A 263,382-nucleotide genomic window follows, 5' to 3' on the forward strand; every position below is an offset into this window, starting at 1 on the left:
ATATCCCGTTGCCAATTCCTTGGTACGGTTCTGTTAATATTACATATACATTTATTTCAATTTTAGACCATTGTGGCATTATAGGAATTCCTAATGCACCGTTTGCGAAAATATATCAAAGAAAAAAAAATATGCAGAAAAAATGGATATTTATACATTATATGTACAAAAAAAAAATAGCAGCAAAAGTTCTAACAATAATAAAAGTAATCAGAAAAAATATATATTATGTAGTAATAGTTAAATATAAAGAGAAAAATTGGGAATGTTTTGCATCAACAGTCGGCACAAATATATGTACATACATATACATACAAGTGTATGTCCAAGAACCAACCGTGAATACAAAACATTCCCGTGAGGCCCGAATGAAAGAAAGAAGATCAAAATCCACTCATACATCACATCCAATTACGATAATAATGATGAGTGTAGGCTATCAGAAAAATAATCTCTGATAACCTCTACGCTCGCTGAGGTGGAAAATATCACATTCAATAGCAGATAGCTCGTCGAATAGGAGCCATCCGATAAAGACCTGTGCGGGCATTATATAGTGATTCAACTATATCCAATGTATGCAGATCAGAAAAAAAAATGTTGTCTTTAAATTGTATATATGTACATATGTATATAAATTTTATTTTTTTGAAATTTTTTATTATTTAAAATTAAACAAAAGTAGATGCTAAAATTGAACATTTTTAATGCCCTAAAACGCTAAAATGCAAAATGAAAATGCTAAAATTGAAAAAAATCGATGCCCAAAATACTTGTCTCTACAGATCAGATATATTAGATGAAAACAGAACTCAATTTAACTATAAATTTAGATAAGTCTGTGTTCGCATACGCAAGCGTAAATTCAAACTGATGAACATCCGATGAAACAAATCTCAACTACATACGTACATAGCTTCAATCCGCAATATTAGATCACAATGTAATTTGAGGAATTGAATCTGAGAAAACAGATAATTTCCATATACGTATAAGCTTTAAAGTAGATAGTACGTAGCTATATATGATATGTACATACATATGTACTCGTATTTGTACATCAGTGTGAATAAAATGTCAAAGCGGTAGGGAGCGCACACGGTAGGCGGTACTGTACACACACCCGATTAAGCAGAATAATTAAACGTCGTTAAGAGATATATATATATGTACGTCTACGTGGATGAATTCTATCTATACATATATGTATATAGCAAGGGAAACGTGGATTTAATGTTGCGTATATTTTACTAAACAACCACCATTTGTCCCAAAATCGCGACCGCAAATAGACTGGAAACTGTATAGCGTGTCATTTCGCCTGTATTGTTCGACGCTTCGAATGAAATGTAATTTGTATTATATTGATTCATTAATCTATCTAAGAATCAAATTATGGCAGGGCCTACCTAGGCTTCAGGTTCTTGGAAGTGTTAACATTTAATTAATTTATTTTATTTTTTGAGCACCACAATGGTCAAAAGTAAAACATAATAGAATTAAAAAAAATAAAAATTTCTTTTAAATAAGCATATAACAGTAATGTACGGATTGAAGAGTAAATAAATTAGCAAAGGAACTTTATAATGGTGTTATATATTATGCTATTTATTTATATAATTTTAGTTATGATACTTTCTTAATTGCTTAACTCTAAAATTTTATATTTAACTTATACATATGTACTGTCCCTCACAGAGGTTTACCTCGATAAAATAAACGAATTTTTGCTATTAATCCACAAGAATAGTCGAAATATGATTTTCTAAGTGGAATTTTATTTAATTCTCATATAAAGACAATTTAATATATTATCCCTATTAATTCAATTCAGATTCGTGTAAATACGAGTAAATAATTGTACGAGATGTTAACTCGCAATTTTACAGATTTAAAATTCAGCACACTTCCAATTAACCCTTTTAAATGAAAACAAAAAATAATGTAGCTAGAACACTATCCCAATAAACATGTTTCAACAGAAAAGTCTCAATATAAAATAGTATTGTTACGTACGCCGCGGATTAAGCGAAAAGAATCCCAGAGACTATGTGACCGTTCAGGGGTTATCTGTTATCGGATTAACTAAGAGCTTGCACTTACTTCCAGGATTATATCTGGACTCTAAGTGCATTTAGGCTAAACAATGACCGTTATTAGTTCTTTCTCAGAATCGGTACGGGGAGACCCAATGTCGTGGAAATACATATCCGAATACGTGACTACAACAGGTAAACAGATTAGACGTCCTGAGAGATCGACCCTTTATAAGGCGGTACGTAGGCGATATCATGTCATTCGGGACTGAGCACTGCCAGTGCGTGTATCTCCTTAATCATCAATAAATGCTGTGAAACGACTGTTGGCCTTTTGGAAAAATTGGAACAGTGGGAAAAAATCCCAAGTGAAAAAACGTACTTTTGACTTTTGATTTGAACTGGACGACTACTTGAAAGCTGAAAAGTACTATTCCAATATTCATTTTGAACAGGAAATTGACAGATTTTGATACATCGACCGAACAACACCAAGGTATAAAAAAATCGCGCGATTTAAAAAACACCTATCTACGAATCTCGAGCCAATCGACATTTTTTATTACCAGATTCGTGTTCACTGGGCATAGATCTACAAGAAAAGTCAGATCTCGTCTCTGAACCATTTTTCGTGTCGAACAGTGTAATTTAAATATGCTATGGCGAAAAACCGACTATTTTATCCGTCTCATACTTTTTTATTGTCATTTTTTTTATTAAATTGGTTTGTATATAAGCTAAATAAGAATCTATTACCTAAGTATTTTAATAATTTTGTACATAGTTAGGAATAGAGATATGAATAATCATAAAACTAGAAATAGGAATAATTTAATTATAGGTCTAAGATTATAGGTCTAAGTACTGCAGGAGGTATTTTCCACAGAGGTGTTCAAATCTATAATTCCCTTCCTGAAGGCATTAGAGGTGCTAATAGCATTGGTGCATTCTTGAAGGGTATTAATGGATACCTCTGTGGAAGGTGATGTAATTATATATGTAAGTTTAATTAAATGAAATTTTTTGCATTATATAATATGATGTTATGGTTACTAATTGCATGTACATATGTAGTTTTGTTTATTATGTCATATTATAGTTATTAATTTTAGTTATTACCTTGTTATTTCTTACATATTCATTAGAAACTATATAAATAAATAAATTGATTTGTTTGTGAACGACATTCACACACCTGCACTATTAATGTACTTGGATTTTATTTATACCTATTTTATTACGAATAATTCAATAAATTGGGTTATGTGTAAATTTTTAGTGATTTTTTAAATTCCTTTAATTTTTTATATGCTGCAAATCGCTAATATTTTTACTATTAACAATTTTATACGTTGGAAAGAAATGTTAATATTAAAGTCGGTGTGCGAGTCGAATCATAAAATAAAGTCGGAGTCGGATTTGATAAATTTTGTACTCCACAGCCCTGTTTGTAATACTACTTGTAACATCACTTCGCAACATCATTTCGTGACTAAATACACTTTATAACTACTAAATACAATTCGTAACACCTCTTGCGTACCCATTTTTGGATTTTAAAAAGTTTACTCTTGAGAAATGCATCTGCGTCGCGTTTTATTTTAAAAATAATTTAATAACGATGAAAATTTAGCATATAAATTTTGGCGTGAAGTTTCACTCGCACTGCTCTATTGTAAGATACGTACAAAGGTATTCAATATTTACATACATTCTAAAAGACAACAAACCACTATAGAGTTTCCCTTGAATTTTCATAAAATTTCACGAGAAGTTTCAATCACCTCTTTACTTAACCCTCCCTCACCGAAGTGGGGTATGCAGGTGCCCCAATTTTTACGTTTTTCGTAATAACTATGTGGTTTTCAAAGCTATACACACTTTATTTCTTGTATTCCTAGAACGAACTACAACACATTTATTTTAATAGATTTTGTACGATTTAGAAAAGAGGTACATCGTAAAAAAATACATTTATACATTTCTACGTTCCAAAGTATGATTTAAAGGCGGTAGCGATAAGTCATGTTTTTGACTGTTCGCTTGCATATTCTTGTTGTTCCATGAATCAATGCAAGAGTAAGAGACAGCTTTATTTTCGTAAGCTATTGTTTTCGTCGCTTTTGGCGCGTGGCTATTGAGTCATGCAGTCGCTACTTGGCCTTTATTTTAATACAAAAATAGTCAAAAACATGCTATAGGACTAAAACTTTTTTATGTTGATGTATAAAATGATTAATAAGATATATATTAAACCCATTTGTATTGAGAAAAGCTGCATTTTGATTAAAAAATACTGGGGTCTTACTCGACCCCGGTTAGGAACACTCGTTCGATCTCGTCGCTCTGTCCTTCAAAGGTTAAAAACACGGAGATGCATTTTGGTGTATGAAGGCACTAATCATTCCGCAAAACTTCAAAAGTGAGCACTCTCGTATATTTCAATTAACTAAAAAAAAATGAACTTAGAAGAGTAGCTTTATATACTTTCCACCTACAGACATGTAATATAATACATACAACTTGATCTACGTATTCTAGTGTCGTAGTGCTATTTTGTATTTTTCCGTACAATCTCACCCACGCCTCCCCCTCTCCCACCGAGAAGCCATTAAAGTTTCTTGGTGCTTGTGTTTGTCCGCCTGAAGAAATAAGCAATGCCTCTTGCCTAATGCATACGTAATGAGGATCGGTCGGGAAAATCCCGACGGAAAATTCGCCAAAGACATACGTGCATAATCACACGCCGTTGCACCGTACACAATGTTTACACACACCCACACACACACACAAACAATGGGGAGTAGAACAATGGGGTGGATTCGGATGATAATGATTCTATTATGGTCACGTTTACATTTAAGGCCTCTTTGGGTTCCTGTAATTTGTCAGTTGTCACCGGTGAGCGGTTTGCGTGCGCGACCACGACACTAGCGCCCTCCTTGTTTATTGTTTATCCTATTGAATGTCTTCGATTTACCTAACAATTGTAGCGCGTACATTGTGCTTGACATTTATTCGTTGTCTGGAGCTATGAAATATATATGGAATATAAAGGGAAGAATTGACAACCCTTATACATATGTACATGCACATTAGTGTGCTCGAGTTTGGCTCCATTATATGGTCTCCCTATCAACTTCGTTACTCTCTAATGTTGGAACGAGTCCAAAGGAAATTCCTTAGATTTTTATATCTGAACACATTTGGATTTTATCCATATCTGTTCCCTAGTGCATTTGTCTTGGGATCTTTGGGTTTCAACTCTCTGGCAAAGAGAAGAGATTTATTTCGTAAAATTGAAATCCTGGAGAGACTAAAATTCTGGGCCCCGGAAAATCATAGAGTTTTACGAAAACATGATATATTTTTGCCGATTAGGGCTAAATCAAACGTGCTCATGAACTCCCCCCTCTCGAGAGCTGTTCGACTCCTTAACTTACTGGCACATCACTTGGACCTCTTCGATGCCAGTTATGTTGAGTTGGTGGAACACATCCTAAATAGCACGATATAATTTTTCAATCTTATTTCTTTGTTTTTATTTTGTGTACATATTTCTTACTTGATTTTTATTATTTTTTTATGATTTTTTTTATTTGTATTATAATCACACTGATGCATTGGGGCAACCTGTCAAGTCTCTGTGATATTGATTTTTTTTTAAATAAAATAAAATAAAAATATACACACTATATTTTTATTATTATAATTTGACTAAATTCAAGATTATCTCTCGCATGGCAATAATATACATATCGTTAAATTACCCAAACAAAATCTGCTTTAGAGTTTTTAATTAATGTTATGTATTAGATGTATTATTTTTATTTTTACATAGATATATACCGGGAAGGCTTGACAGGAAGACCCCAATGCGCCTTCCTGGACAATTAATTATAAACAATGCAGCATTTTATTATTACATAAATCACTGTATTTCCAGAGGCTGAAGAACACGAAATATTATAATATTACAATTAATTAATTAATCACAGAATTAATCCATTGAGACATCAATGGATTTAGATTTTGTACGTAATTTTTACAAATTATACACACAATAAATACAGAAGATTTGTGACAATAGGAAAGATGGTTTTTGCCAATTTTGAGGATCCGTTTAAAAAATGATCAGATAAAATTGGCAAACTCTGATAATAAACGATCGATTTGGAGTGACAAATACCCCCAAATCTAACCAGCTGTATGGGGGATCGAACTCACTGATCACTTGGTGCTAAACATACACGCTACCATTAAGCCGTGCTGCTGGCTTAGTATATGACTCATATTTCAAATATTTGCTGTATGTAGGGCTACCAAAATGCTTGGATTTGTTTTGCGCAATGCTCAATACTTCCAAGATTCAAGTATAATATTGTTGCTTTATTGTTCACTTGTCCGGAGAATATTAAATTTTGAGTCTGTAATTTGGAGTCCCACTGAAATTAAATTCTCTCTCTTGATAGAAAGAGTTCAAAAAAAGTTTCTTAGATACTTTTATATGACGAAATATAAATATTACCCCTATTTATTTCCCACTGCCTTTTTACAAGGTATGCTAGGCTTTGACTCACTATCTTCGAGAAGAATTATTGCCATTTCCAAATATTTCTTTGGAGTATTAAAGGGAAGAACAGACAACCCTTCGATTTTATTGGAATTTAAATTTTCGGCGCATTCTGAATGTGATAGAGCTTTGCGTCATCATTTACTTTTCCAACCTATTCCTGCGAAAACGTCTGCTTTCAATATCTCGTCTCTTGTAAAGGCTTTCCGGTTCCTTACTGTGATAGATGAACATTTGGACCTGTTCGATTGTCATGTTGATGAGCCGGTCAGTTTCATTAGATATTTGAATGGGTTGAATGATTGGTGTATTTTTATTGTTCTTTTCTTTGTTATTTTTTTTTTGTAAGACTGATGTGACACTTTGTGGACAGATGTGACACTTAGGTAATATTGATCATATTATTGTAATTATTATAATAAAATAATAAATAAATAAATATATATGTACATATTATATTTCCTGCCAGATCTTCACTACTGTATCTTGGAAAATTGTATTATTTACATACATATATGCATATGAACTAACAGCCTAGCTCAGTGGTTATTGTGTAATGCTTTCTAATGAAGGGTCATGGGTTCAATTCTTGGCCCAGTGCTTCTGACTAGACTTTGGATATATGGTTGTGTCTTCAGGTCAATCGTTTCCTATCAGAGTTTGCCAAATTATCTGATTATATTGTTGAAACGGTTCCACCAATTCCCGATACTCGCGAATTTTAGTTTGCAGAATCTCGGATTTGTTGATACACAAACTAGTGTTGTACCCGATGAAATAACATCTAATGGGTGTTGGCATATTAAGTTGTTAAATAAAAAAAAATTAAAAGAAATGTGTCGGTCCTGTTTTTGAAATATATTTAAAACGTATTTGAATTTTTTCAAATACGTTTTAAATATATTTTATTTAATATTTATATTTAATTGTTTAATATGAAAAATAGCTACATATGAACAATATAAAACACCAATAGAAAAATTAACTGATTAAATAAATATTAAATAGATGGCGCTAAATGCTCAGAGACTCATTTCCCTAGAGGAAACATAGATAGCAAACAGTATATATATAGAAGTTTTTTGTTGATCTGTTATTATGTTCATATTATATTCGTACGTTTTGTTGGCAGTGTTTTAACTTTGACGTACATATGTATGTTTGTCAAATTGAAACGACTATTATTAGTAAGGCGAACGTTATCGCAGATATACAGATACACAGACACAGAATAGCGATATTATGTATATACATTTTATTGTTATGCCCGTTGAAATTTCAACGTGTGGTTTCGGAAACAAAGTGATACATCATTTAAAATGAAGTTACAATACGAATAGTAATAATTAATCGGAATTAGAACTGAAACAGAATACGGGAATCGGAATCAGAATCAAAACAGGGATTGGAAATAGGAATCGGGATTCGGAACTGAAACATATATAAATAGTATGTATTTATCATCAACATTTGCAGTATATATAATTTATCCATAGATATCTGTATTTTATTGCATAAATTCCTATATATATATATAATACATATAATTGTATTTGCAAAATTTTTGCAAATATTACTTATCTACAGAAAAATGGGTTTATATTTTTTATTGTTATATTATTTTTACACACAAAAAAGGACACTTATCTTAATAAAATGTTATTTATCACCAAGCAACCGAACAAAAATAAAATAAAAAGCTTGTTTTTATGCTTTTTAGTGTTCACTTAGAAACCACATTAAACTAACTAGAATAAAAGGATGATTAAATTTAATTATAATATTGCATTTTCCCATCTCTGCTAGAGCACAATTATCCCGGTGCAAAGTGTTTTTATTCTTAATTAATATATAATACATATTCTTCGAGTGTTAATACATTTGTATTTTATTTTTATTTCATAGCACTAGGAGAGTGAAGCTAGTAAATTCTTTTAAATTAAAATAATTAAATTCACAGACATACAGCGACACACATTTTTTATAGATCATGAATTTTCATTTTCGAACTTCATTTATTGTTATAGATAAAGCAAAAATATATTCATATGTAAGACCAAATTCGTGAAATTGCTCAGTTCATCTGATTAAGTTACGGGCGGCTGTTTTGTAACGTGCAACAGGAAACGAGAGCAAAAGGTGGCATTTACAAAATATATCTGAAGAAACTCTGGTATATATGTTTATTAAAATGAAATCTCGAAATGTACATTATATGTACCACACTCGTAGTATGTAAAGTGCGTAACATTCAGAGGACTCGAACTAAACATTACGCATGTTTCTCACGTGTTTTGGATGTCTTTTACAAAAACGAATCCACGCGTGTAAAATATTATATATTACGCGCGGTATTTCGGTAGGGTTGTTTAAAATATGCGAGGGTGAGTTGCGAATGTGAATTTGAGCGTGCTTTAGACAGTCGTTTGAGCGGGTTGGTTTCCACGTGTTGTCGATTCGTGAAAAATGGTTTGGGCAAAACAACACGCAAAGGCCTTCAGCTGAAAGCTTTCACAGATCCCCTGCGGATTTGTCGCAGGATGACGAATGGCCGACAATTTGTCGCCGAAAACAACCACTCGCTTCGAGATTAATGCCCGAACAAAAAACGGAAAATATTCCGACATATCGCCAATACGTGCATTTTTAGAAAAATTGTGACTCCATATGACGCTACCCTGTGATATAATAATAATAATAGCTTTTATTCCAGACGATAAGGAGAATAGTGCAATCCCCAACGCCCATATAAATAATATATAGATAATAAAAAAAAGTATTGAAAAATAGTAAACATAAAATAAATAAATAAATACATAAGTAAATATATAAATATTACTGATAATAAATAATAATAATAATAAATAATAATTATAATAATAAATAAATAATAATACTAATAAGTCTAATAATAATAAATAATAATAATTTAATGTCTATTCAAGGCGGTCGGTGTAGCAGTTCCATCCATCGAACATACAATGAAGAATGCAAATGAGAAGATGCAGCAGCAAGAAGACAATTAGGCGATAAAAATATACGAAGACGTAGAGAGGCCGCTCTCATTCTGAGAATGGCTTCAAAGTGAGACACATGCCCTTCTACAAACATTTGCGACGCGCTGCAGCTCCTAGGTAACCCGAAAAGAGCACGGTAACAGTTGTTGTATTGTACTTTTATTTTCTTCATCGTCTCCATAATTCATGGTCCATAATTCACCAGTATAGAGGCTAGTACAAAAGGACATAAATAATTGTCTCTTAACCTCTACACTGGAGTGGAAAAATCGTCTAGCCAGCATATTTTCCCTTACACAAATGGCTCTTCTTTGTCTTTTGATGTCACGGTTAACAGATAGATCCTCCGTCAGCAAGTGTCCCAGATAATTGACTTCCCTAACAGTTTCAAGATTACGCCCATCTAAAATAATGTTGGGGACGAAATGAGGACTTCGACCGTATCGGAAAATCAATACCATGGATTTACTCGTATTATACCGCATATTATGTTCTGCAACATAACTCGAGCAAACTTCCAGGAGGCGATTCAGAGCTGACGGAGAAGGCGCCAAGATCACCATGTCATCCGCATAGCTGATATGGCTACTGCATATTCCTCCAATGTGGCAACCAACTCCAGTCTGTCGAAGGCGATGTGAAAGTTCATCCATGTAAAGGTTGAATAAGCCAGGAGACATTGACCCACCCTGTCTAACCCCGCACTTCAAAGAAGCGGGATCAGAGTATGAATTCCCCCAGCGTACATGGCTGAACTGATTCCGGTGCCAGGATGCTAAAAACCTCACGATTTGACTTGGAGCTCCCCTTTTTAACAGTTTGGACCAAAGTAGATCATGATTCACTCGATCGAAGGCCTTGGATAAGTCTAGAAAGCAGGCGTATACGGAAGTTTTTCGCGATGTATAAAAATCCACTACCTGTTTTAAAGTGTAGATGGCCATGTCCGTCGACGAGTGCTTCTTGAATCCAAACTGTTCATCAGTTGACAAAAGGTAGCCACTTAATCTGCAACTCAATATCTTCTCTAGAATTTTAGATAAAATGGTGGCTAGAGCAATAGGACGATAGCTGTCAATGACTGAAGCATCAAGCTTTGTTGACTTGAGGACAGTTTCAAAAGTTTTAACGATTCGTAAAAAGAGGATATGTTTCAAAAGTTTTAACGATTCGTGACCACTGCAATACAGAGTGTATACGTACTTTATTCTTATACGCTGATCTAATTGAAGCATTATGGAGCTATGGGTTTTAGTTATTTTATCCCTAGCATTCACTATGCTGTGCTATTGTTAACCCCCCCTCACCCAAGTGTAAATATGTGAGTTTGAATAACATTGTGTAAATATTCTTTGTACCCTTTCAGAATCGTTGATATTTTTATTACATACCTCCTTTACGTTTCACATGGCTTTCGTGTCAGTGGTCATTTTTATCTCTTATCCGATCGTTATCATACTTTGCCATATTGCTCATTTTGGTCATCAATATACGTAAATGTATCGTCTGCCATTACGTTGGAGATAAAATATCGTATACAATGCGTAACAAATATCCAGATTCTCGGATACGGTGATGTTTATCACGGTACGTAAGGCTACCATAATCTATCTTAAACCTTTTCGCCTTGATATGCTATTTCAGATTTTAATTGTTTAAACGCCTATAATTCACTCTTTATTTTATAAAATTTGCTCTATAGGTTCTCGTTATCTCTAATATTTAAATATTTATAGTTTTAACTCTCATATGTATATATAAATTTAAAATTTGGCGTCTAGCTTCATGTAATGTAATACACGATATATATTGATTTTTGGCCAAATATGTCAAATCTGACATTTCACGGCTAAAAGTCTCTTCACGGAGTTTTATTTGCGAGATAAGTATTCAATAAGAGGTTATTGCTGTCGGTTCCCTCATCACTGAGGATCGTGACTATGATGTGCGGTCAACCAGCTGCCTCCATTCAGTTCTAAATTCGGCCAGGCGAAGACTTGCTACCGTGGAAGCGCCCGTCGCTGCAGATACTTGGTCAGTCCAGCGTGCGGGGGATCTGCCTCTGGCTCTTCTGCCTTCGACGCTACCAACCACAACCAACCGCTCCAGGCTCTCCTCACCTCTTCGTGCAATGTGGCCGAAGAACTGCAATATACGTTTCAGGCATATTGTTGACAATCTATCCTTGATTTTCAATTCTTCAAGAATAGACACATTCGTGCGTTTGTCGGTCCAAGGCACGCGCAGTAGCCGTCTCCAGGACCACATCTCGAAGGCATCGATTCTCCGTCTATCCGCCGCCTTCATGGTCCACGTCTCGACACCATAAAGGCAGACAGAAAAAACGAGACTCTTCACGAGACGGATTTTGACAGCAGTTGTAATGGCTCTATTCTTCCAAATCTTCGTTAGTTGTGACATTGCCGATTTTGCTAATGTAATCCGGCGCCGTATTTCCAATTCGCTGCCGCCGTTGTTAGATATGAGTGACCCCAGATAGACAAAATTATCAACCACATCTATACCGTTTAAAGCTGAGTTGTTGTTTTGCAGCTGTTGGTGACGGTCAATTATCATAATTTTTGTTTTGGGGCGGTTTATCTGGAGGCCAAGCACATTACTCTCTGTCTCAACACGACGGATCAGTTCGGCCATTTCTTCATGATTATTAGCTATGAGCGTTGTGTCATCCGCATACCGAAGATTGGATAGTTTTTTTTCCACCAATGGACACTCCACCCTTCCAACCATCCAGTGCTCTACGCATTATATACTCTCCATATATATTAAATAGGTCTGGAGATAATATACACCCTTGCCTTACTCCACGTTGTACTCGAAAATTTGTCGAGTTTAGCGAATTGATTCGAACTACTGCATTGTTATCATTATACAAGTTATGTATTATCTTTACAAGATGCATGGGGACTCCCATGTCCAGTAGAACTTTCCACAGATAGTCCCAGTTCACAAAGTCAAAAGCTTTTTTATAAAACAAAGAACGGCTGGAGTTTGAAACTCTCGACATTTTTCAATGAGTTGACGTATATTCAGTATTTGTTCCCTCGTCCCTTTGCCTTTTACAAACCCTGCTTGTTCGTTCGGTATTTGCCATCCAAGGTAACTGCTCAAACGATCTTTAATTATATACAGCAATACTTTACTAGAGTGCGATATTAAGGCTAAGGTCCTGTAATTCTCGCATTTTTTTGTAGATCCTTTCTTGTGTAAGGGAATGAATATTGAATTGACCCAATCTTTCGGCCATACTCCGTTTACCCAGATCTTGTTGCACATATTACATAGCGCCTTTATCGCAGTTTCACCAAGCTCTTTCAGAAGTTCAGCTTGTATACCATCGCTGCCAGGAGACTTTTTACATTTCAGTTTCTTTATGGCATTTACAACTTCAGATGTCAAGATGTCAGGCTCCCTGACATCATCAATTAGGGAAACAATTGAGGTCGACGAACTACCACTGTACAATTCCGAACAGTATTCTTTCCATCGGTTGAGTATCACATCAATATCTGTAAGCGTGTTTCCAAATTGATCATCTATTGTCCAAGTTTTGGGTGAAAATTTTTGAGTGACGATTTTTACTTTGTGAAAAATATCCCTTGCCTGATTCTTTAATGCGTGTTTTTCTATCTCCTCACATATGTCATTTATATATTTAGCTTTATCCCGCCTACAACTCCTTTGAATATCTTTATGTAATATTGCATACCTTTCAAGATATTCTGTCGATGTTATGCCAGTTTGTTTAAGTCTTTTACGTTCTTTTATCTTAACCCAAGTTGAATCAGAGATAAAAGACTTACGATGTTCATTTTGCGGTGTTTGATGTTTTCTGGCATACCGAATTATGAGATCTTTAAAAATTTTCCAAGACTCTTCTACATCTACATTAGGATTTATTTGGAATTCTGCATCTTTTTCTCTGATTACATTGCCAAAATTAATTACATCATCATTGGTGAGTTTAATTGCTTTATTTTGATGTCTTTTAATCATTTTCAATTTCAGTCGAAATTTAGCAACAAGTAAGTTATGGTCCGATCCGCAATCTGCACCTGGATATGTTTTGACGTTATGTATCGATGATTTCCATCTGGAATTTATTAATACATAATCGATTTGGTTGCGGTGACGATCCCCAGGAGATATCCAAGTGTACAATCGCCTAGGATGATGTTGAAACCAAGTATTCATAATGGACATTTTATTTTCAATGCAGAAACTTATAAGTTTCTCTCCTCTCTCATTTTGAATACCCAATCCATATTTACCTACTATGTTATCAATGTTGCTATTATTACCGACTTTGGCATTAAAATCACCAAGAATGATGGTCATTTCTTTGTTTGAGATATTTGACAATGTATCGAGTAGTGAAGCATAGAACGCATTTATTTTAATATCTTCGGCATCTGCAGTAGGAGCATATATTTGAAGGATGTTTAGTTTATACGGATGCGTGTTGAGTTTTAAGTGTATAAGTCTGTCACTTATGGGGTTGTAGCCAATTAGTGCACTGGTTAATTTAGATGCTAAGATCACCGCGACACCGCTATGTGACGAATCTTGGTTACCAGAAAAATATATCGTATTTCCATTTGAAGTTTTATAATGGCCGTTGTTCTTCCAGTGCGTTTCCGAGATTCCGAGTATATCTAGCCCATGACTGTACATCTCTTTCTCAACAACCAGTGTTTTCCCAGGATTCAGGAGTCCTCTAACGTTCCAAGTACCTATTTTGGATTTGTTCCGTAAAGTTTCTCCAGTCGCATATTTTCCACATGATGCCTGGTGAGTCACATGCATGTGGCCAGTAGCCAATTTCACACCGTGAGACCTGGAACCTCGAAGGCGCCGGGTGTCAGCCGGAGAGTCAGACTTCTTCACACTTTTATTTTTGTACATCATAGTTATCTTGGGAGAATACTGCAGTGGATTCCCACTTCCTTCTACAGCGCAGTAAATGTTTTGACATCTTATACTGGCAGAGCTGCTGCCCACTACCAGGGATTTATTATAGAGTTTCCTTCTCTGTCAAAGATGATACGGTACCTTTGAAAACCGGGTTGTGCTTTTGTTAAGCGGCGGCACTTACTCGCCGCTGACCTGAGACCGTCATAGTGTTGTGTGACATTTTATAGAGTGAAACTTACCACGGATTCACTCATCACCACTCTTATCTCAGCGCTCCTTGTCCAGGACCACCATGTCGCCATGGCAGTTGACTGCAAGAGTCGTTCCCCTATTTGCAACTTGGGGACCTGAGCGGTTGCATGGAGCTCTGCTCTGAGCTTATTAATTACTCCGTGCGGACGGACGTGTGTTTCCATTTATGATATATTTACATATATAGACAGTTTATTCACAATCATAATATTTATGAAATTAGTACCAAACAATAACGTTAACGTTGAGTACAAGTATCCAATATCAAATATTAAATTATCAAAACTAAATATTAAATAATTCAACACTCAATATTAAATAATCAATTATGAAATAATTCAACACTCAACATTAAATAATCAATTATGAAATAATTCAACATTAAATATCAAACCATTCACTCAATATTAAATATGAAATAATTCAACGTTAAATATTATCAATACTATCATTAATAAATCAATCGACGTTAATAGTAAATTATTATCAAAAGAAATGTGATCGAAATTATGTGGGTAATTATGTAAATATGAAAATATTATAAATTTAAATTCCATTTAAAAAATATGAAATCAAGCATAGGTAATGATTCTGAATATGTACTAACTTGCGAGGCGCCAGAAGAGCTACATACTCATCCCAGCACCTCCTCTTTAGCTCCAATTTAACACAAAATTCTACATACTTATCGGGAACAACACACAAACACACGTCCGCACCGAGCTCGCTCAACCCGCTCCGCTAATAAGAGGTTATGCTGTATCTAATTGTTAATATGATTTACAATAAGCTTACATACATTTAGTTTTTTACAATAAACTTACATACATACATCACAATTATTTTTAGTTATCAGCTGATTTAATTTATCTGATGATTGAAAAGTTCACTCATTGATAATCTATTCTTAAAGCAAATCATTAAAGCAATCTTAGTATTATTATAGTCTTTGTTCCAAACAAAAAATGATTTAAATATGTATATTTGTAAATATATCTTGAGTGACAATAATCTTCTATAATTGTAGATGATGATGATATATGTACATAGATACATTTATTTTTATGTATGCATAGATATTTCATTAAATTCATGCTTTCAAAACATATAATTACCTTGGATTGTTATTATGTACCTCAAAAAGCTGTATTATTTAACTCTTCCTCACTAGCATTTACCATGCTGTGCTCTTGTTAACACTCCCCCACAGAAGTGGGGTATGCAAGTGCCCCAATTTTTACGTTTTTCGTAATAACTATGTGGTTTTCAAAGCTATGCACCCTTTATTTCTTGTATTCCTAGAATGAACTACAACAAATTTATTTTAATATAGATTTTGTATGATTTAGAAAAGGGGTACATCGTAAAAAAATACATTTATACATTTCTACGTTCTAAAGAATGATTTAAAGGCGGTAGGGATAAGTCATGTTTTTGACTGTTCGCTTTTATATGAAAGTTGATCGCTGAATCAATGCGAGAGAAAGAGACAGCTATATTTTCGTAAGCTATTGTTTTCGTCGCTTTTGGCGCGCGGCTATTGAGTCATGCAGTCGCCTGTTGGCCTTACCTATGTGCGTTTGCATGTCGATACTTGGCGTTATTTTTTAATACAAAAATAGCCAAAAACATTACAAATCGTACGCGTTTGAGATTCACGAAGAGCTGCGTCTGGACAGTATTACTACATGGATGTGAAACGTGGACTCTGAAGACCAGGATGATCAGCCGCATCGAAGATTTTGAGATGTGGGTCTACAGGCGTATGCTGAAGATCCCGTGGACCAAAAAAGTATCAAATGAAGCTGTCCTCGGCATGATAGGGAGACGCAGGGAACTGTCATTAAGCGGAGAAAGATGGAGTAACTCGGACACATAATATGGGGTCCAAAATACGGATTTTTCCGTTTGATAACCAGGGGGAAAACATAAGTTAAAAAATGATTTTCAGGATTTTTTTTTTCATATTAAACAATTAAATATAAATATTAAATTAAATATATTTAAAAGAAATTTGAAAGAAATACGACAGCTTGCGTATTGAACATAGAACCGACACATTTCTTTTAATTTTTTTTTATTTAATAACAATATGACATAATGTTATAACCCATGCGATGATGTTTCATCGGGATTAACACTATTATTACACAATTTCGGTTAGTTTAGGTTTATTATTTGTAGTATACATATTTTGATTATATGAGTTGTCTCTACGTGACATTGCGAGATAAAAAATATCATACATTTCTCAATATTCGTGTTTCGTGTTTAAGCAGCTTTAAATGTTTGAAAGAAATTTAATATTTCATAATAAATAATAATATTTCATTCAAATAACAGTTAAAACTGTCAAATACAAAAATATAATTTGGAAAATAATATTCTTTTATTTAAATTTCTTAAATAATGTGGGACGAAAAATATTCGAATGAACTACATATATAATACTAGACTTTTAAATAATACTAGCTGTATCATCCGACTTCGCTCGGTATTTGTAATATAATCCGTTTAAAAATGACTAATCTAATAGTAAACATTTTATTAAATTTATTTGAATAGTTTTATTTTATATAAATTTATTTGAATACTCATTTGTTTTTTATTATTAAATTGACTGTCACGAACAAACAAACATATATAGTAAGTCTCTTATAAAAATTTATATGTACGCCCCCGGCGTCTGCGCCCCATAGGGCTCCGCCCTTGGAGTCTGCGACCCCTAGGGAGCAGAGCCCTGGGGTTCCGCTCCCTAGGGCTTCGCCCTCGGCGCCTACGCCCCCGAGAACTTCGAATCCTTAGAATCGGAAAAAAGCGAAATATTTGTTCGATGACGTCACGGATTTCTACGAACGAAGGATACATACATACATACATATGTACATACAAACGTATATACAAAACCTCTTTCCAAATTATATATTTGATATATATATTTAAATGAAATAATATCCCTAAAACATGTCTTTTGTAACCAATAATATAAAATTTAATGCAAACAATAAATGAATTTTCAAATAAAAAATAACAAATGAATAATAAATACAACTGTTTTTTCAGTAGAATTTTTTTCCCTTATAGTGTATAAGTGGTTCCCGAAAGAAAATCATCCAGCATCACAGATAGAGATCTGTACTTTATTTTGTCAGTAGATTACAGGTACTGACAAAATAAAGTTGGCACACACACGGCATAGTAAAGTAAGCAAAAATAGTATAATACACAAATAAATGTATTTTCATACTTCATTCAAAGCCTAATTTTTATATCTATATCAATATAACTTTACATACATACATATATACCTTCACGTCTTAAAATACGTTTCAAGCGAATTCACTCCGAAGATGAAAGATAATCGCGAGGCAATTACTCGATACTGAGTAACCGTCTTCATATTTCACGCTCAATCTGGTCCTTACTCAAGGCCTAAATAAAATGCTAGGGCTTCGTTAGGGCTCACATACATACATACACACGTGCGCGCAATCATAAAACCCACCCCCATAGAGAAATTCGCATCCGTCTGCAGATGTTTCCTCTAATTGGTACGGGCTCACGACACACGTATGTTATATAATATATTATATATTATACATACGTAGCACATTCGTAACAAATCAACTCCGGCTGAATTAATTAAGGCCGTGTAATAAACGTGAGGTGTCTCTAATGTATCTTTCGGATGTGAGACCTGTCTATCTGTCGGATTAATTCGGCTGTAATAGTTGAGGTCGGGGCTGATTTGTTACTCGGTAGTCTGATGGACTTTTCCCAAGTGACTGATTTCGATGGGGTTTTACTGTCACCGAGGGTGATCCATTTTCGATTTTCGTCTAGACGTCTTATCTAAGTATAATGCTGCTTTTTTTTATTCGACGAATGAATAGTTTTTATCTGAATATGCTGCTTGATTGTGTTCTGAGTTTAATCGCAAAAACTTAATAGTACTTTTATCTTTCACTAGCCTGTGATACCCAAATATTTTACACCACATTTGTTTTTCACAATCTCTCTATATACACTTGGAAGTGATGTAAGTTTTTAATGGATTTTTAAGATCTGTATAGGTAACTGAACAATCAAAGGCATAGCCCATTAAGAAAATCGTTTTTAAGGGATTTTCTCTATTAAACACTTTTATAATTTCTAATATAAATCTTAATCCAATTTTGTGTGTTCACTCTCATCTTTTAAAAACAATTACCACAGTTACTAGATTTGAGTGAAAATGTCGGAATTTATGTTATCTCTGATGTCTATCTATGTACATATATATATGTAGATATTTACATATTTTGATTTTTAAATGCTTTTTATTATTACTAAATTATGTTCACAATACATCTTATATATATTTTAATAGCTACTGCTCATTTCCTATTTTACAATTTTAATTTAATTTTGTTTGTAATTATAGTAATATATAATTCTAATTTAAATGTACAGCATAATAGGAAAAAGAGCTCAAAAACCTATCTATGTACATACATATAGGCCTGAGCGAAAGTCGCAAATTTTGGATTTTCATCGATGAATCCAATAGAAAACTTTCTTCGTATCAAGGGAACGTTAAATAAATAAAAAAATCAATGATCTTAAACAATGTCCTATACCTCTAAGCAATCGATATATGTCGACAAAAAAGGGGAAAAAACAGGCTTTTTTTGAATATCTCGCGCATTCGATATGGGGAAGGGTTATTTTCAGAAAATCGTTACTTTTTTCATGTTCTCGTGATTATTTTAAGAGTAAAAGTCATTGAGAGCTTTCTTTGATATAAAGATTTAATTTGAACAGAAAAACTACCCAACATTTTTTATGAAATATAAGGAGGGCAAAATGACCTACATACATATGAATCTTGACACAAAATGTCATGTTTTACATCAAAACGTTTTGTCATTTTGGCCTCTTTTCATTTCTTAAAATTCATAATACTTTTTATTCAGATAATAGGTATACTCAAGAAAGTTATCAACTCCTTTTATTTTCAAAATAATCACGGGAACATTAAAAGAATGTGAATTTTCTGAAAATAATGCTTCCGCCATACAAAAACCCACTGCGAGTGCAGCACGCTTTGTTCAAAATATAATTATAAGTGACCTAAATACATATATTGAAATACATAGGTAAATATTGAGACTTAATTTTTTTAAAGTATTCTCGATTGGTTGGAGGCACAGGATATTGTTTAAAATGAATGATTTTTTTTATTTAATGTTACATTGATACGACAAAAGTTTTGATCTATGTATCTATGTAGGTTCATCGATGAAAATCCAAAATTCATATGTACATACATACATCGTTGTTATCTATAATTTTGTTTTATCTATATATTACATAATAAAAATATGCTTCAACGGTTAATGAAGTTAATTTATAAAACTCTCAACATGAAGCCTCCTCCCACTTAGTCCTACTTAGAAATACTGCGCTTTTTTATCAACAACCTTTTTTATTTAACCTTTGATTTTCGGTTTTGCCGTGACCGTGCTGTATTTTTTAATGATAAATATGATATTGATAGTGAAATATCAATTTTTTTCTTTTACAATCTCATCTCATGTTTTATTATCAATCATCGCGTTATTGCTTTACATTGTTAAATTGGTGCCATTTTTCAAAAAATTATGTCTCAAAAATATTATTCACTCATCTTAATTCATTATGATATTTAATTAAAAATAGTCTTATGTCTTTTTTATATATATGTATGAATGTATACCTTATATTAGGTTCAATATGCGCCTAATGCGCCACAATGGCCTACATAATAAAATAAAATAAGAGAGGGAGAAAACAAAAAATAAAATTAAAAATTAAAAGATACAACAAAAAACAAAATTATATGTAGACAGGTACACTTTTTGTTGTCGTGTGGGGGCTGATAACAAACTATTGATCTTAATAAATAAAAGTAAAAAAAATTTGTTCCGTGACCAGAAATTTTATTTTTCAATTCACATGTTTTACAAATTTCAATTCGTTCAATTAAAATAATTCATCGTTGACCATTTTATATATGTAGCTCTAGGCTTGCTCGTCACAAAAATTTACTTCGTCGAAAAGTAAATCCGAATGTGAAGCACACCTCGGTTTATCCTGGAATATTTTCCGAGTATTCAATTGTTTCAACCAATCCAAATTGCAGGTACAATTCCATTGATTACCTGCAATCCATAAGTATTCCAGACTATTTATCGCCTCGTCACTAAATACGCACGAATCCAGTGTAGTAAGAAGGTTGTTATGCAACCACAACATCTGCAAAGATTTCATCTTCTCGAAAGTTCCGCAACCAATTTGCCTAATTTGATTCGAGTTCACATTCACGTACGTGACATTTTCTATCTGAGACAAAGATCCAGCGTCTAAAATCCCCACGTTACTCAATCTCAATACAAAGTTATTGAGTTTAGGCAAGGGAACTGTTCCGGTTAAGTTGACGGGATTTATGGGTAATACAATACTGTCCATATACAACCATACCAAATTAGGTGCTACAACTTTTAACGCGTTTTCGTTAATGTGGTTTATTTCGCATTTAGTCATCCACAATACCGTCAAAGATTGGAGGCCCTCGAAAGTGCCTTCCTCTAATGTGTCAATTTTTAACGTCTCTAAACGCAAACGATCCAATTTTTCGAAAGCGTATCCTTTAAACGCATTGTTTTCAATGTTGACGAGGTTCTCTGAGTTGATGTAAAGCTGTGTGATGCGGAATTTTGTCGTATCAATCCAGTTTTGGGTCAGTTTCCCGTTCGTTACAGATAAATTTAAAAATACGAGGAAATCTATGGTTCGTTGCCCATTAGGTAATTTCTGAAAATTAAAATTAAATTAATAATTGCTTAAACAGAAACGCATACGGTTTTATTTGAAAAAAATCAATGACATTTGTAAACGCTTAAAAATAAATCTTATTCATAAAATGAGATTTGCAATGTAATGAATATTAACGTGTTTGATTTAAAATATGACATTACCTCGACTTCTTTTTCTATCATTGCCGTCGCATCATTTACATCGATGTCTATGCATGTGATGACGTGGCTAACATCTGTAGTGAAATTTGTGTAACAAATGTTTGAAGACTGTGCTATTTTTTGATTTTTTATCACGGTAAAGGACTGAGCTACGGGAAAAATCGACGACAAACATATTAAGAAAATCGTTCCAGATAATATTTGATTCCACTGGACCGTTCTACTTTTTGCCTCGAAGCACCTGTAAAATTTACATTATTATCTTTATTCTTATTTATCTTTATTGTTACATAATATAGTATATCACCCAAACATGGAGATTACTCACGTCGGAACAGCCATGGTTTTCCTTATTAAAACGTTCGCACTGGTCGTCAATTATTTTCGGTATGAATGATATAGCATTAGAAATTTGTTAAAAAAATGGTTAATCTTAAATAATTTAATGTTGATTAATTGAATTGTATTTTGAGATAATGTGTCGATCTACTTGAGATACTAAAATCATGTGGACTTATAATTTTATCTACATTTTCTTAAGTACAACGTTCATACGTATAAATGCACGTAGTGACAAATGCACACACACACAACTACGAATAATAATCGTAAACTAATTACTTAAGGTTTTACTTAGTTTCAATTCGCCAATCAGTCTGACGAACTTCCTACATTCTACCGATCGCTTTGAAATGTTTCCATTTTGCGAAGTTTGGTGACTGATAGAGATTTCAATTGGGTCGATGGTGAAATATAATCGTAATAAACACGTTTAAGAATCGAAAAAATTTGGAGAAGGTGACAGCTCACCCATTGCCAATAGCTGGTATTCTTGTTTTTTTGACTTTCCACCTCCACTCGTTTGGTCAAATTTAAATTGTTCAAACGCCTATAACTTTATCATTTGTACACAATATATTATAAAATTTACATTATAGGTTCTCATTATCTCTTATGTATATTTTTACTTCACTAATAGGTTATATATTGAATGATAAAACTATGTTTTTATAAAATTGAAATTACCGATGCGGTGTTTGTTCTTTGGCCAAGGCATTTCCACCGCTTATTTGACGTATTTCTTTTCGATCTCTTTTATCTTTGTTTTCAACTCTCTGATTTCGACTTTTTGAATTGATTTTCAAATTGCGATATTTTACGAACCGACTCAATTCATAAGCAATTTTAAGGTCATCCCACATGTCGAAGATTAAAACTTCGTTGTTGAAATTGTGAAATAGAAAATTCATCCAAATATTTTGTTAAAAAAATGTTCAAACCAGGCCCAGCTACTAGTTTTAGTATTGTGTCATCGATTTCGTTTGACAGTAATCGGCAAATACATACATACATAGCCTCAAATTTGTAAATCGATATATTTTTACAGTTTCGGATTGCTTTGATTAGTTTCGTATTTACAAGCTGTGTTGACCCAGAAATTAGTTTTAGTATTAAAGTATTTCTAGTATTAAGTTAAACTGTAATAAAAAAAGAGTTTTTTAAAAACATGGTTCATATTATTATGTAGTTATACGTATATATATAAGATGCGGTGCAAACGATCGAAAAGCGCCAGACAGACTGAACCACAGATTAACGACACGTGTACCTTATGCGTGCGCACTGCTCGCACTTTCACTAATTGAAATCTACCCGAAGTCCCGACATACCTACCCTGTATTCGTTATGTGCTTCTGATACTTAAGTTCCGAATTTTTCCTTATTAAATTATTAATAACTCGCCAGAAAGATCCAACTCAATTTTAATAATTACCATTTTACTAATTGGATCTGTGCACATCGAAAGGTTACTCGTCATCTGATCTGCAATTTTTCACGTCGAGAATTGCGTTTAAAGCAGCCATCCAGTTAATCTGTGGTTCAATCTGTCTAGCACTTTTCGATCGTTTGCACCAAACCCATACATATGTATATATAATGGGTGAATCTAAATCGACGGTCTAAATTTTTTTTTAATTCGGTGCAATGATGTTGAAATTATGACACGTTCATATATCAAAAAAGAGAAATTCTATTTACACATTTGATAAAAACAATGAATTTATTTTAAAAGAAATCATATTTACATACATTGATATGTAAATATGATTTATTACCTGAACACATATTACCTAAACACAATCTGCTTTAGATCGTCGACTTTAGAGAGTCTTTATTTCATATTATGAGCAGAAATGTTTACAATTCGATTAGCCACATTTAAGCGGTTTATAAAACAAATACCGAACGAAGCCGGGTAAAACCACTAGTTAAAAAAAATAAAATAATAAGAGCAGTGCTATATTTTTCCTGAAAGTTGAATGTGATGTAATCAAAGGTATCAAAGAAGAACTGTAATACAAAAAATGTAATACATTATCATCAAATTATAGAACCATTGACGCTTTAGGTCATCAACATTAGAGAGTCTTTAATAAATATTATGTATTAGATGTATTATGAGCATTTATAAGAATTGTAAATAGGTCTTTGAGCTGTTTTTCTTATTATGTCGTACATTAACATTAGAATAATATAATACTATGATTACTAACAAAATTAAATTAAAATTGTAAAATAGAAAATGATTAGTAGATCAGTAGTTATTAAAATAGATATAAGACACATTGTGAAATAATTTTGTAATAATAAAAAGCAGTTAAAAATCAAAAACATTTCAATATTTATTGAAGGTTGAGTACCGTTGAACTCGAAGCCTAGATTTTTCATTACGTCGGCTGAACAAGCTGTTCTAATGGGTTTGATCTTGACAGTATTCATACTATGAAATGATTTTTTTCGCGGCCTAGGATTAAAACCTAGTCGGTAGTGGCATATATTCTAAGGAAAAGCTCGCCTTGAATTCAAATTGTGGCACTTGTTCTAAGCACACTCAAGTACAAAGGGTCGTGTCGCCCAGACGAAACGACCCACCCCTTCTCAGTAAACTTATCCAGTTCAACCCCTGCCACATACACACACGGAGCCGTAAATATTTAATGCAGCCGTCTGTAGATCCAAGAAATTACCTTTAATTATTTATACACACATATGAAAGATTATTATTGCGGTCGAGTGGTAAACGATACGGTTCAACGGGAATTCAATACGAGTGATAATTAGAATGAAATTATAATTTGGGAAAGGGAAGAGATGAGAGGGGATGGGGGGTGGGTGGGTATTAAGGTAAAAGTCGATTAATAACAGGTGTCAAGTCGACGCACGTGGCACAAAGCGCAACTCTAGTTTCAAAGGCCAAAAGCTCTTTTGTTATTCCCTATTGTGTCGGGTGGCACAGGACACAACAACACCTTCATCCCCCCCCAGTTTACCCTCCCCCTCACTCGCCTTCCCCTTGAACGGACCCCTATGTCTGCTTTGGGTTGAAAATGGTGAAAATTCACTTACGACACTATTAGTCGTCTCACCGCGTCTCATGGTGTGAGCTTCAATTGAGATAACGGTGTTTAACGAATGCGTATGGGTGTGTGTGTGTGTGTGTGTGTGTGTGTGAGGAAAATGTACTTTTCTCGGGAAAAGTTTTTGGATGGATTTAAATTTTTCGATTATTGCGAACGAGATTGGTTGTATTAGTATTGTATTTATTTATATACATATGTACATGGAGGGCTTTCTGTTCGAGTTCTATTTCTATTCCGTTCTAGCGAGAGTCGATTAAAATTAAGACTTAAAAATAATTCTTAGTTGCCATTAATGCAACTGTAAATTATTCATGAAGCTTTCTTATTAATAAATCTTTTATTAATACGCTCTCTCGCTATTATTATCACGCTTATGGTAGCTATAGCAGTTAATGTGTACCGAACGATTTCGTGCGTGAAATAATTTTTGATGGTTGTGATAATATAACATCGTTTTTATTACAATTCTTGTTGAAAATCATAAGATATGTATGTATGTAGCTGGACGCATACTTGGGAAATTTCTCGTCCATATATAATAAACGTATATAAATTGAAATTGTAATTATACTAGCTGAACCCGGTATGCGTTGCAATGCCACAAAACGCATGCAATTTCCGTTCCCCCTTACTATTCCCGTTCCCGTTCTCGTTTACGTTCCCGTTCCCGTTGTCGTTCTGGTTTCTATTTGTTGGAAAAACGCAGGCAGCGAACACATTTGAAATTATTCAATTGTTTGTTTATTTTACGCTAAATTATTGCGTTGCAATGCCACTCATTCTCGTTTTTCCCATTTCCGTTCCCGTTTTTGGGCATTTTTTTTACAGAAACTATCACGGGAATAGACATAATAACACCTGTAAGTTTCATCGCAATCGGTTGAATGATATAGGAACGCATACGTGACAGACAAACATTGATTTTTACTAACCTCTTCTTAGTTCAGAATCGATTTTGTCGTGTGAAGAAGTTTGCTTTCTTATCCGATCGTTTTCAAATTTGCCATTTTGCTCGGTTTGGTCATCAATATAAGTGGAAATTATCTCCGCCACTACAATGGTGAAAACTAATCGTAATACACACGTTTGAAAATACTGCATCTTTGTTCACGGTGACGTCTATCATCCACACTGTCGCATTTGTTATTGAAATATTGTTTAAATTGCCTTTTTATTTTATAATTATTATTTTTATATTAAAGTACATTAGGTTTTTAGATACGTTTAATACTTTATTTTATATATTGTCTTAATTTTATAAACAAAATATAGAGGAGGCTAGTATACATAAATAGATAATTTCCCGTATATATCATCGTACTATTTATGTATATTTAAACTATGTATACCCACACGGATTAGACGGATTAAAGATATACCTGTTATTTTAATCATTTCAAACTTTACCCACTTTAAGACAAGCAATATATATATAAATATCTTTTTGTATTTGAAGGTTTAGAGAAAAGCGGGTATTTCGTTGTCTATTCAATTTGTAGGAACTCAACATTGAGTGTGTAATTTAAACAGCGAGCACGCAAGTGTTATTCGCACGTTGCGATCCAATTCGTATTAAGAAACGAACGACGCGTTAAAAATTTTATGTTGTCCCTCGTCTCACCGGCCTTTATGGCACTTTATTTTTCGCTCGTTTTTCCGCTTTTCCGACGGTGCGAAAATTTCGCACGCTCGGAATATTCGTCCCGGGATCCCTTTTTTCACAGCAGTGACGTTAAGATTCCGAACAATTTGTTAACGGCGGCCACGAGCTTCGAGTGCAACCCGAAACAAAATATAAAAAAAAAGATAAAAATGAATTTTCCGCTACTCTCCGATGAAAAGCTAACGCAAAAAAAACGGTCGGTATAACACAACGCCCGCGGCTTACAATATATTTCCTTTTTTGATAGGGAAATTCGACGATCTTATCTGAACCGGACAAGTGTCCGAAATGTTTTCACGATTGTAGGTTTCCTCATTTTTTTTTAAATGTGATAAGAGTTTAATTTTATCGACTGATGCGCAAATACGCAAAGTACAAGAGCGTTTAACTCTTAGATCAATCGGAATAATCAATTAACAATAATTTAATAATATACATATTTTATGTCTATTAATAATGCATGTATATGCCAGAAAGGGCCGGGCCGCACCGCTCAACTCGCGAACAACTTGGTTGAGGGCGACCAGATCAATGCATGCAGGTAGATGGGACATGCCACACTCGTCAATTTGTTTGTCGCACACATTTCCATACATTTTTTCGTGTCGCGCAACAAGTCGGCCGACAAAGTTGCACGGTGCGGCCCGGCCCAAAGGTCTAACATGTAGACTCCAATGCGCCATCCTAGACAATTAATTACAAACATTGCAGCATTTTAATCAAATAAATCTATGTATTTCGGGAGGCTCAAGAACACGAATTTGACAATTAATTAATTAATGAATTAATTGTTACATAAATTTAATAAATAGTAATTAATAAATTAATAATTTATAATTTATAAATAATAATTAATGATAATATAATTTATAAATAATAATTAATAAATGAATGAATTAGACTTGTACATACATTTTTGAATATTATACATAAATCAAATTCAGATATTGGTGACATACTGGGTAGGATGATTTTTGCCAATTTGTTGGTGGAACCATTTCAACAATGAAATCAGATAAATTGGAAAACTGTGATAAGAAAATATCGACTTGGAGTTGCAAATATCTATGTAAGTATAACCAGCAGTATTAAATATTAGCACGAGATCAAACCCGGTAACCTCTTGGTGCTAAAAATGAACGAAACCACCGAGCCATACTGCTGGCTAAAATGTAGTTATTCAAAAACAGTGTGAATGTAGTTATTCAACGCGGAGTTGTGTTTCACTTGGGTTTGTTCGGTGCTTAAACAATGGGTTTATATACATAAATATGTATGCATGTACGTATTTTTGTTGCAATGAATTGCAAGGCGGGTGGGTATGTGCTCTTGTGTAATATAATAGGAATTATACATTGTATGTACATATGTACATTAGCTGTGTAGTTTTGTGTGAATATGGTAACAAATTTGTGCGATTGAGATGGTGGTCAATTTAAATTGAACCTAAAAAGTTACACGTTCGTATAACATTTTCTCGGAAAGAAATTCAATTAATTTTTCTATTTATTTATTTTTCATTAAAATGGTCTGGCTTTGAAGTACGTTCGAATCAAAGTAAAATTTGTTTGAAGGGCTTCAGATAAATTTAGAAATTGTTTTCTGAAGTTTTCATGTTTTTATTTAATTACTTACATATATGTTTTTAATTAATTAAAATGTTTACTGAGAAAAAAACTATTAATAGTATAAATAAATGTAATAAATTTTTACGTTGAAAATTTTTTAATATAAATTTTCTGAATGAACACATTCCTAGTTTTATACACAGTTTAATTTCATTATAAATAGCTTCTCGCAACTTTTATCAAATTATTTTGTTATATTGAATATTCGTTATAACGAGACTGGAAACAGTTGAAATTTCATTATTTCGACATTAACGATATCAGAATTTATATGTGTACATATGCTTGATAGATTAATGTTTTATTAAATTTTACGAATAACTTAATCAAAAATAACATTTTTACTTCTAATTTATTATTTCATTATTTAATACATATGTATGTTACGTAGGCTGATGTCAGTATATACTGTTATGTGCCTCTCTTATAAATGTAGTCGACTAACTAGTAGGGATAAAACACACTATTGATTTAATAAGTAGCACCATTGATTTGTGGCACACCTAATTTAATAAGTAACACCATTGATTTATAGCACACCTTAAACACTGACTAACCAAAATTGTATGACATGTGTCTCCAACACTTTATTGTTTTAAAGAAGAGTATATGAACTAATTACTGTTAGAATATACGTTAGTCATCACCATCAAGACTCCTAGAGTGGTAGTCATCATCATGGAGACTCCGAGAGTTAAAGTGAAACAGTTCTACGTGTCTTATATATAAAATTCTCCGTTCCATAATTAAATTCTACCAATAAGATAAATGTAACGTAATAATAATAATAAAGAAATCTTGGTTAGTTAACCAAATAGTTTTAAAAATGAAAAATTATTTAATCTTTCATTGGAATGTGACAATACGTACATATATTACATACACATGTTTTATGCCATCCATTTGAAAATTCGCAGATTTGGAAGAGTTGGGAGCTCTTTGAAGGCTTTTCCAACTATCATCTGCCAGTTAGTTTGCTATAAAAATATGATTTGACCAATTATAAAAGATCTAGCTTTTTTGAATTATTGTTTATCGGATATGTAAATTTATTGTTTTCAATATGGAGCCATCTCATTTGGTACACTTTCTCGTGATACTGTAATTAGATATTTATTTATTTTATTATATTTTATAACAGGAAGGCCTTACAGGTAAACCCCAATGCGCCTTCCTGGCCAATTACAAACAATACAGCATTTTTATTGCACAAGTCGCTGAATTACGAGACACTGAAAACTCGCAAATTAACGAGACATCTATGAACTGTACATACATTTTATTGTACATTAATCATACTCAAATAGTGGTGACATAATAGGTAGGAAGGATTTTTAGCTAATTTTTAATCGGGAACCGTTTCAATAATGAATTCAGAGAAAATTGGCAAACTTTGATAGGAAACGATCGACCTGGAGTCACAAATATCCAGGTCTGACCAGCAGCACTACAGATATACTATATTCAATCAAGGTCAGCTCATGGGATCGAGCCCGGCACTTCTCGGTGCTAGGCAGAAGCTTTAAGACCGAGCTTTGCTGCTGGCTATACTTATTTTGTTTATTTATTTATTTTTTACAATTTCACCATAGTGACATTACAGATTAGCTCCAGGTTGTCACTATGGCTAATTTATTATAACACATTGAAAACTCATAATTAACGAGACATCTAAATACATAATTATTACATACATACATATTTATGTAAATCGAAACAATACCAGACATCTATGGTCAGATATTACAAACATCGGATAAATACGATTAATAACTTTTTTCATGTAACAATACGAATTTTTACATTTGATAAACAACCACAGAGACATCTATTGTGAGAAATCTGGCGAAATCTGAGATATTATAATAACTCAGGGCTTGCAACAGAAATTTGGGAAGGAAAAGCCAATTTTACGGGAACCGTTTCAATGAAAGTTAACAAAATTGGCAAATTCTGATAAGAAACGATCGACCTCTAGTAAACGATCAATTTAGTGGGACTCGAACCCGTGACCATTCTGCTCGAAAGCATTATTTATTTATTTATTTTATTAATTACATACCAGGAAAGCATTACAGGCAACCCCAATGCGCCTTTCTGGCCAATTAATTAAGTCACTGAATTACGAGACACTGAACCTGAACTTCATGTAACAATACGAATTTTTACATTCGATAAACAACCACAGATAAATCTGAGATATAATAATAAGTCAAGGTTTGCAATAGAAAATTGGGAAGGAAAAGCCAATTTTACAGGAACCGTTTCAATGAAAATCAGAAAAATTGGCAAATTCTGTTAAGAAACGATCGACCAAGGTGTGGCCAACAACGAGACTCTGTGGAAATCGAACCCGTTACATCAAGCACGAAATAATTCAATACTCTACTCACCACTAGACCACGCTGCTGGTTGATGTATCATCATATACTCCTAAGCTGTTACAGATACAGAAAATGAATTTCAATATTGAATATTCCCCATTAAACACAACACAGTTTATAATTGAACAATGGCACGAAAACAAAACTTTGACTTTTATCGAACTTAATTAAACATCCAATCCCATCAACTTTACAATATACAAATGTACACAATATAAACACGACGATGTTTTCAATTAATTTGGGCGTTTCACTACGAGCGTTCGTTCTCTGGGAGCGAAAAATTAACCGGCATCGATTTCCGTCTGTGGTCAACAGGCCACTAAAGGGTTAACGTGGAGAGCCCGGAAAGGGTTCACGTAGTATGTGATTCCGGGCGCGACCCCAACCTCGGGTCACAGCACATACAATGTATGAAATACTATTCCTAGGATACATATGTATGTATGTAGTCACCGGTTGGGTCGATCCGCAACTGTTGCATGCGAGATGCACCTCTCGAGATGCATTCGTGTGCATTACTTTAATTAGAGTCCGATCGGACGACGGATACTGTAAATCGAATATATACTCGTATGTGTATGCAAGTATATACATATTGACTGGAGTGCAATTAGGATTGTTGCGGCGAAATGGTCCTTTGTGTTGGGTGTACATATACATATTGTACATAATATCAGCGGGTAGTTAGTCAAAGTGGTTAAATAAACCCTCTGGGTGCGTTAATTTTTAACGCGATTCGCGCGTATGCATAATCGCGGGTTTTGGGGTTATTTGGCTTTCGGTGTTTCGAGGTCTGGACGTTTTGGGTGTGGTTTTTGTGGTTCCCGTGAATAAATCATTTTTCATTGAGAAAATAAGCGGTGTTATTTTTCGGAAACTTGGGTGTTTTTGATATTGTTTTTCTTCGAGGAATTGTTTAAAACCATACGCTGTGATTTTTATTCATATTTTTATTTATTATTTTATTCGTGTACACATTAGTGGAATAAATTGTCAATTCAATTTACTGAATGGTTTTTTTAAAAGTCCAATACTCTTTCAGAAATGAAAATTATAAATATCTACGTATAATATATTTCTAGCTTCTAGAATCTTACTAACCGAATTTCCCGGGTGGGGTAAACAAGGAGAACGTGTGTTGCTGGGTAGTTCTAAAATCAATACTACGTGTGTATAGTATAATATTTTTTTGATTTTTAAATGCTTTTTATTATTACGAAATTATGTTCAAAATACATCTTATATCTATTTTAATAGTTACTGATCTACTGATCATTTTCTATTTTACAATTTTAATTTAATTTTGTTAGTATTCATAGTATTATATTATTCTAATGTTAATGTACAGAATAATAGAAAAACGAGCTCAAAAATCTATTTTAAATTCTTATAAATGCTCATAATAAATAATATTAATTAAAGACTGTATAAATCTGTGTGTTATATCTGAAGGGTATAGACATTTTGATGTAATCACCGAGACTCTTCACAAGTGTGTTAGTATGGTTATTAGTGATTCTGTCATAGAATCTACTGGTTAGTTTGTTAGTAATGTCTGTAACTAACAGAATATTATTTATGGCATGCAGTTTTTTCAACTTAATATATAGGGATATGTATGTACATATGTATATTATAGTAGGGATGCAAAGCAGGACAAACGCTGTAAATCGGATGGTGTTATGGAAATTTTTCTTGTTTATTATTATAAAATAAATTTTAGAATTGTTTTTATATCGTGAATTTATGATAATATTTGTTTTATAATGCATTTAATAAAAAAACATTTTTAAAAATGTGTAGTGTACCATCTATTTTGTCACATCTCTGTATATGTACATATGTATTATATGTATGTATGTATGTATGTATGTAAGTACATATGTATATCAAATTTAGTGATTCTAGGTTGAAATCAATGGATTTGTATTGTATAGATATACTTGCGTACATACATACATATGTTTCTATTTTTGTTAACCTTTGTTTTGTTACTAAATTTAATACAAAAACTATGGAATTTCTATATTTTTATAAAAATTCCCAGATCCCAAAATTTATTATTGTACATATGTAGCTTTATATTAGAAAATAATATAATATACATATGTATACATATATGAGGCGCTACTTTTATACTATTTTACTACTTTTAATTCAATATGTCCATAATCTCGAAAAAGAACAATAAACTTATTACAAGCCACCAGATTTTTGAATATTGTGAAACGCAAAACATTATATTTAATATTTTGCGAGATATTTCTCGAAATGAAGAAAAGTGGACTTGCAAATGCCCCTTACAAATATAACGGCTTATATGTATGTATGTAGTTACGATATGAAAGTATTTTTTTTATTATAAATAGGATGGTCATTCAAGTGAGTGGTCGAAACAAATTCAAGGGTTTGAGGGCGGGCAAGGGATGGTTTTCAATTTGATACCCTTCTTTGACTAGAATAAAAAAAGCGCACATCGTCAAAGCAAACAAAGTGTGGGGAATCCTCGAAAATTTCGACCGCTCGCCGCGACGGAAATTGTTTTCATTGTATCACGCGGAAAAACCTCACATTTTTCTACGCGGGCGCGCACACACACACACACACACACACACACAAACGTGTTCGCAAATATTTTGCGAAGGGGAGTACGTGGAAATTAATCAAGCGTTATGGCTCCTGTTTGGTACATGTGTGTGTGCTCCAACTTTCAAACTTGAAAAGCTTTTAGAGATTTTTCACAACAACAGCAGTAGCGCTAACGCAGCTCGAGCGCTTCCGGAAAACGCGCGGAAAAATGAGGCGATCGATCATTGTAATTTTACACGTGAATCCGCTCCTTAATTCCGGGAAAGTTTTCCCGTTTCGTGACATGCGACTTTTCCGGACGGCCGGCTTGACGCTAATTCCGAAAGTAATGTGTCGAAATATCTCATTACCGCTTTGGGAAATTGTTATTTTAATATTTCGTTACCTAGTACATATGTAGGTACTCTCTTATGAATCTCAAATAAATTGTGTACGATTCATTTGTTTTTTAAATGAAAATGAACGAATTCTTATTCAATAAAATAGGACACTCCATGTATGATAGTTAGTAGATTAGGCGAGAATTTTTGACTACAACTTAAATCTAATATATAATTTCGAAAGATACTTTTATGTATGTATGTAAGTTTTGTTTCGTAGAATCCGTGACGTTAAATTTAATAAAAATAATATATATTCTAATAAATTTAAATAAAATAAAACTATTCATATAAATTTAATAAAATGTTTACTATTTAGATTAGCCATAGCTAACTTAATAATTACCACATAAACATGGCTAATAACTTTAAGTACATATAGTTTATATTACAAATTCTGAGCGAAGCCGGGTAAAACCACTAGTATTAAAATAAAGCATAATAAATGGTAAATGGGTAATTAAAAATTGAGTTTTATTTTTGGAAAAAAGCTCAGCATATTATTTTTAAATCACAATTTTTTTTATCATACCAAGAATAATGATGAAGTCTTAGATCAATGGAACTACAATACATTTATGAATTATATGTTAATAATTGATTTGTCAAAAGAAAAGTCTTAAGTTCTACGTTGGTATAAGTACTTAGTATATATGTAGGTGTTAAAAACCAAAATAATCACATTACTTGGTCTAACTGAAATTGAAAGATATATATGGAGGATACATGGTAAGCATAGAATAACGAAAGCTTAGTATACGATTTAACGACTTTTATCTGTCTTTTTTGTAAATAAGCAGTTCAGATGCCTTTCTGAAGTTCAAGTGCCTTTGTCGTTTTCCCCGTAATATTTCTGAATCTCCATTGCAACAATGGCTTCGGCGTTTTGCAAACCTCACAGCTCAACTTTACGACGAAATATCTCACGTTTATTATGGAAACATGGCAGGTGTTGCATTTTCAGCGATATTGAGTCATTCATTTTGATATGAAGCTGGAATATATCTACTCGTAGCTATGGTGTGACCGCTGGCGTTTATTTAATATCTTCACCCCACAATGAACTCTGCTGCTATGTACCTAGATGTTTTTGTTCTCGTTGTTGGGATATATGTACATACATACATAATATAAGCCGATATATTACCGGTGAGTTATTTCCCGTCGGTTGTTTGTTTGTACGTCGGTTTTATGCGTTATTAATCTGAAGCGTTTAAGCGTATTCATTTGCCCGGTGCATCGTTTTCACTGGAAACTTTTCCACCCTCCCCTGCACTGAATGAAACTTTTAATAACGCCAGCACTTTAATCTTTAATTAAAGTAACCTCTCGTGTCGGCGATTTTATAATAGAATTTATATTATTCACTAGAGAAGGTTCATTGCCGCTGCATTGGAATTTTCGCTGTAAAAGTCTGGCGGTTACGTTTTTAACTGAGATTTATTTAGATGTGTTTAATACTAACACCACGAGATAATGCTTTGGGATTTAATTTGATCTTAATTTAGTAATTTTAGAGCTTTTCAGTGCTTCAGAAGCTATTTTCATCGACTGTGATTGTCACCAAACTTGTCCCACGATCTCGAAAACGTTTGCATGTCAATGGGGATTATTTTGTAAGAATTTTAATTTTACAAGACTATATTATAAAATTCGTCGAGATAAAAATGTAAAATCTTCTTTCGAGATAGTCTCACACTTCGTTGAGAACGAGCGACATGGCGAATCTGGGGAATATTAGCCTCGGATAGTGACACGATCTGCTGTACAGACTGTCCCAAATATGTTAAAATGTTTTGAATTTGATTTCATTTATAAATAGATAAGAAAGCTTCTCTTTAACGCGGTGGTATGGATGAAGGTTGAACGCTTAGCCTTACATCAAAATTTGAGAAGATTTTGATTGAATGGTCAAAAATTTTCAACCGAAAAATTTAATAAGTTCATAATTTATTCAAATTTGGTTCATTATTTGGAAAATCATATTTAAAAGTGACTGCTTTAGTTGGTTACAAATTCCAACCTCCATTTTCCTGAAAATAAGATTATCGTTTAAGTAATGTTTGAATTAATAATTAATAAGGATGCTAGCGTATTCGTAAGTGATTTATGTAGTTATCTTTCGATTCCCAAATACCTAGATATCATAAAAAAAATTAGTAGAAGAAAAATTAAACAAGAATAAACTGTCACTTTCGGTTGACGGGTGTTCACCAAATTTTGTATGTATTAAACTCAAACTTGTATATATGAAATTTTAGTTCAATACACCCAAAGATTTGGAGAAAAACATAAAAAACCTCGATTCTCTAGAGTAAAAGTACTACATACTTACGGTTGAGGTGAAAATATTATTGTATAAAATTGAAAAAAAGAGGACATCCATATATAGAGGATTCAAAAATAGGAATAAAAAAGAGGACACTTATAATGAAAGGTACCGTTTCCGGTACTTAAAAATTTGAAAAAAAATTACATCGTATCTATATTTGCATTTCAGGAACCGTTATATAATACTAATACGTAATACTAAGTTTCAGTTCGCTAGGACGGGAAAAATCCCTAAAACACATACACACAGACACAAATTTTTTCTAGATCATGGATCATGAAAACGTGATCAGTGATCGATTTTGAGTTCTAATCAGTAAAAATTTCGAATAGCATGATCACAAAACTTCATCTATTGTTAATACGCATGTACGTAGATAATGTAATAATATTGAAAGTGACCAAATGTTACATTTAAACTCTAGTACACAAAACACTGATTTTTATTAATCATATTTCTCCCGTTTCATGTTATAAAATATGTAAAAATTTAAATGATAATGGAAGGGATATGTATCTTACTAGTAGCTACATACATACAAACATACATAGATGAACGAACAAAGGAATTTATTGAATGGCAAGTCGTTGTGAATGTAAGAAATATAGTGAACGAAGTGCAAAATAAGCAAATATGGATAGCCTTTCATATACAGCAAGGGACGATGAAGATTGTAACAATAATATGTTGACAGATCCGACTGTCAGCTTTTAAAATAGATCTTCATTTCACGGCTGATGTACATAGTATAGAAAGAATAGGGCCGGCTCAAAGGTGCAGCAGACTAGGCAAAACCTTTATTTGAAATCTTTTTTGAATATTTTATTATGTATACTATTGGAAATAATGGAAAGAGATAGTTTCAATTAAAATGGAAAGAAAAATAGTTTCCAAATTTAATTTTATGGATTTCAAAAAATATGTTCCACAATAACATGTTCCTTTTACTTTTAATTTTATTCATTTTTATAAATATTATATACTTGTTGTTTTACCCGTAGTCATATTTGTAATATAAACAGATTAAACATGGCGAATCTTATAGTAAATTTTTTTTATTAAATTTATATTAATCGAAAAATAAAATTCGGATTTGACCAACCCATGACATTATCTATGTATATATATATTTAAAAGGTCAAAATAAAATAATGAAATATTGTTTTATGAAAATATACTACTTCCGGTTTACGAATTCTGACCAAACCTTATCAGATTTAATTAGTATATAAAGAATACAAATATAAATTTGATTAATCTATGCTTCACCTGTATGGAATAACGCCTCGAATACTAACCTTTCTAAGCTCCAAGTAATACAAAATACATCCCTAAAAATAATTTATAATACACCCACATATTTGTACTAACTTGAAAAAACTGCATGGCATATATAATATTCCGTTTGTTATAGACATTACTAACAAACTAACCAGTAGATTCTATGACAGAATCACTAATAACCATACTAACACACTTGTGAAGAGTCACACGGTGATTACAACAAAATGTCTATACCCTTCAGGTATAACACACAGATTACCTAAACACAATCTGCTTTAGGTCGTCGACTTTAGAGAGTTTTTAATTAATATTGTGTATTAGATGTATTATGAGTATTTATAAGAATTGTAAATAGGTTTTTGAGCTATTTTTCCTATTATGCTGTACATTAACATTAGAACAATATAATACTATGATTACTAACCAAATTAAATTAAAATTGTAAAAGAGAAAACGATCAGTAGATCAGTAGCTATGAAAATAGATATAAGATGTATTGTGAACATAATTTCGTAATTCAAAAGTCAAAATCAAAAACAAATATAAATTTTCAACCTGATACGTTCAGGGGTGTGGACAGAATAGTGGGCACAAAATTTTTGACCATTCTAAGAGGAAAAAATCCCACTTCTGGTTTCTTAAATTATCCGGGGGGGAGGTGCTGAAAACCAATCCGCGATTTATCCATATATTGGGAAGCTGTGGTGCGCGTATGTAACGAAGCTTTTCGGTCAACAGGAGAAACGATTGATAAATATGTACATAGGTACGTCGTATGAACATTGGTCGAATTGAAGATCGGGCAATAAAGAGTTTTTAACGAGTGCATTAAACGTAAGGTGTGGTAAGTGGAGGCAAAACACCCACCCTTTGTTCGGAGATAAGTCAGACATTCCTAGGTGCGCCCACTTTGCGCCGTGTCGAGGCACGTGCGAGCGTCGCATACAACCCGACGAAGATTTCAGCGAGTGGGTGGGGGTGGGCGGGTGGTACCTGGGCGGGTGGGAGGGGTGAGAGGGGCGCCGCGATGAAGAGGTAGCCAGGGGGTGCAAAAGCGGCCAGTTGATTCGGAGCCTCGGAGCGAGCCGCACGCCGCGTCCACATCCTCCCAAAGTGTGGGTCGCGCGCGCAACAGTCGCTCGTGCGCACACACCCACCCCACCCCCTCGAGCCCTCCCCACACCCCAAATCGACCCCGTGGATACCCCCGGCGAGAGGCAACAGCGTTGCGGCGCTAATTCCAATTTCGTCCGCTCAGGTGCGTAACACCACACACTTTTTTCCTCCACACAATTGTTCTACCCCTGTAAATAATTTTCAAACATTAAACAATATTTTTAATTTCAACGAAATAAGAAAGACAGAAAAGAGAGAAAAATTCGGCTGCACTTATTTTTTTTCAGCAATTTTATGTCTTTACTTAAAATTTTATTTTTGATTCGATTTGTCTCGGTGGTAAGTATTTTCACTGAAGTGCGAATCAAGGTATTGATTTTTTTTTTGTTTCGAATTATCAAACTTTGACGCTGAATTTTTGACGGAAGACTTTTGTCAATTTTATTGCTTGTCGTAAATGTTTTTCAGCGTTGAGCAACTTGGTTCGGTGATTATTGGTCACAAAGCACACTGAAATCTCTATAACGGAACATCTGGCAGCCGAAAAGTCCATCACACTAATGATAACTTAAGATCGGACCAACTTTGCGCAACTACATTGTTCATTGTTCGCCGTGCTTTGTTCTTTTTTTTATGCTCTCTAGCTTTGTAGTTTGCTCTGTTTCCTGGAAAATAGACCCAAAACGCCCTGTTTCCTGGAAAAAGCTCGCTCCCGGTCCTACCTCTAATGATAACTATCATACTAACGAAAACTCGAGTGGCAAATATTCCGTAATCACGATTTTCATGGTAAAAATTTTGTCTTTTGGGCGATCGTGATGTGACTAATAATCCAATTATCGAGCAAACTTGTGTGCAAAAGATAGGGCTTATCTTACATATGTTCACAATGCAATAAAATTAATAAAATTTAAATAAGCAAAAAATGTTATGCACTCTAAATTGAACTCGTTCTGGCTGTATTCCTCAATCAATAATTAAAAATAAAACGGGAAGTATTCTTTTTTCAAAAAATAAATAAAAGTAAAATATTAAAAATTTACTTATTTTTATAAATTTTTTCCTACTTAATTTTTTTAATTAATTTTCAATTATTTTTTACCGAAATTATATTACACTAATGTTAATATTATTGAATTTTAATTTTAATTGAATTTTTAATATTAAATGAAATTTTAAATGATTCATATAAAATAATCAATTTAATGAAATAATATACTGTGTTTCAAGGATTAAAAGTAATATTTAATAATTGGTATCATCCAGTTTTGTTCCGAAATTGGATTTTCTCCTCTTAAAAAATAATTTTTTTTTGTTCTCTTGGTTATTTTAATTTGCAATTAGCTATTAAATAAATATATAAAACGGACAACAGAATATTTTTTCGTTCAAGTATTGTATTCTATTGTAGTATATATTTGTCACCGCGGAAAATTTCGTAGGAAAAGGTTTATCGTTTGATTTGAATGCCGATATATCTGTTTCTATATTCTTATCATCACTTTTTAAAATGATTTCATATGTAATATAAAAAAGCGATATAAAATTAAGACATTTAAAATTTAAATGTTTTTAATGAAAACGTTAATGTTTCTTGTTTAATTTTTTTTTGTAATGGGTAGGTAATATTAAGAAAAGTTTCTAAAGGGACGCCTTTTTTATATAACAATGGAGTTTAAATATACAGTATTAATCTTTCCGATATACATACATATGTACATACATACGTATCGATCGTAGAGGTTCGGAGAAAATATTGTTTAATGTTATGAAATTTTGAGATCATATTGAAAAAAAATATAGCCAATTAATCAATTGAGCAATTTATAATTAAAATTTTCAATGGTAAACGTTTACTCTCTTATTTAATACAATTTGGAGTCATTCAAAGGCTTGCTACAAACTATTACTGACTAATTTGTCGTTTGGATTGTTGTATTGCGTGTGGAGAAAATCTACGAACGATAAATTTTATCGTTAAGTTGTATAACTGCATTGTTGTAAGACGAATCGTGTCGTTTCCAAGTCCTATTAGTATTATCCGGAAATATTTGAAGTAAAATACACACTCATATATGTACATATATACATATTATTTTAATCTCTCTTAATAATCATTGTTCTTGAAAAAAACCTGCCACCCGTCTGTTTATGAACCATGAATTATCTGAATTAATTAAGTGTTATACGAGTATGATGTTGATTCAATTGGAACAGCATAATGGGTAATTTTTAATTTTATATTCCATTCTACGGTATTCAGTACTGAGTATGGGTATACATACATATGTATATCTATCGGGCGTTTTTTATGGTTACTAATAAAAACTCCCGCTGGAAGAAAAGGAAGAAATAAAAGTTTTTCGGGTTCGTCAATTCCACCGGTCCGTTCTGTTTAGAGTTTACGGTCTTGAGGAACGTTCGTTTTCCCTTTTTTGGCTCTTTTATTAGATTTTTTCTCTTCTTCTCTACTCACTCCGCACATATGCCCTTATTTCTTTACGGTTTTATTTATTTAACTTTAAACACAATTGCCGAGAGAAGTATTAGGACATTTGTGCGATAAAGTTGGCATATACATATGTACCTATATATAAATATATTTTTTCGGTGGCCCAAATATAAATTGAACCGTGTTTTTCGTCCGGGTTGAATGTTTCGAAATTTTGACACGCTTCAATGACGAAATGGTAAAATTAACGTTCAAGATCGATGGAAGGACGATTGTGGGAGTGTTCTGGAATTAGATTTGGGAATGAAAAAGGTTTCGAAGCCCTGGAGAGTACAAAGCCATTTTATATGTACATTGTGTGTATAATAAGCTACGCCATTGGAAATTGTCTGCCATCTAGCGATGCAAATTTATTTTTAATAAAATAAAATTTAAAATTCACGCTTGAAGATTTCGATGATTCAAATACAATGATGTTGAAAAAGATTCTGAAAGAAAAAAATTACTTTATTCAAATGTACGTGTACAATATTCATACATATGTTCATATATGTATCCATAAACGGGTATATCTTTATATTTTTAGTATTTTTTTTTTGTGATTTATAACGGTATGCAAATTCATTTTAAATAATTCTAAAAGAGCTAATTTTATTATGAATATATACACGCCGGGGAAAAGGTTTAATATGGAAATATGTAGTGCTGAAAGTTTCGCTAATTAGCCAGCAGAATATACATTTGCATTTAGGTACGAACAAATTATCATTAATATGTGACATTCAATGTAAAATTTTACTATTTCCATTCATTTTACAGTTGAATTCGTTTAATACGTTAAATATATTATACTTATTACTTTATTTTATATACAATCATACATAATTACATCGAAGGATGTTAAGATATCGCGTCAATTTATATGTGTATGTAGTTATTTTTTGGATGAAATTTTATGTAATGTATTTTTGTTATTTTATATCCGTATCTGGCATCCATCAATATCGATTACGTAGACCTAATATTGTTTTACGAGATGAATTGGAGGTAGGGGAATTTCGTTTAATGTGATATAAGTTCGTTCGTTTATAAAGCAAATAAATTTATTTTTCACATAAAAACAGGTAGAGAAATAATCAAACGACGGATTGATGTCTTATGTAATTTTTTTCACGAACATTGTTATATAGTTTTATATTATTATTTTAGCATTCGAAAATATTTTTTTATTATTTTTCATTCTTTGAAAACGTTTTGAAAAGTGGGTGGGGGGGGGGGGGGGGCTCACTTCATTATATACATATAATATATTACGTATATTAAAATGTATACTTTACGATTTAATACATGTACAAATATGGTATTTAATATTTAATATGGTCATAATCAAAGCCTAAATGTATATTTATATATATGTTATGTATGTATATATATACATATGTACATATTATATTATGCAATAAGCGTTTGGCTCGGACACCGTAAATTAAATATTTATGGAAAATAAATTTATGTATAAGTAGTTTCCTTTAGACGCGTTATTATACGTACAATGTGGGCTAAGTTTTGCGGAGATATTCCATATTTCAGAGGGATGTTGCTTTCGAGAAAGAACTTCCTTTCGGGAAACTTTCACATGTAAATTTTCGTATTAAGCAGAAAGTCTCGAGACGCACCTTAAGAGCGGACCTTTTTACATAAAAATAAACGTACAAATCCGACTCGCGGAATTTGCATGAAGAGTTATATAAAACTTGTCAATCTGTCGGGAAGTTTTCTCGGCCAAAAATGGAAAATGGCGACTATAACTTCGGCACGGGGGTGAGTTTCCTTTTTTGTGTGCAGATCCTCCTCCACAGACGTGTGTCTATGTATGTATGTATGTATATAATACACGTGTATTGTTGGCACGAAAAAGAGTCGAAAGGGCCACTTTCAGCTGAAAGCTTCGGCAAAGCAACAGTTGGCGATGTAACAGGCTGGTCTCGTGTGCCAATTTATGAATGTATGTAGTTAGTATTTTCATTTCGTTGCACATATGTATGTACGAACTGTGTGTGCTATGAAATATGAATCGTGTTCGCATGATTTTGCGTAATCTGAAGCGACATTCCGTTAATGCATGTCAGAAGAGCTTTGAGATGTATTTTAAATGAAGCTTCCGTGCCAGGGATTGGAACGAATTGAACAAAGTCGAGTTGGTAAAATTTAATAAAAGCTCTCGCCAAAGACGGAAACTCTTTTATATTTGAATTCAATTTGAAATTATGTGGAATTAATATTAATTGAATTGTGAAGGTTTTCGGAATTAATTCTCTCACGATTTACGTTTTGGATTTTGAATTTTTATTGTATCAAACATGTAAATGATCTGCTGGCCGGGTTTTATTTTATGGAAATGGTAATTATTGGGTCGCTTGAATTTTTAATTAGTATTCAAAACTTTGCGTGCAAAACTGTATGAGCTTACAGTTTTGTATAAATTATTTACAAATATACCTGTTTGTTTTTTTATATATTTGAAATTTAATTAACTTGCTGTTTTACCCCGCTCAGTATTTGTAATATAAACAGCGTAAACATGGCGAGTCTATTAGTAAATATTCATTTTTTTTTTATTAAATTTATTTGAATCGAAAAAAATATAATATTCCCGTTCCCATAAGTTCCCAATGAAAGATATGTACATATATACATACTCACATATATGTATAGTCTCTTTCGAAATTACATATTTAATTATAATTATAAATATAATTTTTTTTTTATTTTAATTATAAATATGATTATTTTTATTCGATTAAATAATTTATATTATGAATTTATACAAACACTAATTGTGAAGTGTAAGTAAATACGGTTTTGAGAGTTTTTTTTGTTGCGAATTAGTAATCATAGTGAAAGTTTTACACTATTATTTTCTTTTAGGGGTGTAGAATAAAACTAATTCGGATGTGACCAACCCTCGACCAATATAAAAACTAAATTAAATGTAGGGAAACACAAGACAAAAGTTCTACTTCCGATTGTAGGATTTTGTTAAATAAAATTATTACTTAAAATCACTAAATATCAAGAATTAATAAAAATAAATATCTAGAAGATAAAAATAATTTTAAAAAAGGCCAAAATAAAATAATAAAATATTGTTTTAAAAAAAATTACTACTTCCAGTTTACGAATTCTAAGCTAGCACATAAAAATAAAAATAATAATTTTGCAGCTTGATATGTTCAGTGGTGTGGAAATTTTTTTTTTCAATTATGTATTTCAAAAGTGAAATAATTGAAAAAAAAATTCAATTATTTCACCTAAATGGTTTTTATTAACTAGATCATTTTCTATGCACAACATCGATAAGTTATTGAGCCGATTTTGAGTCATTGAATGTCTCTGCTACATACGTTCTTTCCACCATCGAAACAGTTATCTACAAAATAGTCTTAGTGCAATAAATACATATATTTGGAAAAATTCAATGTATTTTTTTTCGAATATTAAATTTAATAATTTTAACGTTATTTTTGCTTTTCCGAAAATCGTTTTGAGAATTTTTTTTAAATGAAGAAGCTCGTCTATTAATCCGTTCGACGAATCTTCGTTAAAATTTTTTTTATTAATGCTGTTTAATTTGGTTTTCATATAAATTTTGTATTTCCAAAATCGATGAAAACAATTTATTAGTTTTAAAATCGCAAATAAAAAAAGGACAAATTACAGCAATTCTTTTTTTGCTTTTTGGAAAATATTGCTGTGCATCTCTTAAACTAAATCTTTTATTAATGCAACTTCGGTATAAAGAGATATACATATGTTGATTTATTTTGTATAACGACATCAATATCGTTAATATTCGCCAAAATTATATGCAAAAACACTGTCATGAACAGCCCTTTATGTGATCTGAAATATATTTTAACAGATTTTGTTGTATTTACAGCTGATGGAGTTAATTTTACAGCCATCTCTCTGTGAAAAACATTTAATATAATAATTGAGTACTCTGGGATAATGTTTCATAATTGGCCACACGGCTTGTATTCTTTCATTCCATCTAAAGTTTGACATGCTTTGAAGTGACGATGGTACGTATTTTTTTTAACACTTACCAAGGTACGGGGCTGTGTAAGAATAAAGAATAAAAATTCTCCACGTGGTGGAGAAAATCTGATAGGAAACGATCGACCTGGAGTCACAACTCTAGTCTATTCTGCTAGTTATCAGAATTCCGCTTCTTCAATTATACATATTTCATCCTAATGGCCTTTTACTTTTCGATACTGTTATCTAGAGAAGTTTTGAGAATGTGCCTAAGCCAACTTAATTAATATTATATATCGCAATGTAAACAGAAAAAAGGATCAATTTACATAGATTTTTTGATATATTATGGACCTTAATCAGATTCTGGAGAAGAACATACCTGTTTTAATATTTTGCATATTCTACTCAATATATTGGGCTTTTAAATTATATACATATGTAAGATCAATGGGTCAATTTTACGAAATTGCTTTCATTTATTAATTTTCTTTATTTTTATATTATTTATTCAATTAATCGTGTACTCTCGTCTAACAGATTGCCTCCAAAGCGACGACCGTACTTTTTACACATATCAAATTACATATAATATAATACAAAGCCATTATATATTTTGATACTCTGATAGGAAACGATCGACCAGTAGAAACCAGTGGGATTTGAACCGTGACCACTTTGCTAAAAGCATTATATGCCGAGTACTAGTCTATTCTGCTGGTTTTGTATTGTAGTTTTGCATTGTGAACATCATTGGGATTAACGATTGCTTCGTTTATTACGGTCATTTCAAATAGCTTTCACCAGGCCATCTGATTATTACTGTATATTGCTTGATTTATTTAACGATATGTATATTATTGCTATGCGAGAGATAATCTTGAATTTAGTCAAATTATGTTTATTTATTTTTTACATGGAGATATCATTTTTGAAAATAAAATGTACAAATTTGAAAAAAATCGATACCATCGGAATTTCTTTTTTTAATACCGGTAGTACCAAAGGCTTATTTCCTCTAATATCCAGTACTGTTGTTATTGCAATCCTTAAGTGTAGAGTAGTAGTAAATTGTGGAGATAAAAAACATACCTATTTACACTATGTGTGTGTGTGTGTACATAAGTATACTAAGAGAGTACATAGACGTTTGTAAACAATATGGATTCGGCAGACGTGTCAATTTCCCGGCGGAAGTACGCGACGTTCGACTCCATTAGCTAATTTCGTGGTTCGGAAAAACGGAAAAGCGATAGCATCGGCGCGGGCGGGTGAAAAATCATGCCCGAAATGAGGCTGCGGTAGTTGAGCGGAAATAGTCGAGCGAGGTGACGTTACCGGAAGTCGTAACGGTCGGCTGCCGTCTTCCGGTAACAAGATTGTCACCATTTGCATATCAGTCGAGCGTGCTATTGAAAGCTCATCCGATTACGAGAATGCGAACATGAACGCTAACCCGGACCCAAACCTCATCTCCCTAACTCTATCTATGTATCTATCTACATATAATATATCTATTCACCCTTATTATACCTTATTTTTCTCGTTCATTCGACCCTCATAATTGTCTTATTGCCTTACGATGTTCATTTTATATTTCATTCGCCTGCATTTTTTTGGATTTATTTACTTCAAACTAAATTAAGTGCATACATATATGTACATAGCCAGCAGCGTGGTCTAGTGGTGAGTATTGAATTATTTCGTGCTTGATGTCACGGGTTCGATTCCCACTAAGAGTCTCGTTGTTGGCCAGACCTTGGTCGATCGTATCTTATCAGAATTCGCCAATTTTGGTGATTTTCATTGAAACGATTCCTGTAAAATTGGCTTTTCCTTCCCAATTTTCTATTGAAAACTTTGAGTTATTGTTATATCTCAGGTTTCGCCAGATTTCTCACCATAGATGTCTCTGTGGTTGTTTATCGAATGTAAAAATTCGTATTGTTATATGAAAATGTTATTAATCGATGTTAATGTATACGATTTACATGTGTATGTAATTGGCCAGGAAGGCGCATTGAATTGCCTGTCAGGCTTTCCTGGTATATATGTTTATGTAAAATAAAATATTTATTTATTCTAAACAGACCATTGTGGCATAACAAGAATTCCTAAAGCGCCACAATGGTCAAAAAATATAACACAAAAAAAAAACAAAATAACAATTAAACATAAATTAATACATAACGAAAATAAAATACTCATCAATTATACATAAAAAAAAACATTTGAACATAAACATAAATACATCCATACATAAGCATAAAAAATAGCATTTAATAATAACAGATAAAGTAAAAATATCAAATAAAAAATATAGCATAAGGAATGCCTTGCACCTACAGCCAGTTCCAATAAATATGTAAGAAACAACTACAAATACAAAACATCCCTGTACGGCCCAAATGGAAGAGAGTTAATCAAAATTTCACTCATAAATCACAATCAATCATGAAAACAATGATGAGCGCAGACTACCAGATGAATGGGTTAGAGTAATTTCCGACAATTTACGCTCACTAAGGTGGAAAATATCCTTCTTGATATAAATATTGTAGCATATGCTAATATGAGCCACCGTTATAATTGGTTTTCGAGGATTATCTCCAGGCTTAAGTGCTGTCGGCTAACAATGGAGACCTCCGAATGGACTTAGTGGTCGGTGACGGCACCCAGCCACTTCCCGCTAGAGTTCTCAGAACTGACAGCGCGAGACCGTGGGACTGCATATCTGGTACGTGACTATAACAATATGTAAACAAACGTGTCGAGGAGATGCACTGAGCGACCCGTCCTTTATAAGCAGGTGCTTAGGCCATACCAAGGGATTCTGGACGGAGCACTGGCAGTGCGTGGATCTCCTTTATCACCCAATAAATGCTGTGAAGCGACTTTGGTCTTTTATTTGGATCCTCCACCCACCTCTACGCAACAATATGTAATAAAAACAAAATAAAATATGTCTGTTGCGTGTATAGTAAATATGTATCAACTATATATGTATATATGTATCAACTATATACTGTGAAGGGGGCGTTTGATAGGAGGGGTGTAATTAGAAATTGGCTACGAAGGGGTACGCGAAGAGTAGCTGATTTAATGATTAAATATCTGTAAATGTTGCGGTTTGTAGACGCGGTACGTTCTCAAGTACATACACATTGTATACGTTGGTTTGTATTTGTATTTTTATTTTAAATAATAATTGCCACCATGGAATGAGATATTAAGCTCGTTTACGTGCACATCGTAATTTGGTTTTTTGTTCGGTCGCAGACCGAGAAATTTAATGGGTGTGTATAAAGTTAAACGTAGTGTCGGTCTCCGCACTCGTGACACGTCTCATTTATTATCTCGAGACTGTTCAATGTATACGAAATTGTGTTTGTATGTAGTCTGTAAAAGTTACACCGAGAACATCTTATCTAAATAATATTATTATACATATGTGTGTGTCTTCTGGAAAATTTATAGCTGGTTTAAAAACACCTATTAAATATTGTGTGTTTGTGGATTGCAAAGTTTATGTACCTGCATATAGTCAAATTTAGTACATATGCATGTACGTAGAAACAATAAATGCTCGAGATTTAGACTGATTTACATATTTTTTTACATATACATATGTATACCAGGAAGACCCCAATGCGCCTTCCTGGAAAATTCATTACAAACAATGCAGTATTTTATTATTACATAAATCACTGTATTTCCAGAAGCTGAAGAACACGAAATAGCAATTAATTAATTAATTAATTACATAATTAATCCATTGAGACATCTATGGATTTAGATTTTGTATATATTATTTTACAAATTATACACACAATAAATACAGAAGATTTGTGACAACAGGAAAGATGATTTTTTGCCAATTTTGAGGAACCGTTTCAACAATGATCGGGTAAAATTGGCAAACTCTGAGAATAAGAAACGATCAATTTGGAGTCACAAATGCCCCCAAATCTAACCCAACACTTTAGCATTACAGGAAGAACCTAATGCACCACAATGGCCTACATTTGAATAATAAAAACAAAAAATAAAATACAGAAAATAAAAAGCAAAAATGCAAAGGCAGAAAAACACGATAAAATGTGAAAAACAGAAAATTAAAGTAAAATAATACATAAGAAAAAAAAAAAATAACAAAGGTGCCAAAATCAAATAAATAAAATCCTCTAATCCTGTTCTTAGTTTCACAATGAACAAAATAAAAATTAAAATAGTACCTAAAAGTATACATAAGGAGAAAGAAAAAAAAAAGTTAAATAAAATAAAAATAAAAAATAAAATCACAGCGAGGCCCAAATGGAAATTATAAAAAAGTGCATGGTAATTTGGAGCGATATTTAGAATTTTAGCACTGAGAATACCTTCCCCATATAATTATATGCTGTGTAATAAAAAATTGCGGCATTTTCCCGTTTGTATGTATGTATGTAGGATACACCTGGAGTTTTTCCACCGCGCGTCACGCAGCCTTCCCCGTCTAATTTTCCAACTAGATTTCGATAAGAAACACCCGCCATTGTTTCTCAAAATTCGTGCGTCGCCTTATTAACTCGCCCGAGTTTGGATTTTGATAAACGCCACTGGGACCCCCTTACTCTTATTTATGCAAAAGAAAGTGTTTATTATTTAACGAAAAATTTTCTTTTGCGAATTTTTTTTTGTTGTATTTTTATATTATGTTAATGCATTAGCGAAAGGTTGTTGCGTGACGCATGAGTGACGCTCGGTATGGAAATTAGGAAACATGGTTATTTGTATGTTCTGGCGATAAGAAGTGTGTATGTACGCACAAAATTCGCGCTAGAATCGATATATAATACAATACTTATATACATACGTGTGCAGTGCTTGGTGATATTGTATTGTGCGAGTGTGAGTTTTCAGCGCGTTCGTTTGAGTTTTCCTCGGAAAAACTTGAAAGCTCACGTGCGATGTAACGTGAGACGCAAACAATTCAACGGTGCAAATGTATCGTACGTGTTTCGGCGGCCATATTTAAATCGTATCGGGTCGTTATCGCTTCGGTTCTCACTGGAAGCGTGTGTTTCCACTCTGGTTTGTCGGAAAAGTGAGCCAAGGCTCGTTGAAAGACGTATCCGATTGAAGTTTCCTAATGAATTTTATTATTTTTAATTTTTTTTTCACCTTCCCGAGACACGCCGGGTGTTTTTGCAGTAATTTTATAAAATACACGCTTTTAAGTGTAGTTTAAGTCTGATAAAAGCGCTAGCAAACTTTTCCAATTTTCACTTTGAAAGTATTTCCTGTCGTCGTTGTTATTAAGTGTTTTTATTGAGTGAAAGTTCATTCGACTCGTTTTTATTTTTTTGATTTTTAAATGCTTTTTATTATTACGAAATTATGTTCACAATACATATTATATATATTTTAATAGCTACTGATCTACTGATCATTTTCTATTTTACAATTTTAATTTAATTTGGTTAGTAATCATAGTATTATATTATTCTAATGTTAATGTACAGAATAATAGAAAAACGAGCTCAAAAACCTATTTTAAATTCTTATAAATGCTCATAATAAATAATATTAATCAAAGACTGTATAAATCTGTGTGTTATACCTGAAGGGTATAGACATTTTGTTGTAATCACCGAGACTCTTCACAAGTGTGTTAGTATGGTTATTAGTGATTCTGTCATAGAATCTACTGGTTAGTTTGTTAGTAATGTCTGTAACTAACGGAATATTATTCATAGTATTCTATTATTATAATATTAATGTACAGCATAATAAGAAAAAGATCTTAAAAACCTATTTACAATTCTTATTGTAACTCATGTCGATATCTACATATGTATGTACGTATTTTAATTAAAAATTTTTATAATACATATAGTGACTGTTAAATATTTTTATTTTTAAATACATATGAATATATGTCACAGTGAAATTATATTTCAAGTGAAAATATATTTTCAATGACGTTTCAGTGAAATCATAATCAGTTAGGTTTTGACGGTTGGTTTTATTCATTTAATATTAGTTTGTTAGGGTTTGTATTATTTACGGGTTAGGATAGGTTAAATTAAGTAGGGTTGGCCCTATTCATTTCAGGTTGGGTTGTTAGGGTTAAATTTATAATATTATAAACATGTTTATTGAAAAATTTGCCAAACCTAAACATTCAAATACAAGATATTTGGGTACAAAACTGTGAAGTAGGTACTGCCCAAGTATAAAGGACTATAATGTTTCATAGAAACTAGTGTTTTTTTTTTGCAATTTCGACTTAAGCTTATCAGATACCCAATCATTGCTTACTGGAGATGCAAACAAAGAGTCAACCATCAATCAGCTGGGGAATTAGTTGTTGTTGAAATATAAATAATATTTTTTCCATTAGTTACAGTGAAATTATATTTCAAGTGAAAATATATTTTCACTAACATTTCAATGAAATCATAACCAGTTATATTTTCAGGGTTAGTTTTATTTATTTAAGATTAGATTGTTAGGGTTGGTATTATTTAAGGGTTAGAATAGGCTAGGTTATGTAAGGGTTGGTCCTATTCATTTAAGATTGGGTTGTTAGGGCTAAACTTATAGAGTTAAACGTTGTAAATTCATTGTTTGATACATTTTCACTGCTTGAATTGGTGAAAATATATTTTCACTAGTGAAAATATATTTTCACTTGATATATACTTTCACTGTAACATATGTATATAATATGTACATATGTATGTGGTTGTGTATTACGGTGATTTTGATTTAGTTTAGTATTACTATCTATTTTTTTGGTTTTCATAAAGTAAATGAAAAAAAATAATATAACACTTAAGTTATGCAATGAAATGATATGTAAATTTGTAATATGCAAATATGATTGAATCGTTTGAAAAAAGGAATATTTACGTAATCTCTTTAGTAAAACGGTTTCCAACCCAGGGGTGCGAAAAAATAATAATGGGGGAAAAAAGTACTATTTTAACTGCTTTTCTGATATTCTCGCGTATCGATTATCGATTATTTTTGTGTCTTTTAGTAAAATATTTTTCCAATATTTATGTCGAATGTAAAACTAAACGGAAAAAAAGCTTGTAAAATGAGTTAACACTTTGAATGTTGACCAACGCCGTCTATGGGCCTGAAACAGGCCAATAGGCGTTGCATTTTAAGCATGTACAAAGTAAACAAGAATACTACCCACTAAGCCTTTCCAGAATTGAAAAAAATGCATCGAAAATGGTTTGTGTAATCCGTGTCAATATTTATAAAGACTGGTTTATACCGGAATTTCTGAATTTGTTACCATAACAGAATTTCCCGATGGAAATCCCTACTTGCTGATTATTTAAGATTATGGCTTGGCATTCAAATTGTGAGCATTATATTTTAACAACAATGAAGAAGATGGAACTAGTTTTGGAAAAATACATTCATTAATAGACTTCTTATGTTTATTTTATATTGTTGCAAGATATATAAGAGAGTCTAAACACACCTTTACAAAATTTGAAATCCTCGGCGGTAGTTATCTAGGGTTTGTTTGGTTTAGCTACAATTTTTATATATGCTTTCTATTGGATTTCTAAAAAATTCTAATTGGAAATCTTGGCGAAATTTTCAGCGTGTCGGGCTTTCATCAGAAAAGACATTAGCGCTCAAAAGTTTAAAGAGGGTTTAAGAGGGCTTACTGAATTTAAAAAATTCTAATATTTTACCGTAATTTTTTTCAAATGGGTTTTCAAGGGGCACACGAGTCAAAAAAGGTTGGGAGCCGCTGCTCTAGTAAAATGAAATGTACGCATACGTTTGCTAAAATAAAATTTTTTGTCATAAATCAGAGTTATAAGTTCTCTCGAAATTTTCCCGTGCTGAATCACAATTATACTTCATTTGTCTGCATTGCAGATAAATAACATCCCTCTCTCACTTTCACCGCCGTTAATAAATTTATTAAAAATTGTTAAAAAAAAAATCTAATTAAATTTCGACTTTGATACGGCTCTCAAAGATTTGCGAATACCCAAATTTATGCATTGTGCTATTCATTTATCTAAATTAAGTCTCGCTTTTTGCCGTTCGGATAAACAGGCTCAATTAATTTCAACCGGCGGAACACTGGCAAATTAATTAATTAATTAATTTAAAATTAAATATGTTCGAGAAACCCGGCGTTTAATCTCACACTGGAAAATATAATATACAACCAATCAACGAAAATATAATATATTATACCTATTTGTTGTTTTTGGCGATGCACTATTCTTGAAATTAAGTACCGATGAATTGTTTTATCGAAACTAAAGGCGGGCAAAAATTTGAAAAGTAATGGGTTTATCAACAATAACACTGTTCGACAAATGACGACTTTTTTTTTAGTTCAGAGACGAAATATGACTTTTCTTATAGATCTATGCCCTTTAAACACGAATCTGGTAATAAAAAAATGTTGATTGACTCGAGATTCGGAGATATATGTGTTTTTTAAATCATGCGATTTTTCTATATCTTGGTGTTGTTCGGTCGATGTCTCAAAATCTGTCAATTTCCTGTTCAAAATTAATAATTTAAACTATAGTCGGGTATTTTATCTTTCATTTATAGTACTTTTTAGCTTTCAAATCTCTCTAAATAGTCGTCCAGTTCAAATCAAAAGTCAAAAGTACGTATTTTCACTTGGGATTTTTTCCCACAGTTAATACTATTTTATATTGAGTATTTATCTATTGAAACATGTTTATTGGAATAGTTTTCTGGCCACACTATTTTTTTTTTCGTTTAAAAGGTTAATTGGAAGTGTTCTGAATTTTAAATCCGTAAAATTGCGAGCTAAAAGCTCGTACTAGTATTTACTCGTATTTACACGAATCTGAATTGAATTAGAAAAATCGCGTGATTTAAAAAACACATATATGTATCTCCGAATCCGAGCCAATCAACATTTTTTATTACCAGATTCGTGTTTACTGGGTATAGATCTATAAGAAAAGTCCTACGTCGTCTCTGAACCATTTTTCGTGTCGAACAGTGAAATCAACAATAAGATGCTTAATCTAATTCTGATCGTCTGAAAGCTCCAGCTGGTCCAGGAATTACGAATCATGATGGGTCGAGCACAAAGCTTTAATTTAGCTCTTTTTTCGGGCGATGACTTTTATTTATCCGACTGAATAATCGTTCGGCCATTTTTACAATATAAATATTTTAACTTTTATTTATTTTGTTGGAAGATATGTATGTACATTTGTATTCAAGTGTTTTGATATTAAGCTTGTTGGCAAGTGGGGAGTTTGTGAGATGCAAAATCATGTTAGCCGTGCATACGTCGACCTCGATCGTCCACTTGGGACTTTAAACCGAGGGCCATCAAGCCTCAAGTACCATCGGAGAAAGGTCGAATTTTACGACAAGTCAACGGTATACTAGTTGGGGCTTTAACGACTTTCATATTAAAATATATTTTGACGATAAAAGCTAAAATTTTCACTCGGTGCACTTTCAAAATTAATTTGCATTGTTTAGAGAACGACGTAAATTTCATTCGCTTTATAGCGTTGGATTTGTATTCATTTTTAATGTATGTATTTACGAAGATATTTTGCTGTGTTTTATATATCCACATATGTTTGCTAATGCTCTTTTGTAATCGTACGTGCATACATACATACATACATATATTAACCTTTGAAGGACGAAGGACGAAATCGAACGAGTGTCCCGAACCGGAGTCGAGTAAGACCTCAGTATTTTTTAATCAAAATACAGCTTTTCTCAATACAAATGGGTTCAATATATATATTTTATTAATCATTTTATAAATCAACATGAAAAAGCTTTAGTACTAAAGCATGTTTTTGACTATTTTTGTATTAAAAAATAACGACAACTACCGACATGCAAACGCAAATAGGTAAGGCCAACAGGCGACTGCATGACTCAATAGGCACGCGCCAAAAGCGATGAAAACAATAGCTTACGAAAATATAGCTGTCTCTTTCTCTAGCATTGATTCATCGATCAACAAGAATATGCAAGCGAACAGTCAAAAACATGACTTATCGCTACCGCCTTTAAATCATACTTTGGAATGTAGATTTGTATAAATGTATTGTTTACCATGTACATACCCCTTTTCTAAATCATACAAAATCTATTAAAATAAATTTATTGTAGTTCATTCTAGGAATACAAGAAATAAATAATGCATAGCTTTTAAAACCACATTGTTATTATGAAAATCGTAAAAATTGGGGCACTTTCATACCCCACTCCATCATAATTTCATACGTCTCTTTATTTCTTCTTCTTTACTATCGGACATATCTATTGTTAGACCTAAACATAAATAATTATTTACTACATCTACATACATACATATGTATATAGTAAACAATGTATCTTAAAAATGTGGAAATATTGTATATATTTCCCATTTTTTTTGACGTAAATTTTTAAGCCTAAGCTTTAGTGTAATATTTTGTCTCAAATTCCAGTTTTATACTTTGTGATTTTCAGTAAGAAACTTTTATGTTAATAATTTTTTGGCAATGTGGAATCACTCTACTACAAGAATTTTCAAATATTTTGTTCTTGGATTCTTTTGATAGTGGAGTATTTAACTGATGTTCAGGAAGCTTAACCGATTTCAAATATATCTTTAATTAAAACTTATGTATGTATATATGTAGTTCTAAACATATAGCTCGCGTCATGAGACGAGGATAGGCAAAGAAAATAATTATACAAGATTTTTTGAGTTACGTAAGCTCAAATTAAGTAAGTTTTTGAATTGAGGTCAATGAGTTTATCTTTTGCCAAGTCGGAATTTTTCATATTTTATATGGGATTAGTTTGAAATGTAGAACATGGGTTGATTTGAGTATAATCATTGATCACTCACCGTCTGAAATCTTTCTAGAGTTGGGCACCTCTGATCTACATACAGTATAAGAGATTTTAAAGCATATATCATAGCTGGAATCTGAACGAAAGACAGCAATAATATATTGCGCAAGGGTACCCCGGCTTGAACGTGTTAAAAATTTACACTTACGCTCAATCCTTTGTGAGGATCTCGGTAGAAAATCCGGCCGCGTACTAATGCCGAATAATCCGCTATAGATAAATTCGTAATTCAGAGAAACCTTGGCTTTTTATTTCTTTTTTTTTATTATTCCGATTGCACCATCGTTTATTTCGACGTTGAATGCGAAGTAAATCATACGAAATTTATTTGCTAGACGTACGACGATATGCTATATTGCTATAAGTATGTGTGTATACAATATGTACATACATATATACGAAATTACGTGGAGGAAAATATTTCACTTGTTAATATTACTACATATGTATGTAGCTTTTCTTTTACATAAACCGCCAGTCGAAACGTAATAATTGTATATTGCGCCGTTTACAACCGTTTAATTCTGATACCGAAAAATAGCACATTAAATTACGTTTCACATTCGGTCGGAACGAAATAAAAAATAAAATGTATTTGTTTGTTCAGGTTCTGTGTGTAAATTTAAATGTATCAAACGTACATATGTAAATACATATACATATATGTGTGTACACAAATTTGTATTTTGTTTGATCTCTATATAAAAAATCGTATTAAAATGTAAAATGATGCGTGTTATTATAAAGTGTGTATGTGTGTGTGTGTGTTTTAGAGAAATCACGTGTATTTACTTACATACATATACATATGTGTAATTAAGTAATTTACTATTTTTGTTTTGTCGATCTGCCGAATAATTGTAGGCACTAATGTTTTAATAGGTATTTTCGTTGAACTTGTTAGTGCTGCTAAGTACAATGTAAAGTTTGCTTAATTTACAAGTCAAACGTGTGTAAATTTTCCGACTCCAATTACTGTTGTGTAAGAAAAATGTTAGTTTAGTTAACGCTATACTTTATCGTACTATAATAATATGAGTACATATATACATATACGTACCAATTAACACTTATAATTTTGATTGATTTGACTCCAATCAAAATTAATGATGGTATTAACTTTAATACAATGGATTTGATTGTGACAAATTATTCATTGATTGATTGATTTTCACGAAGGTTCTATTGTATGTATAATACATACGTATAGGTAGAATGTGATTGCAATTGATTTTCGTGATAAAGCATAGATATTACTGGCATGAGATACTTCAATATTAATTAAGATTATCATATATTTTAATTATCACTCCTTCGTTATGACATGTGATATGTTTATTTAAAAACACATGGGAAAGCGGAAAAGCTGATATATCCACGGGGTTTGAATAAAATAAGGACAAAAATATTCATAGATATCAATAATAAGTTAACCTTCCAGCGGGCGCGTTGTCGTAAAATTTACGACAAATGCGCTTTATCGCATCTCCTACTTTTATCACTTAGTGATAAGCATCGAGCTATTCGAAGGTCAGTGTTTCCCGAAACTGCAGGCGAATCGGTTGTGCTTAGAAGTTTTTGTGAGTCATCGATATTTGGGAATTTCCGTTGAGCGTTCCGTTGAATCCTTTACATGCAAGAAGCATTCTGCAGTTGATGTGGTTTGTAATAATTGTAAGGATGAAAATATTAATTCGGACTAATAGGTAATATTGATTCTGATTAATAATTCTAACTAATGATCGAATAGGTCGATAAAATATTTTGTTTTGAAATGTTAGCATATTTAGAGTGTTGTTTTGGTTTTTTGTTTAGAAAGTAAAATATATATTTTTCAAAGTATTGTCATTTATCATTTTTCATAACCTTACAATATTTCCTTAACATTTACATAAAGAAATCACCATTTACATAAATAAAACAGCATTTACATGCACAAAAACTTGACGACGTAAAATTTACAACATGTGCCTGCTCAAAGGAAATAACTCCGCGCGCCCGCTGTAAGGTTAAAAGTAAGAATGATAAAATACGAAGTAAGAGAAAATACCAAAGGATAACAAAATAATTAAAATAAAAATATCTAGAACGATTGCATAATAACTAATAGAAAATAAAAATATAGAAAAGATATTGGAAAAGAAGAATTATTGGGAAATAATAGTAACAAAAATACTTTATGCTTAAGAAAGACATCTCGCTTGTTTATAAAAATATTAAGGTCTTCAGAATTTACTACATTGTTGGGAAGACTATGTATTTAAAACTTTAACCAAGTCTGAAAAAAAGGAATCTCTGATCAATTTATTCGATTTTTCTTTTTGGAATCTGACAGAGTGACCCCTAAGATAAGTGTTTTCATTGAGCGTAATGAGTTTGTACATGGGACAATTGCATATAATGATTTTTATTTAATACTAGCATGCGTTGCGCGGCATGCATTGCAATGCCATAATAACGCATGCAATTCCCGTTCCCGTTCTCGTTCCCGTTCCCGTTCCCGTTGCCTTCCCATTCTTGTTCCCGTTCTCGTTCCCGTTCCCGTTCTCGTTCCCATTCCCGTTCCCATTCCCATTCTCGTTCTCGTTTCCGTTCCCATTTCTCGTTCTCGTTTCCGTTCCCATTTGTCGAAAAAATGCAGACAGCGAACACATGTGAAATTATGCAATTGTTTGTTTATTTGACCCTAACGACTCGGGTCTCGACGCGAAAACATTTGAAATTATTGCATTGCAATGCCACCCATTCCCGTTTTTTGGTGATTTTTTTTACAGTAACCTTCTCGGACATGCATAAAATAAATCCTGAAAGTTCCACCGTACAATAACGCGTGCAATTCCCGTTCCCGTTTCCGTTTTTCGATGCGTTTCGATAAGTGAATGTTTCAGTTTCAAATTAATACTTAATAATCAAATTAAATTATAGTTAAGTATAGGAACGCATACGTGTCAGACAGACAAACATTGATTTATATACATATGTAGGATTGTTATGAGTGGTACGTAATGTCAGGTTGGTATGAGTGGTACGTAATGTACATATTTGTACGTTGGCATGCGTTCGCGCAAGTTGGTTACCAACGTAAACATTTCCTTAGCTACACACTGGCGCTTCATACTTTCGCGTCGATAAAATCGTAATTACGAATATTACTATTAAGAGGATTTTTTTTCACAGTAATCTTCCCGGACATGCATACAGCAAATCCTGAAAGTTCCATCGTAATCGGTTCAGTGGCTTAGGAGCCTATTCAAGACAGACAGACAGACAAACATTCAATTTTATATATATGTACATATAGATTATTAATAAACCTATTTTTTCCGATGCATATTAACGTAGTTTTGTTAAATGAAAACATTTGTCTATAAATATATGTAAATACATATGTACATATGTCTGTTCGAAAGTTGTCAAAAGCGCAGTGCGCCTGCACAAAAAAAGCATCTCGATTGAAGTCTGAATAGATAAAATTGTGTGAGCATGCGCAGTCACAATCATAGAGTGCATTTTCAATTAATAATTATGTATTTTAAAAAATAAATCTTTAATAAAAGGAGGTTTTTAAAAAGAAACCTCACATGTTAACCCGTATTTTTTTTTGCGGAATTAGATTTTTTTACCGGTTTCAATGAGCGATCGCGTGCAAGCGATGTGAATGTGCATATCTTCATTATAATATGTATAATGTATATATGTATATATATCTAATAAGTTATGCACACACACGGTGTTTACTAATATCGTTTTATGAACGCGTAAAGCGATAACGTTTAAACGCAGGGTAAAACCGCAATGCTGAGAGTGCCACGTTAAAATTTAATATTTTAATTACGTTCTCGCATTCATTTTACTTATTCACGCAGAAATATTGAACATACGTGGCATTAAGTGCTATTTAAAGTAGACATTAAACCATTAGATTTAAAAATAACAACGGCGATGGCTGTATCTACATACCTACATATGTATGGATGTACAGACTCCGGGGAAATAAGAAATAGTCTTAAATATGAATTAACAAACAAGCTCTAGGTACTTGCGATAGGGTGGATTTCCGATTCTTATTATTTCTGGAAAGGGGAGGTTTTTTTTTTGTAGGGGTAGGGAGTGGTAATAGAGTGGGTGGGAGGGGTTGTGAAACGTCACGTCTTGTTAAAACGCCACGATCGTATATCACTTTCTTCTTTTGCTCTCGGAGGAAAATTGTTTGGGAAAATGTTATTGAAAGTGTCGTCGCTGTCGGTGACGTGGAAAATAATCTTCATACCGTAACGGCGATGTCGCCCGTGAAATAAATGTATCGTTCTGGGTTTTTGTTGAGATGTGTGAAGTCTTGAAAGGGTTAATGTTTCATGTATTCAATACCCAACATATCCATTTATTTAAGCGAAATCTATAAAGGTAGCGCGTGGAAAGATTTGAACGGGATAAGTATATGTACATATGTACATATATAAGGAATAGTATATGTATTTTTGTAGAATAAAGGCTTTGGAACTTTTTTAGGTACTAAATATGTGATTTAATCAGAGCTGTGAGTCGGTTCAAAATGTACCGACTACGATTCCAGATTAAACGATTTTATTAAGATCGACTTTTCTTGCCAACGTAGAAAATTGTTAGTAATAAAAATAATAGCGATTTTCAAAATATAAAAAGTGATGAAAATTTACATGTACATAATCGAATTTCTTGAATTATTGGTAATTAAATAGGTGTTAATAATAAGTAAGTTAATGAATAGTACATGTGTATGAATTTCATACACAAATGAAAATGAAAAAAATGTATGATACGTAACAAACAATTGGTTTTGGCCACAACACATCAAAAATCCTTCCTACCTACTATGTCACCACTATTTGAAATTTGATGGATGTACAATAAAAATTTATGTACAATTCATAGATGTCTCGTTAATTTGAGTTTTTTCAGTCTCGCAATTCAACGACTTATAGTAAAAAAATGCTGCATTTTTTTTTGTAATTGGCCAGGAAGGCGCATTGGGATTTACCTGTAAGGCCTTCCTGGTATATATGTAAAATAAAAATAAAAATAAATAAAAAAATTCGCGCAATTCAACTATTTTATTTATAATTTAAATTTATGATTTTTTTATAGATGCATTATTAAATTTAAATTTATTAGTGGATTTACTCAAATAAAATTGGATACGATAGTTTACACATACCGCAATATTATTAATTAAAGAAAATAATAAAAAAAGAGTCGGAGTTGGATGATTTTTACATACCTCCTTTACGTTTCACATGGCTTTCGTGTCAGTGGTCATTTTTATCTCTTATCCGATCGTTTTCATACTTTGCCATATTGCTCATTTTGGTCATCAATACACGTTAATGTATCGTCAGCCATTACGTTGGTGATAAAATATCGTATACAACGCGTTTTAAACACGCGGAAAGTAAATCTTCTTGACGTTTAATAAGCGTTCGTCCCGTATCTTCCAACCTGTTCGCCTTGATATGGCGATATAAGGTTTTAATTGTTTAAACGCCTATAATTCACTCTATATTTTATGAAATTTGCTCTATTGGTTCTCGTTATCTCTAATATATAAATATTTATAGTTTTAACTCTCATATGTATATATAAATTTCAAATTTGGCGTGTAGCTTCTTGTAGGGTAATACACGATATATATTGATTTTTGGCCAAATATGTCAGATTTGACATTTCACGGCTAAAAGTATATCTCTTCACTGGGTTTTATCTACGAGATAATTTAGGACTTGAAATGCTGTGTCTCCACGACTCTGACTTCGACTCCACAACTCTGGATTTAATGCATGTTTAGTACCCAAAATAGCCATTTGGGTATTAAATATGAGTTTTTAACTATATAACTTCTTCGATTTGAAGTCGTCTACGGATTATGAACAGTTTCTACATAGTCTGGATTACGTTACGAGTTTTCAATCCAAAGTGTACTTACTAAATGTTTAATATGTGTTGAACTGAAATTAAGTTAATGTAAAATTAGGATTTCATGCAAGTCAAACTGGGACACCCCCCCTCCCCCCCCCCCCAAAAAAATCAGATCTTTGACTTTTCTATAGATATATGTATTTTCAATCGATGTGATAATACTTGATTTTTATAATAGCTTAAATAAGCTTTAAATAACCGGGACACGAGACTTAAAACTGGAGACAATCCCGATTAATCGGTACGCCTGACAACCCTATGTAAAATGTATGTTAATTGGTGTTTGAATTAATCTGATGCTGTATTTAATTGTCATATAATATGAAAGAGCAGGTATATAAATCCTTTGGAATGGAATTTCAGTGGTATTTATTTGAGTGTACCTACTGAAAAAAAAAATACAATACCCATTATGTGTTTCTCTGAATCAATCTGATTTAGATTTGTGGAACGATTTTTAGTTACATGTTTTGTATGTATCACTAAGTAAAAGACAAGAAACAGATTAAATAAAAAGAATGCGAATCTGAAATCATAATATATTTTAGCTTGTTTATTCTTTCGCTTTATTAAAAAATTACTTTTTATCCATAGTTGTAAGCTATTTTGTTTCTAACCTACATATATGTTACATACAGGTCTACGTGACGAGACAGAATGTTAAATTACAGAAAACACAAATATCGGAAGGCAAAGATCGAAAATCGAAAGATATTAAGTCGAAAGATCAAAAAAAAAATGGTGCATGTTGTACGGTACATACACACGTACATACTCACTTAATTTGCGCGAGCAGGATACAACAGGAACAAGAGGAACATGCTTTTCCTCCCGTATTCTGCGCGCGCACATTAATACGGGAGGAAAAGCCTGTTCCTCTTGTTCCTGTTGTATTCTGCTCGCGCAAATTAAGTGAGTATGTACCGTTTACCATGCACCATTTTTTTTACATACCTCCTTTACGTTTCACATGGCTTTCGTGTCAGTGGTCATTTTTATCTCTTATCCGATCGTTTTCATACTTTGCCATATTGCTCATTTTGGTCATCAATATACGTAAATGTATCGTCTGCCATTACGTTGGAGATAAAATATCGTATACAATGCGTAACAAATATCCAGAACCTCGGATACGGTGACGTTTATGACGGTACCATAATCTATCTTCAACCTTTTCGCCTTGATATGCTATTTCAGATTTTAATTGTTTACACGCCTATAATTCACTCTATATTTTATAAAATTTGCTCTATAGGTTCTCGTTATCTCTAATATTTAAATATTTATAGTTTTAACTCTCATATGTATATATAAATTTAAAATTTGGCGTCTAGCTTCATGTAATGTAATACACGATATATATTGATTTTTGGCCAAATATGTCATTGATCTTTCGACTTAAGATCTTTCGATTTTTGATCTTTGCCTTCCGATATTTGCGTTTTCTGTCATTTAACATTATGTCTCGTCACGGAGACCGATGTTACATACATACATATGTACATAATCGACCGAATATTTCATCGTTAAATCACACATCATTATTTTTAATTTGGTCGTATCCTGTTTAAATAAATGTAATGTGACTTGTAACCCTTCCTGTATAATGTTCTGTATAATTTCATATCAGAATTCAGTGGGTTTGTGGCAGTACGTACATATTTTGGGTTTTAGCTCGATCGCGTTTCAGACTGTTGCCTAGCGTTATGTGAAAAGATCAAAAGATCACTTTGAGGACGGATGCGTTTTGGATCCCAGCTTGGCCCCACAGGTGGGTTCAAACCCAAAATTAGGATTGTTTACATGCAATATATGTTCGGTAGAATTTGAGTGTTGAGCGTGCGGTGTGAAGCGATTTGTATGTAATATTCGCGTGCGGTTAATACGAATCGGCAGGTGTTGGCGTGTCGGCCATTCAACGACCCATTTCACCTGCGTCGTTGATTACCCGAAAAATAGTTTGCGGTAATTGTGGTCACCCCGTGGTATACGTCCGTGGTGGTCGGAGAGGATGAGGCGATGGTGTCACGCCAACCACGCTTTAAGGGTGCGTGAGCAATGTCTAATGGCGCTTAATACACTTCGCTTCAATCCATTATGAGCGCCCTTTTCACATGAAAGTCGCACGGGCGGCGGATCCGTACACCTCGCCGATTGACTATTTTTCAATTGACCAACATTCATAGTAGGTAATCTCAATACATTTGGACGACAGTAAAGGCCGCATCATCCCTAAAAATAATTTATAATACACCCACATATACTAACTTGAAAAAACTGCATGCCATATATAATATTCTGTTTGTTACAGGCATTACTAAAAAACTAACCAGTAGATTCTATGACAGAATCACTAATAACCATACTAACACACTTGTGAAGAGTCACACGGTGATTACAACAAAATGTCTATACCCTTCAGGTATAACACACAGATTACCTAAGAACAACCAGCCTTATTTTATTAATATTATGTATTAGATGTATTATGAGCATTTATAAGAATTGTAAATAGGTTTTTGAGCTCTTTTTCCTATTATGCTGTACATTAACATTAGAATAATATAATACTATGATTACTAACCGAAGTAAATTAAAATTGTAAAATAGAAAATGATCAGTAGATCAGTAGCTATTAAAATAGATATTAGATGTAGGGCTTCCAAGCCGGTTTAAACCGAAACCGAAAAGCCGGCTTTTTAAGGTTTTCTTTAATTAATGTTTTTTTCCTCAAAATTAACAATTATGAATTTCAAATTGTGTATAAACTCTCTTAGGTAATAGGCGTATATTTCTTTGAACAACAAAAAGGTACATACATTCTTTCTCGAGCAGTTTCTTTGAGATTTAGTAATGGACGAAGACCAATAAAATATTATTGAAAGTGACCTACCCAACTTCAGGTATAAAAAACGTTACCATCGCAAATCCTTGTACATACTTGTCAACAACAAAACAGTAGTAGTAAACTCAAATGATTTATGGCAAAATGCATAGGAATTTCCGAAATATAATTGATTTTTCTTCGAAGGAATTGGAAGGCCACATATCTACTTTTATTGTGGATTTAAAATGAATTTGTTTCCGACATTTGCAAAGGTTTGTTTTTGGATTTTTAAGCTTAAACAGATGCGTAAAAACAGCTTCCAAATGTCTTTATCTTTGATATCTCTTTATCTACATATGAATATCTTTGAATCTCGGCAGTTCTTAATATCTATTCACGATTACACAATTATAGTCTTTTTGCGAGGTTACACATTATTTTTTTAATAATAATATATTCTTGATAGTAGCTTATTTAAATCATTTAATTATTTGTGCGTATTTAGGATATATTATACAAATTGTATTTATTGTAATATTTGTAATAATAATATAAAATAATGATCTTATGAAAGTTCATAATGTTTATAACTCAATTTAATTTATAAGCAATTATTTTTTTGCATAATATAATATATAATTACATTTTTTTTTTTCGATATAAAAATTTTAAACTTTAAACAAAATCTTAATTTTCTAAAACCGGTGAAAACCGGCCAACCGGCTTTTTATTTATAAAAAAACCGAAAACCGGCTTTTTATTTCGGGCGGTTTTTTGGAACCCCTATATTAGATGTATTGTGAACATAATTTCGTAATAATAAAAAGCATTTAAAAAATCAAAAGGCCGCTTCAAAATTTTATTTGATTCTTGAATAATAATATTTCTGGCGAGATTTGCAGACCTTAAAATCGTACATTTAATACATTTAAGATGTTATATTTAATATATTTAACACATTTATTTATTTTTTTATCTATACCAAGAAGGTCTAACAGATAAACCCAATGCGTTTTCATTGAAACATTGTACTTTGATACAAGTATTATACAACGTACATATCAATTTTTTTTATTTTTACTATCTTTAATTTATACCAGGAAAACCTAACAGGTAGCTGCAATGCACTTTCTGGCCAGAAACATTATACATCAGCCAGCAGCATAGCTCGGTCGTTAAGCTTCTGCTTAGCGTCGAGAGGCACCGGGTTCGATCCCATGAGTTGTTCCTCGATTGAAAAGACTTTTTCTTAGTATATCTGTAGTGCTGCTGGTGAGACCTGGATATGTGTGATTCCAGGTCGATTGTTTCCTATCAGAGTTTGCCATTTTTTTCTGATTTTATTGTTGAAACGGTTCCCGATTAAAAATTGGCTAAAAATCCTTCCTACCTACTATGTCACCACTATTCGAGTACGATTAATGTACAATAAAATTTATGTACAATTCATAGATGTCTCGTTAATTTGCGAGTTTTCAGTGTCTATAATTTGGGTTTGCTACAAATGATTGCAAACCAACCAATTCAGCGACTTGTATAAGAAAAATGCTGTATTGTTTATAATTGGCCAGGAATGCGCATTGGGGTTTACCTGTAAGGCCTTCCTGTGTATAAAATGTTATAAAATTTGATACAAATATTATTATACATATCAATTAACACCCACAGAGACATCGTTTCTGAAAACCGTAGAAATCATTATATAGAATGCTATTGAGTAAAAATGTATGGGAATATAAAATTTACTGTGTACAGAGACATTTTAATTTTATCATTGTCACCAAGTTTTTATCGAGACATTTTAATTTTATCGTTGATACAAATATTATTATACGTATTAATTAACGTCCACAGAGACATCTATGGTCAAATTTGTAAATACGCAGCATTTTAAACAATTCAGTAAAACTCAAGATTTGCGAGAAAATGTGTAAGGTTGCAAATTTTTTGGAACCGTTGATTAATAATAGAGAAATAAATTGATAAATAAAAGTCTGCGCCTCCGACGAAGCTTTTTTAAAATTCAAGTAAAAGCAAGACGAAAAACACATATGTATAAGGTGGTGAAAAAAGTTTCTCGATACATGATCAATATATCCCTAGGAATAAGAAGCACATCTGGTCTGTACAACGTCGTTTACGTTGCGCAGCCCCAAGGTGGATCGTTTAAGGTTACGTTGAGTAGTTTTCGCTGTTCATGTAAATTTTCCTACGTCGTCGCAAAACGCTTCTTTTTTATTATACACACACACAAAGTATAAACTCTACAAGAAAATGAGCTTTCGACGCGGAGTTCGTGCCAAAGTATCGATTTCGTGTTGACCTCTGTCAAATGCTCCCCTCTCCCCCCCTCTCTCTCTCTCTCTCACCTTCTTCACTGCCGAAATAACTCTAGTCCAAAATAGACTTCGCAGATTAACCGAAAACGATTGATCCAATAGAATCAATATCAATGAGACGTGTCCGAAATGTAACGCAACCCAATCTTAGCTCCCGACATGTGTATGCATCAGTGGCGTGCGGTGACTTTTCGATCAGAGGATGCTGTCCAAAACACGATCAGTTTATTTTTTTAAATTTTATTTTATTCTTCACAACACAACACCTTCGTATAATATATTTTTCCTATTTCTACTTAATTGAAAATTTTGAACTACTACTACCCCTAGTACCATACTTATGTAAATATAATCCTCTTACAAAATACTTAAAAAAATCTACAGGTAACATTTTCTTATCTAACTTATAAATAAAGACCAACGTATATCATTCAACATCGATCTTATACAAACATATTTACATCGAAAATACGTCTCGTGGCTCTATTTTGTAATTTTTGTAACCTATCTTCAATTGACACATTCACAAGTTCAGAACACATCCACAATACATAAAATGAGATTTGATAATAACATTATATGACGGGCTGAAAACCAAACTGGCACAAGTGACATTTAAAAAAAAAACCTGGTTTAAGTGCTAAAATAATAGCATATATGAAATGCTATCATTTTAGCACTTAAACCAGCTTTTTTTTTTAAATCTAACTTGTACCAGTCTGGTTTTTAGCCCGTCATATATTATGAATTTAGTTCTTTTTTGACAGAATTTTTCTTAATCTATAAGGTACTCCCACTTTTTTATTATAAATTCACCACCTCACTTATAATCTAACTTTTTATCAAGTGTTACACCTAAATATTTAAATTTATTAACTGTTTCTATTATTTTATCATATACATTTATCCTTAGATCAACCTTTCCAATATTTCTACATATAATCTCAATTATAACTGCTTTAGTTTTATCAATGTTTAATTTCAATGTATTATCACATAACCACTTTGTTTACCTTCTCAGTTCAAAATTAAATATAATTATTATTGTATTTATGTACATATGTAAGTGCCAACTATTATATATACATATAATGAGGTGTTGAGATTTTGTTTTCACTCTATGAATTTTGATCCCAATCTATATATGTACATAAAATGTATGTATATAAAATTGAATGTCTTTTTGTTTGTATGTCTGTCTCATATAGGCTCCTAAACCACTGAATCGATTACGATGTTACTTTCAGGATTTGTTGTATGCATATCCGGGAAGCTTAATTACGAATAATAATATTCGTAATAACGATTTTACCGACGCAAAAGTTTGAAGCGCCATTGTGTAAAATAAATTTGTTCGTTGGTAACCACGTTACCAGTTGGTTTATGACGACACGGCGTTGAAGAGACGTTAGTTGAGCTCCAACCATCACTTGACACGGGAATGACGTATAAAACACTTTAAAGTTACGCAAGTTGTAAATTGGTCAGGCCCAGCTTCAGGTTTGTTCGTCTGGAATCCCCCTTGTTTGAAAATTCATCGCACATGTGTTGGGGACTGTATTTTGAAATTTATAAGATCGAGCTTCGCACGGCAGGGTTATGAATAGTGCTTTATACGAGCGAGCTTTTAAGTCTACATACATTGTAAATACATACATACATACATATGTATGTATGTACATACGTTGCAGCGTGCAATTCCTCGCAGAGCTCTCATACATAAGGCAACAGCTTTTCGCTCGAGACGAAATGAAATATTCGTTTGGACGAAGACTCAAATTACCCACGACAAGTCGCGGTTGTATAATCCGAAGCGTATTTTAACCCGTGACAGACGCAAAAAAAAAAAAAAAATAAAAAAAAAAACTGGAGAGAGATAGCATTCGACAGTCGTTCGCAGTGACAAAGGCGTACGTGCTTGCATTTTTCATTTGACCGCGTTACACGAGAGGGATTTGTGCGAACGTGTGGAACTGACTAGACGATGTCTGAAAAGTTCCAGGTATTTTATATAGCCTCAGGAGGAGTTCTATTGTGAATTTTTTCAAAGGTTCAAGGTATTGTCAAAGAGCCTTCATACCATTTGATGAATCGTTGCGGTGAATATTTCTATTATAAATCCGACTGAAAGCACGACATGATTCAAATTTGACATTTTTCATAGTCGGTAAATATGTATAGGTATATTTATATTTTGCTCAAGTACCTACCACTTATAATAGCTGAATGACTAGTTAAATAATAATTAGTCGACCTCATGTTTATTTTGTGGCCGAACTTGACATACCTGTTGCATGAAGCCTTTTTTCAAATATACGTATACAAACATGTGAATGCGAGCATGAGTTTTCTAATGTAATAATAGTTTTTTTTCTTAATATTGATCGGTTGTAATTTTCATCGTTGGTTATCTGATCTAATTTACATGTCACTTTTGGGGTGGTTAATTTATGTGTGTGTGTGTGATATTTGATAGAATTCTTATATTTACTTTATCTATGTATGTACGTAGTAATAATAGATGAAGTTTTGTGATCATGCGAAACTTAGTATCGGTTACTGAAATTCTTATCGAAACGACGTAAATTTTTTTTAAATTTTTAAGTTGACCGGAAATGGTACCTCCCCTTATACTAGGTGTCCTCTTTTTTTTAATTCAATTATCTCCCAAGCCGATAATTAAATCGGACTAAAATTTTTTTACATGCATTAGAAATAGTATTCTTTATAATTTTATATTTTTAAATATTTTTATCTGAACCGGAAGTAATACTTTTACTCTAGAGAATCGAGGTTTTTTATATTTTTCTCCGAAACCTTTTGTTTTATTGAACTGAAATTTCATATCTACAAGTTTAAGCTTAATACCAAGTTATGTATACAATTTGGTAAACATCCCTCAACCGGAAGTGGCAGTTTATTTTTCTTAATATTGATCGGTCGTAATTTTCATCGTTGGTTATCTGATCTAATTTGCATGTCACTTTTGGGGTGGTTAATTTATGTGTGTGTGTGTGTGGGTGATATTTGATAGAATTCTTATGTTTTTGTGTGCTTCGTAATGTGGTTTAATTGAAATTTTCAGTTCTTACTATGGGACGTTTAAAAATTAATATAACACGAGCCCAAGTAAAAATTGAAATTTATAAGCGAATTCTTTTCGGAAGGATTTTTTACGAGGCTCGTTATGATTTCGATAAAGCAGAATTAACTACAAAAGCAAAGTCAGGATTTTAGATCGTTTGTGTTTTATATTTATTTTTATTTTAATATAAAATTAAGCTGAATTTTGGGTAGAAAATTGTTTCAATAAAGAATGAAAATTTTGCAGGAAGTATTTAGGAAGCAGTTTTTTTTTGTATTTTGCGTATTTTACGACACATATTTGTTATTTTTACGAATATGAATGGGAATGTATTGTAATTTTTTAAACATGTGAAACACAGTAAGCTTATGTATATTATTAAGTATTAGCTCAACCCAGCATGCGTTGCAATGCCACAATAATGCATGTAATTCCCGTTCCCGTTTCCGTTGCGTTCCCGTTATCGTTATCGTTCCCGTTCCCATTTGTTGGAAAATTTCAGGCAGCGAACAAATTTTAAATTATTCAATTGTTTGTTTATTTTACCCTAACAACGCAGGTCGCGACGCGAAAACATTTGAAATTATTGCGTTGTAATGCCACTCATTTCCGTTTTTCCCGTTTCCATTCCCGTTTTTGGGCGATTTTTTTTATAGTGAGCTTCCCGGACATGCACACAACAAATCTTAAAAGTTCCAACGTAATCGGTTGAGTGGCTTAGGAGCCTATACGAGACAGACAAACAGACATTAATTTTAGTAGCCTCTTCTTACTTCAGAATTGATTTTGTCGTGTGACCAAGTTTGGGTTCATATCCGATCGTTTTCAAACTTTGCCATTTTGCTCGGTTTGTTCATCAATATAAGTGGAAATGACGTCCGCCATTACGATGTTGAAAAATAATCGTTATAGACACGTTTGAAAATATTTCTTCTTGATGTCTATCGTCCGCATTGTTCGTTAACATTGATCGTCCAAATTGATCGTTTTAGCCTCTACTTACTTTATATCCCTTTTCGCCACCATCTCGCTATGTCCGATTTTAATTATTTTAACGCCTATAACTTTTTTTTCACTCTATATTTTATAATATATATAGATATTAAAAATAAAAGAGTGAAGCTAATAAAAAGCTTGTAATAAAATCTGTAGGCGAGGTGATCGCAGTAGGCGAACAATGCGACCGAACATTTCGGGCGATTAACGTCAGGCAGATCTTCGTGGGAAAATTTTCAAACGTGTCTAATACGATATTTTTTCACCACCGTAATGGCGGATGATACCTTTACTTATATTGATGACCAAAATGAGCAATATGGCAAAGTATGAAAACGATCGGATAAGAGGCAAAATTTTTCCTTAATAGTAATCGTAAGGCGAAGTGAGAAGAGGTGTGTAAAATTTAAAAAGAATTTTCAGGCATGTTTGAAAAATATGATTTTATTTAGATTTGATAAGGAAACGCCGTAATATTTATTAATCAAGATATTAATGCGAAAACCTTTAATTACAATGCATTGTGTATATTCTGTCATCGATCAAGTGGGTAAATTTTTTCGCAACACATAAATCATTTTTATTATTAACAACGGGCGGAAAAATCGTTCGCTCGGGGTATCGTAATCAAATTTAAGCGCATAAATGTGAAAAATAATCTGAAATTTAAAATTAGGCCATCAGAATAATTTGCATGTTGCGTTCGCCGTTAATAAAATGTGCCACGCTGCTTGCTAGAGTATGCAAATGGATCGCGGTGACAACACGGCAATATTTTCCGGTGACACGCGACGGGTTAAGGGTAGTAGTAGTAGTGTTTTTTGAAAAATGTTCGCGGTGAACAGGGGAAAATAGCAAGGGTTTGATATTCCCGGCCCAATTTGTCCGCAGGAACAAAGAGGGTCCGGGTTTATGAGGGTTGAAAACGTCCTCGGCCGGATCGGCTAACGAGGCCCTGAAGATGACATCCTGCTCCTTTATCCCACAAACAAGATCCTTTGCGAGAAAAACCTTTCCGATCGTCGTGGGTTTTCCTCGGACAAGTGCTTACGCCCAGCGCGAAACTGACTATACGACTTGAATGAACAATTTCCACCGGTCTCTCACTTTTTATCGCCTCTTGTGTATTTTATCGATTTTATTCCTTTGTACATATGAATTCTTGTGTGTGTGTGTGTGTGTTATGGAGTGTGTTTTCTTTCTGGAATGTGTCGGAAAAGTGTGCACTTATCGTTCTAGGTAATTATTTATATGTATTTTCTTTTCGTGTCTGCGGTTGGTTATTTCGCCTGAAGACTGTTCAACAAGTTTGCTTTGATGTACAAATTTAAAAAGAAAAGGAAAGAAGTACCTGTTTATTTATCTACATGTATGTATGTATAGGTAGTATCAAAATTGAAAAAAATATTATTAATATTTATATTTATTTGGGGAATGATAGGTTTATTTAGTCTTGAAACTTGTAGTCGTATTTTATTATTACGACACGTATTCCTTGTTCTTCGTGGAATTACATATTTATAATCCACCAATTTTCAGTGAATTCAGTTATATGTACCTATAAATTATTGTAAATAATGTTGTAAAAATTATTTACAAATCAAAAAATATGTCCAATTTGTGAAAATTATGTGCAAATCTAAATCCATAGATGTCTCAATGGATTAATTATTTAATTCTTCAGCTTCTCGAAATACAGTGATTTATGTAATAATAAAATTGTAATTAATTGTATTGGGGTCTTCCTGTCGAGCCTTCCTGGTATATATCTATGTAAAATAAAATAAAATGTTCAAACATGTTCTGTTTTCGCCTATTTTTGTGAAATCTAGCATTCTTTTCAATTCTTCAATATGCCTAGTCATGGGGCTATTTAACCATATGGCATATCATCGACATATTTAGTGTGACCTATGGTCAGTTTATAAGATCTATTCAGAGTCTTGTTTTTCCCTAATTTTATTAGTGTCCTCTTCTTTTATCTTATCTGATATGTTTTTACCATATTTTCATTTCTATTTTATTTTGTTTTATGTCATATTATCAACGGTATATTATTGTTTATATAACATTTATCTATTGATATTGTATTGTTCCTATTACATTTATAATTGATATTGTTTTATTTTGTTAGTATTGTTTACTAGTTGTTTTATCCGGCTTAGCTCAGTTTTGTAATATAAACAGCTTAAACATTGCGAATGTAATAGTAAATTTTCATTTGTTTTCCAAAAAAATATAATATTCAACCAATTGAAATGTCGCCATAGAAACATTGTATTGTTTACGATTTTTCCAACCACAGATACAAAGTCTCTTTCAAAATTATATATTAGAAGATATTATACTAGCTGAACCCGGCATGCATGCAATGCCAGAATAAGGCATGCAATTCCCGTTCCCGTTCGCGTTCCTGTTCCCGTTTCAAGTAATGGTTGGAGCTCAACTAACGTCTCTTCAACGCCGTGTTGTCATAAACCAACTGGTAACGTGGTTACCAACGAACACATTTCCTTGACTACACAATGGCGCTTCAAACTTTCGCTTCGGTAAAATCGTAATTAATAATAAAATCTTATATTATTATTAAGAGGTTTTCCCCATTTTTTTTCATACTAAGCTTCCCGGACATGCATACAACAAATCCTGAAAGTTCCATCGTAATCGTTTGAGTGGTTTAGGAGCCTATACGAGACAGACATTCAATTTTATATACATATGTGGATGATGTATTAAAATGGGTTTTTACCTGTATAAAATAAAATAAAATAAACATTCAAATACTGTTAAGTATTCAAATTGTCATTGGAGGTGATTGTTGTGTTCGATATATTTGGAATGAAATTTTCATCTCAACTCACGTGGACGTTTATTTATCGAAGCGCGTTGCATTTTGACGTAACAATATTTCCCCACCAAAAGGGTCGAATATTGAAAAATGGCGGCCGCAAATATTTATGGCGGTTTGTTCGTACCACGTTATTTATGCGATTCGCGTGGATTGTTGCCGTCGCCCGTTCCGGTTCCGGTCGGGGACTGTTTTTCGGATTGAAATTTACAACCGGAAGTTGGGAAATGCGCACTAAACCGCGCTCACTTTTCCGCTCAGAACAATATTTCGGTTTTCAATTTGGCGGAATTTCAATTAAAATATCGCAGCAACGCTTTCCACGTCGAATAAACTCACTAGCATTTTTTTTATTACTTTTTATTGTTTTTTATTTAAAACATCAACGTCAAAATCGGAATTGTAGATAAAAATAAAAAATATTATGTAATCGACATACATACATAGTTCAAATTGTTTTGTCTGACAAAATAATCAAAAAATTGTTTGTGTCATTCATTTTCCGCTGTGGCAAATTAAATAGTTTTAATTTGGCACGTCTAATTAAATTTCATAATTTTAATACGAATTCCTTTGTGTTGTTTTTTTTTTAATAAGTTTTTAATGTTTCAAATAAACAACGATAGTACACTCAGTAAACGAACATTCGAATGCACTTCAATTTAAGAAAATCTAACACAGTGGTCCTTAATTTTTGGTACTTTTTCACAGCAAAAAAATATCGAGGACTACATGCATATTTATAATATATGTACACATGAAGGGAAATAAGACAGTTTGTACTTAACTTAGATGCAGATAGAGATGAAAGATTACTTTAATAAGTTTAAAGTAAATTAAAAAAACTATACCCAGAATTTATAGTATGTAAAATAGATTTTAATTTTTGAATGTAATATAGTAATATGTATAGTAACAGTGTCTCACTTATAGTAATATTATAACTTATTATATTACTATAAGGAAGAGCAGCGTCCTCCTTATAATTTATAAGGAGGAACTGTAATAACAATATTTGAAAGCTTCATTTCTAGATCTTAATTATAATTGGAGATGAATGTGTCAGAAATAAAAAGTATGATAATTAACAACGTCAACTAACCGTCGTTGTTTACTTACTTTAGTTGTTTATAATTTATCTTGATTATAAAAGCGTCGGTGAACAAAAAAGTCTGGAATAAAGCAAAAATAATAGCACGATCGTTAAGGCAAACTTGCAACAGCAATTAGAATGCGACAAATAAAAATAAAATCGCGTTTAAAACATATTATGTAAATGAATAAGAATGACTGTTGAGATTTAATTGTTTGATACAACGTGAATATTAACTCGGAAAGTCTCGGTTCGCTTTGTACATAATACCTGGATATAATATTATATAAAACCAGAGAGGTTATCAAAAAGCGTGTGTACTCCACACCGAAACGTATAATATTATCAATAAAAAGTTTTTTAGTGATGCTCTGAGGTCATAATTCACAGACAGCAAAGATCTAAAGCGGAGTGCACGTGTATGGAAAAAATCCACTGAAAAAAGTGAGTTATATATTTTACGGTCTAATAGACGCCGTCATTTGGAAGCTTTACGAGTTCGACGTGAATGTGTTTTGTCCGTAAAAGTATGTACATACAAACATATAATCTTATGTATGTACGTATTTAATACGAACGAACTTGTGCAACTTCAAATATTTGACTTGGACTGGGCACGTTCAATTTAATTTCAGCTCCACTAGCTGGGTAAAGTTTGAACACGTGTATACTATACATATATGTATGTATATGTATAAATGTACATATTTATGTACACATGTTTGTAGCGATGCTGGTGTTTATTATTTGCTCAAAATATGTGTCTGATCAAATATGTTTGTGAATATTTAATCCCCTTTCATTATTTGCATTCATTGAATTTGTATTGGGCGATCAAAAAATGTTGTCGAGTTTGATATGAACCCATTTATGTGTTCTACAATATGAAAATGCCTCATCGATGGTTCTATTTTGATTTTTAAATGCTTTTTATTATTATTAAATTATGTTCACAATACATCTTATATCTATTTTAATAGCTACTCATCTGCTGATCATATTCTATTTTACAATTTTAATTTCATTTTGTTAGTAATCATATTATTATATTATTCTAATGTTAATGTACGACATAATAGGAAAAACAGCTCAAATACCTATTTACAATTCTTATAAATGCTCATAATACATCTAATACATAATATTAATTAAAGACTATCTAAAGTTGATGATAATGTATTACATTTTTTTTGTATTACAGTTCTTCTTTGATACATTTGATTACATCACATTCAACTTTAAGGAAAAATATAGCCCTGCTCTTATTATTATTATTTTTTGTAACTAGTGGTTTTACCCGGCTTCGTTCGGTATTTGTAATATAAACCGCTTAAACGTAGCTAATTGAATAGAAATTATTTGATTTAACTTATTTGAAGAATTTTATTTTATTTAAATTTATCTGAATATTAATTTGTTCGATGTCGTCACGGATCGTAGATCCAAAAACATACATACAAAGTCTCTTTTGAAATTATAGGTATATATTAGATATATACCAGGAATACCAATGTACTAATGTATTCGGATATGTACCCCCTGGACACATACCCCCCTGGACAAAAACCCCCTAGACATTAACCCCCCCGCCATGGATACAAATTGTTTAAAAATAGTAATAATTAATAATTAATTTTAAAGTAAAGTAATAAATAAGAATAAATCAAGTGTGGTAGAGCATATTGAATTTCAATTTACATATAAACAATATATAATTTCAATTTATTTTTGTAAATAGAATAAATATCAATTTAAAAGACTTTTAGCCACCAGTTAGCGTTTGCGTTCTGTGGTATTGAAAGTAAATTTTAATATAAGTATATATTATTATTATTATATTGTAAATATTTTTAGACTATTCATGATGGAATTTGTAAAATCGAGAAAAGGAAAAAAAGAGATTAAAATACAATTGATTTTGGAGTTTTTGGGAAAAAATCCCAAGTGAATATACGTAAATTTGACTTTTGGCTTTTGTTTGATTTGAACTGCACTGTAGATTCCAATATTCATTTTGAACAGAAAATTAACAGATTTTGAGAAATCGACTGAACAACACCAAGATATAGAAAAATCGCGCGATTTAAAAAACACATATGTATATCTCCGAATCTCGAGCCAATCAACACTTTTTATTACCAGATTCGTGTTAACTGGGCATAGATCTACATATAAGAAAAGTCATATCTCGTCTCTGAAACATTTTTCGTGTCGAACAGTGCTATTTATAAAGAATCTGATATATGTATTATTAATATCTTGATAGCATTGATACTGACTTTTTATTAAAGATACTGTCAATTTTTAGAAAATATTTTTATCCTTGACGGGGGGGGGGGATTATTTGCACGGGGGTTAATGTCCAGAGGGTTTTTGACCGGGGGTATGTGTCCGGAGGGTAAGTGTTCTAGAACCATTTTCTTTGCGTATCTGTCTTCCTGATGGCAGAATCCTTTCCGGCAGTATGTCTGGAATAACATGTATGTATATGGTAAGTTTGCATATGTAGAGGATAAAGGGTATTGTAGGTGTTGATAATGGCGTGTCATGTTTATATTTCGCCGTTCAATAGGGGGATGAGGGGAACCATTAGGATAATGGCGTCTCGGAGTACATAGAGCAAGCAGCATCAGCTAGCACTCTCGTAATTTAATGTCTTCAGAGGCAGTTACGTGCTTCAGTATATCTTCATGAAGTCGGAGGTCTGAAACTCCCCCGGGTAGCTTCATGGATCACGGGCGACAGACTCTGTTCCTTTCACGTTCTTCGCAGAGCCAATAATGTTGGGCTTTGGCGAAATATTTCTATTATCTTGGTCGAGATCGATACACTTGTGGGCCGCTGCTTCTGTGTGGTTTCACTGGGTCGCTTTTATCTTTCGAATGGTTGAGTAAGGTGTGACGTTCAATTTGCTGTGTTGAAAATGGTAGTTGAAAATGTATTCTATTGACTTCCACGATTTGCTTTCATAGTTTTTAAAACGCTCTGCTATCTCGCAGGGTGATGATAATGATGATTTTACGCGTTGAACAAAGGCTAAGTTTTGAATAGAAAAAGTTGAGTTTGCTGAAATATTACATGCACCTATGTAGTTTTTTGTTTGTTGGTGAAGTAAAAACTTTTATAGGGACAGTGAATTTACACAGGACGAACGTAACGACACGTAACACCTGCATGTACATACATATATACATCACAGTGAAATCATATTTCAAGTGAAAATATATTTTCACTGACATGTCAGATGTTTTTTCTATTGATTGTGATTTTATGTTGCTTTAAAATACTTATAATTAATTATCTAGCAAATCTTAAAAGTCAAAATTATATGTTTAAAAATAAATATATAATTAGTAATAAATACATACATATATGATTAATAATAGTGTAAAGAAATATTTTTAAAAATAAATACATTTTTTATAAAAAAAATCAAAATTATAACACATAACTGATTAAAACGATTTTTATTATACGATACTAAAAAACATGAAAAACGTAAAATTTCTAATTCAGGCGAGTTACAGATGTAGATAAAAATAAAATCGATAACCGGACAAGTCTAAGTAATAACTGTAGGCTAGTAAACCCTAAGACTTTGACACTATGAATTTACCCGACCTAGCTTGATCTTATCTCGTATAAAAACATAATTAAAGGTTTTTATAAATTCAAATCTAATTTATTTTCGAAAATTATATAATACAAGTAGCTTGGTACAATAATGTGGCGTGTCTAATTTTAAGTTTTTACAGTAGAATTATCTAATCTTCATATTATAAAATATTTAAAACACATCAACGACACGTATACAATTTCACGTTCTAATGGTTTTAATAAAGAAATTTTATACCTGGCGAAATATTATCTTATATATTTTTTATAACAAATTCTCTTATAACACTCTAGAAATTAATTTTCTCGAGACGCAAAGTCTGCTTTTTAATTTAAGCTTTTTAATTTTGCACGTACATATACATATGTATGTACGTGCATACAAAGAGCGATTTCAAGCCATTGAAACTTTCAACAATGCAACTGGCAAGTGTCTGTTTGAAACTTGAAAGGATCGTAGCAAACTTGCAAATTGATCGAAACTTTGAAAGATGACACCGTCTACATTTTTACAATGTGTGCATATTTTATCTCAGTAACATGCTTTGAAAACCCTCTCTTATTACACGATCCTTTGTATGTGTGTGTGTGTGTGTATTCTTTTCCACTGGGAAATATTTCGTATAACCTGTTGCGGAAAACAACATTCCGAAACAAGGAATTTGTATACGGAAACAAAGTTTGGAAGGTCTCTCATTGGGGAATCTGAAGGCCTGAACGCGCATATGTACTTTGTTTGTATAACTACATACATATTTTTATATTAAAATTCAGTTCATTTGCATATATGTATGAAGATTTTTATGGTAAAAATTTTGGTTGTGTCACTTTTCATTTATGTAAGCTATGCAATACGATTCCCTTTGTTAGATGCTTTTGTCTGTGAATAATAATAAGCGGATGCTGAATTTTCAGAGCGTGTAAGCGCTCGATAAAGGAAACAGTTTCAGCTGAAGTATGAGAGCTACATACATACATTCTTGCATTTTCTCGATAGTCTTCGCTTTTCTCCGGGAAACATTGTGTCTTTTCAGCATGGTACTAGAATGCAAATGAGCTCACTTTTACGAGAGGAAAATTATATCCCAGAGACGTTTTGCATATAATGGCATGGCAAAGGGCACAATTTTCAGTACATTTGAACGTCTTTCTTCGGAATATGATGGTTTGGAATGAAAAGTTGGAAAAAATGCAATATCTTTTTTGTTTTTTCGCATGATAAAATTGCCACTCGTGGTGTTTCCTAGACAAGTTTTGAAGTCATGGAATAAGTTGGTTGTACATGTTGTTTCACGAGAAAAACTTGCTCTCGTCTGAATATATCCTCGCTGCATTGTTTGTATTATGAGAGGCTTAGCAATTATACGGAACAAGGAAAGTTTCATCAAACTTTGAATGTTCAACATCTTGGTTTAATAAGACGAACAAATGATGGCTTAAGTGTACGTTTGGGTTTGTTTTATTTTTAAAATTATCTTTTATAATATAAACCTTGAACTTTGTGTTCTAATTGAACTTTGACTTTATTTTTGAGATAAAATAAATGAAAACAACTTTTTTGATTACTATGATGCAACAATTGTATAATTAGTAACAGGAATCAAAAATTATATTCTGAAGATTCTAATAATATGTTTTTATTTATTAAGTTTATAAATGATCTATATAAGTGATAGATTTTTTAGATAAAAAAGAGATAGATCTATTAATAATGTTATCCATAAATGAATAAGTTTAAAAAATAGTAGTATATCTTCGAAACAAATAACACTAATTTTTAATCAATATAAACAATGAAGATTATAATTATTTCAATAATGAATAATTTTTCTGCCAAATTATTAAATTATGAATAATTGTTCTGCTTCATGCAAAATTAGTTGAATATCATTCGATTGGGCTTTTTCTAAATGCAAAGCGATCAATATAAGTATCGAAAGCAACAACACTGGTTATTATTTGGTGATTATTCTATGGGCATTGAATATATTTCCGTCGAATCTATAGTCGATAGGAAAAAAACGATTTATTTGCATGATAGGCACAGATATGAATGTGATGCACAAGTTGGGTTGTCACATGCTCCATTACTTAATTATAAATTGTTTCAACTAGTCTAAATTACAATAATTACATACAATTGAATTTATTATATCACGTAGAGTATTCACTACCTCATCCTTAATCCAATTTCATCATCGAAAACGCACGAATCTAACGTAGTCAGAAGATTGTCACCCAAAATCAAATGCGTCATTGATGTCATATTCTCGAAAGTTCCACAGCCGATGTGTTCAATTTTATTATTATTTTAACTATCTACATACAATTATCCAATTGTTCTAAAAGCTGTAGACCTTCAAAAGTGCCTTTTTCTAATGTATACATTTTCATATTAAGATCTAAATAATTTCAATCCTTCAAAAACGGATCCTTTAAATGCATTGAAACTTTTTTTGTTTTTTTTGAGACCATTTTCTATTTGTCACTCGTAACTTTTCAATCTCAAGGACTTGCATGTTCTTTTTTAGGAAAATTAATTTAAATGTGATAATTAATTGAAATGTTTAAAATAATATGATTGCTTAAAATTACATTTTCCATAAATAAATCGAAATTATATAAAAAAATAAGAACTTCTTTTAGAATCATCTTTCCAATATATGATGTAATAGATTATGAATGATGATAAATTTTAATAAAAAGAAAGCATAATCAAAACACGTTAAGAGGTTAATTTCTTTAACATTTCATATTAAATATTACTTGGATCAAGGTGTTTTTTTATATTAAAAAATATAATATAAAATAAAAAAATGTAACTTGATTTTACATATGTTGATTGATTTGAATAAGTTCAGCTGAACATTTTCTTTTAAACTTCCTCCAATTCATTTACGTCGACATCATTGGATAAGATTATGAAATCAGTATTTCAATTAAAACACTTTGTTGATCATGACGATTTTTCGTTGACAGCATTGTATTAGGCTTCTGGAAAAATCACCACGAAGCACATCATTCCAGACAATATTTCATTCCGCTCATTATTTTTGTCACAAAATATCTGGAAAAAATACGAGCCATAAATTGTTACATATAGTAATAAATACATACATATGTATGTTTACTAACAAAATCATTAAACTGTTACTGTAAATACCAGAGAAAATTCTGACGATTTTTTAATGAATGTGTATGTACATATGCTCAATAATTACAGATAATTAATGCTTTATACATTGTTAAGTAGATCACCTTCGTATGCCAGGCCAGTTTCAAAAGTCACCACACCAAAAAAAACACTTTTGAAAAGAGTATTTAATTTTAAATTTTAATTATTAAATTAAATTCAGAAAATTCTAACCTAAAATTGCAACCATTCATGTAACTGTTCATTTTCCACACCGCGTATTATATTATGATTAGTTCTTATGTAACAAGTGTTAATAACATGCATACAAATGTATGTATATCACTGTCGTTTCCTGAACTGTTGCATACATATATACATACATATATATGTGTCATATACAGTTTAGCTTCTTTCAGATTGTGCTCCAGAATCCTTCATCTCGCTTTTACGTACGTATGTAAGTTCAAACATTTTTCCGGTGCTTGAACGATCTTGATATTTGGATCATACGTCCCTTTGAGATATGCATAATTGCGGTCACGATAACCAGACAACCCACTTAGACTAACATCGCAATCTCGAATAAGACTCGACATAATTGCGTCAAATTAATATAGTCTAACGAGATGTGCGTCAAGTACTTGAACATGCTACATATTTGTATGTATGTTTGTGTTTGGGGTGTCTGTCGAGATAATAACGGAATGTGCACGTACGAGGATGCGATTAAAATTCAAGCCAGTCTCGTATCGAGGCAATTGTGTTTTCTGTTTTCAGTAGAAAGGGTGGAGAGTGGGTAAGGGGGGTTTTGTAACAATGGGGGTTGACGTCGAGGGGGTGATTAAAGTTGTACCGTCAGTTTCCCTGTTGTTCGATTGCCTTGTCGCAAATACAATACCCGTTCATTCTGATTTTTAATTGAATCGACGTGAGATGAATTTGTCTTCAGTACATTCGTATGTTAGGATGTGTCTATTTTTAGGGAAATGGTTAGAATGTATAAATATATATTGTCACTTTTTTAAAACTAATTGGTTAACTAACCAAGATTTCTTTATTATTATTATAGCGTTACATTTATCTTATTGGTAGAATTTAATTATGGAACGGAGAATTTAAATAGGATACGTAAAACTGTTTCATTTTAACTTTGCTTCACTATTTAACTTTGTTCTGCTGCTGTGCTGACCGTCATTTGCGGGATCGATATTAATGAGTACCACTCTCGGAGTCTCGATGGTGATGACTGTCACTCTCGGAGTCTTGATGGTGATGACTGCCACTCTCGGAGTCGATGGTGATGACTAACTTAAACTCTAACAGTAATGAGTTTATATACTCTTCTTTAAAACAATGAAGTGTTGAAGACACGTGTCGTACATTTTTGGTAAGTCAGTGTTAATGGTGTGCTAAAAATCAATGGTGTTACTTATTAAATAGGTGTGCCACAAATCAATGGTGCTACTTATTAAATTAGGTGTGCCACAAATCAATGGTGTCTCTTATCCCTAATGGTTCGTCGACTACATTGATAAGTAAGGTACATAACAATATACATATGTATATTTTTTATTTTTATTTTTAAAAATCGACCCCAATGCGCCTTCCTGGATAATTAATTTTTATGAAGAATTTTTATTACATAAATCACTGTATTTCGATAAGCTGAAAAAAACGAAATTAATAATTAATTAATTAATCCATTGAGACGTCTATGGATTTTTAGACTTGTACATAAATTATTACAAATAGTACATACATACATTGATAAAGATGCTTTATGACAGTAGGTAGGATGACTTTTTTGCCAATTTTAGGAACAGTTTCAACAATGATCAGATAAAATTGGCAAACTCTGATAAGAAACGATCGACCCCCACCCACAAATATCCAAGTCTAACCAGCAGTTTATTAAAAATTGGCCCAGGATAGTCTATTGGTGCTAAACATAAACGCAATCACTGAGCTATACTGCTGGGTATGTACTATTACGATGATATACTATGATTGCGAAACGCTAAAAGTGGAAAAGTTGACTTATTTTAGACGTGCCTACTACAATAGTTCTATGACGAAATTTAGTACTATATATTTATTGATGTGCCCATATGGTTTCAGTCGAAGCGTAAATACATATGGGAATTTAAAAAAAATGTTGTCCAGTGTAATTGGATTCCCTATATATACATATGTATATAATATGTATTTGACAGCTGCGGTGTCAAACACAGTTTCAATTTGATGTATTGGTACACACGTGTATAAATATATGGCATAATGGTTTTGTCAGTAAAGGTGAAAATCCAGGTTCAAAATTGTTTATAATTAAATATTAATCGACAGCGCGTCGAAAACAGGGTAATTTGTTCAGTGGGAAAAACCACGCGAGCTTTTCCGTCATTGGAGAGTGGTTTTCACGAGTTTCACGGCCCTGGTTGGCAACGTTTTAAAACCCGGAGGCAAATTAAAAGGGATGTGGCCGCACTAATGGCAGGGTTGGCACAAGCATTTATGCCACCGCAGAAATAATGAAAGGCATTCATATATAACCGTGGGGATAAGAGCCGGGGCGTGCTCTCCGAGACAAAACACTCGAATGAAACTAATTTATTGCTAACTGCATTTTGTTTTTCACCAAATATATTTTATCATTTTAATTGTCGTGTTCCATTTATGACTGTTTTGTTATCCTTTGGACGTTTTGCGTGTTTCTTGTTAGAATCAATTGCTTTGTGAATTTATGGCGTCATCTTTTCGGCATTATGAATTTATGGCGTCATCTTTTCGACAGATGATTATAACAACGGAGCAAAAAAAAAAATTTCCCACGATAGACCTAATAGAAGTATGTATTGCGCTGTATCAAAATTTTCACTAGGTTCATCGTGAGAAATTGTAAATTTGGAAATTTCGCCCCGGCTTTATGATCATGCCTTAAAATTAAATTTATACAACTACGGATATGCTTTCAGACTAATGAACAAATATTTATCGGTAGGAAGAAGTAACACATGTGCACACACTAGACTATGCCAAATAAAAAAAAGCTGATACATACATTGAACAATATAAAAAAACAGCGTAGACGTATCTTGAATTTACAGCGGATTTATCTAGATAAAAATTTCGAACAAGTGAATTTTTTTCATATATTTATCTATTTTTCAAGAAGACTTTGGATTTTCAAAATATTTAAAAAAATGTTCTATTATTAGTATTCTATTTTAGTTTCTATAAGTCATTTGTGACTATTTTTGGCTTATTGACGAGAATTCAAAGTCGTCGTTTCACGCAAAAGTCCCCATACAAAGCAAGCCACGTTCACAATGGGTGTTTGTATGGGAGAAGCGTTATTTTCAGAAAATTCTCGTCTTTTTTTCAAGTTCCCATTATTATTTTGAAAATAAAAGTCGCTGAAAGTTTCCTCGGTTATATATATTTAATTTGAAAGCAAAAAATTACGAAGTAAAATAAGAATTCTATGAAATTAAAGGAGGCCAAAATGACCTGTTTTGATATAAAACATGACATTTGCGTCAAAATAGATCGTTTTGACCTCCTTATATTTAACAAAATTCGTTAATTTGTTAAGTATAATTGTTTTTTAAATTAAACGTATATACATTAGGAAGCTTTTAGTGACTTTTATTTTCAAAATAATCACGGAAACATGAAAAAAATGACGAATTTCTGGAAATAACGTTTTCCCATATTGCAAGCGCGGTGCGTTTATATTTATGTAGTATGGGGACTAATGGGCGAAACAGAATCATTTTGAATTCTTATTAATCAGTCAAAACCTATCATTATCGACCCAGATAATGGTTTATTTTTTTTTAATATTAAATACACTATTCTAAGAACAGTAAATAAATGCAAAAAACCCATTTTTAGAAATTTTCGTTGAGATAAATCGATTGGTGGGATGCACAGGAAATTGTTTAAAATTGCTGATTTTTTTATTCAACGTTTTCTTGAAACGACACAAGTTTTCCACTAGGTTAATCGATGAAAATCTGAAACTCGCGTTTTTCGTTCCGGCCTGATGTACGTTATTGTGAAAATGAAAATTGCATTATCGATAAAAAATTTCATTGAAATAAGTTCTTAACCCTTTCTTGCCGTTCAAATAAGAATTTAAAGACCTACTTATATATATTTTTACATTTCTGCTATTATTTTTAAAGGTACAAAAAGTCGCATTAAGAATTTCGACGTCGCAAGCGTAATTTGAACCATTTTTCCTTCGAAAGCCTAATACGAAATTGATTACGGTGAGGACAAATGCGATTTTTATTATACTCAAGCTTGCGTATATCACAATATACGTTACATATATTATGTAAATGTATACAAGTAATTCGTACATATATTATGTACATGTGTATCAAAACTCGAGTTTATAATTAAACAACCGCATACGTTAAATCAAACTCATGTTATATATATGGACATGTACATATATAACATGAGTTTGTATTACGTATATTTTGTTATATATGTATGTGTGTATACTGAAAACTTCTTCGCATATACATTGTACATAGTGTGAAATAGTTTAGGAAGCCAAAGCGGGGGTTTGTATGTAGTATGTACAATTTTCATATGTACATACATACATGTATATAACAATGCTTGTAGTAGAACGTAGTGGTAACGCTTCTGTAGCTTTCCACATTAACCACTAGCTAAGTTTTGTACAGTTCAGCAACTCGGAATATGTACATACTTATTTTGAGATGAAAGTAGTGTTCTTCATAAGCAGAGGACTTGTTTATAATATAATGAAAATTTCATAACTTTAAAGAAATGTAGAAGAATTAATTTTTGATTTGAAATACAAACATATGTAGTTCAAAGAAATGTTTAAATGACTATTGGTTCGTAATTTGACATACGGAGTTTTATTGTAAAATACAGTCGAAACTAAATTTAATGGACGCACGTCCCTTGCTTTATAAGTAATTATTTAGAAATAAAGTGACAACAAAAAAATGTACAGGATTTTAAGAGCATGATAAAGAAATATATTTATTTTTTAAATCTATACCAGGATTAACAGGTAGCCCCATGCGCCTCCTGGCCAGAAGCATTTGATACAAGTATTATACAAAGTAAATACACATCCATTGTTTGGTCGGGTAAAAATAACTAAAATGATCAGTTAAAAATTAAGATTAATGATCAGTAATTTATTAAATAAGTGATCAGTTAAATAATATAAATGATCAGTAAATATTGATTTTTCGATCAGTAAATAACAATTTTTCGATTAATTAAATAAGTGATCAGATATGATAAGTAAAACCAAATATAAATTATAATTTTTGACATTTGGATGATAGCGCGTCGCCCAACTTATATCTTAGCAGCCAACACTTATTTATTTAAAAGTCAGGTTAGGTTAGGTTAAGTTAGGGTTGGCCCTATTCATTTAAGATTGTTAGGGTCGGTATTTATCAAAAATAGCATATCTTAGTAGCCAACATTTATTTATTTAAGGGTTAGGTTAGGTTAATTAGGTTGAAAACGGAAGGGGGTTCAATATTTGTTTATGAACGATGTTCAAGTTGTTAAAGTCGGGTCAAACACATACCCGAGAAAAAGTCAGTCCAAGGGAAAAAACAAAAATCAGAAAGCCAGTAGCGCCAGCAAGTGAAAGAAAGCCAGTTGAAAAACGCATTCGAAGTCCAGGAGAAAAGCGAGAAATCAAAACACCAGTGAATGTCAGATTTTATCAACGCGTGGTCCGGCGTAAACAAAGAAACGCACGCAGGTGGAGAGTACACTACCGAAAACGGTTATTGGATTATTAGTCACATTGCGATCGCCCAAAAGACAATTTTTGCCATGAAAATCGCGAATACGGAATATTTGGCACTCGAGCTCTCATTAGTATGATAGTTATCGTTAGTATGATGGACTTTTCAGCTGGCAGATATTCCGTTATAGAGATTTTAGTGACTTTTAGGCGAGCACTTTGTGACCAATAATCACCGAATGTGATATGGCAACATTGGTTCTACTTCATCTAACAGAATTCTTACAACTGATTGTTTCATTTAATAATTGATCATTTATTTTAAAATCTTATCATTTCGTTTTATATACTGATCATTTTGGTTTGATTACTGCTAATATTATATTAATACTTGTCATGCTATTTAATAACTGATCGCATAGCAACTGATCAATACAAACTGATCACTATATTCACTGATCAATCCATTATTTTTACCTACCAAATGCAATTTTTTTACAAGTCGGTTTAATAGAGGCCATTTCATTAAAGACGTATTCTCTCATTTTTTTTCTTGGATAAACAAATAAATTATTCGTTAATTACCTAAATATAACATTAAAGAAATCTGGAGTACGAATTTTCGCATGATGACAAAAGTAAAAAAAAATCGGCTTTGAACCTTCTAATTGCAATACATGAATATTTATATAAATTTGGCTCGATATTAATTTTTTTTACGAGGTTTATTATAAATGAAATACGTGAGCGATTTTCTGATATTATATTATACATATATAAAAACAGTGCGTTGGTAAATATGTAATTGGTATGGGGTTTTCGGAAAAATCTATTTTTGCCAGTAAATATTATTTATTACACTAAACGACACGAAAAATGGTTCAGAGACAAGATATGACTTTTTTATTGATCTATGCCCAGTAAACACGAATCTAGTAATAAAAAATGTTTTTTAAATCGCGCAATTTTTCTATATCTTGGTGTTGTTCAGTCGATGTCTCAAAATCTGTTAATTTTCTGTTCAAAATAAATATTGGAATCTAAAGTCGGGTATTTTATCTTTTATTTGTAGTACTTTTCTGTTCAAATCAAAAGTCATAAGTACGTATTTTCACTTGGGATTTTTTCCCACTGTTAATACTATTTTATATTGAGTATTTTCTATTGAAACATATTTATTGGGATAGTGTTCTGGCCACATTATTTTTTGTTTTTGTTTAAAAGGGTTAATTGGAAGTGTGCTGAATTTTAAATCTTTAAAATTGCGAGCTAAAAACTCGCACTAGTAGAGCACACTTTTGAGTTTTGTGCGCTGTTTCGGATCCCGATTCCTGTTTCAGTTCCGGTTCTTGACTTTTGTTTCAATATCGGATCCGGATTGCTTTTTCATTTCTGGATCCGGATGCCTTTTTCATTTCCAATTCCCGATCCCTGTTTCAGTTCCGACTCCCGATTCCCGATTTCTGTTTTAATTCTGATTCCGATTAATTATTACTATACGTATTGTAACATTATTTTAAATCATGTATCAATTTTTTTCCGAAACCACTCGTTGACATTACAACACTAGTACCTACAATATACTGACTAAATTTATACACACATATTTATGTAGTTGCTTACCTAATTGATAAAAAAATTCAGTCGTCTTTTCAGTATAGAATATTTTAAGAATTATTTTTGTTTCAAACGAACAGACTAGTTTTTGTGATTAATATCGCAAATTCTAATTGAAAAATGATATGTAGGTACATTATACATATATATGTAATATTAGAGAAGCACTCACGCGATGAATATTCAGAAGGACACTTTTATGGCCATAATTAACAACGCACACGTATTTGTACAATTGTTTTGTACATCTACAATTTGAAATTAAAATTAATCATCATTATGAAACGTGCGAAAACGTTTTATTCGATTACAAAGTGCGTACATACATGTAGGGAGAATTCGGAAAATTGAATTGGCGATATTTGAAATTCAGTTTCGCATTTGACCCCCTCTGATTGGAGAGCTTAACGATGCGATCTGAACCCAACCACCCCCTTTCCTCCCTATTTCTCTTCTCCACGCCGATAAAACCAAACGTAAACGTTCCAGTGAGCCAGGGGGTTGTGCAAAATTTGTAAAGCGTTATTGCTGGGGCCGTTATTCGAATGTTAACGGTGACGTATTAAAGCTCATCATTGTTTATGGCGTGTTGGTTTTACGCCTGATCTCTGCTAAGCTTCATGCCAGATATATGGTCCTTAAATTTTGGAATTATTTTTTTTTGTTTTCATTTCCTCTGCCTAGACCAGGAATTTCATACCGGGCTCACAAAAAAGTAAGCATCGTAATTTTTAACCCTTCCGCTTCCCGATTATTGTTTATTTTCGTATTTTTTGCCAAACACGGATTTTCTATGTCGTATTTAGAAATTTCTTGCAAATAGTGAATATTTAGATATGTACGTATGTGGGGGTTCCAAAAAACTGTCGGAAAGAAAAATTCGGTTTTCGGTTTTTTTACAAATAAAAAGCCGGTTGACCGGCTTTCACCGGTTTCAGAAAATTAAGATTTTATTTATTTTTAAAATTTTTATATCGAAAAAAAAATTGTAAATATATTATATTATTACAAATATTACAAATAATAAAATTTGTATATTATATTATAGACGTCAAATGGCAGATTCTGAAAATACACAAATAATTAAACCATTTAAATAAGCTACAAATTATGGAAAACCCAATTTGCCGAAATTCTGAAAGACCTTGGGTAGGTTATTGAAACTATTTTCAATAATATTGTATTGATTTATGAACTGGTCTTCATCCATTACTAGATCTCAAAGCCGCCGCTAAGTGCTGTACCTTTTTTTTGTTGTCAAACGAAATATACGCTGACTCCCTAAGAAAGTTTGGATATATAAACATATTTATTTGATATTTCATAGAAATTTGAAATTCATAATTGCTAGTTTTGAGGAAAACAAAATAATTAAAGAAAATCTTAAAAAGTCGGTTTTCGATTTTTTGAAAAATTGTCAAAAAGCTGGTATTTCGGTTTCGGTTTAAGCCGGCTTGGAAGCCCTAGTATGCATGTAATAATTAAATTACAAAACAAATTAATATGAGTGGTAAATTTGTTACAAATGGCCTGACAAGGAGTAAGCGAGTCAAAAATGTTGGAAATAGACTTCAGAGGGTGGTTTCAAATTCTTGAAAATTCAAAAATGATATTTAATATTTATAACTTCATACGAGTCTAAGTGTTGTTTTAAATTTCGAATGTATTCTTAGTGAGATGAATTTTATTTTGAAATGATAAATGAAATACGATATTCATGTGTGATTTATTATGTTGAACAATATACCGTGAAATTTAATACTTTAAGTGCTTTCTTGTATGAGTATTTTAAAAATAAATAGAAAGCATACACAAGTACATGCAAATTGAAAACATAAAAAAGTAACTATATATATATGTATATTAGATAATAGGAAATTGAATCAAGAAATGGCATTTTCCATTGCAATTATAAAATGTTTTTTTACGTGAGCTTTAATTTAAATCTAGGTGTAATTTTTTATAAGAAATATTGATAATTATGAAACGAAATTTGAATTAATAATAGTTCAGTTGAGATAATTTAGTTTGTCTTTACAATTTTAACAGTTTTTATATACTTTTATTTTAGAAATTACAAAATAATTTGAAGATATCTTTTTTGGAATTCGTTATAAATATTAAATAGCGATCTTTTTTTTCTTTGTGTTTTAAGTTCGTATTTCAAAGGAAAATTCCCAGAGCTCTATTTTTTTACCGTACATAGTTTCTTGGAATGCTGGTATTGGAAATAAATATTTTATATCGAAAAATGTTTTGTTTTATCATCAACTTATTATTATTGTAGTTTGACAATTATATTATTATATCATGTGTATAATAATATTTTATTTGTTTTATTATAAGTACATACTTATCTATATGCAGAAAATTCGTAAGAAAAATAATAATTGTGTATACAAATTTTCTAGATTTATAATGATATGTATATTAAAACAGTGTGTGTAAACTCTTTTTCGAGTAAATATAAATAATACACAGATATTTTGCAATACTAAAATTACACATCGAAATGAATATGACAACATATGTAGCTTTGATGTATTGTAGCTGTTTAGAAACGCGTATAATGATTTCATGGCAGATAAAATATTTTTTTATAAAGTTTCATATCCGGAACGAGTTTAGTTCGTTGTTTCGCTTAACAACAATAAAAATAATAAGCACAGAAAAGGTGGGAGAAAGGGTGTAATGCGTAAACGTTGATACGTCTGTGGCAATACACGGATTGAATCGGAAAACCATTTCGGCTTTTCTTTCGGCGTGGGTGGGTATTTTCCGGCAAAGTTTTCGTCGGTAGGCCTTCGGAGTGATACACTTTATTGCGTCGGCCATAATTGCTACACCGCGGTCCGGAAGTGGACTTTTGTTCAATAATAATAAAAGGCGAGCGAGATCGCACCACCTAAAAGCCAATGAGGTTTTCCCGGGAAAACCCCAGTTTTCGCAGCGGGAAAAGAGTGCGCGAGCGAATTGCGAGAGGCTGGATCTCCGACAGTTGTAATTATTACACACATCGCCTTCCAATTATCCTTTCGACCCTAATAAGTAACGGTTGGCATATTTTCATTTCATCATGAATTTGTCATTCTGAATATTTCGATAGATGGATAGACATTATTCTTTCTCGTTCTTTGTTAAGTTTGAATTCGATCTGTTACATAAACGGAGGATGAGTTATGTAAGTTTCGATATTGATTTTAAAGGTGAAAATTTAAAGCGACTCGAATACTAACCTTCCCAAGCTTCAAATAATACAAAATAAATCGCTAAAAATAATTTATGACACACCCATATATAATAAATTATTCATTTGTTCGATGACGTCACGGATTTACGAACCAACATTACATACTTACAATGTCTCTTTTGAAATTTTATATATTAGATTGAAAACTATGGAATTGTATAGTGGACAAGCATTTTATTTCAAAGCATCTCCCTAAAAATAATTTATAACACACACATATATAATAACTTGAAAAATCTGCAGGCTATAAATAATATTCAATTAATTAAAGACATTACTAAGAAACTAACCAGTAGATTCTATGACAGAATCACTAATAACCATACTAACACACTTGTGAAGAGTCTCGGTGATTACAATAAAATGTCTATAAGCACAGATTACCTAAACACAATCTGCTTTAGGTCATCGACTTTAGAGAGTCTTTAATTAATATTATATATAAGATGTATTATGAGCATTTATAAGAATTGTAAATAGGTTTTTGAGCTCTTTTTCCTATTATACTGTGCATTAACATTAGAATAATAAATAATAAATAATAATACTATGATTACTAACAAAATTAAATTAAAATTGTAAAATAGAAAACGATCAGTAGATCAGTGGCTATTAAAATAGATATAAGATGTATTGTGAACATAATTTAGTAATAATAAAAAGCATTTAAAAATCAAAAATATTAAAAAAAATCGATTATTAGATTTCTTGATATTATTATAAAAATAGTAAAGATGTATAGATATGAAATGCAACTCTCCCGACAGCGGGATGTTTAGTTTTCTTATTGCAACCAATCAAAACGGATTTCCGCTTTTATCCATCTATATGTATGTATATACGGTGAGTTTTCATTTGTGTTCCACAGTTGGAATTCTCGTTTGAAACGTGCAATCGTTTGTCTGGTACATTCAGTGAGTAAATATTTCCTTTCCAGTTGTAAATTGCAATTTGCGCATTGCAAATGGAAAGTACACAGCACGCGGAATATCTTCGCCCATTATTTATATTTCATATATTCCTAGTTCGAATTACATTCGAAATAATTATAACAGAACGATATAAATATTTTAAAACCGATTGTATTAACGAGGAGAATGATGGATGAGTGTTATTGATTGTCACTATTTATATACATATAATCCGAACTAAAACATTTATAGCTAATCTATATATATATATATATATATATATATATATATATATATATATATATATATATATATATATATATATATATATATATAATCAATTTTTGTCTGTCTGCCTGTCTGTCTGTCTTGCAATGCATGCCGGGTTCCGCTAGTTATTAATAAAATGATTAATCTGTATTACAAACTAATCTTATTTATACGAAATAGCTGAACTCTACATACGTTGCAATGTCATAATAACGCATGCAATTCCCGTTCCCGCTCCCGTTCCCATTCTCGTTTCCGTTCCCATGTGTCGGAAAAACGCAGGCAGCGAACACATTTGAAATTATTGGGTTTCAATGACACTCATTCCCGTTTTTTTTTCACAGTAATCTTCCCGGAAATGCATACAACAAATCCTGAAAGTTCCATCGTAATCGGTTTAGTGGTTTAGGAGCCTTTTGAGACACACACACATACATTCATTTTTATATACATATATATGTATATAGATAGATGTTTCATAATTATTCATTATCTTTTTGCCAAATCTGAATCAAACCTTGCATATTTCATATTGCATAGGGCATAGGCTATTTAAGTGTGGGATGGAATTATTTTTCAAATATTCAATTTAATTTATGCCAGTAAAGGATAGTAAGTAACAAAATTATAAGCTTACGAAATGTAATTACATATATCAGTCGGAATCATTCTGAAAAGGTATCAACCCGATATTATTTTTTTAATAATAAAATATAAAAAATAACTGTATTAAAATAATACTTGAATTAAATTTAAATTACGAAATATGTAAATGTATATAATAAGGTAGTGCTCGCTTTATTTTTTTTGATTATACAATAATTACAAGTCTGTGAAATTTCCATAATTTAATTTTTTAAATTATTATATTCCCAAGAACTTACTCATTATTTATTTCAAGAATACAATTTGTTGAATCCATTTAGTATTTTTTATTTACATATTTATACCAGAAAGCCCTTACAGGTAAACCCAATGTGGCTTCCTGGCAAATTACAAAAAAAAAATGTACATACAAACACATATGCCTGCTTTATTTATTTATTTTAAATATAATGGCACACATACATAAGAAAATAGAAAATAAAGAGGAAAAAAAAATATCTACATACACAAAAGACAATATTTAAATTCTTATTAAAGCTAGCAACAAACTACAAAAACATAGCAAACATAAAATAAAACAATGAATGATAATGAATCAACCACATATTTGCATGACGGCAAGTCCGGGCAATTGTACCGTGAAATACTCTGAAATACATATTAAATATAAACACATATTGAAATACTCTGCCACAGATATACATATGTCACCGATAAATAAGTCCATAATTACAGTTGTAAATGCAGGTGCATCTTATGAATTTATGTACTCTCCGTTCTCACGAAACGTCGAATACACCTAAATAGTAAACTTTGCTGATTTAAGAGGGTTTATTAAATTTGGACGAAATAATGTCAATCTCTAAAATTCAAAGGGCAAATGCAGGTGCATCCTATGAATGTATGTATTATATATGTAGATATTCTCTGTTCTCATGAAACGCAGAATACACCCAAATAATAAACTTTGCTAATTGAAAAGACGGTTTATCAAATTTAGACAAAATTTGAATTTGTGAATCCTCGGGATACGAGATACATTTATGTATTAAAATATTTACGATTTAAAAAGGCGTTCAAAATGTAATCCCATACAAATCAAGAATGCATCAAAGCAAAGCTCCCTTTTGTCCAGGTAAACACCTGCAGTCGTGAGAATACACCCCCTTCCTTCAATAATAAAACCCCCTGATTTTGTTAGAATATCATTTGTCCAACATACAACCTATGTCGGTCTTACTTTGACATATAATATCACATAAACAACTACATAAATATTCAAAATTCCAACTTTCATTTGACAACGCTGCCCTGGAGACACCACCAACACTGATCCTGTTCACTTACCCTCTTTTCAACATATAACAACCAACACAAATATACTTTCTTTATGCTGCTCGTGTTATAATATGCCAATTTCATTAAAGACGTATTCTCTCATTTTTTTCTAAGATAAACAAATAAATTATTCATTAATTACCGAAATATAACATTAAAAAAAAATCGGCTCTGAACCTTCTAATTGCAATACATAAATATGTATATAAATTTGGATCGATATTAATTTCCGGCGTCTGCCATTTTCTTTTAAAGCTCGTCGTTTCGATTCCGGCTAATTTCGAACGTCAAAAAATTAATTCCACCGTTGGGTAGGGGGGGCAGGAGGTTCAGGATATGGGGAACGGATGAGGGGTAGGTGATGTGCAAAATCCGATAAAGCCACTTGTGATGTAAGCGTGGGTGTACATGTACATATATATACATATAAAGGATGATCTAACGGTTATATTGGACGATGTTCTTAAAGAATACACTTACATAATATATTTTTAATGACATATACATACATCCATTAGGAACATAATATTGTTCGTATGGACGATCCAAAATCAAAGAATATAAGTTCTAATAAAAATTCACAGTAAGATTTTAATTTAGAATAAATTTAGACTTGTAAACGAGAATTCAAAGGTAATTATTAATAAGAAGTTAATGATTAATAAGTTAGAATAAAAAAATATATGAATTTTAAGAAATATAAGGAGGCCAAAATGACCTGTTTTCATGGAAAACTTGACATATTGTGTTAAAAAAGATCATTTAAGCCTCCTCATATTTCATAAAATTTATAATTTTTTGTGTTCAAATTAAAGTTTTATCAACAAGTTTTGTTTTCAAAATAATCACATGAAAACAGTGAGGATTTTCCGAAAATAACGCTTCTCCTTTAAATACCCTTTAAATAGACTTTTGGTTGAAATGGTAACTTTAAATTCTTGCTAATCAGTCAAAATTTATCATAATAAATCCAGATAAACTTCAGTTTATAAACATTTTTACAATAGGATTATTTTTTTTATTAAATGGTAAAAAAATTAAAACATTCTATTAATAGAAAAAGTAGATAAATGCAAATAGCCCACTTTTTACAAGCCTCTTCTAAGGTTTTCTTCGTAATGGATTCGATATATTTTCCTAAAGTCTTCGCGGTCTATAATTTTGCGCGGTTTGATCAATGATAGAAATTTAAACCCACTCGTCTTCCCAGATTTGAATTATTTAAATGCCTATAACTTTATCGTTTTCATACTATATCTTATGAAATTTGCATTATAGGCTCTCATTATCTCTTATACATATATATTTTTAATTCACTCATACATATGTAGGTTATATATTGAACGCTAATTTTTGTAGAGACATATCGACAAGACATTACTTAAAATTAATTGTTATTTTTTAAAATTAATTGCTATTTTTTAAGCCAGCAGTATGGCTTAAAGTTAGAGTGTGTGTTTAGCACCAAGTGATCAGTGGGATCAATCCGCTATACTGTTGGTTAGATTTGGGGTATTTGTGACTCTAAATCGATCGTTTCTTATCAGAGTTTGCCAATTTCATCTGATCATTGTTGAAACGGTTCCTCAAAATTGGCAAAAAATCATCTTTCCTGTTGTCACTTATCTTCTGTATTTATTGTGTGTATAATTTGTAAAAATTATGTACAAAATCTAAATCCATAGATGTCTCAATGGATTAAATCTGTAATTAATTAATTAATTAATTGTGATTTCGTGTTCTTTGGCTTCTGGAAATACAGTGATTTATGTAATAATAAAATGCTGCAATTAATTGTCCAGGAAGGTGCATTGGGGTCTTCCTGTCAAGCCTTCCTGGTATATATTTATGTAAAAATAAAATAAAAATAAATTTCACATTTCCTTGATACGAAGTTTTCCATTAGGTTCATAAATGAAAATCCAACATTCGCGTTTTTCGTTCCGGCCTGATTTACAATGTATAAATATGTGAAAAATTTGCAACACAGTCGTTGGATCACCCGTTAAATATACTTTATATATGTGGGTGTGTAGGCGTCACATCGATTTTTCCAGGCTTTATTATTTTCGCATTGTGTGTGTGTACATGGGGTGTGAGGGTGTTTAGTTTGGTGGTTGATGGGGTTGAAGCTATATTGTTTGCGGGGCGCGTACGCGGAAAGCGTATTTATAAGCTTCGAACAACGAACGACGTTATCCATTTATTAAAGTTGAGGCAATTTTCAATTTTGGATACCAGACACAACCCCCTGCTTATCTGTATGTGTGGCGTGTGTCATTTTTGCATATCCGATATTAAAAATCAGGTTTGTGTATCTATATATACATATATAAACATAATTTTGGATTTCGGCTTTGGGGTGATTTAAAAATTTTAATGCAGAGTCTACAACCGTATCTTTGACCTTAGTAGTTTTTCAGTGTATTTTCAAGACAAAATTTTTATTTTTTTTAATAGTTAATAGTTTCGATTTAAAAATATTTTGTGACATATACTGTGACAGTTATAATTTATCATTTAGCATACGATAAAAAATCCGTTGCTTTTTTTTACGAACATTGAATATACTACATATTATATATCTACCTACATATGTACATCAATTAAAGCGTACTTGAAAACACAGATATGTATGTAGAAATTTTCCTTTCAAATGTGTTTGATATGAATATTTAAATATATAAACTTCTGAAGAAGTTTTTCAGTATATTTTGGAGAAGTTATTTAAGTTTGAGTTTAAATTATGAAAGTTTTAATTTGAAAATCTATTTGTAGTTGCTATTTTGTTAGGTGAAATTGGAAATTTTGATGAAATTCAGATTATCTTGAATAGTAGTTATTAAAATATTTAAAATTTTAATTTGATTTTTTTCCAAATATGTAGACTTAAGCCTCAAGCTTTTCATTAATGTACACTTAAGCCTCAAACTTTTCAGTTTTATTAAACTATATGAGACATGTTGGTTTGCACTATTTTAAGGACGATCTGGGAATGAACTCAAAGAGTTATTGTTTAAAATAAATTTTCCATGTTGATTATGGCATTTATGGGTGGATTCATTTTACTCTCAAGAATTACATGTTTGTTTTTCTTTTTGACAGAACAAAAATACGTAATTTTATTATAAAATTTCAGGAGGAAACAATAAGGTCGATACTTACGTTATATGTATGAATGTTCAAAAATGAAATTCCATTTTAAGTGCCTTGACATACATATGTAAGTTGTCTACAATTTAACAAGTACTTGAAATTATAAGAAAAAATAATAGTTGTATATGTATTTTGTATCAAAATACATATAATATAAGACCGATTAAAATCATATAAAGGTTATATAATGGGATTATAATAATATAAAATCTATACGCTTAAATGGAAAATTAATTCATGACAGAAATACGGAACCGCTTTTAAAAAATTATATCGAAACTTAGTTTTAAGCAGTGGATACATTATGTTATATATAATACAGAAAAGTTATTCGTTTTGAAAGAAGTCGCGTGTTTGTAACATAGTATTTTGTATTCCGCTTTGTTTGTATTGTATTGTATGAAAGAAAGATCAAAGGTGGTCATTTATCGATGGCAATAATATAGCAGTACGGAAAAGAAAAAGGTGGAAAATTGTACGGCGTATTATTATGGGTGTTTCACGTGTACGACCAAAATGGCGGCTTTTGTTGTATTGTCGACATAATAAGTTCTAATATCAAACACGTTCCATTAACACGCGAAAACGCTTAGACGACAATTCATTCCGACAATGTGACACAGCGAGGGGTTTATTTTATCATTTTCACAGATAAGTTAGACTATATAATCTATATAAATATACATACGTATACGGGGTACTTTGAAAACGTGCGCAAAAATGGATGGAAAAGGGTCGTGTTGTTCCAACAAGTTGGTACAAGTTTTTCGTTTGAAGACCCTTTAGAAGAATCGCTCGATCGATTATCATCTGAACTATTCGAGTGTGAAGGGTTTTTGCCGCCGATAAAAACTATTATTTTTTGTCTATTCGTATCTTGCGGATTTAATACGCTTTTTGCTACATTCGCTTCTTGTTCGAGTTATTGGAAATTGAGCGTATACTCGCTATTATCTATAGACGTTTTTTTATACTTCAAAATCGATTTTTATTCATTTTTTTTAAATTATATAAATAAAACGTAAAGAATCTTTATAGTAAATTGAACGATGAATAAATTATTAATCGGTATAGTTTGATTTTGTCTACCGGAAAATGATTCTATTTCAATTCTCAGAGTGAGCTAAATTTATTTTATTATTTTCTTTTCAATATCATAAAGTCGTTAAAAAATTAAATAAACTCATGCAAAGGTTGGACCAGATTTGAAAAATTGTTACCCAATTAAAAAAGTATTCAATTTTAGGTTAAATATAAATTTTTACATGTTGAGATTGTTTCATAGATTTTAATTTCAATGTGAAATTTTTTACCCGACAGGCAAAATAATTGCTCCGTGTCCAAATTTTACAATATATGTATGCAAAATTGTTTGTATGAAAGAAATAATATAAGGTAGTTGAACAGTTATAAATAGCATGAATGTTAAATTAATTTTAATGTTAATTGTAAAAAAATGCCAAAATGGGCAAAAATATACAAACATATTATTTTATTATTTTTTTACATAGATATATACCAGGAAGGCTTGACAGGAAGACCCCAATGCGCCTTCCTGGACAATTCATTATAAAAAATGCAGCATTTAATTATTACATAAATCACTGTACTTCCAGAAGCTGAAGAACTCGAATTAACAATTAATTAATTAATGAATTACACAATTGATCCATTGAGACATCTATAGATTTATATTTTGTACATAATTTTTACAAATTAAACATACAATAAATACAGAAGATTTGTGATGATTTTTTGCCAATTTTGAGGAACCGTTTCAACAATGATCAGATAAAATTGGCAAACTCTGATAGGAAACGATTGATTTGAAGTCACAATAACCCCAAATCTAACCAGCAGTTTAGCGGATATATACATATAATACATATATAGGTATTTTGTACATTAATTCATAAATTATACATATTTTTATATTATATATAATACGGCTAGAAATAAAAGCAATGTTGCAAGTTTTGCTGATGCAGTGTCTTTATTGATATGTATGTACATATGTATATGTATGTTATGTATATATGTATTTTAAAACAGAAGATGCATTTTGAACGCTACCAGAGGAAACTGCTTTCGTTATGCATACATACATAGTTTCAGTTTGAAAATATTATTTTTGAATGCAAATGCAAAATGGTATGTATCTGCAGATAGCGTATCCGGTGAATTTTCACGGTTGCGTTGCATTTTCCATCCCATGGAAAATGCACGCTTGGTATCGCCAAAGTTGGGTCTGCGGCGCGGAAATCTATTGTTGCACAACCGGAAAAGCTTTGTTCCGTTGCAACGGAACCTTCACAAAACGGTGGCCAATCTTCGACTATGAAAATACATGCTAAATTTTAAACCCCACAGTAACTACACATATAGAACATATTTACGTATAATATTTCACAGGGGAAGTAGAGCTCCATTTCAATTCACGGCGTTGGAAAAATGTCACGGTATTTCATTTCAGATACGTCGCGACTGAGGAAATGAAAATCTTTGAAGCATAGTTTCAGGCGAAAGTATTTTTCTCTTTTTTCTTTTTGAAATGTTGATTTTGCAGTACATACATACATACATACATACATATATTATATATGTAAGTAAAGTATAATATACTGTTTGTAGAATGCAACAGTTTAAATCTTGAAATACATATATACATTAGCCAGCAGTATGGCTCATATGATCCCGTGAGCTGGCCCCGATTGAAAAGACTTCGAGTATAATCTTTAATGCTGCTGGTCGGATTTGAATATTTGTGATTCAAAGTCGATCGTTTCCTATCAGAGTTTGCCGATTTATCTGATTTTATTGTTGAAGTGGTTCCTCCATCAAATTGGCAAAAATTTTCCTACCCACTATGTCACCACTATTTGAATATGATTTAAAAAAAATATTATCTATAACATAGATGTCTCGCTAATTTTTATATATAATATTTTCATTATGTTTATATGTCTGCTAATAGTGACGCGTTAGAGCAGGGTTTACCAAACTATGTTTCGTGGAACACTGATTTTTCACAGAGCGTCAATAGGTGTTCCGCGAAAATTTGGAATGGTTTAAAACGCTACAAGACATTTAAACATCTTCTACTTCACATTGAAAAGTGAATATTTGCTCAATATTCACTGATGTTTATGAAGTTTTATTTTTATATTTAATATTATGAATTACCCAACATTTTAAAAAGTGTTCCGTTAAAATTTCCGGATTTGCCGGAAGTGTTCCATTGCAAAAGAAGTCCGGAAAACCCTGTGTTAGAGTATTCTGTAATATAACTGTGGCAAATATGTAAATAAATTAAAATTAAAATATATATTTAAGTGGAGTTGACTGTTTCAAAAGGTATGTATAAACATGTTTCAATAGAAAAAACTCAATATAAAATAGTATTAACAGTGGGAAAAAATCCCAAGTGAAGATACGTACTTTTGACTTTTTATTTGAACTGGATGACTACTTAGAGAGATTTGAAAGCTGAAAAGTACTACAAATGGAAGATTAAATACCCGACAATAGATTCCAATATTCATTTTTAACAGAAAATTGACAGATTTTGAGACATCGACCGAACAACACCAAGATATAGAAAAATCGCGCGATTTATAAAACACATATACAATCTCCGAATCTTGAGCCAATCAACATTTTTTATTACCAGATTCGTGTTCACTGGCCATAATTCTATAAGAAAAGTCATATCTTGTCTCTGAACCAAAAAAAAGTCGTCATTTGTCGAACAGTGTAATCATAATTTATCCCACAACCACGATTTTATCCGTTTAAGATTTTTATGCTGAAAATATGTACATATGTAGAATATGATTTTCATAGTATCACCTCATCCATAGTTTAAGCAATTTAACACTATATAAAGTATAATATTGCTCTACAACAGTTTGGTTGGCAGTAATATGGAGTATGATTCTGTTATATGGTCTCCTTATTACCAAACTCACATAGATCATTTAGAGACAAATCAGAAGCATTTTCTGCCCCATTTATCCCATAAGACTGGTCTTGTTAAATTGTTACCATCTTATAATGAGAGACTCTCTTTTTTCAAGATCGCTAGTTTGTCTCAGCGCAGAAGGGTTTCTGATTTGTTAATTTTATACAAGATTGCTAATGGTATCCTTGACACATATGTATGTGTTGAACGAAATTAATTTTAACGTTATTGCCCGATTCACCAGATGTAAAAGTTTGTTCTATACACCAATTTGTCATAACAACATTTCATTTAATAGTACAATCGCACGTACATATATGCCGTCTTTACGATAGTATGGATGATTGTCCTGACCTTTTTGCTGACTCTTTCAGTATTTTTAGGGCTACGGTGAAGAAGCTAATCTGTGGTTGATTTAGCACTTCACCTTCATTGTTATTCATTACTTTTTTCAATTTTGATATATTTTTAATTTTTGTTTTCTTACATTACCATGTGGTGCTCACTGTACATGGAATATAATATTTTTATTTGTATTTATTATTTTTTGTCTCACTATACTGCTTTATTGTTTATTTATTAGATTATGTATGTGTGCCAATTTAAATAAATAAAATAAAAAAATAAATAAAAAGCATTTATATAGTTTAAATTGGGTGGGTATATACACATATATATATATAATTAAATTACGGCCATAAAGCTGATCGTTCATAAAACGTGCCAAAGACATGCGAACCTCTCCTTTCCAGCATCCACTGAGTACATACATATGTATCTACTATGACGTGCGATAATAATAATATTATACCTATATAATATAATAACCTTTACCCGTATTACAACGCTGGTACATAATTGTGTGTCAACGACACGTTATATGCCTCACCTGAATGGATAGACGCCGCTCAAATTATTTTTCATGAATATTTCTGCCGTTAAATTTGTGCTCAGTATGCAATTTTTGATTTCCAATCAAAAGCAAATTCGTTCGGTGAATATTATTTTTTCAACAAATAGTGGCTCTCACGTGAAATTTTACCATGTTTTTCTTTGATATCTTCTCCTTGTTTGTTAGTTAGTGTTTTAAATACCCTTAATGTACTTCATTAAATTTTTAAAGACAACAAGATCTTAATATCCGTAATTTACGCCGCCGGCAAAATTAAAAAAAGAAGGTTAGTTTATACCTACATATGTATCACCATCAACACCATCATTTACAGCCATTCCTTATACACTGCAGGATAAAGACCCTTCCAACACGCTTCCATTCGTCTCTGTTCATCCTACACATTTTAAATTCCTAAATTTATCCACCCATCTTCCTTGCGGTCTTTCTTTCATCCTTTTAAATTCTCTCTAATACCATTCCAACGCTTCGTCTATTCACCTTTCATCCATTATTTCTAAATGTGGCCCACCAATTGCCATTTAAATCTCTCAGTTAATATGTTTATATATATATATATATATATATATATATATATATATATATATATATATATATATATATATATATATATATATATATATATATATGTATATATATATATATATATATATATATATATATATATATATATATATATTTTTTTTTTTTTTTTTTTAATAAACTTGGATCCATTTTGACTACTGCATCCTAACGTAGTCCAGAATAGACTAGTGGTTAGCACATAATGCTTTGAACAGAGTGATCACGGGTTCATATCCCACTATTTTTGCTGGCCAGACCTCGAATTTGTGACTCCAGGTCAATAGTTTCCTATCAGAGTTTGCCTATTTATCTGATTTTCATTGAAACGGTTCCAAAAAATTAGCAACCTTAGCGATTTTCTCGCAAACTCTCGAGTTTTCAGCAATATCTAATTTCGCTGAATTGTATAAAATGCGGCAAATTTACAAATTTGACCATAAATGTCTTTGTGGATGTTAATTGATATGTATTTACTGAATTTCGCTGAATTGTTTAAAATGCTGCAAATTTACAAATTTGACTATAGATGTTTCTGTGGATATTAATTGATATGTATTTATGTATAATACCAATAATATTTGTATCAAATATTCAATGTTTCTGGCCAGGAACGTGTATTGGGGTTAACCGTTTAGCCTTCCTGATATAAATTAAATTATAAAAAAATAAAAAAAATATATAATTTACATATTTTTCAACGTGGGATATTTAAATTATATATAATATAAAAGTATGTTCGTTGCAGACGAATAACGAATAAAAATAGATCTATTTCAGCTTTCTTAAGGATTTCATCCAGAAATAGGGTCAATTCCCACTCGTATACCTTTTCATGATTTGGTGGCCATACTTGAGAATCACTGATGTAGAACCACTGAACTTAAATAAATTTACATTTCGGCTCAAAAATGTATAAAATTATTTATTATCTTAAAAAAAAAATTTAAGGTAAACGCTCTTTTAAGGTTAAATTATTTTTTTTTAAATACCAAAAGGAAAACTAAAAAATTTATAACGTTAACCAAGTGATTTGTATTTAATGGAAAATCAAAGAAAATTGGAAAAATGAGACGTGACATTTAAATGGAAAATTATAAATTTAAATGAAATAGAAAAATATTTAGCATTCACATATGAATGTATGTATGTACATTTAAATATACTACACAAATACTGCAATTGGTTCAAAATATATCACCCCATTTAGCTTGAATTTATTTTAAATCACAATAAACGTAGAATAAATATAAAGTGTTTTGGTACGTGCTTTCTGCATTGTTTAATATTTTTAAAAGCTTTTATCTTATGCAAATATTAGATATTAAATATAAAAAAGTCTGTTTTAGAGTGGGTTATTATATTAAATGTATTTAATATAATAACCCACCCATAAATATTTCTTGTAAAACTTTCAAATATGATAGTTGAAATTTATTGTTGTATATGAATTTACACATTTAAAAATATTTTTATGCATCTTAACTCGTCTTTATATATTTCCAAGTAACTTTATATAATAAGTATATATGTATGTAATTGCTTTTAGCACTTTTGGCTGACTGTAATGCATTAAAGTTTAACTGAAGTGAGTTATGTGGCGTAGGAGAGGCATAAGAACTTCTAAGAATTTCCTCGTATTAAAGCCTCGCATAGAAGTACAGTTCTGATATAATGTCGATGATAATGGAGTGAGCATGCAATTTCGCAGGTAATTCACTATCGATTATCATTTTGCGTGACCGTTATCTTGCTATAGTTGAACTTTTATTACCTTATATTAAATTTTGCATTGCCTCATACATAAATACAATACGCATACACATATGATGTGAAATTTAAATTAACAGGCCGCGATTTCGTAATCAATTCATATGTAAATGCATAAATAATATGCAGCATAAATTTCTATCTATCATATGTATGTACATATGTACATGTTTGGCTTAATTCACGATTGAAAATTTACCTGTAAATGACGCGTCATTTGCAATCAAAGTCAAATTCAATTTCATCCACGAACGTATATTTTATGTACATACATACACACATATACATAAAATTTTATTGCATGTTCTCTGTAAATGGACTCGCTTTATAAAATCGTTTAATATATGAATATGTTATACCCGGTTCGCGAAATTGCTCATTTCATGAAAATGCCAATATAAAAAAAAAAACAACGCTCAATTCTCGAACGCCTCAAGCCTGTTGCTGTTGTTTGTGAATTGTTGGCATTTTTATTATTGTTATAAAAAACCATTAGCTATCATTATATCGTGCGCTCATATTACCATTATTAACCCATGCTTCACCTGTATGGAATATCGCCTCGAATACTAACCTTTCCAAGCCCCAAATAATACAAAATAAATCCCTAAAAATAATTTATAATACACCCATTTATACTAACTTGAAAAAACTGCATACTATAAGTAATAGTCCGTTTGTTACAGACATTATTAACAAACTAACCAGTAGATTCTATGAAAGAATCACTAATAACCATACTAACACACTTGTGAAGAGTCTCGGTGACTACAACAAAATTTCTATACCCTTCAGGTATAAACACAGATTACCTTAACACAATATGCTTTAGGTCATCGACATTAGAAAGTCTTTAATTAATATTATGTATTAGATGTATTATGAGCATCTAGAAGAATTGTAAATAGGTTTTTGAGCTCTTTTTCCTACTATGCGGTACATTAACATTAGAATAATATAATATTATGATTACTAACCAAATTAAATTAAATTGTATTTAGAAAATGATCAGTAGATCAGTAGCTATTAAAATATATATAAGATGTATTGTGAATATAATTAAGTAATAATAAAAAGCATTTAAAAATCAAAATTAATTATATAGCTATAATTTTTAAATATCGACAAATGAACGTCAATGTAAATTGAAATAAACATTACTACATTTAATACACAGATTTTTAGCCATTATCAGTTTTTTAGATCGGGCTTGCACCGTTCATGATTAAATGAGCAATTTAACAAATAAATATTTTTGGAGTATGTATGTAAAGCTTTAAACTATTTCTCTCACAATATCTTTGATTCTTTTTTGAATAAGTAATTAGAAAAACTCCTATAATAAGCTTATGAACGAGCTCACGATATTAAGTAACTGATAAGTGGGTACGCTTAAAAACAAGTACCAAAATAGCAAAACAAACAAAATAATAGTGACGAATCGAAGCATGCAATTGACTTGTTCGTGACACGATGCCAAAAAAACGAATCAGATTAGTATTACGTCAATTCTATTGGAAAATTAACGAGCCGTAGACCATTTAAATAAATTATCGTTCAAATCGTAGCATTACCGAGTTTTGATGTAGTTTATTGGATTAGAACATGGCGTGACTCTGGATTTTATCGGTGTTGCGATAACGTGACGTTTGAATATTCGTACAACTTGTTGGGCGCGCAAAGTGACATCGTTTTTCCAATCCAATTATATTAATTAATAAAAACATATCGGAAAAGCGTTACTAATGATATCGTATTCGAGAGGAATCGAAATGAAGCGAAGATAAAATAAAAAAAGGAAGGCGTAAGGAATCGGTCAGGTTTTCCTGGTCGATTTCCATGGTTGCCATGCCAACCTTTTGCCTGCCAGGTGCTCTATCGAATTCTCACTTCTAGAATTAATTATCTCGATCAGGTGCCAGGCAAACTGGATTATGTTTTTCCAAAGTGGTGCTGATCAAAGGCACGTTCCATTTGAAAATAGAGCGAGGTTTTATTTTTAATTTTAACATACATAGATAATTTAACCGTCCATCACCGAAGTGGGGTATACAAGTGCCCCAATTTTTACGTTTTTCGTAATAAATATGTGGTTTTCAAAGCTATACACCCTATATTTCTTGTATTCTTAGAATTACCTACAAGAAATTTATTTTAATAGATTTTTTATGATTTATAAAAGGGGTATGCACATCGTAAACAATACATTTATACAAATCTACGTTCCAAAGTATGATTTAAAGGCGGTAGCGATAAGTCATGTTTTTGACTGTTCCCTTGCATATTCTTGTTGATCGTTGAATCAATGCGAGTGAAAGAGACAGCTATATTTTCGTTAGCTATTGATTTCGTCGCTTTTGGCGCTTGGCTATTGAGTCATGCAGTCGCCTGTTGGCTTTACCTATGTGTGTTTGCATGTCGATACTTGTCGTTATTTTTTAATATAAAAATAGTCAAATAATGCTTAACGACTAAAACTTTTTATGTTGATGTATACAATGATTAATAAGATACATATTGAATCTAATTGTATTGAGAAAAGTTGTATTTTGATTAAAAAATACTGGGGTCTTACTCGACCTTTGGTTTTGGACAATTGTTCGATCTCGACGCACCGTCCTTCAAAGGTAAAATGGAAATATTTTCAATTATTAAATATGTACATATATGCTAGAAATTATGTAAGTTGATTGTGATTTTTCACCGCTCTGCAAAAGCGCATGCTCTCAAGTCGAGAGTCGAATGGATTTTCACGACTGAAACACTCGATCCGCTTGCTAATTGGAACAATGGAAACTGGGTGTTTTGAATTCGATTGAAATTATACGTTGCATGATATTATACGTTGATTGGCTGCTTTTCCACTTTCGGCTCGTTGGTTAATTCGATTGAAGTGATTTTAATGGAAGTTCAATAATATATGTATATGTATACATACACATCAAACGGTAAATTTCGAGGAAAATTGATTTGCATGGACGAAATTTAAAAATGATTTTGATTTTCGGCATCAATTCATTTGAAAAACAAATTAAATATTGGTTCTAGTAAGATTTTCTGTATAAATTTATAAAATCGTATATTTTTATGATTCGTTTGCCAAAATACGGACTTTTATTTGCGTATTTATTTTTTTTAAATACAAATAGAGTATTGTATATAAATTATTTAATATTGAAAACATGCTTTCGAAAACTAGCCATATTATTTTTGAACAAATTAAATTTTATATGATACGTACGATATCATATAAATATTATTTATATGTACGATATTTAAATTTTAGATTTACTTAACATTTTTTATTTTAAGTTAGAAAACAAAAGGTTACTGAATTTTCTAGAATTTTATTCACATAACTCTATACATACCTATAAAAAATATTTAGGGTTATGTGTATGTATAAAAAAATTACACCATTATATTTTATTTTTATTTTAATACTTATATACCACAGTATCTTCAAATGTTACTCCAATATTACACTTTGACCAGATAATATATAAATAACATACACATTTTATATAAATACATAGGTACATATATGTAAATAAAATATATAAAAAAACACATTTAATTTTATTTAACAAATATTCACACGTTATCCAAAACATTTAAAGGAAAAAAATAAAAAAAAATAAAGAAGAAATATGTAATTAAATTTAAACTTACTTTCGCTTACGTTTTTTTTTATTTGGAATAAAAAAGATTTCATTGACTAATTAACACATCAACTTAAAATAAGCATGTTATATTTCTAAATATTCTTACGAGAGCTGTAAACATTTCAAAACAAACATTATAATATAATGAATAAGCTCCTAACACGAAATCTAATATTTTACTTGTTTTTTTTTTGTTACAGAGGTACGTAACAACAGAGCAGAATAATAATTTGGACCGTTCGTTTCGTAAGTAATACACAACTTTATTATCGAATCAATATAATTTAGATAGACAAATTAAAGTATTCATCGGCGTAAGGTTATAATGGACGTTAATTTGAGTTGATAACTTTTTGATTAAATTCCAGTACAAAGTTAGGCCACTTCAGATCGACTTTGCTTCGCTTTCGAACGAGAGTGACGAACGTCACTCGTTTTTCACGCGAATTTTCCCTCTTATTATTTTCCGAGCCGTTCGAATTTTCCACCTACACATACATACATACTTCGAGCCGAGAATTTATCGTCGAATTTTGACCTTTAGCGATGATGAATGACCGAAATATTTACTTAGTCGCTGGTGAAAAATGTCGCTAATTCGCCGGAATGAATGTGTGACGCTTTCGGCCGGAAGCGGAAATGCTTTGTCGGGCACGTTCACAACTTTCGCCATGGCACTGTATATGGTGTGTGTATTTTGTGGATTTATATTTAAAATGTTAGGTTTTGGCATTGATTTTGGTAATGTGATTTTCTCGTTGCCGCTTGGTTTGCCTCGTTTTCGAATCGGCACCCTCTGTAGCGGAAGTTTGCCTAGATGGGATGAGGTTCGGGACGTCAATGGGGTGGTGTGTAGGGGATGGGGGGTGGACAATGTTGGTTTTGTTATTTTTAGAGGGGGAGGAAGCCAGGTGTCGCTGCAGGCTTAAAGGTTACACATTCGACTTGTATGTACCCAGATGGAAGTATTTGCACACATTTATATCGCTCGTGTACAAATATTGCCTCTCTATAGCTCTTGTAATTCTAATGTAAATGATAATTGAATTTGAAACTTGTTTTGATAGTCGATTTTGAATTCTAAATCGTTGAAGTTCTAAACTGTTGAAATATGCTAATTATGCTAATTGAATATTCAACGCGATTTCAATTCACTGATTACAAAAGAATATTTATTTATTTAACATACTTGGGAGAGGCGGCAAAGCCGATAGACCCAAGGGGTTTGATTTATACATATGATATCAATTTACAGATATGTACATATTTGTAAATTAAATGAGAAAAAAGTAAAATACATTCAAAATGACAATATTAAAAGAAAAATAAAAAAGTAAACATGAAACAGAAATAAGATATTGGGAAAAAAGAATACAGAAGTCCTTTAAGTTTAAGAAACACATCAAGCTTATTCTTAAAAAAATATTTAGGTTGTCAGAAATTACAATATCATTGGGAAGACTATTCCAAACTGAAACCTCTGTGTTTTGAAAAGAAGTAATCTCTGATCAATTTATTAGATTTTTCTTTTTGGAGTCTAAGCGAGTGACCTCTGAGGTGAGTGTTTTCGTTGAATGTAATAACATTGGACATTTATAATGATTATTTAGTATTTTAAAGACTTCGATTAAATCGCCTCTTATTCTTCTCGCCTCCAGTGTAGTGAGATTCATTCTTTTCAATCTTTCGTTATAATAAACTGAATTAAGTTCAGAAGGAATCTTTGTAATTCTCCTTTGAGCCCTTTCGATACATGTACTATTTTTTTTTAAATGAGGATTCCATATGCTAAAAGCGTATTCAAGTTTAGGTCTGATAAAATTTTTGTATATTTTTGATAATATAGTTAAGTTCAGGAAATTGATTACACGTTTTATTACATTCAAAAATGAGTTCACAATATGGTTAATATAATATATGAATTGATAAATATGAATTGATTTTATAAAATATAACTTTATAATGTGCATGTACATATATACTCAGGCGGTTCAAAATTGGAAAAAAAAAATCTTTAAATGGGTCTGAGTCTTTCTAAAGCCCGTGTATGATCTTATGTTTGGGTATCATGAGATAGTATATATTGAATGTAATGGCCCTAAGTTGAATACTGTGAATTAAAATATGTAAATAGCGGACAAATAAACACACAAAAATTAAATTGTTAAAATTTAATAGTAGAAAATCATTAGGCTTTCATTTATATATATACATATATACAGTGGCGGCTCGTCCATACGCACTGCGGTACTGCAGCACCTCCAAGGAAATTGAGAAAAAAATAATATTATTATGTACATAAATGTATGTATATTATATGAAAATATCAAAATTATTTAAGCGTGTATTAAGCTCGCCCGCACACCGATACATCGAATAATGATGATACATCGCGGTACTAATATCAAAAAGTTAGGCATCGTTTATGATTTTGTGCAGTACGGTTTTCGTTGGAATATGACGAGTGGGCGAAGGAGGGGCGCGGGGAGGAAGCTCGCGCTAGAAGCTTGGTCTCGTACTGCAACTCCCGGCTGTACGAGACGTATTTTGCGTCGTATGCGCGTGTCCGACACCTCTCACTTTTCCTCATTCCTTCTGTTTTCGTCTTTCTTTCTACACCTCTTACACTTTCTACATTTCTACTCTTCCTTCTAAACCTCACTGTAACAGTTTTATTTCTTCTAATTTATATGGCAAACTAATTATTTTAAAAGCGATATTTGCAAATATTTTCGAAACAGAATCATGGCTCTAACTGTTAAATAAGTATATCAAAATCAAGAGAAGTTGAGGGAATATTTTCAAGACCTTAAATCTTTTTCCGAAAATGCCGATAAAACAATAAAAGATACTACCAATTTACTGAATACATTAAATGATGACAATTTTTTATTTTGGTTAGAACTTTTTCACAAATTAATACCGCATGTAGAAATTATTTACAACCAAATATAATCTAGTAATATAGATGCAATTTCAATCAAAGAAAACTTTTATCCAAAATGCTTTACTAATGCCATTATACAAATACGAGATTATTACAGCGAATTGTCTTTATCTCAGTCTCAAGAAGCCAAAAATATGTGCGATGTTATTATTAAGGATATAAAAGAGAAATATACTTTTTCTAATCGATTAATAGCTGTGAAATTATTTAATAAAGAAAATTTTGAAAAGTACTGCAAGAAAATGCCAATGGAAGATCTACTTCTAACCGTTGAATCATATCCAATGCTAGATAAAGAAGAACTTCAAACTGAACTAGAAGTGTTTTACTCAAGGAAAGAAATGCATAGTATTAATGATTTATTAATATTTTTAAAACTTATTATTTATACATATAAAAGAAACACAATGGTTCAGGAAAGATTGACGGTTTTTTCTATGCTGTCAATTGAAAAAAAAATGATTATGAACAGTGAAAAATTTAACGAATAGGTGATAGACCTTTTTTCAAGGAAAAGGAAAAAATACAGAAGAATCAATTTTTTAATGAATATAAAATACAAATAATGTTTAATTTTGATAATTTTGATGTTAATAGTAAAATATAATCCAAATAAACATTCTTTTTTTATTTTTAATCAACCGCAGCACCCCCAGATATCTTATCCACGAGCCGCCATTGCATATATATATAAAAATTAATGTCTGTTTTTCTGTCTGTCTCATATATGTAGGCTCCTAAACCACTCAACCGATTAAGATAGAACTTTCAGGATTTGTTGTATGCATGTCCGGGAAGCTTATTGTAAAAAAAAATTACCCAAAAATGGAAACAGAAACGGGAAAAACGGGAATTAGTGGCATTGCGACGCAATAATTTAAAATGTTTTCGCGTCGCGACCTGCGTTTTTAGAGTAAAATAAACAATTGAATAATTTAAAATGTGTTCACTGCCTGCATTTTTTCAACAAATGGGAACGGGAACGGGAACGAGAACGAGAACAGGAACGGGAACGAGAACGGGAACGCAACGGGAACGGGAACGGGAATTGCATGCGTTATTGTGGCATTGAAACGCATGCCGGATTCAGCTAGTCATATACATATAATTTAAATTTATACTATTTTGCAATACCAGGCCTATCTCTGGAAACTACATACATATGTAATTCGAATTTAATCAACTTTTTTTTTAAATACACACAATATTTGTAGAAGCTTTTTTTGAAACTTTTAATGCATATTAAGATTAATCACCTCTTACATTTTTTTATTAATCTTCCTAATAAAAATATTGCATATGCGTTTTTTTACTATAAAACTATCTATATATGCATGTATATGTATATTTGAAAATCCTTGTGACTATGTATGTACCTATACCGCATTTTAAAAATGTATATACACAAATTATAAAATTACGATTCCAATTTTGATGACGACATCAGCTCTGACTTCGGTCATTGATTACTATTCAATGATTACGATGATAATTGCTGTTGTTTGTTATTATTATTAAACGTATAAAGTCTAATACGTTTGTATGGACAAGGCGCTGGTGTCCAGCCCTATTAATTTGAGTTGATAAGGAACTATGGCGATTAAATATTGGGTATATTGAGGATATATGCATTTTGTTGTAATCACTGAGAATGTTCACAAGTGTTATTATGGTTATTAGTGAAAGCAATACATTTAATTAAATGACTGCATATTTAAATATGCAAATACATTGATTCCAATTAGAAGGTGTTACATTTTTATCAACCCAAATCTACGTCTATTAAATAATTATATTAGTAGGCCTCCTTAAACATATTACCCTGTACCGCAACGTAAGTAAGTTTTATTGTCGTTACATTAAGTTTAATAATATAATAGTTCCATTGAATGTATACAAGTTATGTTTAAAACGCGATTGCGGTTTGACATGTACGCAAGAATAAACGTCGTATTAATTCATTACCGTGTTTATAAAGGCGTATATTATTTCAATTCGGTACGTCCGATCAAATTAACATATCAGGAGTTCCATTAAAAAAAAAAAGGAAACGGCGATAACTTATACAATCGAGCGTGTCTTGTCTCCTCTGAAGATACTCTCATTTCAATTCTCAAATCGAATTTCAGCTGAAAAGGCCGAGTCCTTTCTATTAATGTGAGTCTTTGTGTGCGAGATCCGGCTCGAGTACAAGTTAATATAGAGATATTGAGTTACCAAAAATCCTTAAAAGAAGCGAAATACAAAAAAAAAGACATTTCGTTTGTTCGCACAAACGGCACTCTCGAGTGACGTCGAAGAATAAAGCGGGAAAAAAATGGCAATATGGCAACTTATTTTTTTTTCAAGGAGTCGAAACTTTGCCGTCGAGTTGTTTCAGAAATTCAAGCTCCACCGTAATAAAGTTACAACTTCCACTAACCCGATTCCTATATACATACATATGTATGTATACTCATACTTATATATACATATGTATATATGGCGGGCTTTTGTTTGCAGAGCTCGCACTTTTGTTTCACGTATGAAATATCTGATAATTATATCTGTGGCACGATTCTGAAAGGTCTGCAGTCAAACCACAATGTAAAACTGTTGTTTCGAAACAGATTTAACCCCTTGGCTGTTAATAAATGAAACGGAGTCATGAAATAAAGTAATATAAAGTGAAAAGAAGTATCTAAGAGAATTATGCTAGAAACTGACCCAAAGTGCATACTTGAGGGACACCATATATTGAAACGCCGTTCATCTATTTCATGCTGTCATGGCTAGAGACACGTATTTTGAAGAGTTTAATTTTAAATAATAAACAATTTCGATGAATTTTAATAAAATTTATATACATAATGTTTTGAAATTAAAATTACAAAAAAAAGACATGAATATAAAATACAAAGACAAAAAATATGACCATTCGAGTTTTCAGTTTCAGCGACTCATTTGCAATTGGCCAAGAAGGGGCGCATTGGGGTATATATGTATATAATAAAAAAATTAAATCAGCTGATAACTAAAAATAATTGTATGTGATGTATGTATGTAAGCTTATTGTAAAAAACTAAATGTATGTAAGCTTATTGTAAATCATATTAACAATTAGATACAACATAACTTCTTATTGAATACTTATCTCACAGATAAAACCCAGTGAAGAGATATACTTTTAGTCGTGAAATGTCAGATCTGACATATTTGGCCAAAAATCAATATATATCGTGTTTTACCTTACAAGAAGCTACACGCCAAAATTGAAATTTATATATACATATGAGAGTTAAAACTATAAATATTTATATATTAGAGATAATGACAACCTATAGAGCAAATTTCATAAAATATAGAGTGAATTATAGGCGTTTAAACAATTAAAATCTGATATCTGATTAAAATCTGAACAGGTTACAATACAAGTGACAACGCTTGTTAAACGTCAAGAAGGTTTACGGACCCCGTTTTTAAAACGCGTTGTATACGATATTTTATCTCCATCGTAATGGCAGACGATACATTAACGTATATTGATGACCAAAATGAGCAATATGACAAAGTATGAAAACGATCGGATAAGAGATGAGAGATATAAAAAATGACCACTAACACGAAAGCCATGTGAAATGCAAAGGAGGTATGTAATAAAATAAAATGCAATTAAATGCAAACAAAAATAAAGCATGAAAACAATGTAAAGCAAAGAACAAAAATAATAATAAAATGATATATAAACAATTAAATGCTAGAACACATTTACGATCTCAAACTGAACAATCCCTCAACCACATCAGCATATTTAGATTGAACAAATCCAAGTTAACAGAAATCTGGGTGAGGGGTTTGATGCCCCGAGCAACAGGTGACGAAACCATCAAATTAGTACGTGCCCCAGGAGAATAGAACAAATTGCGGTACCTAATGTACCTCAGTTGGCTGGAAACGTTGAAGCTCAATTCTGCAAGAATTTAAAGATTACCCACCAAACCAACCAGTGGTTATTAGAAACGTTTCCACTCTTGAATATACTCCACGTCGTGACTCAAGGGAATTATAACTTAGTGCTCCCAGCAGGTGCGCACTAGGATACATCCAAGGATAGCGACCGTAAACTATCATGTGTATGTACATAGGTATATCTGAGAAACCTTATCTGTGCTCTTTCGATTCTCAAACAATAGACCCTATCAATAGGGCTCCATATAATAAAATAACTCGAGAATGCTTCGTACTAGCGAGTCATATAGGATACGGAGTACTAATGTACTCTGGAAAGGTTTACTTTCACACAGTATGAAATTCAACATTTTTATAGCTCTTGAGCAAACATTATCAAAATCAAAATTCGAATCAAGATTCCCAGATCATTGAAACGCACAACCGAATTAAGCTTTTTAGTCATTTTAATGATAAGAGTATTTAAGTTGGTTTTGCGATCTGTTGAAGCTTACAGCGCAGCACTTCTCAATTTTAAACGGTAACATGTTTACAGCTGACCAATTAAAAATAGCAACCAAATCAGATTATAGGTCAACCGAATCGCAAAGGGCATAAATTTGAGATTGTCAGCAAATAGGTAAAAATTTCAATAGGAGCTCTTCATATCTAATAGGTGATTCTCTACGCACGGGTGTTGAGATCATTACCAGAATCCTGTTTGAAAATTTGTATTGTACTTACTTTAATTAAATTAGAGAAAGATAAAATCAAAGTGGAAGTACACATAAGTTAAAAACGATGAAATTTGCTACGAAAATTTCTTCTTACCTCTCTCCGTGTCATTTTTCATTCATATATATGTATATGACCCACAGCATGGACTTGTGGTTAGCATGTCTTGCTATGAACAATGTGATTACGGTTTCGAGTCCCAGTGGTTGCTGCTGGCCAGACCTTGGTTTGTGACTCCAGGTTGATCGTTTCCTAATTTTAGTTTGCCAATTTTTCTGATTTTCATTGAAACGGTTCCTGCAAAATTGGCTTCCCCTCCCCTATTTCTCTCGCCAATCTTGAGTTATTCAGCGTCTCACGGTTTGCCGACTTGTATATAAAATGCTGCAAAATTGTTTGTCCATTGATGTGTCTGTGGATGATTATGGTATAAAAATTCGTATTGTATGTATATAAATGCTTATTGATCGTATTATATACGATGTTTGACCACATATGTCATGTACATATATAATGTAAAAATATGTAACTAGTCGTTTTATCCAGCTTCGCTCGGTATTTATAATATAAACCGATTGAACATGGCTAATTTAATAGTAAATATTCTGAAACTAAACTGAAAAAGGAATCAAGATCCCGAACTGAAATCTGTATTTGGAACTGAAAAAGAAATCCGGAATTGGAATTGAAATCAGAACCGAAATCTGAATCGGAAATCGGAACCTTAGTCGGAATCTAAATCAAAATCTGAATCGTAAACGGAATCGATATCGTCGTCATGGAAAATTTTATTTTTTCGATAACGTCGCGGATTCTACGAACCAAAATTTACATACATACAAAATCTCTTTTGAAATTATATATTTAGATAACACTGTTCAACACGAAAAATGGTTCGAAGACGAGATATGACTTTTCTTATACATAGATCTATGCCCAGTAAAAACGAATCTGGTAATAAAAAATGTTGATTGGTTCGCAATTTTACCGATTTAAAATTCAACACACTTCCAATTATCCCTTTTAAACGAAAACAAAAAATGGTGTAGCCAAAAAACTGTCCCAATAAACATGTTTCAATAGAAAATACTCAATATAAAATAGTATTAACAGTGGGAAAAAATCCCAAATGAAATACGTACTTTTGACTTTTGATTTGAACTGGACAACTACTTAGAGCGATTTTAAAGCTGAAAAAAACTACAAATAAAAGGTAAAACACCCGACAATAGATTCCAATATTCATTTTGAACAAAAAATCGACAAATTTTGATCGACCGAACAACACCAAGATATAGAAAAATCACGCGATTTAAAAAACAAATATATCTCCGAATCTCGAGCCAATCAATTTTTATTACCAGATTCGTGTTCATTCGGCATAGATCTATAAGAAAAGTCATATCTTGTCTTTGAACCAAAAAAAAGTGATCATTTTTCAAACAGTGCTTTGTATTAATATATAATTTGGTGTGTTTCTTGATCTGTATAGTACACACTCGTCGCATTGGCGATCGATCTGTTAGAAGAGTGTACATACATGATTAATTCAATAAATAAATAAAAAATATATCCGCATGATAAGCGCCTCTGAACGTCAGAGACTAATCGCAAATTTTTGAATTTTACAAATCAACCGACAGACATCACTACTAGACTTACTCTCTTCCATAAAAGAGACAAAACTTTAAAAAATATATAAGGGCGAGTTAGTTTCATATGATACCTATCGAATATTTGTTCTGTAACTTTCAACGGAGCACTTCGAAACAAAGGATTAATATATATTGTAATATATAAGTCCCCTGAAATGTATTTGATTAAAATTTTTCAGGTTAAGTTCAGTATTATTCGAGGAATTGTGACTGTCTGTGTAAATTTCTACGTGGTGGGTTGAATCGTCACGTATAGCAGACGTTGCATCGCGTTTGGTTCGTGTCTCGCATACATTAAGGGAAAAACGGCCTTTTCAGACGTGGTTTCAGTGGGTTCTGTGTGTTAAGTCCAACCGGGGTCTCTTTGTGGCCTTTGGGCTTCGGCTTCTACCAGTCGATCGATGTTCCGGCCCTTTGCCACAACCCGTCGTCAAATTAAACCCAATTTATACATACACACACATTCAATTTTGGTTCCGCATATAAAAAGATATTCAGTTTGAATCGTATCATCATAATAATAATTTACAATTTAACAAATCGCCATGTGCACAGAGCGGAAATAGACTTTTTCTAGCCCGGCTAGAGTAATGCGCAAACGAAATTTCCTCGAGGAAATTGCCGTCAAAATTTCCATCGCCGATTTTCCCCGCATAAACAATTCGTCTATGTATAAAATTTCACTATCAAATAGACGGTATTGAAAATTCGGCAAACCGGTTTTAATTAGGCAGTCGGTGTGCAAGCGAGTCACATTTGCATAATTGCAAATCCAATTTGACGGCGATTAATTTCGGATGGCTTAATTGTTATTTATATATCCTTTGGCAGCGTTTAGAAGCTCGTTTCCCCTAATTCCTTTGAATTTCTCGCAATATTGTTTCTGATCGAGGATTCCGTTATGCTTCGAAGAAATTGATCCTTATTTTTGTACAGAACACGTCAACTCAATTTCCCAGCGGAAGGGCGTCGTCTGACGTCACGTTAAAAGCCTCCTTTACTCCACTAATCGTAAAAAATATTCATCTGTCAGCTATGAAAGCCTTACTTCGGACCCCCATTGGTAATGTGCGTGATAGATGTGACCATTATTTCTACAGACTGTGTCAAATATATCATATGAAAGTTTTAATGCTATAATTTATGGAGAAACAGCTTTTTTTTTCTTTAGAATGTAAAATTCTACCTTCAAAAGTATACAGAGATAATTATATAAATAAATTCGTTTATTTAAATTTATTGACTGGTTAATAATACACTGTTACTACTGTTTAGTTTTGAAGTACAATTATCCGGACTTACTTTCCTCTCAATTAGATCACAGTAATTATTTTAATTACATTCGAAGTCTATCTTTAGTACAAAAAATATGGAAAATATCGTTTTTTTGATTTTTAAATACTTTTTATTATTACTAAATTATGTTCACAATACATCTATTTTAATAGCCACTGATCTACTGATCGTTTTCTATTTTAAAATTTTAATTTAATTTTGTTAGTAATCATAGTATTATATTATTCTAATGTTAATGCACAGTATAATAGGAAAAAGAGCTCAAAAACCTATTTACAATTCTTATAAATAAATGCTCATAATACATCTTATACATAATATTAATTAAAGGCTCTTTAAAGTCGATGACCTAAAGCAGATTGTGTGTTAGGTAATCTGTGTGTTGTACCTGAAGGGTATAGACATTTTGTTGTAATCACCGAGACTCTTCACAAGTGTGTTAGTATGGTTATTAGTGATTCTGTCATAGAATCTACTGGTTAGTTTGTTAATAATGTCTGTAACAAACGGAATATTATTTATGGGTGTATTATAAATTATTTTTAGGGATCGTTTCGCATACATTAAAAAGAGTGTATTTTAATGGTTACTTTTCAGTTTCATTTAAAGTTGCTAAACAAGTCATAAAGCTTATATATTTTAAAGAATTATAAAGATTTTCTAAATGTAATAAATCTATTTAATGAATTTATTTTTGGATCATATTATTTCATAGAAATAATGGAAAATAGTTAAAATAGCATATCGGGAGCATTTGTATTTTAAATTAAAATTTTCAAATACTTAACCAGTTAGTTTTTAAAAATTAATCTCAAAAAAATAATCTGAGACGTATTATTACATATTATGATATATTTTCAATTAGATTATCTTGTTATTTACATAAAAGCCCAAAAACATATTTTCATTCTGAACTAAGAGCTTTCCAATACGTAAATACAGCATTGTAGCTTTAAGTTGCGAAATTGGCAATCAAATATAAATTTCAGCATTAAAGAAAAAAAATATGTATTTACATTTTGAGGTGTGCATTAATTCATATTAAATATTAAAACGGGAGAGGGTTGTTTTCAACGCTTAATGGGAAAATAATGTAAATGAAACATGCCCAGTTGTTTATGAATTTTCTCATTCTCTATTAAGCACACACACACACACAGACATACACGTATAAATATACTATATACAAACATATAATATAAATTTTATTCAATTATTATTACAAAACGTGTGCGAGAGCCTCGCGAAAATGCGAAAACTAATTTCAAAGTTTTAATTGCGTAAGCATTCAAACGAGAATTGTTTCATACGATAGTTTCCCTTAATTATAACAAATAATTGGATACGGTTGTTGTAAAAATATCACATCACATCACGTCTCGCGAGTATTTGGAGTATTTAAAATATGCGTTTTAATTATGTTTGTGATATTTTAAGCTGTGTTCATTTAGTTTTGTTTGCGAGTGAAATATCGTGGAAGATTACCGGGAATGTGTTATGTGATATACGGGAACGTATAATGAGAATATTCTTCAGACGTTATGTTATACTATATCAACATGTAGACATAATAAAAACGTACGAATATTATACAATGGGACACGTACTCACGTAATTGAAGTATAAATTTTGATGATAAAAAAAATCAACTGATATACATATATATTTATGTACATATGTAGATGGAATGCCTATGGCGTGCAATATAGGCATAATTTTTATGCTTTTTGAATCGTGTGTGGATATATTATAAAGCGCGTTTGTGAAAATCTCGGAAAATGGGTATAGTATTATATAACTGTATTCAAAAAAAGATAAAAAGAGTGACAATGATTGTCAATGGGTACAATGCCGAGTGTTCGGATGGTTTTTTGCGTACATTTACGTCACACTCGTAATATTTATCGCATAAATATAATAATAAACACGCAAATGTTTCATTTTATCGTTTGAATGCGAAAACGATGGAATTCCACCTACAAAAAATTTGATGTTGTACGTATCGATAAAACGTTTGTGCTCGTCGTAAAATTGACGACAAATTCTATAAAGTTATACGTTTATTTCCGATAAACGCACAAGATAACGTCGGGATTTAATCGTTGAATAGTTTCGATATTTGGAATGTCGATTTCGATGCTAGTTTCGTGGATTAAATACTACATATATCGATTTATTTTGTTTGATTGCGTTTGATAATATTACTTTCTTGGAATGGAGCTTTATTTCATTGAATTTTTAAGTGTTTCAACTCTTATACATAGTTAATTTGATAATGTAAAAATGTCTGTGATATTTTCAACAGTTTCCTTGTGCAGACTTTATTCTTTTTCTAGTGCTTGTTTACTCTGGAAATTTCATATAAACGTTAGTAGTCGTCCCACAGGAGAAGTTCCTCGACCGACTCAGATGTAATACTTTGCAACGTTCATTTTGCTTTATCTAAATATATTTTACTAAGTATTATTACATGGAAACTGATCATTTTAAATAGGTACTCAAAAGTTTCACTTGCATTTTTCACTCGAAGCTTTATAATAATAATAATAGCAAAACATTAACAATAATAAATCATTCGCATGAATATTGAATATTGAAACTGTTCATTATCGATTTTGATCACAATTCGAAATTATTTAGTTAACAAGTATGTATCTTTTTTTGTATATTTGCATTCTACCATTCCTCAAGGCCTCCGTTTCTTAACCTTTGAAGGATGGAGCGTCGAGATCGAACGAGTGTCTGTAACCAGGGTTGAGTAAGATCCCAGTATTTTTTAATCAAAATACAACTTTTCTCAATACAAATGGGTTCAATATATATCTTATTAATCATTTTATACATTAACATAAAAAAATTTTAGTCCTTTAGCATGTTTTTGACTATTTTTGTATTAAAAATAACGACAAGCATCAACATGCAAACGCACATAGGTAAGGCCAACAGGCGAATGCATGACTCAATAGCCACGCGCCAAAAGCGACGAAAACAATAGCTTACGAAAATATAGCTGTGTGTTTCACTCGCATTGATTGTGAACAGTCAAAAACTGTAAATAATTATTTGGAACGTAGAAATGTATAAATGTATTTTTTTGCGATGTACCCCTTTTCTAAATCATACAAAATCTATTAAAATAAATTTCTTGTAGTTCATTCTATGTAGGAATACAAGAAATATATGGTGTATAGCTTTGAAAACCACATAGTTATTACGAAAAGCGTAACAATTGGGGCACTTGCATACCCCACTTCGGTGAGGGAGAGTTAAATTCACTAAATGGTACCATTGACATTTTTGTCATATCTCTTTTCATTCGCTGCACTGCTTCCTCAGTTACGGAGGTCGCAACCAATTAGAGCAGTTAATAGTTGACAATTTTAATTGTTAAATTGTTAAAATCTATATATTCTCAAAACGATATAGAAGATTACTGTCACTCAAGATATATTTACAAATATACATATTTAAATCATTTTTTGTTTGGAACAAAGACTATGAAAATATCAACGATTCTGAATGGGTACAAAGAATGTTAACACAATGTTTTTCAAACTCACATATGTAGATCACTATCATTTCAAAATTATGTAGGAAAGCGATTTAAAGTAGCTTCTTAAGAATACTAAAATATTTAAATGAGAATCTGAAAGCCTATTTCTAGATTTGGTATAAAAATTTCCAACAATTTCCAGCAAACTCTTTCAGTTTTAGTTGAAGTTGTAAATATTTTACGATTTTTTGTGTATTTGATTTATTATTTCCCTTCGTGCAGTCTTGAAAATGTTGTATATTTTCAAGATTTTTTTTAAATCCAATTCCCGGGATTCGAGATAAGAATTCCCGGGCCGACCAGGGTCAGAAACCCTAGTCCCAATGGTTGGAGCTCAACTAACGTCTCTTCAACGCCGTGTCGTCATAAACCAAATGGTAACGTGGTTACCAACGAACACATTTCCTTGACTACACAATGGAGCTTCAAACTTTCGCGTCGGTAAAATCGTAATTACGAATATTATTATTAAGAGGTTTTCTCCCGTTTTTTTTCACAGTAAGCTTCTCGGACACATGCATACAACAAATCCTGAAAGTGCCATCGTAATCGGTTGAGTGGTTTAGGAGCCTATACGAGACAAAAAAACAGAAACTCAATTTTATATAAATAGATAAAAGCTTTTTGGACCAACTTTGGCAACTGTATTATTTAAATAAAACAAACAAATAACTATGTATTTTGTGAAATTAATATATATTTTAAATACATATGTACATACATATGTACATATGTACATACATATGTACATATGTACATATAAGAATAAAGTATCGAATTTCTCAGTGGCATAGAATAGTAACGGAGAAATAGCACGTGTCTACACGTGGTATTATTCTCCATCGATATTAATTAATCTGGTAAGTTTAAGCGGCGTTGATGAACAAATCCGGGTTTGAAGGTTTCTACCCCCCTCCCCAACCCTCTATTCTTCATATCGGGGAAGGATTAGAGGAGGACGTGGAGGTTGAGGGGAGGGTTCAATTAATATCCACGCATTTTGAATCACATTGACTCAAACCGTTAAACCATGAGGATTATCGTGAAAAACGTCGAAACTGAAAGCCATGAGCTTTTAAGGATGGAACAATGTAATATGTATTTTGGTACGGTCATAATATATTGAGAATAATTTTGTTATATTAGGCTAACTTTATTACAAATTTATAGATAAAATCATAATGGCTTCATATAAAAACAAACCCTTCTCAGAAGTCAATGTTATTTTTGCACAAATTTGAAGTAGAGTGATCGGTACATGATCACGTATATACATATGTTTTATTTTATTTTATTTTAATTTTATTTTACATATACATATACAAGAAAGGCCTAACAGGTCAACCCCAATGCGCCTTCCTGACCAACTACAAGCATCGATATACAATTTTTAGAATAATTTTAGCATAACATCATATATAGAGATTATCTATGGATAAATTTACATTTTCTGAGCATTTTTTTTTTAATATAAATCTTCAAATTTCGAGTAATTTACATATGCACAAATTTGAAGCATTTTAAAGCGAATAAATGAAATTCAATATGCCGAAAACTCGAAAATAGAAGGTTGAATTTGTTGGAACCGCTTAAATATTAAAGGTAATAGGTAAAGGTTGGTAAGAAATAGGTAAAGGTTGCCAATTTGTTGGAACCGTTTAAAGAAAATCAGATAAGTTGACAAACTCAGATCGATCGATCGAGCTGGAGTCACAAAACAAGGTCTGGCCAGCAGCAACCAGTAGGATTTGAACCCGTGATTACTATAGTTGAAAGCATGTATGCTAACTACTAGTCTACGCTGCTGGTTACACATATATATTTAAGGTAAAATAATTTACGAAAGATTATTTTCATTTGAAATATAAATACTAAAACATACAAACTATGTATGTACTTATATTTTTTATCAAAAGTTCTTGATTATCAAAAATTTTCAACGAGTTTAGATGTGGTGTGAAAATTATATAAAAAGTTTAAGTTAATTTAAAATAAATGTATATAATATTCTGCAAGTAGTACATGCATTTTTGTTTAAATAATACAATCATATTAATATTATATTGTTGCAAAGGGGTGGGTGGAGGATCCAAATAAAAGGCGAAAGTCGCTTCACAGCATTTATTGGGTGATTAAGGAGATCCACGCACTGCCAGTGCTCCGTCCAGAATGCCTTGATATGGCCCAAGTACCTGCTTATAAAGGGCAGGTCGCTCACTGCATCTTCCTCAACGCGTTTGTTTAACTATTGTTATACCAGATATGCAATCCCACGGTCTTGCGCTGTCAGTTCTGAGAACTCTAGCGGGAAGCGATCGCATGCCGTTATCGACCACTAAGTCCATTCGGGGGTCTCCATTGTTAGCCGACAGCACTTAAGCCTGGAGATAATCCTCGAAAACCAATTATAACGGCGGCTCTTTTTAGCATATGCTACAATATTATACGGTCTAATGCAATGACTTTGAAAAAATAAAGAAGAAGCTTGTAAAAATAATTGCTGAAGATGAATGCTGTAAGAAAACATATTAAGAGAGTATGTCTGAGTTTTGGAAATACATACATAACAAAATAAATTTCGACATTTGAAATAAAGAAATCGCGTTGTATGCGAGCATGTTGTCAGATAACCGTGCTGCTGAAAATCGCGTTATATGGAAAATATTTTTAATAACATAACAGTTGCAGGAAATCATTTTATAATCCAATTCAACTATAATGTGATGGTTTCACTCGGAAAAAAATAACTTTCAAATAAAATTTTCTGTTGAACAAATAACGTTGCAGTTCAAAATGAAAGCATTTTATTTTTGCATTTCGTTTTCAAGGCGAAAAACATTTCATAAGAATTCCTCCATTGGATATTTCCACCGTGAAATAATTTTGAAATAAATTGTTCCATTCCGCAAAAATAATGTTGAATTATAAAGTGTTGTGCGCGGAAATTGCTTTATTTTTTTTTTCAAAGCGTAATCAATCGACTTTAAATATTGCAAAGACGTTTTTTCAACACCTCGCGGAAAAACTCGTTCGACACAGTGTCTACAAGAAGTGTTTTTTGTGATGATGAAGCACAAAAACCCGCCTATCATCCTCGCCGATTATTATCGGGGAAAACGCTTTTCCGAAAAAGCTCCCGATATCGAAAATCATGGCGATTTTCATTGTTACCCCGGGCCAGGTTGTTATTAACGTTATTTTGTTATTATCTCTACCTTTTTTTTATATAATATAATAATAATAATAATTTTCCTTTTGTTCCGCCTAGCAGTAGAACAAACACAACGTTGGCCTTTATGTTACCGTATTTTTCTAATTCTCGCTACAGCATTTTCCTTTTAGCGATGTTTGTCCAACGCCGAGTACAACGAATAAGTTGAAATGTCCCACCTATTATATTACAAACATACATATATACTAGTATTATATTATATTTATAGCACTGGTACAAACAACACCTTTGTATATTTCGGAAAATGAATGCACGTATATACACATAAGTACATATATTGTAATAATTTGCGACCTCGGCAACTTCGTTATAGGATTTTTTACACCAAAGCGACTGTTGTTTCGTCCGATAGTGTAGTTGTGGAAATCCGGTCGGTGTAAATATTAACACCGAGCTAAAGCACCCGTGGGACATTCGCTACCGTGACCTAATGGACACTAATGACTGACCCTGTATATATATATATATATATATATATATATATATGTGTATATATATTCTGCACTATTCGTATGGGGTGGTAGTATCGGATTTTATTAGACGAGATCGCACTGTGTACCTTTACGTGAGGTGATTGTGATAAGGATCTGTTGTATAATTGATATGCTGTGTGATGGATTGGTTCTCTCTCATATGACTTGTTAATACATATTTCATGATGTTGCTCAGTACATATTATATAAAAATAGTTAAAAAAAACCCTTAGAAGCCTTTATATGAGGAAATATAAATATTACCCTTATTTATTTCCCACTGCCTTTTTACAAGGTATGCTAGGCTTTTATTTACTTACCTTGCAAACAAATCGCTTGAACTATCAGTTAACGTGAATTGCCTCAACTGTTGATCTTGGTATATTGTTTAGGAGTGACTTCAAATTTTCGACTCATATTTCTGATGTGCTGTAGGGCTACCAAAATGCTTGGATTTGTTTTGCGCAATTCTCACTACTTCCAAGATCCAAGTATAATATTGTTGCTTTATTGTTCGCTTGTTCAGAGCATATTGGAGTTTGGGTCTGTAATTTGGAGTCCCACTGAAATTAAATTCTCTCTCTTGATAGAAAGAGTTCAAAAAAAAATTTTTAGAAGCCTTTAAATAAAGAAATATAAATACTACCTTTATTTATTTCCCACTGCCTTTTTACAAGGTTTGCTAGGTTTTGACTCACTATCTTCGAGATGGATTATTGCCATATCCAAATATTTCTTTGGAGTATTAGAGGGAAGAATCGACAACCCTTCGATTTTATTAGAATTTAAAGTTTCAGCGCCTGAATACGGTAGAGCTTTGCGTCATCATTTACTTTTCTGCTTTCTGCTTTCAATAACTCGTCTCTTGTAAAGGCTATCCGATTCCTTAATGTGATAGATGAGCATTTGGACCTGTGTCATGTTGATGAGCTGGTCAGTTTCTTGAGATTCAATAAGAGACTATTTGAATGAGATGAATGATTGTAATTTTTTTTTTGTAAGACTGGTGTGACCCTTTCAAGCTACCTGTTAGGTCACACCGGTCATTTTATTGTTATTATTATTATAAAATAATAAATATATATATGTACATACGAGTATATATAATTTTGGTAAATACAAATACATTAGATCGAGGTTACGTTATGTTTGATATTAATTTGAGCCCGTTTAGATTAGATCGATTAAACCATTTTGGATCGTATCAATTTACTAAGTGCAAATATATACATCAGATAAGGCATGGTTGGGTCAGTAAAATACTGATAAAGTATTTTAAGTAAGCTCGTTTGATCTTTATTTAAAATGTATATTTATATTTATATTATATATACTAGTTTTTTTACCTGGCTTCGCTCAGTATTTGTAGTATAAACAGCTTAAGCATGGCGAATCTAATAGTAAATATTCATTAGTTTTTTTATTAAATTTATTTAAAACATTGACTTTTTTTCGACGTTCCCAACCAAAAATACTTATATACATACATATATATGTAGTTATATGTCAAAGTCTCTTTCGAAATTATATATTAGATTTATTAAAATGAGTGACATCTATTGATGAATATTTCAAACTATTCATCGATTTTTATTTATTCTATCGGTTCTTTTACTAGATGTATGCTGGTTTTTTCCAGTTATTTGGTGTATATTTATTATTTATAATATTATATTTTAGCCTATGGGTATTTTCATGGACTTTGTTTTTGTTGTAATGTGTTGTAAAAAAAACTTTGTATGTAACTATTGTTGGTACATAGAAAAAAAAAAGAATATTCAAATAAGTATAATAATAAAATGTTTATTATCAGATTAGCCATGTTTAAGCGGTTTATATTACAAATACCGAGTGAAGCCGGGCAAAAACACTAGTACAATATAATTATTAAATAAGTTTATGTATGATATCTTAGAGTGAGTGTAATAAGGCTGATTAATTTTATAATAGAGTAATTTTCATTTCAATATTTACTGTACTGTATATTATTGTACTGGCAGTAGTGCGATTGTTTACGCACAGCATTGGTATATTTTTTCCGATCTTGTTTAGATTTGTATTTTTTTTTTTGCGTAAATAAACATATGTATGTATGTATGTATATAAAATCCAATATTATTTCATGAATGTTTCAATACGAAAGTATGCTTGAGAGCACTCATATAAAATTGAATGTACAAACTACGAGTATTTCAAATTGTATTAGGTATTTTGGCGGAATGGAACAGATCCCTATACACAATACTGTTGATAAATTTGTACGAAATATATATAATATACATATGTACATTAATTTGATGAAATTGGTTGTGAAAATGGCGACTAACAATGAATGGTCAAATTTTTCGTTTTCCACCTAGAGTCGCAGTTAGTTACTAACTGTTAGTATAATATGATTGATTAAGTGAAAGCATATCGTAACCGTGCCGGTTTCAGGTTGTGTTTTGGTCACATTAAGGACCGTTTTATCGTGTGAAAATTAGTAATGGTCACGCTAATTAGTGTTACGAGACTTACATATGTACTACATATATGTATACATACATATGTATATCAGTGGCTTGCCGTCCATGGATGCTGTGGATGCTGCTCATCCCTTAAAAATAACGTCAAAAATATTTTCATACAGTGTTTTCTGAATTTCTTAGTTTTATTTCTCTTTCATTTATTTTTGATTACGTGATTTTGATATATACGATCTTTTATCTGGTGCATAATTGACATAAACGAGCATCCCCGATGAAAGGCCGTAGCCGTCTGCGCGCGCGGTGCTTGTTTCTCATTAAGCTTGTATTACCATGGATGCTGAAGTCCTCTACAAATCTTTTGCGCATGCGCACAAGTGAGCTGTCACTCTTGCGCATGCGCACGAGTGAGACGACTCTACAGTCGACTCGCTCGCGCGACACTTGCTCTGGAAGCAAAATCTCCTTTTGCGTATGTATGGACTTGATTCGTTTTTTATTATGTATGGACTTACGCTTGATCCGTTGATTGATATTTCGTACGTTACGTACTTTTTTACTTTTATTATTTTATTGTAATTTATTTATTACGTCCTAAATTATTAGTTATTATGCTCCTAAATATAAACAGCCAAAGTAACAATTCAAGTGGATTTATCGCCGTTGTTAATAATAATTGCAATTGTTTAATTAAAAATGTACTAAAAAGAACATTTGCTTCTCTACCATATAATGAAAAAAAGAGATTATTGTTAAGAGCCCAAAACCCACACCAAAATTGAATATTCATTCAAAAACGAAAACATATCACAGACATTTTAATAAATATAAATATGACAATGTTTGGAAGAATAAAATAAAATTAAAAAAAATAAACTGATCGTGTTTTGGACAGCATCCTCTGGTTGAATTGAACTGGTACATATATACATATGTATTTATAATATCGGTCTCCGTGACGAGCCAGAATTTTAAATTACAGAAAACGCAAATATCGGAAGGCAAAGATCGAAAATCGAAAGATCTTTAGTCGAAAGATAAAAAAAGGGTGCATGGTAAACGGTACATACTCACTTGATTTGCGCGAGCAGGATATAACAGGAACAAGAGGAACAGGCTTTTCCTCCCGTATTAATGTGCGCGCGCAGAATACGAGAGGAAAAGCCTGTTCCTCTTGTTCCTGTTGTACCCTGCTCGCGCAAATTAAGTGAGTATGTACCCTTTTTTTGATCTTTCGATTTTCGATCTTTGCCTTCCGATATATGTGTTTTCTGTAATTTAACATTCTGGCTCGTCACGAAGACCCTTATAATACGTATACAATCTGGATATGTATGAAGATAAGCAGCTACCAATTGAACGTGTGTAAACTTACTTTTGGTGAATTTATTAAATTATGCTTTGCATGTTTCGAAAATGTTCATTTATTTCCGAATGCTAATGTGTTTTAATATGGGGAAATATGTATTCCAATATAAACGATACTCATGAATGAAACTTTATGGATTGAATCGATGGCTCAATTTGAATACTTGATAATTGAGAGAAATATTCGACGTGATTACTTAGTAGCACTCAAAATTATTACTATTGTTGGTCCGTGTTAATGTTTTATACCTACGTACTATCGTACATATTGTACATATGAGAATACATATTTTCTAACGTTATGTCATAGTTTTGACGACGGTATTATTATTTTTTTTATTTTCGAAAAAAATTTGATATATTTTCATACAAAGACAAAATTTAATTGAAAAAAAATCCTATATAAAAGTACATAGGTAGAAATCGTTTCTAAGATGCTTATTTCTATTTATAGAGTATTATGAAAATGAAAGACGTTTGACATATCATTCAATTGAGTCAAAAAAAAAAAGTATCTTTTATAATTACCCACATATAAAAGGTTCGATTGTATTGTGTCAGTTTTTTTTTTAATGGAAATGATTAAATTTGTGATTGAAAACCAGAAAAAAACGAATGAAAAACGAATAGGATAAATTTCTATCGTCCGGGTGATCCGATTCTAACCAAATTCGGTTGGAATACGATCTGAAAAAAAAAGACTTAGGAGCCGAACAAAGAAAGAACGCTGAAAGAGTGCTCAAATTGAAGGAATTTTTGCTGAAGAAACGAAAAAAGGAATTCGAGAGTGAAATCGGCGTGTTTCATAATGGCGGATTTGTTAGGCGAATTTATAATACGAGCAGAAACAAAAACGGATTGAGACATTTTCTTCTGCTATAAAATCGATAGTTTCGTCGCTATCACATTTTTCAACGTTTTCGGTGTGGGATTTTCGAACTTTCAACTTTTGCGACCAAGTTTAGATTGGACGGTTTTAAGAATGGTTTCTCTCGAAAGTGGGACGAATTTGTTCTTATAAAGCGATTCATATCCGCGTCTACGGTATAATCTCGTACCTTGTGTTAAAACTAACCGTATTATGTCCTAGTTGGAATAAATGTCCTACATAAGGATATAAATTATCTTTAGGAAGTGCATCTTGTTCGTGTAATCATATATATTTTAAACAAACAAATATTTTAAGACAACATGTGCATTCATACGTGTTATCTGTTACGTAATCATTTGAATTAAATATTGATATAATTTGTATCAGTTAAAAAAATATATATATACCTACTTTGGATGATCTAAAAAAAAGGTGTTGTGTAATAAATATAATACAATTTAGATTCGTTTTCAGTATCAAAAAAAAAAAAAAAACGTCAAATTGTAATGATTGATAACTTTTGTTCTTCGGGGGCGAAAAAATGATAGATGGACTTTTATTTATCAAATTACACACATCCATACATACATAATAAAGTAACGGAAAGAGAAGAGAAAATTTTCACTTTTTATATCCCTGTTACAACCTTCGACGTATTATATTATAAAAGGTCAAAAAAAGGAATATAGCCAATTTAAAATACCCGACGACGCACTTAACCTTAAACACGAAATTTTAATACACTTACCTCAAACCAATTTTACGAGGATGAAGCTCGTCTTAAGATACTGCTTTTTTAAGTTATAAAAAATGCAAACATAAAAAATGAGAAACGTTTATTAAAAAAAAAAAATGCTCGTATTGTATGGAAAGCGCTTTGTTTGAACTAATAATTTCAACAAAATGGGTATCAAAGTAAATCACCAAGTATAAAAATATTTCATTATTATTATTTATTAACATATCTTATTTTATCATTTTTGCAATCAATGTCTTGGAGTTGGATAACATTATGCGATACAACTTTGCAATCGTATTTCAATAAATATATATGTACATAATAAATATATTAGAAATTTCTCTTAAATCTGACTATCTGCAATCTGAGCTTTCGAATACAGCAATCAAATAAGTATTTCCATTTTCTATAAAATATTCGTTTGAACAGGCTTTTTCTACGCTATTTTAATATATGTAAATATGTAGAATCAAAGTACAGAAACCAGCTGAATTTATAAAGAATAAATCTTTTAAACAATGACAATCTAGTTTCAAGAAAAGGAGACCATCTGCATCCGACACTGCAATAAAACTCCATTTGCGCCATTTCTTATATGATATATTTTATATAAGAGATTTTTTTACACTTTATTTTAATTCGAATGTTTTATAATGGTTTTGTGTAAAATATAAAAATATTTTAATTACGAAGAGTACTAAAGCTCGAACGCAGTTCCAAAAAAATATGTATTCATTTCGTTACATAGAATTTTATCGTTTCAATTTAAAATTTAGCGAATTGTCTTGATTCATAAAAAAATATTGGTAACTATTATATAATACTTTTAATAAGTGGTACTTTCATATGTTAGACTACTCTTTTTATTATTTCGTTGGATTTTGTGTATCTCCTAAACCATTCATTGTTTACTTTTACACATAATAGGCATATAAAATTTTGGAAAATTGTTATTTTTTTCAATAGTTCCTGAATTGCAGTTTTGAGGCTTTTTATATTTATCTCCGAAACTTCATTTATAAAATTTGAAGTTCAATATTATGTAACATAATAAATTTAAAGAAGTTTTGTCAGCCGAAAGTGACATTTCGACATATTAAATCACCAGTAGCCACGATTTGCTATACATACAAGATCTCGCAAATATTAATTATATACCAAAACAGACACGATATTTTTTAGTGTTAGAAAGCATAAGCCAAGTTCAGATCTAAAAATCCCCTCTGGAGAAAGTCTGAAATGGCAATCAGTAATAAAATATTTAGGAGTAACGTTCGATTAAAGAATGAGATGAGCACCTCACATTGGGGCAGCGAAATGCAGGGGGATGCGGGGTATATCCTCAATATACCCAATATTTAATCGCCAAATAAAATAAAATAAAATTATATCGCGCACCATTATTAACCTATGCTTCACCTGCCTCGAATACTAACCTTTACAAGCTCCAAATAATACAAAAAAAATCCCTAAAAATAATTTATAACATACCCATATATACTAACTTGAAAAAACTGCATGCCATAAATAATATTCCACTAGTTACAGACATTACCAAAACACTAACCAGTAGATTCTATGACAGAATCATTAATAATCATACTAACATACTTTGAAGAGTCTCGGTGATTACAACAAAATGTCTATACCCTTCAGGTATAACTCACAGATTACCTAAACACAATCTGCTTTAGATAGTCTTTAATTAATATGATGTATTAGTTGTATTATGAGCAACTATAAGAATTGTAAATAGGTTTTTGAGCTCTTTTTCATATTATGCTGTACATTAACATTAGAATAATATAATACTATGATTACTAACAAAATTAAATTAAAATTGTAAAATAGAAAATAATCAGTAGATCAGTAGCGATTAAAATATATATAAGATGTATTGTGAACATATTTTAGTAATGTTAAAAAGCATTCAAAAACCAACAAAAAAAATCAAATATAAAGTATTTGGTCTTGCGACCATAGAATCATGCGAAACTATTGTTATTTCCATTGATGTTACTGAAATAAATTAACTAATAGTTAAAAGAACAACTTCTAATTTCCGCAAAAAAGTTCAAGCTAGAGCGAAAATACACGTGTGTGTGTGTACATATGTATAATCATTCTACACAGTAGATATGTTATACACGTGTATGTTATCGTTACAGCGTGCGATTCCATTTCGGATTCAGTATTTTTTTTTTCCGCTAGAAAAACGGAATCACATCGTTTGAATACAGATAGTTGGGCCAATTTCCGTTTTCATGTATGTCGATATGATCAAATCTCACACAAAAGAAATGGCCGTGGTTTATTTGGCGTGACGTAAATAAATACTAGAGCTTCGGCTCTACCAGTCATAGTAACACCCGGGATATCTTCAAAGACAGTGGCAGGAGAAAAAGAGGGAAACATTTGGGAGCATGTGGGTCGAGAGGATGGAAGGGGAACGAATCCTTGGGGAACGAGTCCTCATCACATATTCATCGCGCGCCCAAAAAATATACGGCAGTACGCCTTTGTGATTTGACAGACGGGCATGTGTCCCGATTCTGATCCCGCACACGTAACAATCATCGACGAAACTTAAACCGAAACACACACACACACCGACGATGATGACGATTCCGGAAGTGGGCATTATCGCCATTTGAAACGCGTACAAATGCATGTGCGCGAATCGTACTCTGTTTCCTACTTGGTCGGCCATTTTGACGCATTCCATCTATCCATATATTAACTTTTCGATATATTTTTCTTTCGGCGTGTGACTTTTGTGGGTGTGTGTAGTGTCCCGGCAATTGAGAGGAAGTGATCCGCTTCAATAGGTCCACCAGAGAGTCCGTTTATTGCTTATGAGTGTGACATTTGGACGAGGTTCCGTCAGCTCTCTCAATGAAAGAGCCGGCCCTGGGATTTGATTCGATTAGCCGTTTGTTCAACTCTGGCCTTACTAGGTACGTATCATCAGCTCGCTTCTGTGGAAACGGTCCGTGGAAATTTCGGAAAAGTCGGCCGATTTCATGTGGGAAATGAAATATGCTCGACCCCATTTTCGACGTCTTATTTTCCGCTCGTGGGTCATAATAGTGGCATTCTTTATGATTGCAACTCTTATACATATATATTTAGGTATAATATATAAAAAAAACTGAAACGTGTGGTGTATATTTGCCTGGAAACTATTATTAATGTTGACGTATATTGTCGTTTTTATGTGATAAAACACATACAAAGTGGGAAAAAATGAATCGTATTATATGTAACTTTTCAAATTATAAAATAATATACAAAAGATATTTTGCTGTTTCTGTTTTTGAATTTGACAATAATATGTATGTATATTTGATTTTTAAATATAAATTTTTATTATTACTAAATTATATTCACAATAAATCTTATATCTATTGTAATAGCTACTGATCTACTGATCATTTTCTATTTTACAATTTTAATTTAATTTTGTTAGTAATCATAGTATTACATATATTATTCTAATGTTAATGTACAGCATAATAGGAAAAAGAGCTCAAAAACCTATTAGACTTATAAACTACGCCTATTATATGTATTTGCTAAAAAATAACGATTTCTTCTTTAAAAAAACGTAAACAATAAATTTATGTTTTTGAAAAATACTTATCTATAGCGTAGTATTTTATTCTTAAACGAGAAATGCGATTAAAGATTGTTCTGCACTTAACATTGAAACATTACCAAAATAGAGTCCGACGAATGAGACATATAGCAACAAAGAGCTCAAAAACTTATGTATGTATGAGTATGATGGTTTGTTAAAAAGTTAAGTAAGAAATACACATATTGAAATGCATAAAACTTTTGTGTTTATAAAATACTATATTATTTCGGAACTTACCTCGTTTTTTGAATCGTCAAATTTTCAATGAATATTTGAATATGTGACCATCAAATTGAGTATTTTATCTCGAAGTATTATTTATGTTTATGTTTATAATAATATTTAGTTTATGTATTGTTGTATGAATTTAAAATTAAATAATAAAATTTATTAGTATTTATAGGTATTACAAACGAAAGAGGGTGGTGCAATCACTATTGTTCGTATATATATACATGTGTATATTATATCAGTAACTAAAATTAATTGAAATAACGTTTGCATAAAACGATTTCAGTATTTGACTTTATTTTTCGTTGCATGTGTTAATAATATTACGGTAATAATATGTAGATCTTCTATTCATACGATAAAAGGGTGGTGCAATACATATTGTTGGTGTCAATATATCGGATAAAATAAATATAATAATATTTAAAATTAAATAAAATCATGCACAGTAGCATTTTAGTTAATATTATAAACAACAATTTTATTTTTTAATTCAAATAGAATATTGCTAACATTCTATTTAAATTTAAAAACTACAGGTGATTTATAGCTACTGGAAAAATTCATAAATATGGAATATGATGATTTGTTCAAAAATGAAGTAAAAAATACACATATTTAAATGCATAAAAAATTTGTGTGTATAAAATATGAGTATTTCGAAACTTACCTCGTTTTTTGAATTGTCAAATTTTCAATGAATCTTTGAATATGTGACCATAAAATTGAGTATTTCATCTCAAAGTATCCCAAATTAACCTTCGTGCGATTCGGAAGGGCTCAGAGCCTTAGATCGAAGGGTTCTCATACAAAATTCATCAATTTTAATGATTTAGCAACTAAAAGAAACTAAGAGTAAGGACTCTGTGCCTTGAATTGAATGACTCTCATACAAAAATGCGAGTATAGAACCTCGCTAATTGTGCGCTATAAATTATACAAAAACACAAACAGCTACTTAATTAGCTTAATTTATTTTGCACGCACACAATCAACCCTTAAAATGGCCTGAAGAATGAAACGTAACATTAAAAACGTGTCGCGAGCGTCCGACACTGAAACACAATTAACAAACACACAATAAATTAAAGTCATGTGTTCGCCATTTGTATTCCCCTTATGCCAGACGGATCGAAATCGGCGTCTGTTGTGTTGTGCGAATTGAATGACGCCTAAATAAGATTGAGATTAAGCCAACCTTGGCACTTTCAACAACCGTCATGATGATCTCATCAAGGAATACAACAATCGCCATTCCTTTACGACGTACAACTCGGAAGGGTGAATATACACGTGTGTGCTTAATCTATTATATAGATTTGGAGGTGTATGAAGACGTGTTAAAGTCACACAATAGACTATGTGTCATGGGGGATGTTTTCGGAATGGGGTGGAGTCGTTCGGACAGATGGAAAAACACTTGACGTGGGGTGGAAAGGGAATTCGAATATACGAGTGTGTTTTTATCGCATTACATTTTATATGGGACATTTTCTTTTTGCGAATTTATCCGTACTTCGAATGGTGCGATTCTCGATTGTGATCAATCGTGAATGAACGACGTGCAAGTTCGCCGACTTTTGATTTTTTTTTACTTTACTTTCTTTCGAACGTGAGAAAATTCTAGCTCAATGTCAAAACCGATTTATAATCGGTTAATCTTATCATGTTTTTTTTTCTTCAAAATTTTATTTGTGTAATAAGAAAAATTAGATTTGTGTAGAGAATTGATTTTAAAATTCGTAATAAATTTTCATATTAAATGAAAGTATACAATTAAATTATACGTATCAAAAAAGGAATTATTTCGATAATTACATATAAAATTATCTTAAAAGCTTAAAAATAATATAATAACGTACGGCGTAACTCATAAATATTTAAAGATTTAATTCTCAGAAGCTATGTACATATATAACTTTAGTTTTAACTCAATGATTGCCTCAGAATACTACATATATAATGTAGGATAGTAATTATAGACTCAAACCGTAATTGCATAAGTGAGTACGTACATGTGAAGATGCATAATTAAATTTTCCAATTAATATTTTAACGAACAACTTGATAAAATCTATATTTTTTATATTTTTATGCGCTTTATAAAATAAAATAAAATTTTGTACACATGTAAGTGTTATACCTATAAATAGGTGTATAATTTTTCGCATAATATTTAACAGGAAATGCGATAAAAGCCGTACATTTATCAAGGGCGTCCGCCTCTGGGAATTCAGATAAACAGAAATGAAATATTATAATTGTAAGGATTCCAAGTGATTTATTATCGTGTAATATTATATTAATTAAAATATACAGTATCGCTTACATTTTCGGATAAGTTTCGATATTGCGTACGAAATTTATAATGGGTATATTTTGGTGAGATATATAGGTACAATATAATAGTATCGAAAAATGTTGGTCGAAGAGTAGAAACGAAATAAAGTTGTCTGCTCAGAATGGGAAGAAATAAGAGTTGTGGCGATTTAATAAATAATAAATCAGCGGTAACGGACAACGGAGAGCAACCGAAGCACAAAGGGCGATAGCATTCATTAACGTAAATATTTAATAAATGTATTTGAGGCCCTTTGAGCTTCTTGTAAGTCGACCCTGAAAAAACCTCAGTCTAAACATGAAAGGTTTCGTTGCAACCACGTATTATAATACATTTACAACTCAAAGAAACGTTTTAGTTTAAGATTAATACGTAATGGGATAACATTATTTTTCGTACAGTACAATTCAGATATAACAAGACTCTAGGGAATGTCATATCGGTAATGAACATACAAATGAACCGTTATTTTTAAAAGTGGCGAAAGTCCAATTTTTATCACTTATTTTAATTTAATACGTCCAAAATCTCTGAAAAGCAGAATTGACGTATTACAGGCAACCAGTATTTGTAAATATTGTTAATTTAAATATTGTCGAGATATTTGAAAAGTGAACTTGTGCGACTTTCAATTATAGCGGCTCATATGTAGTACTTACGAACATTACGAATGTTCGTAAGTACAAACATTTAATTAGTGTAAATATTATTAGTAAACTAAATCTTTTCATATACTCTATATATTTATTTTAATACACAAGTATACCACAGTGTATATGAATAATGTCGAATATTTCACGAGCCAGAAGAAAAATTAAATCTATTTTATTAAAAACACTGGTAAAATCAACATGAATTAAAGAAAACCTTAAAAAGCCGGTTGATCGAGCCAAAAGAGTCGATTTTCGGTTTTCTGAAATATATGAAAAAGCCGGATTTTCGGTATCGGTTTAAACCGGCTTGGAAGCCCTAATCCTAGATAATATGCCAAGTCCAAAAGTCGAGTCAGCTTTCGAAAACTGATAGTTTCGAAGGCTACATACATATAAGAAAACTCAATAGGAGACAGCGAAGTTGAATAGGAAATATATAAATTATTTATGTATAAACATACATAAATAAATACCATTTTCATAAATAGCAATATTCAAAAGTGAGAGAATTCAAAATGACTAACGTTCACCGGTTGCATTGAATGTTCGTTTTATAACTTTAAGGGAAAACTTTTTGCTTCAGTTGAAGGTACAGTATGTTCCATGTTAAGCGACGCAGTTTACTCAACTGATACGGCGTTTGTTTTTGGACCATACAGTCAAACTTTGGATTAACATACCAACTTTGTATGCAAAGTGTTAGACTAGCAAAGTTTTCAGAAATGACGATCGTTGCAATGTTAAAGTGAACGCCATGTACAAGCTTTTTATCCGTACGAAAAGTGTGGAATTACACGGGAAAAGCGTGGGGAAAACCCCGGCGGAAAAACACTTAACCGGACCGGGTCTCTTATCGTCGCCGCTTTGCACCGAATCGGCCGCCGTTTGTTTTGCTGGCGAATTTTCTCATTCGACGCGGAAAATTCGAGGGAAAACAACGAGCAACAAGCGACTTTTTCTCTCCGAGGAGGAAAAGCACGTCGTCGTCGCGAAAAAAGGCCACGTAATGCGATAAGCTCGCGTTGGGAAAAATTAGATTAGAAAAGTCCCAGCCTCGCTCTCACACGGAACGAGGGTGTTCGTGAATATTTTATTGCAGTCGTACAAGGCGTTGCACAAATGTACGTGTTAGCCTCTTAAAAATGCCTGTTTTATCGATCAAATTACACTCTACAACGTATTATCAATGAAAATACACTTCTATTCTTCTAATTTTGTCGTAAGTTTTTAAATTACATGCGATGATTTTATAAAATCAATTATAGCTTCACGATTCATTTTAATTTGATCGATATTTTTATCTCAATTAAACCGAGCCCAACATAGAATTTTATATATGTACATATAATGTTATATATGTACATATGTACTTAGCCAGCAGAGTGGCTTATTTTATTTTATTTTTATTTTTATTTAACATTTTGGACCATTTTGGCATTACAGGAAGAACCTAATGCACCGCAACGGCCTACATAATAAAAGAGGAAGAAAACAAAAAATAAAAAAATTAATAGAAATTAATAACAAAAAGCAAAAGCCAAAAATTACAAAACAAAAAAAGTAAAATAAAATATAATAAATAAAATAAAATTAAAATAAGTAAAAATACAAAGAATGATATGTCTTGCACCTACAGCCTGTTCCGATAAATAAAAAACAAGCTACAAATACAAAATATCCCCGCCTAATGGTAGCGTGTATGTTTAGCACCAAGTGATCAGTGGGTTCAATCCGTTATACTGCTGGTTAGATTTGGGGGTATTTGTGAATCCAAATCGATCGTTTGCCAATTTTATCTGCTCATTGTTGAAACGGGTCCTCAAAATTGGCAAAAAATCATCTTTCCTGTTGTCACAAATCTTCTGTATTTATTGTCTATACAACTTATAAAAAATAGGTACAAATATAAAATCCATAGATGTCTCAATGGATTAATTATGTGATTAATTAGTTAATAAATTGTTATTTCGTGTTCTTTAGCTTCTGGAAATAAAGTGATTTATGTAATAATAAAATACTGCTTTGGGGTCTTCCTGTCAAGCCTTCCTGATATATATTTATGTAAAAATAAAATAAAATATGAAAAAAATGTTATATTAACATGGTTTTATTGTTCCGTGCGGGCTACTGTATTGTTAAATTTTACGTGATGTTGCTGTCATCGATCAAATTGAATAATATATTTTTCGCAAACCAGAAACTCTCCTCGAATAAAGCGGTTATAAAATTCATTCCTTACAATCGCATTTATGTACCATTTGAAAGCTCAGAAATTGGAAAATGCCGGGCTGAGAAGAGTGTATGGGGAATAATGAAAAGGGACCGAAAGAAGAGTACCAAAAAAAAAACAACAGAGTCTGCAATATTGAATGATATTTTACTGGAAACAATGAAATTGGCATCGTATCGACGAAAAAGGGTCAAACAGACCATATAAATTCGGAAGTCTATGGCCAGGCACAAGATCGACAGAAACTCCACTCGTTACAGCTCTATAAGAAATAAAATAAAAAAAATTCATTATATTTATCGCCCGATTTACTTTCATAATCTATTTTCTTCTCCGCTCGTTTGAGTTTTCCCCGGGGCTGTGAAAATTCGTACGTGCCTGAAATCGATCCACATATACTTTCCCTTTAAATTCCTTGTTTTCGCAAAACACTCCCACATATGTATAATAAAATATATAATCCTTGGAAGAGGTTCGACGAGTGTTAGCAAACAATCGCACAAACCTTTCAACAAGTGTTTTAAGACCTCACATAATTTTTGATCAATTCCATTACGGACTTGATTCACTTTTGTTCTACATACAACAACCTCTATGTGACTTAGACGAGCTTTTAAGATGATTCCTAAGGATAAAAGGTTCTTGTGGATACCATCTGCTTGTATACTCGTCTATAAATATATATTAAACTCAAAACTCTCCATGATCTATTTTAAAGATAGGTTGCAATTTACAAAGAGTGTACATAATTTTTGATCAATTCCATTACGGACTTGATTCGCTTTTGTTCCACATCAACCTCCATATGACTTAGACGAGCTTTTAAGACGATTCCTAAAAATAAAAAGGATACCATCTGCCTGTATACTCGTCTATAAATATATATATTAAACTCAAAACTCTTCATGATCTATTTAAAGGACAGGTTGCAATTTGCGAAGAATGAACATACATTATGAGTCAGATGTAACCCAAGGATCTATTTTAGGGCTATTCTTCCAAAATCATTGACCAATGTATTTTTAGTGTCACTCCACTTCAAACATAGATTGATTTTTATACATAAATAAATAATTATATCTGATACGTTCGTAATTCACACGAAGAATTCTTATCTTTCTTTCTTACAAATATCGTTGCATAGATATAGCATAGTTCAAATTAAAAATCGTTATAAACTCGAGTCAAACACGAAGGTTGTAAAAACGCGTTATAAAAAAATTGCTACAGAACTGCTTCGAATCATGCGAACTTACTGCTTGATTGTTCGATGCTTAAAGAAAGGGTATTTTGAATTATTGTGCGATTAAATTTGCAGTTTGCCGTTTTTTATTTTATTTTTGTGTGGGGTAGAAATGCCCCGCTCACCCCAAAGTAAGTGCGTATTCGGCATATCGTTTCGATCTGGCTTCTTATGAATATTTAAATGCTTTTCGCCGACGATTCGAATAACCGAGTAATAAATAAGTCGTGATGGAATACCGTGTCGTAAGATTGATGATTTCGTATATGCGGTTGACGCTCGATAACGAATCTTGCTTATTAATATTTATATTCAAATGATTCCAGTTTATTCGACTCATTCATGTGTGAGTATAAAATTATATTAAAAGTCGAGTCACTGTTATTTTTCGTTGCGTAATTTAAGCATTAATGCACGTCTAGATTTAATTAGTAGATATTTTTCAGACGTATTTTACAATTTAAATTTTTTCTAGAAAATATTATATGTAATTAAAAGAAACGTGAATGGAAATTTATGGTGAAAAATGATTATTTATAAAACTACATACATATCTGGCAGAAAGCTAAAAATAACTTAAAAGTCATTGTTTTGAGAAAATCGAGTTTAAAGCTTTCTATTTGTGACCTAAATCATTATTTTTTTTTACTTACAAATTCAATAAAAATTTAAATAATAAAAATTCAAAACATCCAATTTTGACTTGACATTTGGAATGTAGTGAATGTTTGGAATGTGCATATCTATTGTATGGGGCTTTTGTACATAAAAATTAAGTATATATGAGGTTCCTCAGATAATCCTATATTTATATAGTAGTTTATGGTTTATATCCTTTGATATATGTATATATAGCCTTCTTACCTTATTCTTATAGCCTATGTAGGTTATAGTTCCCCTGGGTCGTGACAATGACTAAGTCTACGGAAACATTTATATAAATTGCTTGTTGTTTTGGTAAAAAAAACTTATATTTTGCATTTCATAGTTTGTTCATTTCTCTTGTTACACGTATCAGTATGATGATTTCATCACCTTTAGGCTATAAGTTTCAAGTTTCTACATATATCAGATTACTATTGCAACGAATTTAATAAATATAAGGAAAACTGATCAAGTTAAAGCATTATTAAAGTATTGATTGTATTTATATTATTTTTGTCTATATGTCTATTTATATTATTTTTATAAAATATATTTGTTTCTTTGTTTGTGTAGTTATTTGATGTTATTGATAAAGCTTGGTAGTTTTCTTTTGTGTAAAATTAGGGCTTCCAAGCCGGCTAAAGCCGAAACTGAGAAACCGATTATTTTATCAATTTTCAACAAACCGGCTAAATCCGGCTTTTTAAAGGTTTTTTTTCTCGAATCTAACAATAATGAATTTCAAATTTCTATGAAATAATGAAAAAAATGATCATATCCGAACTTTCTTAGGGAATAGGCGTATAGTTTTTTGAACAACAAAAAAAGACACAGAACATAGCGGTTGCTTTGAGATTTAATTACGGGCGAAGACCAGGTCATAAACTAATAAAATATTATTGAAAGTAGTTTCAATAACTTAAACAAGGCCACGGTAAAGGAACATTTTGCTAAGGACGCAATGACAAAAAAAATATATTATATATATATATATATATATATATATATATATATATATATATATATATATATATATATATATATATATATATATATATATATTGAAAGGAATTTACATATATTATACCTACTTTGAATAAGCAATTATTTATTTTGCAAAATGTATTATTATTTTATCTATATACGTAGTAACAAAAGATTCTAACTCGAGATTTTGACTGATTTGAACTCAGAATCGATTACTGATCACGTTTTCAGGATCTAGAAAAAATGTTTGTGTATTTTGGGGATTTTTTGAACACCGTTAGTCCTATCAAATTGAAACTTAACTCGGTAACTGAAATTTTTATCGGCACTACGTACATTTTTTTCAAATTTTTAAGTTGACCGGAAATGGTACTTCCCCTTATATGTGTCACCTTTTTTTGGTTTTTGAAATCAATTATCTCCTAAATCGGACTGAAATTTTTTTCATGTAATAGAAATAATAATCTTTATAACCTTATATTTTTTAAATATTTTTATCTGAACCGGAAGTAGTACTTTTACTCTAGAGAATCGAGGTTTTTTATGTTTTTCTCAGAAAGCTTTTAGTTTATTAAACTAAAATTTCATATCTATCAATTTAAGCTTAATACCAAATTATGTATAAAATTTTGTTAGCATCCGTCAACCGTAAGTAGCAGTTTACTCTTGTTTTTATTCAATTTTTAACTTATAAAGAAAAAAAAAATTCCGGCCTTTTTCCGGCGTTTTTTGCAACCCCTAGTGTAAAATAGATACATACTAATATACATACTAATAATATTCCTACGCAATGCGTCTGCAGAAATTTAAATATATACATACATAATGAACCAATGAATTTACATATATAATATTAGTATACTTATAATATACATACATATATGGATACAATCATTATTTGAAGACTTGTGCACCTTTAAATAATAAATTTAAGCAATACACATCTAGACTGTACCTATGTATATATGTACATACGTACGTGAGATTATGGCTTTTCACATTCATATTAAAAATTTTCACACAAAGCAAAATTACAATGAAATCCGTGTGAGCTGAAAATCTTTTCTCGCAATCCAATTTAGTCGCGCACAAAAGCGACGCGACTCGACGATCGCAGATGCCTTATCACATTCGCATGCACATTATATGTATAATAAATAATTGATCAAAAGGTTCGAGAATGTAAGGTTTGCGCTTGTTAACGAGAGAATTATTACTCGGTACAATGGATGTGAGGGAATCGACGATAATGTGAAGGAATGCGTTGTTGCGTTATGTGGGTCACGTTCTATGTAGGCTTGCGACACGTGACCGACATGCTTTTTATCCTCAACGATTTTTATTTCAAACTGACTTGTAGGTATGTATATACGTATGTACTAAGGGTCGTTTCTAGTGCGGCACTTGCGGCGGGGTGTAGTTGAACGGCTGTTGGAGACCCGGGCTCATTAGGGTTAATAGGGATGGGGGATGCGGTTTGTTTTCCCGTTGAAAGCCGTTATCCAACCCCGTAAGGGAGAGTCTCCTGAAAACACCTGCTGAAGCTTACATTGCAATGGACCTACATTCATCGGATTAGTGTCCTGTAATCACACTGTTGGTTCTCGAAACGATGGCTTTGTCCTCGGGTAATTTCATTTTGTGCTGTAATGATTTTCCGGAAGAAAATGCATTGGAAAATATTTGGAGTTTAATTTAGATTGAATTTTTTTCGTGACTGTTTGACACGAAAAATGGTTCTTTGACGATAAATGACTTTTCTTTTAGAAAATTCAGCACACTTCCAACTAGCCCTTTTAAACGAAAACAAAAAATAGTGTGGCCAGAAAACATATTTCAATACAAAATATATAATAGTATTAACAGTGGGAAAAAATCTCAAGTGAAAATACGTACTTTTGACTTTTGATTTGAACTGGACGACTACTTAGAGAGATTTGAATGCTAAAAAGTACAACAAATGACAGATAAAAAACCCGACTATACATAGATTCCAATATTCATTTTGAACAGAAAATTGACAGATTTTGAGACATCGACCGAACAACACCAAGATATAGAAAATCCGCGCTATTTAAAAAACACATACATCTCCGCATCTCAAGCCAATCGACATTTTTTATTACCAGATTCATGTTTACTGGGTATAGATCTATAAGAAAAGTCATATCTCGTCTCTGAACCAAAAAAAGTCGTCATTTGTCGAACATTGTTATCATATATGTATATATACATACATACATATATAATTTTTTATTTTATTTTATTTAAATTGGCACACATACAGAATAAAATTTAAAAAAAGAAGCAGCACAGTGATACAATAAATATACAAATATAAATGAAAATATTATCATCCATGTACAGTGAGCACCACATGGTAATATAAAGAAAACAAAAAAGAAAAATTACAAAAACATATTAAAATTAATAAACAATGAATGAAAATGAAGATGAAGAAGCAAATCAACCACAGATTTGCTTCTTCACCTTAGCCCTAAAAGTACTAAAAGAGTCAGGAAAAAAGTTAGGACAATTATCCAAATTATCGTAACACCGGCATATATGTACGTGCGAGTGAACTATTAAATGAAATGTTGTTATGACAAATTGGTGTATAGAACAGATTTCTACATCCGGTGAATCGGGCATTAACGTTGAAATTAATTTTGTTCAAAACCGATGTGTCAAGGATACCATTAGCAATCTTGTATAAAAATATCGTAAAGATTGTACTATTAAATGGAGTGTTGTTATGATAAATTAGTGTATATAACAGATTTCTACATCTGGTGAATCGGGCATTAACAGATGTGTTAAGGATACCATTAGCAATCTTGTATAAAAGTAACAAATCAGAAACCCTTCTGCGATGAGACAAACTAGCGATCTTGAAAAAAGATAGTCTACATATAAGTTGGCAGCAATCTTACAAGACCAGTCTTATGGGATAAATAGCGCAGAAAACGCTTCTGAATTGTCTCTAAATGATGTATATGGGTTTGGTAATAATGAGACCATATGACTGAAGCATACTTCTTATTACTACGAACCAAATTGTTATAGAGCAATATCAGAGTATGCGGATTCTTAAAAGGGCTTCGCAACTCGACAGATAAATCCCAATAGCTTATATGAATTAGTGACTATATGGTTAAAATGCTAAATAATTGGCAGTTTGAGTAAGTCTCTGGCAGTTTTTCGTTATAAGATCTTTGTTATTAATATTGTAAATGAAGTTAATTAGATTATGATTTCTTGAAAGTATTTAAAATTTCTGGTGATATTGAGATACATAAGGTTTACACTACAACTACACCATTCGAATATTGTATCAATGTCGGATTGTAATTTTAAGCAATCCGATACATTATCAATAGGATGGAAAACCTTAAGATCAACAAGCATAAAGTAAGCACTGACACTTCAGAAGGGGATATAATATCACTATTTTGTCTGAGATAACGCTCGCCGTACTATAATAGTCGTTTCGATTCGACATTTGTACATATGTAAGTCACAGCTAAACCACTGCCAAAACGTATATACGATATAATAACAAAAGAAAAAAACTTCCATATATACTGTTCGATACCAATGTTTCCTCTAGGACCTTGAGTATGTGACTCCTGGTCAATCATTTCCTATCAGAGTTCACGCAAAAGTCAAGTTTTTAGAATTTGCTGGTTTATAAAATGCTGCAAAAATGTTTTTGCGCATTGGGCCTGTTAGGCCTTCCTGGTATATACGTACATGTACAGAGTATGAAATAACTAAATAAATCTGATAGTCTGACGTTTATTATATAATATAATAAATCGTATTCATATAATGTTTATAGGTTTCTTATTTGAAATTTTAATGGTTATTAAAATTATTTTTGAATCAATCTTTACAATAGTATTTTTTTTTAAATTATATTTATTCTTGACATATCAAATGGTTGGTAGTGGCAAATGTTTGGAATTAATTTTTGTAATTCTTCTTTGTATCCTGCCCCTTAAATAATTTTATGTATTTTTCAAGTATGGTTCACAAATATTTATTAATAATACTTTCCAAAAATCTCATAATATAAACGTATGCTTTTTAACTCCATCTCAAAATCCTGTAATGTCTCATATAGTAGCATGAAATAGTATATGTGTAATTAAATATAACTCCTGTCTAGAGGTGAGGCAAACAACTCGAGAATCCTTTGAGAATCAAGTCACAGAGACACATTTTATGTAAATATCATATTACATATACATACATATGTACGTACATACGAACATACATATGTAAATATTTAAAATATCACTGTAATATATGTACATACATATGTGCTCATCCTTGACAACTGACAGTTTTTAAAAATAAATATGTACATACTATATGTTATATTATATGTATAGGTATTATTTTACAACAGTATATAATATTATAAAATATATTATATATTGTTGTACAGTATTTATAACATGATATAATACAAGAATATAGTGTTGAAATTTTCTCTTGTACGTAGCCTAATAAATTATCCAGTGCTTAGTATGTACATATATACATATGTATGTATTTATGATATATATATATATATATATATATATATATATATATATATATATATATATATATATATATATATATATATATATATATACATATATTCACGTACCCAGCTTGAGATAACGACGAAGCCGACGAAATTAAGCCGAAGATTACGAAATTAACAACACAAAATTTATCATTCGGATATACCTGCTGCTCGAGCTCTAGAGAATTTTTAATTCCAAGTGAAAAAGTATTTCGTGATATTTTTTGTTTAATGTTTTATATTTTTATTCAAGTGAACGAACGTGCTTTGAAAATAGCCTTTGGCAGAGCTTTACCGACACGTTATTTTGCATTAAAAATATTAAGAATTACATAATATGTATGTATAATTAAATTTGAAAAGTACAAGTATATGTATAAATATGTTGATGAAAGTTCCGTTATCTAATTTTGTACTTTTGGGATGAAGAATAATTATCAATTTGAAAAATTATGCCTCAATTATACATACATATGTATGTACATATATATTGGCACAATTTTTAAAAATATTTTGAAATATCTAGACTCCGGACCCAAAGCGCGCCGTTTATTGTTCAATTGTAAATGCTTTGTTAAAGGTGCAAAAAAAAAACCTTTTTTTTTTTGGACTCTAGCTTTGTAAATAGAGCCAAACCGCCCTGATTCCCGGAAAAAGCACGCTCTCTATCCGTAGTCTAGTAATAACAATGGTGTCCCGACAAAACCGCGCGGGACAATATAGCGGGGAAAAAATCGCGCAAACTAAAATAACGCGGCAACAAAATTCCGCAACGCATATATAAGAACAATTATAAGCAAAAACAAGTAATATAAATATTAAAAACAGTTCTAATGTATAAAAAAAATCCAATAGAACACATTAATGATAAAATATGTAACAGTCATTTATTCATTTTGAAAGTGTACTTTTGAATTTATGCTGATCCTAAGATATTATTTTTAATTTAGGACATATACATAATTATATTTAATGTGTCTATTCTTGTTATTGAAGTTTCAATAAATTTTGAATAAATTCAAAAGTATAATTTCAAAATTAATAAACGATCCTTATTTTATCATAACTGTGTTCTGTCGGATTTTTCTTATACATTTGACCTGTTTTTAATATATTTTATTAACAGATTGCTCCAAAGCGGCGAGTGTGCTAAACAGATTAAGACTCGAGTAATTATAAATACATAATTATTACATACATACACATATAAATTGAAACAATACCTGACATCTATGGTCAGATATTACAAACATCGTATACAAAAAATTTGTCATGTAACAATACGAATTTTTACATTCAATAAACATCTATGGAGAGAAATCTGGTGAAACCTGAGATAACTCAAGGTTTGCAATAGAAAATTGGAGAGCAAAAGCCAATTTTACAGGAACCGTTTCAATGAAAATCAGAAAAATTGGCAAATTCTGATAAGAAACGATCGACCTCGACAAACCAAGGCCTGGCCAATAACGAGACTAATATTTAATATTTATTGTGTTAATTTTCCTTATTTATATTTATTTCTATATGATTTTGTCGCCACGCTATTTTGTCTCCGAGCTATTTAGGATTGCGCGATTTTGTCGCTTCGTCCATGCGATTTTGTCTTGCGCGATTTTGTGACGGCGCCAGTAAAAATATTCAATTTTTAAATAAAAACTTTTTGATAAACGTATTATTTTACTTTCCCAAAACAAATTACTTTTGCATATTGCGATATGCTAGACAAAAGCTGTCAAACTTCTCTAAACATGTACAATAGACGTTTACGTAGCGTCACGTCTCGCGTCTTGACGTATGTATGTATGTACATACTTCTTATAGAACTTCAAAAATTATACTATTGGGCTTCACTTAAATACACGTACTCAATGATAAATCAAAAACCTTATTAAACATTTTTGTCAAAATGAGTTATAAACATACATACATACACATTGTTTAATATTTCTATTGAGAAAATTTTATTCAATTGTTCGATTTTTGTATCAAAGTTGACATAAAATATTACATTGAGATCAAATTTGATGAAAAACGAATTGAACGACGTTCAAAATTAAAAACAAAGGACGTCTTCTTGGAATTTTCCGGGTCACGTGCGTCCAAATTGAATAACCCAGACTTGTTCGGCCATTCTTGTAGAAGAGGCGCGTTGAAAAATTTTCCTTTTTCACATGAGTGAAGGTACGCCATGTTGCAATCCAGAAAATTAGCCCTTCGTCCCAAAGAAAGCCCAATAAAAATGCGTAAAAAGTTTTCTTCGTCCTCTTTACTCACACATACACATACATACATATATACTCCATTTATCCCTCGGTGATAATTTTCCTACCTTAATCCTACTTTGTTGTTTTAGTACAAATTTATACACACAACTCTGTATATTGTACTTTATGCGGGTGTGCGACTTTTTCCCCAACACAACAAAGTCTTCCATAATAACCTTTCATATGTATCGTTTCAGTCAGATTTGATTTATATTTTAACCCTGCTCGAGCGGGCTCATATTTTTTTATACGCGAATTCTACATACATATTTTTTACAACGGCGATAAAACTGGCCCAGACCATTAGGTAGACACGTTACCTGGGCTTGCTCGTAAAAAATACCATAGGTCCACCCGCTCCGCCCCCTTCTCTCCATTTAAAATTTATTTAGACCTAAATAGACCTACATTGTACCTACGAGAGACCCATCAAGCCGTCTCAATTTTAATACTGGAGCTCAAAATGTGTACGCTCAGAACGTTTATTGGCACTTGTCAGTACTAGTGAAGCGCTTCTTCGATATTTTCTTTGGGAAGATGAAAAAAAGCAATATTTAAGAGGTCTGTCAGTTCAATACTCAAGAGAGAGAGAGGAAATGCTGAAAAAATATTGAAAATTATTTTCCATAGAAAGCTTCTAAGATGAGCGTTTATTTTTTTCTCGAATATACATATTTTTTCGAGCGTACACATTTTTTGCTAATGATCGTCTTGAAACTTTAAAATATAATTTTTTAAATGAAAAATACTAGCTATCGAAGCTATGGAAGTAAGTTTTCAAGTTGATAATGATTTTAATGAACTTTAAATAGCTCCATTTTACTTTTGCTAGTATTTTTTTTTTAATCAAAAAACGGAATTTTTTCCTATTATTTTATCGAAAACATAAAATATTGTATTTAATATTCAACAAATTTAAACTTTTAAATAAATAACTATAACGATAAAAATATCAATGAGGTATTTTTTTTATTTTTGTGGAATTCATTTAATATTCATATATTTTTTATTGTCTTAACATGCGAAATAAAAAAAGTGTGCTTTTTCCGTATATATCCATACATTAATATGTAAATATGTACATACTATCAAACGTACACATATTTCTATCATCCGCATACTTTACTTGTAGCAGAATTCAAATTCAAAAAATAAAGCAATGCCTCGCATTTCGTTAACACACATGCAAGTTAGACTTATTTTTGATTTTTAAATTTTTTTTATTATTACGAAATTATGTTCACAATATATCTTATATCTATTTTAATAGCTACTGATCTACCGATCATTTTCTATTTTACAATTTAACTTAATTTGGTTAGTAATCATAGTATTATATTATTCTAATGTTAATGTACACCATAATAGGAAAAAGAGCTCAAAAACCTATTAGACTTATAAACTACGCCTATTATATGTATTTGCTAAAAAATAACGATTTGTTCTTTAAAAAAACGTAAACAATAAATTTATGTTTTTGAAAAATACTTATCTATAGCGTAGTATTTTATTCTTAAACGAGAAATGCGATTAAAGATTGTTCTGCACTTAACATTGAAACATTACCAAAATAGAGTCCGACGAATGAGACATATAGTAGTACTGAGTGTGTAGCTAGATGTCCATATACACATTTGAGTGCGAGTAGTTCGCCGTAATTGGAAACATATATACCTATCAGTAGTTTGTACAATCTCCCTATTTTCGTCGAGCAGTATAGTCCAGTGGCGTGCGGTGAAATTCTCTCTATTTTCGTCGCACAACCTTTCTTACGTGTGTCCGAGCAGGACAGTAAGAAAGGTTGTGCGACGTAAGAAAAGGATTAAAGGTCTGTTCATACCTAGTAGGCACGTACCGACTTCAGCAGGTACCCGGCCGTACGAAAAGTATTCTTTGGTACATTGTGTATGGGTATGTTCATATCAACCGTCACGTTTACGCCACGGCAGGCTTACAGCAGTACCCGACATTTCCTGTTCATACCTTACAGCAACATCCGTCAACGTATCGTTGACAGATGTTGCTGTAAGGTACACGCGAATTACGTGCCACGAGTCTGCCGCTTTGCTGTTTTAGACCAATTATCGATAATGACAGTTGACAGCTGTTCAATCTTTCGACATGGTTTTGGCGCTGACAATGACTTTATGATAATGCTTCCTTAAATTTTGTAGATTTTTTGGTGATTTGTGTTTTTATTTTATCCAGTATTGTTTCAAATTGGTATCGGTTCATACGGAAATATTAAAAAAAAATTTGTCCATCATCCACAAGCTCCTTATACAATGTCCAAAACTCTCCTTTGGTTTTTCTATTTTTTAACATGGGATGCACATCAAAACGCCTCCGTGCTTTTTTATTGCCTTCTTGAGATTCTTCTTCCAACAACAACTCGATTATACATACTTTTTCGTTCGATAAACGCCGAAACATTTTTTCTGACTTGTATTGTGACGCGTAGCTACGAATGCACGTGTATGCATTCATATTGTAAGTACTCGACAATACGACGTAAGCAATATTGCGCCGTATCGTCATGGCATGTAATGTATAAGTAAGCCGATTTTGCCTTGCACTCGGCCAAAGTGCTGTGAACGTGACTTGACCGCGACTTGTAGGTAGATATGAATAGAAATGTAATAAAATGACATATTTGAAACGGAGTCGTGCAGTGCTGAAGCCGTGCAGTGCTGTTAAGTATTGTGGGAATCTCGTCACCATCATCAAGACATATACTGCGACGCAGAATACATTCCTAAAACCTTCTAGAAAGCTCCACCCCTACCAGGCGAGCGGAAACAAACCGGTCGAAGCACACCTGCAGTCATTAAACTAAACCCAAGCGGAACGGTGCCAAAACCTTCTAGAAAGCTCCACCCCTACCAGTAGAGCGGAAACAAACCAGTCGACCCACAGCAGCAAGAGTCGACACACAGCACCAGACCAGTCGACCCACAGCAGCAAGCGTCGACACACAGCAGCAGACCAGAGACCTTCTGAACATAGCCGAACGCCAAGCCAGCAACACACTACCGCATCCAGAGACCTTCTGAACATAGCCGAACGCCGAGCCAGCAACACACTGCCGCATCCAGAGACCTGTGGCGGCTCGCTTATACGACATGGTCGAGTTTGGTTGCCTTCCTGCGAGTGGGGACCAACCCGGCTGGGTTCGGAGAGCCACTACTCACTCTGTCTTCAGCTGTCATATAATAAACACGTGCATTAACATGCCAGTCGTCTCATTCGTTCATCCTCCATACTGGTGACCCCCGACATCGAGCCACGCAGCCTCGATCAATTTCAACATGTCGCTCATCCCTGCCTCGCCGAGCCAGGCGGGGAAGCTACCCGCCGCGCCCCCATCGCCATCAACACGCGTCGCGGCCCGCGAGTGGCAATAAACGAGCAGACACGGCTACCTACCTACCTACCTATCGACTGGAGTCCAGCCACAACGTCGATGACAGGTGCTTTAAAAAAATGGGGGAGCGAATGAGACGACGATCTTGACAGCTGGATGTGGAGTCATGCGCGATCCAGTACACATAGAACGGTCATCCAGCACCACAAGATTCATCACACACCACCTCAGCACCATCATCATCATCATCATCAAGGCCCCGTCCGTCCCCACGAGCGTCGTCACGCCGAGACGGGCGGTAGCGCTACAACACCTCCACGAGCCACAACGACTCACGGTCCAGCTCGGAGTATCATCAACCACATCGATGCCCCTGCCGCCCCCGCCGCCCCACCAACCGACATCAGCCTCGGAAGAGCGGCGCCGCCGCAGCATCGCATCGGCGCGACCATCGGACCAGCCACCGTCCTGCTCGCGACGTCACCGCCCTCGAATCTACCGACCATTCAGGGTGGTACACCTACACAGCGGATGACCCACGTCAACAATTTTTTTTTCTTTCTTTGTGTAACAATAATTTTTTTTCTTTTGTAAAATTTGTTTCTTTGTAATTTTGGTATCGCTGATGCTGGGGGGGGAGTGATGTGGCGGCTCGCTTATACGACATGGTCGAGTTTGGTTGCCTTCCTGCGAGTGGGGACCAACCCGGCTGGGTTCGGAGAGCCACTACTCACTCTGTCTTCAGCTGTCATATAATAAACACGTGCATTAACATGCCATTCGTCTCATTCGTTCATCCCCCATAGACCTTCTGAACATAGCCGAATGCCGAGCCAGCGACACTCTACCATATCCAGAGACCGCTGAACGACATACTAAATATTCTAATACCTTTGTACAATATTTAGGCAAACAATAAAACTTTATTAAAACAAGCACAACAGTGTTTCGTTAGGCTGGGATACGGTCAACACATCCTACCCCGCCTACAGTATGAACAGACCTTAAGTGGTTAATAAATCATTATTTTATATTCAAACCGTTCGTATGCAATTCTTTATTCGCGCCAATCTTAGCATTCGAAATTAGAAATTGCACACATGTATGTAGCATGTAAATGCAGCGGTGAACCTTTTATAATATAATATGTATGTATGTATGTAGGTGATGTATCCAAATAGTAACGTGAGGTGTGTGTTTTGTGTTGTATTGCAGGTGCTGTTTTGTGGGGAGGTGGTGTGGTGAGGTGTTGGTGTTGCGATGCGGTTGTGTTGGTAGCGCTGGTTTGATGGCGCTGTGGGCGTTGTTGCTGGTGGCGCTGGCGTCGCTGGTGGCGCCAACGCGCGCCCAAAACGCGCAACAGTGTCCGCCGCACGCCGACATCACGCCCTGCTCCTGCAGCGTCAAGAAGAATGGCCTCGATCTCCTATGCGAGTTCACCGACCCCCAACACATCACCAAGGCCATGGCCGCCCTCAAGGGACGCTCCGCCATCATATTCTACCTCAAGCTCAGGCACAACAACCTGCCCAAGCTGCAGGGTTTCATCTTCCTCGGACTAGACATCAGACATCTCACCATTCACAACAGCAGTCTGGCTGTCGTAGAAGAGTCTTCGCTCAGCTCCATCGGTACATTTTCATTTATTTATTTCTTTTTTTAGATACCTCTTCTTAGGGCCTCACCACACTGGCCGGACCGTCCGTTGCGGATCTCCCGTTGCGTATGCCAGTACGTCCGTTTTCATACAAATGAGCGATAGCCGCCACACTAGCGGACTTGCGGACCGTCCGCTTAGTGTGGCGGCTTTCGCTCATTTGTATGAAAACGGACGTACTGGCGTACGCAACGGACGGTCCAGTAAGTGTGCTGAGGCCCTTAAGAGGGCCGAACAGCAGCGCCTTGTCCATACAAATGTATTACACTTCTGCCTTCCTCAATTATGGCACTAGAGAAATTATTTTTTAATATGCTCTGGATATCCACCATTGGCATGCATCTGTGTTTTTATTTTATTGATTAGTTATTTTTATAGGAGCTAGGAGCCGCCAAACATCTATAAAATCGCCTCTTTTTTACATCCACGGAAAGAGTGCAGCGTGCTTATTTAACGGTCGATTTAAAAAAAAATAGGCACACAGTTGCATAGAAAATATCTTTCTCATACCGATGATGATTTTTTTTTTAAATTGGTCCAGTTTCAGAGGAGAAAATTAGAGAATACGAAACCTCGATTTTGTCGATTTAAAATACGTATTATCTGGTCGAAGCGCAACTGTCGCATTCACTCAATATATATATATTGTCGAATTCACTCAATATATATATCAAAGAAAGGAACGGCAACAAAATTAAGATTTCAGGTGTACAGCCCTCTTAAAAACTGGAGATAATTCATATACACGAGAGGAAAAATTAACGTCTCAAATAATGTCGATTTAAAAAAAAATACGCCGATAGATGCACAGAAAGTATCTTTCTCATACCGATGATGAAATTTTTTTAGAAATTGGTCCAGTTTTGGAGAAGAAAATAGGAGAATACGAAACCTCGATTTTGTCAATTTAAAATACGTTTTATCTGGTCGAAGCGCACCTGTCGCATTCACTCAATAAAAATATTGATATATATTGTCGCATTCACTCAATATATACACTCAATATGTATATCGAAGAAAGGAACGGTAACAAAATTAAGGTTTCGGGTGTATAGCCCTCTTAAAGTCTGACCGCACTATGCGTCAAACAAACAATCCGACACTTCGCAACAGTGTGCGACAATATTAGGTAAACCACACTTGAACGACAGCGATGCGACACTACCCAGTAAATTATGTCAATCATTCGTTCGGTACCTCGGAGCAAGATGGACGAAACTGACGCTATTATAGTATATTTGATACGCGAGGAAGAAGAACAATCGAGAAAAACCAAAAGATTATGGCTACATGCTATTTCAAAGTCATGATATGAAGAAGGAGAATAATTCATTCAACGACACTTGCGTCACATCGCGAACGACATCTTGCGTCAAAGATGGTATAAAAGTCAACTTTGACGCACGGTGTCGTTCTACGTCATGCGACTGTCGCGCAGTGCGTTATGTCTCATACAATTTCATACAAACAATATTTGGTCGCGTACTGTTGTGAAGTGTTGGATTGTTCGGTTGTCGCATAGTGCGGTCAGACCTTTAGCTATTATTATTTAGAAATCCAATAGAAAGCAGGGATAAATAAAATATAGCGTGAAATAAGAAAAAGTAATAGGCGTTTTAACAATTAAAAGCTGACATAGCGAGATGGTGGCGAAAAGGGATATAAAGTAAGAAGAGGCTAAAACGATCAATGTGGAAGATCAATGTGATCGAAAAATGTGGACGATAGACGTCAAGAAGAAAAGTAAAAGTGACTAGTAAAAAAGAAAAAGTTATTTGTGGATTAATAACAAAGATTCTATTGATAACTGGTTTACCTTGATAAAATAAACGAATAGTCGAAATATGATTTTTCTAAGTGGAAATTTATTTAATTGTCATATAAAGACAATTTAATATATTATCCCTATTAATTCAATTCAGATTTGTGTAAATACTAGTACGAGCTTTTAGCTCACAATTTTACCGTTTTAAAATTCAGCACACTTACAATTAACCCTTTTAAAAGAAAACAAAAAGTAGTGTGACCAGAAAACTATCTCAATAAAAAAATTTGAATAGAAAATACTCAATATAAAACAGTACTAACAGTGGGAAAAAATCCCAAGTGAAAATACGTACTTTTGACTTTTGATTTGAACTGGACGACTACTTAGAGAGATTTGAAAGATGAAAAGTACTACAAATGAAAGATAAAATAACCAACTATAGATTCCAATATTCATTTTGAACAGGAAATTGACAGATTTTGAGACATCGACCGAACAATACCGAGATATAGAAAAATCGCGCGATTCAAAAAACACATACATATATCTCCGAATCTTAAGCCAATCAACATTTTTTTTATTACCAAATTCGTGTTCACTGGGCATAGATCTATAAGAAAAGTCATATCTCGTCTCTGAACCAAAAAAAGTCGTCATTTGTCGAACAGTGTTAGCGTTGGTCAGTATTTAAAGGGTTGAAGGAGTCCCTAATGTGCCACAATGATGAAAAAATACATAATATATATATATAAAGACTCCATTCTGTATGTGTGCCTGTGAGTGTGTGTGTGTGTGTGTGTTTTTTTTTTTGTGTGTGTTTGTGTTTTGTGTGTGTGTGTGTGTGTGTGTGTGTGTGTGTGTGTGTGTGTGTGTGTGTTGGATAACGCTAGCAGAACATTAAAAATCGATAAAAAGCCTCAACTTTGTATAAATTCATTCGTCGAGACTTTGCCGCGTGACGATCCCGCGAAACCACAAATATCCTCTTATAGGTATACCTGTAATTACTGACCGTTTATTATAAAAACTTACCAATTAAACACAGGTCGAAGATAAAACTAGTAATAAATTTCAATTTTCAAAATATGATAATTTTCATTGCTTTTAGTATATATGTATGTATGATGAAGCCTTCAATTATTATCACATACATACATACATACATATATTAATTCTAGGAAATTGACGAATTTTTCTAGAATATTGTTCTTCTACGCCGAATAAATAATTTAGTATAATATAAGTGAAAAGCTAGTACATTATTCATACAATAAAAGCGGAACTTGATAAAGTTGTTTCAGTAATACGGATTTTAGTAGTAATTTTCGCTTCCGATACACAAATATACGTACATAAATACATATGAATATTATTGTTGTGATCTTTCTTACATTTATACTAATTAGAAAACGGATATATTTTTCAATTCAGCATCGAAACATTCAGTTTAATCAGGTCCAGCGGCGGTGGGTTTGTTTGTTCGTATTGAAATTTAGCACTCCCTCAAGACTAATTCTAGTGCCTTTGGGGGCTGGGAATTATATATTAGGGCTATTTTCGCATCATATTTCTTGCGTAAAACGTCTCGAATGCCCCGAAGCATGCGAACAATAATTCCCGGACTCTCGTTGGGTCATTAACTCCCAAAAGCGTCCTAACACCCACCACTTAAATCCAGCTAATAAATTATTACTCCGAACGACATTAGCCGTGATCAAACCCTTCGACATAATAAGACTGCTGTTCTTTGATGACGGCCAATCAGGAAATGAAAAATCGACATTTCTTGTAATTTTGTCATATTTCACTTGCCTCAGGTTCGTAGACAATGCTAAGGTACAAAGACAAAGCGAAATGACAGGAGGAGGTTATGGAAGGACTTTGTTTAATTATGGGCCAGGATTAAATGAGTTTGGCCGACATAAGATACACTTATGAGTGTTAAATTTGAAAAATTTTAATATTTTTTTTTAACTTCTTTAACTTTTAATATTTTTATTTAACTTCTATGTAACGATAATTTCGTACTGTTTCTTTCTAATACGCAAGGATGTGCGCTAGATCTTTTTACTAGGGGTTACAAAAAACCGCCCGAAAAAAAAGCCGGTTTTCGGTTTTTTTATAAATAAAAAGCCGGTTGGCCAGCTTTCACCGGTTTTAGAAAATTAAGATTTTTTTTACGTTTAAAATTTTTATATCGAAAAAAAATGTAAATATGTATTATATTATGCAAAAAAATAGTTTTTTATAAATTAAATTGAGTTATAAACATTATGAACTTTCATCATTATTATATATTATTATTACAAATAATACAATTTGTATTATATGTATATCACAGCTGTAAAATGGCAGATCCTAAATACGCACAAATAATTAAATGATTTAAATAAGCTACTAGGAAGAATATAATTGTGAATATATGTAACTAGCAAAAAAAACTATAATTGTGGAATCGTGAATAGATACTAATAATTGCTGAGATTCGCTCTGAGGTGCGCTCAACATTGAAATATTTCTATCTTTCAGTTGTTTTTACGCATCTGTTTTAGCTTAAAAATCCAAAAGCTTTACAAACCGTTGCAAATTTTGGAAACAAATTCATTAGAAATGGCCTATCACAAACTCGATAGTAATGTTTTTTACCTGAAGTTGGGTAGGTCATTGAAACTACATACATACATTAAATAATATTTTATCTTCGTCCATTACAAATCTCAAAGAAACCGCTAAGTACCTTTTTTATTGATGTTCAATGAAATAAACGCCTTTTACCTAAGAAAGTTTAGATATATACATTTATTTTGATCTTTCATAGAAATTTCAAATTCATAATTGTTAATAAACCTTAAAAAGCCGGTTGATCGAGCAAAAAAACCGGTTTTCGGTTTTTTGAAAAATGGTCAAAAAGCCGGCTTTTCGGTTTCGGTTTAAACCGGCTTGGAAGCCCTATCTTTTTACTTTATCTATGTTTTACTTTATCTATGGTTGTAGTAACAATAGATGAAGTTTTGTGATTATGCAAAAATTTGAACTAGAGATTTTGACTGATTCGAGCTCAGAATCGATCACTGACACGTTTTCATCATCTAGAAAAAATGTGTGTGGCTGTGTCTGTGAATTTTAGGGATTTTTTGAACACCGTCAGTCCTATCGAACTGATCGGTTACTGAAATTATTATTTATATGACAGTTTTTTTCTTATATTTTTAAGTTGACCGGAAATTGTACCTCCCCTTATACATACAATGTAGGTGTACTTTTTTTTAAGTTTTTGAATTCAATTATCTCCCAAGTCGCTAACTGAATCGGACTGAAATTTTTTTTACATGTAATAGAATTTATAAATTTTATACCCTAATATTTTTACCTCAACTGGAAGTAGTAATTTTACTCTAGAGAATCGAGATTTTTTTTATGTTTTTCTCAGATATATATTGGTTAATTGAACTGCAATTTTATATTTAGAAGTTTAAGCTGAATTCCAAGTTATATTTAAAATTTGGTGAGCATCCATCAACCGGAAGTGGCAGTTTTTTAAATTCAATATCAGCAAACCCTGTGCAACTTGTTTATTCATATGAAGTGCATCATTGTCAGGTGAATCACAGCCAACGTCAACTGTTTGCCATCTTATTCCATTTATTAGAAATAGTTCATTCATTCATTTATGATTTCAAACTGTTTAGCAACCTAAGTTGAAATGAATATCACTATGGTAAATGTACATATATATTCAGTTAATTTTTTTATAAGCGAACTAGCATTTTGTTTAGTTCCAAAATTAAGTCACAGAAGGGGCCACTATCTGTTTTGTTCAATTCATAAACTAATTCAATGATATTTCATAAAATCAGCAGATACTTTTAACTTATTTTATTGCTGTTGGGATTTTAATTAAATAAGCAATTTTGCGGATTACATATAGAGATATTTTAGTACGCACATATGTATGTGTAATCCAGTTAGTTCCAAATAAAACACAATATCAACTGTGAGAAGTCTTGTGTGGGTGAGAATTTAGTTGGTATTTTAGGGTGTGCTTTTCGGTAAAGCCACCCCTTGTCACTGTCAGTGTGACGTTCACATGAACATAATTCATCTCAAAGATAACAAAGTTCAATCGATTTCAAAGTATGTAAGAGGGATAAAGGAGACCGCGACGCGACAATTTCGGTGATTTTATTATTTAAAAAGCAGTCGATTCTCTCAGCCTTTCCAGTGAATTCTTACGCGCACGTGCCCCATTTAATATTAGTAATATTTTATGCTTTTAAAAATGTCCTCCGGGAAGAAGACCTTCTTTATTGAACGCGTGAAATGGGCGGGGAGAATCGTTTCTAAATTTTTTATTTAGGTTCACGTGACGGCACTGTATCAAATATTGATCCCGTTTCCGTTTTTGCAGAAAAAGCTCGCACATTTCAAAACAAAGGGGCCAAATCTCTTTTTTTGGCACATAAATACATTTTTATCACAACGATTGAGAACTTTCTTTTTATTTTAAATTTACTTCCATTTATTTTGTTGCTAAGAGGGCTGGACACCAGCGCCTTGTCAATAGAAACGTATTACACTTCTCCCTTCCTCAATTATGGCACTAGAGAAATTATTTTTAATTTGCTATGGATATCCACCATAGGCATGTTTCTATCTTTTTGATTAGTTATTTTTTATAGGAGCTAGGAGCCACAAAACATCTATAAAATCGCCTCGTTTTTACACCTACGAAAAGAGTCCAGCGTGCTAATTTAACGGTTGATTTTTTAAAAAATACGAAAACACCAACATAGAAAATATCTTTGTCATTCCGATGATGATTTTTTTTTTAAATTGGTCCAGTTTCGGAGGAGAAAACTGGAGAATACGAAACCTCGATTTTGTCGATTTAAAATAGATATTATCTGGTCAAGGCGCAACTGTCGCATTCACTCAATATATGTATATATCGAAGAAAGGAACGGCAACAAAAATAAGATTTCGGGTGTTCACCCCTCTTAATTAATTAATTTATTTATTTAAAAAAAAAAATACCAAATTGACTTAATAGGTAGCTACGAAAATGATTTAAACGAATTTTACAACTCGTACATATTCATTATAAATAATCAATTAGAACTATTTTTTTTTACTTTCTTATTTTATTTTATTTCAATCGAACATTTACATCTCGCCTTTACAGATCGCTCCAAAGCGACTAGTGTACTAATACAGATAGAATATAATAATACAAATATTTTTATACAAACATCAAACACAGTGATATATATGGAGAATTTTTTGCAGCATTTAATTATAGAAATTGGTCAATCTCAAGACGCTGAATAACTTGAGATTTGCAAGAGAGATTGGCAAGGAAATGCCAATTTACAGTAACCGTTTTAATGAAAATCAAAAAAATTGGCAAACTCTGAAAGAAAACCATCGACCTGGATTCACAAACCAAGTCGGCTTTTTTAAGTAGCAAATATTTTTTTCAATTATCAAAGCAAAATTTCTAATGCAATTTGTATTCGTCATTTAGAAATGCACACAATTATTTTGTAATGTACAGAAACTTTTATTAACATACAATTTTTTTTTAGATTGCTTTTTTAAATGCACATCTATATACATACATATATAAAATTGAATGTTTGTCTGTCTGTCTCAATTAGGCTCCTAAACTACTTAACCGATTACGATGGAACTTTCAGGATTTGTTGTTTGCATGTCCGGGAAGATTAGTGTGAAAAAAAATCGGCCAAAACAGGAACGGAAACGGGAATAACGGGAATGAGTGGCATTGCAACGCAATAATTTCAAATGTTTTCGCGTCGCGACATGCGTTGTTAGGGTAAAATAAACAAATAATCGAATAATTTCAAATGTGTTCGCTGCCGAGAACGAGAACGGGAACGAGAATGGGAATTGGAACGGGAATTGCATGCGTTATTGTGGCATTGCAACGCACGCCGGGTTCAGTTAGTTTATTTTATAAAATGGAGGTTTAAATTGTTCCCAAAGAAAAATTAATCCATAATGTTTTTAATTATTTTTACGAATCTTTACTGTAAAATAAAAATAAAAAACTGAATGTTAAATCTTGAATATTGCTAGTACTTTACCACTTCAAATACGCACAAAAATTATTGATTTAATAATCAACTATTCCTTTGGTAATATTAAATTTTATCGACATAGATTTGACATTTGTTATATTCTCTTTGAAAATTTTAGCACACGAAAGCAGACATTTGACGTATACGTAATTCGATCAAAGATCGGCTCTCTCGCGAGCCGATACATTTTTTACTCACGCAGGATTTCCACGAGCGATTCGTTGAATAAAAAACGAGGGCTGTGATTTTAACGACCGCAAAAGAACCAACGAATGACAAAAGAAAAATGTTGCCGACCCTTAATTGGATTATGAACGGAAGAGGGGGTGCGGTCGACACAAAGAAGGGTCAAAATTAAATATGTACACGCGCGTGTGTGTGTGTGTGTATCCCTTTACGTGTAATATAGCATAGCCATATTTTGTTTATGCTCTCGTTACGCCTTATGAATTATTAAAATCGTATCGTTGATCAAACCGACACATGGCCAATATTATTTCAAAGCACGACATCCGACCGTTTTCCAAATCAAATCGAAACATTCGTCGAATTCTCCCCGACGAATGCCTGATGGAATATTCATGCTCCGTTGGACCCTTATGGCCCTATCTGGCCGTTTGCGATCGATGGCGATAACGAATGTTTCAAATATTATATTTATAATCGACGATTCGCCTTATATTTATCTCAAGGTGGGATTAAATCGCATGGGACACGTGATAGAGGTGACGGAGTGACACTCGTATACATTTAAGTCGAATTAAGTACCTTTCCTCACGACTTTATTGATGTTTTATTCCGTTTTTTTTTTTTTTTTTCAGGAAAGGGTTTGACCCAGTTGGACGTGTCTCAGAATTCTTTAGGGGTGGTGCCGTCTGCAGCTTTGAAGAGTCTCCATCATTTGCTCATCTTGAACATGAATCACAATAAGGTGTCGGTGATTCATGGGAAAGCGTTCGAAGGATTGGATACCCTGGAAATCCTCACCCTGTACGAGAACAAGATCTCTAATGTGGAAGTGGATGCGTTCAAGGGGTTGGAAAAGTATGTAAATCCAGTTATCATTCTTAATTTTATACTCGTCGTCTATCCTTAATATATTGTTTGTTTTGTAGTGGCGTAATTTATGGCTTACAATGGCTCACGATTCACACTGGTGATTTTAAAAAGTTTCCATTACTGTACCTAATATAAAAAATTTTTATAATAAATAATTACTGATACAGTTTCAACTTAAAAGTGTGTGTGTGTGTGTTTTCTACACAATGAAATTCTGCCTAATGTTTTATTTATTTTACATACATACATAGTATATACCAGGAAGGCTTACAGGTAAACACTAAAGCGCCTTCCTGGACAATTAATAACAATGCAGCCTTTTGTATTACATAAATAGATGAATTTTTAAATACTGAAGAACTCGATATTAACGAGAAATCTATGGATTTAAATTTGTACGTAAATTTTATTGTACATAAATCATATTCAAATAGTAGTGGGTAGGATAGTTTTTAGCAAATTTGATGGAGGAAGCGTTTCAACAATGAAATCAGATAAATTGGCAAACTCTGATAGGAAACGATCGACTTGGAGTCACAAATATTGACCAAGTCTGACCAGCAGCATTAAAGATTATACTCAGAATAAATTATTTTCAATCAATTTCAGATCACGGGATCAAACCCGGCGACCTCTCGATGCTTATCATGAACTATTTATATAATTTATGAAACGTATTCGTATTCGAGATAAAAACAATGTAATTCGATTGAGAAATCGAATGGAAGTATTTAAAATTTGAATTGTTAATTGTGTAGGGAAAATCGAGTTATAATACGTATGTATGTATATAAATATGAGCCGTTATATTTGAAATTGCCAGAATTCCAATTTTCAGTTCTAAAAAAACTATTTCTATGTGACTTAATTCACAAATTAATATCACTTATTTTAGTTCGATATGTCCAGAATTTTGGAAAAGCAGAACAAATGTATTACAGGACACCTAAATTTTTAAATATTGTTAAACGCAAGTTTAATGTTTTGCGAAATGTTTATCGAAATAAGCCAATTTCAATTATTACGGCTCATTGGTATATATATTATATTCATTTTTCTAATGATCAAAATGTTAAAAACGGATATATTCAAGTTTTATTCATTTTTTTATATTTGGAATGTATTGTGAGTCGATTTGAATAATATTTTCAAAGTGCAAGCTAACGTATTATACAAATCGACGTTAAAATATCATCACCTTATTTGAATTTTGTAATCCTTTGATAACGTCTTGTATTTTGGGCTAATTTCAATGTTAAGAACCGACATTTTCATTCAAAGTGTGAGTTAACGTATAATAATATGCAAATATATACACTTGCGTTAAATCTCTTAATAATGTAAATAAATTTATGCATCCTATAACACGAAAGCGTAAAATTTTATAACGATAATTAATACGATACACTTGTAAAGCCCCACTTCAGTATGAATGCATTTTTTTTCTCTTTCAGAAAACTGAAGAGGCTAAATCTGGGCGGAAATGATTTTAATTCCATCCCTCAAAAGGCGTTGGCGATTCTTGAGAATCTGAAGAAACTCGAGATGCAAGAAAATAAAATATCTTCCATTTCCGAGGGAGATTTTGCAGGTAAACGTAATGTGCATATACATATATATATATATATATATATATATATATATATATATATATATATATATATATATATATATATATAATAGAATATAATATTTCGGTCTAGTGTGTTTGTGTGTAAGTGTGTATATTAATGATAATGGAGCTATTATGTGCAAAAGGTCGACATTTCGTTAAAACGGTGAATATTTCGCCCGCATTAACTTTGCGCGTTATAACGAGCTTTTATTATTTGCATAGAAATTAACGTTGTTCGAGCAAACGAGATTACCTTACGCGTTCAATATAACGAGCTGCTCGCTCGGGAAAGAACTCGGGAAAACTCGGGAAAATTATTCATACGTACGCTTACTTCTTTGCGGGATATTACGAAGATATGCCACGCTTGCCTAATATAATACAGTACATATTTGGCTTATTAATTTTGAAATATTTAATATAATATCCGTTATTCTTTGGGTTACTAATTCCTTTTTATATTCAAAATATAATTTAATTTAACTCACCTCGGCATTAGCTAACCTAAATTTAGAGCGTTTTTTTTAAGAAAGTGAAGTGAGGTAAATTTCTTATGAATTTTTCTAAAATTAATAAATAAACCAGGGACCCGAACCGGCATTTTTTCTTTCCGGTTCGTTAAAAAAAAATATCGGTTCAGTTCCCTTTTTCGATTTTCAGCTAGAATCCAAATCCCGTAAAAATCACTCAACGTCATTTGCTCGCTTTGCAATTTCATCGTGGATACTTTTAATGGCCATAATGTCTCAACGATGACATTAATTTCGTTCCATTTATATTCTGAGAAATAGTACTCCATATTGTTTTCAGCTATTTTTGAAAACAAAGTTCTTTACATAACAATATAGAGCTTAACATATCGAATGTCTATAACAGGTCTTTTAGTATCATTTTCGTTAATTTTCAAAACAAGAGAAGGGATTCTTAACTTTTTAACTAACTCACGAGCTTCACATAATTGTATTTAAATCAGAATCGTTAATCAAATTTTTGATTGCAATTAACGATGAGAGAAAGAACAGTTCTCAATCGAAGGTAGAATATTTGCTTCATAATCTCTTTCATCATTAATATTCTGGTTTTCTTCGTCTATTTCGGTTTCTAACAAGTTGGCATATTTGATCATATTAGCTCCATTATCTGTTGTAGCAGAGTATATTTGTTATGATATCAATATTATATATCATAGTATTAACAGTGGGAAAAAATCGGAAAAAGGAAAGTGGGAAAAAGGAATCGGGATCCCAAACTGAAATCTGTATCAAATAATCCGGAACCGGAACTGAAAAAGAAATCCGGAATTGGAATTGAAATCAGAACCGAAATCTGAATCGGAAATCGGAACCTTAGTCGGAATCTAAATCAAAATCTGAATCGTAAACGGAATCGATATCGTCGTCATGGAAAATTTTATTTTTTCGTTAACGTCGCGGATTCTACGAACCAAAATTTACATACATACAAAATCTCTTTTGAAATTATATATTTAGATAACACTGTTCAACACGAAAAATGGTTCGAAGACGAGATATGACTTTTCTTATACATAGATCTATGCCCAGTAAAAACGAATCTGGTAATAAAAAATGTTGATTGGTTCGCAATTTTACCGATTTAAAATTCAACACACTTCCAATTATCCCTTTTAAACGAAAACAAAAAATGGTGTGGCCAAAAAACCCAATAAACATGTTTCAATAGAGAATACTGAATATAAAATAGCATTAACAGTGGGAAAAAATCCCAAATGAAAATACGTACTTTTGACTCTTGACTTGAACTGGACGACTACATAGAGAGATTTGAAAGCTAAAAAGTACTAGAAATGAAAGATAAAATACCCGACTAATAGATTTCAATATTCATTTTGAACAGGAAATTGACAGATGTTGAGACATCGACCGAACAACACCAAGATATAGAAAAATCGCGCGAATCACGAGCCAACCAATATTTTGTATTACCAGATTCGTATTCACTGGGCATAGAAATTAACTGATATAAGAAAAGTCATATCTGGTCTCTGAACCAAAAAAATGTCGTCATTTGTCGAACAGTGCTTAGATTAGTCCAAAATTTTATTTACATTTTTCGTAAAAAGTTTGTATTACTAGATTTTATTTTAAGAACACGATCATTTTTGATAAATGATTAAAAATAAAAAGTTGATGAAGATTTAAGATTGCTTTGATCTTTGACATAGTTCACCGAAATGTTTACTGGTATGATTATTTTTGGTAGTAGTATTAGTAATAAAATGGATATCGATTACACAATGCTGGAAAATTTTGACAGTTTGATTTTAAAATATTCCTTGGATGATATTCGGGCATTGAAGCTGTATTAATGCATAATGAACCGGTATTATATATGGAAGGAAGGCTTCATGGGTAGGCTTTTCCCTTATCCTTCCATTATTATAATATAATATAAAATATGAGCGGTTCGACGGGTATTGTTTACTCGGATGGGCGGCACGTCGAACGGTCATGGCTCGCACACCGAATGCCAAAACGGGGAAAATTCGCCTTTTTTGGAAAATTCGGAGGCGATAAACCTTTTCGTCATTAATCAAAGTCAAACCGAAGGACCTGAACGAACGGCTCGGATAAGACGGAAAAACTTTTCCTGTTGACTTTCGAAAGTTTTCGTTACAAGCCTCCGGGATAACGATATTTGAACGCGTAAGCGGAATATTTTCTCTCATTATAATTTTTCATTTACTTGCAGGTCTTCGCAATTTGGATAGTTTGGGTCTGGCTCACAACCATTTGAGGGAAATACCCGGGAAAGTGTTTTCACATTTGAATCTATTGAATTCGCTTGAACTAGAGGGCAACGGCTTGACTCACATCCACCCAGAAGCTTTTTATGGACTTGAAGGTTAGTTGATATTTTTAATATTAAAATTTATTAAAACATGCACACTTTTCAGGTAAAAAATATGCTAAATTCTGTTAGGAAAATGCTATTTATTTATTTATTTAATATACTTGGGGGAGGCGGCTCAGCCGATAGACCAAAGGCGTTTGATCAAACATATTTTAAAAAATTATACATATATGCAAATAAAATGAGAAAAATGAAAATACATTAAAAAACAATATTAAAATAAAAATAAGAGAGCAAAAAAAATATATAAACAAAAAAAACGATTATGGGAATGAAGAATTACAGAAATCCTTTAGTTTTTAAAAAAGTATCAAGCTTATTCTTAATAAAAATATTAACGTTTATCAGAGGTTACTATATCATTGGGCAGACTATTCCAAACTGAAACTACTCTGTTTGAAAAGAAGGAATCTCTGATCAATTTATTAGATTTTTCTTTTTGGAGTCTAAGCGAGTGACCTCTGAGGTAAATCTTTACGTTGAATGTAATAAGATTAGACATATGAAAGTTATAGTAATTATTAAGTATTTTATAGACTTCAATTAAGTCACATCTAGTTCATCTCATCTCCAATGTAGTGAGATTAATTATTTTCAATATTTCGTTATAAGAAAGTGATTTGAGTTCAGAAGGAATCTTTGTAATTCTCCTTTGAACCCTTTCAATACATGTAATATCCTTTTTAAAATGAGGATTCCATATGTTTAAAGCGTATTCTAGTCTAGGTCTGATGAAAGTTTTATATATTTTTGATAAAATAGTTAAATTTAGAAAATTCAATAGAAAAATGAGTAAAAAGTAGTATTTAAATATAAAATTATATTTTGCATAATATTCTATACATATTTCAGTAATTTTGTATGTTATTATATGTACACACATACATATAATATAATATAACAATATAATATAATCATATTTTTGAAATGGCGTAGCCGTAGGATGTTCTTTTCAGTGAAATTGATACGATCTCAAGATAAAAACCCTTATTTTCCTCATATTGTCGTACCAAGGACATGTATGGAAATTGTACGATGCATTTGGGAAATCTGCTGCGTGCCCTAATATATGAAAATAATATATAAAGTATACCTACTTCATTTCTAAATATACCGATCGATCGACACATTCGTGTCGAAAGAAAATAAAACTCGGGAATTGTTGTCAATTTTTTTTTTCAATATTATTATTGTTTTCAATTTTCGATGGACGTGCTGTTTCTTTCAGCTGAAATTGAAATTGCATTCGAGTGAACTAGCGGGTGTAAATAAAAGTAGAAAAAAACAGTAGTCTCTGCAGCCACGTTTAATTTTCAACGTACACTATAAGCCCTCGTTGAATTTAAAATTTAATTACTTCAACAGTAGCAGAACAATCAAGTGAGAAAAATCTTTTACCAGTTATATTTAGAAAATAATCATTTGAAAATGTATTATATTGTGTCTACTTTTTCTGTTTTTCAACAAAGAATTGGGGCTCTAACGTTTTAATCAGGAAAACCTTTTGCAGATTGAACTCATATGTTTTTCTCCGTACCTCTTAAGTCACCCAATATTTAAATATTTAATGCAGAAAACATGCATATCTACCTATACATATAATTTAAGTACATCGTTTAAACTGTAAATAGAAAAGCTATATTAACCTTCATTGACTTTCAATGTAGACGAGATCAATAAAATGAAACTTTTTACCTCTCATGTCAAATGTCAAATTTTTACCTATCAAGTTAAAAATACTTTTTGAATAAAATATAAATAAGCATAATGGACATATTTACGGTCGAGCGATTTTTTATCCTTATTGTACATAAGGATGAATTTATTGTACAAAAGGATGATTTTAACCTTTGAAGGATGGAAAACCGATATCGAACGAGTGTCCTAAACCGGGGTCGAGTAAGATCCCAGTATTTTTTAATCAAAATACAGCTTTTATCAATACAAATGGGTTCAATATATATATCTTATTAATCATTTTATACATCAACATTAAAAAGTTTAAGTCCTATAGCATGTTTTTTACTATTTTTGTATTAAAAATAACGACAAGCATCAACATGCAAACGCACATAGGTGAGGCCAACAGGCGACTGCATGACTCAATAGTCACGCGCCAAAAGCGACGAAAACAATAGCTTACGAAAATATAGCTATCTCTTTCTCTCGCATTGATTCATCGATCAACAAGAATATGCAAGCGAACAGTCAAAAACTCGACTTATTGCTACCGCCTTTAAATCATACTTTGGAACGTAGAAATGTATAAATGTTTTTTTTTTACGATGTACCCCTTTTATAAATTATAGAAAATCTATTAAAATAAATTTCTTGTAGTTCATTCTAAGAATACAAGAAATATAGGGTGTATAGCTTTGAAAACCACATAGTTATTACAAAAAACATAAAAATTGGGGCACTTGCATACCACCGGTGAGGGAGGGTTAAGGAAAAAAGAAAAACCAGACTATAAGTCATTCACAAAAAATTCGATCACTAAATATTTATATACATAAATACGTACATATTCTTCCAACATGTAAATCATATAAAAAATTAATTTCCATTATTATTTTCATATGTACATATATGTATGTAGATCTAAACGTTTCAATATTACTTATAAAAATACATGTCCAAATAGCACGCTAGCCGCTAATGAGTTTAATAGTTTTTTTCCGTTTATAAATTAAACGAAACCATATTATAATAATTTTATTTAACCAAAAATATATGTACATTTCAACACTAGCATGCAACACTAACAGTAAAAGGTTAACTTAATTACTAAATTGCACATAAGTTTCACTCGTACTATTTGAACATGAAAGTGAATTTAGACGGCAAGTTTCAATACTAAAACTTTTAAAGGACCGAATCAAAACAAACAGAACAGCAAACAAGTGTATAATATTATATATACATATGTACCTATATATACATATAATACAAGACATGCCTATATATATATACATATATACACTATACAGGTATATAGTGGCATTTGAATACGTCATCGCGATTGTGTTAACGTTATCAAACGTTCGTAACTATGTTTATTCAGTAGCGGCGAATTCGATCCTTCGCTTTAATAAGCACTTTTGATGTTATAATTTTGACCGCTTATTACAAAATCAATATTGCCTCGAACCTGAAAACCGAAACTCGCGTGACTCCAGCGATTGCCAAACGGTCGATATGTACTCAAATATTGATGAAAAAAAACTAGACTGATTAATCGCAGGCAATTTGTTATAATATTTATATCATTATCATACAATGGTTCAAGGACTGTGGTCAACTTACCTTTTAATATTGTTTTTATTTGGCATTTCCGATATTTATTTCATTGTGCATATAAATGTATGTAGGTAATTGAGCGATCAACATGTGCCTTTAACGAGATTTGCGATTTGACGTAGACGAACCCAAATGGGAGGTCTTATAACCATTTTATGAGTTTTATGACAATAAATGCATACGCTACAAAACTTTTTATTTATCTTCATACGATGTATTAATAGATGAAATAATTTGACAGCGAGATTATTTTATTAAGATGTACAGAATTAAGAATAAGATATTTTTTATAACAAAAAATTAACTGTTGATATATCAACGAGCACAACACTAGTATTCTACATATATTTATAAATATTATATTATATATTCTAATAGAATTATGTCCCTACTTTATCTTTGAAGGTTTTATCATTAAAATGCATGCTTTATTTAACATGATTTATCTAATATCAAACCTTAGCTCCTTGGTTTAATTTCAAAGCACTTTAAATATTATTTATTATTGGCATTTGAAGAAATCCATATTTGAAGTTGTATAAAAAAATAGTAAAAAAAATGTTTTTTACATACCTCCTTTGCATTTCACATGGTTTTCGTGTTAGTGGTCATTTTTTATATCTCTTATCTCTTATCCGATCGTTTTCATACTTTGCCATATTGCTCATTTTGGTCATCAATATACGTTAATGTATCGTCTGCCATTACGTTGGAGATAAAATATCGTATACAACGCGTTTTAAAAACGGGGCCCGTAGACCTTCCTGACCTTTAACAAGCGTTCGTCCCGTGTCTTCCAACCTGTTCGCCTTGATATGGCCATATCAGATTTTAATTTTTTAAACGTCTATAATTCACTCTATATTTTATAAAATTTGCTCTATAGGTTTTCGTTATCTCTAATATTTATTTTAAAATCTAGCCTCTTCTATATTTTGTTAATAAAATTAAAACAATATATAAAAAATAAATGTATATAAAAAAAACCAATGTACTGAAATATAAAAAATAATTATAAAATAAAATAAAAAGGCTATTTAAACAATATTTCAATAACAAATGTACGACAACATAAACTATAAATATGAATTAAAAATGTGTGGGATTTCGTGATTAGGATTTCAATAAAAAATATTTCAATGATTGGAATTTCAATCAAAATCATTTTTCCGGCTTAAATTAATGTAATTAAATATATTACTAAGAGGCTTGGGCCGCGTAAGTACGTATGTAATGATATAAAGGTGGCCTTTTTTACTGTTTTTTTATTTTAATTTTATACGTTTTAGTTTTAGAGAATTGTATTTTTAAATTCAATATTATGTAATTATTATTTACAAATTATTTTAATTTGTTTATTGGTTGGGTTAATACGAAGAGTTCTCTAAATTGAGAAATCACCAATTCTCTCCGTAAACTTTGATCATGAGTATGGCTATGTATTCAATCTGTCATATCGAGAAGGGGGCGAAAAGGGGAAAAAAACGATCAGAACAGTGTGGACAAATGCGACAGTGTGGACGATCGCTATGTCATATTTTAATTGTTTAAACGCCTATAACTTTTTTTATTTTTTCACTCTATATTTTTTTATCTCACAACGGCCTATTTTTCCTCGTAATTTAATTTGGTAAGAAAAGTGTATTTAAGAAGAAAATCTAAGGAATCAAAGCTATTGATATAAAAAAAGTAAAAAGTACTTAATAATTTACTACCTAAAAAGCTGCCCAGGATTGGGGTCGTGGCGGTGAATGGTACCCTTATCTTATATATAATACTATGTACTCGTAATAAGTGTACGGGTGCGTAAATAACATATCGAACAAGATCATGTAAGCAGATCGCACAATTTGAAATTCAAATATCACCGAGGTGGGGTTTGGCAGCCATTGTTGGCGCCCAGGGCCGGCTTAATAATTTACGGCGGTCGCGAACCCTTAAATCTGGGGCCAATTTGCATAAATAAATGCGGCCGAATCCGGCCCTGTGCTATTTGCATACGCCTACCCCCAGCCCCTCCCTCCCCCGACCCGGTCTAATGGCAAGAAATATCATCGTTGTGATTTAGCGAGCAATAATTCAACGCGAGCCGAGTGTTTTGTATCATATCTCGTTTGTTGAATAAATTATGAGAAGGGGGGGGGGGTCTGTTTATGTACTGTGTGAATAAAAAAAACCGTTTGTATTATATTATAAATGGTGTGTACTTTATTTATGATAAATATCATACTATAGAATTTAACCCTTTGAACTCGTGTTTATGTATGGATATGTGTGTATTTTCGATATTGCTTTGTAGTCGTATGTCGAGTAATCATTGACACGAACCTTTACTTTACCTAATTTTTTTTACTAATTTAAATTCAACTAATGAATTATTTAGAAACTTTACATTTTTTTAATACGTCAGTGGTTCTCAAACGATTAAATATATTATCAATATTTTAAAATATGTAGTCAAAAAATTAAATTTTCGAAATTTAAACGAAATTAAAACCGAAATTTTCAAGATAGTGTTGCGTAGTGTTGGGTGGAGGATCCAAATAAAAGGCCAACGTCGCTTCACTGCATTTATTGGGTGATTAAGGAGATCCACGCACTGCCAGTTCTCCGTCCAGAATGCCTTCATAGTAATTACCTGCTTATAAAAATTAAGTCGCTCACTGCATCTTCCTCGACGCGTTTGTCTACCTATTGTTATAGTCACGTACCAGATACGCAGTCCCACGGTCTCGGCATACAATCCCACGCTTTCGCGCTGTCAGTTCTGAGAACTCTAGCGGGAAATGACCGAATGCCGTTACCGACCACTAAGTCGATTCGGGGGGGTCTTCATTTTTAGCCGACTGCACTTAAACCTGGAAATAATCCTCGAAAACCTTTTGAAATGGCGGCTCCTTTTAGCATATGCTACAATAGTATTGTAGCATATGCTAAAAGGAATGTATGTACATATGTGTTGTAACATTGTCAGGATGTAATACAATGTCTTTATTTTTTTTTAAATAATATCTTATTTCACTTTAATAATATTTTTACAATATAATTCAATGCAAGGTCTAAAATATATTAGATATACGTATTCCATTAATAAATTAATAATATCAACAACTTGCGTCTTTTATATTAAAATTTTATTTTATAAAAATTTATTGATGTCAATATTTCAAATACGAAACGCAAACTCAAAACTAATAAAAATTAAAAGTCAAATTCTATAGAAATACAACAATGTTGTATTTCTTGACCAAAATGCAATGTGAAACTGAAAGGAATTGCAATTGGCCATCGCGGATCGAGTGGGGGGTGAATGCGATCGGTTCGACTATGGTTTGTGATATTTTTATTAAAAGCCAGATTTTCAATATTATTTTTACCACTAGTTCTCAGCATGCCATTTTCCCGATCAAGACTTGCTAAAATAAAAATGAATATATTAACGTTTGAAGGACGGACCGACGAGATCGAACGAGTCTTCCAAACTAGGGTCGAGTAAGACCCCAGTATTTTTTAATCAAATACAGCTTTTCTCAATACAAATGAGTTCACTATATACATATCTTATTAATCATTTTATTCATCAACATATAAAAGTTTTAGTCATATAGCATGTTTTTGACTATTTTTGTATTAAAAAATAACGACAAGCATCAACACGCAAACGCACATAGGTAAGACCAACAGTTGACTGCATGACTCAATAGCCACGCGCCAAAAGTGACGAAAACAATAGCTTACGAAAATATGGCTGCCTCTTTCTCTCGCATTGATTCATCGATCAACAAAAACATGACTTATCGCTACTGCCTTTAAATCATACTTTGGAACGTAGAAATGTGTAAATGTACTTTTTTACAATGTACCCCTTTTCTAAATCATACAAAATCTATTAAAATAAATTTCTTGTAGTTCATTCTAGTAATACAAGAAATATGGGGTGTATAGCTTTGAAAACCACATAGTTATTACGAAAAACGTAAAAATTGGGGCACTTGCATACCCGACTTCGATGAGGGAGGGTTAAAAAATATGGACAAAAATCGCTCCAGACCGTTATGATTACAAAATAATAATTTTAATTTTTTTACCACGGAAATATGAAACCGGAATCAATTGGTTTAAAGACATTACTTTAAATTTCAAAAAAAAAAATTCAAACCATAATATAAAAAAATTCTCAAAATTTAAAAATCACTATTTTTAAACATCTTAAAACTGAAATTAAAAATAAATCACTGACAGCTTTTTATCTCTATGTTCATATGTACATACATTAAAATATACATATAGTACATATATTCAAAGTGATTTTTTTTTCATATATGTATAATACGTAATTTTCGTAATAAACCTGGTTTATTTTAAAATTATTTTAAATCGCCGATTTATTTTTACTAAAAAAATATTTAACAAAATTATAAGATGTTTATAAATGCCTCATGGCCAATTAGGCTCCGTTAGTATTTCAGAATGAACCCTCCTACGTCTACTCGTGACATTATTTAATATTTAGTGCATACATACGTTATTATATATAGTCCCTTTTAAGTTACGGTACACATTGTTAGGTCGAGAAGTTCTGTATATTTAATAATAATTAATTTTGCGAATGACCCGGAGGCTTTCATTCAATTTGTCCCATCGATCCATCCCGATCCTGAATTTCATTAGTCAAAATTAACAGATGTTCCACCGCTGTGAAATATGTTGTTAATCTGGGATACTGTCGCTTTTGTCAGAAGGTATGTATCCTAAAACCCACAGAATTATCCGTCTTTCAACTTCATCCTTCTGCGTGTATATATTATATTATATTAAAAGGTGGATATAAAAATTTCAATACGGATCGTTTGAGTTTTTGTCTGTTTTATCGAATGGTGTGTCTATCTTGTTTGACACATGTAGAAACATATGTACATAATATGATATAATATATCGCTGAATCACGTACGTTTGTTTATTTTGCACGTCTGTTTGTTCTGGAAAGCGAAAAGCGGAAGCTGTCGGTTTTCCGGGGTGGAGGGGGTGGAAAATTGGCGAAATTGTGACGATTCATCAGATGACAGAATGCGATGAATGAGGTTCGGAATGAGACAAAAGTGACTGTTGAGTTTGCGGAAGATGTGCGCAATTTAATCAAGCCTTGATTAATTCCATACATATTTCATTTTTAAACAAAGGCTTTCTTGCGCTTTATTTCCTCTTTTATTTCGAACGTAAAAAAGAAGTTCGCGTGTTTTCCTTTCATATGTTGAATTTAATTCTCGAAGCGTTCGCAGCAAGTGGCTGAATTAATTCAATGTTTCTTTTTTTTTGCGCTTTCCTTTCTCTTTTATCCGAACTAAAGGAAATCTTAGTCTCTTGCGTGCCTTCCCTCTCCCTTTGGAGATTTAATCTTTATTATTTTTTTTTTGTTTTCGCATTCCGTGTTTTTTAAAGTGACGGAAAAAATTATATACACGTTAAAAAATGGACGGTATCGATCATGGCAAACATATAATATGATACTTGTTTTCCTATATTTTCTTTTACTAGTAATGCTTAACTTTTGCGTGTTGCTTAATCTCGTGAATTATTTATGTATCCATTACGTTAGTTAATCTGATGTTCAATTAAAAGAAAAATATTAATAATGTATTGATTTCATTGCCAAGTCATATGAATATCGAAAATTATAAGAATTATTTGTGAGAAATATGTATAATAAGATGTAATATTATGTAGATATAATAAGAAGCGTAATCAGAATGTCATGTTCATTAAAAATAATTATTAAGAACAATTACACTGTTCGACAAATGACGACTTTTTTTGGTTCAGAGACGATATATGACTTTCATTATAAATCTATGCCCAATGAACACGAATCTGGTAATAAAAAATGTTTATTAGCTCGATATTCGGAGATATATAAGTTTTTTAAAACGCGCGATTTTTCATATGTTTATTGAGATAATATTCTGACCACACTATTTTTTGTTTTCGTTTAAAAGGGTTAATTGGAAGTGTGCTGAATTTTTTTATAAGAAAAGTACATATTTTCACCATATCTCGTCTCTGAACCATTTTTCGTGTCGAACAGTGTTATTAGTATTTTTATATGCTTCGATTAAAATCTACTAATCATGATTAAAGTGTAAGCAAATTAAAAAATGGTGAATTTTGAAATTTATTAGTATATTTAAACTAATAATATTTTCAAATTGAATGTCACAAAACCTGTTTAAATATTAAATGAAAAACTTGTCAAATATATTTTAATCAAAATATTTAATTATTCAAATAAGACGATTTATGTATGGAAAACACTTTTCAACTATTTTATGAATTATGATTTTAAACATTTATATAAATAAATTCAGTTTGCTCTTTAAAACTTGTGGATTTATATAACTCTTTTAAGTGCAAAATAGTGAAATATAAATGTATCACATTACATTCCAAGCACGAGTTTTCGAAGGTTTATTGCAGCATTAGCACACTTAATAACACATAATAACAAGGTTTCTTATTATCATACATAATAATCATAATCATTTAATATTTGTACATATTTATGTATGTACGTGTGAACTCGTATTTAGAGTCTAAAAAGATATTTTAAAATTGTCAAGTTATTTATTTAGTCTAATAAAAAAAGTGACATTTCTGGACCGTTTATCTCATTCTCTCTACTTTTGGTGGGTTGGGGGATCTGAAATTGAATTTCGGCTCGGGATAAACGACGACTTATTTTCTGGGAAGGGTAGGGAGTACCAAAAGTGGCAGTTGTCAGCTCAGACAGCCGGTGGGTAGGCTGAAGGCTTAATTGAATAGCCACAGGCGTTCTCTGGTTGAAAAATAAGCAGAAAGGGTGAGATTCGGAAAGCGGGAACACCTCCCTCTCGTCCCTCAATTTTATAGAGGATATAATTGGAGAGGTGGCGGAAAAATCAGCCCTGTCGGTGACAAAGGCGTCGAAGAGGGTCGTTTCGATTTAATGACGGGGATCGTTCGGACAGACGACACTGGAAAATTGCCACTCGGAAATCAATATAACAATAATAATAAAATAAAATACATTGCTTTCCGTTAGCGGATACTCCAAATACTCTACTAGACAAATTTGATCCAACTATCACAATACAAAGTGGGGCGGAAACAATTTATATCTATCTAAAAAAAATGTTTTCTCTGCTAGATATGGTACTTATAATATTATAATTCAAATTAGAAATTTAAATTATATACCTACTATTTGTTTTACCCGTCTTCGCTCAGTATTTGTAATATAAACAACGTAAACATGGCGAATCTAATAGTAAATATTCATTTGTTTTTTTATTAAAATTATTTGAATCGAAAAAAAAATCGACTCGTCGTCATAGAAATTTTGACTTGTTTACGAAATTCCCAACCAAAGATACAAACTTACATACAAACTCTCTTTCGAAATTATATATTAGATGTATGTATATGCAGGCCCGGACCGAGGGTATATGACGCCCCTAGGCAGATTGGTTTCAGCGCCCCCGCCCCCCCCTTAAATTTTAAAACAATAAATTTCATGTAAGTTCTTGAAATGGTATGTCGAAGAAAAATATATAAAGACGAAAACAAAAAAATAAATTTAAAGTTTTTGTTCAAAATAGGCACGGTTTAAGATCTGTTCATAACAATCCAGCACAAACTGGCTATAGCACGTATCCTGCAAGGACGGAAAGTATTTTTTGGTACATTCTATATATACGCATTCACACTCCATTCGCGTATGTGCATTCACGCATTCATACGCGTCCATATAGAATGTACCAAAGAATATAGTCTGTACTTGCAGGATATCTGCTGCTGCTGGTTCGTACTGGATAGGTATGAACAGACCTTAATGTAAAAATGAATAAAATAAAATAGAATACGGATATGAATGACATTTCTACTTTCGAATATTATTGGTTTAGATATTTAATTTCGTGAAGAAAATCCACTTCTGATATATGTACATACATATATGTATATATACATATTTACATATGTTTCAGCGGTATTTAATATAAAATACAAATCCAAAATACCATTTGTACCGACGACAGTTTGCTCTTTTACAAGTTTTATTCGCAAGTCGTTGATATTTGACAGTCAACTTCCTGCGTTTCTCGTAAATTATAATATTTTACAATCAGTACTGTTCCTTCAACTACAAAAATTAAGTTAAAAATAGAATGTTTTATAAGTTCAAAGAAAGCCAAATTATTTTATTTATTTTTCCAATTTAATAAGCAAAAAAAAGGAAAATTTGGGCGCCTCGCAGCTCCCCTTCTCTATGTCGCCCTAGGCACGTGCCTAGTCTACTGCACCTTTGAGCCGACCCTGGCTATATTTATCAATTTTAATAAAAAAAATTATCCTTGACGAGGGGGGGGCTATTTACAGGGGGGTTAATGTCCAGGGGGTAAGTGTCCTAGAACCCCTATGTACATACATATGTATGTTTTTATTTTGCTGGTAAACGTTTATTTCTCATATTTTCATTTATTTATCCACATTGTAGCTCACTGGTTAAGCGATTGTTCACCAGTTGATAGGTCGTGGAGTTACGCTTACGGTTTCTGATTAATATCTGTATTTCTACATACATACATTCCATAATGTGTTTGGATATATACACAGTTAGCCATAGTGTCGAGTAAGGGTGACTTGTCATGCCAGTATGGCAAATGTGAATAAAAAATAAATAAAGTGTTAATTTAAAAAAAAAATCGATATTGAAGCGTCCAGACACATTCAAACATACCGGCAGCATTATGAAATACTAAAAGCTATGAGAGCATTTTCGATACAAATTGAACGCAAATGTATTGTAACTTGCACAAGACAAAAGTTCTACTTCCGGTTGTCGGATGCACACATTAAATATCGGGAAAATAAAAATAATTTAAAAGGTCAAAATAAAATAATGAAATATTGTTTAAAAAAAAATACTACTTTCAGCTTACGAATTCTAAACAAAACCTTATCAGCTCTAAGTTAGCACATACATAATACAAATATAAATTTTCAGCTTGATACGATCAGGGGTGTGGACAGAATAGTGGCCTAAAAATTTTTGACCTTTCTAAGAGGAAAAAATCCCACTTCCGGTTTATTAAATTTAGTGATTTTTTTTTTTATCACATTGATACAAGAATTATACTTGATTTTTTTCTTGAAGAGCACGCGTGTTTAAGGGGTCGAAAAATATAGTGGAAGAAAAATCGAACAAGAGTAAACTGCCACTTTCGGTTGACGGATGCTTATCAAATTTTATATACAACTTGGTATTAAGCTTACACTTCTAAATATGAAATTTCAGTTCAATAAACCAAAAGGTTTCTGAGAAAAACATAAAAAACCTCGATTCTCTAGAGTAAAAGTACTACTTTCGGTTCAGGTAAAAATATTTTAAAAATATTAGGTTATTCAAATTATAATTTCTATTACATGTAAAAAAATTTTAGTCCGATTCAGTTAGCGGTTTGGGAGATAATTGAACTCAAAAACTTAAAAAAATGGGACACCTATAAGGGGAGATACCATTTCCGGTCAACTCAAAAATTAAAAAAAAATTAACGTCATGTCGATAAGAATTTAAGTAACCGACACTAAGTTTCAGTTCGATAGGATTAACGGTATTCAAAAAATCACTAAAATACACAGACACACACACATTTTTTCTAGATCATGAAAACATGATCAGTGATCGATTCTGAGTTCAAATCAGTCAAAATCTCAAGTTCGAATTTTTGCATGATCACAAAACTTCAACTATTGTTACTACGTCATACATAGATAAAGTAAAAATATTAAGATCTGTATATGTATGTGCGTAAATAAGTGTGTCTTTGAATTAGGCAGTATTGATCGAGGCTGTGAATTACGTCGAAGTATTTATTTATATGTTGATTTTGTTTCAGAAAATCTTCAGTACCTTCGACTGGGCGATAATCGTCTTCACATGATCCCTTCGGAGGCCCTGAGACCTCTACACAGACTCCGACACTTGGACCTGCGTTCGAACAACATAACGGTGATATCAGAAGACGCGTTCACGGGCTACGGCGATTCGATCACATTCCTCAATTTACAGAAGAACAGGTAAATTCATCCGATACGCTACGAGATAAGTATCTCTAATGCGGAAGACGAGAGATAAGGGAATCGCGTCGCTTCAGAATATATCCCTTCTGGCGTTTCGCTATTCGAAAAGTTGGCCGAATTGCCTTCATTATCCGACGGCCTTTATTGCCGACGAACCGGTCGTCAAACTAAATTACTCTAGTTGGAAGTATTACAGTCGGGACTAAATTTAATGGACGCACGTCCCTTGCTTTATAAGTAATTATTTAGAAATAAAGTGACAACAAAAAAATGTACAGGATTTTAAGAGCATGATAAAGAAATATATTTATTTTTTAAATCTATATCAGGATTAACAGGTAACCCCATGTGCTTTCCTGGCCAGAAGCATTTGATACAAGTATTATGCATATCAATGGGAACTAATTACACTGTTCGACACGAAAAATGGTTATAACAAAAATTCTATTGATAACTGACTTACCTCGATAAAATAAACGAATTTTTGTTATTAATCCACAAGAATAGTCGAAATATGATTTAATTCTCATATAAAGACAATTTAATATATTATACCTGTTAATTCAATTTAGATTCGTGTAAATACGAGTAAATACTAGTGCGAGTTTTTAGTTCGAAATTAACCTTTTTCAACGAAAAGGATTAATAGAATAGTTTATTGGAATAGTGTTCTGTCCACACTATTCCAATAAACATGTTTCAATAGAAAATACACAATATAAAATAGTATTAACAATGGGAAAAAATCCAAAGTGAAAATACGTACTTTTGACTTTTGATTTCAACTGGACGACTATTTAGAGAGATTTGAAAGCTGAAAAGTACGACAAATAAAAGATACAATACTCGACTATAGATTCCAATATTCATTTTGAACAGAAAATTGACAGATTTTGAGACATCGACCGAACAACACCAATATATAGAAAAATTGCGCGATTTAAAAAAACACATGTATATCTCCGAATCTCGAGCCAATCAACATTTTCTATTACCAGATTCGTATTCACTGGGCATAGATCTATAAAAAAGTCATATGTCGTCTCTGAACCATTTTTCGTGTCGAACAGTGTTATTTTGCGAATATGAAAAATTGCGATATTTGAATAAATGCTCCGTAATTGAATGGAATATCAAGTCAACTGTGATAGTGTCAACCGACTTCGAAATGCTTAAATCAATTTTCGAAAATAAAAATTAATAATGTTTACTTAAGTAATACGCACTCTATGAATCCAAGGACGGTTCAGGTCGTAGTTATTATATGAAGAAGTGGGTTCAATATAAAGAAGTCGCGAATTAATAAAAAAAAAACTTCATCTATTGTTACTACGTACATAGATAAAGTAAAAAACAGTCACAAACGAAGGTCTAACAAACACTGAATGCACTTGTCTTGTCCCTTAAAAAAGGAGCATATGTTCTTTCCCTCATTTCGAAAAGGTAGCGTAAAATCCACAATCGCTAAAAAGGTTGTTTACTAATCTTCGTTCGGTGCATAGATTTATTTATAAAATTTTAGCTAGTTAGCTAATTTAAATATGAAATTGGCTAGAATTTTTGACATGTGTATCATTAAAAAAATATTTTTTTTACGCGTAAGCGTTTTATCTGTGAGTAATGTCCGTGAGCGTTTTGTCACCTTAACGTTATGTCGTGCGCGTTAGGTCCGTGAGCGTTTTATCGCTGAACCTTTGTGTTTAATTTTTGTCTCGTCCAAGTAAACTTACTCTATCATGACAAAAAGTGCAAAACTATACACTGTATACGTATTGAAGTGCAAAAGTGCTCCATCGGTTAAATATTTTATTTTGAATTAAGTGTATCATAAATATATTTTATGACAAGAATTTCCTCTAAAATTAAATTGTTCTGTGTGCGAGTTATATTTTTGATTATATTAAACTGTCGTTATGTCCCTGGATGGGTAGAAAAGATACCGACGCATTAGGGATACATTTCAATTAAAGCAACTGTAATTACTGGAACACAGCTTTGTATTAATGGTGGAAAATGGGTGCTTGAAAATGCTGCAATTTTAATGAGAATTTTAGCTATACGAATAAAAAATAACAGATCGTTTAAACGTTTAGTTATACACTGAAATTTTCCGATTTAGGTAAAGTTTCATTTAAATGGTGAAAATTTAATTAAAAAAAGTTGTCAATTTAGTGAAACAGACAATTTAAATAATCAACGCTGATATGGATTTTACTCAAATAATATAAAAAACTTAACCATTTTTCGTCAATATAAACACATTTTTAAATAAGTTTTTTAATAAAAATACTGGCCTTTTGTTATAAAACTTAAAAAAAATGATAATTCTACTGCTGATTTTTAATTAATTTAGTTTAATTATTTTAGACATAGTAATAAATATATGTATATGTTCAACCTATCGCCTTATCGGAAATTATAAGAAAGAAATATTTAATTTATGTACATATATTAAACAAACTAATTTACTCCACACAATTTTTAATTGTTTTGTTTTCCTTTTAAATGGTTGATATATTATTAGCATTTGCTGGTGTATCTTATTACAACAAAATATATCATGGACTTGGACTTTATTTAGAATAAAAGCTTACGTTTATCTTTATAAGTAAAATATATATAATCTAATATATGAGCTGTTAAATTTGAATATGTCAGAAGTCCAATTTTCAGTTCCAAAAACACTGCTATTTGATTTAATTCAGAATAAACGTGTTACAGGCCACCGTCATTTTTAATTATTGTTAAAAGCAAAATATTATACCTATATTTTAGTTTTTTCAAAATATTTCTGAAGAAAAGAGGACTTTCAAATTGTCACTTTCAAATATTATCATATTCTATATTGGATAATATAAGGGCTCATATTTTGGTTCTATGCATGTTATAATAGATTGAAATTAATTAGAAACGAGTTCGAAATATCAGGTTCTGCAACTGATGAAAAGTTAGCCACCTATACATATAATATAAACATTGGCCATTTATTACAAATACAATACTCGATATATTATTAAACATGTGTGTATGTATGTACCTTAATGTATTTTTCCACAAAATGCAATGAAACACTGATGATATTTATGTTTGGGTTGCTTTAAAAATACATCTGCCGAATATTTGATGCAAAAGATATTTTTGATGTTTCACTTTTGGTGTCAAGTGTACGTTGACAACAAAATTTAAATCAAATTTGAACGTCGTCGTTAAAATAAAACGAAAAAGGGGAAAGATATAAACCCTACCTTCAGAATCGCAGCGGTCGTTATAAGATTTTTCGCGGATGAAAGAAAGAATGGCTAAAATTACGTTTCTTTTGACGTCGGAGTGCGAATTCATTATGAATTAATATAAAAGCGACACCTTTGGCGAATAATAGAGTGAGGAGTGTGAAAAATAAGTAAAAATATAATACAAAGGAAAGTATTTGCAAAGATATAAATATCAAAGGGAATATTTGCAGGAGTGATGAACTTTGTACATGCAATGAAAGAATAACAAGGGGAGGGATGGTTCGTCTCGATTATCCGGCAATTTAGTGGGGGTCCACCTCGTTGGGGTCTCAATTCGGGGGTCAAAAAGGCGCCTAGTCGAGGGCGCACTCGAGAAATATCCTTTTGCGAGTGCTTCCTTGGAATTTAATTAAAGAACTTTTCCTCTTTACGGCTTCTTCCCGTTCGGCGAAGGCTTCTCCAGGCCCCGGAAGGATCTTTTGAATTTATTGTTTGGCAAAAGCTCGCCGTTTCTTCGGCCAAAAGCCCTTTCGGATATTATGATTTCTGCTTACATTGCCATCGTTCATTTGTAATACACGTTAGGATGCAGTAGTCAAAAGGGATCCAAGTTTATTAAAAAATATATATGTATATATGCACATATGTGTACATATATTATATATAAAAAAACGTCTATTATAACAAAAATTAGTAAAAATATATTATAACGAGTCTCCATTTTTGAGAATTTTATCATTCTGAAGGGAAACATCCGTACGCACGGTATAGTGAATTAAATATAAATGAATTAAAATAAACAGTGAATTAAAGAGTAAACTCTTGTAGCGAGGGGTAGTATTTATGTATGTATGTATTTATTTATTGAAAAATCAACAGGCCTCAGATGTAGAAATTCATAAAAATAAAGAATAAATATAACAAAATAACATCTAGGCCCAATTATAGATTTTTACAAAATACATAGTATATCTAGTACATATTTAATACATAGACAAACAAATGAAAAAGAAAAGAATAAAAACTAAAATATGACTAAATATTTCTAAAATATCGGGAACAGTAAGTAGTATGGGCGTAGGTAGGAAAACGGTAGCGTAAACATTTAATGAGATTTAGTTGGACTTTTTCAATACAATTAATATGGAATGAATAAAAAGGTGACCAGATAATTGAGGTAAATTTAAGGTGAGACCTTACACGGGAAAAATAAAGTAATTTAAGTACATAAGGATCATTAAAGGGCTTTGTTGAGCGGAGTAGGAATCCAAGAGATTTAATTGCTTGATTAGTAATGAAGAAAGTGTGTTCAAAGAAATCGAGTTTATTATTAAGTATTGCACCAAGATCCTTAATAGAAGATGATGTATGTATATAAACGGATGTGACGTCATATAATGAAAGGTTCTTCACTACCCAGACTAGCTGCTTAATCAAGCGATTGCTCACCACTCAAATGCCGATCAGAATTCACAAAAATACACGATATTTGAATTAAATTTAAATTTATTTTCGGACTGAAAACGAGACAGTGGGGGGAGGGGGTGGGGGTGGAGAAACATCTAGTACAAGCCACCCGTTCATTTGTATAAATATTCTGCCTCGAAATTCGCACAGCATAATAATTTAATATGCGCTCAGAACAAACACGAATTCGAAACCATGCGATAATAATAATATTTTATTGAATCCTTGTTTTCCCACGGCTGCTGGCGAACTTCGCTCGTATTATTTCATCCCGGAGTCTATGTACTTCGGGGATGTCTGGTCTCCACCCCCTTGACACCCTGTCATTTCGGGACGTCTGTCCCACCCCTTTCGGGACACGGACTACGTTTTTACGGGACTCTCCTCGTGGGACTCCTTTGACCCTAAAAGGGTAAGGAGACACTCGCGTTTTCGACTCCACTTCCGGGACTATGTATTTTTCCCACCCACGATTTCTCTATGTACCTATATATGTACATATATATATATATATATATATATATATATATATATATATATATATATATATGTGTGTGTGTGTGTGTATCTAAGAATATGTTGTGTTGCTTAATTAGCACCTGATTCCCTGTCTATGGTGTAATGGTTTCCTTTGTCTCTTGTTGCGTAATTAAATTGCGTAACGGAATATGTATGTACGCGATCGATGATTCGCGAACCCCACTTTTGGCAGCCCTGACCCCTACGACGACCGAACTTTTAACACAGTTACGTCGAATTAATTACAACTCGGTCCCAATTTAAACTGCTTGGCCAAGTCTGAAAATTCCTAACGGGACTCTTGTTTATTTCGGCAAAATAAAAACTGACTTTAGCTTTTATTTGTTTGATCGATGTTTTTTTCCATTAAATCTTTGCCGATAGTGGCCAATAATGAACTAGTATATTTTATGATAGTCATTACAATTTGATGTAAAATCTTTAATGAAAGCAGTAAAATTTTGAAAATATACATATACGAGTTGACATCTTAGTGGTTTATAGACTCTTTTAGCACTGCGAGGGAAAGGTTTAACAGTTAATACTGCCATATAGAGGTCGGTACAATCGCTTCTAAAATGATATGATCTTAAACTAAAAAGACAAAGGTAATAATTTATTATTAAATGGATTGTTTACCGAAACGGAAAACTTAATTCACTAATAACACTGTTCGACAAATGACGACTTTTTTTTGGTTCAGAGACGAGATATGACTTTTCTTATAGATCTATGCCCAGTGAATACGAATCTGGTAATAGAAAATGTTGATTGGCTCGAGATTCGGAGATACATATGTATATGTATGCGATTTTTCTATATCTTGGTGTTGTTCGGTCGATATCTCAAAATCTGTCAATTTTCTGTTCAAAATGAATATTGGAATCTATAGTCGGGTATTTTATCTTTGATTTGTAGTACTTTTCAGCTTTCAAATCTCTCTAAATAGTCGTCCAGTTAAAATCAAAAGTACGTATTTTTTCCCACTGTTTATACTATTTTATATTGAGTATTTTTTATTGAAACATGTTTATTGGGATAATGTTCTGTCCACACTATTGTTTGTTTTCGTTTTAAAGGGTTAATAGGAAGTGTGCTGAATTTTAAAACGATAAAATTTGAGCTAAAAGCTCGTACTAGTATTCACTCGTATTTACATGAATCTGAATTGAATTAATTGGGATAATGTATTAAATTGTCTTTATATTATAGATAAATAAAATTATACTTAGAAAAATCATATTTCGACTATTCTTGTGGATTAAGAGGGCTGTACACCCAAAATCTTAATTTTGTTACCGTTCCTTTCTTCGATATATATATTGAGTGTATGTATATATTGAGTGAATGTGACAATATATATCAATATATATATTGAGTGAATGCGACAGTTGCGCTTCGACCAGATAAAACGTATTTTAAATTGATAAAATAGAGGTTTCGTATTCTCCTATTTTCTCCTCCAAAACTGGACCAATTTTTAAAAAAATTTCATCATCGGTTTGAGAAAAATACTTTCTGTGCATCTATCGGCGTATTTTTTTTTAAATCGACCGTTAAATAAGCACGCTGGACTCGTTTCATGGGTGTAAAAAAGAGGCGATTTTATAGATGTTTGGCGGCTCTTAGCTCCTATAAAAAATGATTAATCAAAAAAATAAAACGATAGATGCACCCCAATGGTAGATATCCATAGCATATTAAAAAATAATTTCTCTAGTGCCATAATTGAGGAAGGGAGAAGTATAGTACGTTTGTATGGACTAGGTGCTGCTGTCCAGCCCTCTTAATAACAAACATTCTATTGATAACTTGCCTCACCTCGATAAAATAAACGAATTTGGATACTTGAATGGATACATATAGCTCTTGTAGCATTCTAGAGAATCGGAAAATGGTCGATATAATAAAATTTTCTCACATTTTTGTATGATTTTTTTCACTGCCAAAAGTTTAGTTTGGGAATCTTTAAAATAATGGTACCACATGTACATATTCAAATTTGAATTTCAAATTCACAGCTAATTTAATTTACCTTAAATGTAGAACTAGAACTTTATGACCTAACCCAGTGGCTCTCAAGTGAAATTACGATGATTTTGCTACTAATTGGCCTCAAAATATGTAAAAATATGTTGAATCATAACTCATCTTCAATATATGTACAAATTATAAAATTAGAAAGTATATTTTATAAACAAATAAAAAAATAAATTAAACATCGAACAAAGTTAATATTTTGTTTTGGAAATTTTAAATAAGCCCTTGCCTTAAAATGAAATAAAAACAGGTTGAAAATCAATCAGATAGTGTAGTTACGGGATATAGTGCCAAATAATATTCCAGGTAATATTTCACGCTCTAGCTCTATACTATATTTGTAGCATTATTTCACACTAAGTTTCGACAGATAATATTCTCATTAAAAACTGAAGTAGATTAAGCATCACAGTATGACATATGCATATATACACGTTAGGGTAATTAATTAATTTGCATGCTCGTAGTGTATTAAGCACTATTTCGGTTAGAAGCCACACCTCCTATTAATCTTTGTCAAAAAATTACACCACCGACGAAGATTATTCCAGTCGATCTAATGCCGAATGTAATAAATTACGTCGGTTACGTCCAAATGTCGAAAGTTGGATATCTGTCGAACTTACCGGTAACTGTTGTTCTGGAGTTTATCACTAACCTGTATATTGTGTGCCGACGAAAAACTTCAACTCGTTAATTTTACGGAAGGGAAAGCTTGCCGATCGTTTGGAGTCGACTTTAGTTTGTTGTTTGGCTAGAAAATTATCAAAATCAACAGCAATCCGAAATAAAGAATCTCGTTTGTTCGACCGTACCTACCTGTATATATACCTGAGAAGTATAAAGAATATCAAAAATAAAATTCGATTAATGGACACATCAATTGGCTATGAGAGTGTTCTCGGTTCAAGTACGTAAATACATTAAGAAATATTCTGCAATTTTATTACTTGTAATTTTGCTTCTACGGTATGTCTTATAATTTGGTAATACATAATACATTTGAAAAAATCATTTATGTATACATATTCAAACTTTTTGAGAAACTCGCATATTTTAGATCTTCGTCAAATTTATCATGTTCCTTGGCCTTTATTGAAACTTTAACATTCGATCAACTGAAAAGTTTTTTATATAATGAAGAAAACATCCAAAACCCTAAATATTACTTTCAGTTGAAAAAATAAAATAAATTTAATTTCTCTTGCATAGTTGGGTTATTTAATAGAAATCACGTTTAAATTGACTTACATACATACATTCATATAGAAATTCAATTTTATTTTATTTTAATCTTTAATTTATACCAGGAAGGCCTAAGAAGTAATTCGCCTTATTGGCCAGAAACATTATACATTTGATACAAATATTATAAGTATTATACAAAGTACATATCAATTAGTATTCACAGAGACATCTATGGTCAAATTTGTAAATTTGCAGCATTTTAAACAATTCCGCGAAATTCAGTAAATACATATCAATTAGCATCCACAGAGACATTTATGTTCAAATTTTATAAATTTGCAGCATTTTATACAATTTAGCGAAATTCGAGATCGCTGAAAACTCGACATTTGCTAGAAAATCGGTAAGCTTGCCAATTTTTTGGAACCGTTTCAATGAAAATCAGATAAATTTGCAAACTCTGATAGGAAACGATCGACTTGAAGCATAAATTCAAGGTCTGACTAGCAGAAACCAGTGAGATTTGAAACAGTGACTACTCTGTTCAAAACATTATATGCTAACCACTAATCTATTCTGATGGTTTTAATAATGGTTGTGGCTATTTGCAGGTACTATATCTGCGACAGGCGCAAAGCCTTCTGCGCATGCGCGTGAACTGTCACTGTCGGCGTGTTTACTGTTAAAATTTTGTTCTAAACCTCTTCAAATTTAGTTCGAACTCGTAAAGTGACGTAGAGTAAAAAATATAATACAAATTAGTTAATATTATTGATTGTTAGAAAATTATTATCATATACAACGTATAGTACCTACATACATGTACAAGCTGCGAACTAGCTAAATGATATAAATCTATTATAATAACGTGCGAAATTTATTTGCCTCATGTATAATGAACGATTAATTAAACAAGTCTAGCATATATTAAATGTAAGAAATTATAATCGGATTATAAGTTCACGCGCACGCGCAGAAGGCTTTGCGCCTGTCGCAGATATAATACCTGCAAATAGCCAATAATTCGCAGATATAGTACCTACAAATAGCCACAAACTTTAATAATAAGGAATAACATAATAATAATATAATAAGGAATCGCCACATACAAAGGTAGGGGAGCAAATCTCTTTCAACGGGAAAGTGATTTAAAATAATGGATAATAAATAAATATGTAGACAATATACTAAAAATGGAAATTAAGGCTGATAAAAATTAACATATGTGTGTACATATGTACATATATTCGAAAAATATACAATTTACAAACCTCTAAGTATGGCTCATAAAAGAGGGTCCTTGCCACAGATTGAGCAACTCGGCCTATTTAATTACATTCTATGTATAATCATTTGACTGTACGAGAAGCCTCGCTTTTCGGGCACTCGAAGGGTCCGAGACTTTATCACATATTCAGTTCCCATTTTCGCTCCTTGCAATATTAAATTGTATAAATTAAAACTCACTCAGCCCCTTTTCGTATACGTAACGAAGAGGCGGTGCTAACCGCTCGTTTAACACGTGAGATTAAACGATGCATCATTAATTTAATATTTTTCCCCATGTTTCAGCATCAAAGTACTACCGGCCATGGGCTTCGAGAATCTGAACTCGCTGGAAACGATCAATCTGCAAAACAACAAGTTGACTCACATCCCAGAAGAGATCATGGAGCCGATCGTCGATACCCTGAGAGTGGTCGACATCATGGGTAATTTATTTATGTGATTTTAGTCGCGAATGTACCGATTGAGATGTTCTTCGCGTAACTTGTTCCTGGGCTGTTTGCGAATTCTCACAGACACACGTTGAATAATATCACGAAAGGTTTGTGTAAATCTAGGTCATCCATTGATTGATCAGTTGTTAATGTTCGGTCCTGAATTTAGATCAGTGTTGGCAGCACTATGCTGCCAAAGTCAATATTAGTTTGATTTGCTTTGTGTGTGTGTATTGACTTGGTAGTATATTTACACGTATACGTATTTGTCTTGTATAACATTTGACATACACGAATGTATACTGTGTTTTGTACGTTTGCTTGGCAAATATTTAGAAATAGTTTGCGACCGAAGATCAGGGGCACTTAGCCAGTGATCCGTAAACGGTGATTAAAAATTAAATAATGCAAAGAAATATGCACCGGAAACGAATGCAATTCCAACAACTGAAAATAAGTTTTATCAACAGCTAAAATAATAGTTATTAATTTTGTTAGAAATAGTTCTATGAATCACCGTGTTTTAAAACATTTTATAAACAACTGGGAATAATATTTGAAGTGATTTTATTATAGTACTAGTTGTTATACCCGGCTTCGCTCAGTATTTGTAATATAAACAGCGTAAATATGGCGAATCTCGTAGTAAATATTGTTCAACTATTAAATATTATAAATAATATTAATAAGTAAATATTTAAAATAATATTCAACGATATCAAAACGTTGATTTGTTCGATGACATTACGGATTCTACGAACCTAGAAAACATACAAAGTTACATATACATATATATTTATTAGATTACAAAATAATCTACGTTTCGTCGTTACAAATTTTACCGATTTAAAATTCAGCACACTTCCAATTAACTTTTTTAAACGAAAACAAAAATAGTGTGGCCAGAACACTATCTCAATCAATATGTTTCAATAGAAAATACTCAATATAAAATAGTATTAACAGTGGGAAAAAATGCCAAGTGAAAATACGTACTTTTGACTTTTGATTTGAACTGGACGACTACTTAGAGAGATTTGAAAGCTGAAAAGTACTATAAATGAAAGATAAAATACCCGACTATAGATTCCAATATTAATTTTGAACAGGAAATTGACAGATTTTGAGACATCGACCGAACAACACCAAGATATAGAAAAATCACGCGATTTAAAAAACACATATATCTCCGAATCTCGAGCCAATCAACATTTTTTATTACCACATTCGCGTTCACTGGGTATAGATCTATAATAAAAGTCATATCTCGTCTCTGAAACAAAAAAAAGTCGTCATTTGTCGAACAGTGTTATTAATATTTTGTCCCGGAATAACAGTATGGACGTATTAACAACAAACAACAGTCATATCAATTAACAGACAATTTGCTAGTCACTACAAAAGGTCAAAATTCCACATCAAAATGCAAATTTTTCGATATGCACTTGTATCGCGGTTGTGCGGCTATATCCGATCACCATAATAACCTTTTTAATGACTACAAACGATAAACCATGCCAATATCCATTCTATTGAATCGTTCTAATTCTAAATTGGCATAAAATTGAAATCGTTACGTAGAATTGCGTGGGCTTGAAGTTTAGCGACATTGCGTGCAAACATCACCACGCCCTTCGAATAATTCGATTTTATAAGAACTCCTTCCGAACCCTAATGTATGTATGTATATATATATATATACATATATTAGGGCGAAAAATAATAATAATCGAGAGATGGAGAAACACGTGATTTTACGCGGCCATATAATGTCGCAAAGTTGGATTACACAAATATAAAATGGCGCTAAGTGCTTTCGTCGACTGTCCCCACTTTCCTTCTGCCTCCGGGGAAACTTTTCCTTTTTCCTTCTTTATCGCACAATAAAAGGATAAATTTGATACGGCCGATATATGTGTGTATGTGTGTATGTGGGTTTGTTGGTGAAAGATCCCCCCCCCTCCCTTCCTCATTCCCTCGTAATACAATATTCTGTTATTATACGACGTGTATGCCGGCCTTTATTGAGTTATAAAACGGGATAAACAAGATGTGACGGCGAGTGACGTCCTTCTTGGTTTTTCACCCCCAAATTAGTCCTACTGTGAAATTAGTTCTATGTAGTATCCTTTGCTTGTGACGTATACTTTCACTTGAAACGTTATCCTAAATGGATTAATTTGAAAAAAGTAATACCTGTCAGTTTATTCCTCTACTATATGATTGTCACCACCCAAATGAAATTAATAATCTACATTTTATATTTAAATTTCAAGGTTGAGAAATATCATATATTTAATACTTGTTTGATACCCAGAGAAATGTTATAATAATAGAAGTGGCTTTAGGCGTCATATTGTTGTCAAGTGAGGAATTTTCATAGACCTTTTCAAATGATTTTAGCATCAGTCGTATTTGATGTTTGGTGCTCGACGTATGTATATCCGATGAAAATTTCTTTGTTTGTTTATATTACTCGCAAGATGGGCAAGTACATCGTTAAAAAGTGCAGAATGCATTCAAAAACACACAATAAACAACATGGGATACAATTTTATAAGTAAATTGATCATTTAAGTAACATATTATTCAATTAACATCGTAGTTTGACATTTTTTAAAAGTGTCATGGCGATCGCCCGCATTCTACATAAAATTTCAGGGGTGGCACCAGGTAAATGTAATGATACGTCGAGCACCAGGTAAAATGATCACTTTTACATGATCTAGAAAAAATGTGTGTGTGTGCCTGTGTATTTTGGGGATTTTTTGAACACCGTTATTCCTATAGAACTGAAACTAAGTATCGGGTACTGGAATTCTAATCGACATGACGTAAATTTTTTTCAAAGTTTTAAGTTGACCGGAAATGGTACCTCTTCTTATAGGTGTCCTTTTTTTAAGTTTTTGAATTCAATTATCTCCCAAACTGCTGATGGAATCAGACTCAATTTTTTATACATGTAATTGAAATAATAATATTTATAACCTTATATTTTTTAAATATTTTTACCTGAACCGGAAGTAGTACTTTCACTCTAAAGAATCGAGGTTTTTTATGTTTTTCTCAGAAACCTTTTAGTTTATTGAACTGAAATTTCATATCTAGAAGTTTAAGCTTAATACCAAGTTATGTATACAATTTGGTAATCATCTGTCAACCGAAAGTGGCAGTTTACTCTTGTTCAATTTTTCTTCTACTATTTTTTTCGACCCCTTAAACATGTGTGCTCGTCACGAAAAAATTCAAGTATAATTCTTGTTTTTACAAACCTCCTTTACGTTTCACTTACGATTACAATTCAGGAAAAATTTTGCCTCTTATCCGTTCGTTTTCATACTTTGCCATATTGCTCATTTTGGTCATCAATATAAGTAAATGGATCCTTCGCCATTACGATAGAGATAAAATATCGTTTAAGACGCGTTTGAAGTTTGCAAATTTGAAATTTGGGTAACGTCTATGTAGTCTTTAGTTTTATACATAGATGGCGGTAGTAAAATAAAATTATTGGTATTTTTATTCAAAATAATAATTTATATATCTTAATATTATATACAAAACTAAAAAAGAGATTTGTTTTTAAAAACTTTTTTTTACTATTATTATTTATTATTAACTTTTTGTTCCGAAACTGAATAATTGTAACTATTTTGTATATTTTTTTCTAGATAATCCACTGATTTGCGACTGCGAACTGCGTTGGTACGGAGACTGGCTGAGCGGCCTTCGAGATCGCGATGACGAAATGATGCAAAAGAAGAGGACATTATGCACAATGACCAACGAGCACAGAGAGTACAGTGTTCAAAACATGCCAACGGAGAAAATGGCCTGTGTCGGAAAAAGCATAGCTGGAAGAGCCTCATCTTCAGGCATAACTTGCCTGAAGGCATCTCTGGCCCACGTAGCCATGATGTCTCTGGCCATTTGCCTAGTATGAGTCGATATATCCGATGATTTTTTTTTTTACTTTATTTAATATACGCTAACAAATTATACATATTGAAATAACTCGAAAAAATTCTAGATAGTCTATTTATGTATGGAACGTGAATTTATTCGTGTGAACCTTTCCAGGGACGGCGCGAATATTTTTTAATAAATCACATTTTAAATCAGATGCGTGTCCTTGATATTATATACAAAAACACATACTACATACATATATTGAAAGAAAGCCTCATCGTGGAAAATTATCACGGTTGAAGTGTATATTTTTCGCTTGTGTGTCAGGGGTGAAAAATATCGCTTACATACAGCCGATCATTCGTTTTTAATGCGATGAGGAATTTTCATACGTACCCTCTTTATTTTTGTACACTTTTGAAATAATATCACGACTGAGTAATTAACGCAATCAATTTGAAATATACACTTCGATACACTTATATTTTTCTCTATTCAAAAAATGAAGATGTAAAAGTACTATTTTGGATTTGTATTAAATAATTACGCGCACTTATTCTAAAATAGTGTTCAAAATTGGTCAAAATCATGAAAAAATATATATAAACAACAATCATTTTAGAGAAATCAGGGTTCATTTTAGCCCTTGTATTGGAAAAGAAAAATTTTGAAATCAAACAATCGATATATCGTATTATAATATAAATACAGGGGGAGTCGAAACATATCACGTGTATGTCTGATATAATATATAAATGTTGTTTATTAGTTTAAATATCTTACATATATATATATATATATATATATATATATATATATATATATATATATTTAAAATTAAAACATATTTTATATATTCATTGTCATTTATTGAATTTAATATACATTTACATTATTATTATTATTATTATTATAATTATGTGGAAATTTCATACAATTTTAAGTGTATAATGTTATATTGTATATGTATACTAATCCCTATTTTAATAGTATATACATACATATTTATATGAAAATAAAATATGTTATTATATCAATTTCACAGTATCAAAGTCATATCATTAGCGGGTATAAATATTATATTACTATTATTATGAATACGTAAGATTTAAAAATTGTATGTATTTTTGGCTTGCTAAATTGTATACATGTTTTAATATAATATATTATAATACATAAAATTATCCGCAAATATTTCTTAAAATTCAAATGCTTAAAGCAAACACATTCAGTTTCAAACTGTAATAGATTTAATGATATATAAATAATATTGTCGTGATAGTTGTAAAACAATCCAACTTTACCCGTACATATTGATAGCTAATTATTGCATGCCAATTTAATTATTATTATTAATATATAATAAATTAAAAAAAATGCACACTGTAGTGTTTTAAAAATCTTACTTTGATGTTGTTTAACCATGTCGTGCATAATATTAGATAGTAAATTGGCATATTGTAATGAATATGTAGACGTAAATGCTTGTTATAATAAAATATTCGGTTGAAACAAAAATTGTGTACATCAATCAATACAAAAAAAATTATACGAATTGGTAAAAAATTAAATTTTTGAATCAACTAAATAATTTATAGTTTTGATTTTCGCGCATAGATGTCAATATGTATTTTTTTTTGTTTGTAAATTAAGCCTAAATTTCGATTGATTTTCAATTCGAAATTTTTTTTTAATTTAATTTAATAAAACTATTCAGAGCCGGATCCAATTTCAATGTCCACTTACTATGATTTTAATAATATAAATATGGCTTAGCAATTTATTATTGTATCCGTACTTTTTGTCGGTAAATATATAATATGTATTATCTCTATGTGTATGTGTATTTATATTTGATTTCATAATCAAATTTAACTGAGCTCGACCAAATCATGTGTGAGCTTTTGAACCAGTCTATACATATCTAAACAGGGCGCGCCCGCCGCCCCCCATACATATCAAAATTGCGCAATATTTTACGTCAAAAATATTGTGATTTTCGGTAGAAATATTTTCTAAGCAGATATTGAAACAAATATCTTATTTTAATTATATAAGATTTAAAATGACATGTTGATATGCAATGATTAAATGTTGATCGTATTAATTTCGATTACAATATTGTATTAAAGGTGAATATGATAGGTATGTATGAATGTGCGTACACGTTTTGGAGCCTTATAATGCTAAAAGAAAATTGCAACCCTTATTTAAATTTTGCATATTTGCGATTCGTTTCAGTAATCCAGTTCCAATTAATACCAAAAAAAATGTATGAACAATTTTTGTTTGTTTTTATGAGGCTTTTTTATCCATGTAAAATATCTATAATATATAATGTGCTGAATTTTTTCGATGTTGAACCATATATTATATATATAGTATATTATATGTTATATATATATTCATTAAATGCGCCTGGGTGTTTTTCTTCTATTATTAATTAATATTATATAAAAAATAAAATACATATGTGTTGTTCATAAGCAAACAAAAAAACATTCTAGTTGTTGTTATCGTATTAAAATTCTCGTCTTAATCTTTAAACAATAAAATTGTCTCTATGTATAATAAATATAAAATTGATGTAAGTTTTATTCAATGAATAAAAAAAATCACAAAAGCCTTAAAAAACATTTATTTCATTTCAAGATGATATTATACATATATTTCGTATGTAAATATGTACATTCACTATGATCTGTAATTTGCATGATAAGCTATCTTATCGAAATGGAAGCCATTACATAAAAATGCGTCTGCGATGACGCTGTATTGAAATGTTTTAATTATGTTATATTTTGTCGATCACGCATTATTTAGTATAATATAATCTATTTTGAAAAGATACTTTTTAATTAAATTTTCAAAAGTAAATAATTCAGTATAAAACTTCTTCCGAAAACACAGCGTACTAATTATGAAGACACTTCCGAAGAGTTTTAAATTGGAAAATTCAAATTTGTCCTCTGCTTTGGATGAAAACGCGATTAATATTAAACTCTCCTGTTAAATCAATAATTCACAAATCCTACACAGTGGGCGAAGCGAGGGATGGAGATGAATTTTATGTAGGAAAATTAGGCAGAATTATTCATTCGATATGGCGAAGCATCAAAGGAACTCGATCTGATCTGAATTTTAATAGAGAACAATCGCTTTTTATGATTCAATAATGTTTACGCCTTAAATAAAGAGCCTACTTCTTCCGGTTATTTTACATCGTATCAAAAAATATCATACTCAAGTTTCCAACATTGACAATCGCATATTTTTGGTAGCTATGGTTAATTTAACTAAGCTTGATATGATCCCCAAAAACATATGGCTCTTATTACGCTAATACTAAGGTAATCTAATGAAATTATTCATATCTGCGAATTTGGCATGTTCATTTGACGAAAGTTCGGCAATGACGAGGGACGTTAGATAGATCGTGAAAGGGTCTATATTTTGCATTGTGTCAACATAAATCGTGGAAAATGTGGACGAAAACTAATATAACTATGTAATAAACTGTAAAAAGGTAATATAAAGTATTTTTTTCTATTATAAAAATGTATTCATAGCATTAAATTTTCTTATAGCGTCATAGCGCAAAAAAGTAGAAAGCGTGATCGGATATTGATTGGAATTGTCGTTTTTCTGGTACTATTGCTGTTGATTTCCACGGCCACTCTGTACTGTACTTTAGTCGAAGAAGAAAATTCAAATGGTGTTAGAGGAAAATCTGAAGAAGCAACTTCATCTGCAGCAAAAAGAAAATCTGAAGAGGCAACATTATCCCCAGTAAAATGCTCTATAGATAATAACGGTGCAAATAGTATTGTATGTACAGAAATTGATCTGAACGATGACTTAACAGATTTGTTGGAGAAAGAAGTTGCGGTGAGACTTTATTATTTGTTAAAAAAATTAGAATAAATGTACCTTCATCTATGTATAATACATATGTATGTATGTATATATATTATATAAATCTTAGCAATGTATCTATAAATTTCAAATCGATTTTTAGAAATTCCAGAATGAACCCGAGTTAATACATGAACTCCGCATAAATGGATTACTAGTAAAAAATAGGTCGTTGTTTAAAAATTGGATTAATACTACACGATTCCATATAAAAAAATTGGACATAAATTCAAGTGACGTTGACGATATTGAAAACAACGCGTTTGAAGGATTTGCTTTCGACAAGTTGGAAAGTCTGTATCTGATATTGCTGAAAGTCAACACGCTGGAAAAAGACACTTTCAAAGGTCTGCGGCTACTGAAACACTTGCATTTCGATAGTTGTGCTATAAAACAAATAAACCAGAGGGCTTTAAGTGGTGTGGCGTCTAGTTTGGGAACGCTGCTTGTGCAAAAAATGGGAAACGAATCTCATAGATTCTTGTGGAATCCTGAAAATTTGACAGGATCTGTTCCGTTACCCAATCTTAGTCTCGTTGATTTCAGATACAACAATTTTGGACCACTTTTAAACGATATGTCATTTTCTCAACTTGATAAATGTGAAATGATTTTTTTACATGATTGTCAAATTGAAAGGATTAGTTGTGGCACTTTTAAAAAAATGAATTGGCTTCGACAAATTTTTTTGGTCGAAAATCCTCTTATTAATTTGGATTCGTGTGTTTTTGGAGATGACGTTATAAGTGGTTTCACACAACATTCATTGGGTTTAAACGGAGATAAATGGAATTGTAGTTGTGATTTGAATTGGTTGAAACAATTAAAAATTGATAATAAGATCCTTGGAGATCCCAAGTGTGCCTTTCCACCAAATATACCATTTGAAGAGGTTGATTTTTGCAAATCAACAACCCCAGAGTCAACAACAGTTTATTTAGATTCAACAACGGAATTTATGACTGTAACTACAGATTCAACTACAATAAAAACTAGTACCATGAATTCAACGCCGACAGAACCTACACCTTCAACTACGACAGAATCATCACACAGCACCAAATATTCAACTATTAACACTACAGATTCAACTTCGGTAACAACATTGACTAGTACCGCAGATTCGACTACAACTGAATCATTACCCAGTACTGATGACTCAACAACGAAAGAAATTACAGATTCAACTACAATGGAGTCATCAAACAACACTGCAGATACAACTCTGGGAACTACAGATTCAGTTACGGCCGACATAATGACCAGTACTATAGATTCATCAATTAACAGTACAGATTCGACTACAACTGAATCATTACCCAGTACTGATGGCTCAACAACGACAGAAATTACAGATTCAACTACAATGGAGTCATCAAACAACACTGCAGATACAACTTTGGAAACTACAGATTCAGTTACGGCCGACATAGTGACCAGTACCATAGATTCATCAATTAACAGTACAGATTCGACTACAACTGAATCATTACCCAGTACTGATGACTCAACAACGACAGAAATTACAGATTCAACTACAATGGAGTCATCAAGCAACACTGCAGATACAACTCTGGGAACTACAGATTCAGTTACGGCCGACATAGTGACCAGTACCATAGATTCATCAATTAACAGTACAGATTCGACTACAACTGAATCATTACCCAGTACTGATGACTCAACAACGACAGAAATTACAGATTCAACTACAATGGAGTCATCAAACAGCACTGCAGATACAACTCTGGGAACTACAGATTCAGTTACGGCCGACATAGTGACCAGTACCATAGATTCATCAATTAACAGTACAGATTCGACTACGACTGAATCATTACCCAGTACTGATGACTCAACTAAGATAGAAATTACAGATTCAACTACAATGGAGTCATCACACAACACTACAGATACAACTCTGGGAACTACAGATTCAGTTACGGCCGACATAGTGACCAGTACCATAGATTCATCAATTAACAGTACAGATTCGACTACAACTGAATCATTACCCGGTACTGATGACTCAACAACGATAGAAATTACAGATTCAACTACAATGGAGTCGTCAAACAACACTGCAGATACAACTCTGGGAACTACAGATTCAGTTACGGCCGACATAATGACCAGTACCATAGATTCATCAGTTAGCAGTACAGATTCAACTACAACAGAACTATTAACCAGTATCATAGATTCAACAGTGACAGAACGTTCAACTACAGCAGGGTCATCGAACTGCACACCAAATTCAACAATCAGCACTACAGAACCATCTACAATAAAGTCATCGACAAGTACCCCAAACTTAATGACGACAAAATCAACGACAGAATCAACAATTAATTGCATTTCGTGTATTGGTTCTTCTAAAAAGAGTGTTTGCATTACATCTAACCCTACAAGCTTTTTTCTAACCAACGACCAACATGATAATGTAATGATAAATATCGATTCTGATATAAGTCCCGATGATTCTATAATTTATTTTAAGGGAAACCAAGTAAAGACGGTAAGTGAATTGGAAAAATGTCACACAAATTTACAAATAGGCAATATGATAGTTGAAAATGTAGAAAATGGACAGACATACACATTTTGCTATTTGCACAATGGACAGATTGTATCTCCGTTGAATTGTAAATCGCACACAACTCGACTGTCTTATTTTCAAAGACCGTGGATCCTAAATCGACATAAATCAATCGTCATTAGCATGGCTACTTTCATATTTTTTATATGCTGTGGAATTGGAGCTATTTTGGTTTACATACTAATACGAAAAAATCCATCACTATTGCGCGGCAGTAAAAGAGTCATAATTGTGAAAAACTCTGATGCGATTGTAATGCCGGCCAAATTGAAAGAAAACTTTGAAACTAATGCCAGAGATAATGGTATCGATTTACGACAGGATTTGTCGATCAGAGTTTCTTTCAGACGAACTTTTAAAAGGAGCATATCAGAAACGAGTTTAGTGAGTGGAAGTTACATATCTGCAAATGAACCGACTATGATTCAATTATTGATTTGGCGTTTGGAAAGATTGAAAAACACTGCAAATAATGTAATACAACAAAGCACTTTACCACCACTTGCGGTTAGGCCCAATTTTTCTGAAGATTCTTACAGCTATACAAACTTGTCTATATCTTAATTTCCGTCAACAATACATATATAAAAATATATATATACATATTATATGGACCCAGATGTTATTTTGTTATATTTATTCTTTATTTTTGTGAATTTCTACATCTGGGGCCTATTGATTTTTCAATAAATAAATATTATTTATACAACATTTTCATATCAATAAATAGTAGTGAAAATAAGAACTGTCAATACACATATGTATGTACGTACACATGTATGTACATTTGGATATGTGTAAAATTGATAAAAATGATTTGGATAATAAAATAAAAAATAGTGAAAGTTAAACTGAATCAATATCTATACAGTTGATATATATACAACTAACTAGAAAGTATGCTATCAGTTATCTAAAATTATCAGTTCGTGATTCTTCATATGGCTTAAGTAAGTCGAGAAGTTGTCAGACGAATTGTGTAAATAAAAAACATCAATAGATTGTTGCTGAAAAATTATACAGTATTTTTTCCGAGTGTGATTATTATAAAATAATATTGAGCTTGTGTTAAAGCAGTGAAAATAAATTATTTTGGAAATCTATCGAATGTTAGTGGGGAAAAAATGAATAAGCAATGGAAGCAAATGTTGGCAGGAATCGTTTGTTGTGTAGATTTCATGGTGATTTTACCATCAGTAAGTCTAGAGATGTCTTTTTTGTCTGCGAAATGTATCACCACCATATTTATATAGAATAAATTGTTTACGAGTTGACGTGAATTATTTAACAGCATTATTAGAAGAAAAAGTTGAGGTAAGCGATAGTTTTTAATTATTAACAAAGTGCACATGTGTTTAATTATTTTGTTAATTTCGGCCATAAATGTAGATTATTTTTACGACTCTGGATATTATACACATAAATTACTTTTCAGAATTTTCCTAACGGTAAACGGATCATTCGGAATAATAGATTTATTAGTCGAAGGCAGAACACTAACTCAAAATTGAATAACAACAAAAGAATTTCAAATAACCTTACGTTGTATTCTGATAGGATCTACCACAACCAAAACGATGCATTTAAGGGATTCGCTTTTGAGAAGTTGAAATATTTGTCATTTGTCAATTTAAAGAATGATACCATTATATAAAAGATGGCACGTTTTAAGACCTTCAAATCTGTAGCGTCTACTTTACATTTATTGTCAGTGAATCATATGAAATTTCCTATCGATTCAACCAACTTAACCGGAACATTTCCTTTACCTGAACTCAGACATGTGACCTTTAGTGATTGCAACTAGGGAAATTTAAGCAGTGGACTGTTTTCTGAACTGAAAAATATCAAGAATATGGTTTTAACATATGTATAATAGCATTGACCATGTCGGCTGTGGAACTTTCGACAAGACTTCATTACAGTATATGGTTCTGAATGGTAATCTTCTTATTTTCTAATTTTTGACGACGATTTATTAAATACACTTAGATCTGCGTTTCGAAGAAGCTAATTTTTGCGAGGAAAATTAAAGTTCGCCATATCTGATAAAGCTACAGAATTGATAACTGAATTTCCGCCAGCTATACAGCCTTCAAACCAATCAACAACGATAGTATTATAATAATAGTATGCACTTTATTTGCAGTGGTTATAATATACAAAATAAGAAAAAAAATGCGATCCAATAAATCACCAAATGAAAATATAGAAAATTAAATATAATTTTCTCAATGTAATCTATTAAATAATTGTATAATATGTAGAGTAAATATACGTGTGTATTATACCGTTTCAAATTCAAATATTTATCGACTTTTTATTACATTTTTATTGTTTTTCTGTGAAAAAAAATAAACAATAACCATTTTCTCGAAAAGTGCGTAATTATTTTTATGTATTTACATACATATGTACATGTATTGCAATACCTATCTAACCTATAAAAAAGATTAGGCTAGTTATTCATTTATTGGTGAAATATTTCATTATCGATACCGGCAATAAAATGGCATGAGAATTGAATGTAATTGTTCTAAAAAAATATAAGAAAAAAATAGATACAGGATTTTCATTCCAAATTGACCCTTTTTCATTTAAACTTACCTTTTTACATTTCAAATTGACCCCTTTTCAATGTCTAAACGTATAGTATCAACAGTTCCGCAAAAAATGTATTTTTCAATAATTTTTAAACTAGCAAAATTGGCAAAATTTCAAAACGATTTGCAGACAGATTATATACAGATATATGTAAAATAGGCTTGTAAAAATAATAAAACACATTATTCAAAAAATTTAAAAAACTACCTACATACAGTTTCCATTCATTCCAATCCATTCGCTAACTTTTAGTTGAAAAATAAAATAGCTGTTTTGGTTAAGTATTTTTTATTGAATAATCATTCCATAGCCAAAAACATATACTATGTACATTACTTAAACATGTAATTAATACATATGTATATATTATATTAGTTTATTATAGTATTAATCAATGGGCGGACCACGTGTCTAGAAGAATGGACGAAAGGTGGACGAAAGAAGTGCTAGAATGGTACCCGAGAGAATGCAGACGAAATTAGGAATATGTGTGGGTGAGATGGATGAGCATTTCGAAAAACAGAGACGAGTGGAAGCGTGTTGGAAAGGCTGTAGATGATTATATAATATTATAAGTTTATAAATTTACTAACAAATTTGAGCATGTATTTGCAGGAAAATTAAATGCAATAAGCTACATATAAATTTGTTGATAAAAAAACAGAAAATTTATGGGTAAATCGACAATTTTTAATAAATTTTAAATACTTGGGAAAAAAAATGCAGAAAATATTTCAAAAGTACCTATAGATTTTATAGTACATAATAATTAAAAAAAAATCGTCGAAAATATTGCACACTAGGCTAATAAAACAGATAAATTTTTTATGACTGTATTGAAGATATCGTTCATAAAAGTTGCACCAGATTGCCAAAATTCATTTGGTTTAAAGTTAGTGAAGTGACGAAACGTGGAATCGCGTAAAAATATTAATATTAATATTATCATTATTATAATTTATAAACTAAACTATCCAATTAATATAAATTATAACACATAAACATGCAATTAATATTGAAAATTTAAATAAGTTTAATGATATAAAGATCCGTAACAGTAACAGTGCTATATAAAAAATGACTGGAATCATTTGCTTGGTGGGATTTTTGATGATTTTACCGACCGCTCAGTCTCATAGTACCACACTGGACACAAATTTAAACAGAAAAAATATGACTACTCGACAGATAACTCCATTGTGTCAAACATACTACATTTCATATGATAAATACTGGACTAATTGTAATAATATCACTGAAATTTATAACATATCAACTCATTTGGAAGAAATTCAGGTAATTTTAATAATATTTTATATTATCTGAAAATTAATTATTTAAATAAAATGCGGTTTATTTGTTATTTATTATGGAAAGGAGAACAGTTTAATATTTTAATATACATTGCAGAGTTTTTCAGATTTCACAAAAATAAATTTTATTCTATTTATTAGTTTAAATGTTGAAAATGGGAAAATTGTACAAAATTGGATTGTAACAACGAGATTTCGCATCGTAAAGTTGAGCATATCTTCATTTAACAAAATTTATATTGAAAATAATGCATTTATCGGATTTGTTTTCGAGGAATTGATATGGTTGGAACTTTCGAATTTTAACATTTACAACCTAGAAGAAGCCTTTTTTGAGGGTGTACCAATGCTGCAAATTTTGATTATGGAGAATATAGAAGTTTTTCACATCTACGAGAACCCTTTACATGCTGTGGCTTCTAGTTTACAAGTGTTACATCTATTATCGTTTAAAATAGAATTACCAATGGATCTAGTCAACATAACTGGATCAGTTCCACTACCCAAACTTAAAGAATTTACCTTAAGTAATGTTGGCTTGAGAAACACTTTAAATTCCAAATCATTCTCCCAACTTGATAAATGTGAGACCTTGTATTTAGGTGAAAATCAAATTGAACAGATCAATTGTGGAACTTTCGCAAAAATGAAATCGTTGAAAGTACTTTATTTGCAAAACAATCTTCTCACTGATTTGGATTCTTGTGTTTTCAGCGATGAAGTTATGAATAATTTTCAAGATCGTACTTTCTTCATTGGGGAAAATCCATGGAATTGTAATTGCTACTCGGTTTGGTTAAAACAGTTGTATATTGAAAATAAAACTAATAACGATGTGAGATGTGCATCCCATTCAGATAAAACTTTTGAAGAAGTGAATTTCTGCGAAGAAGAAACTATAGAATCATTATCAAAATCAGCGACAAAATTACAAACAGAGTTAACGACAGAAATTTCCACAGCCGAAAAGCCTTCAAATTGGTCGATAATAATAATATCGGTATCTGTGGTAATATCTTTTTTGATATGGATTTCATGCGCTGTGTGCTTTGTAAAAAAGATTATAAACAAAATCCGATCCAGTATAGGAATCCGAATACAGTAAGTCAAATAGATCCAAATGAGCCAACAGAAGCAATTCTAAATGATTTGATTTTGAATGAATCAAGAGACGTACCGCAACATATAAATATAGAAAGTCATTTCGAATTGTGTTTGATCAATGGTAAAGGTGAAATTTTAAGACCCGTCTCATTGGAAACTACGGCATAGTTTATTTGGAATAGTCACAATGGGCTTCAATCTCATTTAAAAAATCAAAATGAAATGTTCGATTTTCTCAATGAATTCGAATAGTTTATTTATAAAAAATCTTATCAATGAAATATAATATGTATACAATATATGTATGTATTTATGTAACGAAATAAAATTGAACTCCTTCACAATTTTTTCTGCCATTTTATATTTGACCCTTGTTTTCTGTTTCCCTAATTGTCGATTATAAGATTGTAATAAGTATTCCTAATTTAAGGTGTATTGCTTGAATGTTAAATTACTCCTTTATAAGATTGTAATACGAAATCCTTCAATTTCGATTGCTCGAAAAAAAACAAAGTTATGAAATAGGCTGTTGATTTAATTTAAGTTTATTTTTATAGCATGTCTAAATTTAAAGTAGACAAATACATACATAAATGGCAAATTTTATAACTAAGTTTTTCTTTTCGAGCAAACTAACATTTGGGGAATACGTATTTCGAGCACTGTGACATTCAAATTCATTAGTACATATTTCTTTCCTTTGAATGTACATGTTTTCTTCGTATTGTGTGTATAGTTATAAAAGATAATGAATAAATAAATAAATATGTCCATATGTTTGTATGTATGTGTGAACTTGCAAAGCACATTATAATTAATTAATTAATTACTTCCTTTTTTTGCCGAAATTAAATTAATAAATTTGATACAGTTTATTAGATTTGATGATAGAAAATGAAAAAAGTACAATATTGGATGAGACAACAAAATTACATAAGAGATATCTATCGATAGACTCATCGGAGATTTAAGAAGTAATTTTTTGCATAGGAAATTCGATTACATTTTATTTCATATATCTATTGTAATATCGTACTATAAATTATGTATCTTTATAATTTAGAACAATTCTAATCATAAAGCTAGTCAAAAAAATTCCCGTCTTATCTTTTTTTGTGTAATTGTAATAATTCCAGCTCGACTTTTATCTGTATATACAATACGTATTTTGGTAGCTACAAACAAAACTGTTTTTTATTGAATTATGATTATCTTACGACTGATAAATCAAACAAATAAATTACACAGTTAATGAATAGAGATAACGTCAGGTTACTTGTTAGACAAACTTAATAATAATTTCAATCGCAGCTAGGATTGTGTAGGCGAAGAACGCGAGTCATCAATAAGTTACATATAACTCACTTATTATATATTAATATAAAATAACGAGTAGGTAATTTCTACGCATCAAAAATGAAAAAGTAATTATACTGTTGTTATTAATGTATAAATACAAATTAAGACGTGCCAATAATAATATTTTTCTTTCACAGCAAACTCAGTGGAATGAAGCAATGGAATGGAGTCATGCCTGTAATCATTTTTGTATTGAGTTTTGTGATGATTATACCAGCCGCCGACTCTTATAGCGTTGCGAACACATTATCAAAGATACAAAATGAGAATACCCTGAATAGTCGAAATGCTTTTCTAAACTCAACTAAATGCACTAAATCTGATGATAATTCTGAATTCCAAATAACTTGTAGTGGACTCGACGTCAACGACAACTTAACAGCATTAATCGAACTACTAGTTTGGGTAATGTATAATTTTTCGTTCATATGGCGTTTATATGCACATATGTATACACTACCGTCCATATGTTTAAGACCAAAGTGTTTTTGGAGCATATTTTACACAATTTTGGACCAATTTAAAAAATATAAATTCAGTTATGTTCAAAAAATACGCATTTATTAAAATAAATAAAGATATTACAACAATTAATAAACATAAAATTATAAAAAAATAAAAACGTCAAACTGAACTTTCGTCAAAAAACCCACCCTTACTTTTAATCACTGCTGCACATAGTCTCGGCATTCTATTTATTAAATTTTGAAGTGTGATGGGAGGTATGGACTTCCAACTTTCCTGTAGATGATTCCAAAACTTATTTATGGATGTTGAGCGATGGATTCTGGTTCGTCTGTCCAATTCGTCCCACAAAAGTTCTATTGGGTTTAAATCGGGGGATTGAGGAGGCCAGTTCATGATTTTTAAATTATTTTTTTCTTCTTCTTGTTGTAAGAAGTCCATGCATAGCTTTGATTTATGTTTTGGGTCATTATCTTGTTGGAATATAAAATCATGCCCACATAAGTTCCGGCCGCACGGCAAAACTTGTTCTTTTAAAATTTTCAAATATCCTTCTTTTTTTAAAATTCCATCAATTTTGATTAAATTCCCAACTCCAGCTCTTGAGAAACATCCCCATATCATTATGGATCCACCACCATGCTTGATTGTTGGCAGCACACAGTCTGGCATCATTTTTTCTTGGGGAGTGCGCCGGACGTAAACTCTTCTTTTCGAACCGAACAATTCAAACTTCGATTCATCGGACCAAATCACTTTTGACCAATCTTCAATTGACCAATTACGATGCTGAAGAGCCCAAGCTAGTCTTTTCGCTTTATTATTTCTTCTTAATAATGGTTTTCTTACTGCTATGCGCCCTCCCAGCTTCACTTCCATCAGCCGACGTTTAACCGTGGTGACCGATACTTTTTTGAAGGCTGTCTTTTTTATGTCAGAGGCGATTTCTGGTGCCGTTATCCTTCTATTTCGCTTGCTCAATAATATCATTTGTTGATCCAATGCTTGTGTTGTGATTCTGGGACGTCCTGATTTTGATAAATCCATAATGTTGTTAGAATTTTGGAATTTTTTTATCGTCTGTTGTACTGCAGTCTTCGAAATATTCAAATTTTCGGCGATATATCGTTGGGTTTTTTGCTGTTTGTAAAGAGCAATAATGGCTCCTCGAGTTTCCATGGTGAGATTTTTATTTTTTCCCATATTTCTTCAAAAATTTTTGTCCTCTTTATGTATTATAAATTTTTCAAAGTCTTCAAACTTCAAAGTCTGACTGATCAGATTAAACTGAACCAAATTCATTTAGGGTTTATTATTTTGAACTGTTTCGATGTCATATCAGCAGGATAAAATAACAAAAAAAGTTCGTAACATAAACTGCGTATAGTAGAGTTGTCGAATTGCAACATGTGTCGATTCGTCACGCGGTGTCTTTGAGCCCATTTTGAACCCTTATATAAAAAAAACAACAAACCAATGGGATAATCCCTGTTTTTTTTGCTCAAATTAAATCCAAGGGTATAGGGAAACAAATGATACCCATTTCTTTGAACTATTTTACGCTAAATTATTTTAATGGACATTAGAAATCGAGTTATAGGTTTGGTCTTAAACATATGGACGGTAGTGTATATGTATATGTATATAAAAAATAGTTTTGTATTGTGAATACATCTATGGATAAATTTTGAATCAATTTGGTTAATTCTTCAAGTGATAAAGATTGATTGAGGAGATTATGAAAACCGAGCGGTGTGATGTGAAAAATTAAAATATAAAATATTTTAATACAATATCGAACTGTAAAACGTTTCTTCTTAAATTAAACTTAGTATTTAGCACTGAAATTGTACTATATTTTTATAGTCATAGATATGTACATAAAACTATTTAAAAAAAAAATAAGATCTATTCACCGGAAGTAATAAAATTGTCATATGTTAAGTGCATATAATATTTTTTGTCATATATTTATTTATTATTATATGTACACATATGTATACACATAATTATCTCATGTGAACTATAATATTGTATTTAATGTGATTTTTTTTCAATTGTTGTTTCAGAATGAACAGATCCAAACCATAGATTTTTTAATTGTGGAAAAGTCAAGTTTCGAAGACGGAAAACTAGCCCAAAATTGGATTGATACGACGAATTTCCGCATAAAAATGTTACAAATAACTTCATCAATGATTGACAAAATTGAAAATAATGCCTTTACCGGGTATGCATTCGAAGAATTGCTTGTTTTGAGACTATGGTATTTGAAAATAGAAACCTTAGAAGAGGGTACTTTTGCGGGCCTACAACAACTACAAAATCTATTTATCAATACTTGCGAAATAAAATATATTAATGAAAATGCCCTCAAGCCCGTTGCATCTACTTTGGAAAGTTTATCTTTGTTTTTCATGACTTTGCCTTTCAATCCGGTGAATTTAACTGGAACAGTTCCATTGCCTAACCTTAGGACTGTTAATTTCCCTGGAAATAATTTTAAAAACAATTTAAACGCCAAATCGTTTTCTCAACTTAAAACATGTGAATATTTAGATTTAAATAGATGTCGAATTGAAGATATTGGTTATGGGACATTTGCAAATATGCTATCAATGAGAGTTGTAGATTTAGCGTACAATCCCCTGACAGGTTTGGATTATTGTGTTTTCGGTGATGAGGTAATAAAAAATTTCGGTACGGAAGGTATTCAAATAGGTTTCAATTTGTGGAATTGTGATTGTGATTTAGATTGGTTAAAAAAATTGAGAGTCGAAAAAATAGTAGGAGGAGATGCAAGATGCGCATCTCATTCGAATAAAACTTTTGAACAAGTGATTTTTTGTGACGAGGAAACTGAAAACCCTACATGTTTTCCAGAGTCATCTACAGAATCACAGTCAACTACTAATTCCGTTTTTTCAATGATTGGAAATATGTTTTAGGTTGTGTTTATATTTTACTAATATGTAAATTTGTAAACATAACAATGTATTAAACAAATGTTACCATTTAATCATTTTTTTTTTAATTTAATCGGTTAATTTTTCACTTTGGTGATGTCCCTTAATCTGCCCGATTCTATGTATGATTTTTATTTGAGATTTTAAAGCACATGAGTACGTATGAAAGACACACAAACTGAAAGAACTGAATACCAAAATACAAAATCAAATCGAACAAATGGAAACACTAGGAAGACACACTGGAGACAAATTTCCATAAACAGCTCCAAACTATGTTCATGAAAATGATCAACATTTGAGTGAAATAATTTTTTGAACACATATAATACATTTTAGCCAGCAGTTTGGCTTGATGGTAGCGTATATATTTAGCACCGCTGCGATCGATGGTTCGACTCGTCAAACTGCTGGTTAGATTTGGGAGTTTTTGTGATTCCAAATCGCTCGTTTCTCTATCAGAGTTTGCCAATTTTATCTGATCATTGTTGAAACGGTTCCTGAAAATTGGTAATAGATAATTTCCTGTTGTCACAAAAATCTGTGTGTATAATGTGTAGAAATAATGCACAGAAATCTGAAATCTATAGATGTCTCTATAATTTCGTGTTTATTATGTGTATAAAAATTGAAATAATAATTATGCACAAAATCTAAAAATAATCCATAGATGTCTTTATGATTATTATTTCTGTACTTGATTAATTATTGTATTCGATGTTTATTGAACGTTCTGTATACGTTGTCTGACCGTTCTCGTACACTCGTCGCATTGGGGCGATCTGTAATGACGAGTGTACATTGATTGTAATAAAAATAAAATAAAATTTTAAAATGGCATACTTTTAACTTTATTTCTATGTCAATAAATAACTTTTACACTTAAAATTTATGGTGCACTGTTTAATGTATAACCAACCGTTTCCAACGTATGATAAATTTTATGACATAATTATATTTAAATAAATTATTTAATAAAGAGATTAATATCGCAATTGCGCTTCAAATCAACCAAGGCACACCTCTTAGGAGCTCGCAGTGTAACTCAATAAATTAATTATTAGAATATTACGTCAATTTGTAGAATTTAATTTTGAATTAATTATATTAAACTATTTATTTGTATACAAGAAAAAAATTTTTTTAACGATTTTGACAGATTTTTTAAAATTGAATCTTTATAATCCACTTCCAAAAAAAAAAAATAACGATGATAGTTACACATTCATGTTTAATTATTCATAATTAATTATCCCCATTAAGACAATATCAATTGGCATGATACAGATGTTTTGTATGAGAGTTATACATATTGTATACACAAGCCTTTGGTAATACCGGTATTAAAAATATAAATACCGATAGTATCGTTTTTTTTTAATTCGTACATTTTATTTGTCGAAAAAGATATCTCAATGGCTAAAAACTACGTATATTTTACATACTCGATATTGAGCGTTATTATTTATAAATTGTTTTCGATCTCTCTAGATCTTACCATGTCACACGTCTGTGAAATTGTTTTAATTTTCCCATACAAATTCTTAAATATATGTAGCTACAATGTTCGGCAAGATTTTCGGTATCGCAGCCCCCTTACAATGTGTCTCAAATTCGTAAACCTTTTCAATTTTAATTTATTATAAATAAGAAAATATTTACAATAAGATCGTGATTTTTTTAAATTACGTACTACATACATTGAAAATGTCGTTTAATATATTATTTGGTGCATTTTTCAGCACGATTTATTATGAGCACAATTATGACACGGGTTTTGTTTTAATTTTTCTAATTATTTTATGGAAAAAAATATTATTTGTCTTTCAACAACAACTTATTCCCCAGCTGATGGTTAAATCTTCGTTTGCATCTCCAGTGAGCAAAGATTGGGTATCTTATAAGCTTAAGTCGGAATTGCAAAAAAAAATACTAGTTTCTACAAATCATTATAATCCTTTCTACCTGGGACGTACCTACTTTACAGTTTTGTACCCGAATATCCTGTATTAAAATGTTTGGGTTTGGCGTATTTTTCAATAAAAATGTTGAAACATACAAATGGTGCTCGGAATATCGAAAACAATGTTTTTTTTTATTAAAAATTAATGCCGGTATCGTTATTTTTTATTTCGATAATACCGGTATCGTAAATTCCGGTCTTTTTGCAATCCCTACTTGATAAACATAGTTCATTTGTATAAAAAATTCATTGGTTAAACATACGTATAATTTTTTTTTATATATTATACATATATAGATTATTTATATGTACATGTGTATGTACATATGTACATACATACATACATATATTAATCAACTCATATAAATTATTTTTCTATTACATTTAAAACCACGAAGTTTCACTTCTAATGTACGTGGCACAAACAGTATTTCATTTAATACACATTTTAATTTTTAAATCACTATCAATTTCAATTTATTGTATAATACAATACCGTTGATATTATACAAATATTATAAAGGTAGATACAATTTATCGTGAATCAAAATCTGTTTATTTTTAATAAACGCAGATAATCAAAATATTGCCAGATAATTATCTTCCTGCAATTGTTAAAATAAACATTGCAATATTCGTCGAAGAGAGTAGTCGTATAATATGTTTGATTTTGATATCTCCAAAATGTCGCTATTATATATACCCATAATTCTGTTTGAAATCCGGATTTATTATTTATTTATTTTATTTATTTATTTTAATATACAAGTATACCACAGAGTCTTTACAGGTCACCCCAATATGACACTGTGGCCAGACAATACATAAAAGATCAAATACATAAGAAAAAATAAAACAACAATAATAGAAAAACAAATAAAATAAAACATTTAAAAAATTGTACATAAAAATTAAAAATTTAAAAATTGAGAATTAATAAATTGAAAAATCAAAAATTAAAAAAAAAAAATGAAAAATTACAAATTGAAAATAATAAACAAAAAAAAAACACATATATAAATAGTTTAAATTGAATTAAAAGTAAAAAACAGTAAAAATACGGATAGATTATCCGGTGAAATATTGAAAATATCAATGTGATTGCTGACCAAATTCAATGTGATTGCTGACCGAATGAAACTGTATGTATTGTAGTTGTATACAAATTTAATAATTTTAATTTTTAATTTTAAGATAAATTTCCATTGCAATTTTGCAGAAATTTGTCGTATAAAAAAGGATCAATTCTATTGAATCAAATATTTCCTGGATTTTTATTAGTGAGTTTTATAGTAGTTATGCCAGTTTCACGGTCCGAGACTGTAGACGTAATAAGCCAAAATGTGATGATTCCAAACAATAAAGAGATTTCTAAATGTATCACTCAAATTTTTGAACCTGAACAATATGACGTAACGTGTATGGAAATCAATACGAATGACAATTTAACAGATATTTTAGAAAAAGAAGTTGAGGTAAAACATTTTTCATGATAAAATAAAAAAACAACACATTTTCATATTTAGAAAATATCTCGATGAAGTAATTTACTTTCACAGACAAAACATTTCATAAAAATATTTAGGTTTTTAAATGCTTTTTATTATTGTTAAATTATGTTCACAATACATCTTACATCTATTTTAATAGCTACTGATCTACTAATCATTTTCTATTTTACAATTTTAATTTTATTTTGTTAGTAATAATATTATTATATTTTTCTAATGTTAATGTACAGCATAATAGGAAAAAGAGCTCAAAAACTTATTTACAATTCTTATAAATGCTCATAATACATCTAATACATAATATTAATTAAAGACTCTCTAAAGTCGATGACCTAAAGCAGATTGTGTTTAGGTAATCTATTTGATAAAGTAATTGACACGAATCGTACTAAAATTTCAATAAAAGCTTTATTGATATAAATAATTTATTTAATTTAATTTAATTTAATTTATAATTTATAATTTAATTTATAATTTTTAATTTATAATTTAATTTATAATTTTTAATTTATAATTTATTTTATTTAATTTAATTTATTTAATTTTTTGATATAAATAATTTATATTTGGTATATTAAAGATTTGATTATTATCCCATTTCAGAAATTTCCGAATGGAAAACGTATCATAGAACGGCTTAACTTAGTGGATTTACTGGCCGAAAACAAAAAACTAACTCAAAATTGGATAGAGACGACAAAATTTCGCATCGAAGCCCTATACATAAATTCATCGGGAGTTGAAGACATTGAAAATAATGCATTCAAAGGATTTCCTTTCGATGAGTTGAGAGTTTTGAGCTTAGAAAGAATTACGATTGATATTTTAGAAGAGGGCATTCTTGAAGGCTTACAACTACTCACTACATTGGTTTTCATTAATTGTAAAATTAATCGAATAAAAAATACGCACTGAAAGTTGTAGCTGAAAGTTTATATTATTTGTATTTCGGTTATATGGAATTACCGATCAATTTGGAAAACTTAACAGGATCAGTCCCATTGCCGAGACTTGAACATATCATATTTTCCCACGTGCACTTGGAAAATAATTCAATAAACGATAGATCATTTTCCCAGCTTGATAAATGTCAGTCGATGCTTTTAGATTACAGTTACATAGAAAACATAAGTTGTGGAGCGTTTGGAAAAAAATACAAATTTAAGGTATCTTACATTAGAACGGAATTTTCTGAAAAGTCTGGATCCATGTGTTTTCGGGGATAAAATCATAAATAACTTTAAAGAAAATAGTTTACAAATAGGAGGTAACAGATGGAATTGTAATTGTGATTTGAATTGGTTGAAACAATTACAAATTGAAAATATAGTTGGGTCTTGGGCAATATGTGCATCCCATTCAAATAAATCTTTTGACGAAGTGAATTTTTGCGAAGAGGGAACAACTACTCCAGAAATTCTTATCACAAGCATCGCCGTTTCGGTCTCCATATTCTTATTTATCGTAGGTGTCATAATTTATAGGTTAATGCGAAAGAGCCCACCCCAAGCACAGCACTGTGAAAGTCACCCCAATGAACATCACCAAGTCCAAGATACCCCAAAAAATTTAAACAATACTTTTGAATTGTTTCTAATTGACGGCAATGGAAAAATTCTAAAAAATTCAATAAGGAACGAGTATTCTTCATAATTTAAGTGAGTTATAACTGTTTTTCCAACGATTGATTTTGATTTTGATGTACATCCCATATATGTATGTATGTATTTGTACTTATGTACATACGTAGAAGTTAATGTATGAATGTGTGTTTTTAAATTACATATACGTTTTCAGGAAATTCTGAAAAATTTATCAAAAATATGAATAATATTAAGAAATTTAACCTTTGAATAAATCCTTTTTTTAGTTTTATTTTTGTGGATTTTTTTTATTTACTTAATTAAAAAGGCACGAGAAATATTTTGTTTTTATTTTTTAGAGCTTTTATCAAGGATGACTACAATTCGTTTTTCCGATCTTCCAATCGTTAAATTGTCATTTCTGGTTGTCAAATCGATGTGATATTTCGCATACTTATTATTTTGGATATCTTGGTGCAAAGAATCATCGTAATAACCAGTAGAAACGTTTGACAGGTCATCGGCAAGATGATTTTGATTTGGTTGGTGTTGCCATACATAACTATCATTATTAATATTAATAACATTAATAAGTGGAATTTTATTTAATTCTCATATAAAGACAATTTGATACATTATCCCTATTAATTCAATTCAGATTCGTGTTAATACGAGTAAATAAAAGTACAAGCTTTTACCTCGAAATTTTACCGATTTAAAATTCAGCACACTTCCAATTAACCCTTTTAAACAACAAATAAAATAGTGTGACCAGAACACTGTCCCAATAAACATGTGTCAATAGAAAATACTCAATATAAAATAGTATTAACGGTGGGAAAAAATTCCAAGTGAAAATACGTACTTTTGACTTTTGATTTGAACTGCACGACTACTTAGAGAGATTTGAAATCTGAAAAGTACTACAAATGAAAGATAAAATATCCAACTATAGATTCTAATATTCATTTTGAACAGGAAATTGACAGATTTTAATACATCGACCGAACAACGCCAACGCGATTTAAAAAATACATATATTTCCGAATCTCGAGCCAATCAACATTCTTTATTTACATATTCGTATTTACTGGGCATAGATATATAAGAAAAGTCATATCTCGTCTCTGAACCATTTTTCATGTCGAACAGTGTTATTAGTCACAAAAATATCGATCACGGAATATCTGGCACCCAAAAACTCCATCAATCGAAAATCACCACGCGAAATATTGTACTAACGAGAACTCAAGTGCCAGATATTCCGAATTCGCGCTATAATCATATTTATACCATATATTAATAATTATATTTATCAACATCTCTTCGAGTGTGTGGTGTGTTAATTGTTCTTGCGCACTGGCAACATTGTTCTGAATATATTTGTGGAAAATACTGCATACCTGAAGCGGTGTGACCAAGCGACGAAATCGTGCCCGAATTGCCATATAACAACATTTTTAACACTGACAAAACTCAATAAAGCGGAATAGATATGCAGAGGGTCTGAGAAAGATAATTATTTAATTGCAACTTTTACTTTTTGTGCCTGAATATTTTAAATAATAGAATGAAGCTGTAATATTAATATTAGCTGAAAATTTATACTATTTATGTACATATATTCTCCGTGTTTTTTGTATATGTTTTGTTTTAAATCTCCAAACTAGAAGTAATAGTATTCTTTTAAACAATTTAAACATTTTTTTTCTAAATTCCTGTTTTTTATTATAACATCCATAGTATGTATGTACATATGTACTCGTACTCACAAATTTTTCACAAATAAAATACGAAAAAATCGACTTCATCAAAAGAAAGATTTGAATGTGAAGTACACCTCGGCGTATATTTACTAATTTGAATTTTCGATTTATTCAACCAGTTCAAGTCACAAGTACAGTTGCATCGATCAACCACAAGCCATATATAATATTTTTTATTATTTTTACATAGATATATACCAGGAAGTATGTACATATATACCAGGAAGGCCTGACAGGTAGAATCCAATGCGCCGTCCTAGACCATTAATTACAAACATTGAAGCATTTTTATTATATAAATCACTGTATTTCGAGAGGCTGAAAAACACGTAATTAACTTTTATTTAATTAATTCATTATGACCTATGAATTTAGACTTGTACATAAATCAAATTCAGATATTTGTTACAGCGGGTAGGATGATTTTTGCTTATATTTTGTTGGATGATGAATATACATACATATGTTACTCATCACGACGTTGCTAATAAAATTATAAAACCGCATGTGATGATATATGTACGTATGTGATGATTTTAAATCAGCCCAAACCTCTTAGGAATATATTTAATTACATTAGTTTAAGCTGGGATCATAATTTTGATTGAAACCCCAATCATTGAAAACTCTTTGATTGAAATATTAATCATGAAATCCCACATATTTGTACATTTGTTGTTGAAATATTGTTTAAATTGCCTTTTTATTTTATTTATATTTTAGTACATTATTTTATTACTACAGTTTTATTAAATACATTTATTTTTTACTACAGTTTTTTTTTATTTTATAATTTTATATACATATCTTAATATTATATACAAAACTAAAAGGTTAGTATTTAAAAAAGTTTTTTTTACCAGGGTTTTTATTTTAAAATTTTTAGTTTAGTAGTTATATAACCGGAGTAGAACTTTTAAATCAGCTGATAACTAATAACTAAAAATAAAACTATCACTGTTTGATCTGTGTACATATATTAAGCCTGTATTGGTTAGAAAGTTTGTTTTGATTTGAGGTTATGGGTTAAACGTCATTCTGTCATTCAGAATTCACTGGACAGTGTTGCCACCCTGCATAAAGGCCAGTGTGGCAACACCCAAGACCGTTGGCTACCGTAAGCAAGCCTCCACAAAACTATAAATATTTATATATTAGAGATAACGAGAACCTATAAAGCAAATTTTATAAAATATAGGGTGAAAAAAGTTATAGGCATTTAAATAATTAAAATTTGACAGCGAGATGGCAGGGCGAAAATTAATGAAACTACCGATGTTTTTGATTTTTAAATGCTTTTTATTATTACGAAATTATGTTCACAATACATCTTATATCTATTTTAATAGCTACTGATATACTGATCATTTTCTATTTTACAATTTAATTTAATTTGGTTAGTAATCACAGTATTATATTATTCTAATGTTATTCTAAAGCATAATAGGAAAAAGAGCTCAAAAACCTATTTACAATCCTTATAAATGTTCATAATACATCTAATACATAATATTAATTAAAGACTCTCTTAAGTCGATGATCTAAAGCAGATTGTGTTTAGGTAATCTGTGTTTATACCTGAAGGGTATAGAAATTTTGTTGTAATCACCGAGACTCTTCACAAGTGTGTTAGTATGGTTATTAGTGATTCTGTCATAGAATCTACTGGTTAGTTTATTAGTAATGTCTGTAGCAAACGGAATATTATATATGGCATGCAGTGTTTTCAGGTTAGTATATATGGGTGTATTATAAATTATTTTTAGGGATTTATTTTGTATTACTTGGAGCTTGGAAAGGTTAGTATTCGAGGCGTTATTCCATACAGGTGAAGCATAGGTTAATAATGGTAATATGAGCGCGCGATATAATTTTATTTTATTTAGCGTTGATAAAGAACTATGGCGATTAAATATTGGATATATTGAGGATATACCCCGCATCGCTTTGCATTTCGCTGCCTCAATGTGAGGTGCCCATCTCATTCTTTTATCGAACGTTACTCCTAAATATTTTATTACTGACTGCCATTTCAGACTTTCTCCAGAGGGGATTTTCAGATCTGAACTTGGCTTATGCTTTCTAACACTAAAGAATATGGCGTCTGTTTTGGTTTGATTAATTTGAATTTTCCACTTGGTGAAGTGTTCAGTAATTGTTTTAATTGCAAATTCAAGATTTTTAAGAATAGTGTCTGGTTTTTTGCTACTTGTGAAGCAAGCGGTATCATCTGCATATAGGGCTATGTGACAGTTTTTTGGAATAGGTATGTCATTTATATATATGGAGAACAAGAGTGGGCCAAGCAAGCTCCCCTGCGGAACGCCAGCTGCGACTATTTTTGGAGACGATAATTCATTATTTACGCTAACCACTAGCTTTCTACGAGTTAGATACGATTTGATGATGAGAATTAGGTAGTTTGGTATTTTGTTAATAAGGAGCTTATGAATGAGTCCATCGTGCCAAACCGTGTCGAAGGCCTTTTCTATATCGAGACATACCATTCCGGTACTTCTCTTCATATTAAAGTTCTTCGTCACGTGTTCAGTTAGTCTTGTTAGTTGTTGGGTCGTGGAATGTCCAGTGCGAAATCCAAATTGTTCATTTATTAATTTCTTATTTACGACTTTAAGTAAACGAGTGTATATGATTTTTTCCAGAATTTTTGAAAGCGTGCAAAGTAAGCTAATGGGTCGATAATTGGCCGGGTTTTTTGAGCTTTTATCGGGCTTAAGTATGGGAATTACGTTGGCTGTTTTCCAGTATTCTGGGAAATACCCGGTGAGTAAACATGCGTTGAATATTTTAGATAGTGAGACTAAAGTTTTAAACGGAAGTTGTTTGATTATGATGTTATCTTTTGAATCTCGCCCAGGTGCCTTTTTATTTTTTAAATTACGTATTATATTTTGGATTTCACACGGATGCACCAATTTTATATTTTTAGTACTGTTAGTGGGAGTTTTTGTGATGATTTTAATGGACCTTGACTTTGACTTTGACTTTATTATGCGTTGGTATGTGATTGTAATGTTGTGTGAGTGTGTGATGTTTTTGGAAAGATTTTGATAATAGTTCTGCTTTGTCGCAATCACGCGTCACTGAGATTCCTGCATCATCTAATGGAGGAATCGAGTAAACTACCGATGTGAATGATAAACGTCACCTTGAATACGATGCAGTATTTTCAAACGTGTCTAATACGATATTTTTTCACCATCGTAATTGCGGATGATACCTTAACTTATATTAATGACCAAAATAAGCAATATGGCAAAGTATGAAAACGATCGGATAAGAAATAATGGATATAAAAAATGACCGCTTACACGAAAACCATGTGAAACGTATAAGAGGTTAGTAAAAAAGCACGGATATAACGTAGTAAGAAGATTATCATATGTACAATCATAACCACCTCAATGAAGTCATCTTCTCGAAAGTTCCACAGGCGATTTGTTCAATTTAATTCGAGTCCAAACTCAGATAATTGTATGTTGAATATCCTCCATGAAAAAACGATCCAGCATCTAAGCTTTCCAAGTTATTTTCATTAAGGTTGTTAAGTTTATATAAACGAACTGTACCGGTTAAATTGGTCGGATTAAAGGGCCATAAAGGGTCATACCCACTAAAAATAATAATTCTAAATTAGGTGCTAAACCTTTTAAGGCTCTCTCATTGATGTGAATTATTTCACATTCAACTATTTCCAATTTTTTCACTAATTCCATGCCTTCAAATGTACCTTCTTCTAACGAATCGATTTTAAAGTTTTCTAGTCGTAAATATTACAATTTTACGAAGGAAAATCCTGTCCCCGGAACAGATGCGAAGAGATGATATTCGAAATCTCTTAGGATTAATCCAATTTTGGGATAGTTTCCCGTTCTCTATTAATTAATATATTTATAATTACGAGGCTATCTATGGTACTATACTCGTTTGGGTGAATATAATAATAATAATATAATTATTTGCATTTTGTCAATATTCGAAGTTTATTTTGGTTTTCCAAGACAGTATTGAACTAAGTCCACTGGAAAAATTACCAAGGAACACACATAACCAACGCTCTTTTTGACACCAAATGCCTGTTAATATAAATACTACTTATTTTCAATGTTATGTGAGTGTATGCAATATACGAAGATAAATCAAACCTCGAAATATTAATTTTTTTCAGTAGAGAAATGTTCGCTGTCGTCGCTATTCTCTCACAGTACGAATGATTTGCAGTTGTAAATTTTTAACAAACTAGCGTTTTATCTAAAAAAAATCACAGTTATCATTATTGATTAATTAGATCACTTTGTGATATTCTGCGATAGTGTGTGTGTGTGTGTGTGTGCCTTTAGATAGCCATGTATGTTTTTATTATACTTTATACCTCATGTTTAAAAATAAAACACATATTTATAAAACACGTAATATCACGATACGCGTAATATGCTCACTCTGTTTAATGATATAGACATCGAACACTAATAATTTTATTTGTATCATATCTTTGATGACATATTTTTTACGAAATTTACCAAATAAAACTGATACAATATCAATAGTACATACATGTAATCACAAATATATGTACGTACAAACATATGTTTATATGTATGTATGTACTAAATATGTACATATGTACTACATACCTACATGAGATACATAGTATCAGAATTTGTTAAATTTATATTAATGGTTTTTCATACTGAGCAGATACCGTTTGACTACCGAAAGCCATGGTCTTAGATGTGTCGAAAGTCTCCAAATTTTGGGTAATTTTATTCAAATTCAATTCAATCTAATACTGCAAAGACTAACGATTTATAAATAATTTTTCAGACAAAAACAAAATTCAATCAAATGGAACCAAAAATTGTGCGAATTGCCTTCTTTGTATTTTTTTCACTGATTTTATCTGTCTCTCAATCTTTTGAAATGGAGGTGACATCTCTATCACCATCCAAATGTATAACTTTTAATGGGATAAATAATAAACCAAGAGTAGAATGCAGAGGAATCAACTCAAACGATAACTTAACAGCTATATTAGAAGACGAAGTTGAAGTAAAATTCATAAATCTGTAGATTATATTCTTGTGTATATGTATATAAATCACCAACTTGATTTTAAATTCAGAATTTTTCTAATGGAAAAAGAATCATAGACCAACTGTACTTATATGATTTAATAGTAGACGACAGAAAGCTAGCCCAAAATTGGATCAAATCAACAAACTTCAACATATCATCATTGATCATAATATCAGCAGAAATCGACAACATTGAAAATAGTGCGTTTGACGGATTCGTTTTTGAGAGATTGACATATTTGAGATTGCAAAATTTTAAAATCGACACATTAGAAGAAGGCACTTTCGAAGGCTTGAAACGCTTGAAAATTTTGACGATTAATTCTTGCAAAAAAACCACATTAAAGAAAATGCTATAAAACGTATGGCGACAACTTTGGAAGATATATCTTTACTTGCTATGAACAAGTCTTTCGATTTGGTCAACTTAACAGGATCTGTTCCGTTGCCGAAAATGAAGTTTGTCGAATTCAACCAAATTCATCTGAGGGATAATGCAATAACTGCTGAATTATTTTCGCAACTGGACACATCTCAGTATGTGTACATATATATGAATGGTATCGAACGAATTGGTTGCGGATCTTTCGATATGAAATCGTTGAAGTACATTAGTTTGGATTCCAATAATCTGACTTCTTTAGACTTTAGAATTGTGATTGTAATTTGAACTGGTTGAAGCAGTTGATGATTCAAAATATAGCGTACGGTGATGCAAGATGCGCATCCCATGAAAATAAACCTTTTGAAGAAGTAGATTTTTGCGAAGACGAGACTAAAAGCAATTTTGTAAAGATTACTTAATTAATAGATAAACATTGTTAAATATTTTCTTAGTATCATTGTAACACTGTATGCGATATATATTCTGTATGTAACTACTAAATAATTAAGAAAACATGTATATTTTATTTTATTTTAAATTTAAGATTATAAGATTAGAAGATTTTTATAGTTATAAGAATTATAGTTACAACAGTTTTGTTGACTTTTAAAAAATTTATACCAAACGTCACTTTTGCTGTCAAATATTGCGCTTTTAGGCTATGTGCAACGGCCGAAGGAAAAGTTTCTTAATCGACTTTAGATTTCTAATCTTATAATTTATTAATCTTAAATCCAAATTCTTATAATATTCTTATGTAATATGTACTGTATGTACAATAGTTCGTCGATACTGTATGTACAAATAACCACATCTAATCATTGTATGTAGTAACAATAGATGAAGTTTTGTGATCATGCGAAAATTTAAACTCGAGATTTTGACTGATTCGATCTCAGAATCGATCGCTGATCACGTTTTCGTAATATAGAAAGAATGTGTGTTCTGTCTGTGAATTTTGGGAATTTTTTGAACGCCGTTTGTTCTATCGAACTGAAATTTAGTAACGGTTACTGAAATTCATATCGATACGACTTAAATTTTTTTCAATTTTTTCAGTTGATCGGAAATGGTACCTCCCCTTATAGGTTTTCTCTTTTTTTTAAGTTTTTGAATTAAATTATCTCCCAAACCGCTACCTGAATCAGACTGACTTTTTTTACATGTAATAGAAATTATATTATATTTACATGTAATAGTTTTTAATCTAATATTTTTACTTAAACCGGAAGTAGTACTTTTACTCTAGAGAATCAATCGAAGTTTTTTATGTTTTTCTCAGAAATATTTTGGTTTATTGTACTGAAATTTCATATATAGAAGCTTAAGCTTAATAACAAGTTATTTATCAAATTTGGTAAGCATCCGTCAACCGAAAGTGGCAGTTTACTCTTGTTCAATTTTTCCGTCCACTATTTTTTTCGACTTCTTACACATGTGTGCCCTTCACGAAATAATTAAAGTATAAATCTTGTATCAATATGATGAAAATAAAAAAAATCACTATATTTAATAAACCGGAAGTGGTACACAGGTAAAGTCATGGGTTGGTCACATCTGAATATTTTTAATATATTAATTGATAAAAATAAAACATTTTATCGAGCTTACATATATTTCATAATACTCGTATGTTTTGCAGTTAAATACCAAAACCAATGAGATCGAATTTGGAATTTAAATTGAAATCATTCAACTTTATATTCAACTAAGCAAAAATTTATACAATAATGTAAGATAACATAGAGATTATGATTATGATTTATTTCGCAACCTTAACAATTTTTTCAAATGTTTTATTACCCGATAAAATCTATAATATAATAATAATTAGTAGAGTTTTTACAGTTAATTCATCCTATGGATAAACGTATGTAAAATGTACAAATTAAGAAACTGCAAAATTTTCATCGAAATCCATCGTTTAAGTGCTAAATTCATTTTCCATTTTATATCATAACGATAAGATTCGTGAATATATGCTAACGATATAAATCAATTTTAATTGAAACACTATCCATATCATACGCAATAGAAGATCGAAATGAAGATAGCATATGTTTTCAATTCCATTTCATTCATAAGTACAGAGATCGGTGAAAATAGTGAACGTTCCACCGACGCAATCATGGAAGCAAAGGAGTTAAAAATCTCTGAAATAAGGTTATCTAAATTATCTAAATTATTACAATGATATTACACTCCCGATTTATAATCATTTTCCACGAAAATCGACCAATTTGAAGCAAATTTCGCTTAAAATCTCATTTCACTCCATCTACATATGTAAATTATGTATGTATAAATATAACGAGGTTTTAGGTAAAATAATGTTATAAACATATACCTATTATACGTACATTTCTACCTAAGGATAGGCTTTTAATGTATAGGAAACATTTATAGAGACTTTTAAAGAGCGAATAAGGTGCAAAACGAATGAAGGTATTTCCTGAAGAATTTTAAAATTAATTTCTATAACATTACATTCTGACTTTGAAACTAACAATTACTGAGAACGGATTTTGATTTTTGTGTTGAAATTAGATTTTTAATTGTGCTAATTAAGTATGTAGAAAAACAATTGCTGATAGATCTTGTTAGAAACAATAGACTACATCATATTCTTCTTTAACCTCTACTTGGCAGAACAGTGAATATTCTTTAGTTTATCTACGGCAGTAAAAATGGGTATAGTTACTAAAGCTTTATGTTTTTACTGTGAATTTCAGATATTCGGCAGCAAAAAGAAGATCGAAGCAAAGGATTCAAATTTTATCTGGAATGATTTTCCTAGTGTGTTTTGTAATGATTTTTCCGGTCACCCAATCTTATACAATCAAGAATTCTGAAATAAATTTATGCACCATCGATGAATCAAAATCCATAATCACATGCAATGGTGTTGACGTATGTGATTTAAAAAACTCGATAGAAGAGCTAGTCAAGGAGGTAATTTAAATCTTTGATAAATAATACGCGTGCCAATATAGACGGATATATTATATGTATATGTATGATTTTTTTTTCACAATACAGGCAAGTTGATGGCTTGGTGTACAAATATATTGTGCATAAAGAATTTTTCACCAAGGTGCACAAACACATTGCCTATATATTGTGCACAGGTGCTCAAATACATTGTCTATTTTTGAATTTGTATCGAATTTTAATTTTGTAGATGCTAGAATAATTCAGGTTTTTAAATTCAAGATAATTTATGTGGTATTCATTAATTACCTTGAAAGGAAAAATCTGAATTATTCCAGTATCTACAAACTTAAAATCCGATTGAAAATGAACAATAAACTTATTTTATCTTTATTTATTTCCAGTGTCCACATTCAAAAAAAAAGTTAGAAGAACTCAAAATCGAAAATTTATCGGTAAAGAGTAAAATACTACAAAAAGATTGGATAAAAACAGACTGCATCACTATGTCAAAACTTTCCTTAATATCAGCAAAAATCAAAAATATTGAAGACGGTGCATTTATAGGAGACCCTTTCAAAAAAATGGAATCATTGCTACTTAGTGGTACCAACATTGGAACATTAAACAGTGGCACTTTTCAAGGACTACAATCTTTGAAGAAACTTGAAATAAATGATTGCACAATAAAGAAGATTGAAGAAAAGACTCTAAAGTTTGTAGCATCGAAATTGGAAGAGTTGCATTTGACCAAATTAAAATCGTCTTTTCCTTACACGCCTTTGAACTTACAGGCTTTAACTGGATCGGTATCTTTACCTAATCTCGTGTATATTAATATTAATGAAAATTCCATTAAAACCTTGGAAAGCAAATCGTTTTCGAAAGTAAATAAAAAACTTGAAACGTTGTTATTGAACTTAAATAAAATCAAAGAAATCCAATGTGAAACGTTTAAGCGATTTAAATCATTGATGGAACTGAGATTGGATGACAATAAGCTCACTACGTTGAAACCGTGCATTTTTGGTGATAAAATAATAGCTGGTCTAAAAGAAGATGTCTTAACGATTGAGAATAATGAATGGCAATGCGATTGTGAGTTGAAATGGTTGCAAATTTTGAAAAGTGATGGTATTATTAAAGACAGCCCCAATTGTGCATCACATGACAATAAACCTTTCGAAGATGTCGAATTTTGTGAACATACGACAGATTCTACAGATACCACGGACACAACAGATCCAACAGATCCAACAGATACGACAGAAACAACAGACCCGACAGACACAACAGACACAACAGACCCGACAGAAACAACAGACCCGACAGACACAACAGACACAACAGACCCGACAGACACAACAGACCCGACAGACACAACAAACACAACAGATTCAGCAATAGGGATAATGATTATTGTGTTGTCAGCATTTGGAATTATTATAGTTGTAGGAATTATTGCATTAGTTTTAATCAATTGTGTATTTATAAGAAGATAGTATTGTGGAAAGCAATTTATATAATAATGTCATCTAATAAACAATTAAAAGGATATATTTCTAGTTTAATTTGTTATGTATCATATATATGTACATATATATTGTATGTTGAAATAAGAATTTAAAAAGAACGGAAAAATCATATGAAATATTTACGAAGATAGCGAAAGTTTCACCACCCAAAATCATGGCTCATAGAATAACTAACTATGTATTCTCAAAAAATATTTGAGACAAAAAGAAATGCAAAAATAGCCCAGAGTTATATAAAGTTTTTGAAATTTTAACTTCTGTGTATTGTTTTGGTAAAGAAAATCCATACAGAAAGTGAGTCACGGCTATTAATTATGACTAACTTAAATTCGTATCGAATCACACTGCCTTGCGGTTATATTGAAAAGTTTGACGATTTCCACTTGGCATATCAGAATATGAAATTGTAAGTAGAAGAGGATAATATATTGTTTTGTGGTTTAGCCTCCCATTTTTGACAGTCGATTTTTAATCAAATAAATATCACGTTTATATTCATATCTCTTCACCCCCTTTTTTAAAATCTAACGATATTTTTCCTATGAAATATTTGTTAACCCAAACAAGATTGCTGATTCAATTTAGCAATTTAGTTTGCCAGAAAATGATGCTAAACAAATATGTTTGAAACGGGAGTCGTACGACGATAAAAGATTTAGAAACTGTGATTAAATAATAAATAATCTACAAAGACACGGATAATCCAAACAATATTTCAAGATAATATAAAAATCTTGTTCATGAATTATTTCGCAATTGTGATATATGAATCATTATAGATGATTGATGGAGAGAAAAAAATTTCCACAGTTTTCAACAAATATTATCAATTTCCATTCATATATACATTATTAAGACACTTTTTATCGAGTTTTCCATTTCCTAATGATAGATTATATAAAATATCATGTTTAAAAAGAATATTAAATACATGAAGTAAATAGAAAATCTCAGATAGGAAAAGGTCAAGCTTAATCTACGAGGTGGGCCCGTCGGAAGAATATTGAAAATTATTCAACATAATCACAGTCGCAAACAGGTTGAAATTTTACTAAATTAAATTTTAATGCCATGCTGAGAATAACAAGTTAAATATATAACACGTTTTCCACTTTCATTTTGAAATGAATGTTTGAATTCGAATTCGAAAGTGAATACGCATAGTATTATTATATACATATGTATTCAAATTCGCTATTTGTTTGTATGCAACTACTATTGAGGTTTATTTGCTACGTCACAAAAAAGAACTTAAATAAGATTCAATACTTAGTAATAAATTCATTCAACATACTTAAGGCAAACTATCAATACATTTATCAATTTTACGTATACAAAGTCATATACCGGTGTTTATATTAAGATGAAAGTAGATAAAAACTATGATATAGGTATAGATAATAATAATCCATTCTGTGAAAGTATGGCAATGGGCCAACACGTGTAGATTGTGTTTATTTTTTAGATAAAACAAGCAAATTGTGACTATATACATATACATATATAATAAATCCAAATCTATTTTTGAACTAAACCTCAAACATGCGTGATTTTTTATTCATGCAGTCGCCTGTTGGCCTTACCTATGTGCGTTTGCATGTCGATGCTTGTCGTTATTTTTAAAAATTTTAAAGTTTTTAGCAAAAATAGTCAAAAACATTCTATAGGACTAAAACTTTTTATGTTAATGTATAAAATGATTAATAAGATATATATTGAACCCATTTGTATTGAATAAAAAAGCTGTATTTTGATAAAAAAAAAATAGTGGGATCTTACTCGACCCCGGTTCGGGACACTCGTTCGATCTCAGCGCACCGTCCTTCAAAGGTTAAAGTGGAAAGTTTAATTTATAATTTGTAAATAAATAAAAATACTGAATATTTATTTAAAGTATTTTTATCCGTATTAAATATTAAGATTATATTTATTGAATCTTCAAATGAATTCATTTCCATCATGAGAAAATTGAAAATTTTTCAAAAATAATCATGTAATGTATCACGATTTCATCTATTTTTTATTATTTACTAATCTAATGTGATAGCGACGTGTTATTACAAAAAAGTAAAAAGATAATAACTAACAATCAATCAAAACCATTTAAATATATTTGGTATAATATGTACATACATATATACCTACATAATTCATACATACCATGTAGCTCTGAATAACATTTTAATATAATTTTTTTTACAAAATTTTCCAATTTCACAATGTTCATTCGCCGTTTTAAAAAAAACATTTTTGTTTATCAAAATAATTAAATTTTATTTTTTTTCTATAGAGGTGTGCTTCACACTCAAACCTACCCTTCGAAGAGGTCAATTTTTGCTAAGAATAATCTTAAAATGGTTTTTATTATTAAAAAAAAATTCATATCGAACAATTTAAGATTAAGTTTAATGATGATCCGTCAACCGGAAATTGCAGTTAACTCTTGTTCGATTAAATATGTGTGTTCCTATAACCCTTTAAATATGTGTGTTCTTTACAAAAATCCAGTAGAGTCCTTGTACCAATTTCATGTAAATAAAAAATTGATAAGTCAGAAGTGAGATTTTTTCTTCTAAGATATGTAAGTCAAAAATATTGTGACCATACTATTTTTTCCAAACAACTGAACGTATCGAGCTGAAAATTTATATTTTTCTTCTTTATGTACTAACTTAAAATCGATAAGCTTAGAATTAGAATAAAATTATTTCTATCTATGATATTTTATGCTTATATTATAATATAACAAATAATTATATTTAGTAACGAAAAAATTTTAAACAAAATCCAACAATCGGAAGTAGAACTTTTGTCTTGTATAATTTTTAATCACTAAAAACAAGTTACACATTTAATGTTTATATTTTTTTAAGAAATCACGCACATACCTACATACATATGTATATGTATATGTACTAAGGAATTTAAATAACCGAAGCATACATTAATTTGATAATGTGCCGAAGGCGTAGTGAATTGACGATTTTATGGGACGAAATTGCGGTTCCGCTTTAAATCATTGACTGATTTAATGTCATGTATAAAGTTAAATATTCTCGTTATTTTGGAATTGTTACAGAAATATATATTTTACTATTAAAAAAAAATCATACGTTTGTTAGTAAAGTCTGTGATTAACAGAATAATATTTATGGCACGCAGCTTTTTCAGGTTAGTATACATGGGTGTGTTATAAATTATTTTTAGGGATTTATTTTGTATCATATGGAGCTTGGAGGTTAATATTGGAAGCGTTATTCCATACAGGTGCAGCATACATAGGTTAGTAATGGTAATATGAGCGCGCGATATAATTTTATTTTATTTCGAGTTGATAAAGAACTATGGCGATTAAATATTGAGTATATTGAGAATATACCCCGCATCGTCTGTAGCAATATATGAAGTTTTGTGATCATTGGATAATTTGTCCAGAATCAGACTAATGCAATGTGTTATGAAAAAAATGATTACCAATTAATCAAAAGCATTTAAATATATTTATATAATATGTTTGTTATATGTACAGACATATTTATTATATATGTAAATATAGCTCTAAATAAAAAATATGTAGTTTTCCCACAACATTACATAATTAGCAATATTAATTATGAAATAAATCTATTTTTTGTTCATCATAATCACTTAATCTCATTTATCTCAGAACAATGTCCATGCTGGTCGAAAACTTATCATTTAACAAAACACAATTAATCAGTAATGATTTTGCTGATTATTTGAGTCAATATTGTATGTACATATGTACATATGTATGTACATGAACCTACGTAGATACATTCATTCTGAGAAATAATAGTATATACTGCGGACGCTTCACTACCGAAAGCTATGGCTGTTACAGGGTTGGTATTTTACGTATTCAGAAAATATATATATATATATATATATCTATGTACATATGTATAATAAGTATTAAGAACTATAATAATTAGCGGATCACCCGTTTTAAATTTCACAGATATTTTATTGCAAAAGGAATGATATTCTTAGCGTGTTTCCTGGCTATTTGTCAGGTTACCCAGTCCTATACTGTCTCAAAAAACGAAAAAAAACCTTATTTAGCACCAGCATGCAATTCTACTGAATATGAAATTGGTATATACCAGATGGATTGCAATGGTGTTAATGTAAATGACTTGACAAGAATGATAGAAGTAGAACTTGCGGTAAATATTTATTTTTTACGGAATTTTTATTCATGATATTCCAATGATTTTTATTGTAATATTTATATAATTGCTATAGTCATTTGTTTGTTAATTAAATATAATTCATGACTTATATAATTAGATGCGTTTAAAACTATAGAAAAATAATATAAATTTTGATTTACTTTTTAGACTTCTCCAACCGGAAAACGAAACATTGATTTTCTAACTATACGAGATCTGAAGGTTGACAGCGGAAAATTATCCCAAAATTGGATTAGTACGACAAGTTTTCGTATATCATATCTCGATTTGATTTCAACGGAAATCAAAAGCATTGAGAACAATGCATTCAAAGGGTACGCATTCGAAGAATTGATACTATTGCAATTACAAGAAATGAAAATCGATACATTAGAAGAAGGAACATTTGAAGGCCTACAGTCGTTAAGAGGACTGTCACTAAGCAAATGCGAAGTCAATAACATTAACCAAAATGCCTTAAAAGCAGTAGCATCTAATTTGGAATTGATGTACATGGTATTTATGAAATTGCCTTTGAATCCGAAAAATTTGACTGGATCAGTTCCTTTACCTCGACTCACCGAAGTTGGTCTGGTATATAATAAAATACCGAGCTTAGACGCTGAGTCGTTCTCTCATATAAATCCAGAGTTCGTTTATTTGCATTGGAACCAAATTGAAAGTATTGGTTGTGGTACTTTCGAAAAGATGACTTCGTTGAAGAAGTTATGGTTGGACAGCAATCGTCTCACCACAATGAATTCATGCGTTTTAGGAAATGCAGTGATAAATAGCCTGGGACAAAACGTCATGACGATCGGAGATAATAGTTGGAATTGTAACTGTGAATTGAATTGGTTGAAACAATTAAAAATCCAGAAAAAACTATACGGCATCCCGAGGTGTGCTTCACACTCAAATCTACCCTTCGAAGAAGTCAACTTTTGCTAAGAATCTAAAAATCGTTAAAAAAAAATTATAATTGAATTGAAAATTGTTAAATATACGAATTGAAATTTAAAATGTGTGTTAATTGATCCCAGTATTCACTTGTAATATAAAACGAATATGTTATGTGAAAACCAAAAAACAAAAAACAAAATATTAAATTTATTTTATATCTATTAATTTATATATAGAAATATACATATGTATGTATACATGCATGATAAATAGTGAATACACAAATAAAATATTTTTTTCATTTTTGTATCATAATGAATTTTATTTTAAGATATGAACCAAACGTAATTAATGCAATATCAGGTGACATTTCTGTAAAAAAATTCCTCCTACATATGTGTGTAATTGAACAATGCAATATAATGACAATCAATCATCAGATTAACGGTTGAATACATACATGATATGTACATATGTACATTAAATAGATGTCTGCAATAGTATGTATACAAACGAGAAAACCGATATTTTTTTGATTTTTATTCTATTGTCGTCTAACTATCAAGTCAATCGCTGAGAAATTGATACCTTCGAATTTGAATTTAATTTTAATTAAAATGATTACATTACATCTCAGTGGTTCTTAAGCTGTGGTCGTAATTGTTTTATCAGTTTCGAAGGAAATATCATTTGAATTCTGAATACATTTTTTTTTCAAATATAGTACTAAATCACGCAAAAAAAATAGGACTGGTATTTTAAAAAAAATAGCCGAACAATTTAATAAATATGCAGCATGCAGTATGCAAAATAAAAATTAGAAAACAAAATTATCAGATTAATTTATACCAGTAATCTTTTAATCACCTAAAACTAGTAAAATATTTCATCCATACAATACTTTTAAGAATAAACGTATTTAAAAAGATTTGAAATGTATTGACGTGTAGATTTATTTCCAATTATTTAATTGGATATAATATATAAATTTCATCAAATCAAGATATCGTATGAAAATTTTCCAATGTCTTACGATATTATTTTATAATTATTTAAACAACGCTATGAGCGTATGACAACATGCACATTCTTCGTAAAACAGTGTTGTTAATGTTTTATAATACTTTATAATAGCTAATTATATATTAACAGATATTTTGTTACAAAAGAAGATAAGATTAGACAGATAATTTGTTTGAAAACTACATAGATGCCACCCTCGCTATTTGATTGAATACTCGGTGAATATTTGTTACTCGATTGAAAATCATTTGAACCTTTTGAATCCGGCTGGCAGCACCCGACTCGATGTTCGATTCAATCACGGACTATTTAATTAAGCATAACTATTTTTTGTAATCGGAAAGTAATTTAAACAATTAGAATCTGATTGACGACACCCGACTCGATATCCAACTCCATCACGAAGCATTTAATCTAACAATATTATGATATTCGGAAAATAATTAAAACAATTTAACCCGGGTGACCACACCCGATTCCAAATTCGATTAACTCACCGAATATTCAATCGAGTATCAAGAATTCACCGAGTATTCAATTAAATTTAGATTTAAATATGGAGCGTTTTATCAACCATTATTACTTTTTTTATATTTTGTTTTCGGACTTTTTGTGGCTGGACCTTTAACCGGTTGGACGATTTTCGGTCGGATTTTTTATCAGCTGGGTTTTTTATCGTCTGGATCACTTATCAGGTGGATCTTCCTTCATGGTACCTTTGTCATTGGATCTTATATCATTGGACCTTATGTCGTGATACGCATCCACACACCTAATGATTCTGTAAATTGTCTACCTATTTATATATATTTACTCACGGACATTGTTTTGTCTTAATGCCTTTGAACATTAAAAATACCGTTAAAAAAGGTGCCGGAATACCGTTCCCCGTATTACATGACAAAAATAGCCCTGCATATGTATGTAAGTAAACTTTTCCCGAGTGCCTTGGTACTCTGTATCCTATATACATAATTCACTAGTACTAAGCATACTCGAGTTCTCACCCATAATGTGGAGCCCTAGTGATAGGGTCCATTTTCTGAGAATCGATAAAGTGCAGAGAAAGTTTCTCAGATATACCTACATGGTCGTTTACGGTCGCTATCCCTGGCTCTATCCACTGGCGTATCTACTGGAAGCACTAGGTTATAATTCACGGCGTAGAGTATATCTAGGGAATCATTTTTATAAACTACTGATTGGATTGGTGTGCAATCCTCAAATTCTTGCTAAATTGAACTTCAATGTTCCCAGCAAACTCGGATAAATTAGATAGCGCTATTTATTCTCCTCACGCGAGGCACGTACCAGTTTGATGGTTTTGTCGCCTGTCGCCAGGGGCATCAAGCTCCTCAACCGAATTTCTATTGGTTTGGATTTGTTTAATCTAAAATATACTGATCTGGTTGCTACGATCCCAAACTAAGGACTTTTTAGTTTGGGATCGTAGCATGTTCCATTTTCATATTTGTTTTATTCTTATCATTATTTGTTTTTAATTATGGTTATTTTTTTTCATCTAATTGTTTAAGTACCCTAAGATCGTACTCGATAAATATTGGGTATAATAAATGAAATTGCAATTGTGATTTGGACTGGTTAAAACAGTTGAAATTAACAATAAAATCTCAGACGACCCAAAATGTGCATCTCATTCAAATCTACCTTATGAAGATGTTAATTTTTCCAACGAGGAAGATTGAAGCCATTACAATAAACAACCGATCAGATTTGTAAAACAAAAAAATTAAAGATGGATTGTTAACTTTCACATATTATATATTTATTATTTGTAATTCAATTCTAAAAAATATACTAATTGATAATAATCAGATACAATTTGTTTTTATTTTTTATCCCGATTTTAAACATAATCAACTAATATTTTTAGTTAAGAACCGTACATGGGAACGGGGAAAAACTTAAAAATAAATATTATCGGTGAAAGCTTTGAACAAATTAGTATGTTTATGAAGTTGTTAAAAATGACTTAATTTGGGTAAATTATTGGAATTAAATACAATTCACCTCAAATTAAAATACTTAATTATTTTAAAGAAGTAGTAGTTTAAAGACGTAGTCACCTTGATCAGTAAATCTTTCTTATCTCAAAACAGTTTAAATGAAATGATTGCAGAACTTAATCAAACTAATCAATGATGTTGTTAATAATTAAGATAAATCCATTATTTGTTAAAATATAGCCACACTTTCATTCTGAGAATATTGGGCGATAAAAACGGACGTTTTGTTATCAAACACCATGGCTATTATCGGGTTGGTGTTCTCTATTTTGTGTAAGTATAATTAACACTAAAAAAATTGATATTAGATGAACATTTAAAATTTCACAGATATTTTGCGGAGAAATGGAAATTAGGCCGGATCGATTTCGGAAAGATTTTACTGTTGTGTTTCGCGATTATATTTCCGGTTACGCATTCCTACGCAGTCCAAAAAAATGAACCAAAACTTGTATTTGAACCAAGATGTTTTACTGATATTTTAAGTAAAAATTTCAATATAGAATGTGAAGATGTAAATGTAAATGACTTGACAGCGATGATAGAAGAAGAAATTAAGGTAGACATACATTTTTGCTAATAATAGAAAATAAATTGTAATTAAATTATAATTTAAAATTTGATTTTTATTTTGTTTAAAATGGTTACATTTATGTATATATAGTATATTTTCAAATATATGTATGTATATAACAGTATAACATATATATATATATATATATATATATATATATATATATATATATATATATATATATATATATATATATATATATATATATATAAATGTATAAAATATATACAAAATTTAATTTAATTCGTAATAAGTTATAATATAATATACATACACATTTATTAAGCATTTTTGTAATAAAATACTTGTATGTACATATGTATGAATGTATGTGCAGAGCAAACAAAATAAAAAATATTTACAGAATTCTCCCATCGGAAAGCCAACTATAGATACTCTAATAATACGAAATCTATCTATTGAAAACGGAAAATTATCCCAGAATTGGATTAATACAACAATCTTCCGTATTTCAGTACTTGAAATACATTCGGCAAAAACCAACAGCATTGAAAACAAGGCATTTGTAGGATATGCTTTCGAAAATTTGCATTATTTACATTTACGAGATATGAAAATTGATACACTAGAAGAAGGTACATTTGAAGGACTAAAATCATTGGCAGCGCTGGATTTAAGTGGCTTGGAAGTCAATCACATCAACGAAAACGCTTTGAAATTTGTAGCACCTAGATTAGAATTATTGTTCGTGAACTCTATGGTATTGCCATTCAATCCAACAAATTTAACTGGAACTGTCGATCTACCTCGAATTTCAGCTACTGTAATGTCAATCAATAGAATGTCAAATATCGACTCCAGATCATTCGCCCAAATATCAAATATTAAAACAGTGTATCTGAACTGGAATGAAATTGAAAGCATCGACTGTGGAACTTTCCAGAAGATGACATCGATGGATCAGTTGTCGTTGAATAGCAATCAACTTACTACATTAGATCCTTGCGTTTTCGGCGACGAGATTATAAGTAACTTAAAACCATACACTTTAAATCTGGCGAGAAATAAATGGAATTGTGATTGTGATTTGGACTGGTTGAAGCAGTTGAAAATCGACAATAAAGTCTCAGACTACCCAACGTGTGCGTCACATTCAGATCTACCGTTCGAAGATGTCGATTTTTGCGAGGAGGAAGATTTAAAGTAATTAAAATGATCAACTGATTAGATTTATAATATAAAAAAGACTCAAGATGTGTTTTACATGATTCAAGTTTAAAATATACCAATTGATAATATGCAGATAAATGTGTGTTTTTTTGGGTTCCAATACTTTATACACAATAAACTTAATATAATCGACGGAAGCTTTGAACGTATCACTGCTTTTATGTTTGTGAAAAGATTAAAAATGAAATTTCCGGGAATTTTTAAATAACAACATACCAAAGAACATTTAAAATTAAATTACCTAACTATTTAAAAGGAGATCGGGAATACAACTTTTTTACATTTTTGTTTTATTCTCCTTAATTATATTTTTTAATGAACATACAATATATGTATAAAATATACGGCTTTTTTTAAAAAGGTTCTGGAACTCACTTCATGTCAAGCATTTTATTAAATAAATTTATATTAAAATATCATCTTTTGTAATCGTGTGAAAATTTGAACTCTCCATTTTAACTCAGAATCGATCACTGATCATATTTAAATGTGTGTGTGTGTATCTATGTATCTATGACACAGTCAGACCTATCGAACTGAAACTTAATATTGGTTACTGAAATGCATATTGATACGGCATAATTTTTTTTTCAAATTTTTAAATTGACTGCAAGTGGTACCTCTCTTTATAGGTGTCCTGATTTTTTGGAATTCAAGTATCTCCTAAACCACTCAACGAATCAGACTGTAACTTTTGTACTTGTAATAAAAAATGATAAAGTTCATACACTAATATTTTTTGAATATATTTACCTCAGCCGGAAGTAGTACTTTTGCTGTAGAGAATCCAGATATTTTATGGTTTTTTCAGAAACCTTGGGAGGTTTGAATCAATTGAGTTCAAGTTTAGTAAAGAAACCTTCGGATAAGTTTGAGCTTAATTTTAGTAAAGTTCCATCAGCCAGGAATTGAGTTTTTTGTGACCTTTATATATGTAAATATGTGCTCTTCCGAAAAATGTCCACTATGTATTTAGAATGGTCAAAAATTTTGTAACTATTAAATATTAATTTGATTTTTGATTTTTAAATGCTTTTTATTATTACGAAATTATGTTCACAATACATCTTATATGTATATATATATATATATATATATATATATATATATATATATATATATATATATATATATATATATATATATATATATATATATATATATATATATTTTAATAGCTACCGATCTACTGATCATGTTCTATTTTACAATTTTAATTTAATTTGGTTAGTAATCATAGTATTATATTATTTTAATTTTAATGTACAGCATAATAGGAAAAAGAGCTCAAAAACCTATTTACAATTCTTATAAATGCTCATAATACATCTAATACATAATATTAATTAAAGACTTTGTAAAGTTGATGACCTAAAGCAGATTGTATTTAGGTAATCTGTGTTTATACATGAAGGGTATAGACATTTTGTTGTAATCACCGAGACTCTTCACAAGTTTGTGTTAGAATGGTTATTAGTAGAGATCGGACCGGAAGCGTGCTGTTCATTGTTAATTGTTGCTGTGCATTGTTCAATTTTATGAAAAACCTCTTTTTTTGCACTCTAGCTTTGTAAATAGATCCAAAACGCCCTGATTCCTGGAGAAACCACGCTTCCTACCCGCCCTTTAGTTAATTAGTGGTTGTGTCATAGAATCTACTGATTAATTATATAGTTAATAAAAAAAATTATTTGTATTATTTATATACTTAGAGTTTATAGGGTTTTAGTTAAAATTCATAAATGAGCTATGGGTATTTTTTTTAAAACAATATTTCACATTCTTATTTTGACCTTTTGTCTGTCACTGTTGAATATAGTTTTTTTTATTATTTTTAAATTCCTCAAAACATAGGTACATAAAGTCGTGGGTTGGTCACATCCGATTTATTTTTCCTTGAGCCATCATTTTTATCTGTTGTAGGATCATTTATCGCTTCTTCAAGATGACGCGCAAGATATTAATAATTATTCCACATAGCCGAAACTGAACAAAAACTAGATGCCACACATCAGGTCAGTACTTAAAACTCTTCCAATTTTTAGCATCAACACGTCTAATGATTCTGGACATTGTCTATATGTACTCACGGACATTGTTGTGTCTTAATACTTTTAAGCATTAAAAATACTGTTGAAAAAGATGCCGTTGGTTAGCCAATAAAACCGAAGGGTTGGTCAATAATCCCCTGGTTGATGATTGTAATGGAGTGATAACATTCTAATAAATGGCCAAAGAATCGTATGACAGGCTAACCACAATTCAAAAATCACCTGCTTCTTCACATCGATCATCAAATCTTACTTATCTCAAAAAAATTCAAATGATAAAATTAATATAATCAAATTAATCAATAATGTTGTTATCAATTAAGGTATTTTATCATTCAGACTTAAGACATATTTTACAAAATGTGTACAGCCACACTTTAATTCTCAGAGAGGTTGGCGAAGAAATCGAACGTTTCTCTATCGATCACCATGGCTGTTAAAAGGTTGGAATTCTACATTTTGTTATGCTATAATTAACACCAAAAAATTTGGTATTGCAATTGTATTGTAAATTTCACAGATATTTTGCGGCGAAGGGAATATTATCCCGGATTGATCAGATGTCAGGAGCAATTTTCCTACTGTGTTTCGCATTTATTTTTCCGGTTACCCATTCCTACGAAGTTCTTAAAAACGAACAAAAATCTTCATTTGCACCCAGATGTTTTACCGATATTCCAAGTGGAATATTCCTTATCCAATGTGAAGATGTAAACGTAAATGACTTGACAGCGATGATAGAAGAAGAAATTAAGGTAAACATTAATTTTTATTTTATAAACAATAAATCAAAATGCAATAAAAGAATATTGATTAAATTTTCAGAATTCTCCCATTGGAAAGCCAACCATTTCTACTTTACGTATACGAAATTTAAATGTTGAAAACAGGAAATTATCCCAGAACTGGATTAATACAACAAGTTTCAATATTTATAGACTCGAAATATATTCCGCAAAAATTGACAGCATTGAAAACAATGCATTTATGGGATATGCTTTCGAAAATTTGCGATATTTAGAATTACAAGGTATGAAAATTGATACACTAGAAGAAGGTACATTTGAAGGCCTATACTCGTTGACAACTCTAGATTTAAGTAAATTGGAAGTCATTCACATCAACGAAAATGTTTTGAAAACTGTAGCACCTAGATTGGTATTATTGTTTGTGAGCTTTATGGTATTGCCATTCAATCCGACTAATTTAACTGGAACTGTCGAACTACCTCAAATTTCATCTATTGTAATGGAATTTAATGAAATCCCAAATATTGACTCCGGATCGTTCGCCCAAATATCAAATATTAAGACAATGTATTTGGATTTTAATAATATTGAAAATATCGGCTGTGGAACTTTCCAGAAAATGATATCGATGGATCGGTTGTGGTTGAATAGCAATAAACTTACTACGTTAGATTCTTGCGTTTTCGGTGACGAGATTATAAGTAACTTAAAACCATACGCTTTAAATCTGGAGTATAATAAATGGAATTGCAATTGTGATTTGGATTGGTTGAAACAATTGAAAAATAACAATAAAGTTTTAGATGACCCAAAATGTGCGTCACACTCAAATCTACCTTTCGAAGACGTCAATTTTTGCGAGGAGAAATATTAAAACGAATAAAGTTATCACAGATCACTTTTACCTACATATATGTATATAACGTGTATAAAAAACTAATGATGTATTGTAGGTTTTCTCACAATATTAATTTATTATTTATGATTCATATTTCAAAATATACCTATTGATAATATACACGTCTGTTTATTATTGATCCCAATTTTAAGTATGTAAATAAACCTTCATATTTTGTTATTTATTTATTTAAAAGTTTTGGACAATTGTGGCATTGCAGGAAGAACCTAATGCAGCACAATGGCCTATATAATAAAACAAGAGAGGGAGGAAAACAAAAAATAAATAGATAGAACAAAAAGCAAAAGCAAAAAATAAGTAAAAAAATAAAAATCACAAAAAAAGAAAAGATATAAATAAACAACATTCAAACAGAATCAAAAAAAAAACAGTAAAGTAATAAAATAGCGGATAAATGAAAATTTAGTGAGTAGTAAAAATACAAAGAAGGGAATGTCTTGCAACTGCAGCCTGTTCCGATAAATAAGAACATCCCTTCGAGACCCAAATGGAAGAGAGTAGATTAAAATTCCACTCATACATCAATAAAGACACAATTGTGTATATATAAAATACACAAAAAACTATTAATAATAAATTTTTATAAAAATTAATTATTTAAGTGATTATTGGTTGATGATTATACATATACATATGTATGTAATGGAGGGTTCGATGACTATCCCACAAAAAAACTAGCGATCTCGTGCAAGTCACTAAAATCTCGATCACGGAACATCTGGCAACCAAAAACTCCATCAATCGAAAGATACACACGTGAAATAATGTACTAACGAGAACTCGAGTGCCAGATGTTCCGTGATCGAGATTTTAGTGACTTGCGCAAGATCACTTTTTGCGAAATAATCCGTGTACCGTAATGGAGTGATATTTTTTTTAAAAATTGTCAAAATTTCAACAAAAGCCGATGTATGACAGGTTAAAAACCATTCAAAATCCACCTCGTTCATCACATCGATCATTAAATCTTACTTGTCTCAAAAAATTACACATCACAATCAAATAATCAGTAACTTTGTTATCAACGTTAAGATAAATCAAATATTTTTCAAAATACAGCCACACATTAATTCTCAGAGAGGTTGGCGAAGAGAGCGAATGTGTCTATCGTACACCATGGCTGTTAAAGGGTTGGTATTCTCCATTTTTGTTAAGTTGTAATTAAAACCAAATATTTGGTATTGCAAATTTACAGGTATTCCTCGACTTACGACGGAGATACGTTCCAGAACCTCGGTCGTAAGTCGAGGAATATATTTATTTTTTTTTTCGGTGATTTTACTTACTTTTATTAATACAGTAATTCAAATAAATTCAAATTTAAATTTAAAAAAAATTAAACATCTACATCATCCGTACTTATTAATTATAAATTATACATCCTCATCACTTATCACATATTATTTCTTCATCTTCAGTTTGAGATACAGTCAAATGAGTTTTTTGAAAAATGTGTCTAATTTTGTTTGAACAGTATCCTGTTTTTTTTCTCTATATATTTCTTGGTAGCATGCGAGATTTTCTTGAATCCTGCGGTTCACATTTGAAAATCTTTCACTGTCTGGGTCCATCTTTTCAAACTTTTGTATTCTTTGATTAATCAAATTAAAAGCAGCAGCCATTTCTTTCAATAAAAATTTTTTCAGCGGTTCCGCAGATGTGATTGATTCATTTTCATCAATATCCTCTTCTGCAACTATTTGAGTTTCAAGATCTTATAATTCTGCATTGGTTAGATCTTCTGAATCATTTTCAAGAAGTTGGCTGATATCTTCGTTATCTACGTCAAATTGTAGACGTTCACTAAATTGTACGATTAGGTTAGTAATATCCTCGACATATTTTTCTTTTTCGTATATGGAAAGAGAAACGGGTTCAAATCGATTGGTGAGTTTTTTCCATATTCCGTACATATTTACATGCTGAAGTAACTTCTTAAGCCGTTAAAGGGTCCATCTATATATGTATATATATATATTTCTTAAAGCATGAAGGATATTATAATTTTTACAAAATTCTTGAAAAGTTTTTCCTTCTTCTATTGCTTCAATTTCTTGCGCAAATGTAATTTTTAAATAATGAGCTTTAAGAGACGCAATGGAATTCGCTTTTCAATCTTGTCATCGATCTAAATCGATCCGAGTCTTTTTTTATTTATTATTTTAGATTTGATTGACAAGGACCCTTTAACGGCTTGACGATTTTTTTCTTTATCTTTTAAAATAGTGGAGACCGTTGAATGTGACAATTTCAAATTATTTGCCAAGTCCATCACTTTTTTACCACTATCATATTGTTTTATCACTTCAAGTTTCATTTCTAAGTCCATCACCTTTCTCTTTTTTTTAACAAGAGTTTCTTTATCAGTCATTATCCCGTTTCTTTATCACACATTATAAATGTTCGTATAAATAAAAATTTGAGCGCTAATCAACACGAAATAAACATCCTAAAACAATAACGAACAGTTATGTAACAAACAGTAACGACCATATGAGTTTGTTACCGTCGTGCGACTGGTGACGAATCCCAAAGGAATGAGTCATAACTAAAGCCCGGACCCTGAGGGGGCTGTATATTGTTCAAATGTTGTAAATGCATTGTTAATTGTTTGCCGAACCTTTTTTACAAAGGATTTACAACAATTGAACAATAAACAGCACGCTTCCGGTCCTACCTCTAGTCATAACTTCATTTTTAAAACTACTGCGATGTTTCATTTCTTCCGAAAGAGAATTCCCCGTTTTCATAACTCACATCCGCTTGAGATTTATCAATCAATTTTTGAAAAATAATTAATTAATAAAAAAATTGCGAACCATCGTAAGTCGAGGACAACCTGTATTGTAAATTTCACAGATATTTGGCTGCGAAGGGAAGATTATAACGGATTAATCAAATGTCCGGGATGATTTTCTTGTTGTGTTTCACGATTATATTTCCCGTTACCCAGTCAGGCTCAATCCAAAAATATGAACAAAAATCTCCATTTGCACCAAAATGCTACACTAGTTTTCCAAGTGAAATATTCCTTATCCAATGTGATGATGTAAACGTAAATGACTTGACAGGGATGATAGAAGAAGAAGTTAAGGTAAGCTTTCACTGTGTGCACATATGTATAAGTAAATATATGTATTGTCAATTGAAACGTAATTTTAATTTAATGTTATTTTCAGAATTTTTCGGATGGGAAAACTACCATAGATATTCTACGGATACGAAATCTTTCGACCGAAAACGAAAAATTATCCCAAAATTGGATTAATACAACAAGCTTTCGAATATCACAACTTGAAATGATTTCGGGAGAAATTGACAGTATTGAGAACAACGCATTTCGAGGATATGCTTTTGAAGATTTGAAAACATTGCAACTACAAGGGATGAAAATTGAAAGGTTGCAAGAAGGCACTTTTGAAGGCCTGCAGTCGTTGACATTATTAGATTTAAGTCGTTGTGAAGTCAATCATATCAACGAAAACGCTTTAAAAGCTGTAGCAGCAACTTTGCGAATGTTGTTCGTGAACCAAATGGTATTGCCATTCAATTCAACCAATTTGACCGGAACTGTAACTTTACCTGAACTTGTAACCATATTGATGACTTTCAATAAAATGTCAAATGTAGACGTCGGATCGTTCACCCAAATACCAAATATTAAGACACTGTATTTGGACGACAATAAAATTGAGCACATCGATTGTGGAAATTTCGAGAAGATGACATTAGTGAATCGTTTATATTTGAATGACAATCTTTTAACCACGTTAGATCCGTGCGTATTCGGCGATGGAGTTATAAACAACCTAGAACCGAACAGTTTACATCTGTGGAATAATAAATGGAATTGTAATTGTGATTTGGATTGGTTGAAGCAATTGAAAATTGGTGAAATAATTGCAGACGACCCAAAGTGTGCGTCACATTCAAATCTGCCATTCGAAAACGTAAATTTTTGCGAGAAGGAAACTGCGGTTAAAATATGATCAAATGACTAATCAGATTTTTTATCATCGTTAAACGATGCTAAAAAAGTGAAACTACAACTATTTTCTTATATATTACTTAAATAATGGTCTCACAGTTTACAATTACATAATTCTCACAGTTTACAATTACATAGTTGAATTGAATGAAAAATAATGTGTTATCTCAATATTTTAAATATTTCAATACACAATTGTGCCATAATGTATTCTTCTATAGCTGTTTTAAAGCTCTGTTGGCAGAAAAATTACTAGGTATTTTTTTTTAGATAGTTTATGACTAAATACTTGTTTCGAACCTCGAAAAAAAAATATATACTTTACTAAAAGGTTGCCATTTTTGATACATTTAAAAGATCTTACGTAAAAAAAATTAATTGAAGTTGTAAAACAAATATAAAACAACATTGGATGAAAGGAGAAAAACTCGGCCTTATATAAAGTGTGTCCATATTGTTACTATTTCTATAAAGTGTGTCCATGTTGTTAGTATTTCTAATCATAAATGTTAAAGACAAAAATGTGTATTATCAGAATTTACATTTTCTCATATTTTTGGGAAAAACTATAAAACAAGATATTTATGTTCTATTTTCAAATATTATATGTTCAAAAATTTAAATTTTCATATCTTGAAATAAAACTGAAAATACGAAAATATTTTCGTTTTCATTTCCATTCTCTAACTGTGTAATATACATAATATAATATATATGTATATTGAACATATAATATAATATATGTATGTATGTTCAACTTTACGACGAATGTATGCAGGGAATGCATGTATGAATTTATAAATAAACTTTTTGTTGTTTACTATCTTGATCAGTACTAAGGTTTCTGTATTCCCGGACTTTTTCAATTCCCGGGACACGGGACGGACCCCGGATGCGTTATTATTTTTTATTAATAAAAAAAATATTTATTTACAAAATATAAAAAAGTAAACAATTCATAATATATCTATTAACTGGAAAAAATGTAATTATAAAAGTAAACTTATTTAAATAATACTAAAATATTTAAATGAGAATCCGAAAGCCTATTTCTAGATTTGGTACAAAAATTTTCAGCAATGGAAAAAACTCTTTCAGTTTCAGTCAAAGTTGATAATATTTAACGATTCTTTGTGTATTTGATGTATTATTTGCCTTCGCGCAGTCTTGAAAATGTTGTATATTCGATTTTTTTTTTTTGATTTGTTTAAATCCATTTCCCGGGATTAGAGATAAGAATTCCCGGGACACGGGACAACAAAAATTCCGTAAATTCCCGGGAATGTTTGTCCCGGGTCGACCCGGGTCAGAAACCCTAATCAGTACTAATACGTTTGATTTTGATTTTTAAATGCTTTTTATTATTACGAAATTATCTTCACAATACATCTTATATCTATTTTAATAGCTACTGATCTACTGATCATTTTCTATTTTACAATTTTAATTTAATTTGGTTAGTAATCACAGTATTATATTATTCTAATGTTAATCTAAAGCATAATAGGAAAAAGAGCTCAAAAACCTATTTACAATCCTTATAAATGTTCATAATACATCTAATACATAATATTAATTAAAGACTATCTAAAGTCGATGACCTAAAGCAGATTGTGTTTAGGTAATCTGTGTTTATACCTGAAGGGTATAGACATTTTGTTGTAATCACCGAGACTCTTCACAAGTGTGTTAGTATGGTTATTAGTGATTCTTTCATAGAATCTACTGGTTAGTTTGTTAGTAATGTCTGTAACAAACGGAATATTATATAGGGCATGCAGTGTTTTCAGGTTAGTATATATGGGTGTATTATAAATTATTTTTAGGGATATATTTTGTATTACTTGGAGCTTGGAAAGGTTAGTATTCGAGGCGTTATTCCATACAGGTGAAGCATAGGTTAATAATGGTAATATGAGCGCGCGATATAATTTTATTTTATTTAGCGTTGATAAAGAACTATGGCGATTAAATATTGGATATATTGAGGATATACCCCGCATCGCTTTGCATTTCGCTGCCTCAATGTGAGGTGCCCATCTCATTCTTTTATCGAACGTTACTCCTAAATATTTTATTACTGACTGCCATTTCAGACTTTCTCCAGAGGGGATTTTCAGATCTGAACTTGGCTTATGCTTTCTAACACTAAAGAATATGGCGTCTGTTTTGGTTTGATTAATTTGAATTTTCCACTTGGTGAAGTGTTCAGTAATTGTTTTAATTGCAAATTCAAGATTTTTAAGAATAGTGTCTGGTTTTTTGCTACTTGTGAAGCAAGCGGTATCATCTGCATATAGGGCTATGTGACAGTTTTTTGGAATAGGTATGTCATTTATATATATGGAGAACAAGAGTGGGCCAAGCAAGCTCCCCTGCGGAACGCCAGCTGCGACTATTTTTGGAGACGATAATTCATTATTTACGCTAACCACTAGCTTTCTACGAGTTAGATACGATTTGATGATGAGAATTAGGTAGTTTGGTATTTTGTTAATAAGGAGCTTATGAATGAGTCCATCGTGCCAAACCGTGTCGAAGGCCTTTTCTATGTCGAGACATACCATTCCGGTACTTCTCTTCATATTAAAGTTCTTCGTCACGTGTTCAGTTAGTCTTGTTAGTTGTTGGGTCGTGGAATGTCCAGTGCGAAATCCAAATTGTTCATTTATTAATTTCTTATTTACGACTTTAAGTAAACGTGTGTAGATTATTTTTTCCAGAATTTTTGAAAGCGTGCAAAGTAAGCTAATGGGTCGATAATTGGCCGGGTTTTTTGAGCTTTTATCGGGCTTAAGTATGGGAATTACGTTGGCTGTTTTCCAGTATTCTGGGAAATACCCGGTGAGTAAACATGCGTTGAATATTTTAGATAGTGAGACTAAAGCTTTAAATGGAAGTTGTTTGATTATGATGTTATCTATTGAATCTCGCCCAGGTGCCTTTTTATTTTTTAAATTACGTATTATATTTTGGATTTCACACGGATGCACCAATTTTATATTTTTAGTACTGTTAGTGGGAGTTTTTGTGATGATTTTAATGGACCGGTTGACTTTATTATGCGTTGGTATGTGATTGTAATGTTGTGTGAGTGTGTGATGTTTTTGGAAAGATTTTGATAATAGTTCTGCTTTGTCGCAATCACGCGTCACTGAGATTCCTGCATCATCTAATGGAGGAATCGAGTAAACTACCGATGTGAATGATAAACGTCACCTTGAATACAATGCAGTATTTTCAAACGTGTCTAATACGATATTTTTTCACCATCGTAATTGCGGATGATACCTTAACTTATATTAATGACCAAAATAAGCAATATGGCAAAGTATGAAAACGATCGGATAAGAGATAATGGATATAAAAAATGACCGCTTACACGAAAACCATGTGAAACGTATAAGAGGTTAGTAAAAAAGCACGGATATAACGTAGTAAGAAGATTATCATATGTACAATCATAACCACCTCAATGAAGTCATCTTCTCGAAAGTTCCACAGGCGATTTGTTCAATTTAATTCGAGTCCAAACTCAGATAATTGTATGTTGAATATCCTCCATGAAAAAACGATCCAGCATCTAAGCTTTCCACGTTATTTTCATTAAGGTTGTTAAGTTTATATAAACGAACTGTTCCGGTTAAATTGGTCGGATTAAAGGGCCATAAAGGGTCATCAAAGGGTTTTTGTGATGATTTTAATGGACCGGTTGACTTTATTATGCGTTGGTATGTGATTGTAATGTTGTGTGAGTGTGTGATGTTTTTGGAAGGATTTTGATAATAGTTCTGCTTTGTCGCAATCACGCGTCACTGAGATTCCTGCATCATGTAATGGAGGAATCGAGTAAACTACCGATGTGAATGATAAACGTCACCTTGAATACAATGCAGTATTTTCAAACGTGTCTAATACGATATTTTTTCACCATCGTAATTGCGGATGATACCTTAACTTATATTAATGACCAAAATAAGCAATATGGCAAAGTATGAAAACGATCGGATAAGAGATAATGGATATAAAAAATGACCGCTTACACGAAAACCATGTGAAACGTATAAGAGGTTAGTAAAAAAGCACGGATATAACGTAGTAAGAAGATTATCATATGTACAATCATAAACACCTCAATGAAGTCATCTTCTCGAAAGTTCCACAGGCGATTTGTTCAATTTAATTCGAGTCCAAACTCAGATAATTGTATGTTGAATATCCTCCATGAAAAAACGATCCAGCATCTAAGCTTTCCACGTTATTTTCATTAAGGTTGTTAAGTTTATATAAACGAACTGTTCCGGTTAAATTGGTCGGATTAAAGGGCCATAAAGGGTCATCAAAGGGTTTTTGTGATGATTTTAATGGACCGGTTGACTTTATTATGCGTTGGTATGTGATTGTAATGTTGTGTGAGTGTGTGATGTTTTTGGAAGGATTTTGATAATAGTTCTGCTTTGTCGCAATCACGCGTCACTGAGATTCCTGCATCATCTAATGGAGGAATCGAGTTTTTTGTCCTGCGAATCGCTTTAGCTAATTTCCATAGAGAGCCATCAACTGAGCTCAATTTTTCTAATTTTTTAGACCAAGCTTCATTTTTGATTTCTTTGATTCTAATTTTAATTTGATATGTGAGCTTATTAATTAATGTTTTCAATGCTGGATTTTTTGATGTTTGCCAAATTTTACGGAGTTTATTTTTACTTTTAATTAGATTTGCAACAAAGTCAGTTATCTCTAATTTGTGTTCAATGTATTGTGTCTTAGGTATGTGAAGGTGTTTGGATCGAGTTATTGATTCCGTTAGGTGTATTATGGAGCTGTCGATTTCGGTTTTGTTTGTGAGTGTGGTAGAAGTTAGAATGGTTTGGTCATTTATGTACGACTTGAACTCTCGCCAGTTAGCTCTCCCGTAATCCCAACTATGCTTGATGATTTCCTCGGGTTTCCCGTCGATTGAGAAGATTATCGGGAGATGATCAGACGACAGGGTTTGAAGGGCATTTGGTGTTGATATTTTTGGGCAGTTCTTGACGAGGACAAGATCTAGTGTGGATGGTTGTGAGTTATTTGTGGGATAGTGTGTGTATGTATCCGGATGAAGTAAGATTGTATCTGTTAGTTGAATGTATTTAAAAAGAGTTGTGCCTTGTTGGTCAGTGTTTACGCAACTCCATAACGGATGTTTGGCATTAAAGTCACCAGCTACCACTACCGAACTACCAATGTTAAATATTTTGCTAAGATCGGATGCCAATAATCGTTTTTGGGGAGGATTGTAAGCGGATGCTACTATGTGACGGGTGTTGTTAATTGTTAGTTCGATGGCGGTTAGTTCTAAATTTTTTAGTGGCGGAGTTATTACGCGACAATGTTTAATTGAGGATTTTATAAAAATGGCAACTCCCCCTCCATGCTGTTCTCGGTCTTCGCGATAGCAGTTAAAGTTAGGTAGGTTAATACGGATATGAGGTTTTAAGAAGGTCTCGGAGATTAAAACTATGTCAACACAGTACTCACCGATCGCCGACTCTAGTTCGTCAATCTTATTCTTAAGTCCACGAGCATTCCAAGCTAGAATGTTCAGGCGCCTCCCGTTAATCAAAGACATCGAGATATTCGACAAGCATGAGTGCCAGCTCTAGTTTGTCGGTGCAACCGCTGGCCTTGGCACGAATCTCCTGGAGGATCTTCAACATCTTCGTCATAGACGCCATGGAAGTTAGGTCTGTTGTTGGTTGAATGTTGGGATTGGTTGGTTGATGGGGTTTTTTAGGGATATTTGGGATATTTGGTGAAGGAGTTTTAATGGTCGGTAGCTTTGGGAAGTTATGATCGTTAACGACCGGGATATTTTGTGGCTGCGCCACTGGGAGTTTCCAAGGGTTGGCTTTGACAGTTGATGCTCGATTCTTCCTCGATTCCAGCATTTTCAGATAGCTCTGTCTTTTTGGACAGTCTTTGAAGTTAGCGGGGTGAGATCCTGAACAGCCTGAGCAGACAGCAGGGGTAACTATTCCTTGATTGCATTGTGCGGTGAGGTGAGTGCCGGCACATTTGACGCACTTGGCCTGCCGATTGCAGTTTTTCGCAGCGTGTCCATATTCTTGGCATCTGAAACATTGAGTAATATTTTGTGATTTACTAGTATATTTAACGACACTGACCTTTGTGTAACAGATGTACCGGATTTCTTTAATCTTCTTTGCCGATACCGATGGCTCGAAGAACACCAAGTATAGCTCGGTGGCGTTGCTCCTAGGCTCCTTCGTCTTCATCTGTATGACTTTGGTTACAGGGAATCCCTGTCTGATGATGTCATCTTTAATATCAGCTTCCGGCAATTTCGGCAAGCCACGTACGACACTTTTTATTTCCTTTTCCTCCTTCCTGGAAAAGGTATGGAATTGTCGGTCTGGTGTCAAACCATCCCGAAGCTTTTTAAAGTCTTCAAGACTTTTACATTGTATCTTGACATTATTTTGACCAATGTAAGTCATTGTGAAGTCTTTTATAAACTTCTTGATCGACTCGATCATGCTGCCGTGAGTGCCAGTAACTGTCATGATGATAGGCGAGATTCTTCCACCGCTTCTGGGGACATCGGAAACTTCCAAGAGCCCTTCAAATTTGTTTTTCTCCTGAATTTTAAATTCAGGAGCAACATCTTTCACGTTTTTTGCCGTATGTTTTGGAAACTGCCACTCGGTCTCCATCTGAGCGGTCTGAGAGTAGCCTGGTTGAGGAGCTTCGGTTGTAGTTATCAGTGTCTTCTTAATTCGCTTTTTCAGGTTGGATCCTCGCATGGTGCCAACATGTGTTCTTTTGGTGTTCGTTTTGTGGGGGGTGTTTGTTGTGTATGTTAAAAGGTGTGGGTTTTTTGACGGTATGGCGTATCGCTGTATTAAGAGCGCTCGCACAGAGAGTACGTCTTCGGCACGTCCGTTCTCACGGAGCGTCGAGAGACGTTTGATCTGTAACAATACGCTGACAAAATCTGGATGGTTATTAACTTCCGACCGACAATCTCCTATTTTGCCGAACTTCCCCTCATTTGTGGCCTTCCCCTCATTTGTTCGCAAATTCGTTGCATCGAATTTGATGAAGTTAAAACAAAGTGGTTGGCTATATGTATATAGTGGTGGCAAATTAAGTGAGCTTGTACCGTTTACCATGCACCCTTTTTTTTGATCTCTCGACTTAAGATCTTTCGATTTTCGATCTTTGCCTTCCGATATTTGCGTTTTCGGTAATTTCACATTCCGGCCCGTCACGGACACCGTTGAAAAATATACCAATTGATAATATACATATACAATGTGTATTTATTTTTGATACCAATTTTAAATATTATATAATAAATTTAATTTTTCAAGTTGAACGGGGAAAGAATAAGAAGGGGTAAAATTAATATAATCGACGAAAGCTTTAAATAACACTATCGACAAGTGATGTTTGTAAAGGAATCGAAATGACCAAAACATTTTTTTTACAAATAAATGTACAGTAAGGTTCTCAATCGAATATTCAAATATTTGCCCGATTTTCAGATATACAAATATTCGAATAATCTATCGTAAATTCGTAAAATATTCGTTAACACCATTTCGAATGAAATTTAAAAAATATCTAATAATAAAAAAATTGTTCACTTGATTAATATATGTACATACAGTCATTTTTTTCAAATATTCGAGCAGCGATGCCGAAGTTGCCATTCCAACAATTCATGGTCCTTTTCCAGGCGCCTTTATTTTGTTTCGAAAATTTTGTCTTACCTATATGTATATATAATAATTTACTGAAAAAGTGTCATTTTTCAATACATGTGAGCTTTTTCAAGTCCCTTGTATACACACATTGTAAATTTGCTTTTCATGCTCTCGGAAATGTGGCAACAAACTTTTTACGTTTTGTAATATTTTATAAAATTCAAAAAGTAAGCAATTTTATAAATAATTAATAATTAATTTAATAATTATAATTAACTAATAATTATTTTAATTTAATTATATTTTACTTACATTTTTTTAATGTATTGCACCAATTTTTTAAATAAATATTCGAATATTCAAATATTTCCTCAATTTGTATTCGATATCTGGTTTTTCGAAAACTACGAATAATTGAGAACCCAAATGTACATAGTGTATGTATATATACTATTTACATAGTTTTATATATATGAACCCAAATGTACATAGGTTCCTTATTCTTTTTACTCTATATTAACGATATTTCATACATTTTTAAACATTCTTCTATATTTCTGTATGCTGATGATACAAAAATTTATAAACCTATATACACTATACACGATTGTCATAAGCTACATGAAGATCTGAATAGATTTTCTATATATTGTTTGAACAACAATTTGAAACAAGTCAATTATCACCTTTCAATTCTAAACACATTAACCGTTAATAAAATTAAACGTTCGATGATTATTATAAGATGATCAGTAATATCAATTAAAAATGATCCTTTCATTTTGACAGTCAGAAAATTTTCGGTGTTGCAATATTACATTATGGCTCCTAGTATAAAAAATCATTTTGAAAAGATTTATTCTATCTCCCCCTCTCCGTTTTCAACCCCGTTTGTCCTCGCCCCTCGCTCCAGGCTCAGTTCAGTTTCACTCTCTCCCCTATTCACCTATTCGAATATTGAATAGGGCCAACCTTTACTTAACCTCACCCAAACTAATCTTAAATGAATAAATACCGACCCTAATAACCTAATCTTAAATGAATAGGGCCAACCCTTCCTTAACCAAACCTAACCAAACCCTTAATTAAATAAGTGTTGGCTGCTAAGATATTTTTTTGTGAAAAAATTGGTGAAATGAAACTTTAAAAAAAGATATTACCGTGTTTGTACCATGAGTAGAGTGGGAATGGACAGTAGCGGGGTGACACGCTATCATCCAATTGTAGAAAATTATCATTTTAATTTCACTAATAAATTTTTATCGATCAAGTTTATAATTAATTACAGATAAATTTTTCAATCTTTTACTGACCACTTTTGCAATTATAAACAAACCAAATAATTAGATGCCGTTAAATATGTGCATATATTTGACGAATAAATTCAACACTATAAGAACATAAATATTGCTATTTTCATAGATATTTGGAGACAAATAGAAGATTGGTCCAATGGAATGAGATTTTGTCTGGAGTTATATTCTTAATGTGCCTATACCGTTTTTTAAAATCAAAAAAGAGTTTAATTTTCGAATAACTGTTGAACTCTGCACATCACAAAACGAGTATCATGTCGATTGCGATGGTATCAACGTAAATGTCTTAAGAGGGCTGTACACCCGAAACCTTAATTTTGTTACCGTTCCTTTCTTCGATATATATATTGAGTGAATGCGACAGTTGCGCTTCGACCAGATAAAACGTATTTTAAATTGACAAAATCGAGGTTTCGTATTCTACTATTTTCTCATCCAAAACTGGACCAATTTTTAAAAAAATATCATCATCGGTATGAGAAAGATACTTTCTATGCATCTATCGGCGTATTTTTTTTTAAATCGACCGTTAAATAAGCACGCTGAACTCGTTTTGTGGGTGTAAAAAAGAGGCGATTTTATAGATGTTTGGCGGCTCCTAGCTCATATAAAAAAAATTAATCAAAAAAAAATCAAAAAAATAAAACGATAGATGCACCCCAATGGTGGATATCCATAGCATATTAAAAAACAATTTCTCTAGTGCCATAATTGAGGAAGGGAAAAGTATAGTACGTTTGTATGGACAAGGGACTGCTGTCCAGCCCTCTTAACAACAATGATAAAATTTGAATTTCTAGTAAGCTTTCGTTTTTAATCGCCAACTAAAAAGAAAGTCAAACAATCTTATTACAAATCAAATAAATATGTAAATAAATAATAAATTATTATTATTATTATTGTACATCTTATTTTTATTTTTTTACAAATATAATATTAATATATTATTCCTAAACATATTTCTACTCATTTATTTTTTATACAAGATTGTTGAGAAGTCTTTCAATGTGAATCATTTATTTAAATAACTATTACCTCATTTTATTTATTTTTCAGAAATTTCCAAACCGGAGTGACATAATAGATAGGCTGTTCGTAGCATTATATTGTAGATAGACATCGATAGCTTGGTGCACAAATATTGTATGTCCATTTTTGAATTTGTATGAAATTTTACGTTTTTAGATGCTGGAATAATTCAGGTTTTTCCTTTCAAGGTAAATTACATATGTACGTAGTATAAAAAAATATCGAAAATTTGATTTTCAATACTTTCACAAATATAATATTTAGGTAGAAGAAAACGTTCAATGTTTTCGTCGATTTAATTCATTGTTTTCCCTTTCCCATATACGGCGTGCTTCTCGATATCTGAAAGTTTATTTTATATAAAATATTGGGATTAAAAATAAACAAACATGGTATCGGCATATTATCAATTGGTATATTTTTCAACTGGAATGATATAAAATACATCATGAGTTTTTCATATTATAAATCTAATCAGTTGATAATTTTAATGGCTTCAATCTTCCTCCTCGCAAAAATTGACGTTTTCAAAAGGTCGATTTGAATGTGACGAACATGTTGGGTCATCTAAGACATTATTGTTAATTTTCAATTATTTCAACCAGTCCAAATCGCAGTTGCAATTCCATTTATTATGCCTCAGATTCAAAGTTACATATAATCTAACGTAGTATGAATATTGCTATTCATCGTGTTCATTATAACAAATTAAATTTAAATGTACCAACATATGTGTATAAATTAATTTCCAACAGATATGAAAACTAAAATCATTCAAGTCGATTTTTGCATGATCACAAAACTTCACGTTTTGTTACTAGATATGAAAAAACGTGAAGAAAACAAAGAAAAATCAAATAAATATATTAAAATATCACTGAACACAATTGAGTTAATTAACAATGTTCTGATAATTAAGAAAAATCACTTCATTGTCAAAATAAAGTCACCTTGATCAGAACATTTTGTTTATCTCAAAAAAGATTATGAAAACACAATGAAATTAATCAAAAATTTTGTGATTAATTATGATAAATCAGTTATTTGTCAAAACAAAGCCACACATTCACTCTCAGAAAGGCGGCTGAAGAAATCGGACGTTTTGATATCAAACACCATGGTTTTTATTGGGTTGGTATTCTCCAATTGGTGTAATTGTAATGAGCACTTAACAAATTGGAATTATATTAACGTTGTAAATTTCACAGTTATTGTGCGGCGAATGGAAGATTCACCCGGATAAAACAAATGTCCGGAATTATTTTCCTATTTTGTTTCGCGATTATATTTCCGATTACCCAGTCCATCGCAGTCCAAAAAAATGAACAAAAATCTTCATTTGCACCAAGATGCTACACCGATATTCCAAGTGGAATATTCCGTATCAATTGTGATGATGTGAACGTAAACGACTTGACAATGATGATAGAAGAAGAAATTAAGGTACACATTAATTTTTACTACTGTAGAGTTCGATGGTATAGGGAGGATTGCGGGAGAGATAATAAAGGACGATGTTTGTCCATCAATGTACGTTTATTGTAGATTAAGTATATACACGTGCGCATACCGTCAGGTCCAACCGTCTGTTGAAACCTAGAAGAGTCACCGTGCCAACAAGCCGTCGTGATAGATCCCGTGGATCGTCAGCCTTGGAATTCGACGCGCCTCTGCACCGCCAACAAAACGCGTTTACCTTCACTATATTCACAATGAACAACACATACAAACGCATACACAATCACACTATGATTCTCAGCTGATGGTCGTCTGTAAGCTCGTCTCGTCATCTGTCATCGTCGCGGCGATGTCAAATTGCACGCGCCTTGTGACGTCACGCTCCGTCCTCGACGCTGACGCGTCATACTCCGTCGCGGCTGATGTCATCGTCAATGTCCTTGTCATCTTGGTAGTCGTTGGTCATCACAGTCATCAGGGTCCTCGTAGCACACGTCCGCTACTATGTTATGATGATAGCCACCAACTCCAATTTCTCCGGAACACCCGTGGAATTCTCGAACACGAATGGCCGCCATCTGTCAGATAGACAGACATCATGTGTAGAGTTCAAAGATATAGGGAGGATTGCGGGAGAGATAATCAAAGACGATGTTGGTCCATCAATGTACGTTTATTGTACATTAAGTATACACACGTGCGCGTACGCACCTACCGGTGGCCGTCCGGCCAGCGGCTCGACTACTCACTCTCAGTTGGCGTCACCCTTCTGCCAACTCACAAACAGTGTACACTCATGTGTACCACTGTTTGTACATCACTCCTCAACATTACTCATTACATAATTCACTCACACACATAAAATCCCACACTGCCATTGAAAATTTATTTCAAAAAAATATATGATATAAAATTATAATTATTGAAATTGTAATATTTCTTGGAAATTACTTTGTATATGTAGGTATATTTTAATTTAGCCCCATTTGTTATTTGTTGTAATGTACACGTTTGTGAATCATTTCCATTCAAAACACAAATTTAATGAGAATTATAATAAAAGATTATTGATTTAATTTTTAGAATTCTCCCATCGGAAGACCAACCATAGATACTCTGACTATTCGAAATTTATCGATTGAGAACGGAAAATTGTCCCAGAATTGGATTAATACAACAAGCTTCCGTATTTCAAGACTTCAAATATATACAGCGAACACCAACAGCATTGAAAACAAGGCATTTGTGGGATATGCTTTTGAAAAGTTGCGAGATTTACGATTAGATAATATGAAAATTGATACAATAGAAGAAGGAACGTTTGAAGGCCTACAATCGCTACAATTACTGGATGTAAGTAGATTGGAAGTCAATCACATCAAAGAAAAAGCCTTAAAACTTGTAGCACCTAAATTAGAATTATTGTACGTGAACTCTATGGTATTGCCATTTAATCCAACCAATTTAACTGGAACTGTCGAACTACCTCAAATTTCGGCTATTGTAATGTCATTTAATAAAATGTTAAAAGTCGACTCTGGATCTTTCGCCCAAATTTCAAATATTAAATATTTGTATTTGGACTATAGTGAAATTGAAAATATCGGCTGTGGAACATTCCACAAAATGACATCGATGGATCGGTTAGTGTTGAGTAACAATAGTCTTATTACATTAGATCCTTGCGTTTTTGGTGAGGAGATTATAAGTAACTTAAAACCGTACACTTTGAATCTGGGGAATAATAAATGGAATTGCAACTGTGATTTGGACTGGTTGAAACAATTGAAAATTAACAATAAAGTCTTAGATGACCCAACATGTGTGTCACATTCAAATCTACCTTTCGAAGACGTCAATTTTTGCGAGGAGGAAGATTGAAGCCCTTAAAATTAGCAATTGATTAGATTTATAATATAAAAAAACTCACAATGTATTTTATGTCATTCAAGTTGAAAAATATACCAATTGATAATATGCAGATACAATGTGTGTTTATTTTTGATCCCAATTTTAAATATTATACAATGAACTTTCATTTTTCAAGTTGAACGGGGAAACAGAAAGTACATAGTTGTGAAAATTGATATAATCGACGAATGCTTTAAATAAAACGATCGACAAGTGATGTTTCTAAAGGATTTGAAATGAGCACAAACAAAAAAAAGGATTGGAAATGAGCCTTATATAGTATCCTAGGTTGTTTAGTCGCAAGGTCCTCAGTCGCAAGTTTGTGTAAACGCATAAGTTTTGCCTTCGCCAGATCTTTAACTCCATAGAGTTTAATTCATGGAAATGGCTCATAAACAAATAGTATATATAATAAAATAACAATAACAACTATATCGATCAACATTTTAACATTTATTATTAACACTATGAGTGAACTAAAAATATATATGAGAGATAATGAGAACCTATAAAGCAAATTTTAATAAATATAGAGTGAAAAAAGAAAAAAGTTATAGGCGTTTAAACAATTAAAATCTGACATAGCAAGAGAGTGGTGAAAAGGGGAAAAACGATGGAACAGTGTGGACAAATACGCAAATGTGGACAATAGACATCACCGAAAAAGATTATGGAGTATTTTCAAACGTGTCTATTACGATTATTTTTAACAATCGAAATGGAGGATTTCATTTCCACATATATTGATGACCAAACCGAACAAAATGGCAAAGTTTGAAAACGATCAGATAAGAACCCAAATTTCGTCACACGAAAAATCGAAAGTGAAATAAGAAGAGGTCAGTAAAAATGAAACTCGATAAGACGCACATATACCGGATTTTAGAGCATTTTCGATACAAGTTTGAGGACTAATGTAGGGGAACTCAAAAGAGCCAATTGGTCTACTTCCTGTTGTCGAATGTTGTTCAAATTATTTTTAATTTTTCAATATAACCATTTATGTCGTTAGCATAACATATCAAGAACATTGAAGTTATTAAAAAGGTCAAAATAAAATAATTAAATTTTATTTAAAAAAAAATTATTACTTCCAGATTATTAATTCCATCAAAAAGCTTAAGAACTCTTAGTAAGTACATAGAGAATATAAATATACAGTTTCATTTTGACACGTTCAGCAGTGTGGAAAAAATCATGTGGTCAAAACATTTTTGACTTTTCTAAGGAAAAAATCCGATTTCCGGTTTATCAAACTTGTTGATTTTTTATTGTTTAAGTGACATTAATACCATAATAATAATGAAATTTTCTCATGAAGATCAGACATGTTTAAAAGGTCGAAAAAAAAAATAGCAGAAGAAAAACCAAACAAGTGTAAGCTGCCACATCGGACTAACGGAACATAAATAATTTTTGTATATTAATTAGTTTTAAGCTTAAACTATGAGATATGATATTTTAGTTGATTACATTGAAGGTTTTCGGAGAAAAACACAAAAAACCTTGATTCTCAATTTTCTACAAATATTAAAAACCAAAACAA

At 31.6% G+C, this 263,382-nt stretch overlaps 10 protein-coding genes across 13 annotated transcripts; 9 read left to right on the forward strand and 1 right to left on the reverse strand.

Annotated features, from left to right (window-relative positions):
* Window positions 1-20,754: 20,754 nt before the first annotated feature.
* On the reverse strand, window positions 20,755-22,299 carry LOC143910525 (uncharacterized). The gene is made up of 3 exons (XM_077429033.1): window positions 22,140-22,299; window positions 21,812-22,052; window positions 20,755-21,647 (listed from the first exon to the last, which is right to left on the reverse strand). The coding sequence occupies exons 1-3, from the start codon at window positions 22,151-22,153 to the stop codon at window positions 20,856-20,858; spliced, it is 1,047 nt and encodes a 348-aa protein (XP_077285159.1). The 5' UTR covers window positions 22,154-22,299; the 3' UTR covers window positions 20,755-20,855.
* Window positions 22,300-75,503: 53,204 nt separating this feature from the next.
* On the forward strand, window positions 75,504-198,346 carry LOC143911307 (uncharacterized). 2 transcript variants are annotated; one of them, XM_077430158.1, is made up of 8 exons: window positions 75,504-75,582; window positions 156,325-156,740; window positions 165,457-165,679; window positions 167,149-167,285; window positions 170,040-170,192; window positions 183,431-183,611; window positions 193,634-193,773; window positions 197,454-198,346. In XM_077430158.1, exons 2-8 carry the CDS (start codon window positions 156,398-156,400, stop codon window positions 197,723-197,725), a joined length of 1,449 nt encoding a protein of 482 aa, XP_077286284.1. In that variant the 5' UTR covers window positions 75,504-75,582; window positions 156,325-156,397; the 3' UTR covers window positions 197,726-198,346. The 2 variants fall into 2 exon arrangements, with proteins under 2 accessions (XP_077286284.1, XP_077286283.1); XM_077430157.1 differs by lacking the exon at window positions 75,504-75,582 and adding an exon at window positions 135,437-135,886.
* Window positions 198,347-210,529: 12,183 nt separating this feature from the next.
* On the forward strand, window positions 210,530-214,825 carry LOC143911313 (lumican-like). The gene is made up of 3 exons (XM_077430163.1): window positions 210,530-210,650; window positions 210,723-210,990; window positions 213,120-214,825. Exons 1-3 carry the CDS (start codon window positions 210,643-210,645, stop codon window positions 213,996-213,998), a joined length of 1,155 nt encoding a protein of 384 aa, XP_077286289.1. The 5' UTR covers window positions 210,530-210,642; the 3' UTR covers window positions 213,999-214,825.
* Window positions 214,826-225,556: 10,731 nt separating this feature from the next.
* LOC143911334 (uncharacterized) lies at window positions 225,557-226,837 on the forward strand. Its single transcript, XM_077430190.1, has 3 exons — window positions 225,557-225,617; window positions 225,685-225,909; window positions 225,983-226,837. Exons 1-3 carry the CDS (start codon window positions 225,582-225,584, stop codon window positions 226,292-226,294), a joined length of 573 nt encoding a protein of 190 aa, XP_077286316.1. The 5' UTR covers window positions 225,557-225,581; the 3' UTR covers window positions 226,295-226,837.
* Window positions 226,838-228,344: 1,507 nt separating this feature from the next.
* LOC143911309 (uncharacterized) lies at window positions 228,345-230,820 on the forward strand. The gene is made up of 3 exons (XM_077430160.1): window positions 228,345-228,483; window positions 229,053-229,272; window positions 229,656-230,820. Exons 1-3 carry the CDS (start codon window positions 228,365-228,367, stop codon window positions 230,751-230,753), a joined length of 1,437 nt encoding a protein of 478 aa, XP_077286286.1. The 5' UTR covers window positions 228,345-228,364; the 3' UTR covers window positions 230,754-230,820.
* Window positions 230,821-232,196: 1,376 nt separating this feature from the next.
* Window positions 232,197-236,167, forward strand: LOC143911325 (uncharacterized). The gene is made up of 4 exons (XM_077430177.1): window positions 232,197-232,332; window positions 234,159-234,652; window positions 234,769-234,976; window positions 235,151-236,167. Exons 2-4 carry the CDS (start codon window positions 234,639-234,641, stop codon window positions 235,931-235,933), a joined length of 1,005 nt encoding a protein of 334 aa, XP_077286303.1. The 5' UTR covers window positions 232,197-232,332; window positions 234,159-234,638; the 3' UTR covers window positions 235,934-236,167.
* A 2,928-nt stretch (window positions 236,168-239,095) lies between these two features.
* LOC143911319 (uncharacterized) lies at window positions 239,096-241,727 on the forward strand. The gene is made up of 3 exons (XM_077430170.1): window positions 239,096-239,188; window positions 239,266-239,494; window positions 239,874-241,727. Exons 1-3 carry the CDS (start codon window positions 239,175-239,177, stop codon window positions 240,675-240,677), a joined length of 1,047 nt encoding a protein of 348 aa, XP_077286296.1. The 5' UTR covers window positions 239,096-239,174; the 3' UTR covers window positions 240,678-241,727.
* An 896-nt stretch (window positions 241,728-242,623) lies between these two features.
* Window positions 242,624-244,669, forward strand: LOC143911320 (uncharacterized). Of its 2 annotated transcripts, none has more exons than XM_077430171.1 (4): window positions 242,624-242,715; window positions 242,820-243,194; window positions 243,272-243,506; window positions 243,577-244,669. In XM_077430171.1, the coding sequence occupies exons 2-4, from the start codon at window positions 243,181-243,183 to the stop codon at window positions 244,372-244,374; spliced, it is 1,047 nt and encodes a 348-aa protein (XP_077286297.1). In that variant the 5' UTR covers window positions 242,624-242,715; window positions 242,820-243,180; the 3' UTR covers window positions 244,375-244,669. The 2 variants fall into 2 exon arrangements, with proteins under 2 accessions (XP_077286297.1, XP_077286298.1); XM_077430172.1 differs by having other exon boundaries at window positions 243,075-243,194.
* Window positions 244,670-245,482: 813 nt separating this feature from the next.
* Window positions 245,483-249,062, forward strand: LOC143911326 (uncharacterized). Of its 2 annotated transcripts, XM_077430179.1 has the most exons (4): window positions 245,488-245,549; window positions 246,066-246,239; window positions 247,279-247,513; window positions 247,599-249,062. In XM_077430179.1, exons 3-4 carry the CDS (start codon window positions 247,319-247,321, stop codon window positions 248,406-248,408), a joined length of 1,005 nt encoding a protein of 334 aa, XP_077286305.1. In that variant the 5' UTR covers window positions 245,488-245,549; window positions 246,066-246,239; window positions 247,279-247,318; the 3' UTR covers window positions 248,409-249,062. The 2 variants fall into 2 exon arrangements, with proteins under 2 accessions (XP_077286304.1, XP_077286305.1); XM_077430178.1 differs by lacking the exon at window positions 246,066-246,239 and having other exon boundaries at window positions 245,483-245,549.
* Window positions 249,063-259,226: 10,164 nt separating this feature from the next.
* Window positions 259,227-261,912, forward strand: LOC143911318 (uncharacterized). The gene is made up of 3 exons (XM_077430169.1): window positions 259,227-259,598; window positions 259,676-259,910; window positions 261,009-261,912. The coding sequence occupies exons 1-3, from the start codon at window positions 259,465-259,467 to the stop codon at window positions 261,804-261,806; spliced, it is 1,167 nt and encodes a 388-aa protein (XP_077286295.1). The 5' UTR covers window positions 259,227-259,464; the 3' UTR covers window positions 261,807-261,912.
* The last annotated feature ends 1,470 nt before the right edge of the window (window positions 261,913-263,382 follow it).

This window comes from Arctopsyche grandis, chromosome 4 (assembly GCF_051622035.1).
Source record: "Arctopsyche grandis isolate Sample6627 chromosome 4, ASM5162203v2, whole genome shotgun sequence".
Lineage (NCBI taxonomy): Eukaryota > Metazoa > Arthropoda > Insecta > Trichoptera > Hydropsychidae > Arctopsyche > Arctopsyche grandis.

Coding starts and splice junctions, on each gene's coding strand:
- LOC143910525 (XM_077429033.1), bottom strand. Junction 21,648..21,811: donor TGATAGAAAAAGAAGTCGAG/GTAATGTCATAT, acceptor TTTAATTTTCAG/AAATTACCTAATGGGCAACG.
- LOC143911307 (XM_077430157.1), top strand. CDS start 135,825: ATGAAAGAGCCGGCCCTGGGATTTGATTCGATTAGCCGTTTGTTCAAC. Junction 165,680..167,148: donor GCGTTCAAGGGGTTGGAAAA/GTATGTAAATCC, acceptor TTTCTCTTTCAG/AAAACTGAAGAGGCTAAATC. Junction 167,286..170,039: donor TTCCGAGGGAGATTTTGCAG/GTAAACGTAATG, acceptor ATTTACTTGCAG/GTCTTCGCAATTTGGATAGT.
- LOC143911313 (XM_077430163.1), top strand. Junction 210,991..213,119: donor TAATCGAACTACTAGTTTGG/GTAATGTATAAT, acceptor TTGTTGTTTCAG/AATGAACAGATCCAAACCAT.
- LOC143911334 (XM_077430190.1), top strand. CDS start 225,582: ATGGTCTTAGATGTGTCGAAAGTCTCCAAATTTTGG. Junction 225,618..225,684: donor CGAAAGTCTCCAAATTTTGG/GTAATTTTATTC, acceptor ATAATTTTTCAG/ACAAAAACAAAATTCAATCA. Junction 225,910..225,982: donor TATTAGAAGACGAAGTTGAA/GTAAAATTCATA, acceptor TTTTAAATTCAG/AATTTTTCTAATGGAAAAAG.
- LOC143911309 (XM_077430160.1), top strand. CDS start 228,365: ATGAAGATAGCATATGTTTTCAATTCCATTTCATTCATAAGTACAGAG. Junction 228,484..229,052: donor TTAAAAATCTCTGAAATAAG/GTTATCTAAATT, acceptor TGTGAATTTCAG/ATATTCGGCAGCAAAAAGAA. Junction 229,273..229,655: donor TAGAAGAGCTAGTCAAGGAG/GTAATTTAAATC, acceptor ATTTATTTCCAG/TGTCCACATTCAAAAAAAAA.
- LOC143911325 (XM_077430177.1), top strand. Junction 234,977..235,150: donor TGATAGAAGTAGAACTTGCG/GTAAATATTTAT, acceptor TTTACTTTTTAG/ACTTCTCCAACCGGAAAACG.
- LOC143911319 (XM_077430170.1), top strand. Junction 239,495..239,873: donor TGATAGAAGAAGAAATTAAG/GTAGACATACAT, acceptor AAATATTTACAG/AATTCTCCCATCGGAAAGCC.
- LOC143911320 (XM_077430171.1), top strand. Junction 243,507..243,576: donor TGATAGAAGAAGAAATTAAG/GTAAACATTAAT, acceptor TTAAATTTTCAG/AATTCTCCCATTGGAAAGCC.
- LOC143911326 (XM_077430178.1), top strand. CDS start 247,319: ATGTCCGGGATGATTTTCTTGTTGTGTTTCACGATTATATTTCCCGTT. Junction 247,514..247,598: donor TGATAGAAGAAGAAGTTAAG/GTAAGCTTTCAC, acceptor TGTTATTTTCAG/AATTTTTCGGATGGGAAAAC.
- LOC143911318 (XM_077430169.1), top strand. CDS start 259,465: ATGAAATTAATCAAAAATTTTGTGATTAATTATGATAAATCAGTTATT. Junction 259,599..259,675: donor AACACCATGGTTTTTATTGG/GTTGGTATTCTC, acceptor TAAATTTCACAG/TTATTGTGCGGCGAATGGAA. Junction 259,911..261,008: donor TGATAGAAGAAGAAATTAAG/GTACACATTAAT, acceptor TTTAATTTTTAG/AATTCTCCCATCGGAAGACC.